Source organism: Schistocerca nitens, chromosome 5, assembly GCF_023898315.1.
Source record: "Schistocerca nitens isolate TAMUIC-IGC-003100 chromosome 5, iqSchNite1.1, whole genome shotgun sequence".
NCBI classification, from domain to species: Eukaryota; Metazoa; Arthropoda; class Insecta; order Orthoptera; family Acrididae; genus Schistocerca; species Schistocerca nitens.
In genome coordinates, this window is record NC_064618.1 from 838,427,020 (window position 1) to 838,715,377 (window position 288,358).

Below are 288,358 nucleotides of genomic sequence, written 5' to 3' on the forward strand. Positions count from 1 at the left end.
TCTCCATACGGAAGCTGTGTCGACTTCAGGAGCACTAAGCATTGTCAGCACGGCGACGATTGTTATCACTTCCCTAGATGCGGCAGCAGGGGGTCTTGCTCAGATACAACACTATGCACTGGAGTGGCATATCGTCGACCTCACAGACGAGTACAGCGTACAGAAATTCGGTAGAGGTGTTTGTACGTGGAGACTCTGAGGAAAGCGAACATTGCCAGATTCCGTTCATCGTCATGCGAGCCCTGATGGTATAGGGAGACATTGGGTGTACTCCACGAGCACGTCTTGCTCGCATAGCCGGTAATTTGGACAGCAGGTGTTATATTTCTGACGTATTAAAGTCGGAGCCTGTGCCCTATTTTTCAACAAGACTACGCAAAATCACACGTTGCCCGTGCTGTGCCGACCTACCTCGATATGGATGGTGTTCGATTGTTGGCCTGGCCATCACGTTCTCTACACGTCTCACCCGAAGACTGAAAATACGTGGTCACTGGTTGCTGAAAGACTCCCTCGCCGCCGGCCGGAGTGGCCAAGCGGTTAAAGGCGCTACAGTCTGGAACCGCGCGACTGCTACGGTCGCAGGTTCGAATCCTGCCTCGGGCATGGATGTGTGTGATGTCCTTAGGTTAGTTAGGTTTAAGTAGTTCTAAGTTCTAGGGGACTGATGACCTTAGAAGTTAAGTCCCATAGTGCTCAGAGCCATTTGAACCATTTTTGATCTCCCTCGCCGCCACTACGATTACTGAACTCTGACACAGAGTTGAAACAGAGTAACAGTAGGGAATGCTGTGCCCGTACCTGCAACCAATGTCACATCAGTTCGATACCTAGTGGGTTACAGCAATTTTTGTATCTGCACTGCAGCCATTTGGATTTGTGTGTTTTTTTTTTTTTTGTGTATATGCATTCAACTTCGTCGTTAACTGTATTCAAACTTTTGCTAATCGTAATATTTTAGTATACCAGTTAGAAACATAACAGTAAGTGAAATGTGGCTTGCAGAAGCCACATATCTATTGACTTACTGAGGAGTTTAATGTTTGTCATCCAAATGTCATTTATAGGCAAAACGTCGCCAAAATGGATAGTGGACTGCTAACCGAAGAGCCCTTGTTCGACATCGGTGAGCAGGTATCTTTATGGTAGTAGATCGCATGCGTGCAGAAATTTGTCAGTTCTACTCAATTAAGATACAGTAAAACACGTGCCGGACATCTTCACCATGATAAACTTCGGTCTATATTCACGACACAACCATGACAGCAAAAGAGCAAATAATCAGTGGGAGGTAACTCAGAGAATTGAGGTTAATGCAAAGAACACGATGCCGCAATTCAGTGAGAATATGCATACAGTTTTGCGCACTGTCTAAGTGACCATAAGATAAAAAAAATAAAAATAAAAAATAAAAAAAAGATTTGGTGCTGATGTCCGGTCGACGACAAGGTCTCTATGTCTTTATAGAAAGAGCACAAGTTCGAATTTGAGAAGGATGAGGAAGGAAATAAGCCGTGTAATTTCCGAAGGAACCATCCCGGGTTTTGCTTTAACCGACCTATGACCGAATACCACTCCAATGTTTCACCACTACACCACCTCGTTTGGTCTCTGCAAGGTGGATACACTACTATTACATCTTGCGAAGACGTTAAAAGAAAGGTGGTGTATTATGACTTGCAAACGTCGCGGCAAAGGGTAGCCAGGCGGGCTCGTGTAGACAGCTGCAGTAGCTATTCTCACTAGATTTATGTGTAGTTATAAATAGAGATATTCTGTAGGCAGCGGCAGCGAACGAAGTAAATGATTTATCAGAGAATTACTTCGCACGTTTGCTTCCCATATGATACAAAACGAACATTTTCAGCAGCTTAATCCAAAGTTTCATTAAATGACTGTTAATCAGTATTACGCCACTGTGAATGAGTCTTGCTTTTTATTCATCCATTGTTACGTGTATAATATGAGATTATCATAAATTACTCAACCAAATACTGTAGTTAACAATTCATTCCGTTCACAGCTGCAGCAGTTAATTACGCCCGTTTATTTCTTTATAAAGAGAAAGACATCGCAATGAAAATTTGGAAAACCTATGTCTTTGTTCTATGAGCGATTTTTTATATTTGTATCATGTGAGAAATATAACGATTCGATTAGAAATCGTGTGGACAAGTCGAAAAAAGTAACGAGGACTGTTGTGGATAGGATGTGATTTTAGGGAACTGGACAAGTTATTTTACGCATTCTGCACTCATCATCACATTCCAATTGAAATATGCATTGTGAAAACACAGCAAAAAGATGAAAAATCTTGCACTAATGTTTACCTTTCTTAATACAAGGTACCTTCAGAACTTCGAATCATTAATTTCGTTTTTTTTTTTTTTAGCCACCATACTTCAGTCTCAATCAGTCAAAGGTTCTGTTTTTGGTGCGGAATTGTCGAATGTGACATTTTTAGAATCTATCAATAACTAATTTATTGGTTTTTGACGTTTTTACGTGCTCGTGCGGTCTAAATGTCGGCCATTGATAATGTCTTACACTTCTCTTCCCTTTGTAAAATACACCTTGCACTAAAAGATGACACGAATGCTTTTCTTTAGGAATGGGTGTAAAAGTGTTAATCATTTTCTAACGACCTACCTACTTAAAGGCGCTAAATTAACGGCTTGGTAAAGCTGGTCTTGCTGTCAAGGAAACGTTACAAACTGCAGTACAAGTATGTCGCTTCTTACATTCTTTGCTCAGGGTATGGTTAACAAAAACTGCATTTCAGATAAACAGCATTGTAAATCTCTCTTACGGACAAATGTTTAAATCACTCTCCTAACACAAAAAGTGTAAATCACACTCTTAAGGGCTTCGTAATTTCAGGCGTCACGCTGAGAACTGGCAAAGTTGTCATACTTTCGAAAGAACGTCTCCAATAGAGTGGAACATAATTTGCAGGCACTTGCAGTCGGTATTGCGGTCAGTTTCTGAAATGCGGCCAGACACCTACAGATCTGATACAGTCCACGCACGAGGAGGACACGGAGTACGGTGGCAGAGTTGCTGCAGACACTGTGGGCCCGTGACGTGGGCTGCAAGGTTTCGCCGACGATGTGTCTGCCGCCCGAGACTGAAGAGGAGTGGAGCGGCCCTGCGCGCAGCGAGGCTGCGATAGGGCCAGGGCCCGCCCTACGATGGCGGCGGTGACGCTGCCGACCACACGCCGGGTCACGTGCCGCCCACCCATATAAGGCACCGCCGACCACGGGCACGAGACAGTCAGGTCAAGCAACCTGCCACCCTCCTTCTGGGCTTCAGAACGCCGAAGGACGCTCCGTTCTCGAAAGCTGCTGTAGCTCCAGGCTGTGCAGACTGCGCCTCTAGATTTGCTAGTAAAGTCATATAAAAATTATAGACAGAAAACTGTGGCGATGTTGGGGAACTTCGTACGACTGCGAAACCACGCCACGAAGGAGACTGATGTCGACCGGCTGCACACCAACGTGAGCGGCAGACAACAGGTACAGTAGATGCAGCTTGAGCTCTCAAACACGGACATTCTCTGCTCTGTATTCGGCGCCGTACTTGTCTGTTTGGCACTTGTCTGTTTGTCATTGCAAATTAACAGAGATTCACGTTGGGATCGTTTACAACGTTCTCCCCAGTCAGCGAAGTGTCGCAGTGGCAGGACACTGGACTCGTATTCGGGAGGACGACAGTTCAAATCCCGGTCCGGCCGTCCATTGTTAAGTTTCCAGTGGTATCCAGAAATAACAAAGTGAATGCTGGAGTGAATTTTTTGAAAGGACATGACGATTCAATGCGCCAGGCCGAAGTTGGGCCTCGTCTCTTGTGACCTCGCAATCGATGATCTCCCTTCCTTCCTCCGTAGCTATCTTCCTGAGCTATGGTAGATGCTGTACTCTACAAATTCTGCAACACACTATTTTTACAACTTCGAAATTTGGAGCGCTTTTGTATCGTTGGATACTAGTAAAGGCGAAAAATACGGAAGTATTACTATTTTACAACTGTTCAAGCCATCGTTGTTCACGTGTTCTGCTGAGTCCATGTATGGGAAATCTGTGCTATTATAAATATGAAATTTGGAAAACTAGTTTCATACATACGGTGTTAATGTAAATATCAGTGTGGGTCGTACTTCATGGAAAGACACTAGTTTGAACTTAGGTGTAGATCATTTACATTCTCCCCTTTTTCAGTTTAACAACAAATAATATTACATTTGCTAAAGTGAACAGAAAACATACAGCACTGATTCAGTAGGAAACGGGAGACGAAAGGAATCTGTTGCGATCTAGTTGCAGGAATAGACACGCAATTCGGCTGAAGCGATTTAGGGAAAAACAGAAAACGGATATCGTTAAATGAGAACGGGGACTTCAACCCTGCTTCCCGAAAAAAAATATTAACCCCTCCTCACTGAAACGCCATCCAGAAAGGAGAAATCTCATCCTCTGTGCAATTAGACGCTTTACTGTGCTGTTTAAAGTATTATAAAAAATATGTATTATTAGACATGATTATTAAATATATAGTTAATTTTAATAGAGCGGATTAGATGTAGTTCCCTAGATCCCGGAAGCATACTTTCGTTAAATTTGAATTCAATATTCGATTCGTGGGGGCAAAGCTAGGTAATAAAACGTCTGCTTTCAGTAGCGCTATTAATTGTCTGTTAAATAATCTGATAACACTCTGATGATACAACCTGCTGCTCCCGACTTCTCGCTTACTCTTAACAGGAGTGAATTTTTATTCGGTAAGTAGTGTGAGGTTCCCACTGTAGCCAAGGCGTGCATTCTGACCCCACACTAGCGTATGTGACATGAAGCAACGAACGCTCGCGACTGGCTGCGATGGGCTCCCGAGGCTTAAAAGGGAAGTATTGTTTCACTTACTGTAAATGATAAAAGTTCTGTGGTATGCCTATTGCTTTCTTTCAATCAATAGTAATCATGTTTATCTCTCAGGATGTCTCGGATTTACGATTTACTCGCTCCTTATTTGTTTTTTTACACTTTGTACCTGCTATTTGTTGCGCTTAGAACATTTATATGAACTTAAATATGACTCTTTCATTGACTTTACATATTTATATATTGTGTGTGCGTGGTTGTGGTTGTGTATATGTGTGTGTATGAGGGGGATAGAGGAAGAGATAGAGCTAGAGAGAGAGAGAGAGAGAGAGAGAGCGGGAGGGAGGGAGACAGAGAAAGAGAGGAGGGGGTGAAATGGTTCACGGGAAGAACGGTTACTCTAATTTTCATGGTATTTAGGGCGAGATATTCATCGGAAGAAGCAATATACTGGTTGACTGTTCTAGGAAAGTACTCCCTCCAAACTTCAACAGTAAACCACACCCTGATGTAGAACGCGCCCCTTGTAGCGTCTACCAGTGGAATTGGCTGAGCAGATCCGTGACGCTTTCGCGCTTATTTAATGAAGCTCTAACGAAACGTGCTTGTTTTCTTCGGGTCTTCTCTGTTTCCCATATCAATCGTATCTGGTACGGATCCGTGACTGCCAGGCAATATTCAAGTATTGGTCGAACGAGGGTTCTGTAAGCTACCTCCTTTGCTGACAGACTGAATTTCCCGAGGATTCTTCCAGTGAATTTTAGTGCGCCACCTGCCTTACGCGCATTTAATTTTATGTGGTCGTTCCACTTTCAATTGCTCCGTACGTGTACTCCTAGATATTTGACGGATATATCACAGTATCAGCAATACTTCTGGAAGAGATATTCCTCACAGCAAATATTTATTTACATAATTTTTTAACTTATCAGGCGTATAATCTTGCGATGTAGTGACAACGCAGCCTATAAATGGTGGAGGAAGCAAATAAACAACACAAGAAATTAGAGAATTTCTCAGTCTGCTTTAAATTTTTCTTGGCGATCGAGCTAATCTATCCTTACGAAATAAACAAGTGAAAATGAAAGCGGTATATCAATCAAACATTCGCCAGTCATTTTCCAATAAATTTTCAGAATTTCACAAGTAGTGCATGCTGGTCATTCGTATAAAGCATGTACACTGTTGTGCCAAACTTAAGTACGAAAGTAACTTTCGCATGGTGTATCACTGCCAAGAAACAAAGCTTGATAAAATTTTGACAGTACAAAGAAATAACTGCTTCAGTATTGTACAGAATGCAACTGAAAGAAGTGAGCACTGAGAAGAACATAAATCATACTTTTATTCAAAGACTGTAATTACACTGCGATTTTTGACGGTCCCCTGCACATTACAAAAGCCAACATGTAGCTCTTAATAAGAGTCTGTAACCATCACGGACAGCGGTGCATATTCTGCAGTGTGCTCCCAGCTGGCCACAAGGTTGGCAAGGAGTTCTTGCGGTAAGGTGGTCCATTCCTTCACCAGCGCGGCTGACAACTAGCGGATGGTCGTTAGTGCACGAGGGCGTGTTATAGTGCGTCTTGCCAATGCATCGCACGCGTACTCGATGGGATTTAAGTCGGAGGAACGGGCAGGGCAGTTCACTTGCGGAACATTCAAACACTGAGCTCCTCCATCTGTACAGTTCGATGCGTTCGCGCACTATAATTTATAGAAATGAAATCAGGGCCCAATACACCCCTGAAAAGACGCACATGGTGAACGAGTACAGTGTCACAATAACGTTAACCTGTGAGTGTACTACCTTCGAATATCTGGAGATCAGTACACCTACGCAAAATTACGCTTCCCCACTCCGTAATACCTGGTCCACCAATCAGGAGCTTTAAGTACCCTCATATGGCAATGTGGGGACCTGTATTGCCCTCAGGAAAAATATCGAACATTATAGTTGTATAAAGATGTATTATACGGCCAGAATATCCGGACATCCATATTGATTGTTCAGAAGTGGCGAGACATAATAGCGACGTATTGGTTCTCCTTTAGTTATCATTCAGGGAACGCTTTCCACTAAACTCTGACTGAACATAGATTTCTTTATAGTATTCCTTAAGCCTGGTGAACAGTGGATCCCAGGTTTTCGGGGATTGATCTGGCCTGAAACCGGCGCTTTACGTCGTCCCAAACATTTGCGATGGGGCTCAGGACAGAGCTATTAGCACGTCATTTAGGATACACACCAGCTTTTCTTCGAACTGTAACGCAATGGCCTTTGCCTTGTGAGCAGTAGTATTATCTTGTTCATGCAGAAAAGTTCCGTTTACAAACTATTGGGACGGCGTGCTAAGCATGCTATCGTCTAATATATTTTTTACAGATACCACCAAAGAAATTCAACAAAGAAATTCGTGACAGTTAACTGTCTTTTGCGCAAAATCACTCGTTTATTCCCGCAATTTTAAGAATGAATTACACAGAATCATAATTTGAGGGCTTATCTTTTAGCGGCAAGGGCAGCAAAACCTTTGCGCAAGTACTTCATTGTTTGTTTACTGTACAATACCGCAAAATTTGGTATGTTGCTGCACCTCTATCCATACTGTCAGTGACAGCATTCTGCTTTTTCTTCTCTTGAGTAGACAATTGAATTCCAATTCCGTCTGTATGATGGCTGCTTCTTTCACGGTGTCTACAGTATGGACGGTCTGAATTTCCAAGTAAAGTCCTTAGTTTATTTCCGAAAATACTGTCACTTGTTCCTCCTCCTGACCATCAATAAATTTGATCACGGTTGGCCGCAAAGACATTTCACGTGATGACTTTCCAAGGTGGCAGTTCAAGGCAATGCTCAGTACTTAAAACTAGAAGGTTGCTGTACGTAGTTACGCGACCAGTTTACTTCGCGCCACGTTCGAGAGCGCATTTCACTTAGTTGAGTAATAAGCATCGTTCATTCGTGCAAGCATATAGGCTTATTATCTTTCTGTGCCACTTCTAAATGTCGATCTACAACACAAGAAATACAACGCTTCCCGTAGCACACATCAATTAGTGGCTGTTAAAATGGTTCAAATGGCTCTGAGCACTATGGGACTTAACATCTTAGGTCATCAGTCCCCTAGAACTTAGAACTACTTAAACCTAACCAACCTAAGGACATCACACACATCCATGCCCGAGGCAGGATTCGAACCTGCGACCGTAGCAGTCGCGCGGTTCCGGACTGCGCGCCTAGAACCGCGAGACCACCGCGGCCGGCAGTGGCTGTTAATTAATATAGCATAAGGAAAATTACATCGAACAACGCCCATCAAAAAAATGCGACATCGCAGTCATTACAGTTGTGAGAACTCGCTGCCATGAAATTATCGTTTCATCCTGAACAGTTGAAGACTTCTATAATTATCACGAATGAAATACGTTCCAAAGCACAGAAATGATATTCACCTGACAAGAAGAATCTGCGGGCCTGCGGAAGTCTCGAACACAGATATCTGCGTTTCCCGGTTACCGATCTACCATCTAAGTCCGCTCCCGGACCTAATGAATGTTTCGTATCTTGAGGATCCCTATCCTGCTTCAATAGCTACCCAGTGAGACTCCTGTATATCTTGCTGAGCTGGCAACACTGGGAGAAAGCATACAGCAGGAGCCACAGCCTAGACGCTGATAGAAGAATGGCACCTGGCTTATCCTTTCTCCCAAAGACCAGAATTCGATACCCAGTCCGGCATACACTTTTTAAACTTGCCAGGAAGACTCCCTTACGCTTACCTTAACGTCTAATATCACTTGGCGCCGTAAAAAACGCTTCACTGGTTCCCGTACACTGTCCTTCATTTATTAGATTAATTGAGCTAGGCCGTAAGCGATACACGAAAGACTTATAGTTGAATAATTTATTACAGAATTTTTATAAGAAAACATTGCCAGTAATAGCATTGTGGTAGTGCATTTGAAATGCAAAGCACGTAATTCATGCCTGGTGGTTTACCTTTAAGAGCTGAAAATATTATTTCTCATAGATATGTACCAAGTACATGTCGTAAGCCACTTCTGTTGAAACCGCTGCAAAATCTTAAAATATGGTTTCTTTCTGGTTGAAGAATAAGGGGCAATATTAATTTTGACGTTAATTACTTTGTCAAGAACTTCAACATCCACAACAACTTTCACATATTTTGGAATTATTAAAGATAATTACACAATAATTGTAATCACGCTTTCTGCCGCTCGCTACCTGGAACAAAAAGTTTAGAGGTACACTTAGAGGTAGACAGTAAACGTTACGCACTCGATGTGCGTCACGGATCCCTACGCCATAATTTTTTCTCTATAATCCTTACCCCGTGCGACTATGCGGTACAACAATTTAGCCTTGCCATTTTTATTTGTTGGTTTTGTAGGGGATGTGGGTATAGTAAAGAGAAAACTATCGCTCACTGACTTTGTCGAAAGAAGCGAAACAAATTGGATAGCTTCCAACTCCCTCTTATGATAAAAGTGACGTACGCCTGTGCGATTTGTAGGGAAGACCTACAAAAGTTCAGACTTGCGTACGAGAGGGCGATGTTAGTCTGGCAGGTAGAGCACTAGGCACCTGCACTGATAGTCCAGGTTTCGATCCTGGACGATATCGACGATGTTTTCGCGTTCCAGTCCCTTTAGGACGGCCCCAGCTCCATTAAGCCTGCTGGCGAAATAACTACCGAGGATCTTTCGAGTAGATAACAGGCGGCCGGGCCAGTGCCAGAGCCCCAGTCCCCTCCCCCGTCCCTGTACCTGACCTAGCGCCGCAGCGAATACAGTGGCTGCGCCCAAAATGTAGTTCGGCCGACAGTCCAAAGATTTGCGCCACAGACCTTAACCTTTCAGAGATTTTTAACAGATAGAACGTGTAATCCGATTCGAAAAATATGGGAATGAAACCAACCATGGCGTTATTTAAACAACATTCACATAAAAGATTTGCAGAAATCATAAATCATCTGGAACAATGACATATCCTCCAACACAGAAGGCCGGCTTACTGATCGGAAAGAGGCTCTGTGCTCTATGTGACGACTACAGAACGAGGACGTTACCAAAAAGTCACAGGAACGAAAGAGATGAGAGTATTCCTGCGTGCCATATAAAACACAAATACTATGTACAGATTCAGAATAACATAAACAGCTTTGCGCTAACTGATCAGTTACAGAGGATGAATAGATTATTCATGTAGATTTGTTGTTGCTGTGGTTGCCTTTTAGTCGAGACGTGTACTCGAATAGCAAAGTATACAATGGAATGAGTACATGTGAACGCCGTAAACTCTCTCTTCGAAAGAAATTTCTTCTTTACGTCAAAACAACCATCATTTTTATTTCAGTTTCGCAATAATGTGCGACGCAGCCATGAAGAACAGCCATAAAGCACTGGTCCACATTAATGGCAGGTTGCATGCTAACTGGCAGTTCGAGCCGTCCTAATTCCCGTACAGGTGAATGTTGCGAGCACAGGTACACGCACTGAATCTCGCTGTTTCTCCGAATTGGTAAATCAGGATGGTAACATTAATACAGCTAGTATTTGTCTTCAGGTATCTGACGAGATCAATGGTGTGTTTTCACTCATCTATTTGGAAATTTACACCCTGTAATAAAATTCTTCAGGGTATCAGACCGCATCGTCATAATTTAAAATGCGCCAACGTTTCGGCCAGCGTTGCAGCCAGCCATCATCAGGGCCTTACGTTAACTGTAAGGCCAGCGTTGCAGCCAGCCTTCATCAGGGCCTCACGTTAACTGTAAGGCCCTGATGAAGGCTGGCTGCAACGCTGGCCGAAACGTTGGCGCATTTTAAATTATGACGATGCGGTCTGATACCCTGAAGAATTTTATTGAAGAAGACAACGGCCGCGGAAGCTTACGCATTACAATTACACCCTGTACTTCCTGCTAATGAATCTAGTAACAAATTGTTCGAAATAACACGGCATAAAAACGCTCTGGTTGGTGTGACGTGTGATATCTCTGACTCGCATGTTTCCTGTTGCAAATTAAAACTGTGTAGCGGACCCAGACTAGAACTTACAGCCTTTCCTTTCGTAGCTGAAGCTGTTACAGACCCGTTCCAGTTCCGGGGAGGTTCATTAACTGCCAGGAAGTCTCTACATCGCTCACACTCTGCTCCAAAGTGGAAGTTCCACTCTGGAAACACATCCTCCCATCAACACTTTCATTATCACACGAGGAGTAACTGTGGAGTCCAAAATGGCCCCTACTTAACTGCACTCGACAGCACAGCATACTGTATTCCTCTACCGTTATTTTGCCTTGATTGAGAGAAACCTTTTTACCTAGTTTCCTGACATAATTATGCGTCATAGGAACCCCTTTAGGAAACCCTACAGTAGGCAGTCGGCTGGAGTGTTATCTCCAGTTTCCACACAACGCCTTCTGTACTTAGTTCAGACCCACAGGACAGACTGCAGCTCCACTGTGTCCGGTAAACGAAACAGCCGAGAGTGGCCACCAGTGGTACAAGTCTCCCGGGGCGGCAGCGGAGAGCCGACTGCAGGCGCCTCCGAGGCTTCGGCGGGCCCCAGCGCTCCCCGCCACTGCCAGCGGCCGCTCCATGTTTGGGATTCCTCGGCACGAGGCGGCCGCCAACGAGATGGGAGCGCTTCGGCCGAGTCTTACGAGCATCTCTCTGCTGAATCCGTCCTGTCTCCCACTGCCCATCGCCCTCTGCTAAGGTCAAGCGCCCTATGCTCCTAGCAACAATAATCGCTCACTACTATTACAACTCGTTTTCGCTTTACCCACCAACCCTCGTTCTTGTTTTGGAAACAATTGTTGACATAACCCTGACCTATGGTTCCAGAGATTTGCAAGGAAAGCTGCCGTCGCTCCGATAGAAGACGGAGCAATAAACTACTATCAGGTAAGAGGTCTCAACTCCTCTAAAGAGCATCCTGTTATTGATGGAGGCCAGTGATTAATCAAGTTCGTTGGGTCATCCACCGCGCGACACACTGAAGTCCTTGTCTTCCTCCTCGTATGCTACAACAGATGTTTAGTTTTCCCGACTCAATTTTTGCAAGTTTGAAACTACATTTATGTTAAATGACTGTCCTATTTCGATAACATTTACGTTTAAAAAATTGCAATTACATCTGTACTTCAAGATCTAAGAGTTGGGCATACCGTGCGTAAATACGGCGCCAGATCAGGATGAAATCCTAATTCGGTTTTACAAAGAGTACTCTACAGCACTGGCTTCTTACTTACCTTGCACTTATCGCGAATCTCTCGCCCAGCACAAAGTCCGCCGGCCGCGGTGGTCTCGCGGTTAGGGCGCTCAGTCCGGAACCGCGCGACTGCTACGGTCGCAGGTTCGAATCCTGCCTCGGGCATGGATGTGTGTGATGTCCTTAGGTTAGTTAGGTTTAAGTAGTTCTACGTTCTAGGGGACTGATGACCACAGATGTTAAGTCCCATAGTGCTCAGAACCATTTGAATTTGAACCACAAAGTCCCAAAAACTGGAAGAAAGTGCAGGCGACTGCTGCTTAAAGGAAAGATAACAGAGAATTATACAGCAAAGTTACAGATCAATATCCTTAACATCAGTTTGCTTAAGAATTCTTTAACATACTCTCCGTTCCAATACAGTTAACTTCCTTGAGATGTAAAAACTCCTATCTGCAAATCGGCATGGTTTTAGAAAGCGTCCCTCGCCCGAGTCTAAGCTCTCTCTTTTTTCACGTGCCATCCCGCGAATCACAGGTGAAGGGCAAAATGCGAATTACATATTTCTCCATTTTTGGAATGCGTTTGACATGGTACTCCAGTGCAAACAGTTAACGAAGGTACGAGCATACGGGATAGCTTCCCAGATATGTGAGCGGCTGGGACACGCCTTAAGTAATAGAACTCAGTACGTCGTCATCAACGGCTAGTTATCATCGACGAAGAGTGTTCATCAGAGACAAGCGTATCGTCAGGACAGTCACAGGAAAGTGTGATAGGAACGCTGTTGTTCTCTATGTACATAAATGATCTGACGGACAGGGTAAGCAGCAACCTGCAGCTGTTTTGCTGACGATGCTATGGTGTACGGGAAGGTGTCGTTGAGTGACTTAGACAATATTTCGAGTTGGTGTGATGAGTAGCAGCTAGCTCAAAATGTAGAAGAATGTAACTTAATGCAGACGAGGAGGAAGAACAATCTCGTAATATTCAAGTACAGTATCCGTAGTGTGCTACTTGACACAGTCTTGCCGATGAAATATCTAGTTGTCAAGTTCTAAAGCGATATGAAGTGGAACGAGAAAGTAACGATCGTAATAGGAAAGGCGAAAGGTCTACTTCGGTTTACTGGGAGAATTTTACGGAAGTGTGGTTCATCGATAAAGGAGACCGCATGTACAACTCTAGCGTGACTCATTCTTCATTGCTGCTGGCGTCTTTGCAATTCCCACCAAGTCGGATTAAAGAAAGATATCGAAGTAATTCAGAGGCGGTCTGCTAGATTTCTTACTGTTAGGTCCCATCAACACGTAAAACTACGGAGATGCTTAATGAACTCAAGCGGGATTCCCCGGAGGGAAGGCAACGTTCTTTTCGAGGAACACTATTGAGAAAATTTAGAGAATCGGCGTTTGAAGCTGACTGCATAACGATTCTAGCGCCGTTAGCCTACATTTCGCGTGGGGAAAGAGAAATTAGGACTCGTATGGACGCATACAGACATTAGTTTTTCCCTCGCTCTATTTGCGAGTGGAAGATGAAAGGTAATGACTAATAGTGGTACAAGGGACCGACCGCCACTCACCGCAAATTGGCTTGCGGAATGTGTATAGGTTAGGTTAGGTTAGGACAGAGCAGATTCTCGGCCTCCAGAAACGTAATATTCGAGCATAAAACATGTTCCATAATGCTACTACTGACCGACGTCAGAGATATAGGCCTACAGTATTGTGCTTCTGTTCGATGACCCTGCTTGGAAACGGGAATGACGTGTGCTTCTTTCCAAGCGTTAGAAACACACGGTCGTCCAAAGATCTAAGGTACACTGCTACTAGAAGAGCAGGACACACACACACATAAACATATCTTTGAAGATAAACAGGCTTCGTGCCCACTTAAAATATATGCTCGAATATTACCGTTCTGGAGGCCGAAAATCTTCTCTGTAAAAACCATCATGGGTTGCGAAAACAACGATCCCGTGAAACCCAGCTCGCTCTGTTGGTCCACGAGATCCAGAAAGCAGTGGATACTGGCGCCCACGTAAATGTCGTCTTCCTTGACTCGCACAAGGCATTCAATACGGCTCCGAATTGCAGCCCAATGAACAAAATACACACATACGGAATATCAGGCCAACAGTGTGATTAATGAAAAGTTTTTAGCAAACAGAACAAAGTATGTCATTTTGAACGCAGAGATGTAAAAGTAACTTCGAGCGCGCCCCACGGAAGTGTTATAGGATTATTACTTTTCACAGTATATAAAATTGACCTAGTAGATAACGTCGGGAGTTCCAGGAAGCTTCTCCTGGATGATACTGTTGTATATAGAGAAGTCGCGACTCTAGAAAACTGTAGCGAAATGTAGAAAGAGCTACAGAGGAACGATTCTTGGTGCAGCGAGTGAAAATTGACCCTCAACAGATGTAACGTGTTGCGAATACACAGATAGACCCTTTATTGTGTGATTACAGGATAACTGAACAGTCACTAGAAGTGGTTACGTCCATAAAATGCCTAGAAGTATGCGCACGGAGTGATTTAAAATGGAACGATCACATGAAATTAATCGCGAGTAAGCCAGATGCCAGACAGAGTCAATGGAAGAATTCCCAGGTAAAGTTGTATGCCTACAAAGGAAGTACCTTACAAAACACTCGTTCGACCAATACTTGAATAATGCTCGTCAGTTTGGGATCCGTAGCAGATAGGACTAATAGAGGTAACAGAGAAGATCCAAGCGGTGAGTTTCGGTATAGGTTCATTTAGTAATTGCAAATGCGTCACAGAAATGATCAACCAACTCCAGCCAAAGACGCTCCAAGAGAGGCTTTGTTGTTGAAATTCCGAGAGCGGACATTCCCAGAAGAGTCAACAATTATATCGCTTCCTCCTGCGTATATCTTGCGAAAATACCATTAAGATAAAATTGGAGAGATTCGAACCCACACGGTGGCTTACCGGGAACCGTTCTTCCCGAGAATCATTCGCGACTGGAACAGGAAAAGGGGGAAGTGACAGTGGCACACAAAGTGCCCTCAGCCGCACACCGCGAGGGCGCTTGCGGAGTATAGGTGTTGATGTAGAAGATGTAATTACTGCAACAAAGAAGGATACATATATTTTGCCGAGATACTCCATATTACTTCCTCCTAGATCACAGATTTCTCCCGGCCGCTGTGACAGAGCGGTTCTAGGCGCTTCAGCCCGAACCGCGCTGCTGCTACGGTCGCAGGTTCGAATCCTGCCTCGAGCATGGATGTGTATGATGTGCTTGGGTTAGTTAGGTTTAAGTAGTTCTAAGTCTAGAGAACTGATGACCTCAGATGTTAAGTCCCATAGTGCTTAGAGCCATTTGAACCACAGATTTGTGCCACAGTCACATTCGCCGTTAGCCTAGGATTCAAATACGTCTTCAGGTTTAACATCCATTTCCTGCTAGAATTCAGTCTACGACTCAAACAGCCCCATTACATAGTACAACAACGTGTCTTCTTTGTTTTCCACAGCGTTCATCCCGTATAGTTTGGTGTTTGCTTTTTCAGAGTGTGACACATTTTACCCCGTTATTTAAATTTGTGGATGTCCTTTCTGACGACATAGTCATCAAAATAACCTAAGGAAGTGACGTCGTGCGCGTCATTTGTCTGTGAATGGCATGAATTCTGTTTTGTGTGTGATCGTATTTTAACTATTTGTGTATTTCGTATTCTCTGAGCGGGAGTGTGGGAACCAGATCAACATTTGTCTAAACGACAATGGGAGATTGTCTCATAACCACACTCACGCTGTCCGGTGCACCAACCCGTGCTCGTTAATACGCCGCGAGGATTCGACACGGGTCTGGCTCATCTTTCGTGTGGCACGATAGCGCGCTGCACATTAAGCTATAAGAGAAGATATATTACAACACCGTATTATCCATAAAATTAGGTGTGCCTATTTTTAGTTTCAGATTCAGTAAATATTTAGACTACCTACGGATGGTACAGCTGAATTACGGGGGGCGTTCAGTAAGTAATGCAGCACAGTTGTTTTCTGAAAGCAGGTTGATTTTATTCAGGATTACAATACACCATTTATTCCTTATTCTTTTTGCTACAAAATCCCGTTCATTGCGATGACCTTATTTGGAGAGCCTGCATGCGAGGATGGTACCACTCTACTGGCCGACGTCGAAGCCAAAAAAGTCGTGCTACATCAATAACCTCCCAAACATCCACGTAATGTTTCCCGCGGAGCGCATCCGTCATTCGGTCAAATAGATAGAAGTCGAAAAGTGCGAGGTCTGGGCTGTAGGGTGGATGAACAAGAACAGTCCAATGAACTTTTGCGAGCTTCTCTGAAATGCAAAGACTTGTTACACTTTGCAAGCCCCTATGAATATCTGCGATGCTCTGTTTTTCCTCCAAAAGAAACTCGATGACAGCTCTGCTTGGAACGTACCTCCGTTACAGACGCCACTGTGATGACTACGTATACCGTCGGCACCTATCGGAATTTGATGAGACTGAAGAGCTGAAGCGGGAATATTTCACGATGTGCCACAACAAATTCCGCATTCTTTCAACCGAAACTGGGCGAAGAAAAAAATATGTTGCATTACTTATTGAACGCCCCCCCATTTAAAGTATTTCAGTTTTTTTAAAAAAATATTGGAAACCATGCTTCGGAGAGGTAGTAAGCAGTGATACCTGGTAATGTGCAGGCAGTATCTTAATTAGTCAGGCACTGTGAAAAAATCGCTATGAAAAAACTGGACAGAATTATTCACACATCCACTTTTCAACAAAGATTTCTTCTTTTCTATCTTCTTTGCCTGGAGTTTAGAGCTCTAGGGACAATTTGTAGTTAGTTACCCAATGCATTAATTTTTCGTTTTCTATTTCCTTTCTTGTTTTCCAAAACATTTTCAATATTTCAATTTTTCCCTCCTATCTTCTGTCCAGCAGCCGTTTCTGTATTTCCAATTTTCCGGAAAAAAATTAAATTTTGTATCGAAATTCGCTTCGTAACCTTCTATGTATGAGTCTTTAGTTACACCCAACTATTCTTCATTTCTTGGAACTACCCTCTCTTTCCTGATCTTGCAAACGTAATTAACAATTCGTTAAATTGAGTCTACTGAACTCCAACATCAGGACATGACCAAACAACACGCCTCTTGACAGTTGCGGAAATCTTTCACTGTCTTCATTCTAGTGGAGGTATTTATTTTTTCCGAAACTACATACACTTTTCTCTATGGACGTAAATTGACCACTGTTGTTTTCTGACATTTATGTATGTGACTGCTTGCTCCAAATCCCATACCGCACAGTATATTCACAAAATGAGAGCGTAAATAATTTGATTCACATTTGATGAGGCTACGTAAAATTTCGTCTCGAGCACGCCGTCTGATAACTAAACTATTTTTCTGATACAAAGTGCGGAAACCGTGGCTATAATTCTTGCTACTGTCGTTCGCAATGCTTAAGACCCCTCTTGAGTATCACGCGATTGCAGCTGTAGTGCTAGACAATCCATATTTATTATAAGGTTCTGCGTAAGTATTTTATTATACTGTGTAGTACTGTCTGAAATATCTGACGAAGCTAGAATACAGTTTTCTTTTCGTATCTTCTGTTTCAGTCGTCTCAGTGTGGACAGAAAGCGTGTCTTGGCAGTGTTGTGGCTCTACCGGGAGGAGACGCGAAAGCGCCGAGGACGAGAGAGGATATACTCAAACATGCCAACGATTTCCTCGAGCAGTACTACTCGTCGATGCGCCGGTAAGGCTGCACATGGTTAAGACTTGCGTTGGGTACTTCCAAACTGTGTCCAGCAAGCACAGAATTATTCATGGCAACACCTATTCGAAATGTTTGGTCATAGCAAAACACATAAACCACCAAATTTTTCCAAACTACATCAGTCTTCACTTGCGCACCACTTGTTAATTTGTAAACAGAGTCAAGTGTTGCCACAGACTAAGACGCCCAGGTATATTTAATTGCAGTTAAATTACCGATTAACAGTGAGTATCCGTGTATTAAAATCTGTTATTTCAAACTCAGATAATGGAGTTGGAAAGTCCTGCTAAGATTCAGTGGTCGCTCAGAAAGACTGCTGCTTAAATTTTATGTCGGCCCTTATAAGGTAACTTTGCTTCATTGCGTATCACTGGAGAACAGTTTGCATTGTAATAAAAAGAAGATCAAAATTGTGCTATTCTTTAGGTCAAGGGAGGAAAGTGGCAGCAGAGGGGCGAGATAATTAGGTTCGTCCGCTATCGACACCGGCGCTGTTAGCAGCAAATCTGGTCGCCACCAGCATCCTACCTTCATTCGGTATCATCATGGTTAATAAACACTTATAAGAGAAGGTGGAGCGGTGAAAATAGGAATAGAAAGGGGAGGGATCACTGCTGTCAGCTGCACTGGGACTTAACGCGGAATCGGCGGCGAAGAATGAAAATGTGTACTGGGCAGGGATTCGAACCGGGGATCTCCTGCTTACTAGCCAGGTGCGTTAACCATTGCGCCAGCCGGGACACAGTGTTATCGCAATTGCACGGACTATCTCGACTCGCCTCACGGTCGATCCATATTCCCATCGATCTCCACCTACCTGCAGCCCCTGTCCATTTCCTCCATGTTCGCTCTTCCACGATTCTTACAGGAGGTCGGACGTATTTGTGCATCCGCACTGTTAAGAGGTGGATTCATTGCCCAGCTAGGCCTATCAAATTATATGAATGTGTGGTGTCTGTTCTTTCAGACAAAGAGTTTTATGAAAGAAAAGACAATCAAAGGGGGAAACAGATCTTTCATCTTATTTCCCCCATGTCTTCCTGTTAACTAGCAGTTTTGTCACTGGAGTTTGAGTCTTCTCAAAAATCCAGATTGGCCTTCTTTAGAGAAATACTCCAATCCTTACCGAGTTATAAAGAGGAGAACTTAAGAGTGTCCATATCGAACAGCTTTCTTGCTTATTAACCCATTTGACAACCGAGATTTTTGTTCTAAAGTACCTTCAGCCTTAATTCTAAGTCAGAATAATCGACAGGGTCAAGTTCGTCACATTGAAAACGGCTCAGAAATTCTGAATATTCCTCTTGGATCAGGCTTTCCTTTCCCTCAATGAGCCAGTCTTGGTCGATACTGGATGCTGATGATTCAATATAAGTTGCGAAACATCTTCAGATCTCATATAATGCTATGTATTGGTAGAAATTCCCTCGATGGAAATCAGAATGCATGAAAAGGGGATGGACACAAAGAGGATTGGAGGTAGACGTCTTGTCGATAACTAGACCATTGGACTCAGGCCACAATTTCAACTAGAATGGATGGCAGAAGAGAATCAGCCGTAGTCTTGTTAAAGAAATGATCGCAGAATTCGTATTAAATGATTCACGTAGGGTCTAAATTATGGATGACGGACGGGGGTGGAAACCCAGTCCCTCAATAACTGTTTCGATAAGAACCAGAGAGGGAGAGGAAGGAATTGCGACAAGCACCCACCAGACATTACGACGTCTACATTGCTTCAAGGGAGCCACTTTCTCGTGAAAGAATTTCTCAGACGTACTTCTTACGCAGGTCTGTAACAATTCGTTACGAGTTAAAATGGCAGCAAGTAATTTATGGCTATCGAACTTTCACAATTAGCCGCGATATAGTCATCCATCAGATGAAACTACGGCGGTAACACGTAAGTGTTCCAAGCAGGCTTTGCGATTACGAAACAATAAAGGCACGTTATACCACGGAGAGCAGCCCTGCATGTATTAACAGTCAACGTTTGCTTTTGATCCGTCTACAAGAAATCAACGACGTACGGCTTTTAGGGATAAATTTACTGCTAATAAATCGAGAAAAATATTGGTCGGGCGAGAGCGGACTGTAGCAAATGTAAAACGACACAGGTCAGTGAAGCAGAGATTATTATATAAGCTCTTTCGATTAAGGGTACACCCACAATTAACGACTCATGTGAGTCTAACGCAACTCCTGACGTCAAGACACATGATACTCCTCTGGCCGTAATTTCGAACACAATCATAACCGAAACCCGTCAATATCAACGAGTAAAAGTCCACCTGCGATGACAAGGAACTTCCTTTACCACGTCTGACGAGAGCGTTACATTATCATTAAAAATTATAAAAAGGGGATTTATCTGAGTATCTTGTCTTTTATTCAGATCAAATGTTTTTACATACTTCTCTGCAAAGGTCCATGAAGGACTGGAATATTTCCTATTAAGGCCAGAATCGTGTACTTCAGAATGACTGGATCTATGGGACATCTCTGGTGACAAAACTGTCTACGATCTACTCCGCATCCCTTTAAGACAAAGATACGACGCTTTTTAGGCTAACGACTCGAACATCTAATAAAGATTCGTTTAAAAAGTAATTTCTTGCAGTTAACAGCCACGTGGTTACCCCGAGAAGATCCTGAGGAAGACCTGGAACCAGACATAGAGACTTGATCAGGTCCCACGTAGAAAGAAGAGGAACGTGCATTGGTTAGGAATAGAAACGGGAAAGAAGTTCAAGAGAAGAAGATGGACCAATGTATTTGATGCAACGACGCGGGATACAGACGTATGTACTTACATATGTACGTAGGTTTACTGCATGTATATACCGTTTTTCAAGAACTCAGCACTGTTGCTACAACGGCAATGTCGGAAAGATAACAAAGAAGCAGAGAATGGATTTATGACTAATAATAAAACCTGACCATACTCGTAAAACCGTAAGCGACACAGCGAATTACGTTACATTTGTTCCTCTAATACAATTGATTTTTTCTCAATCACAATTTCTATGCGTCTGCGCGTGATTTGTAGAATGTAGTAACATAATTGCAAAGGCAACAGCATAGAAAAAGAATTCTGTCTCTTTCTTGGATAGCTTCACCAGTGAAACATTACTTTCAGCCAAGAAATGATCATTTCTCCTGGCGGCTAATGTACGACGGCTTCCACGACACGGTGCCATACGTTTGCTTTATCCTCGATCTTAAGTTGACTGTATGCTTCTATGGAACATAGAAACAGAATCGTGCCGACTGATTACCAGCCTAGGTCGACGAAATTACCACTGACAGATTTTAACTGCAGATAAACTGAAAACCATTTGGAACGATGAGGAATAAAGAAATGACTAAAAAACAAATGTATCGTGTCATTGATCTGCAAGACAAGAAGCAATTTTGAATTACAGCGAAATTAGACCTATGAAAAAACTAGTAATTATGACGCAGTTACAACAATCAGCAGCACATCGCGAAGAGTTTTTGAACATACTGACGTGTGATTTAGTTTTGTAATTAGTATTTAGTAGTTTTTGGGATATTGGTCGTGAAAATACTGCAGCCCTCTGTTACTGGAATTTACTGCACATAGAGAAACCTACACGTATGATGGTCCATTAACAGACGGGTGGAAATACCAGGTTAACTGGTAAGTAATAGTGTCAAGTAAGATGTAAATTCACAAATATTGCTACATAAGGATGTCTTTTTTAGTTGGAAATACTTGTAAATCAAACGGATCGAAAAGAACATCCCATCCAGAAAGGTAAGGATATTGGGACAGCCAACCGAAAGCCACTGTACTACAAATGTTCCAACACATTCTTCCCCGCAGTTAAAACTATCTGTGCATCTCCATTACTGGATCGAGCAACTGTTCTTGCTGTTAAACTAAATGTCCCTGGATTTTAATTAGATTTCTGTTCTAACGTGATTAAACTGTACTACGAGAGTGCAAGCTGAATCGAAGATAATCTCTCCTCGTTTGTCTCCGTAAGTACTAGACTAAAATTTATTGGAAACCATTGAAGATTTCTGAAAAACACCCTACAATGGAGCATGTCCTTTTCGAAGAACCTCGATACTTACGAATATAATAAAAGACGAGTTTTATTCTTTTCCAGTCATTCTCTACAAAAAAAATTAAGATCTCAAACAGCAAGAATTTATGCTGGAAATGAGTAGTGAGTTATTGCCCTCATATTCATATATTAGTCTCATTTTCAGCTCAACTGGTAAAGTAACATGCACTAAAATTTCGAAATGACTTTATTTATACGTTGATCCGTTGCAGCTGACGTATATGACATGATTAAGAGAAAACAAGACATTTTGCCGTCTACAGGCATTAAAATAAATCAACGATGCGGGATGAAAATTTGTGTCGGAATGGGACTCGAACCCGGGTGCTCCTCTTCTCTAGAACCGTTTACTTAATTTCCTCGGCCATCCGGACGCACTTCCGTCTAATATAAATTCTCAACCTGTCACACGCAAGCAGCACTCCTGTCCATAGGCTCTCTGCTCGAGAACTTGAAGGAATGAAATACACTTCCGAGAACAGAGAACTTTCATGAGCAGAAGTAGCTGAAACGCCGAAGAGTTCGGTGGCCATGGGGTACAATTTTTCTGCTGTTTTTTATTCCGAGGTCTCCATAAAAAATAGTGCATAACAGTTTTACAGCGAACACATGATGAGGATGTTATTTCTTGGACAGCTTCCAAGATCCCACCCCACCATGACAAACACAGCAAAGATAGGAAACTACAGTAGTTAACTTTAGTCGAAATAAACTCTCCATGAGTTTAGTTTCTACGACAGCATTTGCTATTTAATATTCAACAAGGGTATTTATTATTTTTATGTTATTTTTTGCTATTTACCTTTGAGCTGCTACCTAGTGACTATGACAGGTCGTGGTTTCACAGTATTAAACTGTACATGAATATAAAACGGAGCTTACTTGGTTTCTTTAGCATTTTAACAAAGTTGCAGCCGTATGTAGTTGTAAACATATAACTAATTAGCAAACGCAAATTATTAAAATTAATAATTTATGTATTAAGAAGCCAGGAAAGAGTTTCGATCTATATAATTCTACAAGTGATGCTGTCCTGGAGGGACAACCTCAGAAAGACAGAGGGCCCGTCGCTCCTGGACAGCCACCGCCCCCCCCTCCCGCTACTCGCTATCCTAGGGCGTGTACCTCAGCCTCTCGCCCTCAAATGGCGTGACCCTGCATCTACGCTAGGTTCTGTTCTACTCGGTAGCGTGTGCTGTCCTCCATTTCTTCATTTATCTTACCATATATTACTACTGCCTAATGTACACTTGTTTTCGTGACACGTCATAGTCACCAGTCACGTTTGATCAGGAGTTTATTTATAGTTTTACTAGTCTAGGTTCTTTACACTTCCACCATGTGTGAAAGGGTAACTAGAAGGAAAAAGTTTCCAACCCCGGCAAATGTTTGTCGGCAGGACTTTTGTTGATAGTGTATGTTCGACAAGTGTAGGGGGTGTTTCAAGGTCTTTGCGACGAACATTAATAGAGATAGATAACATTATGGGGAACAAGTTTTTTTAGATTCAAAATGTTAGCTGATGCTTCCCAGCGACTCTAGACATCCTTTAATATTCGCCGGCCCTGAGACGATGAGATTTTACCTACCTAGGTCGGTCCACAAACCATGTGTATAGCACGTTACTTACAACAGTAAACTGAGTGACAAACACCATAACAATGGGTGTCTCTAAGCGGAGAATGGTATTTTAGAAGCCTACGACCTTCTACGCGGAGTGAAATACTGGATGATAGGCGATACATATTGGATACTAACGCCACAGAGTGGTAAACACCAGCGAACACTTTGTCTCTAACGACGTGATCTATTAGCCCTAGACGTTTGTCGCAAAGACTTCGAAATACCCCGTAGGTCATGGCTTTCATAGAGGACTACTGGCACTTCACAATCGCTAACATTATACAAACAGTATCGAGTTAAAAAGACGGCTTTGATGCCTTCTTTCGCAAGCTGCCAGTATGGTTCAGCGATGAATTTTTTCTCAAACAGGAACGTCGTAGCGCAGATTTATATTTAGCGTCATAAGCAAACAGATGCTGAGCTACTTACGCAGCAAATTTCATAAGTCGTCCAAACGCCTTCAACGAAAAGGGCAGTATGCATGACGGTGACCATGTGGGCAAGTGCGACAGCGCATTTGGGAGAACAGTCATTCAAGATTGTGGAATTCTGAAGCCGCTTCCCGAAGTAGGACATTCGTAAATAAAGCATTAAATCCTCGTTGATGGGTTGAACAAAACTAGGAATGTAATGGTGTATTTAAGACACTGAAATCGCTTTTGTGTAGCGTACGTTTCTCATACGTCATTTTGTCTAATCACCCTACGTCGCGAACGTTGCTGTTCTTTCAACAGACAACCACAGCTTGTTTCATTTCCCAGCAGATCTAGTTGTAGGTGTCGAATATGTTCTGTTTAAATTGAAAGTTAAACTATAGACTTACTTCCTCTTCAAGACTATAAACCAGACAGTTATGACATCACGGTCTTCTTTGTATACTCACTTCACTTATCTCTCAAAGAAATAATTAAGTCGAGAAATCACGACGCTTGAGAAGTATCCCACTGATTGGCTCAAATTCGCCCAACTGAAGGACACGCTAGTTCCATACATAAGCAGGAGAGGTGTCCTTGATTTATTGCTTCCTCATTGTCTGGAACTTTACGACTGGAACTTTACGACGGTCTGTATGACAACAAGTGATATATATTTGATACAAACAACAGTGATTTGCAGTCGTAGTAAATCTCGCGGTTTATGAGGTGACCACGGGACACTCGTAGAAGCCGCCAAGCAAACAGACTAAGTAAGTTACGACCGCGGAGTACAAACGATTCATGACACATGAATGTTCAGAAAACAAATACCAGGAAACGCGAAGGCTAACACTGACAACACGACGTATTTTTTTATTTTATTTTATTTTTTTATGTATTACATATTACAGTTCCTCCTACGTTTCAGATACATCGCCAAATGCAACGGGAATGTCTTCTGAATAGCTTTATACTAACTTTCGGATGAAAAATCGTACTAACTCTCATTTTCATTAATGCTGTTTTAGGGCAGACAGTCAGGAGTACCGGACTCGTTTGGAGAAAGTGCAGCACGAGGTGGCAGCTACAGGGACTTACCGGCTGACGAGTGATGAGCTAGCGTACGGAGCCAAGCTCGCCTGGAGAAACTCAGTGCGCTGTATTGGTCGCATACAGTGGGCAAACTTACAGGTGAGAAGTCTACACACGAGTAGTTCTAAAATCGTCGGGACTGTCGGGAGTTTATATCTTGCACTTTACATGTTATTGCGGGTTAGCGGGAGTACAAAGATGTGGCTAATTAGTATTAGACACGTGTCGTGAAACTTCTCACCCGCGTAGCAGCATTTATTTAATTTTTACAATGTTATAGTTATTCAGCTAGATTGATTCAGTCATCCCCTCCTCAAAGTCATTCTATTCATTTATGCATACTTACTAAACCTTATGTCGTCAATTAGCTATGAAGCGTATTCCAGTCGTTTTCTGCCGTCGCTACTTTTCCTTTTTCTATACCTCTTAATTTCGCATTGTATCTAAACAGCTATTCACCTTTCACATTTTACTTTTGTATAATGTTGCTCTCCAGATGTTGAGTAGTAGAAACATCTTTCTCGATTTAAGGTTCAAGTTCCAACAAGAAAATCTCCTCTCTTGGAAATAAAAGTCTACATATTTTAACAATTGTGATTATTTTCGACAATTTTATGATACTTTGTAGAAATTATGTCGATGTTGATTGTTAATCTCTTACTTATCGTTAGGTTTTCGACTGTCGACACGTGACGACAGCCAAGGGAATGTTTGAAGCACTCTGCAAGCACATAGAATTTAGCACAAACAACGGGAATATAAAGTGAGTATATATCATATCCCTGTATACTATTGTAGAATCAGGATTGTGATAAAAGTGGATTATCATACAAATCACCAGTGGCATATAATAACAACATTATTAAATCTTCTATTTCTCAGTTCCTCACAATGTTGAAAAGACGCCGAAACCACAAATTAAGAAATAAAATAGTCCAGCAATTCTTTAATAGCGATACATCAGCTTGGTTTTTTTATTTTATTTTATTTTTTTTTTGTATAATACAACTTCTTGGGACCCATACACTACTTTCACTGACTAAATCTACGTCTCTGTCTCGCTGAACTGATAAAGTAAAATATTTATACTAAAATACGGTACCTCATTTATTTGTGTATTGTATATGCCTGGTGATTTTATTGGGAACAAGTCTCTCCAGGCAGAAAGTACGGAAGTAGCAGCAATTAATAAACAGTAAAGATATTTCAGTTCACATGACCCAAGTCCGAGCAGACAGAGGCTGGGCTGTCGGAACATCACCAATTTGACAGGCGAGTGACGGAGGGTTCATAAATGGTGGAACGGTCCCCCCTCGTAACTCTACACGTTTCAAATGTATTGATTTTAAATACTCAGAAACGAAAAAAATTATCATATATAGTAAGCCACTCTATATTAATAGAAAAAGTCTGAGTAACTATTCGAAAGGGAGAGTCTTCTATGTTGCTCTTATTTGGAGTTGGTTCACTCAAAACTGTTAGCAACAGGCAGTTCATGTTGTCGGATGTGGCTGAGCAATATTTTCCTTCTCTTCCAGGTCTGCGATAACTGTATTCCCCCAGCGCACAGACGGGAAGCGTGACTATAGGGTCTGGAACAACCAGTTGATCAATTTTGCTGGATACAAGAATGAAGACGGGAGCGTCACAGGAGACCCCGTCAATGTGGAGTTCACAGAGGTACTCAGCTGATTTTCCACTGACTATAAACCAGTTTCCTGACAGTAAGGACAGCAGAAATAGATGCTGATAGACACAGGTTTCATTCCTTACAAGGGTGTATACTCGGTCGCTTTTCTTTTATAGTCATGGCAGTCTATTTTATTAATTTATAAAACTCCCTACCAATAAGTTGCACGTATCATTCTTCAGTCGTGAAGGAAACAGCATTATTGTACGTGAATGTCCTTAAACGATAAAGCATAATAGGTTCTGAGTCGTGTGCAAAATACATCGCAACACAAAGTTTCAAAGTTAGAAAACCATTACTGAGTATAGTATTTGCATAACTGTTTCTTCATTTTAACGAATCTGTTATGACAAACGAAAATTTGTGCCGAACTGGAATCATTTAGGCCATCCGAGTACGTCTCCAGGACGGACTAAAATTTTCAATATTGCTGGTGATACGAACATTAACTACAGCCAGATATACTCGTATGGCGTTTGCGAGAACAGCACCACGTACCAATGCGAACGACGACGACGACTTTTTCGAGGATCGTAGCTTACCTTCTATAAAGACATATATCAGCTGAATTGAATGGAATCAATGAAGATCGAGCTTGTCATTACATTGTATAGTCAGCATTTCTGAAGGTTTTTCATTGCGTTTCTTCATGTCGTTGTATTTAGCTGATTTCATCTTCTATGATAACGTTCTTTTACTTTCAATGAATTTTATTCAACATACGTGTACCTTTATGGCGTGGTGAGTAACTATCTGCCACCAAATCTGTTTTCCCCTTGTGGTGCCATTTCCACACGCCCCAAGGAAAATCCTGTGGTGTAATGTTCTGGTGTGACAGGTAGGACTCCGTGACAGCAAAACTTTACCCAGTATTGAAATCGTGCTCAAATACCCAAATGACTACGGTAAATGTTCGCGAAAAGCTTGTACTTAATTGGCTTCGGAAACTGGTCTGCCACAAATTACACTGCAAGTTCACTGTTTGTGAACGGATATTGTTCTCGTTTCCTGTCACTGAATGTATTACCTTTCTTCCCACACATTCCATTTCAGTGAATGCAATTACATTTCTGAAAAGTAGTTTTCAGGTTAGTAGGATTTTCACATTCATTTGATCGATATACGTAGTCCAATAAAGTAATTTGTCATTGCTTGCATCATTAGTTGGAAAAAATGAATTTGATTAACTATTAAACGTTCACAATAGAAGATCGAATAAATTGTTTAGGAATCTTCATGTCATACATAATGTGTTAGCGCGTTCTCTGATTCTCTTTATTTTACTGGAGAAACTACTCCAACTCGCTGGTAGAGCCGTCAGTAAATAATTTTTGGCAGGTGTGCCTAAAGCTGGGATGGAAGAGTCCACGCACGAACTTCGACGTTCTACCGCTGGTGCTGTCTGCAAATGGAGAGGATCCAGAGATCTTTGACATCCCGCCAGAGCTGGTCCTGCGGGTACCACTCTCACATCCAACGTGAGTATCCAGTCGGTTCATTGCATCTTCACTTTAAATATGAGGGTTAATTAAACTTCTGACATCCTGATACGAAAAAAGAAACAGATTTTAATCTCTCTTTCGCGCCAGTCTTCTCAAATGTTATGTATAATCTCTACGAAGACAGAGACAGAGAAAGAGAAAGAGCAAGGGGCAGAGAGAGAGAAAGAGAAAGGAACAGAGAAAGAGAGAGAGACAGATCGACCTCAATCACTTCATGTAAATGCAAGGATGGTTCATTTGGAAAGCAAATAGCAGATTTCCTTTACCACCCATCCGTAATCACAGCTTCTGCTCCATTTCTTACGACCTCGTCATCAACGCTACCTTAAACGCCAAACTTTCTTTTTCGAAAACATTATTTCAGGACGGACCATTCATCACCTAGTGAAGTCAATCGACGTTTGAAAGATCGTAAAGTCAAAATAGAAGCCTTGCACCTCATTTTAAACATCAACAACACATCGAAGAAATAGTTCTTCGTATAGTTTATGGTGTACAAAGGAATTCACAAACAAGTGCAACATTTTCGCCAATGAAAAAGTGTTACTTGTATTGTCAGTATTTGACGAAACACATAAAACGATACATGTGTCTCTCACATGATAATATGATGGCGTGAATGTACTTATTCCAGCTGAGACAAAAATAAAACAAGCCTATTAATGTCAGCAAAATTTCATGCACTAAACTCGCTTCTATAGCCGCCCCTGTTTGGTGTAGCCTAAGTAAAGTATAGGCCAGGAGAGAAAGGTGGTACAATCCTCTGTTTTGTTTCAAGAATAATGTAACTGAGTTATGCACCTGTCCATGGTAAATGAAAAATGGAACAATAAGGAAAAATCTTTTACTGTAAGTATTAATCTCTTCTCCGAAAAATAAGGATGGATTAACAAGGTAAAAATACATCCTGGACATACTGCAGCGTAAGCAGTCTCAAACAGCGCTATAGTCCTTGCAGGCATACTCTCTGAATGGTGGGATTGTCAATCTGTTTTCTGTCTCTCGTGTTATTTGTCAACGTAGTAATGTGTTGTTTAATTCACATGACAGGTATGACTGGTTCGAGGAGCTGGGTCTGCAGTGGTTCGCGCTGCCAGCAGTGTCGGGTATGATGTTTGACTGTGGAGGAATCGAATTCACCGCTGCTCCTTTCAACGGCTGGTACATGAGCACGGAAATTGGTTGTCGCAATCTCTGTGATGCTCACAGATACAATATGCTTGAGGTAAGGCTTTCTTTGACAACACGACTGAGAAAACTCATTTATGTCTTTGCACACGCACATATCCTCAGGAAAAACGTGATTTCTCAGCATGAATGCACTGAGCAGACCAGGTTGCACTTGTTACATAACCAATCACATCAGGATAGCTATGTTTATAAATAACAACAAGACAGGAACACATACGTTTCTTAAATTTTTTTGTACTCCTCCAAATCTATTTCTGTTTCGTGTATTTGATTTATATTGCTTCTTCCTGGCCAATATCCTTGACGTTATTCATTAGCACTTTCATTGTGGCGTTCCCCCACTCACTCGTATACCGCGGTCTTCGGTTCATTAATTTCTCATTTTGTGTTATCATCCTTTCAGGTGCAGTCGCCACTATCTTAACCACTTTTTTCTTTTGTAATTTATGCTTCAGCTGATTTTATGTACAGACTTGCAGACGTGCTGTTCGCTCGTCTCGATTTCTACTCACAAATATTTATTGTTGGATAAAATTTCTGGGACCAGTCGAAAAATTTTTCGTTTTCCCAGAGAAAATAAAACCATATTCTGATTTATCTTACAGTCACTTCATCCATGCACGAATATCATAATAATAGACTGCACAAGACTTTGTTTATGTTTCAGACGGTAGCCACACGAATGGGTTTGGATACGCGAACTGCAGTTACGTTATGGAAGGATAAGGCGCTAGTAGAAGTCAATGTTGCCGTATTGCACAGCTTTCAGGTAGGACACAAATCCTGCAGCTCAGTAGACATTTTATGATGATACAGAAAGAAAACAATTTTATATTTGGCAAGGTCGGCTTATCATGATTTTTCTTTCTTTGGAAGTGGAAGAGGGGGGCAGGTGTATACGTAGGAGATCAACTGCAACTCTTCTCAGTGGTAATGGAACCTCTGCAGCGCGAGCATTGCCGTCTGGTGCAAAATGTTCTCGTGTTGAAAAATACCATGCTGGGGATGAGAGGGAGGTGTTACTGGCATGAGCAGATGCAAGCCATCACCAATAATGTTTGTTAGTCCATAGCCTGCATATTGTGTTTTGCGTCACCAACATGATCATGATGCTATAACAATCTGTGTGTCCTGGGATTCGTCCTTAGAGTTAAAAGTTGTGTCCTGGTTTATCTGCACAGATATTTTCTTTTCTTTTTTTTTTTTTTTTCGTTGTTCGATGACCCAGTGACAATTCGTCAGGAATTTCAAGTGATTTACAAAACGATTTGGGAATATTGGGAATATATTGCACGCATCTTGTTAACATCGCTCAAGTGAAGCTAACTTTTAGTTAGTTACAGCACATACAAAGACATCTTCTCAGTCGCTCGTAGTTTGTAAAAAAAAGGGCCTAAATAATATAGGAAAACAAACTCTTTTGTACCTGATATCATATTCCTGACTACATGTGTCACTAAAATATTGTCTCCTTCTTACAGTTGAAATCGGTGACGATTGTGGACCATCATACAGCTTCTGAGAGTTTCATGAAGCACTACAAGAACGAAATGCGACTGCGCAAGGGATGTCCAGCTGACTGGGTGTGGATTGTGCCACCCATCTCAGGGTCTGTGTGCCCTGTGTACCACCAGGAGATGGCGATGTACCTGCTTAAGCCCTCCTACGATTACCAGGTGAGACCGTGCAGTTTTCGAGCTTTTATTATTTAAACGTTGACATCAATTTATTCTACATAATTAATGAGCGATATCCGTTAGTCATAACTATTTTTATATAGTTACTGTGAGAGGACAGAGGTGTAATAATTATTTGAATGGCTACAACTCATTGTTTCAATTTCATCGCCCATTTTTACAAAAGTTTCATATTTTGGTTTTGTAAGCTGTAAGCCAGTCTTGAGTAGTACAGACCTGGTTGCTGCTGAGAAGGATACGCGTGAAAGGAATAAGCCAGCAAGTTAATTACATCTCCATTGAAAAAGTGACTGAGATGTTGAGGAGTAGGTGACGCAAATATGTTAAATCTCTCACCTATTCAGCACACTGATAGTTTGGGAACAATATTGGTCAGATTCTTCAGTTGTGTATATATGTTATCATTCACTGCTTCGTACAGAGTTTAGTGTATTAGTTCATGCCCTGTTTATATAAATGCAGAAATGCTTTTCTTTTGTCACAATATACGTTTCGTCTGACTCAGTTACAATATTCCCAACAGTTGGGTTTCCGTCCCTTGTTTGCAGTGTGGACGTAATGTCTCTACACACACTTCACATGAATTTTCCCCATGACATCAATCTTGTAAGTGGAAGTTAAAGAGGGGCCACACACGGCGAACAATGAAACAAAATAAACCTCACAGTGACGTCTATTAGTAGGTAAATATTTTTCTGATGGCCAATATAACAGATCAACTGCAGCCGCGGGGCGGAAGAGAGCTCCCTGCCGAACACCACGCATGCGTTCTTCTGAGCCTCTAGCCTATTTCTCACAACTAACGGAAACACGATGCGATACGCGTAAACAGGCCAGATTTCCTTGATACAACTTGAAAAGTTTTAATGGCATCCCCGCCCTAAAAGAAGGTTACACAATTGTATCTGTTGCTAAGCAGTATGTGCAAAACAATAAATCTGGAACAACACCGCGTCCATCTTCTCACTCCGACTGTGCTGTCACGACAATGCTTTTCTAAGTATGTTGCGCACGAAACTTGCAGGCATCTCTTCTGTTGATTTAGTTCAGTTACATTCATTACCTGATGATGAAAAATTCCTTTCGCATTTCTGTTACTGAAGCTTTGTCAGTAAGCACTGTAATACATCTGCCAACATTGAATCGCTGGAAATTTCGGAGGAACTAACCACATAGGTTCCAGTTAACAGATAATACAGACATGTATTTCTTGAGTCAGGTAGGTGCAACATTTCTACAGTTATTCTGGAGATATACCAGACATTTTATTCCTCCACAGAAAGACTAAGCTGTTCTGCAACATGCGACCAAACATAATACCTTTTAATCTAATGCCTAGACAAAAGTTACGTGGCAAATCATCCTTACAACCTGACAAATGTACATTGTCGGAAAAGGAAATTAGAACACCTGGAAAGACAACGTTGATTTTGATCAGATGACAGCATATGCCGCTAGAGGAGGGGGGGGGGGGGAGGAATAGTAGATGTACTGATAACGGATTCAACGTTGTCCGTCACAACAGATAGCGCAGTGGTGTAGCTACCAGAGCGCCATCTGTGTCTACCGTTCAATTGGGAATGTTCACAGCCTGAAGGATCAGTATGCTGCAGTCGTGTGAAGCAAGCAGGCAAACATGCCAAGGAGACGCATTTGTGCTTCTTACAGCTAACTGAGCGAGTGTGAAAAGAGCAAATTGTGGCCATCTGAGCAGCGGGATGGTCCAATCGGAGAATTACCACGTAAGCTGGACGTGCTGCATCAGTTGTGCAACTATGCTGGTATCAGTTGTCACGAGATCATTCTGACACAAATAGACAAGATTCTGGCTGTTCACGCAGCACAGACGCCCGTCGTATAGCAAGGGCAGCAATGGCAGATCGTACAGCTACACAGCGCAGATAAGAGGGATTGTGAGCCCCGACATGTCAACTCAAACTGTTGCGAACCTGTTATTAGCAATAGGACTGCGGGCACGGACACCTCTAGCCCGTCTTCCACTCACGCATCGACGTGCACAACTCGACTGGTGCCGTCAGAGGATCACTTGAAAAACTGAATGGCGCGCCGTGGTCTTCAGCGATGAAGGCAGATTCTGTCTGCACGCTAGTGATAGTTGTTTATGCGTGCGACATAGACCTGGTGAGCAGTCTCGTAGAGTGCATTCGTCAAGGACACACTGGTCCAACCCCAGCCTTTTGATCTGGGGTGTGATAAGCTACAACCCTCGTTCACCTATGGTGTTTCTGGAGGGGACGCTAACCAGCGCTCGGTACGTGCACAATGTTGTTAGACCCGTCCTTTTTCCGTTCTTGCAACAGGAAGTGATGTGTTTTCCCAACAGAATAATGCTCGCCCACACACTACCCGTGAGACTCAACGTGTTCCGCAAGACGTGCAACAACTGCCCTGACCAGCATGATCTCCAGACTTGTCTCCAATCGAGCACTTGCGGGATATGACGGAACGATAAGTGACTCATGCGACTCGTCAGCCAAAAACTCTTACAGAACGACGTGAGCCTGTCGAGCAGGTGTGGCATAACGTATTTCTAGGTAGTATTCGCCATCTGTACGATCGATTAGATGCCAGAGTCAGCACCTGCATTGCCGCCTGTGGAGGCTACGCCACGGACTAATATGCCTGTTTCAGCATGGGTGCCTGGTACCTAAGAACCGCTTGTGCTATTAATCTGTAAATGTAATCATTTCATGTACTCCATGTGCACTGCTGCAACAATAAATCTTGAGTGAATTGAAACCTCTAAAAGGGAGTATTATTTTTTTCCGGCAGTGTATCAAGAACCAAACAAAATCAATAATTACTTCGTTTTCCAATCCAAGGGAGAACCAAAACTCATAAGAGCGTATCTCTCAGCAAGCCAGGGCGAAACAAGAGACATTATTTATACGGAGAAATTGAAATTTTCCATAATTTCTTGAGTATGCTCCATAATAACTTTAAATTTGAGAAAGTAAAAGAAATTCCGCGTCAATTCACTATTTCAGTAACAATAAAACTGAGAGATATATAGATGGTTCGTGAATTATCAGCACAAAGAACGGTCCTTTCGAAGTGTCTCATCATGTTTCTTTATAGTGGTTGCAATTAACTGATATTCTGGGAACTTCCGTGCAATCAAAAAGGTTGAGTGACAAGTAAAATGTGAAATGCGTTATTTCCTTTTCTCGGTAATTTACAAGGTCGTTTTGAAACGTAGTTATCTTTTCTGATAGTGTGATAAAATGATTTTAACACATAGCTCCTTTGGCCTTCTATAGGCTCAGTTGCTCTCCTTAATGACTGTTCACGAGTATATGAATCAGTCATCTGATGAATAGTCGAGTTTCAGAATGTCAGTGAAATATATATTAGAGGTATAACTATAAGCTCATATTAGAGGCGTAATTAGAAGCTCTGGATCAGTAATATTGCTAGTATAACAGCCAGATGGGGCATCGCAACTCTTTGAGAGGGAAATAAATCCGTGATCTTACAGTATAGGGCGTAAGCAAAGAGCTATTCTACGAAGCACTATTAATCATCAATTACAGTAACAGCGTCAGTGTCCTGAACTACCAAGTTATAAGCAGAAAAATTATATGTATACTGATCGTAAAACTGCGACGTCATATATGAGATAATTCGTGCGTTTGTAGTTTCCCATCAAAATACTGTTGAATAAATCATCTGTAGTGTATCGGCGCCAAAGTTTCAGTCGCCAATTTCTACCACATCTGTTTCTGCAAGCTTAACTAATCACCCATGATAGCTGAACTCAGTTTCTTCCTTCTGTCCAGCGGACTAATCTTTTTTTATGACTCTGCCGACATCCATCGGCAATAGAATTCTTGGGATGCAAGAGCAATTAAAAGTCATTGACCTGAACTCGTGCTTGACTGTTGCAGGAACCTGCTTGGAAGTCACACGTGTGGAAGAGTTGTGCTTATAACAGAATAATGAGCAAGCCATCTCGAAGATTTTATTTCAAACAAATTGCCAGGTGAGTTCAGACGACGTCAGTATTAAAATTCGTAAAAGCGAGCATAAGTCCACCTAGATAAGTAAGTACTACTGATAATTTCTGTAAAGATGGCAAGATGACTACAAATCAAGCTGCACTTCTGACTGAAAATGGGTAAAGTAATATAACACAAGTACAACGATTTTCATTTGTGTTAAACCAAGTCTCTTTTATTCAGAACAAGCAAACAGCTCCCGTTACTTTCAGAGCGTACAGCGTAATACTGTATCTCAGTATGAAATTTTCCATCTGCATCTGATTGTGCATTAAAATTAACCTACCTGCCCTTATTATATAAAGTACAACTGCATGGAGTATCAAGTGAAATTTATAACTTAACTGAGAATTTTTTTGGCATGGAGGGCGCAGAATGTTACCATAGATGGACAGTTATTGACAGAAACGTACCAGTAAATTCGGGTGTCCCCCAGACCACTTTGTTGGGGCCCTTGCTGTTCATATTGTGTTTAATGACCTCCCAGGCAATATTAACAGTAACTTCCAAATTTTCGCAAATGCTGCGGTTATCTATAACGCAGTACTGTCTGAAAGAACTGCATAAATTTTCAGGCAGATTTTAATAATATTTCAAAGTGGCGCAGAGATTAACAAATTGCTTTAAATGTTCAAAAATGTATAATTCTGTAACTCAAAATACATGAAAACATGGTGCCCTGTGACTGCTGTATCGCCGAGTCACAGTGGGAACCAGTCAACTCATATAAATACCGAGTGGGTATAATTAAAGTGAAGCTACTCACGAAGATCCAGTGTGGGCTGTAACTCTCATATGGGAGCGAAACTTGGTACATATGCTAATGTGTTAATGCAGAACCGATTTACTCTGGAAAATACTTAAGCCCTAGTTTCGGCTATCAGGTGTAAATTTGGCGCTGTACACTGTTTGTATGATGGCACGACACCCACGCTGTCACTTGACAAGCCATAACGTGAGTTAACAGTATGGCTATCGAGAATAGAGAGCGTTTGCTGTAAGTGAAACTCTTTTATGGAAACAGAAACAGTGCTTCACTGAGAGTGTATCGTCGACTGAAAGCTCTGAGAAGAGATTGGATGCCACTAAATGGTTTAAAGATGATCACGATGACGAAATTCGAGAACACGGGTTAGCTTGATCTGGTGCCTGGCAGAGGAAGGCGTCCTATCCCAGTGGGAGTTACTGACGAGGTTGCTGTTGCTGCAAGCGACCATGCAGCACGCGCTCCGGTTAGTACTAGTGCTCATGCAGTGTCACGAGAATTTTCCATCCGTTGGTCACCAGCATGGAATTTACAGTCTATTTTCACTGGTGCTGTACAGGATCCTGATGGTGCAGCAACTGAAACCTCATAATCCGCAGAAACGTTCTGAATTTGCTCTTCAGTTTCTAGCACGGATTGAAGTTGATGACATGTGGCCGGGCAATATTCTATGGAGTGACAAGGTACATTTTACACTACAGTCAGTACATAGAACTGCCGAATTTGAGGCACTGTTAAACAACGTGTTGTGCACAACGAGCCACTGCACTCGCTTATGTGACTGTGTGGTGTGGGTTCACAAGCAGCTTTATTCTCGGTCCGTTCTTCTTTGAAGAGAATATACCAAAGCACCTGTAAGGTGAACCGTGACATCTACACCTTATTGAGAACTCCTTGTACAGCTTTTGATTCCTGCTTTGGAAGAACGAAACTGAATGGAAACCACCGTGTCCATTAAAAATGTAGCAACACTTCGTATCGCTCGCCCTGTGAAAGCTCTGCCTAATGCAGCCATCCTCGAACGTGTTGTCTGCACAGGTTTCGTAAATGCATGGCCTGCAAGATCATCTGATCTCAATCCTGATGAATTTAGGCTCAGGGGATATCTAAAATAACGCGTTTACCAGGAACATGTTCGTTCTCTACCTGATCTGAAGACCAATGTACAGGACAAGTTGCGCAGATTCCACTAGAACAGTTGTGAGCAACTGTCAATCACGTCGCTTTACGGACGCAGCATCTCCTCTACGTCTCCGGTTCTTATATTCAACAAAGTGTGTAAGCAACGGCTAATAGTAAAGCAATTTTATGTCTATCACATCTGAAAACATTTCTATACCTCTTCCTTGCATTCACAGCGCCGGATTTGCATCTGATGGCCAAAACTGGAACTAATTTTTTTTTCAACGTAAATCGGTTCCACATTCACACATTAGAATATCTACCAATTTTCGCTGCCATACAATAAACTGTAACCTCACTGGACCTCTGTGAGCAGCTGCACTTTAATTACTACACGAGCTACGTGGATGAAACACTTTGTAGGAATATGAAATGGAGTGGTCACATACGTTTAGTCGTGTATAAATCAGGTGGTAAGCTTCGGTTTATTGGTAGAATACTGGGGAAATGCAATTAGTCTACAAAGAAGATCGGTTAAAAATCACTTGTGCGGTCTCTCCTAGAACATCGCTCACGTGTGTGGGGCCTGCACCAAATAGGACCCGTGGGAAAATGTCACAGACATGTAGAGGAATCTGAAGATAGATGTAAATTATCCCTTGAAAGCCTACTTACACAGTTTCAAGAACCGGCTTTAAATTATTACTCTAGGAAAATACTGAAACCCCCTGCGTATCGCTCACATGCGGATGGTGAGGACAAGACTAGATTAATTACAGCCCGCAAAGAGGAATTTAAACATAATTCTCGAGCTCCATACGTCAGTGGAACGAGAAAAAGGTTGCACTGTGTGTCGAATCGGAATTCGTAACCAGATCTTTGCTTTCTATTGCCAACGCTACGCCAACTGGAACATGGCAATACGCCGTGCGGTACTCAAAGTAGAGAATTAATAATAGCTGCTTTGACCAGAGTTCTGAGATGTACAGCTCGTAAAACACTGCCGCTTTCGATGTTCCGGTCTAGCGCACGGTTTTAATTGATGTAGCGTTTACTACTGTAAGTCTTAATGCTAAACCATGTAATACACACGCAATCGTCCTAGCTTATAAAAACATGTGCATTTGATTGTCAATCAAATAGTAAATACACAAAAGAACAGCTCGTTTTCTCCGAGTATTTTATTATGTCGCTAACTGTACTATTTGTGTCTTTATTTATCAACATTTTTTGTCTCCTGGAAAAATTTATTACTGTATTCAAACTGAGATTGCACATTAAACTTATGGTCCTAAGCACGCCGATCAATTAATTAAGTAGATTGTGACCACGGTTGACATCCTAGAATTATCTAGCATTCGCTATATGTCTCCACAGAATGGAGTATTCTGCAATGATCTGTTTCGACGATTTCCTTGTTAGTATCATTTGAAAACTGATAGATCCTTTTCACATTACAGTAGAAAACATATGTGGCTACTTTCAGTACATTTATTTGGGGCTATTTCCTCTAACTCCTAAAGCAGAGAACATTTAGGGACTGCTTTCTAATAGGATGATATATTGTACCCTTGATGTACCTGTGATGTTTCAAAATTTTCGGCATTCGGAACTTCAGTTTCGATAGAAACCATATCTTGTCATAAGAGACAGTTCTATGAATAACTGAGGGCTCATGTTTAGGTCTCAGTCTAAGCTTTTTTTCTGAACAACCTGTTTTAGAGGGCTATGTTAGGTTTAAATATGTACATTAGTACCACTGACATGATTTACTACTTTTTTTTTACTCTGATTTAAACGTATGTCTAATGAGTTTCAAAACATATAAAATGTTGATTTAAAAGCATAACTTTTTTAACAGTATAGAAATCTCACCGGAAAGTAGTACTCAATCCTACTAACGGACGGGGAATAGCAATGGAGGTATGAGTTATTATTTTGGAAGAAGATAACTAATATAGTGCTTGAATTGGAAAATAAACACAACAAGAAACTACAATAGAAGTTTAAACATCCTATTCCCATTGCCCATAAATGTCTTGAACACGCAGCTGCAAAACGCCAACGGAGATAAAACAAACATTAAACGAATGCGATCTGCACATAAAGTGCGAAGGACAAATCCACAATAAATTTCAGTTCTGATATATTTCGATTTACGGCACTCAAACACAGGCCAAAAAGTTACAAGACTGTGGAAACTTGTAAGAAAGTAAAAGTGACTTCAACATACAATAAATAGAAAAATTCTACTGTAAACGTAAAAGACATTTTCCTTTTACAACTTGAAAAATGCATGAAGAAGGTAAGACCGTCTCTCTTGTTCAGAATGGAAAAAGCGGAAACGCGGGCATGTAGGTGTTCCTCCTATCCAACTATAACATACAAGTTGGCGCAGCCTCTGTTTACGACCATAATATCGTATCACGACTGTAGGCGAGTCAGTGACAGAAAGCTCGTGGATGCACAGTACTTAATCTTGTTTACATGCCCTTTGCCTGCAGATGCCCCCGCCAGTTAAACAAAACCTCTACAAACGTCTTTATCAGCAAAGCACAAGCCGGTTCACGGCGGTTCAGCATCTTGTATCAAGCACCTGTTCACTTTTACTAGAAATCGAGCAACTTTGCCAAGTTTTTGTTCGATCCTGTCACAAGAAACTGACAGTATACGTCAATGATGTGGCCAAATGTCTGCCTCCGTGGCTACGTCGTCAGCGTGTTTGACTGGTGTACGAAAGACCTAGGTTCGAGTTTTCTTGGTTAAAGCCCTGGAACGGGATGCACTCGCCTCCGGATGCCAACTGTGGTGCTATCTGAATGAGAAGTACCGACTACAAGGCCTGTAAAACTTTCAACGTCCGGCATAGATGAGCTGACCCCGTGTGCGTCCATAGTGCATCAAATGACGCCGTTGGCAGAGATGACACGACGACCAGATTTGGATATCTTTCTAGTTTTTATATCTTGGGTTTGGCATATAAGGAGATAATAAAAGTAGCAGTGCCATTGTACACAACACACAATGAAATAAAGTTTAGTTGTACAATGAGGATATGGTCGTCCTTCATTAGATTCGAGAAAAATTTTTCATACATCAAGTTGCGGGCATCCTTTGCTCGAAGTGTTATTAGATGCTTCTCGAAGATTTATAGGGAAAAAACTGTAGTATACTTCCCTTGTAGCGAACAACTGAGACCTGTATCACTGACAGTTTGTCTCCATTCAGTGTTGTAAGAAGATTGGCAAATAGTTCAATCTGAGCCAATAATAAAAAAAAACCTTACGCATAAAGATTTTAATGTCATTGCCTTTAGTAGATTCCATAACCACCCAGTACGTATGTTGGAACTCCGCGATAAACGCGTATCACCGAAGAAAAGAAATGTCTCGCAACACATTTAACTGATCGTTCTTCTTTTTATTATTACAGGGTAGCCCTGTTCTCTTCGAAGCTGTTTGTACGCGTGCTGTCAGCGCGCATCAAGGCCACAATCCTGTACGCCACAGAGACTGGCAGGTCCGAGACGTTCGCCAAGAAACTTGGCGAGATTTTTGGCCACGTGTTCAACGTGCAGGTATTACATATCTTTTCAAGAGATAGTCTTTAAGCTAAATTTATCCACAATGGATGCTACTGAATTCCGTAACAGTTCCTTTGAAGTGTAATGTTGAAGAAAATACACTACCGGTTACAAGTCTTGTGTTTGTTATTACACTGACTGACATAGCGCAAATGATAGGACTCTATGATTCAATACTCAGTCTGATGATATTATAATTCTCTACTTGAGAATCAAACACTCTACTGGAATATTAAATTGTAAACAATGGCGAAATTATGAAACGAAAACAACGAAGGAAGAATAGTATCTTCAAAATGGGCCGTATCAGTCTGACAAACAGTTTCTAACAGACACTTAGATACATTCTGTGGCGTTCTGTTTCGAATTTTGTAGAAATCATTTATGTTATCCTTAAGATAAATCGGGAAGATTGCATTTATCTTGCCAATCATTTTAATTGAGGCGTTAGGGCAACAAAAGAAGATGAAATGACCTGATGAATGGACTGGGTGCACTTGTCATTTGTTAAGTCCCAGATACTTTCAGTACGTAACTTGGAACAGTGAGTAAAATTAGTTTATAATTGCTCCGTAGGAAAGGTGTACCAATGTGACGCCTAGCGCCTTCTATACAGCCAGCCTATGTGGCACTAGTAACTTTCGTCCTCTCTCTTCTTTTCACTTTCATGGATATGCCCAATACGAAGATAAGTATCCATATTATTATTACAAAATTGTTGAGGCTTTCGTGGCCACTTGTTGACAAACTGCCTATTGGCTTCTGTCTCGGGTTCTTCGGCCGACGTTCATCTGATGATTTTTCTGACGTTCACCACCGGCAATGGAGGGTGAAGCTTTGACAATGCCAGCCACTCGTGCTGGCGAAACGTCAGAAAAATCATTAGATGAACGTCGGCCGAAGAACCCGAGACAGAAGCCAATAGGCAGTTTGTCATATTATTATTATTATTATTACTAACAATAGTAATAAAGCATCTCACTGCAACAGTCCAATAAAGGATTTATACTACTATTGAATTACACAGCACGGACGGAAAAACTATCGGCAAGTTATGGTGCAGTGACTCATGGGATTCAGCAGTGTCCTATTTGCAAACAAATAAAAAAATGATGGATTTTCACACTGACTCTTAATGAATCGGATAATTCCACCACTTATTTGATGAAAGGCTTTAGCTTGTCACAAAACTACCAACCACAATCACCTCAGAGTTACGAAGAAGGCTGGTGTAGTTTAACAACACTGGAATTGAGACTCACATATATTCCACTTTCAGTAGTGCGCTACGAGCTGGCAACATTTTCACTTTCAGCTTATGTTGTTGAGCTCAGCAGTCCGTGGCCGTAGTCTTCAGTCCCAAGACTGGTTAGATTCAGCTCTGCAAACTAGTCTATCCTATGCAAGCCTTTTCGTCTCAAAATAACTACTGCAACCTACAGCCTTTTCACGTGTTTACTGTATTCCTCCCTTAGTTTCTCTCTACTGTATTTACGTCTCACACTTTCTGCCCTCTAATACCAAACTGAGAAGTCCTTAATGCCTCAGAACAGGTACTATTAACTAATCCCCTCCCTTAGTCAAAGTGTGCCATGAATTTCTTTCTCCCCATTCTGATTCAGTATCTCCTCATTAGTTATGAGATCTCCTCGTCAAATCTTCAGTGTTATTCTATACCATCACATTTCAAAATTTTCTATTTCGTCCAGGTTTCACTTCTGTACAAGAGTATTCATACTAGAAGTTAATAAATTCTTACTTTTCAGAAATGTTTTCTTTCGCATAGACAGTCTCATTTTTACATCCTCTCTACTTACGCCATCATCAGTTATTTTGCTGAGCTAATACCAAAACTCATCTATTACTTTTAGTCTCTTTTCCTGACCTAAATCCCACAGCATTGCCTGATTTACTTTGACTACACTCCATTGCATTTCATTTCCTTTTATTGATGCCTATCTTGTAACCTCTTTTCGAGACGCTTTCTACTTCGTTCAACTACTCTTCCAAGTCCTTTTCTGTCTCAGAATTACAATATCATCAGCAAACCTCAGAGTTTTTATTTCTTCTCCCTGATCTTTAATTCCTTCTCCAAATTTTTGTTTCCTTCCCTTTACTGCTTGTCCAGTGTATTGACTAAATAAATTCGGAAATAAGGTACAACCCTGCCTCAATCCCTTCTTAACTTCTGCTTTCCTTTCACGACCTTCTACTCCTGTAACTGCAGGCTCGTTTCTGTACACGCTGCACATAACCTTTTGCTTGCTGTATATGATCCCTGGTAACTTCCGAATTCAACGAGTGTAACGCCCGCTTGCTGGTCACAGGCCCGATTCTACCATAACGAAGAGCCCTTTAGTATGTGACTTTGGCATCTGAAATTCTCCTTTTGCGACTATAAGTACTGGCCATCCGGTCACATAGATTATCGGAGATTTGGTGGAACATCGACTCAATTACCACGAAAATGCCGGCTTCTGCCTTGAGGCCCCCAATGTCCTTCCACGATATCAATGAGACCGACAGCCACCTACACTGGCTGAAGATTGAACTAAGGTCTCCCCAGCCCCGAGCCACTGGCGTTCACCAGAGCCAGTCACCTCTCGCCGGTCAGTAGTTTGGGGTCTGATTTGGTCAACACCACTGACTTCTCAGGGCTGAATGCTGGCTCGTTCTGCACAATTATGCCACCCAAGGTGCCATTGTCTGATACCGCATTGCGATGCAAGTTAGAATGTGCTCAAGATTTCTGCACAGCCATGTGAATGAGAAGCACTGACACCATTGCATCTACAGCAGCACATCCTGGCCCGCCATCCGACGCCTGTTCTTGTGTGTGTGCATTTTCTACTGGCTGCCTTCATCTTCTGCACCTCCAAGGTTCTCAGCTTTTCTGAGGGAATGTTGCTACTAACCAGATCTTTCAGTGCTCTGTCAAATTCTTCTCGAATTACCATATCTCTCGTCTCATTTCATCTACTTCCTTTTCTCTTTCTAGAATAATGTCTTAAGCTTTGTTCCCCTTATAGACCCACTCTTTCCGCCTTACGTGCTTTGGCATCAGAACACTTGATATTCATATAGTTCTTCTTTTTGTCCCAAGGTCTTTTTAATTTTGTGAGATTCAGAATCTGTATTTTCCCTACATATGCATGCTTCTACAGACTTGCATTTGTCCTCTAGCCATTTAGCACTTTCTGTCAGTCTCATTTTTTGACATCTGTATCAATTTTTTCCCGCTTTATTTTTATATTTTCTTCTTTCGTCAATTAAATTCAATGTTCCATGTGCCATTCAAGGATTTCTACTAGGTCTCGACTCTGTATCTGTTTGATCATCTGCTGCCCTACCATTTAATGTCTCAAAGCTATTCATTCGTCTTCTACTGCATTCCCTTCCACTGCCTCAGTAAAAAATTGCTTAATGCTCCCTCTCAAACTCTGAATAATTATTGGTTCTTTCAATTTATCCAGGCCCCATGTCCTTAATTTAGAACCCTTCTGCTATTTCTTAAGTTTTACATTACAGTGCATAATCAACAAATTGTGGTCAGAGTCCACATCTGTCCCTTGAAATGTATTACAATTTAAAACCTAATTTCAAAATCTGTGCCTTACCATTATACAATCACTGTGAAACCTTCCAGTGTCTCCAGGTCTCCTCCATGCATACTATCTTGTTGTTGTTGTTGTTGTTGTGGTCTTCAGTCCTGAGACTGGTTTGATGCAGCTCTCCATGCTACTCTATCCTGTGCAAGTTCATCATTTCCCAGTACTTACTGCCACTTACATCCTTCTGAATCTGCTTAGTGTATTCATCACTTGGTCTCCCTCTACGATATTTTACACTCCACGCTGCCCTCCATTGCTAAATTTGTGATTCCTTCATGTCTTACAACATGTCCTACCAACTGGTCCCTTCTTCTTGTCAAGTTGTGCCACAAACTCCTCCCTAATTCTATTCAATACCTCCTCATTAGTTACGTGATCTACCCACCTTATCTTCAGCATTCTTCTGTAGCACCACATTTCGAAAGCTTCTATTATCTTCTTGTCCAAACTATTTATCGTCCATGTTTCACTTCCATACATGGCTACACTCCATACAAATACTTCCAGAAATGACTTACTGACACTTAAATCTATATTCGATGTTAACAAATTTCTCTTCTTCAGAAACGCTTTCCTTGCCATTGCCAGTCACAATTTTATATCCTCTCTACTTCGACCATCATCAGTTATTTTGCTCCCCAAATAGCAAAACTCATTTACTACTATAACCGTCTCACTTCCTAATCTAATTCCCTCAGCATCACCCGACTTCATTCCATTATCCCCGTTTTGCTTTTGTTGATGTTCATCTTAAATCCTCCTTTCAAAACACTGTCCATTCCGTTCTACTGCTCCTCCAAGTCCTTTGCTGTCTCTGACAGAATTACAATGTCATCGGCGAACCTAAAAGTTTTTATTTCTTCTCCATGGATTTTAATACGTACTCCTAACTTTTCTTTTGTTTCCTTTACTGCTTGCTCAATATACAGATTGAATAGCATCGGGGAGAGGCTACAACCCTGTCTAACTCCATTCCCAACCACTGCTTCCCTTTCATGCCCCTCGACTCTTATAACTGCCATCTGGTTACTGTACAAATTGTGAATAGCCTTTGCTATCTGTATTTTACCCCTGCCACCTTTAGAATTCGAAAGAGAGTATTCCAGTCAACATTGTCAAAAGCTTTCTCTAAATCTACAAATGCTAGAAACGTAGGTTTCCCTTTCCTTAATCTTTCTTCTAAGGTAAGTCGCAAGGTCAGTTATTGCCTCACGTGTTCCAAAATTTCTATGGAATCCAAACTGATCTTCCCTGAGGTCGGCTTCTACCAGTTTTTCCATTCGTCTGTAAAGAATTCGCGTTAGTATTTTGCAGCTGTGACTTATTTAACTGATAGTTTGGTAATTTTTACATCTGTCAACACCTGCTTTCTTTGGGATTGGAAGTATTATATTCTTCTTGAAGTCTGAGGGTATTTCGCCTGTCTCATACATCTTGCTCACCAGATGGTAGAGTTTTGTTAGGACTGGCTCTCCAAGGCTGTCAGTAGTTCTAATGGAATGTTGTCTAGTCCCGGGGCCTTGTTTCGACTCAGGTCTTTCAGTGCTCTGTCAAACTCTTCGTGCAGTATCGTATCTCCCATTTCATTTTCATCTACATCCTCTTCCATTTCCATAATATTGTCCCCAAGTATATCGCCCTTGTATGGACCCCCTATATACTCCTTCCACCTTTCTGCTTTCTCTTCTTTGCTTAGAACTGGGTTTTCATATGAGCTCTTGATATTCATACAAGTGGTTCTCTTTTCTCCAAAGGCCTCTTTTATTTTCCTGTAGGCAGTATCTATCTTACCCTTAATGATATGTGCCTCTACACCCCTACATTTGTCCTCTAGCCATGCCTGCTTAGCCATTTTGCACTTCCTGTCGATCTCATTTTTGAGATGTTTGTGTTCGTTTTTGCCTGCTTCATTTACTGCATTTTTGTATTTTCTCCTTTCATCAATTAAATTCAATATTTCTTCTGTTACCGAAGGATTTCTACTAGCCCTCGTCTTTTTACCTACTTGCTCCTCTGCTGCCTTCACTACTTCATCCCTCAGAGCTACCCATTCGTCTTCTACTGTATTTTTTTCCCCAATTCCTGTCAAATGTTCCCTTATGCTCTGCCTGAAACTCTGTACAACCTCTGGTTTAGTCAGTTTATCCTGGTCCCATCTCCCTAAATTCCCACCTTTTTGCAGTTTATTCAGTTTTAATCTACAGTTCATAATCAATAGATTGTGGTCAGAGTCCACATCTGCACCTGGAGATGTCTTACAATTTAAAATCTGGTTCTTAAATCCATCTGAAACTTTCCAGTATGTCCAGGACTCTCTGACGTGTATAACCTTCTTCCATTATTCTTAAACCCAGTATTAGCTATGATTAAGTTATGCTCTGTGCAAAATTCTACCAGACAGCTTCCTCTTTCATTTCTTACCCCCAATCCATATTCACCTACTATGTTTCCTTCTCTCCCTTTTCCTACTCTCGAATTCCAGTCACCCATGACTAATAAATTTTCGTCTCCCTTCACTACCTGAATAATTTCTTTTATCTCATCATACATTTCATCAATTTCTTCATCATCTGCAGAGCTAGTTGGCATATAAACTTGTACTACTGTAATAGGCGTGGACTTCGTGTCTATCTTGGCCACAATAATGCGTTCACTATGCTGCTTGTAGTAGCTTACCCGCACTCCTATTTTTTATTCATGATTATACCTACTCCTGCATTACCCCTATTTGATTTTGTAATTATATCCCTGTATTCACCTGACCAAAAGTATTGTTCCTCCTGCCACCAAACTTCACTAATTCCCACTATATCTAACTTTAACCTATCCATTTCCCTTTTCAAATTTTCTAACCTACCTGCCCGATTAAGGGATCTGACATTCCACGCTCCAATCCGTAGAACGCCAGTTTTCGTTCTCCTGATAACGATGTCCTCTTGAGTGGTCCCCACCCGGAGATCCGAATGGGGTACTATTTTACCTCCGGACTATTTTACCCAAGATGATGCCATCATCATTTAACCATACAGTACAGCTACATGCCCTCGGGAAAAATGACAGCTGTAGTTTCCCTTTGCTTTCAGCCGTTCGCAGTACCAGCACAGCAAGGCTGTTTTGGTTACTGTTACAAGGCCAGATCAGTCAATCATCCAGACTGTTGCCCCTGCGACTACTGAAAAGGCTGCTGCCCCTCTTCAGGAACCACACGTTTGTCTGGCCTCTGAACAGATACCCCTTTGTTGTGGTTGCACCTTCAGTGTGGTCATCTGTATTGCTGAGGCACGCAAGCCTCCCCACTAACGGCAAGGTCCATGGTTCATGGGGGGAGGACTATCGTCTTACATGAACCTAAACCAAGCGTTAGCGATGATTAAATTATGCTCCATGCAAAATACTAAAAGGTGGCTTCCTCTGTTATTCCTTTCCTCCGGTCCATATTCTACTACTATTTTATCTTTTCTTCCTTTTCCAACTACCCAATTCCTGTCCCCATTCACATTTAAATTTTCATTTGCATTAATTATCTGACTAAATTTTTTATCTCGTAATACATTGTTTCAATTCCCATCATCTGTGGGGCTATTTTGCACATAAGTTTGTACTACTATGGTGGTTATTGGCTTCACGCCTATCTTCACTATGATAGTGTGTGCACTATGTTGTTCATAGTAGCTTACCTACATTCCTATTTTCTTATTCATCGTAATTTCTACTGTTGCGCTACCCTATTTATTTTGAATTGGTAAGTCTGTACTCATTCAACCAGATGTCCTTGTCTTCCTGGTACTGCACTTCATTAATTCTCATCATGTCTGACTTCACCCTATCCATTTCCCTTTTTAAACTCTATTTCCCTTCCTGTTGAAGGGGTATAACATTCCACCACCAGTCAAATATGCGGACTGCCTTTTTTCAGGACCTATAAGTTTTGTCTGGCCTCTCCACAGTTACCTCTGCTATTTGTACTGTTGAGACACTCTTGCTAACCCACCTTGGCAAGGTCCATGGTTCATTTTGGGGGAGAGTGGGGTGGGGAGGCAGGTAGGGTGTTTAGCTCAAAATCTTCTAAAAGCTGTATATTTGAGGTTTTCCACCATACAAGACACATAACAGCATGATGAAATTATTTCTATGTTATTGGCTGAAATACTATCACATGGTGACAATGAACATGGGTTGAAATACTATAAAAATGTCTCCATACAAACACCAGATTAATTATCGCAGACGTTTATTATGTACAAATGTTTTCCTAACATGTGGAAGTGACATTAGTTTCCATTTATGAGGTGATACTCTTCATTGGGAGGGAGATCCACAAAGGCCATTTATAATCATGTAGCATGTAACTGTATTATTAACGTGGCTTTCGTCAACAATTTTTATATTTACATAGAGTATCCAGTCTTGATTGTTATTATAAGGAGCACAACCCATACAGAATAGTCATGCTTAACTACTGTACAATAACTAAGTATGTGGCTTTTATGTTTATCTTTTCATGCTCTACCGGTATACATCTAAAAATCTGTTATACACATTGTTCTTCGGTGCACCTCTATAGTTGTGACTAGTTGGTTTGTCGCCTGTTGATAGGTATGCTGCATGGATGACTACGACATGAACAATATTGAGCAAGAGACGTTAATACTCATTGTCACTTCAACATTCGGCAATGGTGATCCACCAGAGAATGGAAAGGTAAGACTATCTGCATGGGGTCACTAAAAGTTTCTCGTAAACTGCATGAATGTACACGTACTGAGCAAAGGGAGTTCTTATAGAGTGGAATTAATGTCTGCTTTTCTGCATGTCTTTTTCCGATTTAATTTCTGCTTGGTCTCTTTTTTTAGACAACAGATAACGTTAATAACCTATTTCTGTGAGATAAACTGGTGACAGAGATACTGTGAGCGCTAACACCAACAGAATTTCATTGTTAAATGATTTTAAAATGTATTTACGAAACAATCTCACAATGAGCTTTTACACAAAAATCATGGCTGCACCTTCTTACTGCGGATAAATAAATAAGAAATAAATAAAATGAATATGTAACTGTAAATGCTAAGTTACAAACATCTCAATTTTCAGAGATTCATTCACGATCTCTGTGCAATGAAGAAAATGGAAGACATCTCAGAAAACTCAGCAAATAAAGAAATTTATGAATGCTCAGACACATTCAGGTAAGTTGAAACGGTTAAAATGCATAAACAGCACAACATACTAGCTGTATTCCTACATAAAGCTTTCATATTTACAGATTACATCTATCAAAAGAACTAGCAGTATTTTAGTGATTTCAAATGTACTACTGCCTTGTTTTAGGAGACAGTTGAGTGTATTATATAATTATGGAAAAGAAGTCACTTCTTGACATAGGTCCACCATGTAAGACACACAGTGTCAGCTTGATATATTCAGTTAATATGTAAGTTTGTACCATTTTTCCATATGTGTAACAGAGTCTTCAGTCAGCAATACTGTATCTTCCTTCACTATCTACAATGGTCTGCCAATGCTGCGATAACTTTTAGAGTCCATGACTGTAGAATCAACGTAGTTTTGGGGCAAAGAACTCTTCGACCCACGTTTGAAGTGCATTTTCATCTGGAAACGAAGTTCGATGAAGGTAATTTGATGTTTCTGTTGCTGTCTTCAGTCCAAAGATTGGTTTGATGCCGCTCTCCATGCTACTCTATCTTGTGCAAGCCTCTTCATCTCTGTAGAACTACTGTAGCCTACATCATTCTGAATCTGCTCAGTGTATTCATCTCTTGGTCTCCCTCTACTATTTTTATCATCCACACTTCCCTCCAATACTAAATTTGTGATCCCTTGATGCCTTAGAACATGTCCTACCAACGGAGCCCTTCTTCTAGTCAAGTTGTGCCACAAATTCCCCTTCTCCCCAATTCCATTCAGTACCTCCTCATTAGATGTTTGACCTACCCATATAATCTTCAGCATCCTTCTGTAGCACCACATTTTGAAAGCTTCTATTCTCGTCTTTTCTGAACTATTTATCGTCCATTTTTCACTTCCATACATGGCTACTCTCCACACAAATACTTTCAGAAAGGACTTCCTGACACTTAAACCTATACTCGATCTTAACAAATTTCTCTTCTTCAGAAATGCTTTCCTTGCCATAGCCAGTCTATATTTTATATCCCCTGTACTTTGTCCATCATCAGTTATTCTGCTTCCCAAATACCAAGTTTCATCTACTACGTTAAATGTCTCATTTCCTAATCTAGTTCCCTCAGCATTACCTGATTTAATTCGACTACATTCCATTACTCCCGTTTTGCTTTTGTTGGTGTACTTTTTATATCCTCCTTTCCAGGTAAGGTCCATTCCGTTCAATTGCTCTTCCAGGTCTTTTGCTGCCCCTGTCAGAACTACAATGTCATCCCCATGAATTTTAATTCCTAATCCAAATTTTTCTTTTGTTTCCTTTACTGCACGCTCAATATACAGATTGAATAACATCAGGGATAGGCTACAATCCTGTCTTATTCCCATCTCAATCACTTCTTCCCTTTTGTGTCCCTCGAGTCTTATAACTGCCATCTGGCTTCTGTGCAAATCGCAGATACCTTTCGCTGCCTGTATTTTACACCCCCACCTTCAGAATTTGAAACAGAGTATTCCAGTACTATTTGATAGAGAGTGGAAAAGATGAAAATTTCAGGGTGCAGGATCAGGTGAATAAGGTGGGTGAGGATTGACTTCCCAATCCAATCCTGTATAGTGTTTTTTAACAGTCGAGCAGAATATGGACATAACTTCACCCAGTCTTCCTGGTCGTTGTTGTTGGATTGTGTCTGCGGAACATCTCTATTGTTGACAATAAATGTCAGTATCGATCGTTACATCTCGGAGAAGCAATACACCACACTGCCACTGTTCCACTAGTTGCATAACTTTATGTTTTGTGGATGGAGTACGGGGAGTTGTTGTTTTGCTTGGGGTAAACTATTCTTTTCTGTTCACTATGGTAGCATGACAACACCATTTCTCATCAATTGGATACGAAAACTCGGTGTTGCTCATGAGCCAGTTGATGATAACCAAACAGAGATGCACCTATGGCCACCCACGGATTTTGTTTTTATTTTGGCTTAGAGGATGCCATACCTTTTCAACCAATTTTTGAAACATCCCCATTGTATGCAAATGTTGCACAATGGTGGAATGATCATAGTTCATCATATTTGCCAGTTCTCGAGTATACTGACGTGGATCATCGCGGATTAGCGTGTTTAAACAATTTTCATCAAACCGTGAAGATCTTCCAGAATGTGCAGAGTCACAACATCAAAATTATGCTCCTTAAAATGAGACAACCATTTTCTCGCCGTGCTCTGCCCAATGTAATTATTCCTATACATGGCACAAATGTTTCTGGATTGCTCCGCTGCTGTCACCCCTCTACTGAACTCAAACAGAAGAATATGTTGGAAATGATCCGATTTCTCCATTTTCTATTGTTCACTGCTCCACTTGCTACCTCCAAATGATAAAATAATATGTAAACTCAAACAGCAGCAGTGAACTACAAATAAAAAATGTCAATCGGAACATAAACCCATACCAACAGGAATACCACCACTACGAACTTTTGTACCAACATCATATACATAAAAAAACAACATTTGACTGTGGAATAGTAGTGTCACCACTTCAATCACTGGGATACTGTTACCTTGTTTATTACCAACAGGGAGATGTACCTTTCTACGAGTGAAAACTGTAAAGCACTTCTCTAGATCTACATACATATTACCTGGGCCACGGGTATGGTACATGGCAGTGGTTATATTGTATCATTACAAGTCATTTCCTTTCTGTTCCTAAATTTTCTCAATAGTGCTTCATGAAAAGAACGTTGTCTTCCCTCCAGTGGTTCCATTGGAGTTCATGAAGCATTTCCGTAACACTCATGTGTTCATTGAACCTACTGGTAACAAATGTAGCAGCACTGAACTGCTTTGATGTCTATCTTCAATCCGACCTGGTGGGCATCCCGAACGCCTGAGCTGTACTCAAGAATGGGTCATACTAATGTTCTATACAGAGCCTCCTTTATAAATGAGATTCACTTCCTAAAATTCTGCCAATAAACTGAAGTTGGTCTGCACCTTTCCTACTATTGTCCTTACATGTCCATTCCATTTCATATAGCTTCACACCATGGACAGTGTACTGTGTTCAATCATTTGAAAGATATTCAAGCCACTCACACATCTGGAAACTTAATCTGTATGCCTGGACCTTTATCAAGTCTGCAGTGGGGCACCTCTCCAAAAATATGGAATCTGCCTGTTGCCTTCATCCATGGTTCACAGGATATGATATGAGAAAAGAAGCTGAATTTCACACAAACGATGCTTTCTAAATCTATGTTAAATTGTGGGCAGGAGCATTTCTGTCTTAAGGAAACTTATTTCATTAGAACTTAGAATATGCTCAAGAATTCTGCAGCAAACTAACGGTAACGATATTGGTCTGCAATTTTGTGAATCTGTTTTTTCGTCCTTCTTATATGCAGGAGTTACCTGCACTTTCTTCCAATCCCTTGGGACTTTGTGCCGTGCTATAGGTTCACAATAATTGTTTTTCCCAGCATAAATACTCCCCTTGCCTTCTTGATAGATCATTAACTTTAGTAACCACTTTTGCTATCACACCGTGATCACTAATCCCTGCCTCTGTATTGACACCACTGATAGGATCAGGCCTGTTTGAAGCTGTAAGGTCTAAAATACACTGCCCACTCACATTAATGTGGCCACCTGTCACAAGCCCGAATAACCACCTTCTGCAGTGGAGCCCACTGCAAGACCTGCAGGAAGAGAATCAATGAGGTTCTGGAAGATACCAACATGGATATAAAGCCATGCCAACCTCAGTACCGTGGCCACCTAAGCTAGGTTTCCACGGCATGAACAGGTTGATCAAGGTGGTCGCAAAGATTCTGAACTGGGTTTAAATCTGGAGAGTCTGGTGACTAGGCAGTATGTTAAACTCATCTTGGTGCTCTTCCAACCATGCACTTTTACTCCACGCTGTGACACATCACACTGTCCTGATGGTAAATGCCATCATGCCGAGGAAAAACAAACTGTATGTAGTTTCACCTGGGTGCTTCGGTAATTAGGTTTTTGAATATCTGCGTATTATTAGACACAGTTCCTGCTCTTTCGTCAGGGTCTACAGTAGAGTTGGGCAGCAGGCACCGATAGTCCATTTATCTGCATACTTTAGTTTTCCAAGGTCTTTAGTATGGACAGGGACTGCGATTGTTGTGTCCAGATGCGAGCCAAGTTGGTAACACTTCGCTCTCAGCTTCAGGCTGTGATGGCTTCAGTTACACAGCTTGAGGCTGCAGTGGATGGGCACCACTGTTGTGGGCCAGCCGTGGGGATCCAACGGATGTCCAGCAGGTCTGCGTCCTCCGATCGGTCCTCACCGGTGGCCAACCCAGTTACGGCTTGCACTGAGGTTGACCCCTCACCTGTGGTCGAGTGGGAGGTCGCCCTGGGGTGAAGCAGGTGGCGAAAAACTTCCCAGGTAGCTGCACGAAAGGCCTCCCCGTTTGTCTGACAAACAGGTTCCTGGTGCTGTCTGTGGCTGACACTGTCGCTGAGCCAAATGCTGTGGCCTCTCCTGTTTCAGAGAAAACCACTCAGCCTGCAAGATCTGGGCAATCACAGAGGGTGGGATTATTGGTAGCTGGGAGCTCAACGTTAGGCGCGTTATGGGGACTTGGCTGACAAGAAGGGAAAGAAAACCAATGTGCACTCTGTGTGCATACCGGGTGGAGTCATTCCAGATGTGGAAAGGGTCCTCCCAGATGCCATGACGAGCACAGTGTGCAGCCAACTGCAGGTGGTTGCTAACATCGGTACTAATGATGTGTGTCACTTTGGATCAGAAGAGATTCTCTCTGGTTTTGAGTGGCTAACAGAAGTGGTAAAGGCTGCCAGGCTTGCTTGCAAGATGAAAGCAGAGCTGACCAACTGCAGCGTAGTCGACAGGACCGATTGCGGACCTCTGGTACAGAGCCGAGTGGAGGGTCTGAATCAGAGGCTCAGGCGGTTCTGCGACCGCGTAGGCTGAAGATTCCTCGACTTGCACCAGAAGGTGGTTGGGTTTCGGGTTCCGCTGCGTAGGTCAGGTGTTCACTGTACGTGGGAGGCAGATACACGGGTAGCAGGGGCTGTGTGGCGTGGACTGGGCGAAATTTAGGCTAAAGGGTCTCAAGAAAACACAAGAAGCGCTGCCGTCACAAAGAGTGACGGCCGAACACGGGAAACACGTAGATATACGAAACATTGGTATAACAGTTGTAAATTGTCGTAACTGTGTTGAGAAAGTATCAGAGTTCCAAGCGCTAATAGAAAGCACTGATGCTCAAATCGTTATAGTCACTGAAAGCTGGCTAAAGCCGGAGATAAGCTCAGCCGAAGTTTTTGCAGAGAACCTAACGTAACGGTGTTCCGAAAGGATAGGCTAAAGACGGTTGGCGGTGGCGTGTTTATTGCTGTCAGAAGTAGTCTAACTTGTCGTGAAAATGAAACAGATGCATCCTGTGAGTTAGTATGGGCAGAGGTCATTGTTGGCAACCGGAATAAAATAATAATAGGGTCCTTTTACCGACCTTCTAATTCAGATGATACAGTTGCTGAAAGGTTCAAAGAAAACTTTAGTTTGATTTCAAACACGTACCCGAGTCATACCATAATAGTTGGTGGTGACTTTAGTTTACCGCCGATATGTTGGCGAAAATACATGGTTAATTCCAGCGGTACGCGTAAAATATCATCCGAAATTGTGCTAAACGCATTCTCTGAAAATTATTTCGAGCAGTTAGTTCATGAGCCCACGCGAATAGTAAACGGTCGTGAAAACACACTTGACCTCTTGGAAACACATAATCTTGAATTAATAACGAGCATCAAAACCGATACAGTGATTAGTGAACACAGGGTTGTAGTAGCGAAATTAAATATTGTAATCTCAAAGTGCTTCAAAAATAAGCGAAAAATATACCTATTCAACAAAGCAGATAAAAATTCACTTGATGCCTTCCTGAGAGACAATCTCCACTCATTCCAAATTAATAATATAAGTGTAGACCAGACGTGCCTTGAATTCAAAGAAACAGTATCGGCAACAATTGAGAGATGTTTACCAAGTAAATTAACAAACGACGGAGCTGATCCTCCTTGGTACACAAAACGGGTTACAACACTGTTGCAGAAACAACGAAACAAACATGCCAAATTTAAACAGACGCAAAATCCCGAAGATTGGCGATCTTTTACAGAAGTTCGAAGTTCAGCACGGACTTCAATGCGAGATGCTTATATGTTAGCGGCAAGAAACAATCAATGCCTTCTTTGCGCGATAGCAATGGAGATACTACCGAAGGCAGTTCTACCAAAGCAAAGTTACCAAACACAGCCTTCCAAAATGCCTTCACAAAAGAAGACGAAGAAAATATTCCAGAATTCGAATCGAGAACAGCTGCCAACATGAGTAGTCAAGCAACTTATATCACTTACTAAAAGCAAGTCTTCTGGTCCAGACTGTATACCAATTAGGTTCCTTTCGGAGTATGCTGATGCACTAGCTCCATACTTAATCACATACAACCGTTCGCTCGACGAAAGATCCGTACCCAAAGATTGGAAAGCTGCATAGGTCACACCAAAATTCAAGAAAGGTGGTAGGAGTAATCTACTGAATTACAGGCCCATGTCGTTAACGTCGATATTCAACACGAACTTGGAACATATATCGTGTTCAAACATTATGAATCACCTCGAAGAAAACTGTCTACTGACACACAGTCAACATCGGTTTAGAAAACATCGTTCCTCTGAAGAACAAGTAGCTCTTTATTCACATGAAGTGCTGAGTGCTACTGACAAGGGATTTCGGATCGATTCCGTATTTCTGGATTTTCAAGGCTTTTGACACTGTACCACACAAGCGGCTTGTAGTGAAATTGCGTGCTTATGGAATATCGTCTCAATTATGTGACTGGATTTGTGATTTCCTGTCAGAGATGTCACAGTACGTAGTAATTGACGAAAAGTCATCGAGTGATTTCTGGCGTTCCCCAAGGTAGTGTTATAGGCCCTTTGCTGTTCCTTATCTATATAATCGATTTGGGAGACAATCTGAGCAGCCATCTTAGGTTCTTTGCAGATAACGCTGCCGTTTATCGACTAATAAAGTCATCAGAAGATCAAAACAAATTGCAGAAAGATTTAGAAAAGATATCTGAATGGTGTGAAAATTGGCAGTTGACCCTAAATAACGAAAAGTGTGAGGTCATCCACATGAGTGCTAAAAGGAATTCGTTAAACTTCGGTTACACGATATATCAGTCTAATCTAAAAGACGTAAATTCAACTAAATACCTAGGTATTACAATTACGAACAACTTAAATTGGTAGGAACACATAGAAAATGTTGTGGGGAAGGCTAATCAAAGACTACATTTTATTGGCAGGACACTTCGAAAATGTAACAGATCTACTAAGGCGACTGCCTACACTACGCTTGTCCGTCCTCTTTTTAGAATACTGCTGAGCGGTGTGGGATCCTTACCAGATAGGACTGATGGAGTACATCGAAAAAGTTCAAAGAAGAGCAGCACGTTTTGTATTATCGCGAAATGTGGGAGAGAGTGTTACAGAAATAATACAGGATTTAGGCTGGACATCATTAAAAGAAAGGCGTTTTTCGTTGCGACAGAATCTTCTCACGAAGTTCCAGTCACCAACTTTCTCCTTCGAATGTGAAAATATTTTGTTGATACCGGCATACATAGGGAGAAACGATCACCATGGTAAAATAACGGGAAGCAGAGCTCGTACGGAAAGATACAGCTGTTCGTTCTTTCCGCGCGCTATACGAGATTGGAATAATAGAGAATTGTGAAGGTGGTTCGATGAACCCTCTGCCAGGCACTTAAATGTGATTTGCAGAGTATCCATGTAGATGGAGATATAGCAATGGACATTGGCCCAAAGGATACCTGCTTAGTTTTGTTGACCCGTTTTGCCTTTCGAAATTATGAGATCACCTAGAGAATTCCAAGAAAACAATCTCCAGATCACAATGATCCCTCCTCCAGCCTGGACCCTTCCATCTATTTTACCAGGTTGTTCGCTTTTAATGGCCATCTGCCATCACCACCTGTCACCACTCAATGTATGTCCAGCTGCAGTATTGACATGCAAATTCGAGCCTTCATCACTGAGGAAAAGCAGTCAGCATGGGTGCACGAATCAGGTGCCTGCTACGGAAGTGGAACAATGTTTGCTGAACGGTGGTTAGGGAGACACTATTGATAGCCCCTTGGTTCACATGTGCTCAACAGTTGCGCATCTCTTCGCCTACACACGTCCCTGCAGCCATCATTCAGTCCTGTCATCAATGGTCCATCATGCACCACAGTTGCCATGGTGCTGTGTTTGGATTGCACCACTTTGCCATACATGGTATACTTTAACCAAGGTGGCACACGAACAGTTTATGAACTCATCCATTTCTGAAAAGCTTCCGCCCTTGGCCTGACAGCCAATGATCATGCCCTATTAGGCATGAGACAAATTGCTCCATTTCTGCTTTACAGAAATGACTGCACTATTTTTCGCATTCCCCAACATGCGTTATATACCCCTCCACTGTCAGTGCTGCCACTTGCCATCTGTCAGTTATTATTACATGTTGAAGAACATAGGTTATGGTAACACTAAACCATGTGTATCTAAAAGGTACAGATAATACTGTATTCTTTCACTTGACTTGTACTACATTATTTGCATATTATGTAAGCTACAGGACTAAATGAAAAATCAAATCATTGCAGTCTACTTTACAAAATCAAGCATAAGGTATACTTTTTTACTGGAAACATGGTAGTTATTGGTTGTTAACAGATTTATGCGCTTGGCATCTCCATCTCTCTGTTTCACTTTTATTGTGGATAAAGATGAAAATACTTATGATTCTTGCCGCTCTCTTCAGTTTGTTACATGAGTGCAGCTATGGTTTGAATTGGACTGGGAGTTGGTTTGTTGATAGTCCAGAATTCGGTGTTAGAATTCTAGAGGTGCAGTCTCTCATTTTAGTATCTGTGCTTTGTACATTTACACAGTCTATAGTGCAGTTGTCATTTTGTTGCTAGCATTTTTCCACAAAGAAAAGCACTTCCGATGTCAAATTATTCGTGACACATCTTCCTGAAGGTTGCAATGGGTACGACTATCTGAACTGAGTCAAATCTAGTCACTGACCTACAAGCCAAGATAACCTATGGCTGCAACTTGCTTGAAACCTCTAGCCACAAGTCCTGCCTTGAAATGTGGAGCATCATCAGTAATAGAATACTTGATTTTGAACAACAAGTGGTTACCATTGACCTGACAAGTGCTGTTGGATCCAGTAATGCCCAGGTTTTGATAACTTTCAATGAAGTAATTCATTGCATTTTTCCATTTTTCTACCTCAGCAAACTTAATTAATTGCTTTCTTGTATGTTCATGGATTATCAATGTCTAAAATGGATACATGGATTCTCACATCTTGCTGGCAATCTTAATGATCTGCCACCTCTTAACCGATACTTGCTATTAGATTGAACTGCACCATCTGCTACTGCTCCCTGTTCACTGACATCATCAGAATGTACATCTCTGTCTCTCTCTTCACAGAATTCTCCAGAATTTTTCAGTACAGGAACAATCTGAAAGTTATCTTCTTGATTTTTTTTTCCTTGGGTATCTGAATGCACAAAGCTCATCTATTTATTTTTATTTGGTATCACTGTATGGAAACGACAGTTTACATATCTTACCAATAACACAGTCTTCAACTTGCTGGTCTTGAAAATTTATCTTGGCAACTGACAACAGTTGTTTAGCTTGCATGACATACTGATGCAGAATTCTCTTGTGCCACTAAATGAGAGTTTCACTAGCAGCAACATTTGCACTATACTCATGATTTGACATAACCTTAAATTTAATTTTAACTGTTTGTCATGTTTCTCTCCTACTGCAAGAACACTTTCACCCTTTCAAAATTTACATGTTTTAATGTCAGACTGATGTGCCATGCTTTTAATGACAGTTGCACCCTAGGACTACAGACAGTCAGTTAACTCTGAAACACACAAAATCTTGCTGATATGCTTTTCTTTTCATTACTTTCCACTTTTGGCTAGAATATTAATGTCTCCATGTCCAATATCAGAAATGTATTTTTCACCAGTGATATGAAAAGGATGTGCCTCTGGAAATTATTCATAGGTTATGGACCAAGAATATTGATTCAAGGTGTGATCAGTTGCTCCTGAATCCATTTACTATGCTTCTCCAGCTGTCTCTGGAGAGCTTCTCCATTGGTATAAGACTGATTTGCAGTTACAGATTTTTGCTTTTTGCAGTCATGAATCCAGTGACCCACGTTATGAAAATAGTGATAAGTACCTGACTTTGCAAAACGCTAAGGTTTTTACCACAGTTTTTATTCAGCTGTTACTTGCTGCATATGCTAAAATTTCACTTTTATCATTTGTGTTCATTCTCCTTTCTCTACAGCAAGTCTGGGCATCAGACTGCTAAGTGATCATTCATTTGCCTGCACAGATTCCCACACACTGACAAAATAGTTGTATGCTCCTGGTAGAGTCATGACAGTTTTTGTAACGATTATCTGCACAGGTATTTGCTCACCTAGAATCTGTAAGTGACGTGTAAGACCCTCAATTCTGGCAATATGTGTCCCTACATTATCAGTTGGTTTCTTCTGCAAACTATACCACTGCTGCCGTAAGATGTAAACACTGGTACCATATTTTTGTTCGTAAATAGACACTAGCCTGTCCTACATTTCTTTCTATGTGTGGCATTTCATATATGCATTATTATTTCTTTCTTAAACTGACTTGACGTTTATTTGTTCAGCATTGGCCGAGTCACACTACGTCCACTCTGCAACCAACTTGCTGTATGCATTATTATCGGATGTTTCTTCAGCGGTTGATTACATGTTTTTAATTTTTAAAAATTGGGTTACTTTTTGCTATGAATCATTTGTGTACTTGGTTACTGATTGTCTGTGATGTATCTTGCATTGTGGAGTTGGGCCCTTTGATCAGAATACTTGTACCATTAGTAAATGTCACTATTTTTGCTGTTATTAATTGTAACTGTATTTGTTTACTTACATAATTCTTACAAATTAAAAACTACCATGCTTTCTTTACACATGAACATTTTCTCAACCTCCTATAACACATTTGTCATATTAGCTTTATGTGTCAACTCCTGTGAACAGAATTCAAGAGAATGTCAATTCTCTTAACACTGAGCAATGTCTGTGCTTATGGTTGATGGCAAATTGCAATAAAAAATTTAACTCCACTCTATAAGCCTGAGTTTTAACTCTGGAAATATTCTAGACTTCTGTACTAATCCTACATTTACATGTATTCGTGAAGCAGACAACATGCATCTATTTTCACCTTCCTCCTACAGGCAGAATACTATACAGGATACCTCTTCCCCTCAGGGCTAGTCCTGCTGCATAGTAAAGCCAGGCAGCAGCCTAAGGCGATGAAACTTTGAAAAAAATGCGCTTCATCTACGGCTACAAAAGCACTAGTCAAGTGCAGTTCACCTTGCTGATAATAAGAGTGTATCCCACAAAACGTAAAAAATTCCATATCCACATTGTCTATATAAGAGTTATACAAACATCAAAATACTTTTTCTTCTTTTTCATTCCAGAGATTTTAATTTATTTTAAATATCTGAGTCCTTACAAAATAGTCCTAATTTTCTGAAACAATTTAGTAATCTCATGATTAGCATTATTATTAATGCCAGTGGATGAGTGGTAAGAGTATCTGCCTTTTGCCAACAAATTAACAGGTTAAAATGAAGTTGAAGGAGGTCCTTTTTCCAAACTTAAAAATGCTTCACACCCTGTTACATCCAAAAATACAGCCTCTAAATGAAACCTGAAGATCTTTAGTGCATTCCTGGTAAAATTTAAACCTTGGACTTTGCACCCAAATTTTTTTCCAGTGATGCAGAGCACTGTATTTTCACACAGCATCTGAAGGTCATCTATGATTTACATTACTGTTTCTTGACTTCACCTGACGCAAGAGTCTCTTAATTTTTTATTGTTCTGATCTTCAATTACATTCTCTTGTGTAAATTAGAATAATATGGTGTAACAGGAAATGTAGTAAAATGATTCAGTTCCTATTTCTCTGGCAGGAAACAAAAGGTGTCATTAGGGAAGAGACATGTCTTAAGCTATCAGGCATCATCCAACTGGGAACTAATTACACGTGGTGTCCCACAAAGTCACAGCTTACCACCCTTGCTTTCTCTTGTGTTTATCAATGGCCTTTCATTGGTAACATTACCAGATGCCAAATTTGTTTTATTGCAGATAAATAAATGTAAATGTTGTGTGACTAGGACCTCCCGTCGGGTAGACAGTTTGCCGGGTGCACGTCTTTCAATTTGACGCCACTTTGGCGACTTGCACTCGTTGATGGGGATGAAATGATGATGATTAGGACAATACGACACCCAGTCCCTGAGTGGGGAAAATCTCCAACCCAGCTGGGAATCGAACCCGGGCCCTTAGGATTGACATTCTGTTGCACTGACCACTCAGCTACCAGGGGTAAACTTACAGCAGACGATACAAACACTAGTCTTAGAAAGGATCAGTTAATGAAATTTTCAGGGATTCCTACCCCATTCTCTGTCACTACACTTTGAGAAAACATACTGCCTGCAATTCAGAACTTGTAAGAGGTTTCCCACCTGTATATTCCTAAATAATGACAGACAGATAGAAGTAGAAGACAGTGTTAAATTCTTGGTATTACAGCCTGACAATAAATTCAACAGGGACAAGCACATCACAGAACTGCTTAAGTATCTAAACAAATCCCTATTTGCAGTGTGAATGTTGTCAGACACAGGGTATATAAAAATGAAAAAGCTGACATACTATGCTTACTTTCGTTCCATAATGTCATACGGGATTATTTTCTGAGGTAACTCATCTAGCCAAGCTGAAGTTTTCCAGATATAAAAATGTGCAATAAGAATTGTTTGTTGTGTGAACTCAGATCATCATGCAGAGGCTTGTTTAGGGAACTAGGGACATTAAGTATTGCTTGCCAATATATTTATTCCTTAATGAAGTTTGCCATTAAAAATATAGCCCTTTTTCAAACCAACAACTCAGTTCATGGAATCAATACTAGAAATAAAAACCATCTTCACTTACTTTGGTCCAAAAAGGTGAGTAACAAACATTTTCAGTAACTTGCCATCAGCCATAGAAAGTTTAACCACTAAGTTTAAGAGGGGCCTAAAGGTTTTATTAGTGGCCAACTCCTCCTGCTCCAATGATGAATTCTTTGTAGAAACAACTGGTGGGTGCATATGTTTATGTGTGTGTTTTACGAATAATATAAAATAATGCAAATATTAGTACAATCTCACTTCTGTACAAATACAGTGCAGCAATGCAACACTGAAAATAAGTGTTGTAAAATTATTCTTCTATTCAGTGTTTATTACTTCATCAACAAAAATAAGTTTAATTTTTTTAACTCATTCCACATCCATGTTATCATTGCACTTGGGATCAATGGAAGGAACATTAGTGCTCTTTTATTTGTTATTCATTGTAAATATTTATTGTGTATTCTTGTTCTTCGGACATGTTCTACATCCTGGAGGATCTCCTACTATGGATCAACTGGAATGAAAAGTACGCCTAAATAAACTAATCTATAATTAAATCTCACAAATTGTCACTTCTGATGAATTATATTTTTTTTGTATTGTGGTAACTATCCAAAAAACAAAATAATTAATATTTAGGTTTTAAATTTTTTTTATGTAGGGGTGTTCTTCAGTCAGACAGTCAGTTATCCAGTTAGTTACAAGTTCCATAGATCATACGCATATTTGATGTTATGATGTGGAACTGGGGGAGGGGGTGACACACTAAATTCCTTGTCTTGGGTGCCAAAATATGTACACCATTTATTCCACTGCTTTTGTGTACACATAAAGGAATGAATGGGGAACCTGAGGTTGCTGTTTGCACACTACAAGCAGAGTGATAGTAAAAGGTCTCATAGTCCTACAGCATCTTTGCTACAATTGTGTATTCATGATAAGTAGGTTAAACGCTAATAAGTATTATCAAACTGCAGAATGGCGATCTCAAGATCACTCATTGGGGTGAATGACTGCACTGACATGGAAATGCTGGACGAGGGCAAGACATCCACCATGGGCATCGACTCCCCGAGAGGATCCTCTGATGACAGTGGTGTCCTCTCGGAAAGCAGTGCTGCTGGACCTCTCAGCAGTGTGAGGTAAAATACATTCAACTACTTAGCTGGGATGATATAACAATCAGTATCTGATTCACAAATAAATTATCATTCCCCAGAAAAATAGTGAACTGTGATCCACCTTCTTCTCCTATTGTCTTTTGAAGGCCGACATGCAACAATGAAGATACAGATTTCATCGCAGACAAATACACATAACTGACTCAACAAGGTTTCTCTCCAAACATTTGGTAGTGTGATAGTTATGAATTGGATTTGTAGTATCCATTCAGCCATATAGTTTTAGGTTTCCTGCTGTTTAATGTAAATTATACAGACAGTTTCTTGAATTGGGCAGTTTTTTAAATTGGGCACAGCCACCTGCTTCACCAATTGCACTAAGATTCTATGTATAGGTGCCTCAATATGTACAGAATATTTTTCTCTGATCTCCCATTCCTGTTTTAGCAGTAAGGGATTCAAGAAAGTATAAAACCACTTCTGTACTACAACTGTCACTATGAGCTGTGAAATGGAAAACTGTAATATACTGACAAATAATCATAACCATCAATACAGGTTCACAGTTCACTGAGCTACTACAAAATAATACTGCAGTGTTCACTGAATTGGAATTTTTTACGTACTGGTTAATTTAGACTTTGATATCACACATCTTAATGACTTGCATCCGATTGGTGTCAAAAAACAATCAGGATGTACATGAAACCCAAGGAAGCAGTTGACGTATGTACAGTGAAGTTCTGTTCACTGTATCCTCTATCACTACCAAAACTGCCAATTACGAATACAACAAGGAAATTACCAACTGTTAAGCATTCTTTTCATGGAGGCCTAATCTTCATGGTAGTCCACATAAGTGGTAATGTGTTCATGAATATTCCATCTTTTCTTCCTTATAAAAGTAGGCACAAGGTTTAAAATTTATCAAGAAAAGGGTGTGCTTACTCACAGAACACCCCTGAACACAAAATATTTTGACTCTTTCCCAAGTTCCTCCCCTTGCCTGTAGTTAACTTGTTCCATCGTTACTGAATGGCCTAAGGCCATCAGGCTTCAAAGCACAGATATGTTAATGAAATTGATATAAAAAAGATATGGCTACTGAATGTATGCCTATGTAGTTATTAGCTGTCTTCACCATAGTGCCGCAATTCAAAATTTTCTCGGTTCTTCTAAAGTAAGAATTATGTCATGGACAATTTTGCAGCTTTGATGTGAACACCACAGATGGTCTGACCTGTTATCAAACTAGGAGTCTGGTAAGTAAATCCCATTTATAATGCAAAAAGAAAGAGATGGCAGAGTTCTCATTCTCATATATGAAGCATTAGCTCAGAGGTGGCATCCCCTCAGTCTTAGCTCCCTTAGTGACAGTGTAAGGTTCACTGTGCGTGATGGGTTAACCGTTTTGTTATGTTGACTGTCCCTGATACAGGCTTTTGGAGATGCTCTGTAGTCTTCAATTAATTTTAAAATTCCTTTCATTCCTAATCAGTTAAACCCACATACCAAATTCCTCTACTTACTGTAATGTAAAACAATAGATGTTAACAACTTAACTGAGAAAAAACATTTTTACAAGATGATGTGCAAAGTTTTGAAATTTTCTTTTCATGTGAATGTTGTGACAGCTTTTGTCCCATAACTACTACTCCTTTCATTGAGCACTGGATGGAGACACAAATTTTCATCCAGATTTGACATTAAAAAAATCAGGTGGCTCAGCCTGATGCAGGCTTTTCACTGTAACGTCACTTTGCTTCCATCACATTATTCAGTTTCCTGTGGTTTCCTTGGAGAAGTAACTCTCAGTGGGAATACACAGCAGAGAAAAGAAACACTGTTGCTTTTTCTACAACTGTAGAAAGAAAATGATATGAAAATTGTCTGATGTCCATCAGATATTGTTGCTGATTTACAGCTGACACTATTTCATTATTTCTTTTGTGCAACTGGAATGTCCAAAGTAATTCTGAGTGCGACATTTGGCATGATAATGAATGCTCTTTAATATTCCAACTCCTTCACTGTTGTAGGATTTTTTTCTGATATTGCTATAAATGTTGCAAAACATCAATGTCTACAGAAACCAGTACGAAACTTACATTATTTATGGGTGAAGTCTCAGAATATTTAGAACTATAGTGTACTGTCAAATACATCACAATTTATAGTTTTAAAGTCTAATCACTATCTATCACAATTTACATGTTAAAAGTCTTATGATTTACGAGGGGCTGCAGGTATACTGATCCTAGAAAGGTATATTTACTGTTACAAATCACTCACTCCATTACAGATTTGCTGTCTTTGCTCTTGGTTCACGTGCCTATCCCAATTTCTGTGCATTTGGAAAACATGTAGACAACATACTTGGAGAACTTGGGGGAGAGAGGATAGCTGATGTATGTAAGGCAGACGAATTGTGTGGTCAAGAGCAGACTTTCAGGAAATGGGCAGCCAACATTTTTACTGTAAGTGATTACATTTTCGAAGTCTTATAATTTTGAAACATCTCTGCTTTTCATTCTTGTTTAATGAAATTGTCTTAATAGCACTATTAGAGATTAGGTGTACTTTCTGTGACATTATAAAAAGTGAATTTTATAGCTTGCTTGTGAAGCATTCTGTATTGATGCTGACGAAACACTCCTGAAGGTGACAAAATCCTTAACAACTGCAACACTGTCAGCCACTACAGTAAGATTTGTGCACACAAAAGAGGATAACCTGTTAAAAGGTATGTAATAACATTTACAGCAAAATTACTTGTACCCCAAACTTGCTTGACACAAAATCTGCCACAATCTTCATAAGAAACTTTGTAACGACAGATTTTTCTTAATTACAGCTCTGTCAACATTTCACAACAAGCAAGCATCCGTTTGCAGGCTTATAAAAAAGACTAACCTTCATCATGAGGATGTAAGGTAAGATGTGGCAGAGCGACTTTTGCACATGACTATTGGCAAATATGTGTTAAAGATGCATGAAATCTATACATAGGCTCTGAAAACAATGATTATATGAAACCCAGCTCACTCTGTTCATCTACAAGATCCAGAAAGCAGTAGATACAAGTGATGATGCTGATACCATTGTGCTTCACTTCCAGATGACATTTGATACAGTCCCATACAGCAGGCTAATAAACAAAATACTAGTGTACAGATATGAGACTAGCTGTGGGACTGGACTGAAGAGTTTCTACCAAACAGAACACAGCATGTCATTCCCAGTGGAGAGAAATCTTCAGACAAAAAAGTAACTTGGGGTGTTCACCAAGAAAGTGTTTATAGGACCATTATTTTCACATAAATGACCTAGCCAATAACACCAAAAGTTCCTTAAGGCTTTTTTGTGAATGATGTATACAAAGAAGTCAAAACACTAGAAAATTGTAGCAAAATACAGGAAATCCTGCAGAGGAATGGCGTTTAGTGCAGGGATGGGCAAGTGATCCCTCAACAGAAACAAATGTATTGCTTACAAGATCTGTTCAAAAAATTCAGTAACTTTGTCCACAAAATTTTTCTACACTTACCTTATACCTACTGGGTATCATCTCCTTTGAAATGCTCTCCTTTTGTCTATCATCACAAATCTTTGTCCTTGCAACAGGGTTTTCAACTTCACAAACAAAAAAACAAAAAGTTCACAGGGGCCGGTCTGGAGAGTATGGAGGTTGAGGCAGCACAGTGCTTTGGATTTTGTGCAAAGTGGCACACCAATAGGGATGAATGTGGAGAGGCATTATGATGATCCAAGAGCCATAAATTTTTTCTCACATTTCAGACCCCTTCCTTCTCACATTTTCTTGCAGGTGTCGCAACATGTCCCCATAGTACCATTAACAGTTTGTCCCTGTGGCACAAATTCATGATGACCTAATCTTTCAAATTCAAAGAAAACTGTCAGCATGGCTTTGACATTTGACCTCACTTGACAAGCTTTTTTGGTCTTGAAGGGACTTTCCTGACCCATTGTGAAGACCCCTTGGGCTCAACATCATAATCATAGACACAAATCTCATCACCAGTTATGATTCTCTTAAGGAACATCTCGTTCTCATTTGTACAATCCAAAAGCTCTTCCCTGATTTTGAGGCAAAGGTCTTTCTGTTCTTGATTCATGAGCTGTGGGACAAACTTGGTGGCAACAAGTGCATTCCAAGATGCTGCGTCATGATTTCACGACATGATCCAACTAAAATGTTACATTCTTCTTCAATCTCTTGGACAGTCAGTCTTAAATTAGCACGCACAATTTTGTTGACACTCCTGACATGAGCACTGTCGGTAGATGTTGAAGGGCATCCTGAATGAGGGTCATCTTTAACTTCCATCTGGCCATTTTTAAATCATGCAAACCATTCGTGTCACCAAGTATGGCTTAAACACTCATCACCATAGGCTTCCTACATCATTTGGTGTGTCTCTGTAAAGGTTTTCTTGAGTTTTATGCAAAATTTAATGCAGATGTGTTGCTCCTTTAACTCGACCATCAAGAAATTCATTCCGCTCAGTACAGCACTGAACAATAACTAACAGACATACAACAATGAAACTTCCAGCAGTTACACATTAAACACAGGTATTTGTAAGGCAACAACCACATTTCGCTCCAACACACCACTGGCATGAAATACCGAATGTTCTGGCATTTTTTCAATGTACTTCATACACCTTGCAGGAAGACCAGGAAAGTAAAATCAGAGAGATTTGAGCAAACTTATTATCAATTATTCTTCCTGTAAACCAATCATGACTGGAACAGGAAAGGGGAAGTGACAGTGGTACACAAAGTACCCTCTGTCGTATTCTATAAGGTGGCTTGCAAAGTACAGATGTAGATTTATATGTAGATCTCCCTTTAGAGGTGTGTGTGACTCTTATTCATTCAATTGTAAGGTTTTGAAATGATACACAGTGTCCAGAATCTGCATCACACAATAAAAAGTATTAATCAAGAATATTTCAGATCAGATAGACACCACCGCAGGAAGAAAATGATTGAAATGTGGTAGATTTGGAGTGGTTGCGTACATCTTCACCAATACACTATAAACTTCTGTACAGTGCATACAAATATAATTTTACACCTTCCTTATTCAGTTAGCAGTGGTGCACCACAAGTAAAATTGTCAGTATGCCTCTGGCCGGACCCACATTTTTCTATTTGCTGTATCTGTTATTACTTGAGCTGAATATGGAATATAGTAGAATGTTTCTTGATTATTCTCAGAATGTACCCCCTTTGAACTTAAAAAGCATGTGTTTAAGTGATTTATTAGGTCTATAACTTTGCTTCCGCCGTTTTGCAATAGACGGCAGTAGCAGCAAGTGGGGTTCAGGCGGTTGGTCATAGGTGTAATACAATAAGCTTAGGCATCTGCAAAGATAATGCCATAAAAATATTAGTCGATTTGTGATTGCATCATAGGGTTATTCTCGATTAAGTACGTCAACTTACGTACCCATTTCTCGCCATTTGCGGGAAGTTTTAATTTTCTGCTTTAACATGAAATCTGTGGCCATGGCTCTTAAAATGCTGGGTAAGACCAATGGTGAGGGAACTATTAGTGGAAGAATGTGCAGAGAATGTTTTCACTGCCTTAATAATGGTGATTTTGATGTTGAAGACCGGCATAGTGGGGGAAGACAGAACGTTTTGTAGCTACTGAAACAGACTAAGACAGTCACAGGACATCATTATCGAAAGCAATTGATGCATTCAAGCCCAGCACTCAAACACAAACGACCACAATACAGTGATAGACATTAAAGGTAATTTTGCAGCATGTCAATGCTTGATGCCATGTCCCTCCTGCCATATTCTCCATACGTTGCTCTCTCTGACTACCACCTTTTTCGATCAGTGGCATACAGTCTGGCTGACCAGCACTTCCGATCATATGAACAGGTGCAAAATTGAATCGATTCATGGATACCCACAAAAGATGCCCAGTTCTTCCACCACGGGATTTGTATGCTATCTGAAAGATGCGATAATGTAGTGGCCAGTGATGGGCAATATTATGAATCATAACTTTTTTTTAAGTTTTCACAATAAAGCCCCGAACTTCAAGAAAAAAACAGCGGAGAGAGAGAGAGAGAGAGAGAGAGAGAGAGAATGATCTGTCTTCCATATCATTCATCCAATTCATCTCAGCACGGCACCTGTCCTCCCCCTGAGCTAAGTTGATCTGGGTGGATACCCAGTGGTTGTGGCTTATTGCACTGATTGTTCAGGTCTAAAGTAATCAAATTGTATATTGTCTTTTTTATTGCTTACAAGCATAACATTTATTAGAGCACTAATGGACAACCATTCTTGCTAACGGACAACTGACCCTCTGCTTGTCATCTGTGGAGAGCGAAATGAGACGAAAACAGTAGATTTGTTTAATCAATTTCTTTATTCTAGCCCTCAGCTGTAGTGCATCAGGAACAGGTTGGTGAGAGTGTCCAGTTGCCCCTGAAGTGAAACAACAGACATCCAGCATTGTTGACAGTGCAAAGAGCAGGACATCACTTGAATGCCACTGTCAGAGAAGTCTCCAGCTATGACCATGATGACAGTGTGGCAACACAGCTGGCAGTACCGTGGAGGTGACTGTGACATCCCTCCAGTGAGTGAGCAGCTCTCTGGTCTGGAGGCAGCCACTCTTGTCTCAGGGCAGACTGCTGTGCCCCGTGGTCTAACACTGGACCCCGTACTGCATTCTGGGATGTCACTCCAGGTGTCATATGCTCATGGTCTAGGCTGTGATACTGAGACAAGAATATTTTAGCACATGAATGGCTGATTTCTTATATGCTCCAGGCTATGTTTGTTTGGGGCTTAAGACACATACTCTAAACACTTTCATGGTAGGAAGTGAGGAAAGGCTTCCATCTTTCTGCTAGTATATTGCAGCATCAGCTGTTGTCAGACTGCACCCAGCTGGATCTGATTCGGGTTGGCTGTCAGCTGTGTTTTCACAACACATAACACTCTTGACTGCCTGTGGCTGGTTCTGTTGCAACTCACTTCTGCTTTGGTGTACTTTCTGACCGAACATGGTCAATATGCTATGTTGCCCTCCTTTTTACCGAGACCCGGCACCTTTAATCGACCAAACTAGATTCCTAGTGACTGGTCCTTCTGGCCCTGTTTCACCTCTCAGGAATTATTCTAACAATTGGTTTCCTTAACCCTATCCTTAGTCTTACACATTCATTCATGGCCCTTTGCCCTGCTCCTCAACTCAGACACAATGAAACTTACTTCACTGATAGGCTTGTTGTGCAATAATTTCTAATTCTCTGTTCCAAACTTACAAGTTAAAATGAATCAATTATCTTTAACACTACCCCCTTCTGTGTTCATCATCCTTCCGCTGCTTTTATGGTCGACATATCCAATCCACTGGAATCCAAATGATGGCTGGGTTTGGACTCAGTCTTCTGTTTCATCATCTACATACCAAAACAAGGACTATGCTCAGCAGAACAAATGTCAGTGTGGTAGTTGGTATGACAATAGTCAATGTTGTCTCATTCGGTACTGATTTTCCTGATATAAATTTACATGCTGCAATAAGGCTTCCAGGGAGATGTGTCCATCCTCCTGGTTCAGAAATATATTTATAGACTACATTAATTCTGGCCCTAGAGTTTGATATAAGCTGGTGAGATCTGTGGCATGTAGCACTTCCATTGGCTCCTCTGATCAATACAAATGAGGCTTCAAAATATTCAGGTGAGTTATCCCTGGTGGACTGATGAAAAGTAGGCCCCATTATCTCACACATTGTTCCATTTAATAACAAACCACTCCCATTTAATTCTAGCCTCTTTGCTGATGTGAGCTTCCCCTGCTTGGGACAACTAGCCACTACCACCATCTTGTCAAACGTAGAGTACAACCAATATGCCTCCAGCTTGATCACTTCTTTATTGCATTCTCTTACCTCCTTTTGCCCCATTAGCAATTTCATTGTGCAGGAACCTCACCCCCTTTTTTTACTGTATTTGGACAGACTGTGATTTCCACTTGGTGGCATTTTTGTAACTTTGCTTCCTCCATTTCTATATATCTTCCCTTAACTTTTGCAGTTAATAATAGTTGTTGTTTTTACCCATACAAATTTCTTCAGTATCCCACACTTCACAGGATATGCATGAACTATGTGGCACTTTTAACATCCTTGTTTTCCTGCTGCTGGTACAGAAACAGAAATGTAAACTTTCGCTTCATCAGTTCTCACCAACACTATGGCTATCTTGAAATTAAAAGGTAAGTTTTTGTGCACTGGTTCTAATACCAACCACCACACTGGTGGTCGTTCCTTCTGCTCTTTCCTTAGACCCTTCAAATACAGCACTGGCAACAAGTTTACCCCCCAGATGACCTCTTACAGCCTGCTGCATAGCCTTCTGTAGTTCTGTTACCTCTCCCTTTCCTTCCCAAACACTATCTTCCATGGACTGCAACCATTTTGTTGTTACTACCTCCCTATCTGAGACTCCTATTTTTGTTCTTAGTTCCCCAATGTTCTGATCAACTGCCCATTCTGTAGCTTTGGCATACCAAATTACTTCTCCAGTCAGTTGTTGTAATAGTTGTTGGTTATTCATATGTCCTTCTCTAAACCTGCAAGCTGCATATTGTACCAATAACTCAGAACTTTGTTCCCTTTTGCCCATTGCTTAACCTCTTCTATGGTGTCATTCACCCTTCAAATGTCTTCCTCATCAGCAAGGCTAAATATTGTTTTCATAAGACAACTTCCTGCAGCAATCCAACCCCTCTTTCTTCACATATGTGGAATAACCTCCAGTACCGGGGTCATTTCACTCCTTAAGTTCTCGTATGCTCCATGTACTCTTTCACATACCCTGGCACTTCTTTTGAGTATCCCGTGCCTTTCCATTTCCTGATGGAATTTTTCGAATGCTTCTTCCCATCTTCTCACCTCGTTATGCATCTCAAGTGCATTAAATATCACCTGTATCACCCAGCAATGACTGGCGATCATTATGTCTTCCTGCTTGGTGAATAGCACTCCCCCTTCCAGGTGCTGGTTTCATAATGCTTCCACCCCTAAGAAGATTAGTCTCACTAAAAACAGCATCACCTTGCTTTCTCTTCAACAATACCTATTACTTTCTTCCCCCTTAAATTCCCTGCTGTTCTGCAGCTCCTTATGCTAATTATACTAAATCTATACCTAATCTAAAAGAAAATATTAAATGATTACCTCTTAGGCCTTAATCCATACTGGTTCCTTGTTACTCTTTCATTCACAACCTCTTGTTTATCTTCCAAAACCTTTCTCCTTGCTCTCCCTTTCTAGTCCACATCTTTTATCCCTGGAATAGCTTCCAGACTCCCTTGAAAAGGTATCAACTACCCTACATACAAAATTGTCATTTTCTTCCCAGGATTATGTGTGACTTCGAAATCAAATTCACTTAGTCAACAGACTAGAAGGATTCTTTAACTCCAACATCCATTTTAATACTACATGATCTATTATTATGCTAAGCTTTCTACCATACAGATAACATTTGAAACATATGATTCCATAAATAAGACTTAATCATGTCTTTCTGTAGAATTTAGTTGCCTTGATGCATAAGCTACTGTATGTTCTAATATTAGAGAATGAAAGTTGCTACTCACCATACAGCAGAGATGCTGAGTTGCAATAGGCACAACATAAAGATTCACACAATTATAGCATTTCTACCTCTTGTGACAACACACATGATTTGATGCATCACATAATGAAACAAATTCTCTATTAAAATCCAGAAATACCAATATCAGACCCTATGTTAAAGCTGATTTTAGCACCTGAAAAGGATGCTGGCTCTTTTCTGACCACACAAATTTAGTATCCTTTTTTACAATTGTGTCAACCATCTGGCAATACCTGTAAATCCTTTCACAAACCAGTAGCAATAGTTAACAACTACTAAGAACAATTGCAACTCATTTACAGATTCTGGTACAGAAAATTCACGTACAGCTCTAATTAACCTTGGGGCTTTCTTAACCCCATCTTTACTTATGATATGACATAGGTATGCTACCTCTTCCATCACAAAATTACACTTTTCTGTACTGAATGATAACTTTGCTGCTTTTAACCTTAGGAATACTTCCCTTCATCATTGCATATGCATTCCACATCATTCCCATACATGATTATGTCATCAAAATACAGTATTGCTGTAGTTTTAAACCTCTGAGTACTCTGTTCAACAATCTCTGAAATGTTGCAGGCTCATTTTTTAATCCAAATGGCATTCTTCTGAATTGGAAGTGCCCCCAGAGTGCTGAAAATGCTGTTTTGTGCAGATCCTTAAGTCCAAACTCTATCTGGTGATAACCACTCTTCAAATACATTGCTGAAAAATGTTTGCATCGCCCTAAATGATCTGAGGTTTCTGTGATATGTGGCAAAGGGTAGGTGTTCACTGTGGTTTTCACATTTAGATGCCTGTAATCACAGCAAAACCTGTATTTTCGTTATCCATCTGTTGATTTTTATCCTTTTTTTCTTTTGGCACAGTAACTATTCCTCCCCCCCCCCCCATGCATTATTACTTTCTTCAATTATTCCATCTTTCAGCTGTTGACTGAAAAATTCTTCCAAAATCTGCTGCAAGTACCTATTCTGTATGGTTGTGGTACACTGGCGATTCATTTCCCCATTGGTATGCGGTGCTGTGTAATATACGAGATGGTAATGGTATTTCTGGAAAAATTAAATCCTTAAATTCCAAACGTCATTTTTCCATCCATCCCCTACTGCTTCTCCCTAGGTGCTTCACTTTTACTCATAAAGTAGTTTCAATGGCGTCCAGCAATTGTCCGAGGCAGACACCCGTTGTGTCCTATTGTTTTTCCTTAAGGATATCAATGTTAGTGATTAACAAACCCTTTGTTAATCATACGTCCTCTGTGCTAAAATTATCCATAGAAACATGTACCTTTGTTTCACCCTTTATTTCTTGTGTGCATACCTCTTTTAATTAATCAACCCACCTGACCTAATACTTCATTCTCTTCTAATTGTTCCACCACAAACAAAATTACTACCGGTAAGCTAGACTCAACACAGACCCAAAGGGATTTGTCAGTACCCTTAGGTACACAATCGTGCGAATCAAATCTTAGTGTGATAATTCTCAGTTTAATCTGTTCATCCTTTGCAATAGACATTCCTCGTGACATCACTAACTGGCAATGGCTTCACCTAACTGAAACATTTTTCCATCAAGTTCCACCATAAATTGCTGAAGATCAATTATGGCACAAGGCTGATTTAAGAAATGTAATCCTAATCAGGAGAAAGAAAACTGGTGTACTATGGATTGGAGTGTGGAATGTCAGATCCCTTAATCGGGCAGGTAGGTTAGAAAATTTAAAAAGGGAAATGGATAGGTTAAAGTTAGATATAGTGAGAATTACTGAAATTCGGTGGCAGGAGGAACAAGACTTTTGGTCAGGTGATTACAGGGCTATAAATACAAAATCAAATAGGGGTAATGCAGGAGTAGGTTTAATAATGAATAAAAAAATAGGAGTGCGGGTACGCTACTACAAACAGCATAGTGAACGCATTATTGTGGCCAAGATAGACACAAAGCCCATGCCTACTACAGTAGTACAAGTTTATATGCCAACTAGCTCTGCAGATGATGAAGAAATTGATGAAATGTATGACGAGATAAAAGAAATTATTCAGGTAGTGAAGGGCGACGAAAATTTAATAGTCATGGGTGACTGGAATTCGTCAGTATGAAAAAGGAGAGAAGGAAACATAGTAGGTGAATATGGATTGGGGGGAAGAAATGAAAGAGGAAGCCGCCTTGTAGAATTTTGCACAGAGCATAACTTAATCATAGCTAACACTTGGTTCAAGAGTCATAAAAGAAGGTTGTATACCTGGAAGAATCCTGGAGATACTAAAAGGTATCAGATAGATTATATAATGGTAAGACAGAGATTTAGGAACCAGGTTTTAAATTGTAAGACATTTCCAGGGGCAGATGTGGATTCTGACCACAATCTATTGGTTATGAACTGCAGATTGAAACTGAAGAAACTGCAAAAAGGTGGGAATTTAAGGAGATGGGACCTGGATAAACTGAAAGAACCAGAGGTTGTAGAGAGTTTCAGGGAGAGCATAAGGGAACAATTGACAGGAATGGGGGAAAGAAATACAGTAGAAGAAGAATGGGTAGCTCTGAGGGATCAAGTAGTGAAGGCAGCAGAGGATCAAGTAGGTAAAAAGACGAGGGCTAATAGAAATCCTTGGGTAACAGAAGAAATATTGAATTTAATTGATGAAAGGAGAAAATATAAAAATGCAGTAAATCAAGCAGACAAAAAGGAATACAAATGTCCTAAAAATGAGATCGACAGGAAGTGCAAAATGGCTAAGCAGGGATGGCTAGAGGACAAATGTAAGGATGTAGACGCTTGTCTCACTAGGGGTAAGATAGATACTGCCTACAGGAAAATTAAAGAGACCTTTGGAGAGAAGAGAACCACTTGTACGAATATCAAGAGATCAGATGGCAACCCAGTTCTAAGCAAAAAAGGGAAGGCAGAAAGGTGGAAGGAGTATATAGAGGGGTTATACAAGGGCGATGTACTTGAGGACAATATTATGGAAATGGATGAGGATGTAGATGAAGTTGAAATGGGAGATACGATACTGCGTGAAGAGTTTGACAGAGCACTGAAAGACCTGAGTCCAAACAAGGCCCCGGGAGTAGACAACATTCCATTAGAACTACTGATGGCCTTGGGAGAACCAGTCATGACAAAACTCTACTATCTGGTGAGCAAGATGTATGAGACAGGCGAAATACCCACAGACTTCAAGAAGAATATAATAATTCCAATCCCAAAGAAAGCAGGTGCTGACAGATGGGAAAATTACCGAACTATCAGTTTAATAAGTCACAGCTGCAAAATACTAATGCGAATTCTTTACAGACGAATGGAAAAACTGGTAGAAGCGGACCTCGGGGAAGATCAGTTTGGATTCCGTAGAAATGTTGGAACACATGAGGCAATACTAACCTTACAACTCATCTTAGAAGAAAGATTAAGAAAAGGCAAACCTACATTTCTAGCATTTGTAGACTTAGAGAAAGCTTTTGACAACGTTAACTGGAATACTCTCTTTCAAATTCTGAAGGTGGCAGGGGTAAAATACAGGGAGCGAAAGGCTATTTACAATTTGTACAGAAACCAGATGGCAGTTATAAGAGTCGAGGGGCATGAAAGGGAAGCAGTGGTTGGGAAAGGAGTGAGACAGGGTTGTAGCCTCTCCCCGATGTTATTCAATCTGTATATTGAGCAAGCAGTAAAGGAAACAAAAGAAAAATTCGGAGTAGGTATTAAAATTCATGGAGAAGAAGTAAAAACTTTGAGGTTCGCCGATGACATTGTGATTCTGTCAGAGACAGCAAAGGACTTGGAAGAACAGTTGAACGGAATGAACAGTGTCTTGAAAGGAGGATATAAGATGAACATCAACAAAAGCAAAACGAGGATAATGGAATGTAGTCAAATTAAATCGGGTGATGCTGAGGGGATTAGATTAGGAAATAAGACACTTAAAGTAGTAAAGGAGTTTTGCTATTTAGGGAGTAAAATAACTGATGATGGTCGAAGTAGAGAGGATATAAAATGTAGACTGGCAATGGCAAGGAAATCGTTTCTGAAGAAGAGAAATTTGTTAACATCGAGTATAGATTTAAGTGTCAGGAAGTCGTTTCTGAAAGTATTAGTATGGAGTGTAGCCATGTATGGAATTGAAACTTGGACGATAACCAGTTTGGACAAGAAAAGAATAGAAGCTTACAAAATGTGGTGCTACAGAAGAATGCTGAAGATAAGGTGGGTAGATCACGTAACTAATGAGGAGGTATTGAATAGGATTGCGGAGAAGAGAAGTTTGTGGCACAACTTGACTAGAAGAAGGGATCGGTTGGTAGGACATGTTTTGAGGCATCAAGGGATCACAAATTTAGCATTGGAGGGCAGCGTGGAGGGTAAAAATCATAGAGGGAGACCAAGAGATCAATACACTAAGCAGATTCAGAAGGGTGTAGGTTGCAGTAGGTACTGGGAGATGAAGAAGCTTGCACAGGATAGAGTAGCATGGAGAGCTGCATCAAACCAGTCTCAGGACTGAAGACCACAACAACAATCCTAAAATCATGTCACAGTCCTCACTCGTGTGGCACAATCTCTACACATTGTTTAAATTGAACTGGACCCGAAGCTGGTGACACTGCCTCCTTACATGCCTCATTTGTCCACATCTGAAACATTTTATACTAGCTGCAAACACTGTCCGTTTACCCTGTATTCCAGTTGACAAATCGATCTTCTCACTCTCTATAGCTAACTGCACTAATGTGCACAAAGCTGTCAGATCCCCTGTCTGTAAACATCTTGATGTTTCCACATGCAACTCTCTTAAAAAACATCAAGGACCTGTGCTCATTTTCTGTAAAATAACTTCATTGCCTACAGCATCCTATCTTAATTCATAGGTACATCCATTAATTTTCCTTACCCTATCCGCAAATTGTTCCACAGTTTCCATGTTTCTCTTAGTTACTACTGCTAATTGTTCCCTATAGTATCTGGCACTAGTTTATTTCATGTATCTCTGAATCAACCCTTTAAATTCTTCAAAGCTGTGGTTCCCTTAAGAGCTTCTGTATACTGTATGTAAGTTTTAGCTCCAACTGTTAGTCTCAATTTTACAACACACAATAATTCCTTACCAGACCAACCTTCCATCTCAGCCTGGTTTCCCAGGGTTTTCCCCAGGTCGTATACACCCTGTAATAGTTTTAGTGTCATGGCTTGTTGTTATGTGCAAGGACTGGTATGGTGACACATGGTTGAAAAACAAGCATCAGTGTGCATTACAACTGCAGTCAACATAGGTCTGGACAAGGTGAGCAGGGCTTCATCTGTAAAGCTGTTTTATCAAACAACAGCAACAGTGCTGCAGTTCTTCACAAGTAGCAACGTGTTAACGGAATGCACAGAGGTCTTCTTTCCACACCAGGGTTGAAGAACATGATTCAGAAGTTTGAATTAAATGGTGATTTGGGTATTCCTCCAGGAGAGGTCAACTCTGAATTGTGCCACAAGCTGCTGCCATGGCTGGAAATGCTGGACACAATGTGCAGTCTTCAAGCAGTGCACAATCTGTGTCGTGACAGCTGAACATTCCATAGCCCACCATTGTGAAATTGCTGCAAACAATTGTGAAATGGTGTCTCTAATGCTGTGCCAGCTGTTGTGGATGCAGATAGTCATCACATCGAACAATGTTTGTAACCTGGAATGTAGGCATGGTACACAATTAACAAATGTTACCCTCCCACATTAAATTAAAATGTGTTCCTTTCAATGGTGTATTCGTTAGCTCTCTTCTGCATGTCCTTAGAAGTGTCTCAAGTTTCACTGCCCTACAATCACTCTCAAGTAGTGAAAGTTCAATTATAATCACCTTGTACACCTACATCCATACTCTGCATGACAGAGGGTACTTCCCATTGTAACATTTAGGCTGATTTCTTCCAGTTATTCAGATTTGGGATACAGGAAGAATAACTGTTTAAATGCCTCTGTGCCACTATAATTAATCTGATCTTGTATTCATCATCCCTTTGGGAGGGATACATAGAGGGTTGTAGGAAACGTTTAAGTAAAAATTCTCATGATAATTTGCACCTGTCTTCAAATGTCTGCCAGTTCAGTTTCTTCACTGTATTGGTGACACTTTCCACAGGTCAAAAAAGCCTATGACATGATTTGTGCTCTCCTTCTCTGTATATGTTCAGTATCCCCTATCAGCCCTATCTCAAATAGGTCCAACACAATTCAGTAATATTCTAAGGTTGCACAAATGTTTTGAAAGCAATCTGCTTTGTAGAATGATTCCATTTTCTAGTAGTCTACCAATGAACTGAAGTATGCAGCCTGCTTTGCCAATGACTGAGCCTATGTGATCATTCCATTTCATATCCAGACAAATTGTTACACCCAGGTGTTTGTAAGAATTGTCCAATTCTAACTGTGCATCACTCATATTGTAGTGATAAGATACTACATTTCCTTTTTTCATTTGGTGAAGTGCATAATTTTTTGTTTTCGAACATTTAAAGCAAGTTGCCCATCTCAGCAATACTTCAAAATCTTATCGAGATCCAACTTAATATTTTTGAAGCTCCTTTGGACAGTATTTCATTACAGACAACTGCATTTTCTGCAAAAAGTCTGAGACTACTTTTAACATTGTCTCCAACATCATTAATACACAACATGAACAGTGAGAGTTCCAACACAGTTCACTGGGAGCACACATGAAGTGACTTCTACATCTGTCAATGAGACTCCATCCAAGATAACATGCTGTGTCCTCTGTACCAAGAAATTTACAATCCAGTCAGATACCTTACTTGATACCCCACATCACGGTACTTTCATTAAAAAGAATAGGGGTCAAAACAAGTAAATTGTTTTCCAAAATTAAAAAGTATGCATCTCTGATTACCTAGACCCTTGGGTTTCATGACGTCATGTGATAAAATGGCGGTATGGGTTTTACATGGTTTTACATAACCGATGTTTTTGGAATTCATACTAGTTTGCATGGAGGGAGTTCATTCTGTTTGAGATAATATGTGATAAAATGGCGGTATGGGTTTTACATGACTGATGTTTTTGGAATCCATACTAGTTTGCATGGAGGGAGTTCATTCTGTTTGAGATAACTTATTGACTTTGAACTCAGAGAATTTTCTAAGATTCTACAACAAACGGATGTGGAGGATATTTGACATTAGTTTTGTGGATCACTTCTGCTGAACTTCCTGCAGATGGGGGCCACCTGTGCTTTCTTCCAAACATGAGGCATGGTATTGTGTTCAATGGATCTATAGCAGATTATTACTGAAAAGGGGCTAAGTCAGATGTAAATTTGATATAGAATCTGACAGAGATTTCATCATACCCTGGAGATTTGTCCAGTTTCAGTGATTTCAGCTGTTTCTTGACATCACTGGACACTAATATCAATATTACTCATCTCTGTAGTTGTGTGAGTATTAAATCAGGATAATACTCCTGCATTTTCCTTTGTAAAGGTACATTTGAAAAATACGTACAGGATTCCTGCTTTTGGTTTGCAACTCTCAATTTAGTTCTTGTCTTATGTGTGACAATCTGGACACTACCTTTGGTGTTACCAACAGCCTTTGCATATGACTGGAATTTATTTGGGTTTTGTGAGAAATCCTTTGAGAATATTTTGCTACAGCACTCGTTGAAGATTTGACACGTGGTTCTCTTGACAGCCAGGTGTGTTTAACTCAGCATCTCCGTGTCTCTAATCCTATACTTAAACCTTCTGCTTGTTTTAGCTTAGTTACCCTTTTTACTTTGCACTTTGAAATATGGTTGAAAGTCATGGCCACACTATGACACAGAGTATTCCAACAGGCAAGGCATTTCATCACTAACCCACTAACATATGAAATAAATAATTATGGCCCATGTTTCTTATGAGACAATACTTATAAGATGTAGTTTTGCCAACTCTATCGTAAGTATAAAATTGCGCCTCTGTTTAACAAGTGGCAAAGACAACCACACACGAACATTGTCTGTAAAATTTGAGAATGGTGTAAATATTAGCTCCGGATTCAAAAAAATAACAACATTAGCTATTAGTCTATGAAATAACATCACTATCAATTTATATGTTCTTTGTGGTTTTTTATGTGTTGCATTCTATGGTGACCAATGGTCTTCAGGAATCTCAAGTTAGATAAGAAATAAATAGAAACAGAAAAAGTAGAAATGGCAGAATGTTACTTTAAAATGAATTTCTTCAGTCTATAAAGCTTAACAGTAAAATTCATCTGTTCAAACTAAAACGACTCGTGCTTCGAGCATGGGAAATGTTCAGTAAACTTAAAACATATTGGTCTATTTAATCAGTGACTATGTAATATATCACAATTACAATAAAAGATTAAACAGTGTGACAATGTGTCGGCATTGCTTATGAATGAAATTCATGCTAATTACATTTTCATATTATTTTTTTTTCAGTCATACTACAATTCTACTTCAGCTGAAGACTGATCTCACATACTTACCTGGGGATCATGTTGCTGTTTTCCCATGCAACAAGCCTGCACTTGTCAATGGGATTCTGGAACGTATACATTTTCAGCATGACCCTGATCAACCTGTTGAGCTTCAAATGCTGAATGAAGCATATACATCCAATGGTAACAAATGGTTCATTTTGCTTCCACAATAATTACATTTTTAGATATTTCAGTTTTCTTATCTTTTCCCTGCAAACATTAACACAATATCAGTCAACATTTATCTGGTACCTGTGCCAAGTGATTTTATGTGACAGTATTTCACAGATGATGAACATAAAAAAGAATGTCAAGTCATACACAAAGTACAGTATCACTTCCTCTCATAATGGCATGTAAGAACTTCAATCCTCAATTTGGGAGAAATCTACAAAAAAGGAACTGAAATGGTTTCATTAACCTTTCCCTTCAATTTTGCAGTGAACTTATCTACAAGAATATTGAGAAGAAGCAGCACATTTATAATTGATGTATAGATTACACTGTAAAATGCATTACTAACAAGTAATAATATACTACTCCATTTGTATCAGCACTGGCAGATATTAAGATCAAAGTAACGAGATACACAAGCATTTGGTCACCAATCCACTTCCACAGGAAATAAGTCATGAAAAATCATCTATGGCAGAGGTGAATAGTGCACAGTTAAATTACATTACATGAATCACATTCAATGGGTCCTGCAGAGAAGGGTTCCTGGAATGTGGACAGAAGTCAAGGGGGTACATTTTATTTAAGTGCAACAAAATTTAACTTTATGAAACACTGTACTACTGCAGCAAATCATTTATTACACTGTAACATAACACACAACTTTGAAGAATCTCTATGAGAGTGCTCTTCAGTGGAGTAGAAACAGTTGCCCAAGAGAAAGATTCTGAATTCAGTTTTAAGTTTTGCCACATTGTTTTGTTGAATTAGATTTGACTCCTGCTGTAATGTGAAACCGGTTTAATCTTTTCATAAGTTATTTTAGGCCAAAGTATTACATTTATGATATGCACCATTTTCATTTACATCTACATTCACATTTTACAAATAATGCAAAGTGCGTGGCACAGTGTACTACCCATTATACGACATATTAGGTTTCTTTGTGCTCTGTTGATATATGGAGTATGGCAAAGAATGACTGCTTAAATGTCTTCGTGCTTGTTGAAATTAGTCTAAACTCATCTTTGTGGAACCTATGAGAGTGAAATGTTGTATATTTATAGATTTGTCACTTGATACTTGTTCTCTAACTTTGTAAGTATAATCAGACTTCTGCAGGATAACTGGAATCTATCTTCAAGCACCTGCCGATTTAAGTTTTTCATCACTTGCATGAAACTGCCCAAAGAGTCAAACAAACATGTGGCATTTGTTCTGCCCCTCTTTGAATATGTTTAATATCTCCTATTGGACCTATCTGATTGGGTCACCTTCATGTGAACAATATTCAAAGATGAGTTGCATGACTGTCTTGTAAGTAATCCCACTTGCTCACCGATTGTATTTTCCTTATGAACTAAAGCTTGCCACTTGCTTTATTAATGACTGAGCCTATGTGACCACTCCATTTCATATTCCCATGAATTATCACACCCAGGTATTTGTGCGAGTTCACTTGTGACTCACAGATATTTTAATCATATGATACTACATTTTGCTTTTTGTGAACCGCACAATTTTAGATTACTGGAAATTGAAAGCAAGTTTCTTCTAATCTACACCACTTTGAAATCTTGTCAAGATCTGACTACATATTCATGCAGCTTTTTTTTCACATAGTACTTCAGTACAGATAACTAACTAGTCATCTACAAAAATCTTCCAGGTTATTAACATAACATGAACAATACGGATCCAAACACACATCCATGGGCACGCCTAACATCACAACTAGGGGGTGTTCAAAAAGTCTCGCAGCAGTGCCATATGATTGTTAGTCATGAGTGCTGTATGATTGTTCGCCTGCCTGGGTTTTTCAACGAAACAATAACCCCACAATGATACTGCAGTGCTATTCTGTACCCATTCATAGGAGAACTTGTGTTAAGTGAACTACTGAACGATTATTTTCAGCAAGATGGTGCAACAGCGCATACAGCTCGCATTTCAATGTCACTGCTTGCTGATGTTTTTGGTGATCGCATAATTTCACAGGAACTTTGGCCTTCACGATCGCGTGACCTAACACCATCTGACTTTTTCTTCTGGGGTGCAGTGAAAGCAACTGTCTATACAAACTGTCCAAAATCCATCGATGAATCGAAATTGCAATATCCACTTTCACTGCTTCTGTTACAGAAGAAATGTTACGGCTTGTGTTTGGAAACATGATTAGATGAATTGAATTGTGTATTCAACAACAGGGGGATCACTTTCAAAATTTAATGTGAAAATTTGTAAGTAAAAATGAATATTCAATAAATTTATAACTTGTATTTCACTGAGTTTCATTTTGGTATATTCACTGCGGCATACGGCATGCACGGCTAACAATTATACGGCACTGCAGAGAAACTTTTTGAACACCATACATTTTGAAAAGAAAGAAATATTTGTAATGCCAACAGATATTAATGAATATATGTATTGTAAAGCAGTTTTCAAAATAAAAAATGGAACTGATAAATTTATAAATTTAATGTATTCAACTGAAAATGGTGCTAGCTACAGCACAGTTGTCTAAACACTAAGTTGAAATAATAAATTTTAAGCATTCGACTAAAAATTATATTGCAGATTGTGACACAATAAAGAGTCACCAGCAGCATTTCATTATAAACCATGCAAGATAAGTCACTAGGCTGGCTAAAAGAATAAACTGAAACAACAGGGTATGCCAACTCTCACAGTAAAATCCAAACACTGTTAGATATAATTTGTTCAACGTTAGAGTGCAAAAGAAAAAAATCAGATGTCAAATAACTAGTATAGGAAAATACAAATTTCAGTGCAGTTCAGAAAAATGCAATATCTTCAGTGATTACAAATAGGAAATTATAAGTAAATAAAATCAAAATTTCCATTTAATGACCAATTCCTCGTTATCAGCTACCAAATGACTTTAGTATGTTTGAAACTTAAGGATTTTGGTAGTGAATTCACTATTGTTAGCATAATTTCAGCATATCTGCATTTCATCTAATAATGCTCATACTTACACTTATTTTCCATTACAAAATATTCATGATATTTGATCCACAGATGATGAAGAGATTGAAGAAATGTATAATGAGATAAAACTCATGGGGGACTGGAATTCAATAGTAGGAAAAGGTAGAGAAGGAAAAGTAGTAGGTGAATGTGGAATGGCGGCAAGCAATGAAAGAGGAAGCCGCCTGGTAGAATTTTGCACAGAGCATAACTTAATCATAGCTAACACTTGGTTCAAGAATCATAAAAGAAGGTTGTATATGAGGAAGAATCCTGGAGATACCAGAAGGTATCAGATAGATTATATAATAGTAAGACAGAGATTTAGGAACCAGGTTTCAAATTGTAAGACATCTCTAGGGGCAGATGTCGACTCTGACCGCAGTCTATTGGTTATGAACTGTAGAGTAAAACTGAAGAAACCGCAAAAAGGTGGGAATTTAAGGAGATGGGACTTTCAGGGAGAGCATAAGGGAACAATTGACAGGAATGGGGGAAAGAAGTACAGTAGAAGAAGAGAAGAAGAATGGGTTGTGCTGAGGGATGAAGTAGTGAAGGCAGCAGAGGATCAAGTAGGTAAAAAGACAAGGGCTAGTAGAAATCCTTGGGTAACAGAAGAAATATTGAGTTTAATTGATGAAAGGAGAAAACATAAAAATGCAGTAAATGAAGCATGCAAAAAGTAATACAAACGTCTCAAAAATGAGAGCAACAGGAAGTGCAAAATGGCTAAGCAGGGATGGTTAGAGAACAAATATAAGGATGTAGATGCATATATCACTAGCCTACAGGAAAATTAAAGAGACCTTTGGAGAAAAGAGAATCGCGTGTATAAATATAAAGAGCTCAGATGGAAAACCAGTTCTAAGCAAAGAAGAGGAAGCAGAAAGGTGGAAGGCATATATAGAGGGTCTATACAAGGGTGATGTACTTGAGGGCAATATTATGGAAATGGAAGAGGGCATAGGTGAAGATGAAATGGGAGATATGATACTGTTTGAAGACTTTGGCAGAACACTGGATGACCTAAGTCGAAACAAGGCCCTGAGAGTAGACAACATGCCAATTAGAACTGCTGATAGCCCTGACAAAACTCTACCATCTGGTGAGCAAGATGTATGAGACAGACAAAATACCCTCAGACTTCAAGAAGAATATAATGATTCCAAACCCAAAGAAAGCAGGTGTTGACAGGTGTGAAAATTACCAAACTATCAGTTTAATAAGTCACAGCTGCAAAATACTGACACAAATGCTTCACAGATGAATCGAAGAACTGTTAGAGGCTGACCTTGGGGAGGCTCAGTTTGGATTCCGTATAACTGTTGGAACATGTGAGACAATACTTACCCATATGACTTATCTTAGAAGATAGGTTAAGGAAAGGCAAACCTATGTTTCTAGCAATTGTAGACTTGGAGAAAGGTTTTGACAATGTTGACTGGAACACTCTCTTTCAAATTTTGAAGGTCACAGGGGTACAATACAGGGAGCAAAAGGCAATTTACAATTTGTACAGAAGCCAGATGTCAGTTATTAGAGTCTAGGGGCATGAAAGGAAAGTAGTGGTTGGGAAAGGAGTGGGACAGGGTCATATCCTACCCCCAATGTTATTCAATCCATGCATTGAACAAGCAGTAAACAAAACAAAAGAAAAATTTGGAGAACGAATTAAAATACACTGAGAAGAAATAAAAACCTTGAGGTTTGCTGATGACATTGTAATTCTGTCAGAGACAGCAAAGGACCTGGAAGAGCAGTTGAACAGAATGGACAGTGTCTTGAAAGGAGGGTATAAGATGAACATCAACAAAAGCGTATGAGGATAATGGAATGTAGTCTAATTAAATCAGGTGATGCTGAGGGAATTAGATTAGGAAATGAGACACTTAAAGTAGTAGATGAGTTTTGCAAAATAACTGATGATGGTTGAAGTAGGGAGGATATGATATGTAGACTGGAAAAAGCAAGGAAAGTGTTCCTGAATAAGATAAGATTTGTCCTCTAGCCATCCCTGCTTAGCCATTTTGCACTTCCTGTCGATCTCATTTTTGAGACGTCTGTATTCCTTTTTGCCTGCTTCGTTTACTGCATTTTTATATTTTGTCCTTTCATCAATTAATTTCAATATTTCTTCTGTTACCCAAGGAGTTCTACTAGCCCTCGTCTTTTTACCTACTTGATCCTCTGCTGCCTTCACTACTTCATTCCTCAGAGCTACCCATTCCTCTTCTACTGTACTTCTTTCCCCCATTTCTGTCAATTGTTCCCTTATGCTCTCCCTGAAACTCTGTACAACCTCTGGTTCTTTCAGTTTGTCCAGGTCCCATCTTCTTAAATTTCCACATTTTTGCAGTTTCTTCAGTTTTAACCTACAGTTCATAACCAATAGATTGTGGTCAGAGTCCATATCTGCCCCTGGAAATGTCTTACAATTTAAAACCTGGTTCCTAAATCTCTGTCTTACCATTATATAATCTATCTGATACCTTCTAGTATCTCCAGGATTCTTCCATGTATACAACCTTAAAAACTTGGTTTCTTTCTGTCCTCCCTACACTAAAAAATCAAGTGAAATGGTACTAATAATGCTCATGGTAACTCTCAAATGTCACAAGTTACTTTTAATCTCTGCCAGAGCAGACACTGCACAATGAAAAATGTTCATTGCCCATGTGTGTACACACATGCATGCACACAGATGTTGCATGATAAGATGGTAAGGCAGGAAGATTAGGATTTAATGTGCTGTCAATGAAAAAGCCATAGAGGTTGACTAAACAACTTGTTTATCATCTTGTACAAATGGTTCAAATGGCTCTGAGCACTATGGGACTCAGCTGCTGAGGTCATTAGTCCCCTAGAACTTAGAACTAGTTAAACCTAACTAACCTAAGGACATCACAAACATCCATGCCCGAGGCAGGATTTGAACCTGCGACCGTAGCGGTCTCGCGGTTCCAGACTGCAGCGCCTTTAACCGCACGGCCACTTTGGCTGGCCATCTTGTATAAGCAAATATAAAATAACATAACAAGTGCCTAACTTTCACAGTCCAAACAAATCAGATCCACATATACAGAAAGTCACTGCAGCATACAGTGATTATGTAGATAGCAAATTAGTGAACTAATGAGGAAGAGATCAGTTGATATTATTCTATTTTTCTGTGTCTCAAGTGCCAATGGGATTTTCAACTCTTAAATACCCTTCCTCCTTATCTCACTCTTCTAACTTATTTATCTCATACTGCTGTTTCAGTATTTAAGCTCAACATCAATAATGATGCTGTTTTCATTGCAACAACAGACAAAATAAAGAATAACCATCTAATGTAATTGTTAGTAAAAATGTGAACCTATGGTCCATTATTTTAGGTGCTCTTGAGATGTGGAAACCAGCAAGACATCTCCCACACTGTTCCCTGAGAACTCTTCTCACACGCTTCTTGGATATCACCACACCCCCCACACCAGAGCTGCTGCAGCATTTTGCCAGTATTGCGACTAATGCAGAGGATCAGCAGAACTTGATTCTTCTAGCTAAGGTGACTTAGTTTTAACTTTTGGAGATTTTTTAATTGCTCTTTAAGTTACTCATATGTTTCTAAAATATTGGTCACTGGTATTATATTTAAAATTATTTTAGTGTTCACAGAGGGATAAATGACTGTGTGTGTACAAAAGCTTTTCTTCAACCTACCTTCTAAGATAAGTCATAGGGTCAGTATTGCCATGTGTGTACGTACATTTCTGCGGCACCTAAACTGATCTTTTGCAGTGTCAGTTTCTACCTGTTTTTAAATTGTTCTATAAATAATTTGTCAGTATTTTGCAAAAGTGATTTATGAAATTGATAAACTCTGCTGTCTTTGGAATTAGATTATTACATTCTTCTTGAAGTCTGATGGTATTTTGTCAGTCTCATATTTTACAAAACAGGTGAGAAGTTTTGTCGTGATTGGCTCTCCCAAGGACCTAAATAATTCTGAAAGAATGTCATCATCTCTAGTGGTCTTTTTTGACTTAGGTCTTTCAGTGTTCTTGCAGTATCACATTTCCCAGCTCACCTTCATCAACTTCCTCTTCTCTTACTGTAGTATTACCTTCAAGTTCATTTCCTTTATACAGCCATTCTACACATTTCTTCCATCTTTCAGCTTTCCATTATTTGCTTAGTACTTGTGTCCCACCTGACAAGGGAAAGTCACAACATAATGTTGTACAAATTATATTCATACATAGGATAATTAATAGAGCAACAAAGTATACATACAACATAAAACTGTAGCTGCTACAGACTATTGGAACAGGAGATATCAGTCATCAAAGCTACGATGAGAGTATTGTAGATATGAATGATTTATTACACAAATGGATTATTTCAGACACAGTCAGTAACACTACATTAAACAAACTACAACAGTGTTTACTTACTCGACTACAATAGGCAAAAAATATGCAAGTCAGCAATAACACTATAAACAGCGCAGAGACAGTTCTTGCAGTGTGCACATTTGGTGGAAGCAGGTTGGTCACAGCTCTCAGGGAAACACTCTTCTGTTATTCATTAATTGAAGTGAGCTCCATGAGTAGCAAAAAGAGTGCAGAATAATATGGTGTATTGGAATCCTGAATAAAACCAACCTGCTTTCAGAAGAAAGTGCTGCACTACTTACTCAATGCCCCTTATATTATTGCATTTTCCTGTCTCTTAGCTATAAAATTATCACATAGTTCACAGTTTATCATATCCTGCAGACTCTTTTAATTGATGAATGATGTTTTAGGCTATTTTTCAAAGTTTTGTACCTCAGCCGTGCTCTTTATTTCCCTTTTCAGTACCAACACTGTTGCAATTTTCAGGAGTGGTGTCAAATCAATTGCTAAACCAGGACAACACAGACAGTGAGGATCAACTTTTCCATTTCTTTTCCCTTCGTTGTTTTGCCCACATCTTCTATGTACCAGCCAAATATCCTTCTTGAAACTTTGTTCATTTTCCACAAAATTGCTCGAAGGATAGTTTCAGGCTTATACCAAATGCATACTGTCACTGTATGGCAAGAAGAGTTATCTGCATAGGACACTACTCTCTTGAATTAGCGTACACCACAGCGTCGACAAGTGCAGGGTTTGTCTGATGCCTGACAATTGTCTTAGAAGAGTGTGAGGGCAGGCATGTACATATCAGGTACACAATCCCACAGATCCAGCAGGAAGCTGGTCAGTCATGTTTTCAGCCTGTATCATCTATGGATGCTGGATGTCTCTCATCTTTGTTAAGAGAAATTTGAGGGCTGTGCAGTATCAGTAAGGGAATCTCAGCTTGTTTTACACCCCTACAGTCAGTATTTATCTGATGTGTTTGTCTTTCAAGACAATAAAAGACTATACCTATCTAATGGACACTTTTCTCCATGACGTGTGAATCAACTACATAGTATGGTTTTAGGTATCTGCTGACTTGAACCCACCTGCACAAGCTTAGGACCAATGGAAACTAGCAATGTGTCATTGCAGGAACCCTTCCCATACTCTGGATGATATGAGGAAGGCCACTGTCATACTCCATTCACTATGCCTCACATACTACTCCTCCTACCTCTACCAGTGCCAAATTCTCATTCCATCGGATTGCTGCCTCTCCCTTCTAGCAATCAGCTACCCTTCCATCTAACTCCATTTCTTCCTTTGTCCAACCCATCTAACAACGTGTCAGTCCAGTTGAGCTGCAGAACTGGCACAATTTAATCCACCAGGTACAATTTATTCCACCAAAACAATGAAGCTGTGCAGGTGTACATGTATTCTGTACTAGTAAGTTATAAAAACAACACTTTATGAAAGCTTATCATCATTTGCAGTCTTGGATGTATGTTTACTGGACACTCAATGCCTTAACCTCATGGTGAGTTATTACCTCTATTCCTTCCAATAATTACAGTCTACCCACCCATTATCACAGTATCTTCTACATGTTTTTTTAATACTACATTAATAAGATTCCTCTTGAATCAGTGAAGAACTGAATTATGTTATCTGGTGCAATATTAACAGTATCACATCTGACTTAATAACTGCCTTAATAATTTACCAATCAGCCTTGAATGTGATGGGGTTCTTGAATGTAGTGGTGATTTTTCATTGGTTTCTGTTTTATTTCTGAATGGCATTTCTTCCTTAACTCTTAATGTCCCAGGTGTGGTCTCGCAGACTGTTAGCGTTTATTGTTACTCCATTGCTAATGCATAAGGAAGGGGTAGGAAATCGCAGCATTGTCTAGTTGTTCTTCCTTGAAGCTGTTGTAGTTTCCTTTGACAGTAGTCACTTGAATGTGACAGTGACTGATACTATTACTGCTTCTTTCATGCTAGCGGTCTCTGAGACCGCACCTGGGACTTTGTGGTATGGATTCAGTAGCCAGATCTTTGTCTGCTCAATTTGAGGATTTTGTTTTAAAATGGTTTGAGGACAGTTTACGAAGTGGTGTTAGATTAGATAGTGACAATGCAACAGAAAGTTAAACATAATCCAGAATAGGAACAGTGCAAAATTGAAGACAAATCTGTTTTGCCACTTGTGAATTCCTTGAAAGAAGCAGTTGATCAAATTTATGAAGACAGAAGCATAGAGACTGAACCTTAAGCTAATGGTTCCGCTATAAATATATTTAGTTGAAAAAAATATTGCTGGTCATCGAAGCCTCTTCCAGCGATGGCCAATGTCATTATTTTTCCGCATGTTGGACATAAGGGGGGGGGGGGGGGGGGTGAATGCATTTGTCCTTCCCTTCACAGTTCCTACAGAGATGACACTGAGGTGAGGTGCTTTAATTTTTGGAAGAAGCTTGCAAACACATGGCAACACCACAGATAAAAAATGAGTCAACAACTATGTCACATATCCTGTGAACTTCATGCAGCCATTCACCGCGTTTTGGGTGTAGCAGTATCTAGAGTGAAAGTTGTCATAGAATGATTGGAAAAACACAAAACATGAACCACCTATGACCCAAAAGAGAAGAGAAAGTTGCCTTGTATTCGTCATTGTTGTGAGAGGTCAATCTAACTTTATTTCTCTACAAAACTTTTCAGCAAGTGCAAAGAAAGGAAACTGAGATGGAAACTAAAATCCTGAAAAGTACTAGTGAAATTTTCATTTTCTGAGTGTCTTACGGGAGGTTTTTATGTCTTCATGGTTACATGTATATGAAACAATAAAAATATAGCAAAAATTAAAATTTACTGTGCAGCATATATGAGTTTTCGTAGTATTAACATTATCATGTAATATTATGTTCATTTTGTGCAGTTTTTGTTTAAATGCATTTTTTTGTAAAAGTAAAATTTAAAATTTATTTGGATATATTTTTGTGTGGTATTAATGTAATATTTCAGATAAAAAATTCAACTGATTCACTGAAATTGCTGAATGCAATTTTTATGACTATTTAGATATAGCAGTCTGTCAGATCGCACCTGGGACAAAATGTGTCAAAATCATGACCTGTGAAGCTAAGGGATAACTAAAGGCAGTGAACGCCTTCTACTATACTGATCTTTGAACTTTTAAAAACTCATAAACAAAATTCTTTATCTACTAAAATTTTAGTTTTTCTTTTATGTCTTTCACTGCTAAAAAAACATATCAAAAACAATATTAAAAAATCTTTCAACACATCCACCAATATTTATATGGCAAGACAGGAAAGTGACCAGCACTTTTTTATACATGTGCAAAATTTACCTACTACTGTTATTAAAAATACAAGGAGGGATTCTGACATACTTTGTCAGTTTACAGATGCGATACTACTGTCAACAACAGAGTTCATATTATTAGGGATACCATTCTTTATAATCACTAAACTACAGTGCCCTATACAATCACGAGTATGGAGAACAAATCCAAAACATTACAGAAATGACAGAAAAACAAGACAAACTACTGCCAACAGGGAGCAATAAAGATTTTGGTTTACTATGCTTCTGCCTTATCCAATAATTGTTATCAGCATAAAGGAACTTCTATACTCATATTATCATGGGTCAGTTTACAGATACCAGTAATCTGCTCTTTAATTTTCTAAAAAGTATGCATCAGTTCCAAATGTGAAATCACCTTTGGGTAAATCACTCTAATGACTAGAACAAAGAAGTACCTTAGAGTTATCAAATATATCACTGGTAGTATAGGGACAAGTCTGTTACCAATGACTAAACAGCTATACAGCATCTGAGCCACACTTTGGATAGCTCTGTGTATAATGGAGAAGGGGACATGAAACATATTGTATCCTGCCATTCAAGGATAACTGCATTCTGTGTGTGATAATACCATATACAAACACCACCTCATGGTTTAATCTTTCATAACAACTGACACAATAAATGTAGTAAAGGACACTGCACAAAACAGTGGCAGAAAAATTCATTTGAAGATTTTTTATTTTTTTCTCATTAAAGTTTTCCACAAACTTGCTAATGTAATCTGATATACCATATGCAATCTTTAAATTAACTATATTGTTTAGAATCACCAAAATTCTTTCAGATTTCTGAGATGTACATTCTTTTTGTATAATTATGTATATTTTATCAAAACTACTTACAAATCTTGCTCGCACATAAGACAATCTGACTGTGCAAGAAAATATTTAGACTACAGCTTTATTATAAGGGGCATTCAAAAAGAAACGAGTCGGAGGGATAATTACAGAAACCAGTACCTGTATGAATGTTGAAGCTGGCTGTTGAGACACTTGTCCCACTGTAACACAAGGTGGTGAATGGCTGTCCCATAAAATTCCCAGGGCTGCAATGTGAACCAGATCTGCACATACAGCTGGATGTCATTGTCTGAGGTGAATCGTTCGCCACTCAGAGTCTTTTTAAGGAAACCAAAATGGCATAATCACAGGAGAGAGGTCCAGACTGTATCGAGGGTGGCCGAGAACCTGCCATTTCAATTTTTGCAGGAGTGCTGTGACTGTGTTGGCCATTTGAGGCTTTGAATTGTCATGGAGCAGAATGACCCCATGGCTGAGATTGCCTGGTTGTTTCGATCTGATCACTTTGCGAAGGGTGGTCAAGGTTTGCGATTAATGCTGGGCATTCACTGTTGTCCCATGATGCAGGAAGTGAATCAGAAGGGGGCCATCTTGGTCAAAGTACAACGTCAGCATAACCTTTCCTGCACTCTTGTGGATGACGAAGTCCAGCTGTATGTGTGGAAATGGTTCACATCGCAGACCTGTGAATTTTATCAGACAGCCACTGACTGCCTTGTGTCAAGTGTCTCAACAGCCAAGGTCAATACTTCTAACATACAGGTACTAGTTTCTGTAATTATCCCTCTGGCTCATTTCTTCTTGAACACCCCTTATAGATTTTTTTAGGATGTACAAACAATTAATTTGCTAAACACAGGAACCTACAGCATATGAAAAATGGAGACAATGGCGATTTCCACATTTACTGGAAGTCCTGGAACAATTCCCATCTGTTCACCCATCTGCTGCTGTCTTAGCAGCTCATCTGGATCCACTCCAACCGAGATTCTATAGCATATCATCTTCTCCAGATGTGTATCAAAAAGAAATGCACATAACAGCAGCTGTTGTTGTTTACCGAACACAAGGTATGTACAGAACTGTTTCAACATGTAGAGGTTTAAGAAGTCTCCTGTGGGTACAAAAATTGAGTTGCATAGATGTAACACCACTTCTATCTCATGAACGGTTAAAGATACCAAAATGAGGTCTTCAGAAAATGACAGTATGCAGAACGGCACATGATTTCATTCCTTGTTTACTTTTCTTCACTCTTGTATCAATCGAGATACTGAAGCAAGTATAGTTTTTATTAAATGGGATAATTTAAATTTTTAAAGACATTTGAAAGCTCTTGGAGCGAGGAGTATAGTGATATAGCAATTATTAACATTTCCATTAAATTTTTTGTGACGGTACTTGAGAAATCCACTAAATTGAAAAGGTAAAGTGGTTGAAAAAGGCTCTTGAGGTGTCTCTATTATTGTACCAAACCCTTTGACTGCAGAATCAGTTCAAAATGGATTGTCTATAAATGGCTCTTTTCTACTTCAACACTACTTGCATACAGATATGTATACAAATGGGCAAAACTTATACATGCTACTTGTGTGTGGTAACTGTTAAAAAAATGTTGTATGAACGGTAAACTGATTGGCAGTGTCCGACATGCTAGGCATGTGCATGAATCATTAGGAAACTAGTGTGAATGGGCAGCTTGAACATCACACAGAGGACAAGGAAGAACAGAGTAACTCACAGAGTACATAAAGAAACTGTTCTGGCAATGATGCTTATCGATCTGCATGGTGGCATGGGACATATCATGAAGAAATGTGGGATCAGCCAAGTGAATGGCACATAAATTTAGGATTAACAAATTCCACCCCTTCAACTGTCATTACATCAGCCACTAAAAGGATATGATTTATAAACAATTTTGTGAATGATTCTGGCATTCGAGCAGGATTTGTTTCAATTTTATTTCCCACCTCAATTTTGGAAATATCTTTGCTTTCAGTTCTAATCCCCAGTTCTGATTTTACAACATACCACACTGCCTTTGCTTTGTGTCCATTTGTCAAGATGTAATTATTATCAACCATAGCTTTTGCTGTTTTCACTGCCCTTTTAAATATGCTTTTATACTGTTTGACATAATTAATGAAAACAGGTCCTTTGTTGTATTTCAGTTCCTTGTGCAGTTGCCTTTTTTTCTGCAGGATATTTTTATTCCAGCTATTTGAGACTTTTGTGAGGCATACTCTAAGTGGGAATACTTAATTAAATAAATGTAAAAAATTTCTAGAAATATGAATGCAAATTTCTAGAAATATGAATGCACAGAGATTTGAATACCATCTTGAACTTAGCACTGCACCTCTTATACTTTAGAGCACAATGATTTTAAATTTGCAACAGTAAAATGTCTTTTGCCATTAGTTTTTCTAGTGCTTCATTCATTTGCACTAGTTATTTCAATAAATGGAGCAGAATGGTCTGGAAGTCTTAAGTCTACACCTAACTTCCTAGAACCATCAAATTTATAATTAGTTAAAATACTATCAATGTAGGTTCCTTTATTACTAGTTTCTCTTGTGACCTTCATGAAGTTTCCCTTGAAACCAAATTTTTGGATTAAGTTCATAAACTATACTGTATAACTGGTTTCATTTGATAATTGAATATTGAAATCAGCAGCTATTAAAACCTCTGTCTTTTTATTTTCATTGTTCACTTTCTGTAAAATATCCTTTCACATTTGGTAAAAATAATTTTGCTACTTCTACATTTGGGCTCCTATATATTGATAAAATAACAATGTATTGTTTTTCTAATTCAACTGAGCAGCTTTCAAATACACCTTCTGCATTTAGAAAATTGTAATCATCTTTCATTTTATGCTCTAAATCTGGTGAGTCCTCAGGAAAATACAAAGACAGATCTCTTCCTGATTCTTCCACATTAAAGGAAACTGCAGACTAATGGAAAGATATAGTGCAGGGGTCAATTTGGGTACTTTGGAACAAGATGGTTTAGGTAAAAAGTTTCTACTACATTGTGAATATTTGGAAAAATTTAATCTTTCCACCACTATTAAATTGTTTGACAGATCCATATGGGTGCCATATTGCCTGATGGCAATCAGCACGACAATGTACTTCTCTTTGGAATGGATGCTGTGCCATATAAGGTGAATGCTGCCAATTCACTACAGGAAAATGGTGCATGGGACTCATTTAGCTCATGCCTTACATAGAGTTGCAGAAGAGATTCGTAGCAAATTCAGTGATGTTGACAAATTTATTGAGTGTGTCAAGAAAGGAATTTTTGGAGGCACTTTATGTGTTGCAGCATTTAAGTTGTTAGCTCCAGACATTTTCTTACCACCATCTCCCATTTTGACAAGATGGGGGTCCAGGATTCATGCCTGTAGCTATTATAGCCAGAATTTCAACATTGTGAAAAGCATCATTGAGTCATTCTATAGCAGTGAAGCTGCTTCAATGGGACTAGCCCAAGAATTAATGTCTTATGCTGACATTTCAGGCAAACTTTTGTACATAAAATAAAACTTTAGATTTATTCCTGCAGCCATAACTGCTTTGGTGCAACCTGTAATGCCACTAGTTAAGCAGATACAAAAAGTGAAAAAACACTGCAAATAAATTAAAATCTGTTAGTGGTAAAGTGAGAAAAAAGTGCCAAAGAAAAGGAAAAAGGTATTGCACAAGGGTATGAATTGTGTGTTTTAACTCGGAGCCCATTTGAAAAACACACACACACACACACACACACACAGACACACACACACACACACACACACCTATGTTCGGCCGGCCGGAGTGGCCAAGCGGTTCTAGGCGCTACAGTCTGGAATCGCGCGACCGCTACGGTCGCAGGTTCGAATCCTGCCTTGGGCATGGATGTGTGTGATGTCCTTAGGTTAGTTAGGTTTAAGTAGTTCTAAGTTCTAGGGGACTGATGACCACAGCAGTTAAGTCCCATAGTGCTCAGAGCCATTTGAACCATTTTTTAACTATGTTCTTATGATGTTAACAAAAAGCACATTGCATCTTCAAATTACACAGAGTAGCTCGCTTTTTACGGGCATTTTATTCATAGTCAAATAGTTCAGCATTGTAAACTGACTTACTAATTTATTTTACAACAGAAATTTTACCTCATTTTAATGCTATTAGTATATATATTGTTTATGTCGCTGCGCATATTTTTGTAAATTTTTGGCCATACACCATAATTTTTTGTGCACATTATGGTGACTTTAGATCATTCAATTCCTGGCCTTAGGTATTAGCATCTGTTGTTCCCCGTTTGTGGAACATGTTTTTGATGTGTCTCCTGTTCCTAAATCAAATGATAAAATCATGTATGTTTAGAGACTAATGAAAAACAATTCACAAAGTTCACTTATCTGTCAAAGGATGACTGCAAATGCACCTTGAAGTCAATGGGAAACAGTATGAGCAGAACATTATGTGAAGTGATAAGCTGTTGTTTGTTATGAAAACATATATTTTGTGAGTAATGGGTGCTCACTAAATCACTGTGAGTAAAATATTTGGTTTGTTAACTTGTGTACTGTATATGTTTTGTGGTATACAGACACAAATAGGAATGTCTAAAGAAACAGAACCTCCTGCATAACAGCTGTAAAGCAAAGCATAGATGTAGAGACACGGAGATTCTGAATGAAACACATTTGGCTGTCAATTGGGCAACATGACAAGCCTTCAATGTATGCTGTATCAGAATATTATTGAATGACATGTTATGAAACCTGAAGAAATTCTGGTCATATGTAAATGCTGTTAGTGGTACCAAAGTTGGTATACAGACACCAGCATATGGGACATGGATTGAACTTGAGGGCAGCAAAGCAAAAGCAGAAACATTAAACTCTGTTTCAAATGTTTCTTTACAAGGTAAAATACTGGCATATTGCCCCAGTTTAATTCTGGCACCACTGCAAAGATGAGTGGTGTAGATGTTAGTGTCAGCAGTGTTGAGAAATAGCTGCAATCACTAAAACTGAACAAGACTCCAGCACCTGATGAAATCCCTATGAGATTTGTGGCTGACTTAGCCCCATTTTTAACTATAATGTAGTGTATATCCTTCAAATAAAAAAAAATTGCCAAGTAGTTGGAGGAAAGCACTGGACAAACCCTTCTACAAAAGGGTAGTAGAAGTGATCTACAATATCCAGTAGCCTTGACATCCAGTTTTGGTAGGATCTTAGGACACATTCTGAGCTGAAATGTAGTGAGGTATCTCAATCAGAATAACCTCTTCCATGCCAACTACCTGCAGATCAAAAATTGAGTATAAATTTGAAAACTGAATAAATCATGAAATAATGTAGATAGAGAGGTACAAATTGACACACATGCTTGGAATGACATGGGGTTTTATTAGAACTAAAAAAATACAAATTTTCAAAAAATGTCCGACAGATGGTGCTTCATCTGATCAGAATAGAAATAATTAGCTTAACAAAGTAAGACAAAGCAAAGATGATGATCTTTACAGGAAATGCTCAATATGTCCACCATCATTCCTCAACAATAGCTGTAGTCGAGGAATAATGTTGTGAACAGCACAGTAAAGCATGTCCGGAGTTATGGTGAGGCATTGGCGTCGGATGTTGTCTTTCAGCATCCCTAGAGATGTCAGTTGGTCACGATACACTTGAGACTTCAGGTAACCCCAAAGCCAATAATCGCACGGACTGAGGTCTGAGGACCTGGGAGGCCAAGCATGACGATAATGGCGGCTGAGCACACGATCATCACCAAACGACGCACGCAAGAGATCTTTCACGTGTCTAGCAATATGGGGTGGAGTGCCATCCTGCATAAACATCGTACATTCCAGCAGGCTTTTATCAGCCAGGCTGGGGATGATGCAATTCTCTCTGTGTCATTTCAAGCATGTGTGTCAATTTTTACCGCTCTATCTACATTATTCCGTGGTTTATTAAGTTTTCAAATTTATATTGTCTTTTTGATCACCTGGTAGAATGGATTCTGGAAACATCAACAATGTGAAACCTAACTCGTACTTCGCTCACATGATATCCTGAAAGCCATGGATCAAGGCTATCAAGTAAACCCAGTGTGTCTCAATTTCCAAAAAGCATTTGACTTATTACCTCATCTACATTTACTGTATAATATATGAGCATATAGAGTATCAGATGCAATTTGTGACTGTATAAAGAATTAATTGGTGAGAAGGATGCAGCGTATTATCTTGAATGAAGGGCCATTGACTAATGCAGAAGTAACTTAAGGTGTGCCCCTGGAAAGTGTGCTGGGACCTTTTGCTGTTCAAGTTGCATATTAATGACCTTGGAGACAGTAGTAACCTCAGAATTTTCACTGGCTGACAAAAGCTGCACAAATATTCAGTCAGACCTTGATAAGACTTCTAAGTGTTTCAAAAATTGGCAACATTCTTTAAATGTTCAAAGATGTAAAATTGTGCAATTCACACACTGAAAAAATGTACTGTCCTATGACTGTAGCGTCAACAAGTCACAGTGGGAATCAGTCAACTCATACAAATTCCTGGATGTAACAATTTGCTGACGACCACATAAGCTCAGTCGTTGGTAAAGCAGGTGGCACACTCAGGTTTTAATGATAAATACTACAAAAATTAAATCAGTCTACAAAGGAGACTGCTTACAAATCACCTGTGCAACCCATTCTAGAATATTGCTCAACTGTGTGGGACCGATACAAGATAAGGACTAACAGGAGACACTGAAAGTATACAGAGAGGGGCAGCATGAATGGTCACAGGTTTTTTGACTGATGTGAGAGACTCACTGAAATACTAAAGAAAGTGAACTGTCAGACACTTCAAGATAGATGCAAACTATCCTGAAAAAGCCAACAGTAAAGGTACAATAACTGGCTTTAAAAGATAACTCCAGGAATACAGTACAACCCCATGAGTATCACTCCTGCAGATATCTTGAGGACAAGATTAGATTATTTACAGCATGCACAGAGGCATTTAAACAGTCATTCTTCCCACACTCCGTATTTGAATGCAACAGGAAGATCCAATAAATGCTAAATGCAGCAACAATCCAGGAACAGTATGTGGGACTGGGATTTAGCCTGGGATTTGGCTAGGGATAAGGAAACTTTTTTTACATTGATGCAGATGAAAGGAGCAAGGATCCATGGTGGTGGAAAAAATGCGAAAAATTGCGTAAATAATGTAGAATTAGGCCGATAAATTTTGTTGCATGGGTCATGGAATTCCCCATAATGGCCTTACCATCAAACCACCCATCTCTGGCTGCCACCCCTCCTTCCACAATGACCTCCAATTGTTCAAATTCTGCCAATCCTAAGTCCTCACCAACATAGTCCTTCAAAACTATATCAACCAATCCAGAACCTTCTTGCAGTACCTTCTCTCCATTAGCAAAATTCTCCTGTTGTGCAATCCCAAATTTCTGAAATCCATAACACACACTGAAACTCTTTCCCTGCAGGAACTTGAGCAACATGCACAACGCCACCACACAAAGCTCTCCATCCTGCTCACTTCCTATTTCCGCCTTGGAGTACCACAGTCCACCATTTCTACAACACGCAGCTGGAAAACACTGTCTTGCAGACCTACTACACTTACCCCACCCTCCAAAACTCCCTCCCACCACCACAAAGAATCCAGAACTCAAACAGACCTGCAACACAGTCATGAACCTTCCCTCCAGAAGCCTTGCTGTTGTTGTTGTGGTCTTCAGTCCTGAGACTGGTTTGATGCAGCTCTCCATGCTACCCTATCCTGTGCAAGCTTCTTCATCTTCCAGCACTTACTGCAACCTACATCCTTCTGAATCTGCTTAGTGTATTCATCTCTTGGTCTCCCTCTAGGATTTTTACCCTCCCCGCTGCCCTCCAATGCTAAATTTGTGATCGCTTGATGCCTCAGAATATGTCCTACCAACTGGTCCCATCTTCAGGTCAAGTTGTGCCACAAACTCCTCTTCTCCTCAACTCCATTCAATACTTCCTCATTAGTTATGTGATCTACCCATCTAATCTTCAGCATTCTTCTGTAGCACCACATTTCGAAAGCTTCTATTCTCTTCTTGTCCAAACTATTTATCGTCCGTGTTTAACTTCCATACATGGCTACACTACTCGATGTTAACAAATTTAGTAGCAAAACTCATCTACTACGTTAAGTGTCTCATTTCTTTTCTAATTCCTTCAGCATCACCCGACTTAATTTGACTACATTCCATTATCCTCGTTTTGGGTTTGTTGATGTTCATCTTATATCCTCCTTTCCAGACAATGTCCATTCCGTTCAGCTACTCTTCCAGATCCTTTGCTGTCTCTGACAGAATTACAATGTCATCGGCAAACTTCAAAGTTTTTATTTCTTCTCCATACCTGCTAAGAATTTTTCTTTTGTTTCCTTTACTGCTTGCTCAATATACAGATTGAATAACATCGGGGATAGGCTACAACCCTGTCTCACTCCCTTCCCAACCACTGCTTCCCTTTCATGTCCCTCGACTCTTATAACTGTCATCTGGTTTCTGTACAAATTGAAAATAGCCTTTCGCTCCCTGTATTTTACCCCTGCCACCTGCGGAATTTGAAAGAGAGTATTCCAGTCAACATTGTCAACTTACCCCTAGTGAGATAAGCCTCTACATCTTTACATTTGTCCTCTAGCCATCCCTGCCTAGCCATTTTGCATTTCCTGTCGATCTCATTTTTGAGACGCTTGTATTCCTTTTCACCTGCTTCATTTTCTGCATTTTTATATTTTCTCCTTTCATCAATTAAATTCAATATTTCTTCTGTTACCCAAGGATTTCTACTATCCCTTGTCTTTTTACCTACTTGATCCTCTGCTGCCTTCACTACTTCATCCCTGAGAGCTACCCATTCTTCTTCTACTGTACTATTAAATTTCCTGTCAATTGATCCCTTATGCTCTCCCTGAAACTCTGTACAACCTCTGGTTTAGTCAGTTTATCCAGGTCCCATCTCCTCAAATTCCCACCTTTTTGCAGTTTCTTCAGTTTTAATCTACAGTTTATAACCAACAGATTGTGGTCAGAGTCCACATCTGCCCCTGGAAATGTCTTACAATTTGAAACCTGGTTCCTAAATCTCTGTCTTACTATTATATAATCTATCTGATCCCTTCTAGTATCTCCAGGATTCTTCCATGTATACAACCTTCTTTTATGATTCTTGAACCAAGTGTTAGCTATGATTAAGCTATGCTCTGTGCAAAATTCTACCAGACGGCTTCCTCTTTCATTTCTTACCCCCAATCCATATTCACCTACTATATTTCCTTCTCTCCCTTTTCCTACTCTCAAATTCCAGTCACCCATGACTATTAAATTTTCATCTCCCTTCACTACCTGAATAATTTCTTTTATCTCATCATACATTTCATCAATTTCTTCATCATCTGCAGAGCTAGTAGGCATATAAACTTGTACTACTGTAGTAGGCGTGGTCTTCGTGTCTATCTGGGCCACAATAATGCGTTCACTATGCTGTTTGTAGTAGCTTACCCGCACTCCTATTTTTCTATTCATTATTAAACCTACTCCTGCATTACCCCTATTTGATTTTGTATTTATAACCCTGTATTCACCTGACCAAAAGTCTTGTTCCTCCTGCCACCGAACTTCACTAATTCCCACTATATCTAACTTTAACCTATCCATTTCCCTTTTCAAATTTTCTAACCTACCTGCCCGATTAAGGGATCTGACATTCCACACTCCGACCCGTAGAACGCCAGTTTTCTTTCTCCTGATAACAATGTCCTCTTGAGTAGTTCCCGCCCGGAGAACCGAATGGGGGACTATTTTACCTCCGGAATATTTTACCCAAGAGGACGCCATCATCATTTAACCATACAGTAAAACTGCATGCCCTTGGGAAAAATGACGGCTGTAGTTTCCCCTTGCTTTCAGCCGTTCGCAGTACCAGCACGGCCGTTTTGGTTAGTGTTACAAGGCCAGATCAGTGAATCATCCAGACTGTTGCCCCTGCAACTACTGAAAAGGCTACTGCCCCTCTTCATGAACTACATGTTTGTCTGGCCTGTCAACAGATCCCCTCCGTTGTGGTGGCACCTACAGTATGGCCATCTGTATCGCTGAGGCACGCAAGCCTCCCCACCAACCGCAAGCCCCATAGTTCCCCACAGAAGTATCAGTCCTTTCCAAAGGCCTCACCTTTTGCCTCCCTGTCAAATTCAATCATGCAGGACTTGTTAAAGACCATCTCTCCTTCTCATGGTCCCTACAGTGGAAACACTTTTTCGCCACCAACCAGACTCAACCAAAGACCAATATAGAAACCTTGCCTAACTTACGGTAGTTCTCTGCTGCATCCAACTGTGATCCACCCCACTGCCCCTAAACCACCCTCTGTGAATTTTCCAGAATTTCTTAACCTCAAACCTTGTGTCACCATCATTCGCCAAATCAGTCAACATGCAAACCAATCTTACATTTGCAGAAAGAACTGCAGTCTACCATCTAAAAACTGATCCCAACGTTGTAGTCCTACCTATGGACAATGGATACACCAATGTCGTTTTGAACCACAAGGATTACCTGGCGGAAGGAGCTTGCCAGCTGTCAGATGCTTCCACCAACAAACCTTGTCACAGTAACCCCATTCCAGCAATCCAGAAGGATCTCCAGTCACTACTTAAATCCTTAGGCCCACCCCAGAAGCTCTCCCTGGAGTCCATCTCTCTACTCACACCTACCCCTTCCCACACTCCCACCTTCTACATGCTTCCTAAAGTCCATAAACATAACCACCCAGGACACCCTATTGTGGCCGGTTACTGTGCCCCCACTGAGAGAATCTCTGCTCTCATAGACCAACACCTTCACCCTACTACCCAGAACCTACCCTCCTCTATAAAAGATACCAATCATTTCCTCCATCGACTCTCCACAGTTCCTGACCCTTTACCACACAGTGCCCTGCTTGTCACTATTGATGCCACCTCCCTGTATACTAACATTCCTAATGCCCAAGGCCTTACGGCCTTTGAACACTATCTTTACCAATGCCTGATGGATTCCAAACCAACAATGTCCTTTCTAGTCGTCATGACCAACTATATCCTCACCCACAATTATTTCTCCTTTGAAGGCATTACCTACACACAAATCCAGGATACGGCTATGGGCACCCGCATGGCACCATCCTATGCCAGCCTATTCATGGGCCATTTAGAGAAATCATTCCTAAAAACCCCCTCACCTGGTTCACATTCATTTATGACATCTTTGCTATCTGGACCACAGGTGAGGACACCCTATCCACATTCCACCAGAACCTCGGTGAGGATACCCTATCCACATTCCTCCAGAACCTCAACAACTTCACCCCCATTTGCTTCACCTGGTCCTACTGAACCCAACAGGCCACCTTTCTAGATGCTGACCTAGACTTCAAAGATGGCTACATCAGTACCTCCATCCACATCAAACCTACGAACCACCAGTAATACCCCCACTCTGACAGCTGCCACCCATTTCATACCAAGAAGTCCTTCCCATACAGCCCAGTCAACCATGGTAGGCGCAGCTGTAGTGACGGGCAGTCCCTCTGGAAATATACCAAGGGTCTCACTGAAGACTTCACTGACCATAATTATCCTCCCAATCTTGTACAAAAACAAATCTCCCATGCCTTATCTTTCCAGTCTCCCACCACCTCCCAAAGTCCCACCATCTGGCCACAGAGGAGCATTCCCCTCGTAACTCAACACCACCCAGGACTGGAGCAACTGAATTACATTCTCTGCCAGGGCTTCAATTACCTCTTGTGGTGCCCTGAAATGAGAAATGTCCTGCCCACTATCCTTCCCACCCCTCCTACAGAGGTATTCAGCCATCCATCGAACTGACACAATCTACTCGTCCATCCTTACACAATCCCTGCTCCCAATCCCTTACCCCATGGCTCACACCCCTGTAATAGACCTAGATGCAAGACCTGCCCCATACATCCTCCCACCACCACATACTCCAGTCCAGTCAATAACATCACCATCCCATCAAAGGCAGGGCTACCTGTGAAACCAGTCATGTGGTCTATAAGCTAAGCTACAAACTCTGTGCTGCATTCTGTGTAGGCTTGACAACCAACAAGCTGCCTGTCTGCATGAATGATCACTGACAAACTGTGGCCAAGAAACAAGTGGACCACCCTGTTGGTGAACGTGCTGCCAAACATGATATCTTTCATTTCAACGACTGCTTCGCAGCCTGTGCCATATAGATCCTTCCCACCAACAAAAGCTTTTCTGAAATGTGCACGTGGGAACTTTCCCTGCAATGCATCTTAACACTTCCAAAACCCACCTGGCCTCACTGTCACTGCCCTCACCTATCCAGCCCCTTCCCTGTTCCCATTCCAGCACTACACAGCTGCCATCCCACCACCACATCCAGTCATTTTATTTCTCTCCTTTTCTGATACTTCCCCCCCCCCCACTCCCCCCAGCCCTCTGTCTAACCTGCAGTACTTCATTGTCCGCCACCCCCACCACCATACTATACCTCCCCCTCGCTGCCCCAGCCTCCTCCTCACCCTCACCCAGTGGTGCTGCTGCTCGCAATGTGGTTTCTGTTGCCTGAGACTGCGGTTGTGTGTGTGTGTGTGTGTGTGTATTGTTGACAAATGCCAATGGCCAAAAGCTTTAACTGTGAAAGTCTTTTTTTTTGTGCCTACTGCGGGTGAGTAGCAACTTCCCTTCTCATAACATTGTTACATTCCATCCTGGATTTTCCTCTACTTGCATCAGTTATTGTAGTTGACACAGTAGTTAAGGGCAGCCATGGTAGTCTAGCAGGTAGAACACTAGACTTCCCCAGCATCCCCAGATCCACTTAGCCTGCTCTAAAAATGAATACCACAAATCTTTTCTGGGATTGAAAGCTGGTCAGGATGGGGTGCCTGCCACCCCTACCTCTCCTTGTACTGTGGTCAACAGGCTACACTCCATCTGCGCTCAGACCAAGTGTCCAGTCATTGGCTTGGACCTCAGACTTTACTTTTTATAAGAATTAAAAGGTAAAATTATGTACCCTTCTGGGCAGACTTTACCTTTTGTAAGAATTAAAAGGTAAAATAATGTGCAATTCTGCATACCACCATCTGCCAAAACCCCAATGTTGCGAGCAATAAAAGGGGTGTTACTTCTCACAATGTATACTATACAGCGAAATTGATACATGAATGTAATTTTCAAGAGAAGGTTAGAAATTCTTAAATAAGATGAACTTCATGAATAGTTAATACAAGTAACCTTTCTTTGATTTTCATGTGATGTGATGTGTGCTGTTGAACATCCCATTTTCTATCAGCCTGTGTGTTATCTACTGGCTCAATTTCACAGAGTATGTTGGAGGTGACAGCAGAGGAGGGATGGTGAAACTGTGACAGACATACCCTTTCTGGAACGTGTGTGATATAAAACATAACTGAATTATTCTTCAGAAAATCTTGCGTTGACACAGTAATCCATTGGGAGGGCGTATTTTACGGGTAACTGTTCTGGCATCTGTGTAGCTAATTATAAGAATTTCCATGCTGGAGATGAACTTGATAGTGTGCATGTAAAAATGCTGCAACACTTCCATGCTTCATTTTTCATTTATTTACTCAGGTGCCCACACATTATTCACCCACTTGAAATTTCACATAATGGACAAATAAGAATGGACAGTTCTCCAACTGATGTGGCACAAATTGTAGAGAATAAACATCTCTAATTTTTTTGGCAGAACATATTTCAATCTACATAAGAAAAGTATCTGACTGATGGAATAATATGACAGGATAATCCTTTGACAACGTATATAAACCATTTGAATATTGTTCTGTAGGATATATACCTATAACATTTAGGAAGAGTTAACCTGCTTTGCCAGGATTGGCACTAGTCACACTTTTCTTTGGAATTGTTAGAACAATGCACCATGGTTACACTTTGAGTTATTCACTGTGGCAGTGTTAGAGCTCGGTAGCTTCAGCACTTTGGAAACTGTGCACAAAAGCATGTAGATATTCTAACAAGTTAAGAAGCAAAGTACAAGGCATAAAATGCAAGGCTAAAAAGGAATTATTTAGGAATAAAAGAAACAACTTGCTGAAGGCAGAAGCGCTGCGTCGTCGACAGGTACACAAACAAAAGGTACAGAGTTTTACTTTGCTACCTTTTGGAATGAAATTCCTTTTTCCAGCTTGTAGGAGAAACACACACACACACACACACACACACACACACACACACACACACACACACACACACACACATACCACACACACACACACACACACACACACGCACACACCTGCCTCCCTACTTTGTGCTCAGTCGACTGTCAATGCTTTCCTGGCCCACAGTGAGTGCACTGGGATGAGATGGGGGTGCAGGGTGAGGGACAGAGAGAGGTGGGAGGCAGGGACGAGGTTGGGGGAAGGCATCTAGCAGCTTTTGGGAGAGTGGGGAGCCATCTGTGGGCTAGCTAGGGGTGCTCCTAGGTGAAGGTGTCCAACAACTGGTGGAGGCCCTCTGCCAGGTAGTCACTCAGTTCACAGTGGTGGAACCTTTGTCTGCTGGGGGGTTATCAGGTCCGCCAAAAGTGACCCCATCCCAGAAGTCCAACGAAACCTCCAATCCCTGCTAAAATCATTAAGTCCTTCCCATAACCTCTCCGCTGAATCCATCTCCCAAATCACCCCAACAACAGTCCACCCACTCACCTTCTCCATGTTCCAGAAAACCCACTAACCTGACAATCCTGGGCACTCTATTGTGGCTGGTTACAGTGCCCATAACAAAAGAATCTCAGCCCTTGTTGACCAACATCTGCAACCAATTGGCCAAAACCTAGCCTCCCACATTAAAGATACCAACCACTTTCTGGAACAGCTCTCCACTATCCCCACACCCTTACCTCCCAGGTTCCTATTGATCACTGTAGATGCAACCTCCTTATACGCCAACATCCCTCATGCCCATGGCCTTTCTGCGATTGAACACTACCTCTCCCAAACACACCACTTCATTCCTCATACACCTTGCCAACTACATCATAACCCATACTTACTTCACCTTTGAAGGGAAGGTATACAAAAAAATTCGTGGCACAGTCATGGGTGCCTGCATGGCACCCTCCTATGCCAACCTCTTCGTGGGCCACCTAGAGGACATATTCCTAGCTTCCTCAAACCCTAAACCCTGGTCTGATTCATTCATGACACCTTTATAATCTCGACCTATGGCCAGGGCACCTTATCTTCATTCCTCCACAATCTCAACACCTTCTCTCCAATCTACTTCATCTAGTCCTCCTCAAGCCATTGTGCCACCTTCCTGGATGTCGATCTCCTCCTCTCAGATGGTTCCATCCCAACCTCGGTCCACATCAAACCCACCAATACCAATAGTACCTGCACTTTTACAGCTGCCACCTCTTCCAAACCAAAAAATCGCTCCCATACAGCTTGGCCTCATGAAGGCCTTCGCAGACTGGCAATACCATTCAGATCTAATATACAAACAGATCACCCATGCCATATCCCCGCACACCCGATCCTCAGATCCATCACAAGAACCAACCACACAGAAGTGCGCCACCCCCATTCTGTCACCCAATACCACCTGGGACTGGATGACTGAACTGTGTCCTTCGTCAGGGCTTTGATTATCTATCATCAGGCCCTGATATGAGGGGCATCCTACCCAAGGTACTTCCATTCCCTCACAAAATGGTGTTCCATCACCCACCCAACGTCCACAACATCCTAGTCCATCCCTATGCTACTCCCATCCCCAATCACCTGCCACAGTGATCATACCCTTGTGGAAGACACAGATGCAAGACCTGCCAAATCCACCCACCCAGCACCTCCTGCTCCAGTCCTGTCACAGTCTTATCTTACCCAATCAGATACCGGGTCACCTGTGAAAAAAGCCTTGTTATATACCAGTTCCACTGCAACCACTGCACAGTATTTTACATTGGTATTACAACCAACCAGCTGTCAACCAAAATGAATGGCCTCCACCAAACTGTTGCCAAAAACAAAATGGACCAGCAAGTGGCATAACATGCAGCAAACACAACAGATGGGATTTCAAAGGCTGCTTCACAACCCGTGCCATCTGGATCCTCCCTACTACCACCAGCTTCTCTGAGCTGCACAGATGGAAGCTATCCTTACAGCACATCCTCAATCCTGTAACCTCCCAGGCCTAAACCTAAGGTAACTTGCTGTTCCCCATCCCCACATGATTTGTGTGTGTGTGTGTGTGTGTGTGTGTGTGTGTGTGTGTGTGTACAGACACCATCCCCTGTCCCAGTACCCTTTCCAATTCGTGTCAGCTAGTTGTGTACTGCCACCTCATGCCCTACTCTGTGAAATCGTGTGCCCAGCCATCTGCAGCATGGTCCCTCTACCTGCACCCCTGGGTAGCCCACAGACAGCTCCTCACTCTCCCACAAGCTGCTAGAGGCTTCCCCCAACACCCTCCCTGCCTCCTGCCTCTCTCCATCCCTCACCACACCCCACCTCACCTCACTACACTCACTGTGGACCAGGAAAGAGCTGGCAATCGACTGAGCACCAAAAGCTAGCAAAGCGAAGCTCTGTACCTTATGTTTGTGTACCTGTCGATGATGCAGCACATCTGCCTTCGGTGAGTCATCTCCTTTGTACCTAAATAATTCGTAATTCTCAACTTTCTGTAAACTATTAAGACTAAAAAGGAAAAAGTTAAGATGACCAAGAAGATGTTATTGCTACAAACAGTCATGAGAGGCAATGTAAGAACTGCTATGTAAGACTGTGGGATATGATTAAAAGATAACTAGATTTTTGAAGCTAAATACAGGACTCAGTGATGTCACCTGTGATTTGGGTTCCTTGGGGAAGAATCTTGGGAAAGAAGATAATGTAATGATGATAGGAGGCTGAGGCAACGATTTGGATTGAAACACCAATCATTCATTTACATCACTATGCTGCAGTCTACATCCAAGTGCTTGGCAGAGTGTTCGCAGAACCATTTTTGAACTATTTCCCGACCGTGCCACTTTCAATTAGCATGTGGGAAGAATCAAGAACTAATTATTTCCTACAAGCTCCAGTTCCTCTCATTTTATTTCCATGGTTCTTTCTCCGTTAGTATGTGGAAGTTGAAATTTTCTGCATTCGGAAAATTGGTGATTGAAATTTTGTGATAATATCTCACTGCAATGAAAAACACCTTTGATTTAATGAGTGCCATCCTAGTTCGCATCTCAGATTTTTGACATTCTCTCTCCTTTTTATGATAATAGAAAATGAGCTGCCTTCTTTGAATTTTTTTGATGTTCTCAGATCTGTCCTACCTGCTAAGGGACCCCATAGTGTGCAGGAATACTCTAGCAGTGGATGGACAAGTGTTGTGTAGGTGGTCCGTTTATAAATTTGTTGCACCATGTAAGTGTTCTGTAAATAAAACACAGCCTTTGGTGCACCTTCCCCACAACATTTTCTATGTGATGGTCCCAACTTAAGTTGTTTATAATTGTAACCCCTGCATATTTAGTTGAATCAACAACCTTTAAATTAGTATTGTTTATTGTGTAACAGAAATTTAATCAATGCTGCAATTCAGCAGTATCAATGTGGAAGGCCTTGCCTTTTTTATTCTTCGGGGAAAACTGCTCCTTTTTGGCTATAGCATATAATGTAATTTGTACTGATCTGACAACTTTACTAAATGGTAAATTACTGCATCATCTGCAAACAATTTAAAGAGGGCTGTTCACATTGTCTCCCAAATTATTTATACACATTATAAACAGCAGAGACCATACAATAATTTCTTGGGGAATTATAGATATCACTTCTGTTGCACTCTCTGATTTCCTTTGTGCCATGAAATTAAAAATTCAGCTGCACAACTGAGACAATGCTCCATAGGTGTGGGGTAGTGGAGATGAAGAACAATAGGATTACTGGTGTCTTACACAGGGATGTATTACTGGTGTCTTACACAGGGATGTGATCCCTGTGGCGAGAGGTTAAGATCAGGTTGCATACGGACGAACCAACATGTTGTGTAGGAGGGGTGGGAAAGATCACAGGTAGGATATCCCTCATTTCCAGGCATGATCTTAGAGAATCAAAAATCTGGTGAAGGACATAGTTCAGTTGCTCTCCAGTCCTGGCTGATTGGGAAAGGGTGAGGCTCCTTTTTGGCTGATTCTTAAAGGTAGCAGGAGAATTAGTGGTGTGTAATGATATGGCATGGGAAATCTGTTTGCTGACTACGTTTGAGGAGTTGTGCCTCTCTGTGAAGGCCTTTGAGACCTTCAGCATACTAAGCAAGGGGATCTTCATCACTATAGGTACGCCATTCCCAGGTGGCCGTGGTGTAAGTAACTCATTTTTTGGTGTGAAAGGAGTGACAGCTGTGAAAATGCAGGTACTGTTGGTTGTTAGCATGCTCAATATGGACAAAGAAATACGTAGAACCATCACAGAGGTGGAGATCAACATCAAGGAAGTGGCCATGTTGGGTTCGAAAGGACCACACAAAACAGGTGGGAGAGGAAGTGTTGAGGTTGTGGAGAGATCAGGATAGGGTGTCTATGCCCTGAGTCCAGTTCATGAACACATCATCAGTGTATCTGGACCAGACAAGAGATTTTGGGACGGTAGGCATGTTTCCTCTAAATGGTCCATAAATAAGTTAGCATTGGAGGGTGGTATGTAGGTGCCCATGTCTGTGCCACAGATTTGTTTGCATACCTTCCCCTCAAAGGAGAAGTAAATTTGTGGTACAGAATCAGGTGATGGGTTTCGTGTCGGAAGCATGTTGAGAGAGGTAGTGTTCAATAGCAGCAAGGCCATAGGTCTGAGGGGTGTTGTATACGAAGATAGCAATAACACTGATAAGTAGGGACCTCCAGGTGATTGTATCTCTGATATGAGAGGCTACACTGCAGGCAATCAGTTGGAGATGTTGATTGATGAGAGAGGGAATTCTTTCAGCAGAATTGCAGCAACCAGCTACAATAGGGTTTCCAGGACTTTGAAAAGCAGGTGTGTTAAGGTCATTGGGTTGAAGAGGGAGACTGGTTCATAGGAGAGTTTCTGTAATGTGCCTAAGGATTTAAATAGGGATTGAAGGTTAAGATGGACTGGGATGGGATCACTATGTAGGTGGAGGAGTCAAACGGTTGACAGTATCCTTCTGTCAGGTAATCACTGAGGTTTGTTGCAGTGTTAGAGCCTTTGTGTGCAGGAACGATATTCAGTCTGGGTCTGTTTTGAAGTTGCAATTGCTGTCCTTTCTTCTTTTGAGAGGTTTTCTTGGGAAGTACCCTGAGGATGGGTGGTGAAGCAAAGATGGATATAATGAAGGTGACCAGGGGGTGTTTGCAATGAGACAGTTATGGCTGGAAGGCGGTATGAACTGGGAGAGGCTAGGTTCAATGTTGGGATCAAGTTGGCTTTGTTTGGAGGGACTGATAGCAATGAAGTGTTAGCACTGTAGTTCAAAATAACACTGCATGACAGACCTATACAAACTGTCATCTCATCATTGCAATAAGTCACTGAAATTGATAATTAGGTGGTTGCAAAAGTGTATATTTCTAATGGAATGACACAAAAATTACATAGTCTGTCATATCCCAGCAGAACAAGAAAATTTAAAATTGTAGTATTTTTACCTCATAATTTATGGTTCTCTAATTTTTTATGGTAATTGTAACACAAATAGTGAACACAAAGAGAAAGAATTATGTAATCATAGTGAGCATAATACTTCAAAATTTTTTTATACATTAAATCTGTTGTAGCTCACAACAAACAACTTCCTTTTCTATAAGAAACTTCAAACTTGGTTCAAAATGGTTCAAAGGGCTCTGAGCACTATGGGACTTAACATCTGAGGTCATCAGTCCCCTAGAACTTAGAACTACTTAAACCTAACTGACCTAAGGACATTACACACATCCAAGCCCAAGGCAGGATTCAAACCTGCGACCATAGCAGTCGTGCGGTTCTGGACTGAAGCACCTAGAACCGCTCGGCCACTGCAGCAGGTAAACTTCAAACTTGAAAAAAAAATATAAAAACTGAACAATGACATTCTTTAGATTGTGAAAATTATAACAATTACTTAAAGCATTACAAGGAATAAGTGGGAGTCATAATAACAAGTACCAGTATCTAAAAGTATCTTGAGGAACTAGCAACTGCAGATCCTCTGGCTTATTTTCAGTAACATTTTTACTTCTGTCTCTTGCATATTACATAGATCTCCCGAATGACTGTTACACTGAAATATATCCAAATTGGCATTCACTTTAAAATACCAAGATGTTCCCTTCAATAGTCTTTTTATCAGCTTCTTTCCATGTTATTTTGCAAGAAGACAGCACTGAATATTTATTATGTGTTAACAGTTTCTCACCTCCACTTATTTAGTCTGTTACTTTTTTGTTTTTGTTTCCCCTGTACCTTTTTCTTCTTAGTTTTCTCATTTCCAATATTCTTCAAATCAACACAACACAATACCATCCTTACCTATCAGCATCTGGGCCATGAATCTCCTGAAAGAGCTTCACAATGTCCAAATACAAAGTATTAGAGAGAGTTGTGACATTTCACATACTTTTAATGTAATGCTGTTTTGCAGCCTGATGTAGGTGTGTATCCCCTGGCCGTGCACTGAAGTGGCCCAATGACATAATGCATTAAACAATCTGCTATCTTGAAGCCAGCACCTGGCAGTCTTCCAAGTTCTTTCTTTGTAGCTCCATAAGGCAGCAGCTTAAGCTTATTTATCCACTTGTATCCACTCAACTCTTGGATCATACATGCTGAGTTATTCAGATCCTGCTTTTGCCAGTGTACCATAGGCAGAGGGTCCACTGCTCTACACCACGAAAATCAAAATACCTTACATGACTCAATAACTCCAATTGCCTCTCCACACAACACAAACTCAGTTTCTCTATCATGGAAGTAATTCTTTTAATGTGATTGTTCGATGAACAAATGAACTTATGTATTGTCTCTAGTTGTTCCTGACACAAAAGTCTTACCCCATAACATTTTATAGTTGTCTTCTGAATCATGTTGATCCCAGCAATTACAGCACTCTTCTATATTAGCGTCCAGTGTACGTCTTTTTTTTTTTCCCCCTCTCCCTCCCCCCCCCCTCCCAATAAGTCGCCGTGTTTCCACTTGAGTGAGCCAGGAATTTTTTTAAAGACAACTCTTCATGCAGATCACTTAGCAAAACAGAAAACATCTTAGGTCTTAGGTGTGACTTGTTTACCAGCTTTTTATAGTATGAAGTTATCTATTTTAACATCCAAAATCTCACCTTCATCTGTGTTCTTCCACGTGAAAGATTTTCCATAACCTAAGATGTACTGCAAATCCAGATCCCTTCTCTTGCACAGTATTCAGTATCATAGCTCTTCAAACAGAGCATAAAAAATAATGGCATAAACAATAAACAGAGCAACAACCTAATATGCTTCAAAACAGCACGTATTCATCAAATGTGATTGGGAGAAGGAGTAGCTTTTTGATGAGTCTAACGTGTTACACTTGGGTATGGGCTAAAGGTGAGGCCTTTAGATATGACCAAAATTTCAGTAGGATTGAGGTTTTGGTGCAAAGGTTGTCAACAGTGTTTTGTGTTTGTCTGAATTGTAGATTTTGTGGTATGTTGCTCACACTTTGCTCACAGCTTTCATCCACATCATGTCACGTAACTTGTAGCATTACAGGAGATGCATAGAGTTTTGATGCCTAATGTAACATCAGCCAATAGGTTCTTTCTTCAAAGAATTCTCTTTATCAGTGAAACTACCTTTACAAATCTTCATAAGCTGAATGTAAAAAATATGCATTATTGGGCCACCGAAGCGGGCTGAACATTAGAGGCTGTGGAGAGTGAATGTTTGGTGCAACTAATTGGAGACTACATGACTGGTCCTTCTTCATTGAAGAAACCCTAATGCGTAAAATATATGCACAATTTTCTACCAGAGTGCTACTGGCTTTCCTAGATTAAGTACCACTTGAAATAAATTGATGAGTGATGGGTGCCTGACTAAATACTTGCTTGTTGCTAGGAAATCACCCACACAGCTCTTTCCTCGGCAATAGACAGGACATGAAGATGGTGTTAGTTAGCTTGCACATTCACCTCAAATGACACCACTGGACTTTATTTTCTGGGGTAAACTCAAAGATAACATCTATTCAGACTTTGAAAAACCCAAGAGATTTAAAACATGTACAATGATATTGAAGGAATCCATTCAGTCTCTTAGAGCAGGGGAGGGTGAGCATTTCAAAGACTTGATGAATAAAACGAATTTTAAGAATATGTTTATGATCACGTGATTTAGTGATTTGCTTTGTGTTATTATTTCTGACACAATTTTGCAATGGAAGTATTTATCCTGACATTAAATGCATGTCACAAAGTTATTATTTCACAGTTTGCACTCTTCAAATCCCTGTTTTACAAATCCATTAAATGTTTGATGTACACCTTTCTTTCAAGACTCTGGAAAAACAAGAGCAGAACAGTTACCATAATTAACTGGTGAAGCACCCTTAAATGTGATGTCCTTTGTGTTCCAGTGTCAGTCAAACAACATGTTGCCCAGCGTGATTAGTATCCATTTGAAATTCCACTTTTCTCCACTATTCCAGTTTTATAAGTAAAACACTCTGAGCTATGTTAAGCTGGAATGCAACATCAGCCTACTTTACCATTTCCATCTAACAACACGAACTTCAGCATAAGCCAACAACTGGTTTTCAAGACAGATAAATCCAGAGTCCTAAATATTGTAATTTCTCTGAAACTACAATTTAGATTTTCAAGAGTAAAATGCCATTGATTTCATATCATTTTAGAACAATATTAACAGTAGAAATTACAATAGTTTAATTTGAAAAAGTGAAGGTGATTCATAATCTCTGTAACAAATGTCACAGTGAGAGAGACTGTAAGTCATTTAGTGAGGACCTTTCACCCTCACATAGGAAGTGAGCAGTTTTGCTGAATAACTCTTTTTTTGTTCACATTTTACCAAAAATCTTCCATCATAACAGAAACATCTAAATAGGTTACATCTGGAAAATCTAATGCAAAAATAAATCTTCAAGAATTTTTTTTTTCTTCTTCTTCTTTATATACCGATGTGAAATATTCACTGGAAGTATCTTAAGTTTTGTTGCTATAGTATGGTCTTTCTTTTTAGGTGGTGGAGGGCCATTACATTTTGGTGTATGTTCAAACTATCTGCATGACATCGGCAAAGATGATGAAATATACGCATACATAAGGAGGTGAGTATTACATGAAAAAGTGTGTGAATGACAAACAACAGTTATATTTTTTGTTTCCAAATTAAATTTTCAAGAACATTCACTTAATTTTAAAACTATTGTAAGCGTATCAGTGTGATCTGAGAACAAACTGAAATTAAAATTGCCTACATGATGACTACAAGAGCAGTTCTCTACCATTGACCCCCATTTGTAAGTCCATAACGCATGGGAGCATTTGAGAAATTATGTAATAAAACATCAGAGAGATGAGGCTATTACTGATAAATCAGATAATCAGCACTTAACCTTTTAGAAAGTGTAACTCCAGTCTGACAATACATATAAAGGTAGTATTACTAACTTTCAAAACCTCAAGTTCCTCTTTCAGAGCATAAATGAAGACATATTTTGGTTGTGGAAGTGAGAGGAGGGGGACATGTTGCTGAGTTGAGTTATCTGCAGTTTATTAATACTTACAATGGTTATTAATGACTTACCTGTTTAATGCCCATTTTATCACATTCATGATATAAGAACTGTCAAACTACAAGACAGTATAAAATTTTACATATTTACATTTGTGAACAAAATGTAGGCACATTCAAATATTAATTAGGAGTAGTATATAAGTAAAACAGGTTTAGTTTTGTCTCGAAATACTAGAAACAGATGATTGTAAATTTCTGAGCGGAGAGATTAAGAGTCAGTTAAAAGTCAGAACCTAAATTTTTCAGGAATATTCCAAATTTTTATTAATGTGGTACAAGCTGTAGATTGTTAGTATATCTTTAGTTATCTTTTAAATAAATTTGTGTTTGGTATTCTTTGATCTTATTTCTCAATGCACTGAAGAGAATGCTGGTTTATATAATACACTGTCCTGACATACCGATTTTGTGTGTGAGTATGGAAGTAATCCCTATTCCTTCTTGCATAACTGTGGACCTCACTGTACACAGTTGGAAACTCTTGGTGAGTCTCAATGAAACACACAGATGGTGGGTCATGACTTTTAATTCTTTAAGAATACTGCTGCTTGATTCTCTGTGCACAACCGCTTTTAATAATTTTACAGCATTCTTCTGAAGTTTAAATAACTGTTTTACAAATGTGTATTTCCCAGAATAGTATCATACCTTAGTAGAGTGCACATGTAGGTCTAACAAGCACTTAACACTGTTTCACAATTGCAACAGTCTGAGTGTTCTTGATATGCTGTAACACTTTTTCTACATGTTTTTCCCCTCTTAAGTGTTCACCCACCCATAATCCTAAAAAAAAAAAATATCTGTTTCTTTCACTGAATTTGGCTGTTCTCTAATGTAATCTGTATGTTGGTTCTAGTTTGATTTCTGATATGGTTGAAGTTCATCTATACAGTTTTCTTGCCATTAGCAACTAGATAGGTATGCTTAAAACGTTTTTTTGCTTTTCTACTCATTTGTCAGTTTTCTGCTCCCATTCATAATCATTGTTTTCTTCCATGAAGAAGCTGGTATCATCTACAAATAATACAGTATCTGCTGTTGAAAACTGTTATGGTAGGTCATTATAAAAACCAAGAACAACAATCGGGCCAATACTGAATCCTGGGACACCCCATAATAAACTTTTTTTGTGTTCAGTGGTATACATAACCTCCTTGACAAATTTCCACTCTTCATTTCCTTCCAGATAAATATCAATTGAACCAGTCACAGGAAACACAACTGACATCATAATTATATAGCTCTAAAAGTACAAGATAATTATTTAATTTAGTTCATTATCCTCTATAGCTCTGAAAGCAAGTGTATGGAATTGTAAGTGAGCTGCTCCCATTGACTTGGCTTCTCTGAAGGCAGTATGTACATTAACAAGAAGTCTAGTAATCTATCTTACATCATATATCTAAAAACAAAGATGATGTAACTTACCAAATGAAAGTGTTGGCATGTTGATAGACACACAAACAAACACAAACACACACACAAAATTCAAGCTTTTGCAACCAACGGTTGCTTCATCAGGAAAGAGGGAAGGAGAGGGAAAGACGAAAGGATGTGGGTTTTAAGGGAGAGGGAAAGGAGTCATTCCAATCCCGGGAGCGGAAAGACTTACCTTAGGGGGAAAAAAGGATAGGTATACACTTGCACACACACACATATCCATCCGCACGTATACAGACACAAGCAGACATTTGTAAAGGCAAAGAGTTTGGGCAGAGATGTCAGTCAAGGCGGAAGTACAGAGAGGTGTGAGATGACAGATGAGGTGTGAGCGGGGGCAACTTGAAATTAGTGGAGGTTGAGGCCTGATGGGTAACGAGAAGAGAGGATATACTGAAGGGCAAGTTCCCATCTCTGGAGTTCTGACAGGTTGGTGTTAGTGGGAAGTATCCAGATAACCCGGACAGCATAACACTATGCCAAGATGTGCTGGCCGTGCACCAAGGCATGTTTAGCCACAGGGTGATTGTCATTACCAACAAACACTGTCTGCCTGTGTCCATTCATGCGAATGGACAGTTTGTTGCTGGTCATTCTCACATAGAAAGCTTCACAGTGTAGGCAGGTCAGTTGGTAAATCACGTGGGTGCACTCAAACGTGGCTCTGCCTTTGATCGTGTACACCTTCCGGGTTACAGGACTGGAGTAGGTGGTGGTGGGAGGGAGCATGGGGCAGGTTTTACACCGGGGGCGGTTACAAGGGTAGGAGGGAGCCTTCTTGGTTACCCAGGACTGCCAACCCAAAGTTTGGTACAGATTTATTGATTACATCTTCATGATCTGGACTCACAGTGAATAAGAACTCCAGAATGTCCTCTCCAACCTCAACTCCTTTGGTTCCATCACATTCACCTGGTCCTACTCCAAATCCCATGCCACTTTCCTTGAAGTTGACCTCCATCTCTCCAATGGCCAGCTTCACACATCCGTCCACATCAAACCCACCAACAAGCAACAGTACCTCCATTATGACAGCTGCCACCCATTCCACATTAAACGGTCCCTTCCCTACAGCCTAGGTCTTCGTGGCAAACGAATCTGCTCCAGTCCGGAATCCCTGAACCATTACACCAACAACCTGAAAACAGCTTTCACATCCTGCAACTACCCTCCTGACCTGGTACAGAAGCAAATTACCAGAGCCACTTCCTCATCCCCTCAAACCCAGAACCTCCCACAGAAGAATCCCAAAAGTGCCCCACTTGTGACAGGATACTTTCCGGGACTGGATCAGACTCTGAATGTGGCTCTACAGCAGGGATACGATTTCCTCAAATCCTACCCTGAAATGAGATCCATTCATGAAATCCTCCCCACTCCACCAAGAGTGTCTTTCCGCCGTCCACCTAACCTTCGTAACCTCTTGGTTCATCCCTATGAAATCCCCAAACCACCTTCCGTACCCTCTGGCTCCTACCCTTGTAACCGCCCCCCGGTGTAAAACCTGCCCCATGCACCCTCCCACCACCACCTACTCCAGTCCCGTAACCCGGCAGGTGTACACGATCAAAGCAGAGCCACGTGTGAAAGCACCCACGTGATTTACCAACTGACCTGCCTACACTGTGAAGCTTTCTATGTGGGAATGACCAGCGACAAACTGTCCATTCACATGAATTGACACAGGCAGACAGTGTTTGTTGGTAATGAGGATCACCCTGTCGCTAAACAAGCCTTGGTGCACGGCCAGCACATCTTGGCAGTGTTACACTGTCCAGGTTATCTGGATACTTCCCACTAACACCAACCTGTCAGAACTCTGGAGATGGGAACTTGCCCTTCAGTATACCCTCTCTTCCCGTTACCCACCAGGCCTCAACCTCCACTAATTTCAAGTTGCCGCCGCTCACACCTCACCTGTCATTCAACAACATCCTTGCCTCTGTACTTCCGCCTTGACTGACATCTCTGCCCAAACTCTTTGCCTTTACAAATGTGTGTGTGTGTGTGTGTGTGTGTGTATATATACCTGTCCTTTTTTCCCCCTAAGGTAAGTCTTTCCACTCCCGGGATTGGAATGACTCCTTTCCCTCTCCCTTAAAACCCACATCCTTTCGTCTTTCCTTCTCCTTCCCTCTTTCCTGGTGAAGCAACCATTGGTTGCAAAAGCTTGAATTTTGTGTGTGTGTTTGTGTTTGTTTGTGTGTCTATCAACATGCCAATGCTTTCGTTTGGTAAGTTACATCATCTTTGTTTTTAGATATATTTTTCCCACGTGGAATGTTTCCCTTTATTATGTTCATATCATACATTATACTTTCACTTATTTTTGAAACTACAGATAATACTGACAGCAGTCTGAATTTTCTAATGTCACATTTGTGACCACTTTTATAAACTAGTGTTACTGCTTATAGCTTAAGTTTACTTCCAGAAACTTCTGTTGCAACGGAGTCATTGATTAGGTTAATAATTAGAGAGTTTTATCAGCATTGTATTAAATAATTTTGTCTGAGATACCATCCAATCCACAGATGATTTTTACTCTTTACTTACAGATCGCTCTTTGTACTTCTCTCGGTATTACTAGATATAAGCACACTGTTCGTTCATTTACTGGAATTCCTACCTTTGTGTTTGGATTATACTTACTTGTTATCAGAACTTGAGCTACATTAATATAACGATTAGCTACTAGAAGTGATCATCAATGATTTTACTTCTGTGTTTTAAGATTTTTACACACACACACACACACAAACAAACAATTTTTAAAATGAGATTCCAAAATCTGTCTTACCTTCATATAAAGAGATGAGACCCAGAGAAGTTGAAAGAACCACAGGCTACGGAAAGTCTGGGGGGAAGCATTATGCAATGACTGACTAAAACAGTAGAAAGGAATACAGTAGAAGACAAACTGGTTTATTTTTGGGATGAAATAGTGAAGGCACCAGTGGATGTTATAGGCAAAAAGACAAAGCCTAGATGATCTCCTTAGATAACACAGGAGATAATTAATTTAACTGATGAAATGAGAAAATATAGAAGTACAACACATGAAGCAGCTGAAAGGGAATACAAACGTCTAAAAAAATGAGATTGACAGATTCTGCAAAATGGCTAAGCAGAAATGGCTAGAGGAAAAATGTAAGAATTTAAAAGCATATTTCACTAGGGGAAAAATTAAAAAGGTCTTTGGAGAAAAGAGAAGCACTGTATGAACATCAAGAGCTCACATGAAAATGAATCCTAAACAATGAAGGGAATGCTGAAAGATGGAAGGAGTATACAGTGGGTCGATACAAAGGGAGATGAAATAGAAAGCAATATTATAGAAATGGAAGACGATATACATGAAGATGGCATGGGAGATATGGTTCTGCAAGAAGAAATTGACAGAACACTGAAAAGATCTACATTGAAACAAGGCCCACGGAGTCAACGACATTCCGCCAGAACTACTGACGGCCTTGGAAGAGCCAGCCATGACAAAACTCTTCCATCTGGTGTGCAGGATGTATGAGGAAGGCAAAATATCCCCAGATTTCAAAAGTAATGTAATAATTCCATTTCGAAAGAAAGCAGGTGCTGACAGACTGTATGAATATTACTGAACTATCAGTACAATACGTTATGGTTGCAATACACAAAGACACATTCTTTACAGAAGAATGGAAAAGCTGGCAGAAGTCAACCTCAGGGAAGATTAGTTTGTATTCCAGAGAAATGTACCAATACTCAAGGCAGTACTGACCCTATGACTTATCTTAGAAGACAGATCAAAGAAAGGCATACCTACATTTATAGCATTTGTAGACTTAAGAGATAGCTTTTGACAGTGTGGACTGGAATACTTTCTTTCAAATTATGAAGGCAGCAGAGGTAAAATACAGGGGGCAAAAGGCTGTTTACAACTTGTGCAGAAACCAGACACCAATTATATGAGTCGAGGGGCATGAAAGGGAAGCAGTGGTTGAGAAAGGAGAGAGTCAGGGTTGTAGCCTATTGCTGATGTTATTTGATCTGTACACTGAGCAAGCAGTAGTGAAAACTTTGAGGTCTGCCGATGACATTATAATACTTTTAGAGACAGCAAAGCACTAGGATGAACAGCTGAATGGAATGTTCACTGCCTTGAAACAAGGATATATGTTGAACATCAACAAAATCAAAACAAGGATAACAGAACATAGTCTAATTAAATCAGACGATTCTAAGAGAATTAGATTAGAAAATGAGGCACTTGAAGTAGAAGATGATTTCTGATATTTGGGTGCAAAATAACTAATGATGGCAAAAGTAGAGAGGACATGAAATGTAGACTGGCAACAGTAAGAAACGTGTTTCTGAAGAAAACTAAATTGTTAACATTTAACATAGATTGAAGTGTTTGGAAGTCTTTTCTGAAAGTATTTGTATGGTGTGTAGCTGTGTACGCAAGTGAAACATGGACAATAAACAGCTTACACAAGAAGAGAATAGAAGCTTTTGAAATATGGTGCTACAGAAGTATGCTGAAGATTAGATGGGTAGGCTCACATAACTAATGAGAGGATACTGAACAGAACTTGGAGGAAAAGAAATTTGTGGCACCATCTTACCAGAGGAATTGATCGCTTTATGGGGCACATTCTGAGATGTCAAGGAATCACCAATTTCTACTGGACGAAAAAGTCTGGGGTAAACACTGTAAAGGAGGACTAAGAGATGAATACTAAGCGGGTTCAGAGGTATATGAGTTGTGGTAGTTACTCGGAGATGAAGAGGCTTGCACACAAGAGAGTAACATGAAGAGCTGCATCAAACCAGTCTTCTGTCTTCATTCGGAAGACCACAACAACATCATATACGTTTGGTACTACTATAGCTTCCCTGTACTTTTCCCCAAAGCACTTTGCATATGGTTTCAAAGCATAATCCTGCTTTGCATATTTATATATAATTTTCTGATTTTGCATATTATACACACATTTGACTTTTCATTAATTTTAATTCTCTTAAAGAGGGTATTTCATATACTTAGTTTTCTTATAAAAGAAAGTACTTTCTGTCAGGAAGTAAGTGAATAATGTTGTAGCACAAAAACAGAAAGAACATTGGAGAAATGTGCAAGATTGAGGCAACAGCTACAAACCAGTTTTATATGAGAAAATAAAGGTCATCAGAACTGTATTTTTGAGAGATGGGTTCCATTTATGATCTAGACATCCTGATTAAACACTTCTTAGTTTCACAAAATTAACTGAGATGGTTCCTATGATAAGGTCAAATCAAATTTCTTTCCCCATATGTCTACAAGTGAGCCACTCTTCTGTCTGTAATGAAATCTATGTTAAATATAAGCTAAAATAAAACTATTTGCTCCTTCAGTAACTGCATTTTTGAGAGTTACCATCATAGACAGTTCTTTCCCAGACAAAGACTTGAGTTATTGTATACCACCCTCTTTATGTTACCAGCTTATGAATGATAATGTCAGCAGCCTTTGCCGACTGTTTAGCCTTCACAGACTGTGCACTGTTAAATGGGACATTAAACATTACACTCCAGAAGATAGAATTACTAACTCATCTAGAATCACAAACTCACCTATTTGCTCCTACAGATACTATGTACAGGGCCTACAGTCTGGTTTAACTTAAAAATTCTTACATTATTGCTTTGAGTTTCTAGATTATAATCTGTAAACACTCTCCTGTATCTTCAGTTTCCCAAAAATTTGTAATACTTTTTGAAACAATAAAAAAATAGTGGGAGAGTGAATTGAGGATCTTGATAATGATAACTGATTATTGGACATTATCAGTAGTTTTCAGTGACATCCATCACAATGAGCCATAGAATATTCTGTCACCATTAGTGTTTGTAGATTGTAATATGATTTTTTTAAAGACAGAGAGGCAATGTAAATGCTTGAGGTTGACTCATCAACAACAAACACAAAGCTTGGACCACTGCCTCTTTAGAATGAAGAGCTGGACTTGTCTATGATCTTCTGCTCTTGGCCACCTTATTCTGCATATGCCTTACATGAATATTCTTCAACTGTTGTTTATGGTAACCTCTGCTGAAGTGAAATCAGTTCAACCTCTATACCTATTTTTTTTCCTTGCAGTTCCAAATATCTTTGTTTTTTGCCTGCCTGCTAAGACTAAATAGTGGAAGTTTGAAGCTATGTCTAAAAAATACTACCCACATTAAAATACCACTTCTTTTAAATATGACCCTTTTACTCATATAGTTTGTAGTTCCTCATAATGATGAAATATGCCATGTCTTGAGAATTTTGTGCAACACACTCCACTTAGTAACAGATCCAAAAAATACTTTATTAACCTGGCACATAAAAACAACTACAACTGTTAACAATAACAGGTTTTTAAATAGTTAAGTGTCAATAATTGCACTAATACAGTCTTTATGATGGCGTCCTCTTGGGTAAAATATTCCGGAGGGAAAATAGTCCCCATTCGGATCTCCGGGACAGGACTAGTCAAGAGGACGTCGTTATCAGGAGAAAGAAAACTGGCGTTCTACGGATCGGAGCGTGGAATGTCAGATCCCTTAATCGGGCAGGTAGGTTAGAAAATTTAAAAAGGGAAATAGATAGGTTAAAGTTAGATATAGTAGGAATTAGTGAAGTTCGGTGGCAGGAGGAACAAGACTTTTGGTCAGGTGATTACAGGGTTATAAATACAAAATCAAATAGAGGTAATGCAGGTGTAGGTTTAATAATGAATAAAAAAAAATTGGAGTGCGGGTACGCTACTACAAACAGCATAGTGAACGCATTATTGTGGCCAAGATAGACACAAAGCCCATGCCTACTACAGTAGTACAAGTTTATATGACAACTAGCTCTGCAGATGATGAAGAAATTGATGAAATGTATGACGAGATAAAAGAAATTATTCAGGTAGTGAAGGGAGACGAAAATTTAATAGTCATGGGTCAGTAGGAAAAGAGAGAGAAGGAAACATAGTAGGTGAATATGGATTGGGGGGAAGAAATGAAAGAGGAAGCCGCCTTGTAGAATTTTGCACAGAGCATAACTTAATCATAGCTAACACTTGGTTCAAGAATCATAAAAGAAGGTTGTATACCTGGAAGAATCCTGGAGATACTAAAAGGTATCAGATAGATTATATAATGGTAAGACAGAGATTTAGGAACCAGGTTTTAAATTGTAAGACATTTCCAGGGGCAGATATTGATTCTGACCACAATCTCTTGGTTATGAACTGCAGATTGAAACTGAAGAAACTGCAAAAAGGTGGGAATTTAAGGAGATGGGACCTGGATAAACTGAAAGAACGAGAGGTTGTAGAGAGTTTCAGGGACAGCATAAGGGAACAATTGACAGGAATGGGGGAAAGAAATACAGTAGAAGAAGAATGGGTAGCTCTGAGGGATGAAGTAGTGAAGGCAGCAGACGATCAAGTAGGTAAAAAGACGAGGGCTAATAGAAATCCTTGGGTAACAGAAGAAATATTGAATTTAATTAATGAAAGGAGAAAATATAAAAATGCAGTAAATGAAGCAGGCAAAAAGGAATACAAACGTCTCAAAAATGAGATCGACAGGAAGTGCAAAATGGCTAAGCAGGGATGGCTAGAGGACAAATGTAAGGATGTAGAGGCTTGTCTCACTAGGGGTAAGATAGATACTGCCTACAGGAAAATTAAAGAGACCTTTGGAGAACAGAGAACCACTTGTATGAATATCAAGAGCTCAGATGGCAATCCACTTCTAAGCAAAGAAGGGAAGGGAGAAAGGTGGAAGGAGTATATAGAGGGTTTATACAAGGGCGATGTACTTGAGGACAATATTATGGAAATGGAAGAGGATGTAGATGAAGATGAAATGGGAGATAAGATACTGCGTGAAGAGTTTGACAGAGAACTGAAAGACCTGAGTCGAAACAAGGCCCCGGGAGTAGACAGCATTCCATTAGAACTACTGACGGCCTTGGCAGAGCCAGTCCTGACAAAACTCTACCATCTGGTGAGCAAGATGTATGAGACAGGTGAAATACCCTCAGACTTCAAGAAGAATATAATAATTCCAATCCAAAAGAAAGCAGGTGTTGACAGATGTGAAAATTACTGAACTATCAGTTTAATAAGTCACAGCTGCAAAATACTAACGCGAATTCTTCACAGGCGAATGGAAAAACTGGTAGAAGCTGACCTCTGGCAAGATCAGTTTGGATTCCATAGAAATGTTGGAACACGTGAGGCAATACTGACCTTACGACTTATCTTAGAAGAAAGATTAAGGAAAGGCAAACTACGTTTCTAGCATTTGTAGACTTAGAGAAAGCTTTTGACAATGTTGACTGGAATATTCTCTTTCACATTATAAAGGTGGCAGGGGTAAAATACAGGAAGCGAAAGGCTATTTACAATTTGTACAGAAACCAGATGGCAGTTATAAGAGTCGAGGGGCATGAAAGGGAAGAAGTGGTTGGGAAAGGAGTGAGACAGGGTTGTAGCCTCTCCCCAATGTTATTCAATCTGTATATTGAGCAAGCAGTAAAGGAAACAAAAGAAAAATTCAGAGTAGGTATTAAAATTCATGGAGAAGAAGTAAAAACTTTGAGGTTCGCCGATGACATTGTAATTCTGTCAGAGACAGCAAAGGACTTGGAAGAGCAGTTGAACGGAATGGACAGTGTCTTGAAAGGAGGATATAAGATGAACATCAACAAAAGCAAAACGAGGATAATGGAATGTAGTCAAATTAAGTCGGGTGATGCTGAGGGAATTAGATTAGGAAATGAGACACTTATAGTAGTAAAGGAGTTTTGCTATTTAGGGAGTAAAATAACTGATGATGGTCGAAGTAGAGAGGATATAAAATGTAGACTGGCAATGGCAAGGAAATCGTTTCTGAAGAAGAGAAATTTGTTAACATCGAGTATAGATTTAAGTGTCAGGAAGTTGTTTCTGAAAGTATTTGTATGGAGTGTAGCCATGTATGGAAGTGAAACATGGACGATAACTAGTATGGACAAGAAGAGAATAGAAGCTTTCGAAATGTGGTGCTACAGAAGAATGCTGAAGATAAGGTGGGTAGATCATGTAACTAATGAGGAGGTATTGAATAGGATTGGGGAGAAGAGAAGTTTGTGGCACAACTTGACTAGAAGAAGGGATCGGTTGGTAGGACATGTTTTGAGGCATCAAGGGATCACTAATTTAGCAATGGAGGGCAGCGTGGAGGGTAAAAATCGTAGAGGGAGACCAAGAGATGAATACACTAAGCAGATTCAGAAGGATGTAGGTTGCAGTAGGTACTGGGAGATGAAGTAGCTTGCACAGGATAGAGTAGCATGGAGAGTTGCATCAAACCAGTCTCAGGACTGAAGACCACAGCAGCAGCAACAGTCTTTATGAAACTATGTATAAGTTAGCTTTTGATGAAAAATATAATAAGAATAACTTTTTAGTTACTTAAATTATAATGTAACAAGAAGCAAAATCTACACTAATTTATCACAGTCTTTTGTAAATACTTTAAAAATATATTTCTTAATTAGCACATTTCAATTTCTACAGAGAGATAACTAGGCTTTTCTTTCTTTCTCTGGCAGGCAAAATGAAAAAGACTGGGAATTTAGCTCCCTTAAAAATCATTTCTGTTACTGAAATGTTTTACTTTTTTACAGCGCACCAAATTTTCATATGCCAAAAGAAAACACCAAGCCTGTTATCATGGTTGGACCAGGCACAGGAATTGCTCCTTTTAGAGGATTTTGGCAGCAGCGAATGGCAGAACTACAAGCATCTCAGAAAGGTTGGTCAATTGGTTTATCTACCTGTTTGCAATTAATGCATCACATTACACAAAATGTGTCACAGGCTTATAACTTATTTGTCAACACTGTCAACTGAAAATGTGCCAATTTCAACATGAATTAAAAATATAATTGGCAGTTATCACAGTTTTTGCGCTACTCATTGGTTGAACTTAGATGTTAACAATACAATCAAATTTTTTCTAACTATTACTCAGTGAACAAATCACCTTTGGTGTAACTTCAATTGTGATACCTGTTCGAGTCAAGCCTATGGCTGTTACCCTACACACAATACACATCGAATGAAGGGTACTGAGTAATGCTCATCAATCTAAGGCTCTTTCTAGGTAGTGTTAACAGAGGAGACCAGTAAAACCTCGATTCTTTAAAGAATCAAACTTCCATGTATAAAACATCTTCAATTGTCTGATTACTTTATAAATGTGTTAAAGTGTTAAATATTTGACATTATGGATGTAGCAAGAAATTTTTTTGAATAGGACGGAAATTATATTTAATGTTTGTTTAGAACTGCTTAAGTGCTCTTATTCTCAAATACTGGATGAATGGAGTCCAGGTAATTTGTGCACCATAAGATGAGGTGCCTCATGACATATACACAGTTTGTTGCAGAAATACTTGTCTCCCAGTGTCTACATTTTAGCATAAGATTGTCCTTCTTAAGGAGTAGATTATGGCAGAATTTTAAATTTGGTTTATAGTTACATGAAACACTGAAAATCAAATTTTTATTGCCAGTGGTGGCCATTAGACAGGCAACCTGCATAATGGACCATCAACCATTAACCACGAATCGGGTTAGCCCTTTAATTAAATAGATAGAGATGAAAACAGCAGAAAATTTTGTCACATATTTGTTTAATAAGTGCAGGGGCATCACAGAGATGCTGAACAAATTACAGTGAGAAGTGTTGGGTATCCTGTGGAAGTTTAATGTTACCATTCCAACAGTGTGTGTTCCAAGATGCAGGCAGCATATTATTTTCATAATCATCTTACAAATTAACCATAATGGGAAAATCAGAGAAATCTGAGCTCTTATAGAAGCCTACCAATAGTAATTCTTCCTGGACACCATCCATGTATGGAACAGGAAAGGGGGAATGTGATAGCACAACCAGAAGTACTCTCCACTAAACCTGGCAAAGTGGCTTGAGGATTAAATGTCTACATAAACAAGCGTGACACTTTTTTTTTTTTTTATGGCCAAACAGTACAACATTCACAACTTACCATTTTATTTCTCAAGTCTTGTTAACCTGAATCCCAAACATTAACTGACTACACAAAATTCTACTGTTAATTTGTTTTTACAATGGTAGGCAACAAAGTAAAATGAATGTATTGCCAAGTTGACAGAAAAAAGGATATTGCATGCATTTTAATTGCAACATTTCTTCAGTCATATTGTAAGCAGATTTATCCATCAGTAAATACCAGCATGCATACCAGGCACAGCCAAGATATTGAATGTGCTTACAACTGGTTCAAACAAACAGTTCAATCTCATATTATGCAATTTCAAATGAACATAAATGGCCTGCTGGTACCAAAAATAGCTATTCTTGATTGCATATTGAATGAAACACAATATACAATATTCTTTGGGCTCAATCTGGGTAACATGAACAAAGAGTCAACAAAAAGGTAAACAGCAAGCTCCATTTAGCTTGTTTTGTGCTTAGGAGTAATTCTCACAGGATTGAGACCAGAATGATGGCTTAATTTCCATACTTTTGCCCCATGTTGTCTTACGGAATTATCTTCAAAGGCAGTGGAGTGAAAGGAAACAAATGTAGCAAAATGGTGCAGTAATAAAACTTCATAAAATATGTACCCGAACATTCTGCAGGGATCTGTTAAAAACCTTTGTGTCCTTACACCCATTTTCCAATACATTAACTGTTTACTGGTACTTGTTAATAATATAAATGTTTCATCTGAATTAAGAATCTTTGTCTATGAGTCAGAGCAGGTTTTTGTGTTCTGCTGCATAGATTTTAAACCACTGCATAATGCAATATACTAAGAAACATTGAGAATTCAAAATTAGAGATAAGTCATTCTTGTACATATGGTAAATATGTATGTCCCATTGTATCAGTTAATAGGGGTTCTTCCTGTTCCACTCACATACTATGCATGCCGTAATTAATCTAATCTTGTCCTCATGATCGCTATGTGAGTGATACACAGGGGGGTTGTAGTATATTCATAAAGTTACCAATTAAAGCCAGTTCTTGAAACTTTGTACGTAGGTTTACATCTATCTTCAGCAGTCTTACCAGTTCGGTTCCCTCAGCATCTCTGTGACACTCAACCATGAGTCAAACAAACCTGTGACCATTCATACTGCCTTTATCTGTATACAGTCAATATCCGCTATTAGTCGTATTTGGTACAGGTCTCGCACAGTTGAGCAGTATTCTAGACTGAGTCACATGAGTGATTTGTAAGCAGCCTCCTTTGTACACTGATTGTAATTTGCCAGTATTCTACCAATAAACTGAAGTCTACCACCTGCTTTATGCATGACTGAGCCTATGTGAGCGTTCCATCCCATATACCTGCAAAGCATTACACACAGCAATTTGTATGAGTTGGCTGATTCCAGCTGTGACTCAATAATATTATAGTCACAAGATACTATATTTTTATGTTATGTGCATAATTTTATATTTCTGAACATTTAGAGTAAGTTGCCAATCTTTGCACCACTCTCAAATCTTATCAAGGTCTGAAGGAATATTTACGCAGCTTCTTTCAGACAGTACTTCACTATGGATAACTGTGTCACCTGCAAAAAGTCTGAGGTTATCATTAATATTGTCCGCAAGGTCATTAACATGCAAATGAACAGCAAGGGTTCCAGCACACTTCCATGGGTACACCCAAAGGTATTTCTACATCTGACAATGACTCTCCAACGATCATAATACGCAGTGTCCCCAATAAAATATCCTCACTCCAGTCAAAAATTTCACTTGATACTCCATATGGTCATACTTTTGACAATAAGTGTTTATGTTGCTCTCAGTGAAATGCTTTTTGGAAATCAAGGAATACTGCATCCACTTGACTGCCTTGATTCAAAGCTTTCAGTAAGTCATGTGAGAAAAGTGCGAAATGGGTGTCACATGATTGATGTTTTTGGAATCCATGCTTATTGGCAATGGAGGAGGTTATTCTGTTCGAGATTCCTCATTAAGTTTGAGCTCAGAATATGTTCTAAGAGCCCACAACAAATCAATGTCAAGGATATTGTACAGCAGTTTCGTGGATAACTTCTACTAGCCCCTCTCGCGAACAGGTGTGACCTGTGATTTCTTCCCATTACAGGACATGGTTTTTTGTCCAAGGGATCTACAATATATTATAGTTAGGAGAGGGGCTAACTCAGTAAAAATTCAGTATGGAATCTGATTGGGTTCCATCAGGCCCTGGAGCTTTGTTACATTTTAATGATTTCAGCTGCTTCTGAACACTAATGACACTAACAGTGATTTCACTCATCTTTTCAGTGGTACAAGGATTAAAAACTCATAGCTTTCATGTTATATTTACTATCCATCAGGTGTGATCAAAAAGTTAACAGGAATTTTTTTTCAGGTATGTTTAGTTATTCATTAACATCAACTTTGTCCCCTTCAAAGTAATCCTCCACAGATATGATATCAGATGTAATACACTTCGGCCAGCATTTGTTTCCAATTTCGGAAGCACATCTGCAACTCATTTTTCATTATGGTGTTCAGCTCTTTCAGTAATTCTGTTTTTCTCTCACCTTGAGAATACAAAGAGGTCACAGGGAGCCATGTCCAGTGAATATGGTAGCTAAGGCAGCATAATGGTTTTGTTTTTTGGCCAAAGAATTACGATCAACCACTGAGGTGTGAGTGGGAGCATTATTGTGATGTCGTTTCCATGTGTAATTTCATCACAGTGTGGTCGTTTTCATTGGATTTCTTCACGCAAATTGTGCATAGCTCCCAGGCAGTATTCCTTATTGGCCATACAACCATAAGTGAGGAACTCATGATGCCCTCATTGCAATAAACGAAAGCAGTGAGAAGAAACTTCACATGTGATGGAATTTGTTGAATTCATCTACCTACATAGATACTCCTCAAATCACATTTAAGTGGCTGGCAGAGGGTTCATCAAACCATCTTCACAATTCTCTATTATTCCAAACTCGTATAACGAGTGGAAAGAATGAACATCTACACTCCTGGAAATTGAAATAAGAACACCGTGAATTCATTGTCCCAGGAAGGGGAAACTTTATTGACACATTCCTGGGGTCAGATACCTCACATGATCACACTGACAGAACCACAGGCACATAGACACAGGCAACACAGCATGCACAATGTCGGCACTAGTACAGTGTATATCCACCTTTCGCAGCAATGCAGGCTGCTATTCTCCCATGGAGACGATCGTAGAGATGCTGGATGTAGTCCTGTGGAACGGCTTGCCATGCCATTTCCACCTGGCGCCTCAGTTGGACCAGCGTTCGTGCTGGACGTGCAGACCGCGTGAGACGACGCTTCATCCAGTCTCAAACATGCTCAATGGGGGACAGATCCGGAGATCTTGCTGGCCAGGGTAGTTGACTTACACCTTCTAGAGCACGTTGGGTGGCACGGGATACATGCGGACGTGCATTGTCCTGTTGGAACAGCAAGTTCCCTTGCCGGTCTAGGAATGGTAGAACGATGGGTTCGATGACGGTTTGGATGTACCGTGCACTATTCAGTGTCCCCTCGATGATCACCAGTGGTGTACGGCCAGTGTAGGAGATCGCTCCCCACACCATGATGCCAGGTGTTGGCCCTGTGTGCCTCAGTCGTATGCAGTCCTGATTGTGGCGCTCACCTGCACGGCGCCAAACACGCATACGACCATCATTGGCACCAAGGCAGAAGCGACTCTCATCGCTGAAGACGACACGTCTCCATTCGTCCCTCCATTCACGCCTGTCGCGACACCACTGGAGGCGGGCTGCACGATGTTGGGGTGTGAGCGGAAGACAGCCTAACGGTGTGCGGAACCGTATCCCAGCTTCATGGAGACGGTTGCGAATGGTCCTCGCCGATACCCCAGGAGCAACAGTGTCCCTAATTTGCTGGGAAGTGGCGGTGCGGTCCCCTACGGCACTGCGTAGGATCCTACGGTCTTGGCGTGCATCCGTGCGTCGCTGTGGTCCGGTCCCAGGTCGACGGGCACGTGCACCTTCCGCCGACCACTGGCGACAACATCGATGTACTGTGGAGACCTCACGCCCCACGCTCAAAGTCCGTCAACTGCACATACGGTTCACGTCCACGCTGTCGCGGCATGCTACCAGTGTTAAAGACTGCAATGGAGCTCCGTATGCCACGGCAAACTGGCTGACACTGACGGCGGTGGTGCACAAATGCTGCGCAGCTAGCGCCATTCGACGGCCAACACCGCGGTTCCTGGTGTGTCCGCTGTGCCGTGCGTGTGATCATTGCTTGTACAGCCCTCTCGCAGTGTCCGGAGCAAGTATGGTGGGTCTGACACACCGGTGTCAATGTGTTCTTTTTTCCATTTCCAGGAGTGTATATCTTCCTGTACAACCTCTGATTTCCCTTATTTTATCATGGTGATCGTTTCTCCCTTTGCAGATCGATGTCAACAAAATATTTTCGCATTTGGAGGAGAAAGTGGGTGATTAGAATTTCGTGAGAAGATACCATCACAACTAAAAATGTCTTTCTTTTAATGATGTCAAGCCCAAATCCTGTATCTGTGACACTGTCTCCCATATTTCGCGATAATAAAAACGTGCTGCCCATCTTTGAACTTTTTCGATGTACTCCGTCAGTGCTATCTGGTAAGGATCCCACATCATGCAACAGTATTCTAAAACAAGACGGACAAGCATAGTGTTGGCAGTCTCCTTAGTAGATCTGTTACATTTTCTAAGTGTCCTGCCAATAAAACGCTGTCTTTGCGTAGCCTTCCCCACAACATTTTCTATGTGTTGCTTCCAATTTAAGTTATTCATAATTGTAGTTCCTAGGTATTTACTTGAATTTACAGCCTTTAGATTTGACTGATTTATCGTGTAACTGAAGATTAGCAGATTCTTTTAAGCACCCATTTGGATGACCTCACACTTATTCTTTCTTTGGTCCTGGATTTTCAGACGATTTCCACTGTAAAAGACTGAGCCCTGGTTTCAATGTAATACCAACATACCCATTTTTCATCACCTGTTATAATCTTCTTCAGAAGTGCTGGATTATTGTTGACTTCATTCAGCAATTCCTGGGTGGCTCCCCCCATAGGAGGTTTGAGTCCTCCCTCAGGCATTGGGGTGTGTCATGCTTAGCAGAAGTTAGTTTAAGTTAGATTAAGTAGTGTGTAAGCTTAGGGACCCATGATCTCAGCAGTTTGGTCCCATAAGACCTTACCACAAATTTCCAATTCTTGGGTGACATCTATGTGACATTGGTTTTGGCCAAAGTTCAACAATTTCGGAACAAAATTTGCTGCTATATATTTTGTGCCCAAACCACCTGAAAAAATTTCTTGACGTGAGCCAAAGGATATGCCGAAATCATTTGCAAACTCTCTGATGGTGATTCACTGATTTTCCCGAACGATTTCCTTTACTTCTTGCACATTTTCATCAGTAATTGACGTGCTAGGGTGTCCAGGGCAGTCATGATCTCCAGTATCTTCTTGACCCTCTTCAAAACAATTATACCACTCATAAACTTTCTTTTTAGTCGTAGCAAATCCACCATAAGCCACAGTCAATATTTTGAATGTGGTTCTGCTCTACATTCCATTTTTCAAGCAAAATTTAAAGCAAATTCTTTGATCCATTTGTTTCATAAGCAAAAATTCGCTGAGCACTCAAAACCTCGTGTAACCTTTTTGACTGTCAACAATAAACTAAATATTCAAAACAGCTGAAAATGCAAACATACACCAGGAACATCCGTAACAGCAACATACATTCTTTTTGTTTTGAAAATTGGATGTAAACAGCCTGCGAAATTAACAAATTTCCTTTACTTTTTGGTCACATCTCACCTACAGTTTAATAGTTGTTAATCATTAATACTACTCTTTAACACATCAGAGGTGGCAGAATGGAGCACTGCTTCATATTAGGTTGGTGTAGAAGTTCGTAGTGTTCCTGTTTTGCATGTTTGTATTCCAGTTGCTATAAGTTTACTTATCGACTGTCATTTTTATTTGTAGTTCACTGCTGCTATTGTCATTTTGTCACCTGGAGATAGTGACTTGAGCTATGGGTGCTAGAAATTGGAGTGTCAAGTCAAGAAATCAGAACATTTCTGGCATTCTTCTGTTCAGTTCAGTAGAGGGGTGACAGCAGTGGAGGCAGTCAGAAATATGGGGATAATGTCACTGGACAGAGCAAGCCAAGGAAATGGTTTTCTTGTATTAAGGAGGATCATTTTGACACTAATCACCCTCCACATTCAGGAAGACTCCTGCAGTTTGAAGAAGATTGTTTAAAGGCATCAATCCACTATGATCCACATTATTGTACACTATAACTGGAAAATGTGATGAACTGTGATCATTCCACCATCATGCGACATCTGCATGTAATGGGGAAGATTCAAAAATCAGGTGTTTGGGTACCTATGCTCTCAGCCAAAATCACTATAGGGTTGCTGCTTATTCTGTTTGTAGGAAGAATGATTGTTTATATTCCTATGCATATACTGTTATTAATTTCAACAATATGGAAAGGGTATACTGCTACTCACCACATAGAGGAGCTGTTGCATCACAGGCACAATGAAAAATAATGCCAGAAATATTTCATCTTCTGGACAAATTCATTCTTCAGAACTACAAATTCACACAAGAACATCTCACAAACACATGGCCACTGTCTCCAGGCACTAAGGCCTGACTCCAGCTGCATCTGAACTGAGTTACCGAGTAGCAATCTAACTCGGAGGTGTGGAGGGACATGCAGGAGACAAGGTGCAGCATTGGGACACTGTGCTGGCAGGTTCGGAGAAAGCAAGAGGGGGGAATGGGAGGGGGAGTGTTAGCCACTAAGCCACCCTGGCACAGAGGTTTACACAACTGCACGCATTACCCTGGCACCCCTCCCTTCTTGATCCAAATTCTCACTGCCACCCCAGTCTACTTTAAATTCCCCCTTACACATGAACAGAATTTCTGAGGTTCTCCATGTTCTGGAACAGCACCTCAGCATTGAACGTAAATAGGGGATCCAGCCTGAAACCCAGCTGCAGGTACTTATACACATGAAATGACACAATTTCAGAGACTTTGGCAGATGGTACTGTCATGAGAGGAGTGCTCCTTTGTGGCCAGACAGCGGCTATGTGGGGGATGGTGGGTGTGTTTCTGAGCAAGGTATGGAGGATAGTTACGGTCTGTGAAGGCTTGATTTGACATCCTTCGCATATTTGGAGACTGGTTGCTTATCACTACAGATGCAACCGCTGTGGATGGCTGGAATGTATGGAAGCGACTTTTTGGTGTGGAATGGTTGTAGTTGGTGAAGTGGAAATGTTGCTGGTGGGAGCCAGGTTTGATGTGGACGGAGGCACCGATGAAGCCAATCTTGGAGTGGAGATCGACGTTGAAGAAGGTAGCTTGTTGGGCTGAGAAGGTTCAGGTGAAGTAAATAGGGGATAAGGTATTGAGGTTCTGGAGGAATGTGGATAGGATGTTATCACCTTTGGTCCAGATCATGAAAATGTCATCAATGGATCTGAATTAGGTGAAGGATATGGGATTCCTCCAGATAGCTCATGAATAGGTTAGCACAGGATGGTGCCATGAATGTGCCTTCTGCTGCATCTGAGATTTGTTTGTAGGTAAAATAATTGTGGGTGAGGATACAGTTGGCCATTGTGAGCAGGACGGAGGTTGTAGGTCCGGAGTCAGTTGGATGTTGGGAATCGTACTGTTCACTACAGGCAAAGCCACGAGCACTGGGGATGTTAATGTAATGGGAGGTAGAATCAATAGTGATGAGCATGGCAGCAGGCAATATAGGAATAGGAACTGTGGAAAATCGGTATAGGAAATGGTTGGTGTCTATTATGTAGGAGGGGTAGATTACTGATAATAGGATGGAGACTCGCTTTGTGGGAGCACACAAAGAGCCACAATGGGGCATCCTGGGTGGTTAGGTTTATGTACTTTAAGAAACATGTGCAAGGGAGGAGTGCAAAGAATGGTGGGGGATGGAAAGAGACAGACTCAGGGGAAAGATTCTGGGATGGACAGAAGGATTAGAGGAGGGACTGGAGATTTTTCTGGATTTCTGGAATTCAGTCTCTGTAGCAGAGCTTGTAGGTGGACACATCTGATGGCTGGCAGAGTTTCTCTACCAGGTAATCCCTGCAGTTCATAAGTACAGTGGTGGGGCCTTTGTCGGCAGGTAGAATTATATGTTCAGGATCAGTTTTTAGGTGGGTGATTGTGGTTCTTCCTGCAGATGTGAGGTTGGTTTCCATTTGAGGGATTTGGGGAATGATGGTGAGGCAAGGTTCAAGGTTTGGATATCCTAGAAAGTTAACAGTGGGTGATTTGGGGGGAATGGGGATGGATCACAGTTGGATGAAAGAGTAAACTGAGTCAGAGTAGGGTTAGTATTGGTTCTGTATTGAGTTTGATTGGTACAGTTAATGGCAGAAAGAGTGTTACCACATTTGGGACAAGGAGAAGATCTTTGAAAAGCCCAGTGTGACTGAATTTGGGAGTGGGTCAAAAGGTACGGCCATTGAAAAGGACTGTTACTTCTGTGGTACTGAGGATTTGAGGACAATTTCATGATTGTGTTGCGGGGCAGTTTAGAATCTGGATTCTGTAGAGTGGCAGGGGAATTTTTTGAGGGTGTGGAAAGATGTAGTAGGTTTGCAAGGCATGGTTTGGTGGCCATGAGATGTGCGGGAGGTTTCATGTATGCTTTTGTAGTGGTGATGGATAATGATAGACCAACATGTGAGTATAAGGTGAACAGATTGGACAATTTTTTTGAGGTGGTATTGTGCATCTTACTCTAGTTTCTGGAGGGCAAGGGTTTTAATCAAGGAAATGGGATGCAGGAATGTAGACTGCAAGGCAGAATATTTTACAAATGGAGTTGAGTTAGTGCAAGAAGGTTGGGCCTGATTTACTTGGTTTTACAGGACTAAGTTGGTGAGGGCCACGGACTGACTTAATTTGAACAGACAGAGGTAATTCTGGAAGGAGGGGCAGCAGCTGGAGATCAACAATTTTATGATCAGGCCATTTGGGGGAATTCTACATGTTAGACAACAACACAAGAACAGTATGTGGGACTGGTTTATGGCTAGGGATAGGGATACTTTTTTATACTGGTGCATTTGGAAGGACCAAGGCTCCAATGTGGAGGATAAAAACACACAAAAATACATAAAATAATGTAACACATCAAGGGAAAGTAGTAATGACGAGAACAACATAAAATTGTCTTTAATGTGGGATGAGGTCAAAGTGAAAAAAATTAATAAAAATACAATAGAGTGGGGCATGGGTCAGTTGGTGGATATGTGTGAAAGGAGAGGGCAGTAGATGTAATGTCATTAGGTGCGTCAGTAAGATGCTAGCTTGAATAAGTGAGTAGGGGAAGGGGGAATAGGTGTGTGGTGCAACAAAACAGGCCTACACTGATACAGCAAAACACATGAAAATATGCAAGAATGAAGGCAAGTGATTTAATTTGAAGTACCAGAAATAATATCGGTGAGAAGAATGAGAAGCATGAGACACTGCCCCCGTACGCTGAACTAGCCATGTGCTGTGTGCAGACAAAACAGTTCATATGGTGATGTATGCACTACAGTTGTCAAAAATAAAATCTAAGAAAGTACACTACGTGATCAAAAGTTTCCAGACACATGGCTGAAAATAACTTACAAGTTCGTGGCACCCTAATGACTTACAGGTTTGTGGCGCCCTCCATCGGTAATACTGGAATTCAATATGGTGTTGGCTCACCCTTAGCCTTGATGACAGCTTCCACTCTCACACGCATATGTTCAATCAGGTGCTGGAAGGTTTCTTTGGGAATGGCAGCCCATTATTCATGGAGTGCTGCATTGAGGAGAGGTATCGATGTCGGTCAGTGATGCCTGGCACGATGTCGGCATTCCAAAACATCCCAAAGGTGTTCTATACATTCAGGTCAGGACTCTGTGCAGGCCAGTCCATTACAGGGATGTTATTGTCGCATAACCACTCCGCCACAGATCGTACATTATGAATAGATGCTCGACCATGTTGAAAGATGCAATCGGCATCCCTGTACTGCTCTTCAACAGTGGGAAGCAAGAAGGTGCTTAAAACATCAATGTAGGCCTGTGCTGCAACAGTGCCATTCAAAACAACAAGGGGTGCCAGCCCCCTCCATGAAAAACATGACCACACCATAACATCACCACCTCCAAATTTTGCTGTTGGCACTACAGACGCTGGCAGATGATGTTCACCAGACATTCGCCATACCCACACCCTGCCATTGGATCGCTACATTGTGTACTGAGATTTGTCGCTCCACACAACATTTTTCCACTGCTCAATCGTCCAATGTTTACGCTCCTTACATCAAGCGAGGCATCATTTGGCATTTACCGGCATGATGTGTGGCTTACGAGCAGCCACTCAATCATGAAATCCAAGTTTTCTCACTTCCTGCCTATCTGTCATAGCACTTGCAGTCGATTCTGATGCAGTTTGGAATCCCTGTGTGATGGTCTGGATAGATGTCTGCCTATTACACATTAAAACCCTCTTCAACTGTCAGCAGTCTCTGTTAGTCAACAAACGAGGTTGGGCTGTACGCTTTTGTGCTATACGTGTCCCTTCACGTTTCCACAGCACTATCACATCAGAAATAGTGTACCTAGCGACGTTTAGGAGTGTGGAATTTTCTCATACAGACATATGACACAAGTGACATCCAATCACCTGACCACGTTCAAAGTCTGTGAGTTCTGCAGAGCACCCCATTTTGCTCTCTCACGATGTCTAATGACTACTGAGATTGCTGATATGGAGTACCTGGCAGTAGGTGGCAGCACAATGCACCTATTATGAAAAACCTATGTTTTTGGAGGTGTAGAGGCAGAAAAGGGCCAACGGCCTTGCTGCAGTGGTAAGACCGGTTCCTGTCAGATCACCTAAGTTAAGCGCTGTCGGGCTGGGCTAGAACTTGGATGGGTGACCATCTGGTCTGCCGAGCACTGTTGGCAAGCGGGGTGCACTCAGCCATTGTGAGGCAAACTGAGGAGCTACTTGATTGAAAAGTAGTGGCTCTGGTCTCGGAAACTGACATATGGCCGGGAGAGTGGTGTGCTGACTACATGCCCCTCCGTATCTGCATCCAGTATCACCTATGAGCTGAGGATGACACAGCAGCCAGTCAGTACCGTGGGGCCTTCATGGCCTGTTTGGGAGGAGTTTAGTTTAGTTTTTAGAGGCAGGAAAGGAGAGACACTGAGAAGAGTAATGTGACAGAAAATAGGATTACCTTTACACCATCCCCAATGGTCATGGCCTTACTGCTACTGAACACTACATTTTCCAATGTCCAACTGACTCCATACCTGCAATTTCCTTCCTGGTCACTGTGGTCAATGTTATCCTCACAGACAGCAACTTCTCCTTTGAAGGAATCATCTACAAACAAATTTGTGGTACAGCAATGGGTACCCGCATGGCACCATCCTATGCTAACTTATTCATGGGCCATTTAGAGGAATCCTTCTGAACAATGCAGAATCCCAAACTCCTCATCTGATTCAGGCTATTGACAACGAATTCATGGTTTGGACTGAGGGTGGAGACACCCGATCCACATTTGTCCAGAACTTCAACACTTTAAACCTATTCACTTCACCTTGTTCTCTTTGCTAAAAAAGCCACCTGCCTTGATGTTGACCTCCACCTCAAGGTTGGCTACATCGGTACCTCCATTTCAACAGATACCATGCATTGCACACCAAGAAGACTCTTCCATACATGGATGGTCAGTGTATCTGTAGTGACAAACAGTCTGCATACAAATAAACCAAGGGTTTCGCTGACATCTTTACAGACCGTAATTACCTCAAAACTTGTCCAGTAAATACACCAGTCACCTATCAGCCTTCACATACAGTACTAACTGTCTGGCCACAAAAGGGCACTCCTCCTGTGACTCGGTGCCACCGAGGAGTGGAGCAACTGAGTTACATTCTCTGCTAGTGTTTCAATTACCTCTCATTGTGCCCTAAAATGTGAAATATCCTCCCCAGCCCTCTCATAGTGGTATTCTGCCATACACCCAACCTATGCAATATCCTTCTCCATCCTGTTGAAACTGTTTTAATGTTGAAAACAGATTATCAAGATGATGCTATGGGAAAAACTCAAGAGTAAGAGTGGTTTGCTTGATTTAAAAATGGCGACATGTTGATTGATGACAAACCTCATTCTGGATGTCCATCAACTGCCTGAATCGACAAAAATAGTGAAAAAATTCGAGAGTTTGTGCTCTCAGACTCTCAACAGACAACTGATCAACTGTCAAGACATTATCACATTATCTTGGAGCTCGGTTCAGAGAATTTTAGAGGAAGATTTGGGAATTTGTGGCACACAGAAGACTGGTTCTTCCACTACGACAATTCTCCAGCACACACAGCCCTCTCTGTTAAACCGTTTTTGGCATGGCTCTGCCATACACATGTATAGGGGCGTGAAAGGATGATGATCTGACAACACTGAAGAAGTCAAGAGAAAAATGAGGGAGGAGCTGTCGGCCATGACAGCTAACAAGGACTACAAAAAATGTTTCGAATAGTGGAAGCACCAGTGGGACAAATGTATTAGTTGTAATGGAGTATTTTGAGGGGGATAAGATTGTTTTGTAAAAAATTTGAAAATATATAGCTTTTAAAAAATAATTCTTTTTCTATGGGGGGTGGGGAGGGGGGGAGGATACCACCTCATATGAGCAAGACCTTCCCCATGTATCTTCCCACTGGCGTCTACTCCATTTCTGTCACTAACATCTCCTACTGCATCAAAGACAGGGTCACCTGTCAAATAAGCTATGTGATGTATCAAATTAGCCACACCCTCTGTGCTGCAGTTTACGTGGGCATAACAATTAACAAGCTGTTTGTCTGCATGAATGGCCACCACCAAACTGCAGCAAGAGACAGCTGGACCACCCAGTTGCTGAACATGCTGCCCAACATGATGTGTTTCAATTTAACAACTGCTTCACACCCTGTATTGTCTTAATTCTTCCCACTACCACCAGTTTTTATGAACTGAGCAGGTGGAAACGCTTCCTACAAAATATCCTTAGTTCCCTTACCCCCTATAGCCTCAGCCTTCACTAGTTCCTATCTTCCACATGCTTATCCCATTCCCTGCTTCCACTCCAGTACTACACATGCCTTCTGTCCCACCAGCTCACATACATAGTCTACTCCCCTACCCTCCCTTTCCATGTCCTGGCCTAGCCTCCCAATGTTACACTTAGCTGTCCTACCCTGTCGCCACCACATCCATGCACACTCACACTGGCAGCACTAGTATTCTCCCCCACCCCTACACCACTATCCCTCACTCTCCTTGCACTATGCCTCTTCCTTACCATCCAACCCCCCTCCATGGAGAAAAGGTGAGGAGTGCCAATCAACAACAATATAATGCAGTCTTCAGTTCAAAAAACTTTCATTCCAGTCACAAGACAGTTAAGATATTCCACTGAGAGTTTTTGTGTGGTAATAAAGCAGAATTAATCCAAAGGCTGTTTTAAACACTACAGTGTTTTATGAGGAATGCTCTTATTGGAGGTGGTATGCTGTGACTAAGTCTGCCTGGCTACCTCAATCAATGTTGCTTAAGATATCATGAGGGGAGATTTATGGACAGTCATAGTCAACAATGGACCTAAGTCACCTATAAAATCTTTACAGAATTGGAAGGGGACAGTTGAGTCTCTGGGCTTGCTGAATTTTAGTGACTTTTCAACACCACTAGTACTGATTGCTCTATCATTTATCTTCCTTCAAAGGCATGGCTGCTGAATGACAAGAACATTACCTGATTTTATTTTGTGGTGGAACACTTGCATTTTTTGTTTTCTAGTTATCGTGAAGCTTTATAAACGAGAAGTGTTTCTGGAAACTTTATTAAAGGATCTATTTTCATTTCTGAGTGATCCAAGTGTATTATTACAATATTATGAGAAGGAAAGTTGCTACCCACCATACAGCAGATAGAAACAACAAAAAGTATGTCACAAACAAAGCTGTCAGCCAGTAGTGGCTTTGTTAACAATAGACCACACACACACACACACACACACACACACACACACAAAAAAAACTGTGCCCGCGAGAGTGCGCGCGCGCGCTATGGCACACAGAGGCAACTCACACACACAACTGCAGTCTCGGGCAACTGAAACCACACTGCCAATGTGGCTTCAGTTGCCTGAAACTGCAATAATATCTATGAGTAGCGTTTGCGAGCACACGTGTGTGTGTGTGTGTGTGTTAAATACAGTAAATCTATTTAATTTTATGGGACTAAGGCATAACTTTTTGCAAATGTACCTATTCATCACTGAAATTCTTGCTAATTGCAAATCAATTATAAATATTAATTATTTGTTTATTTACTGTATTTGTGTACTCTACATTATTTTTTAAAGAAATACTGTTCTGTTCTCTATATTACTAAAAAATTTGTGTCATTTTTTCTCACAGCTTTTAGTAGAAATAATTATTGTAATGTATCTACACAAGGCCATCATGAAATCACATAACAACATGCAAAATGTGTGAGGGACTATCATAAAGTTCAATGAAGTTTCTAAAGTGAGTTCATTTATAATTCAAATCCTTTGTACTGAAATGTCCAAACTGTTACAGGTCCAGAAAATTTTGGGAAAATGTGGCTCTTTTTCGGCTGTCGCCATCGATCACTAGATCTTTACAGAGAAGAAAAGACACGTTTGGTGGAAGATGGTGTGCTGGACAAAGTATATCTTGCCCTCTCACGTGAGGCTAATGTGCCAAAGGTAAGAAACATATGTTATCAGATATACAGGACTATTTTTATAGGACTCCTATTAAGGGCTGCTAGGGCTGTAGCTGGGACTTAGTAGATCACGTTTTTATTGGGAACCCACATTCAGAAATGTACTATTTGGATATAAAATAAGTATGAATAACAAATCACCTTCAAATCTACTGTTTCATGGTATAAACACAGCAGGGACAATGAGTTCTGACCTATCTTCTCTAAAGGAGCCAATGGCATGGGCAACATTTCAAGTATTCATTCTTAGGCCCTCTTCCATGTGTCAAAGAGTGTCATCTTCGAAGTCATGAGCACGGTATGTCCGTGGAGCACCACTGTCAACCACTCCTAGCTGCTGAATGTATCAATTTCTCACAGAACTACAACTTTTTAGTCAATAGGGACTGACAAGGGCTGATTCTTTTCAGTTTTTTCTTTTTTCATACCGTGAAGTGCAAAAGGTGAAACTTTTTTTGTATCCAAATGGTACATTTCTGGACATTGGTTCATTACCAAAACCTTATCAACTAAGTCTGCTCTATAAACCCTAGAAGCCTGTAATAGGAATTGTGAAATACCATATATATATAAATTACACAAGCTGCCTTATCTATAGAATGATTGTCCAGATTGCATAACAATCAAGCTTCAATGCTTGGTTCTGAATGTATCTGTCAGGTAAACTGCCACTATTGCTGGGTCGCAATCTAACTGAATCATACTGTACATCACTATCAGATATGTAATATTGCTACTATGAATAGCAGTTAACAGCCACAACAAATATATAGCATTATGTCTTGTACATGTGTGCTTAAATACACTGAAGAGACAAAAGTCATGGAATAGCGATATGCACATACACAGATGGTGGTACAATCGTACACACAAGGTATAAAAGGGCAGTGCACTGGTGGAGCTGTCATTTGTTCTCAGGTGATTCATGTGAAAAGGTTTCCAAAGTGATTGTGGCAGCATGATGGAAATTAAGAGACTCTGAATGTGGAATGGTAATTGGAGCTAGATGCATGGGACATTCCACTTTGGAAACCATTAGCAAATTCAGTATTTTAAGATCCACAGTGACAAGAGTGTGGCGAAAATACCAAATTCCAGGCATACCTCTCACCACGGACAACACAGTGGCCAATGGCCTTCACTTAATGAGTGAGAGCAGCAGCGTTTGTGCAGAGATGTCAGTGCTAACAGACAAGCAACACTGTGTGAAATATCAGCAGAAATAAATGTGGAATGTATGATGAACGTATCCATTATGACAGTGCACAAAGTTTGGCGTTAATGGGCCATGGCAGCAGACGATCAACATGAGTACCTTTGCTAACAGCATGATATATCTGCAGTGCCTCTCCTGGGCTTGTGACAATATCGGTTGGACCCTAGAAAACTGGAAAACTGTGGCCTGTCAGATGTGCCCCAATTTCAGCTGGTAAGAGCTGATGGCAGGGTTCGAGTGTGGTGCTGACTCTATGAAGCCATGGACCTAAGTTGTCAACAAGACAAAGTGCAATCTGGTGCTGGCTCCATAATGCAGTGGGCTGTGTTTACATGAAATGAGCTGAGTCCTCAGGTCCAACTGAACCAATAATTGACTGGAAATGGTAATGTTCGGCTATCTGGACATCATTGGCAGCAATACATGGACTTAATGTTTCCAAACAACGATGGAATTTTTATGGGTAGCAATGCATCATGTCACCGGGCCACAACTGTTCTGGACAATTCGAGCGAATGATGTAGCCACCCAGACCACCCAACATGAATCCCATGCAGCATTTATCAGACATAATTGAGACATCAGTTTGTGCACAAAATCCTGCACAGGCAACACTTTCGCAATTATGGATGGCTATAGAGACAACATGGCTCAATATTGTTGCACAGGGCTTCCAACGGCTTGTGAGTCCATGCCATGTCGAGTTGCTGCGTTACGTCAGGCAAAAGGAGGTCCGACATGATATTATATGGTACTCCATTACTTTTGTCATGTCACTGTATTCCAACTTCAGAAGACAAATACATTAACCAGAACAGATGGTTTTAAATATTACCTATGAGAAGAAGAGGAATGTATCAGAGCTGCAATTGAGATTCACCTCATAGACACAGATGATGTACTGCAGGATGAAAGTTATTTTGTTGGCTAGATGGAAGAAAAAAGAAAAGAGAGAGTTAGCAAGGGAAAGAGAAACAGAGGCTTATTACAGGGCTGTAAAGAATTTGGCAAGAATAACAAGTGAAAAACAGGTTCATAGTAAATGTTATAAAATTGCATAGGTTAATGTAACATGTAACAGAATCATGAATCAGAAAGGCAAATGGAGGATAAAGAGCAGGATAAGGTGCAAGCACCATTTCAGGTAGAAATGATGAAAAACCTGCAGGAGGCACAGAGAAGAGAAAAGTGAACAAAATAACAACAACATGAATGATCTTGTTTATTGTGCTCATTCTGATAGGGTATCATGTTAACTACCTTCATGACAACATATTATCTACATATACCACTAGGGTTAGATAGCAGCATTCCAAGTAAATTGTAACAGATTACAGAAAAATGATCTTTTTTCTGAAAGTCTACAAAAGATACACTGTAACTCAGGGTTTCTTTGCATGATAATATGTTATATGGGCTCCCACTCATTCATCTGTGATCTTCCATAGATCCCCTCAAAGATTAGGACCTTCACAGACATGGTTCAAGTCGAGGAATACATTAACATGAGATGAAGACGCCACAAATATACTATGTTAATAAAAAAACTATCATGATACAGCTTAATACTGTTCACATCTATGCTATCTAAACTTAATCAAGTAAATTAGTAAGGAAGCTGCTACTTAGAAAATAGATGCTGCCTCTTCAGTTTTAGTGTATGCTTGCTGTTTATCTGATATTAATAGCTTAACCTATGCTTCATTACAATGGTATTTATCAGAGAAAATATTATTTATCTATAAATACTGAGTCTTATTTATAGTACAATATTACTTTTCATACATATTTATAACAAACACTGTTACTTGCCATGCATTTAACAGTAAATATTTAGAAAATTTGTAGGAAGAGTGGCTAATGAGGTGTGTTTGCAATTTTATTTCGAATTAGTGGGTTTTCCCAATTTCTTGCTTTCTGTTACATGGGAGGTTTTTGAATATATTTTTGTCAGAGTACATAATTCCATTCTGAATCTTGGACAATGAGGTAAAGTCTACATGAAAATTACTTGTGTGCCTTGTAATGTGATGGTGAAAATTATGGTTCAGCTTACACTGATTTTCATTATCAGGAACATGAGCCATTAAAGTGCAAATATAAAACAGGCTCTGCAAGATGTGTACATTTATCTGCTTTGCACAGTATTCTTACTGCTCACTTCTGCAGAATAAACACCTTGCTTACTCTATGTGCACTGCCCGAGAAGATAATTCCATCAGACAAGTGGAAAAGAAAACATGCAAAATAAGCTAACAGTAATGTCTTTAGGTCAACAGAATGAGAGATATTTTAAAGGTCATAACACACTGAACTGACCTTCTGATTAGTTTATTCATGTGTTGACTTCATTTTATCTTGTCATCCAGCTGAACCTCAAGGAATTTTACACTCTGTGCTTCATTCAGTGTCATTCCTGTCTACTTTTGTTGTTTGTTTGAAACTGTGTGTCTGAGCTTTGGGAAGCTAAGACATAATGTCTGCTATAAACCACTTGTACATCTGTTCAGCTATCAGCTAAGCTCTGTCTGGCAGGTCTGGGTTAGGGTCCTTGATTAGTGTGCTTGTGTTGTCAGCAAACTTTACAGTTCTGAACTATCATTTAAAGCCAATGGGAAGATAATTTATACAGGTTACAGAGAAGAGTGGGTCCAGTACACACCTCATTCTGAAGTTGTTTCTATGCCTGAGATATAGTCTTTTTATGAGACCCTCTGCTTTCTATTATAGAAGTACAACTCCATCCAAACAATACAATGCCATTAATGCTGTAATACTTTAGCCTGGTAAGTATTACTTTGTGATTCATACATTTTATGGCTTTGGCAGTGTCACAGCATACACCAACAGCATAATTTTTTATTATTTAGCTCTGCCAGTATTTCATTTGTGAAATCTTGTACTGATTTATGTATGGAGTATCCTTTACAAAAGCCAAACTAAAAGGTGGTTAACAAATTCTGCTCAGCTAAATGAGTCCGTACTCCACCATGGGCCACTTTTTCAAATACTTTTGAAAAGACTGGAAGCAGTGATATAGATCTGTAATTAGAAGTGGTTTGTGTAGCTCCAGTTTTGTAGATGGGTGTTATTACAATATATTTAAGCCTGTCAGTACACACACTCCAAGTCATTGACTGATTATAAATACAGCTCATGGGTAATTCTATCAAGTCAGCACAAGATTTCAAAATTTTGTTAGAAACACCATTGTAATTAGTAAAATTACTCCTCTTTAGTCACCTGATGAATTCGATGGTCTCCTTAGGGATTGCATTTTTAAAGCCTACGTCCATTTGTGGTGCATGCAGTGTCTGCACAAATAAATCTAAAACCAACTGTATTCGGTTGTTTACTACTGGGGCAGTGTTTGCAGCCACTATGAGGAAGTAGTCATTACATTTGGTGGCCAATTATTTGAATGTGTCATTGTTTCTGCACAGCTATTTTTTGGGGCTTCAATTTCATTTCAATGACTAGTATTTGCCTTATTCTTGGAGTGTTTTATTTTTAGAGCATAGTATATGTTTTGCTTTTTTAATGAAAGAGTTTCAAATCTTGACTACTGTTTTATTCTCTGAACTACACAAAGCTTTCTCTTCCTAGCACAAGACTCTTTAATCCCTGGAGTTATCAATTCTTTATCCTTGCTTTCATTCAGTTTTGCCTTTATTTGTTAAAGGGGAAAAATAACAAAGTGTTGTCAGAATATATTTAAGAAAGAGTTAAATTTTGCATCTACACTACCATCTTTAAAAATTTCACCCCAACATTACTTCCATACTTCTGTCTGAGCATGTGATCATGCCATTGTTTATGATGTTGACATCCAATGCTTTTGTTCCACGATGTATCTCTCAATGGTCATTAAATTTTATTTTAACATTTGATCATCATGATCAGTTAAACCAATGACTAGGCCTATTGCTTTTACAGTGAAATTACTGTAGATTTTTGGGCCTGAAAAAGAGATTGTTGATAGCTGTTACACTATGTCCATCAACAATTGTAGGGAATAAGCTGATTCTCAAGGTTAATTTGTGTGTGTCTACAACGCCTTTTCTAAATACTTATAGAAGAAGCAATGTGCAATCAGGCTTGCCACAAGTTTCCCTCAGTGAAATTCCCTAATATTTCCCCGATTTCCAGACAAGTTTAAACATTTTTCCCTGACAAATTTTGAGATATCAAGGGTAAGTTAAGAGGTAAGTTGACACTCTGTCTTTGCAGCTACAGCACAAGAAACAATAGTGGAAACAAGGAAATATATACGAAAAAGTTTCCAAGCGGATGATGTTACCTTATGTGAGCAAAAATCTTAAGTATTAACATTAACATCTTTTGTAATGAACTGTTTTTAGATGGGGAAACCAAGCCAAATGGTATAATTGTTTCGCAAGGACCACACTGATAGTTTATATTTTAATAAAATTAAACAAATTTGGAAACAAAAATACGCATTCCTTGGAGTTGCAAGATGGATTTACAGTACCTTCAATAATTTCAGAAATAACATCAGAAAAAAGTGATGCCTCTTGAAAGAAGTGCATAAGATGGGGAGGAATTGTGTGAACCAACACTGTAGGCGACCGCCAATAAAATGTTGGGTCTACTATGTTCGTTATTGTCAGTTCTTACCCACTGTGTTATATCTATTATTTTACAGGTATTTTGTGATTTTTCTTTCGAGAAATACTGGGTGACACAGAAAAATGGGAACATTTCCACAATCCAATATAACAAGAAGTGATGAAGGAAAGAAATTGCATTCATAGTAACTGAAATCTTACAACTTTGCCATTTACAAAACATTGATGGCATTTATCATTTTTTTTAATTACATCCTTTAGATGGCATCCTCCTGTATGAATACATTTGTGAAACCTGCTGTTGAGATTCCTCATGACTGCTGCAGCACCTCAGCTGGGATACTGTGAACTGCATCCAGAATTCTCTGTTTTAACTCATCCAGGGTTCTTAGTCAAATTGTGAGACCTGCCTCTTGAGGTAGCCCCACAAGAAAAAAATCACAAATGGATGAATCTGGCGATCTACAGGGCCAGGGAATGTTACCGAATTGTGAGATCACATGGTTGCCAAACATTCTCGCACATATCCCATTGACTGTCATGCAGTGTGTGATGTCACTCTGTCCTGTTGAAACCATGCTTCTTGAACGTCTGGAAAGTTGTTCAATGCAGGTGTAACGAAAGTTCATAACATCTCCATGTAACGATCAGCATTGACAGTTATTGTGCTATCCTGCTCATTTGTGAAAAAATACTGTCTGATAATCCCATGTGATGAAACACCACACCACACTGTCACTTTACTATCATGTAAAGGGTGCTCATGAACGTCATTAGGATTTGTGTTTGCCCAGTAATGGTAGTTATGTTTATTCATATAACCTGTGAGATGAAAATGTGCCTCATCTGACACCCACAACTTGTTTAGAAATTCATCATCATTGTTTACTTTTGTTATATTTGTTGACAGAATCCTAATCGTAACCGGTAATTGTTGTCCTGCAATTGTTGCACCATTTGTAGTTTGTATGGATGAAATTTTAAATAAAGCTCAAGAATTCTGCAAACACTCTCCTGGGACATTCCAATCACTGCTGCTTCCTTATGAATTGAACACCGTGGGTTCTGTAAGACAGACTCGTGTACAACATCAATGTTTGCTGGATAACGCACACTTCTTGGTCGTCCCGTTGGTTTCTTCTTGAGGGCAGATCCAGTCTCTTCAAAGTTATTAATCCAACATTTTATCACGTGTTTTGACAGAATGGCACCATGACTTCCTAAATTAAAAAAACGTCGAAACTCCCTCTGTGCCATGCCACTACCAAACTATCATTGTTTTTATAAAACATTTTTATGGCTAACACACACTGTTGTCTGTTTCACTAATCCACGATTACTGAAATGACAGACTGTTTACTCGCTGTCAGTCATGAACCCGCAGTGCTGCCACCTGCCCATGGCTGCCACTACTCATTTCAAATATTCCCATTATTCTGTGTCACCCTGTATGTGAGTACATAGTATACAAACCACCTATGACTGACACAATTTTCTTTTTCTTATGGTCCATACTACCTAACACATAAACTATTTTCAAAGTGTCAAAATGTACTAGAACAAATAAAATGTCTATAAAGCGTGCCACGCTGTACAACGTGCCACGCTGTACAACGTGCCCAGTTGCAATTCCTGAAATCCATTGTCCACGGTCTCTGGCCTGCTGAGGAACATTGCAGTCCTGGGTCCATGGATAAACTATGAGAATCTGCTGAATATACACCACACACAAATGGACCCGACCTGCAGGAAAATCGGTGAGACTAGATCCGACAGGCAGGGCCTGCACATTAGCAGGAACCGAATGGCTTCAGATTGGCGGGCCTGAGCTATTACAGATATCTGCAGAAACGGCCTCCGGTTTTGGCCCATCGTGTTAATCCACTCACGTGGCCAGTTATTGAGGAGCCACAGACAGCATGTTGATGAAATGAGACCATGGTGATCACTCCATGCAGCTGATAACTTGTTTAAATACTCAACAATAATCAACAATAAAGAGGACAGGTAGCAACTCACCCCAAAGATGATTTCTGAGCCACAGACAGGCACGTAGAAAATACAATCACACTCACAACTATATTTTCAGCCATAGCTTTTCTCAGAGAATGAGAGCACACGCACATTCACACGGTCACTCAGACATAACTCATGCACACGTGACCACCGCTTCCGGCCACAGCATCTTCAGTCTTTGAGAATTGGATCCAAACAAACCACTCCTCATGCCTCCCTACCTCCCATCGGCAGCTGCTAAGCTAGTGGGAAGAAGTGGTGGCAGCACTAATTGCAAGCTGAGGGGAGTGGTAGAAAGAGAAGAAGCAGTAGGAATGAGGGAGAAGGGGAGCGATGCACGTACTCAGCTGCACCCAGCCAGCGACGATGCATGACACTTCAGTAAATAAGTCATTTCATCTACTGAGACAAAAATGAGATTTTTCCAGTGTTTTCTTTTTTATTCAAATTTTCCTGATATTTCCCTGATGTGTTTGAAACTCCCTGATTTCCAGAACCTGTGGCAACCCTGGTATGTGAAACTTCTCTTTATTACGTTTTCATGAATCCCTGCTTTCCTGATGTTGTAATTTCTCCTTCATATTCTGATGAACCATTAAACACAAATCTTTTGATGGAATAGTTCATGGGTGAAAAGCCAGATGCCAGTGCCCATGGGACACTGACATCCGGCTATCTACCCGTGAACTATTTCATCATGAATTACACTGGGAGATGTTGAGGAATAACATCACAAATCTTTTGCTTCTGCACATTTAATTTTTATGGATGTTTCATTATACCTCGAATATTACATGATTTTCACAACTTTTCATGTCTTTGTTTCAGACTTATGTCCAAGACTTGCTTCAGAAAGAGGCTTTTGAGATTTACAAGAAAGTTATGGATGAGGACTGCCATTTCTATGTCTGTGGTGATTGCACAATGGCTGAAGATGTTTATCAAACAATGAAGAAAATTATTCAGCAACACAGCACAATGACAGATGGAGAGATAGAGAACTACATGGTGAAAATGAGGGTATGCTGATCAACTTTGAATCTTCTAGAGCAGGGATGGGCAATTGTTTTGGCTTGGGGGCCACTTTGTGAAAGCAGAGATTAGCAGAGGCCACACCTTTTAAACCAATTGCATGCATTAGTTAACTAGGAATTTTAGAAAAAGGTATAAATTGTCACATAAAGTTTTCAACTGCCTCAGCGGACTGCCAAAAAACTGCATGTGGCCCGAGGGCTGTTATTTGCCCACACCTGCCCCAGTTTCTCTTTCATTACATCTCTGAGTGAGACCAAATGCAATTTATATACTGCATTACAAAGAGAGCACATTTATGAGCTGTTATGACAAATTATTAATATCCAACTCAGTATATCTATCATTTTTCACAGAAAACTGTAGTGATCATATAAAATCTCTTACTTCCATTTTTTGTAATGGTTATTTTTGTATGCCTCAGGCACATACAGAAAGAAAGAGTAAGATGCACAGATGGAGAATGGAATCAAAAGTTCCTCTTAATGTTGGATTATGAAAGATGTGGTGTATAGGAGAAAAGCTGGTAGGAGCACAGCATCATAGGAGGTAACAGGAGCAGACAGTTGGAACATTAAGTCAGATCATGATACCTTTTTGGGGAATGATTTTAAGGCAGGAAATGAGAATCGTGTGTACTCTGTGTTTACCCCCGGGGGAATCATTCAATATGCTGAAGAGGCTGTCCTATATGTTGAAGGGGCTGTCCTAACAGAAAATGAGGTTACTTGGGCAACCAGTTGCAGTTCCATTTCAGAACAAATGATGCCTGTTACCTGGGTTCCAGGATTATAGTTGGTTCCTTTAAAAGATTATTTCAAATGAAGTAGAAATACAGTCTGTAAACAGTAAGTTATGGACAAGATAAACAGAAAGTTTCAGTAAATTTGTATTAGCTACTAAACTCACCTGCAGAAGCAGCTAAAAACTTCCAAGAAAATTCAATTAATTATGTCAGAATAGCTGGTGGAGACTTTAAACACTTTGCAATAAACTGAACACATTACTATTATTCAAATGGTAGACAAGATAAAAATACCTGCAAAACTGTTCAAAAAGATTTCCTTGAAAATTACAAGGAAAATATATTTCAAACATTCACCCATAATAGAAATACTGTAGGCCTGTTGTTAAAAAACAGACCTTACTTATTAGAGAAGATTTTCACAGAGACTGGAAATAGGCGGAAAACTTTAGTTGTACAGTAAATTAGGTAAGCAGCTCATCTCCTTTACCAAAGAAGAGCTACAGTTCTTTAATCTAGGCACTGTACATTTTCAGGAACTGTAGGTGCAGATCAAGTGAATAGTTGATAAAGCTCGCTAAAAATGTATATGAGACACAATTATTAATTTCCATCTGTTGTCATTCTGATGAGCAAGATCTGTTATAAATAAGCTTCAGATGTGATTCATACTCTGCCTGCCAATATCAGATCACTAATTGGCAGCATATGTGATAACCTTGGTTTCTACAGTTAAGGAGCATACCACATCCTTTCCCAATATGGTGTGTCATCCAGTAGCCAAACTGTCAGAACCTTCAAAGTATGCTGCACTGAACACCTGAAACACACACATTGAGGGCTACCATACAAATCAGTGTTTAGGGAACTGCGGTTGGGCATTCCATTAAGGATCTGATCAAGACCTATAATTTTTAATACCCACTAAGCAATTGGAATTAAAGCTGCAGATAACCTTATTTAACTGCAACTCAGGGCACCATCTCAGCAGAGTCTGGTATCTCATCTGCAATCTGCTTAAAAAGTAACATCATGTTCAGAATCAGGTACTAAAAACAGAACTCTCAAACAAGGATGCAGGGTCATTATGAGTAGTGTACAGCACAAAGGTAAGTAAAGCAAAAAGTGCACCAATAACAGAATGCATGGATTGGTGACAGTCTTGTGAAGGGGATGATGGATGCCCTGTTTATAATGAGTGGCCAAACCAGCCTCCTGACATTAGCCTTGGTGTGCCTGCCTCCAAAATATTATTCATGTTTGCAATCATGATCTGGTACACATGAGAAAAAACTAAAGAATCCCTATAGAGGAACCCACTATTTATAGCTTAACCTTGTTCTAGGGCAGAATCTAAGGACCCAAAACATATTCACCTCTCTGTATATACAACAATGTCAACTATTGAAAAAGTAATAAGCAGTTAGAATACAATTTTTTTCTTGTTGATTCTTTATACGCATTTTAAAAAGGGATAATACTGTTAAAATACTATCCCTGAAAACGGTTTTCCAAAAACATTAATCTGCAAGTCATTGTTGCTGTTGCCCTCTTTGCTTCTAAAACTGGTTTGATATGCTTATCTGTAATGTGCAACGTTCTTTGTAAGGTATTTCTTCATGTCTAAATTACCTATAATTATAATAATGCGGGTCAGCACGAAGCTGTATTTTCAATGAGAACCAAGTATTTTAATGGATCATTTGATATATTTCACATGATTTAGATACATTTTGAACACTACACCATAAACTAGTAACAACAAATTAGCTAACTAAAGCGACTTGTAATACATTATGTTTCCTCATAAAATAGTGTAAAATAAATTTTGAAATAGCATACTTAAAATGCATACATAGGAAAAATACTTCAAATATCTCACGAAAATCAGTTTAGAAAATTCCTGGAAATGGATTTTAGGATAGTACAGGGTGACACGGAATAATAAGAATGTTTGAAATGAGTAATGGCAGCCATGGGCAGGTGGCAGCACTGTGGGTTCATGACAGTTAGCGAGTAAACAGTGTGCCATTTCAGTAATTGTGGATTAGTGAAACAGACAACAGTGTGTGTTAGCCATAAAAATGTTTTACAAAAACAATGATAGTCTGGTAGCGAAGCAGAGGGAGATACGACGTTTTTATAATTTACGAAGTCATGATGCCATTTCGTCAAAACACGCGATAAAATGTTGGATTAATAACTTTGAAGAGACTGGATCTGCCCTCAAGAAGAAACCAACAGGACGGCCAAGAAGTGTGTGTTCTCCAGCGAATGTTGATGTTGTACACAAGTCTGTCTTACAGAGCCCACGGTGTTCAATTCGTAAGCAAGCAGCAATGATTGGAATGTCCCAGGAGAGTGTTTGCAGAATTCTTGAGCTTTATTTAAAATTTCATCCATACAAACTACAGATGGTGCAACAATTGAAGGACAACGATTACCGGTTACGATTAGGATTCTGTCAACAAATATAACAAAAGTAAACAATTATGATGAATTTCTAAACAAGTTGTGGATGTCAGATGAGGCACATTTTCATCTCACAGGTTATGTGAATAAACATAACTACCATTACTGGGCAAACACAGATCCTAATGACGTTCATGATCACCCTTTACATGATAGTAAAGTGACAGTATGGTGTGGTGCTTCATCACATGGGATTATCAGACAGTATTTTTACACAAATGAACAGGGAAACACAATATTTTTGAATGCCGATCGTTACATGGAGACGTTACGAACTTTCGTTACACCTGCATTGAAGCCTGGTTTCAACAGGATGGAGCGACATCACACACTGCACGACAATCAATGGGATATGTGCGAGAATGATTGGCAACCGTGTGATCTCACAATTTGGTAACATTCCCTGGCCCTCTAGATCGCCAGATTTATCCATTTGTGATTTTTTCTTGTGGGGCTACCTCAAGAGGCAGGTCTGCATTATTTGACCAAGAACACTGGATGAGTTAAAACAGAGAATTTGGGATGCAGTTCACAGTACCCCAGCCGAGATGTTGCAGTGGTCAATGAGGAATCTCAACAGCAGGTTTCACAAATGTATTCGTACAGGAGGATGCCATCTAAAGGATGTAATTAAAAAAAATGATAAATGCCATCAATGTTTTGTAAATGGCAAAGTTGTAAGGTTTCAGTTACTATGAATGAAATTTCTTACCTCCGTCACTTCTAGTTTTATTTGATTGTGGAAATGTTCCCATTTTTCTGTGTCACCCTGTATTTCTGGTATCGGTCATTGCACAGACTGAATGCCTGCCACAGGAGACTGACTTAGTTGTTAGGGGCACAATGGCCGCACAGCACTGTGTTCGCACGGCGAGAGCGCCACACGAGTACAGTGGCCAATAGCATTGTACGTGGCTGGTATATAGGCAGCTGTCCAGCCACAGCCAGTCGCTTAGGGCTCATACTTGATACTGATTTATCTATCTTCGCTGCACTAGGACTGCTTGTCCTTGCTTGTCACCCAGTTACTCTCTTTGGATTTGTTTCTTTGGTACTATTAGCCTTGTTGTCATCATTGTGCCAATGGTTTCAGGTATCATCTAGTTGTTTTCTAGATCTGTTGTCTTTTCCGCAGTCTATCTGTCACATTTCGTTCACCTGCTGTTAATTTGGGTCACTATTCCAGAGGTGGCTCTCTCACCTGGCAGCTTCCTCCTTTCTCTACTTCTTGTAGAACTCCAATGTGTGCAGCAGTATCTGATTACCCACAGATATAGCAATATCTGTGAATATCTATTAGCTCCTCCATAAAGTGAAGATAAAGATATATTCTTGACAGTTTCTCCCAATACCATTTGTCATGAGAGCAGGAAGAAACCATATACAACACCACAGAACTTACACTCTATCATGCACTTAATTATAATATGCAAGAACTACATCATTTGTGTTGTCGGTGTGTTCTTCGGTCTGAAGACTAATTTGATGCAGCTCTCCATGCTACCCAATGATGTGCAAGCCCCTTCATTTGTGTATAGCTATCACAATCTACATGCATTTGAACCCACTAGCTGCATTTAAGCCTTGGCTTCCCTCTACAACTGCATGAAATGTATCCATAGTTGCAAATATGGACAACCATCAGCCATTCAATAGAATGATGACAATGAAAATCAATGCTGGACTGGGTCTAACCCCTTACTGCCTGGTATTGGTTGATAAATACAATACTGCAGTGTCTGTGTTGTTAGGAAGAAAAATGTAATGTCCAAAGGAATAGACACTATGGCAACTAAAGTTTTTATCCCCCCATCCCCTCCCATCAAAATTCTTCAAGTTTCAGGATGTGTCCTATCAACTGAGTCCTTCTTTTAATCAAATGGCATCATATATTTCTTTCTTCCTTAATTTGATTCAGTAACCCTCATTTGTTATTCAATCTACTTCCCTAATCTTCAGCATTCTTCTGTATCAACCACATTTCACAAGCCTCTATTCTCTTCTTGTCTGAACTGTTTATTTTCCACATTTCAGTTCTGTACAAAATAACACTCCAGACAAATACTTTCACAAAATACTTCCTAACACATAAATTTATATTACATGTTGGCAAATTTCTCTTCTTCAGATACACTTTTCTTCCTTTAGCCAGTCTGCATTGTATATCCTCCCTACTTTATCATCATCAGTTATTTTACTGCCTATATAGCAAAACTCATCAGGCACTTTTAGTGTTTCATTTCCTAGCCTTGTTCCCAAAGCATCTCCTGATTTAATCTAGCTACATTCCATGACTCTTGTTTTACTCTCATTGATGTTCCTCTTAGAACCCATACTCAAGACATTGTTATTCCAACTCCTTTGCCGCCACTGACAGAATTACGAAGTCACTGAGAAACATTAACATTGTTATAACTACTTCCTGAACTTTAATTCCATTTCCAAATTTCCCATTGGTTTTCTTTACAGCCTGTACTATGAACAGACTAACATTAGGGATAGGCTACAAACCTGACTCAATCACTTCCCAACCACTGCTTCCCCTCCATCTCCTTCAGCTCTTGTAACTGCAATTAGGTTTCTGTACAAACTGCAAATGTCCTCTCATTCCCTGTATTTTTCACTGCCACCTGCAACATTTTTAATGGCGATGTTACAAACATTAATTTGCCTTTTTCTTCAATGTATCTTCTAAGATATGTCCTAGGGTCAGTATTGCCTTAAGTGTTCCTACATTTCTTCAGAACTCAAAGTAATCTGTCCAAAGGTTGGCCTCTAACAGTTGTTTCATTCTTCTGTAAATTACTTGTGTAATTATTTTGCAGATATGGCTTGATAAAATGCTGGTCCAGGAGTATTCACAACTGTCTGCATCTACCTTCTCTGGAAATGGAATTATATTAAAAATTCATTCTGAAGTCTGAGGGTATTTCACCTGTCTCACCGATCTTGCACATCAGATAGAATAGTTGTCATGGCTGGTTCTCCCTGTGTTCTGCTTTCCTGAGGGAGTGTGACTTGCTCCAGGGGACGTGTTTCGACTTAGGTCTTTCAGTGCTCTGTCAGGTTCTTGCAGTATCATATCTCTCATCTCATCTACTTCCTTTTGGCTTTCTACAATGTGATCATTAAGTTTGTTCCCCTTATACAGACCCTCAACAATTAGGGCTACATCTCTTATCAGTCAATACTACCCTGGTCTTGAATGTGTTGATCAGCTACTTCAATAAGGCTATGATTTCCTAAAATCATGCCCTGAAATGCGGTCCATTCTGTCTTCCATTATGCACTTCACAGTTACAAGAGCTTTTCATGATCTACCCAATCTCTATAACATCCTGGTTGGGCACTATGTTCCTTCTCCACCCACTTTCCTACCCTATGGTGCCTGCCCCTGTGGCCATCCTCACTGTAAGACTTTCCCTGTGTACCCTCCTATCACTACCCCTACCAGCCCTTTAACTGGGAAATCATAAACTATCAAATGAAGAGTCACCTGTGAAATGACACATGTCGTATACAAGCTGTTACGTAAACACTTTTCGGCCTTCTACATTCGTATGACCACCACCAAGATAGCAGTTAAGATGAATGGGCACAGACAGAAATTGTATGTTGATAACACACAATACGCTATAGCAGAGTGCAGGAATTGTGATTACAACATGTTCTTGGTTCTTGCCACCCACATGGCGCTAATTTACATTAATTTTTTTGGACTTACCATTTCTCCTTGCTAACTTTTCCTTCTTTCACTCGCTTCTGATTTCCTACATCTTTTCTTTGTTGACCAGTCTATTTTTCCTCACCTCATACCTCTACCACACATAATGCACTTAGCTTTCCACTCTTATAAACCATCACATGATGTTTGGTCGGTAATTCCTGTCTTGTGTATTACTCTGTCTTCCAACCTTAAGCACTCAGGTTTCGAAATCTCATCCTGTGCAGTCCTGAACAATCAGTGTTTCCTTCTCACACCATCTTGTGAGTCTCCTGTGAGTTGGAGTTCTGGGTGACTTTTCCATAATACTGCCAATTTCCTAAATGTCACCTGTCCCTTCCCTTCATCACTCATCACTCTTCCTTCCTCTTCAACCCTTCTGCCAGAAGGAGTCACTGGCTCAACAAGCTTGCTCATTTCCTTAACTTTTGCAAGCATCTGCTCCCACTGCCACTTGCTGCTTAAATTTTTTTCCCATCCAGTTATATTAAAGGGCAGTTCTTAAACCGAATAAACTAACAACATGCATAATCAAACAATTTGTGCTTCTAATCACTACACATACAAAGACATACATTTCACCTGTATTAAGACAGACTATGGTGTTACAGTTTTAATATCCACAACGAATTTTCATTATGCAGTGGAGTGTGCACTGATTTGTAACTTTCTGGCAGATTAAAACTGTTTGCTGGACCAGGAAATGAATCTGGGACCATTGCCTTTCCTAGGAAAGTGCTCTTCCAAATGAGTTATTCTTACCTGACTCACAACCTGCCCGAATGTTTTACTTCCATCAGTACCTTGCCCCTTACCTTCCGAACTTTACAAAAGTTCCTCTGTATACCTTGTGGAACTAGCAAACCAGGAATAAAGTTTGAGTCCACGTCTTGCAGACAGGTTCAAATTTTAATTTATTTATCAAAGGAAAAGTTTGCACACATGGAAAAAAGCAAAGAAAATAGTCATACAGAAGATAAGACATATAAATGCAATCAAACAAACAATATATGACTGGTTAGTTGCCTAGCCATTATGTGACTGAAGGAATTCATTAACTGTAATATAATGTTGTAATTTCAATAGTATCCCGCAGTACATTTGTATATAATAATGTAACTGTCTGATGTTGCCTATTGTTGTAAAGGCCTAATGACAAATGTATGTGAATTATCATCTGTGTGTTTAACACAATGTGTTATTGTTTACAGGATGAGAATCGATATCATGAGGACATCTTTGGAATAACAGTATCAACAGCAGAAGTGAGAAATAGATCAAGGGTGACATCTAGGGTTCACATAGGTGCGCAGCCATAATCTTCTTCTGAAATGTATTTCCAAGTGGAAGAATGAATTACCAATTAAAGATCGCCCAGTCCTTTATGCATAAGGGGGCATTACTTCCTGCATAGAGGTGTCATTTACACTGTCTGTGCCTAGGCACATGACATGTCAAGAGGAAGGCGAGAAACAAACTGGAAGTGTATACACAGATTCTGTTGTATGTAACACATTATACTGATTACAATTAAACTTCAGTCACAATTCATGCCCAACTTAAAAGTTTGTGTATGCTAGTTTGTCAGATTCCTAATCGTACATTGCATTTGCAGTTACCCTAAACACAACACAAAGGTTTCCTTTATTTTAGGAATTCACAAATCAACATTTAATTTGTGTGTTTTAGTCATACTTTATTAAAATATAATGTTCTTTGCTTGTAAGAAAGATAGATCACCATTTTTCTTACAGATGTGATGACTATACTGACTGACAATTGTTGAAAAGTTTGCTCCTGCTAGTAATATAACTCAGCTACTGGTTCCAAGAGCAGATTTATTATAATATTTCACATTTCAGCTGACAGTGACAGGTCTGGAACCTTCCTTCAACCTGTAAACATTCTGTCTTAACATTTTCTTGCCACACTACTTAACTGGCAAAATCTTGTTTATTGTGACTATGATGTACATTTCAGTCTCACTGTTTTACATTTCACTTTTAATCATATTTATGACTTTAGAATTTTTAATTTTGTTTTCTGTATTTTGGAAACATTTTAGTTATTTGTACAACACTTTCACAAGCTTCTTAATTTTTAAACATACAGAGTGTAAGGGAATTTGTAAGCTGACTTACTTACTTTGTCACTGCCATGTAGTAGGGGTTCCCAGACTTTGTCACTGCATACCACTTGGCATTTTTAGAATATTTGACATATCACATACAACTACAGGTTGTTCACTTTTTAACAAACCCTTCTGTAGTGGAATGCGATAGAGCAGTGGGGGAAGAGAGAGAGAGAGAGAGAGAGAGAGAGAGAGAGAGAGAGAGAGAGAGTGTGTGTGTGTGTAAGGTTAAACAGAACGGGGGGCAGGATTTTTGCTAATAAGGAAAGCTTCATGTTTTTGTTTGAAAGCATTTCTAAGCTTACAACTCATTGAAGAATTGGCTCATCACCGATCTCTATGACAGCCTTTGCTGTAGGGCCAAATTTACTTTTGTTAACTACATCCTTGGAGGTAGAAGAGGATTCCTCGCTTAAAAATCATTCCATACCTAACTTGAAAAGCAATCACATATAAGTCACTCAACTTCACACCATAATTATAATAGTCAACAACCGGCTCATTAAAATATACACACTCCAATACTAGATGCAATCTTTCTTGGTACCACAATTTTACTTCAGTATGTTTGTTTCTTGTGAACCATCAGTGGTACATCTACCACTATCTGGGAACCCCACTCTGTAACACTAATTCCCTTTATTTTGTTTCCCAGTACTATTACGATGAATTACTTATGCAAATAAGGCATACAGAGCAAAAATTGATGATATTATTTCATTTGGTTATGGGCTTTTACAGGTATTGCTAGTTGACAAACAGTTGTCAGATGTCTGAAGTGCAATTGTTTTAGTGAAGCTGACTGTGATATCTGTAAAGTATAATGTCATGTCATAGGTTTTCAATGATAATAAGATATGGGAGAAAATATTAAATCTAGTGTTAGTACAAAGGTTCTATACAATACAAAGAGGCAGTGAAGCTTAAAATGTCCATATAATGGGCAGATCATTATGACTATTAGCAAAAATTAATGATTCTCTCAAAGTTCTACTTTGTAACACAGTTCTTTTAAATGCTCATGCTTTGTGAAGTGAAATAAAAAAACAACAGTTCCTTTCAAATTATTAGTATGACTGACTGAAGGTGATACATCAGAATAGCTGTAGCACTTCCTGTTACCAGAGATTGAAGTCTGACTGCGCTGGAATTCCAGTTTTTATGTATCCTATTATATAATTATGTACCTTTATTTATATTCATTATATTTTAGAAGGAATTAGCTTGAAAGGGGTAAACTGTGTTTTAAAATTATTTTAATATGTTGTCACAAATGTTAAAAATAAATCTATTACAGAGATCTTCATGCTTTTGCATTTTTCTTTACCAATATGAAAGCTAATAAGCACTGAGTTCATGTCAAACATTAGTAAAGTTAGCCTGTCTTGTTGTCCATGTGGGTCAATCACAAACACTCTTGTTTGTGATCAAGGGGTCCATATAAATTCCAACATGTTTAGCAACACTTTTTCCTGTCAAAATATATAGGCCTACGACATATAAAACCACGCTTTGTTGTTTACTACAATAATGGAAAATACTGGAAACAAGACTGAGAGGACTAAAATTAAACTTCATCTTAAAAGTTCTGAATGGTTGCCAGGCACATAAAGACCTGAAATGATATCTTGCTGGACAATCAACCAGCAGCTCTGCTCAACTGTGAAAAGATGTGACACACAAAGCATAGTAGCATATGTTCTTTTGCCCTTGAGAAGAATGACACTTCAGCAATTCAGCAGTCAGTCATCTCAAGTTTTTATGTGTGTTTCCACCAAATATTATTGCACACTGACACTTTCTCCACTCAAGTTCACACATACCTCTGTGCCACTGACAGTAAATGACTAATGTCTATAATAAATGGATCTGAAACACTACTGGAGTTTATCAGAGAGCAATGAATATTATAACACATCCATCCTTACACCTGTCATTGTGTACTGGAATTTCACTGCAAGTACTGGATAAAATGTTGCAAACACCTTTCTTTTAGACTGCAGTGAAGGTTACTTAATTCAGGGCTCCTGAAAAGTGCAGGTGGTAGTAAACCCCACTCCATGATAAGGAGAGCCACTGGATGGTTTGTATGGTTTCAAAACAGCTTCATGGCCTACAGATGACCTGTGAAACTTGTTTCCGGGTTGCCATGGGCAACAAGAGGGAATGCTCTGCTAATCAAGGAACCAGTGATTTATTCAAATGCATAGGATTTATATGACTTAATATGAGTGGATCTACAGAAGAGTGCTGAAGATTAGCTGGGTAGATTATGTTACTAACGAGGAGATAATTGGACATAATTGGAGAGAAGAGGCATTTGTGGCGCAACTTGACTAGAAGAAGGGATCGGTTGGTAGGGCACATTCTGAGGCATCAAGGGATCACCAATTGGAAATACGGAAGCGTCCGATCCCACCCGTCTGCTTTGACCCATGACGTCACAAATATGGCGGAAACAAAAACAAACACACACACTTTCCACAAGAAGCCTAATGACACTAACGGGACAAGCGCGGGAAATGGGGTGTTTTGGGTGGGGGGCAAACTAAATATAAACAAATTTAGACGCCTTGCGTAGCTACAACATGTAAGTGAAGACAGCCATGCATGAATACCCACCCACCTCCCCAGGGGTCGTAACCCCTGCAACCCATTGAAGATAAAGATGCTTCAGTAGCTGATTAGTGTTTTTCGTCTTTTTTTTAAAAAAAATCTCACGGGATAGAACGAACAGATCAGAAAGATAAATATAATAAACTAAAACAGAAATTGGAGGAAACACATAATTAAAATAAGTAATAAGTGTTTTTAAATTTTAAAAAAATCCATGAGATAGAAGGAACAGATCAGAAAAGTAAATAAAATAAGATAAAACAGAACTGGAGACAGCCACACTCAAACCAAACTCCGCGCCGTCATGACATCACACACAACACCCTTACGTCACGGGTCTAAGCCGACGCGTGGGATCGGACACTTCTGTCGACCCCACCAGTTTAGTATTGGAGGGTAAATATCGTAGAGGGAGACCAAGAGACGAATACACTAAGCAGATTCAGAAGGATGTAGATTGCAGTAGTTGCTTGGAGATGAAGAGGCTTGCACTGGATAGAACAGCATGGAGGGCTGCATCAAACCAGTCTCTGGACTGAAGACCACAACAACGAGTGAATTGTACTGTTATCCCCGAGCATGTTAATTTTAGGAAGATTGTGTTTCTAAATGCCAGAGTTGGTCAATGGCAATGCATTTGTGCAAAATATTTTCCTGGTGTAGTCACTGACATCTTGACATGCCATACCTAAAGAAAAATTGGCCTTTTCTTTCTTCAGTATGAAGCAACACTAAATACTATCAACATTTGTTGCTTTTTTTACATATTAAATCCAAATGTGGTAAATGTCATGTTTTGAACCCCTTTACATTTTTCAATACATCATGGATGTAAACATTCGGCTTCATTAATGGTCAATTTCTAATCAGATTTTCTGCTTGCACACTCATTGGCTTGATCAACTGACGTCTATATTGTTACCGTCTAACCTAACCTAGACCTTGAGCTGCACTACAAATGACTCTGACACCACACCAAGATTTCTGAGGTGGACCAATGTGTAGGCTATGTATGTAAATGTCAGTTTACTATGTCCCTGTAAGGTGACACAACAAATTTTAAGGACAGTAACACTGTCCCAACCTATTATCGGGGCTTAAAATGACGTATAGATTAAGTGGAGCAAAGTGAGCTGCTCCAGTTTGTAAAACATAAAATTTCAAAATAAACACAATTTTGAATAGCCTAACCTGATTTTCAAAAGCCAATTTGCAAAACTACGATACATTACTTGAATTTGTTTGGAATATGTCCAAAGGTGGAGCAAAATAACCCTACTTTACGTTACTTGTTTTCCTGAGACATACAGTGGTTAATTAGAAGCAAGGATGCTCAAAACGGGCACGGTATTGTCACTTTTTTCAGGTGCACTGGTTTCTGTGATACTTACGAATATAACTTTATTTATTTACTCAACGAACAATAACTGTCCCTCTACTACGCCATGTAGGCTACATTCATAACTGCAGTGAAGTCAGGAAAGTGTATTAATGTGGTCTTATTTTACAGCTGATAACAGAATTACATGCTTTTTTTTGGGAAAGCTATAAAAAAAACTACATAACACATAGAGAAAAACGTACAATATGGACAGCGTAACTGAAAGAAACATGTTGTTGTTGTTGTGGTCTTCAGTCCTGAGACTGGTTTGATGCAGGTCTCCATGCTACTCTATCCTGTGCAAGCTTCTTCATCTCCCAGTACCTACTGCAACCTACATCCTTCTGAATCTGCTTAGTGTATTGATCTCTTGGTCTCCCTCTACGATTTTTACCCTCCACGCTGCCCTCCAATGCTAAATTTGTGATCCCTTGATGCCTCAAAACATGTCCTACCAACCGATCCCTTCTTCTAGTCAAGTTGTGCCACAAACTTCTCTTCTCTCCAATCCTATTCAATACCTCCTCAATAGTTATGTGATCTACCCACCTTATCTTCAGCATTCTTCTGTAGCACCACATTTCGAAAGCTTCTATTCTCTTCTTGTCCAAACTAGGTATCGTCCATGTCTCACTTCCATACATGGCTACACTCCATACAAATACTTTCAGAAACGACTTCCTGACACCTAAATCTATACTCGATGTTAACAAATTTCTCTTCTTGAGAAACGCTTTCCTTGCCATTGCCAGTCTACATTTTATATCCTCTCTACTTCGACCATCATCGGTTATTTTACTCCCTAAATAGCAAAACTCCTTTACTACTTTAAGTGTCTCATTTCCTAATCTAATTCCCTCAGCATCACCCGACTTAATTCGACTACATTCCATTATCCTCGTTTTGCTTTTGTTGATGTTCATCTTATATCCTCCTTTCAAGACACTGTCCATTCCGTTCAACTGCTCTTCCAAGTCCTTTGCTGTCTCTGACAGAATTACAATGTCATCGGCGAACCTCAAAGTTTTTACTTCTTCTCCATGAATTTTAATACCTACTCCGAATTTTTCTTTTGTTTCCTTTACTGCTTGCTCAATATACAGCTTGAATAACATCGGGGAGAGGCTACAACCCTGTCTCACTCCTTTCCCAACCACTGCTTCCCTTTCATGCCCCTCGACTCTTATAACTGCCATCTGGTTTCTGTACAAATTGTAAATAGCCTTTCGCTCCCTGTATTTTACCCCTAACACCTTCAGAATTTGAAAGAGAGTATTCCAGTCAACATTGTCAAAAGCTTTCTCTAAGTCTACAAATGCTAGAAACGTAGGTTTGCCTTTTCTTAATCTCTCTTCCAAGATAAGTCGTAAGGTCAGTATTGCCTCACGTGTTCCAACATTCCTACGGAATCCAAACTGATCTTCCCCGATGTCAGCTTCTACCAGTTTTTCCATTCGTCTGTAAAGAATTCGCGTTAGTATTTTGCAGCTGTGACTTATTGAACTGATAGTTCGGTAATTTTCACATCTGTCAACACCTGCTTTCTTTGGGATTGGAATTATTATATTCTTCTTGAAGTCTGAGGGTATTTCGCCTGTCTCATACATCGTGCTCACCAGATGGTAGAGTTTTGTCATGACTGGCTCTCCCGAGGCCATCAGTAGTTCTAGTGGAATGTTGTCTACTCCCGGGGCCTTCTTTCGACTCAGGTCTTTCAGTGCTCTGTCAAACTCTTCACGCAGTATCTTATCTCCCATTTCGTCTTCATCTACATCCTCTTCCATTTCCATAATATTGTCCTCAAGTACATCTCCCTTGTATAAACCCTCTATATACTCCTTCCACCTTTCTACCTTCCCTTCTTTGCTTAGAACTGGGTTTCCATCTGAGCTCTTGATATTCATACAAGTGGTTCTCTTCTCTCCAAAGGTCTCTTTAATTTTCCTGTAGGCAGTATCTATCTTACCCCTAGTGAGACAAGCCTCTACATCCTTACATTTGTCCTCTAGCCATCCCTGCTTAGCCATTTTGCACTTCCTGTCGATCTCATTTTTGAGACGTTTGTATTCCTTTTTGCCTGCTTCATTTACTGCATTTTTATATTTTCTCCTTTCATCAGTTAAATTCAATATTTCTTCTGTTACCCAAGGATTTCTATTAGCCCTCGTCTTTTTACCTACTTGATCGTCTGCTGCCTTCACTACTTCATCCCTCAGAGCTACCCATTCTTCTTCTACTGTATTTCTTTCCCCCATTCCTGTCAATTGTTCCCTTATGCTCTCCCTGAAACTCTCTACAACCTCTGGTTCTTTCAGTTTATCCAGGTCCCATCTCCTTAAATTCCCACCTTTTTGCAGTTTCTTCAGTTTCAATCTGCAGTTCATAACCAATAGATTGTGGTCAGAATCCACATCTGCCCCAGGAAATGTCTTACAATTTAAAACATGGTTCCTAAATCTCTGTCTTACCATTATATAATGTATCTGATACCTTTTAGTATCTCCAGGCTTCTTCCATGTATACAGCCTCCTTTCATGATTCTTGAACCAAGTGTTAGCTATGATTAAGTTATGCTCTGTGCAAAATTCTACAAGGCGGCTTCCTCTTTCATTCCTTCCCCCCAATCCATATTCACCTACTATGTTTCCTTCTCTCCCTTTTCCTACTGACGAATTCCAGTCACCCATGACTATTAAATTTTCGTCTCCCTTCACTACCTGAATAGTTTCTTTTATCTCGTCATACATTTCATCTATTTCTTCATCATCTGCAGAGCTAGTTGGCATATAAACTTGTACTACTGTAGTAGGCATGGGCTTTGTGTCTATCTTGGTCACAATAATGCGTTCACTATGCTGTTTGTAGTAGCTAACCCGCACTCCTATTTTTTTATTCATTATTAAACCTACTCCTGCATTACCCCTATTTGATTTTGTATTTATAACCCTGTAATCACCTGACCAAAAGTCTTGTTCCTCCTGCCACCGAACTTCACTAATTCCCACTATATCTAACTTTAACCTATCCATTTCCCTTTTTAAATTTTCTAACCTACCTGCCCGATTAAGTGATCTGACACTCCACGCTCCGATCCGTAGAACGCCAGTTTTCTTTCTCCTGATAACGACGTCCTCTTGAGTAGTCCCCGCCCGGAGATCCGAATGGGGGACTATTTTACCTCCGGAATATTTTACCCAAGAGGACGCCATCATCATTTAATCATACAGTAGAGCTGCATGTCCTCGGGAAAAATTACGGCTGTAGTTTCCCCTTGCTTTCAGCCGTTCGCAGTACCAGCACAGCAAGGCCGTTTTGGTTAATGTTACAAGGCCAGATCAGTCAATCATCCAGACTGTTGCCCCTGCAACTACTGAAAAGGCTGCTGCCCCTCTTCAGGAACCACATGTTTGTCTGGCCTCTCAAGAGATACCCCTCCGTTGTGGTTGCACCTACGGTACGGCCATCTGTATCGCTGAGGCACGCAAGCCTCCCCACCAACGGCAAGGTCCATGGTTCATGGGGGGGAGGGAAAGAAACATATGCAAACGAAAATATAAAATGCACGGTATTAAGCGAACAATCGCGGTACTGAGACCTATCTAAAAAGCAAATACAAAGGTATACGAGTCTAAAAAGGTGCTGTGTAATGAAATAGAAGTCAAATTCAATTAAAGATAACTTATGCACACATTTACAAAACAATACCATATTTCATCTTCCGCTATCCAGTACTGGTATTTCTTCAGCAGTTAACGAGAATATACTAGAAAGAAGGAAATTAAAGATGCAGGAAAGATAAAGGGAAAAAAGGCTGGCATTTAGATGACAGCATTGGAAATCCAAAATAACACAAGTCTCTTACAACTTAAAAAAAAAGGTTACAACAATATGGTCGAATTGTCGAATTCCTCAGAGGTTCTAAAACATCAGCGACCTGTATGTCAAACTCTTTGCTGAAACTTTCGTTACCGTAGTTTAATAGTTACCGTACGCACGTTGCTGGTACCAGCAAAGCAAGGATCAACATTCCAAATTTTTCAAAGTAACTGCCGGTACCTGTAACACAGACTTCCCACATTATCTGTGTTGTTCGTTGATGAATGTATTTCTAAGCATCGATGAGCACGAAACTTAAGATTATACGTATTCTATCTAGACACCTCTTTCATCCACTACTTTTCAGAGACTGGTTAGTTGGGCTTCAATGGAACTGGATATCGCCACTCGAGTGGCAGTTGTGCCACAGTATTATTTCCACTTGGAGCATTTGTCCTATGGACTCGATCAGACGCTGGTGTTCCGTGATTTATGCTTCTGCTTGTCTCAATTGGTAAGTTGTGGCTGATGTCAGGGTTTTTATTTTGGCTTTCGTTATTACGCTTTGCTTTACGGTAGTCCCATTCAAACGTGACTTTGAGTTTTTCAGCTTAGTATTGTAGGTAAACTTCATCAAATCTTTATCTGGCTCTTTGCGCAGGAACACGATAAACCTGTCATGATGTAGACGGATCGGACGGACATCCTCCTCTCCGTTTCATGAAGGTTGTACTTTCAGCTCGTACTCGGATTTGCGTGATGCTCCGCAGTATTTATCGGAAGAATCATTTCAGTCGTTTGAGTTAAGTCGAGCATTAACTTTCTGAAAACTTATGACTGTTTTGTGTATTCGAAAATAGTTTTGAATTGTAAGCAAGGCGTAAGGCTAGATGCATGTTTAAAAAAGTTACTTTTGCGCGATAGATAATGCAAGAAATACGGACTCAGTGTTGTGGAATATGACGTGACTACACAGTAGAGAAATTAACGCACGTTGTGGAAGGACAGGCGCATTCTCAAAGTCGTGGCGCAGACTCATGGTCCTTGGTCTCGTTTTCTTTCGTAAAAAGACACAAGTAGTCGCGGTTACGTGTGCGTTAGATAATGCAGTGTTTTGGCCAGTGGCTACTTGTGGCTAGTACACACTTTGATATCTCTGTTACTAGTTAAATTTTCTAACTGCCCACTGGTTCCACAGCAAAGGTAATGTGTGGAAAAAACTTTATAACATTCGTAAAGCAGGCCTACGGTAAGCTAAAGTATATAATAATTGCTTGCCAAAGACTTTCATGTCAAAATTTTACGAGAACCTAATGAAAATGTTTTCAAATTCTCTACCGACTGCCAGCCATCTTGAAAGAAGGAAAGCACACTATAGTTGGATTCTTTGAACTTGGCGGCTCGCGCATGCCCGCCCAGACGCAGGAGATTGCTGCGTTGCCAGTTGCACAAGACGCACGCGCCAAGAGAAGCAGCGCCATAGTATAGTACGCTAGCTTACGTTTAGGGGGGGGGGCGCAGTTTATGAAGTAAAGCCACCACTGCTGCATTAACCCTTTTGCTGCTACAGACACGTGCTCCCCGAATTCCGCGCTGTGCGCGATTTTGTCACTGCACTGCTCGCCTGTGCTGACACATGGTGTTTCCGACTGCTTTGACACACTTATCATTCGATTCCACAAAATCTATTTGGCCCAAAAATTAGATTTTTACACATCTTCTTGACTGATATCTTCCCCCCACTTCCTTTGACTGATTGAAGTGCTTTAAAATAAAGCCAAACGCGCCCGGTGTAAATAAAACTTTTATTACAGTCGCGAAAGACGGAATATTTGTCAATATTACATACGACACCTATGTGGTACTTAAATTAAATGAGATATTGTTATACAGTAAATTTTATATGAAATTTAGGTACCTTGTCCACATTTCATTCCCAACATTGTGGCACCTAAAATCGACCGTACGGAAAGTATACGCTATGGACTTTTACCTCTGCAAACTCTTCAAAATTTCGTGCAATGGCTTACTACATTTAATGCTGCACAATAACTGGGTTGAACATCGAAACAAAATTAAGTCATTTATGGGGGGAAGGTATCAGTCAAGAAGATGTGTAAAAATCTAATTTTTGGGCCAAATAGTTTTTGTGAAATCGAATGATAAGTGTGTCAAAGCAGTGGGAACACCATGTGTCTGCACAGGCGAGCAGTGCAGTGATGACAAAATCGCGCACAGCGCGGAATGCGGGGAGCACGTGACTTTAGCAGCGAAAGGGTTACTGATGAGACAAAGCACTAGAAATTTCAAAAAATTGCATTCAAACGAATAAAATTCGTGAAGTAAGACACTTCGATATTGTTTTTAAATAAAGAAAATATTTAGCATCGCACAAGGTTTGAACTCTTTACTTTTCATTTACTAACTCAACGCCTTAACCGTTACGCTAGTGCAGCTCATCATACAAAGTTTCTCCGTAAGGACTCTAACAGGTCACGCAAAATTCTGACAAACATTGTTGGTATGCCTATGAATAACTCGCACTTCGTCGAAGTACAATAGGAAATAAACAATTACCGCTGTTCTTTATTGCGAAAAAGTGGTTCGTGAAATTGATACAAACACCTTTCCTTGCTATCACCTGAATTAAGAGTATTATTGCTTGTTTGGTTTAATTAATTAATAGAAAATGAAGCAAATGGTATAAAGAATGGTTTTCCAAACTTTCAAAAACAAAGTCTGCTATCAACACATTGCTTTTGTTCTATTACTTTATTTATGACTGAACGTTTCTAAAACTGAAGACAATCGTCCGTGCTCTGCTCTGCAGTCGAGATCTGGCAACGTCGTTCTCTGTTCATTGGCTGACTGTATTTTTTGACGTCAGATGCGCAGAACGAACCTAAACTCGGCCACCAACATAAATGACGCGCACTTTAGTGGACGGTTAGGACCAGGCTGACCACCACTGTTCACTATCCACTTTAGTACGCGTGGGAAGCCCTACGCTTGCAATGGAGTTTATACACAATAAAGGGCTTATGATGAAGGTTGAAAAGAAAAAATGTTTATATGCCCGTGTGCTCCCAAACCCACGCCATTTACTGCACAAGCGGACCTCACACGCCTGCCGAGGTGGCCGAGCGGTTCTAGGCGCTTCAGTCTGGAACCGCGCAACCGATACGCTCACATGTCCAAATCCTGCCTCGGACATGGATGTGTGTGATGTCCTTAGGTTAGTTAGGTTTAAATAGTTCTAAGTTCTAGGGGACTGATGACCTCAGCTGAAGTCCTCACACTCTCGTGACAGAAATCGCACCGCTGCCAGATTTTTGTGACACGTTTCGTATAATGGGGCTGCCCAAGGTTAGACTAGCAGGGGCTGGCCACCGCTCTGCCACGCTGTTGCGTTCTGCACATGTTCTTCATGCGCACGTAAAAACTGCATCTTCCTCAAACGATTTTTTAAGAAACTGTTGGGCTAAAAAATCGATAATTTCACATGTTAGTCTGACATCACTACTTGACTATCGACTAGCAATCTTTGCATTATTGGTCATAGTTACTATGATGTTTCGAATTTAACTAACGCGTCCGTTGAGTCTGCATTGAAAGATGCTGTTGCTGGCTACCTTAACGTCTCTTGCACTTTAGGTTACGCATTGTTGCGTAAGAAATGTAGCTGACATATATCAGTTACTTTCGAAACAGAAAGCAGTGACACAGCTATTTACAGTCTAGTCTAAATACATTTTAAATAGTTGCCGCGCCGCACAGCAATCGTGTTATAGACACATACAGGGTGTAAATTTTAAGTTGACAAATCAGAATAACTCGAAAAATAAGCTTCACACGAAACAATGTGTTGAATCCAAAGTTGATTATTTGCGAGGGGGACATATGCTGGCGCTGAAATTAGCCCGCCACCTCAGCCCCCTGGGGTGGGGCGGGAGGCAACTTTAAAATTTCAAATGGGAACCCCAATTTTTTATTCCAGAATCAGATTCTACATAAAAAACTACGTAAATTTTGTCAAACATTTGTTTTGATTCTTGTCAGTTGGCGCTGTAATTCAAGAAACTCAATGTTCTCATTTTTGCGTGGAAAATGGTTATGGATAAATAAAAAAATACTTATTTACTTAGTAAATTTTGATTCGTTAAAATTAAAACTCTCCCTCTCTCCCATTGGGTGGGGTTTGAGAGAGAGGATTTAGTTTTACAAATGTTGACCCAAATATTAATTTTTTCTGCAGATTCGGATAAGTTTCGTTTGTTTCGTGGTCATGAGGTCACACAACTTTTAATTATCAAACAAATCATCTGACTTGCTAACGAACTAACCAAACATCCTACTTACGTATTTTTTATTTATTCGTAACCATTTTCCACGCAAAAATGAGAACATGGATGTTCTTGAATTACAGAGCCAACTGCCAAGAATCAAAACAAATGTTTAAGACAAAATGTACGTAGTTTTTATGTAGAATCTGATTCTGCAATAAAAAATGGGGGTTCCCAGTTGAAATTTTAAAGTTGCCTCCCGCCCCACCCCCAGTGGGCTGGGGTGGCGGGCTAATTTTAGCACCATCAGAAAATAATCAACTTTGGATTCTACACATTTTCTCTTGTGAAGCTTATTTTTCGATTTATTCTGGTTTCTCAACTTAAAATTTACACCCTGTATATCGTGTGGTAAAAAATCCAAAACTTTGTTCACAAAATTTTTCAACACTTACCTTTTACTTACTGTGCATGACCTACTTCGAAATACACCTCCTTCTCTACAATTGATTTACCGCTCTCAACGCTGTTTCCACTTGCAGAAGCGGTATTGCTACGCCTCTTGCTGGATCGCGCGAAGCACCGTCTGGGAATTTTCTTTTATCTCGTCTATCATTGCAAATCTTCATTCTTTCAACGGGGTTTTCAATTTTGGAAATAAAAAAAGTCCACAGGGGCCAGGATTGGAGAGTGCGGAGGATGAGTCTGCACAGTGATTTCGTTTTTTGTGCAATAGTCACGCACCAATAGGCTGGTTCAAATGGCTCTGAGCACTATGCGACTTAACTTCTGAGGTCATCAGTCGCCTAGAGCTTAGAACTAATTAAACCTAACTAACCTAAGGACATCACACACATCCATGCCCGAGGCAGGATTCGAACCTGTGACCGTAGCGGTCGCTCACTTCCAGACTGTCGAACCGCACGGCCACTCCTGCAGGTGCACCAATAGGGATGAATGTGTGGGTGCGTTATCGTGATGTAAAGAGCCATGAGTTGTCTCACCACATTTCAGACCGTTTCCTTCTCACGTTTTCTAGCAGGCGTCACAACTTGTCCCGATAGTACCACCGATTAACAGTTTTACCTGTGGCAGAGATTCATGATGAATTAATCCTTCAAAGGCAAAGAAAGCTATCAGAATGGCTTTGCCTGTCCTGACGAGCTATTTTTGATCTTGGAAACCTTTCCCGACCCACTGTGAAGACTGAACCTCGGTCTCAACATCTTAACTGTACACCCAGGTCTCATCACTGGATATGATTCTCTTAAGGAACATCTCGTTCTCATTTGCGCGATCCAAAAGCTCTTCACAGATTGGTCCTGTCTCATGAGCCATGGGATGAACATGGCGGCAACACTATGCATTCCAAGATGCTAGGTCAGAATTTCAAGATATGGTGCAACTGAAATGTTACGTTCTTCTGCAGTCTTTCGGACAGTGAGTTTTCAATTAGCACGCACTGTTTCGTTGGTGTTCCTGACATGAACGTCGTCGGTAGTTTCCAAAGGGCATCCTGAAGGAGAGTCATCTTTAACATCCGTCTGGCCTCTTTTAAACCGTGTGAACCCTATCGCAACACAGAGTACAGCTTAAGCACTCATCACAGTAGGTTTGGTTAAGTTTCACACAAAATTTAATACAGATGCATCCCTCCTCTGAGGATCGATTGTATAAACATCGCTGACTGAATATCAAATTTGATATTAGATCAGAAATTGAACTATGTTCAGGACTCAATTGGTTCAAATGGGTCTGAGCACTATGGGAGTTAACTTCTGAGGTCATCAGTCCCCTAGAACTTAGCACTACTTAAACCTAACTAACCTAAGGACATCACACACATCCATGCCCGAGGCAGGATTCGAACCTGCGACCGGAGCGGTCGCGCGGTTCCAGACTGTTACGCCTAGAACTGCTCGGCCACTCCGGCCGGCTGTTCAGGACTCAGCTCTAGTGTATAACGCTAAGCTTGGATCCACCGAAGCAGGTTCAGATTTTATCTTAGGTAGCAGATAACATGCCTGGCAACACGGCTAAAATCGGCTATCGACACGATTATCAAGCTTGGACCACAGATATTTATCGTACATAATATACACGCAGTATTTAACCCTTTCAGATCCAAATTATTCTCAGCCATGAAAAACAATATCTATTCATTGTAATAGGTAAAAATGGGTATTAGAAACATAATAAATCCAATAAAATCACTGAAAACATTATTATTTACATTTTACAGAATGTCCATTGTAATGGACAAAGAGTATCAACGGTTGTTACATCCTGCATTGTGGAACATTTTGAAACAATTCCTTCCTTTGACAAAACATAGATGAACATTACATTTCTCACAAAATACATGAGTTTTATTCTTACAACTAGGCATTTTACACCTTGAAGCTTCTGTATTATCATGGTACTCAGGAAAATGTCCAGTAAGATCATTCCGAATGTCTGGTGCCAGACGAATCTCAGTTCTTGCTCTTTTTGCTTTTATGTCCTGTAAATCACTACTGGGCCTGCCACGTTTCACTTTGGTACTAGTGCCCATTTTTACTAGAGCCTCTCCTATTCTCATCTTAAAATGAAGCAAATCCATTGTCTCTTTTTCTCCCAGTGATTCAGTATTTCTTTTGTATTCCAACCAACTGTTCACACAAACTAAATCTACAGCGTGGAACAACATTCTCAATGTCCATTTTCTAGATTTAATAAAAATCCTATACATGCTAATTAACATATCTATTTTGTCAACACCACCCATAGCATGGTTGTAACGACGTACAACTTCAGGCCGTGAGACAGAAACATATGTCTTTCTTGATTTTTCCCAGCGCTGTACTTCATCTTGACTACCACATCCTACAAAATTTGATGCCACAACTACTGCTCTGTTGTCAAACCATGTACACATTATCACTGCTTCATTCATGCTCACCACTTCTTCAGAAAAACCACGCCCTTTCTTTTTCATATCCTTATCACTGGTGAAAGGTACATTTGGCATGCGACATAGTCTTGCTGTTCCTGCTGCATATATATTTTTTATTTTTTAATATTTCTAGTAAGTTGAATGTTGTGAAGAAATTATCAAAATATAAATAAGCATGTTCCCTGTTAATTCTCTCAACAAGTTTTAGAACAATAGATGCCCCTAAACCAAACTTTTTTACAAAAGTGTTTGAGATTTCTGGAGTATCTTCTTGGTACAGCAGAAAGTCATAGCACAGACCACTTCTTCCACATAATAAAAACAGTTTTATACCCCAAGGTTTAGGCTTTCCCTTACAATACTGTTTTACTCCTAAATGACCTTTGAAAGGAATTATTTGCTCATCAACACATAATTCTTCCTCAATCTGTAGTTCCAAACATCTACGTCTAAAACAATGATAAATGGGTTTCACCTTGTAAAATTTGTCTTTGCAATTTTCTGGCCTTGCCAAATTGTCAACTACATGGAAATTTGATCTCAGCTGGAAAAATCTCTCTCTTGACATACTTTCCACAAAGAGATCTAAATGCAATGCTGAATCCCAATACATTCTAACTCTGGGGTATTTCAAGCATCCCATAATTATATGAAGTCCTAGGAAAGCCTTTATTTCTGTTACATTTGTCGGTGTAAATGTTTTCCCAGGTTGCAATGCATACATGTTGGTTTTTTCAACCATATTTTCTAAGCAAGCATGAGAAATGTACTCTGAAAAATATTCAATGGGTGTCATATCACACTCTGATGGCTGCACTGAATACTGGTCTTCACCTATAGGTGTGCTTTGGAGTGTAGGCGATTTTCTTCTCCATCTAATATCACTTTTTTCAGTAAACACCCACTCAGATGGAATAATAGTCTTCAACATTTGAGTCCTGTGTATAAGTATGATTTTGGTCATATTCTTCTGTGCTGCAACTATCGTCCTCCAGTTGTTCCTCTTCGTAGTTTGTGACTACATCAGCACCTAAAAATGACAATGCAGTATAGCAACAACCAGGTCAAAATATATATAATAGTCAGGTGGGATTGATAATTTTATTATTACATACCAGGTCTAGTGCATTGTGGAATAGATTCTGCATCATCAGGGCCAGTTTCATCGTTTTCTGAGAGCTCTAAGTCAGAAACCTCACCTGACATCAGCAAATCCAGTATTTGGGAAGCATCCCTCTCAATATGATAAAATTCTGAAAATCAGTACGTCAGATGTAAGCAATTTCATGAACAGTGTTGAAACAAGACGCAAATACCAAGTCTGAAGCAATAACATCAAGTACAACTACTGCAATATTGTACATAAATGCTTGGAATTTTATCTACTGAACCTTTGGTAACATAAAATAAATTAGTTTCGTCCCCTACGTTACAAAAAAAGGCGCAGTTGCATCACAGAAGTTATTTTCATATAGCAGAGATACATTACAAGCACACAAGTAAAAACAACCATTGGGACTAAATGTCCATTTCAGTGGACACCAGTTTTGTAACGTCGATAATACGGTGATTTTCCGAAGCATGTATCTAATTTTGCTATAGAAAGTGTCCCAAACCTTACTAAAAAAATAAAACTTAAAAACAAGGGGAACTCTAACCTTTAAACACGTAAAATTGGTCGAAATATGTACCCACGTTTTACATGCTTCCTCAGTGCGGCCATCTTATCTGAAACAACGTCCAAATACTTCGTGACTTCACCACTAGATGGCAGGATCGCCCATCAGATTGAACCACAAGACTTCCATTGCGACGTACAAGCAATCCTAAAAACATCTGTGCTCTCAGATATGAGATATTACTCTCGAAAAGTAGTGTCCATTGAAATGGACAAGGGGTCTGAAAGGGTTAATATCGAAGGTGTCTTGCTATAACCGTGGGCGCAAATAAAAAGAAGCGATCGTCAAATTTATCTCTATACGAGAAAGATTTGCTGCTGGAAATTGTGTGGAGCCAGTATAAAGACATAACTGTTGCTATATCTGCTTTAAAAAGATTACCAGCCACTATTTTAAAGGTTCCTGTGGCGTAAAATCTTAAGGTTAACAGCAACATGGACACTGCAGTCGGTGGTTGGTTTCATCAGATAGTTTCTGAACCTTAGTTGCAACTGCTCTACAGTTATTTTGTCCAAACGAAACTTCAGCTCAGATGACTTATTATTTAGCTGCAAGAGAGATTTCATCTTTTCACGGAACGTGCAGGCAGCTCGTTGGGTCTCGTCATCGTCGTCCTTTGCGGGCGCATCTGAAAGGTCAGATATGTGTAAAGTAAATGAAAGGGGACAGTGTAATTCACATCACGTAAGGTTACTGCACACAGAATTTTGCCCAGAAGTTGTCCAGAACGCTCGGAAATCGGAGAGTATGGTAGGGTTTCAATGGTATGGAATAGCATGGCAATGCTGATATAATTATCCTTACGACCAATACAGTTTTTTTACTCGATCTCGTTTTGTTCGTTGTTGTTCGTTGCGGGCGTCACATGGAACCTGTTCAAGCTCATCATTGACCCGTTCAGTCAGTTTTTTTTATTACAGAGAGCAAGTAACCCTTTGACCGAACACGCTGAGCTACCTTTCCCGGCTACCTCTGAAGCACAGCAGTTAGTGCTACATAGAAATGTGTTTATTACTTTTCAGTGTACTTGCTTATGTTCTCTCTATCAACGCACGTGGAATTGTCATAGCAGTTTAAGGACATGATAGGTAGTTAAAACTTTAGTACGAATTGCATAGTTACTGCTACTCGAGCCGAAAGAGAACATATATAAGTGATGGTGAATCGTTATTGGCTACTGTCAAAATTGCTATACTTACCTCACCACAAATTTCCAGATTTCAACAATGCCGCCAGCCGCTGTGACCGAGCGGTTCTAGGCAGGCAGCCGCAGTGGCCGATCGGTTCGCGCTTCCGTATGGAACCGCGCTACCGCTACGGTTGCAGGTTCGAATCCTGCCTCAGGCATGGATGTGTGTGATGTCCTTAGGTTAGTTAGGTTTAAGAAGTTTTAAGTTCTACGGGACTGATGACCTCAGATGTTAAGTCCCATAGTGCTCAGAGCCATTTGAACCATTTTGTTAACAACAACTTCTTTTGTTATTTCAATTTATATATTCTAAAGACAAAATTAACTCCATATTTGGCAGTTATACACAACCGCTCGCTCACAGAAAGATCCGCACCTAAATACTGGAAAATTGCTCAAGTCACACCAATCCCCAAAAGGGAAATAGGACTAATCCGCTGAATTACAGGTCCATATCACTAACGTCGATATGCAGTAGGATTTTGGAATATTACTGTGTTCGAACATTATGAATTACCCCGAAGAAAACGATTTTTTGGAATGATCACATAGATAGTGCTGTGGGCAAAGTAAACCAAAGACCGCGATTCATTGGCAGAACATTTTAAAAGGTGCAACAGGTCTACTAACGAGACTGCTTACACCACGCTTGTCCGTCCTATTCTGGAGTATTGCTGTGCGTTGTAGGAATCGCATCAGGTGGGACTGACGGATGACATCGAAAAAGTTCAAAGAAGAGCAGATCGTTTTGTACTATCGCGCAATAGGGTAGATAGTGCCATAGACATGATACGTGAAGTGGAGTGGCAATCATTAAAACAAAGGCATTTTTCGTTGCGATGGGCTCTTCTCATGAAATTCCAATCACTAATTTTCTCCTCCGATTGCTAAAATATTCTGTTGGCACCCACCTACATAGGGAGAAATGATCATCACGATAAAATAAGAGAAATCAGAGCTCGCACAGAAAAATTTAAGTGCTCGTTTTTCCCGCGCGCCGTTCGAGAGCGGAATGGTAGGGACAGCTTAAAGGTGGTTCGTTGAACCCTGTGCCAGGCGCTTTAGTGTGAATAGCAGAGCAGTTACGTAGATGTAGATGAATATGGTCCGACTTCATGGCGATATGATCGAGAGATGCAGATATCCAGGTTAAGCTTGATCTAAGGTTATTTTCTGTCTTAACCTAAGGTTAAGTGTTTCATACTATCAGCTCTAACTCTGCCACCTTGAAATTCGCGAACTGTGCGACTCAACGTTCCACTCAATACAACACTGAACCATAAACTAACAGACATACAACAATGAAACTTCCGGCAGTCACACATTAAACACAGGAGTGTGCAGGGATGCCAACCACATTCCGCTCCAACACACCATTGGCGCGAAATTATGATTGTTCCGGAATTTATTTGAACAGACTTCATATATGACAGGTATTCCATGTTGTTGCCTGGAGCGTGAAAGCCTTATTCACAAAAAATTAAATAAATAGTACTAGTAGTGTTCAATACATGCACTGTCTAATCTGTAAAGGAATAGTAACATTAAAAGACAAGAACATGTAGGACCGTTTCTGCCTTTTACTGATGTAATTTACAAAGGATCAATTCAGCTTTCGACTCAGTGATGGAATAGTAATTTAAAATGAGGTAATATAATGGCTAGTGATTCTCTTTAGAGGTTATCGAATCACCCTAATTCATATACTTTTTACAATATTTCTAACAAGATTTCCAAGTTGAAGTGAAATAATCGCAGGTCGTTCTGAATCAAATCGCATCTCATCTTGATAAGGTGTTCTTCACACTGATGACGTGGCACGCCTGATGTCTTTGTGCCACGTGGCGTGTAGTGGGGCTGCCAACAGTGGCGAGATCTGGTTATCCACCAGGCGGTGTCACCCGAGCTGGTGCATTGAATGTCTCCTGCGGCGTTGCCGCGTGGTCGCTGCAGGCTCCGCTTTCTGGCGCACCAACTCACAACGCCGCAAGTAGTGCAGGTACCCACGTCTACACGACGTGTAAATACAAACATATTGTACCAGTGAAGCGTTTTCCCATTCTGGTCGACATGACACACAGTGACTGCAGTCAGTCGGAGTAACTTTGTACCACGTTTTATTATTTTTTGAAAATACTGGACACAAAAAATGGTTCAAATGGCTCTGAGCACTATTGGACTTAACTTCTGAGGTCATCAGTCCCCTAGAACTTAGAACTACTTAAACCTAACTAACCTAAAGACATCACACCCATCCATGCCCGAGGCAGGATTCGAACCTGCGACCGCAGGGGTCGTACGGTTCCACACTAGCGCCTAGAACCGCTCGGCCACCCCGGCCGGCAACACAAAATATATTAATGATTATAAAGAAACCGCCTCGATTGCAAATAGAAACCGGATGTTGACCTAGGTTTTGGTGCGGATAACCACGCCTTCTTCGGAGCACACTAAAACTACAAACTGCCTAAAGAGGCCTCTTTTAGTGTGTTCTACAGGGTGTTACAAAAAGCTACGGCCAAACTTCCAGGAAACATTCCTCACACACAAAGAAAGAATCTTTGTTATGTGAACATGTGTCCGGGAACGCTTACTTTCCATGTTAGAGCTCATTTTATTACTTCTCTTCAAATCACATTAATCATGGAATGGAAACACACAGCAACAGAACGTACCAGCGTGACTTCAAACACTTTGTTGCAGGAAATGTTCAAAATGTCGTCCGTTAGCGAGGATACATGCATCCACCCTCCATCGCATGGAATCCCTGATGCGCTGATGCAGCCCTGGAGAATGGCGTATTGTATCACAGCCGTCCGCAATACGAGCACGAAGAGTCTCTACATTTGGTACCGGTGTTGCGTAGACAAGAGCTTTCAAATGCCCCCATAAATGAAAGTGAAGAGGGTTGAGGTCAGAAGAGCGTGGAGACCATGGAATTGGTCCGCCTCTACCAATCCATCGGTCACCGAATCTGTTGTTGAGAAGCGTACGAACACTTCGACTGAAATGTGCAGGAGCTCCATAGCGCATGAACCACATGTTGTGTCGTACTTGTAAAGGCACATGTTCTCTGCCTCGTGATGACTGGGTGTTGTGTGCTGTCCTTAGGTTAGTTAGGTTTAAGTAGTTCTAAGTTCTAGGGGACTGATGACCATAGATGTTAAGTCCCATAGTGCTCAGAGCCATTTGAACCATTTTTTAAGGCACATTTTCTAGCAGCACAGGTAGAGTATCCCGTATGAAGTCATGATAACGTGGTCCATTGTGCGTAGGTGGAAGAACATGGGGCTTAATCAAGACATCGCCAACAATGCCTGCCCAAACGTTCACAGAAAATCTGTGTTGATGACGTGATTGCACAATTGCGTGCGGATTCTCGTCAGCCCACACATGTTGATTGTGAAAATTTACAATTTGATCACGTTGGAATGAAGCCTCATCCGTAAAGAGAACATTTGCACAGAAATGAGGATTGACACATTGTTGGATGAACCATTCGCAGAAGTGTACCCGTGGAGGCCAATCAGCTGCTGATAGTGCCTGCACACGCTGTACATGGTACGGAAACAACTGGTTCTCCCGTAGCACTCACCATACAGTGTCGTGGTCAACGTTACCTTGTACAGCAGCAACTTCTCTGACGCTGACATTAGGGTTATCGTCAACTGCACGAAGAATTGCCTCGTCCATTGCAGGTGTCCTCGTCGTTCTAGATCTTCCCCAGTCGCGAGTCATAGGCTGGAATGTTCCGTGCTCCCTAAGACGCCGATCAATTGCTTCGAACGTCTTCCTGTCGGGACACCTTCGTTCTGGAAATCTGTCTCGATACAAACGTACCGCGCCACGGCTATTGCGTCATGCTAATCCATACATCAAATGGGCATCTGCCAACTCCGCATTTGTAAATATTGCACTGACTGCAAAACCACGTTCGTGATGAACACTAACCTGTTGATGCTACGTACTGATGTGCTTGATGCTAGTACTGTAGAGCAATGAGTCGCATGTCAACACAAGCACCGAAGTCAACATTACCTTCCTTCAATTGGGCCAACTGGCGGTGAATCGAGGAAGTACAGTACATACTGACGAAACTAAAATGAGCTCTAACATGAAAATTAAGCGTTTCCGGACACATGTCCACATAACATCTTTTCTTTATTTGTGTGTGAGGAATGTTTCCTGAAAGTTTGGCCGTACCTTTTTGTAACACCCTGTATTTTCAATCGAGGCGGATTCTTTATAATCATTAAATTATTCACGATTGCTGACGCGCTGCAATGTTACAAAATATATTACACATCGCACAGACATCATAACATTTTACGTCTATAGTTTCTGAGTGCTTTGAAAAGTGAAAATGTGTACAAACTATGCTGTATTGGAGTAAAATTTCAGTTTTTATGTTGGTACAAAGTTACACTGTTATTCAGATAACTTTGGACCAGGCTTAAAAGAAAAAAAGAAAAGAAGTCCTAAGCCTATTGCTCTGCGTAAATTTAGACCATGTCAGAAGGAAATCAGGTGTTAATAAGAAGCCAAAACAGTGTTAATTCAGTATTGGAGATTTACTTTGAAATACCAAGATATGTGTCGACCTGGCATTGTTGATGTTTCAAATGGCTCCAAACACTATGGGACTTGGCATCTGAGGTCATCAGTCCCCTAGACTTAGAACTACTAAAGCCTAACTAACCTAAGAACATGATACACATCCATGCCCGAGGCAGGATTCGAACCTGCGACCGTAGCAAGAGCGCGATTCCGGACTTAAGTGCCTAGAACCTCTCGGTCACAACGGCGGCGGCATTGTTGAAATTTGGAAATTTGTGGTAAGGTTTTATGGTAACAAACTGTTAAGGTCATCGGTCCCTAAGTTTACACATTTCTTAATCCAACTTAAACTAACTTACGCAAAGGACAACACACACAACCATACCCTAGGGAGGACTCGAACCTCCGACGGGGGCAGCCGCGCCGACCGTGGCAAGGCGCCTCAGCCGCGTGGCTACCCCGTGCGGCGGCATTGTTGAACTTAAATCATTGTCACCAACCGCTCTCTTCACAGCTATCGCCATTAAACTATAATCACAAGCCTACGAGATTGTAGGAAGTTGGAAAGACAAGTGAAATACTAACTAGAAACTAAAGAGGTAACAAAACTGTTACTTTTAGTACCAAATGATGCAAGTAGGAGGAGCAGCAGCCATTCGCAACGAAAGCGGTAAGTGGTACAAAGATTGTATGAATACGTGGTGGTGTCTGTCCTTTCGGACATTTCCGAATCCGCAGCTGTGAAACATTATACGTAAATTGAAGGGGATCACTGCTATCAGCTACAGTGGGACATTACCCAGAATCAGCTGCGACGAGCGAAAATGTGCATCGAACCGGGTTTCGAATCCGGGACCTCCTGCTTACTAGCCACGTGCGTTAACCACTGCTCCATCTGGCACGTTCGCAACTGCGCGGACGGTCTCAGCACGTCTCACGGCCGATCCACATTCCCACCAAGCGCCACCTACTCGCAGTCCGTGTCCAATGTACTCCTGTTCGATACTCTTTTCTTCATTAACCACTGTGCCTTCTTTTTTTTTTTTTGATTCGAACTTGGATTTACTGCTTCGGTTAGCGTGACTGTTTTTTCCCCACCCTATGTTTTCTCGACCATCCTTTTTTTCTTTTTCTTTTTTTTTCTCGCGATCATGGAGAGCAAATGAAATGCCTCAGGTGAAAATTTAACCCACGATCTTGAAAAAGTGAGAGTTGCAGGCTGCCACCTTTTCTTTTTTGCCTGTCGTTACTTGTGTAATCCCTTTAAATGCAATCTGGTAAGGTATTCAGAATTATTATTATTATTATTTTTACCTCTTCGACTTCAGGCGTTGGCCCTTATCACCCATACTACCTTCAAAATCCTATCTAACCCAAAACAAAAACAAAGCTAGTGCCACCACCACTTACACCCTAACCAACTTTATTTTTTACTTTTTACAGAAACTAAATAAATCTTATTTTCGTAACAAACTGTCCAATATCCGTAAAACCGAATCAAACACTTGCGGCTTCTGCCAAAATTAGTTTTCCTGGGGCATCTCGACTTGGCTTAATAACAAAAAAATTTTGGTGCCAACTTAATTTAAACGACACAAACTTCGTAGTGACTCGCTTAACTGTTGTGCACCAACCAAAAATTACCTCTTCATTATGGTAAAGTGTGAAGTATGAAATTTTGAAACAAAGTTTTGTACACACATCAAAAAAAGTTTTTCATCACCCTGGTCCCCAGAAAATAGACGTTGACTGTGGATATTGTATCACAGACACAGTCCCTTTGACTGTTCGGAGATGTCACTAAACCCGCCCAGCCAGCCGCTGTGGCCGGGTGGTTCTAGGCGCTTCAGTCCGGAACCGCGCTGCTGCTACGGTTGCAGGTTCGAATGCTGCATGTGGCATAGATGTGTGTGATGTCCTTAGGTTAGTTAGGTTTAAGTAGTTTCTAAGTCCAGGGGACTGATGACCTCAGATGTTAAGTCTCATTGTGCTTAGAGCCATTTGAACCATTTGAAGCCCGCCCAAAGATATAAACAATCATGCTTGATCAGTGCCTATTAGACGGAGGGTTCCGACAGCCGATCAGTTCCAGTCATTCCACCAGAAAGCAGGTAACGGCTCGTGTTGTCTGTAGTTCAACCATGCCTAGAAGGTCAATACCGCGGTTCGATCGCGTCCGCATTGTTACTTTGTGTCAGGAAGGGTTCTCAGCAAGGGAAGTCTCCAGGCGTCTCGGAGTGAACCACAGCGATGTTGTTCGGACATGTAGGAGATACAGAGAGACAGGAACTGTCGATGGTATGAATCCTTCAGGTCGCCCAAGGGCTACTACTGCAGTGGATGACCGCTACGTACGGATTATGGCTCGGAGGAACCCTGACAGCAACGCCACCATGTTGAATAATGCTTTTCGTGCAGCCACAGACGTCGTGTTACGACTCAAACTGTACGCAATGGGCTGCAAGTTGCGCAACTTCACTCCCGACGTCCGTGGCGAGCCCCATCTTTGCAACCATGACACCATACAGCGCGGTACAGATGGGCCCAACAACATGCCGAATGGACTGCTCAGGATTGGCATCACATTCTCTTCACCGATGAGTGTCTCATATGCCTTCAACCAGATAATCGTCAGAGACTTGCTTGGAGGCAACCCGGTCAGGCTGAACACCTTAGACACACTGTCCAGCGAGTGCAGCAAGGTGGAGGTTCCCTGCTGTTTTGGGGTGGCATTATGTGAGGCCGATGTACGCCCATTGTGGTCGTGGAAGGCGCCGTAACGGCTGTACGATACGTGATTGCCATTCTCCTAGTGCAACCATATCTGCAGCATATTGGCGAGGCATTCGTCTTCATGGACGACAATTCGCGCCCCCATCGTGCACATCTTGTGAATGACTTCCTTCAGGAGAACGACATCGCTCGGATAGAATGGCCAGCATATCCTCTAGACATGAACCCTATCGAACATGCCTGGGATAGATTGAAAGGGGCTGGTTATGGGCGACGTGACCCACCGACCACTCTGAGGGATCTACGCCGAATCGCCGTTGAGGAGTGGGACAATCTGGACCAACAGCGCGTTGATGAACTTGTGGATAGTATGCCACGACGAATACAGACATGCATCGATGCAAGAGGACGTGCTGCTGGGTATTAGAGGTACCGGTGTGTACAGCAATCTGGACCATTACCTCTGAAGGTCTCGCTGTATGGTGGTACAACATGCAATGTGATTTTCATGAGTAGTAAAAAGGGCGAAAATGATGTTTATGTTGATCTCTATGCCAGTTTTCTGTTCAGGTTCTGGATCTCTGGGAACCGAGGTGATGAAAAACTTTTTTTGATGTGTGCATTTCGGACTCTTTGTAAGATTTTGGTGCTCTTTCATTATATACCTTGTATACTCGTCTATACTCATTTGTTTAGTCGCAGTTGCAATATATGCGAACTGGCCAATAATCCAAGCGTAGCCATTATTCCTTGTTTCAGGAAAGAAATGCCAGTCTGGCTGAAGTATTTCTTTAAGTGTTGTAGCAGATTCTGAAGTCCTAGTAATTGTTGCGAGTTTTTTTTTCTAGTTCAGTTTGGTCCTGGCGGAGGTTCGAGACCTCCCTCGGTCATGGTTGTGTGTGTCTGTCCTTAGGATAATTTAGGTTAAGTAGTGTGTAAGCTTAGGGACTGATGATCTTAGCAGTTAAGTCCCATAAGATTTCACACACATTTGAACATTTTCTAGTTCAGTTCCATATGTGGATTTGGTCTCGGCAGATTAGGATGTATGCCATTTACTCTGAGATTCTCAGAGGAAGTCAGATGTATGCGTGCATCTGCACGAAGAAGGTGGATCCACAGCCTAGCTAGGCCTACATCTGAGAGCCCTTATTGTGTCAATGGAATCAGTACTGCATTATTTATTGTTCCTCTGCATATATTTTTGGACCATGACATTTTCGCTGTATGCAATTTATTATTGACATTCGCAAATAGTGTGACAGGCATATCCTTCTGAAGAAGGGCAATAAGTGCCTGAAACCAGAAAAGAAATTAAATTTCTTTTACGCAACTACAGGGTGTTTCAAAAATGACCGGTATATTTGAAACGGCAATAAAAACTACACGAGCAGCGATAGAAATACACCGTTTGTTGCAATATTCTTGGGACAACAGTACATTTTCAGGCAGACAAACTTTCGAAATTACAGTAGTTACAATTTTCAACAACAGATGGCGCTGCGGTCTGGGAAACTCTATAGTACGATATTTTCCACATATCCACCATGCGTAGCAATAATATGGCGTAGTCTCTGAATGAAATTACCCGAAACCTTTGATAACGTGTCTGGCGGAATGGCTTCACATGCAGATGAGATGTACTGCTTCAGCTGTTCAATTGTTTCTGGATTCTGGCGGTACACCTGGTCTTTCAAGTGTCCCCACAGAAAGAAGTCACAGGGGTTCATGTCTGGCGAATAGGGAGGCCAATCCACGCCGCCTCCTGTATGTGTCGGATAGCCCAAAGCAATCACACGATCATCGAAATATTCATTCAGGAAATTAAAGAGGTCGGCCGTGCGATGTGGCCGGGCACCATCTTGCATAAACCACGAGGTGTTCGCAGTGTCGTCTAAGGCAGTTTGTACCGCCACAAATTTACGAAGAATGTCCAGATAGCGTGATGCAGTAATCGTTTCGGATCTGAAAAATGGGCCAATGATTCCTTTGGAAGAAATGGCGGCCCAGACCAGTACTTTTTGAGGATGCAGGGACGATGGGACTGCAACATGGGGCTTTTCGGTTCCCCATATGCGCCAGTTCTGTTTATTGACGAAGCCGTCCAGGTAAAAATAAGCTTCGTCAGTAAACCAAATGCTGCCCACATGCATATCGCCGTCATCAATCCTGTGCACTATATCGTTAGCGAATGTCTCTCGTGCAGCAATGGTAGCGGCGCTGAGGGGTTGCCGCGTTTGAATTTTGTATGGATAGAGGTGTAAACTCTGGCGCATGAGACGATACGTGGACGTTGGCGTCATTTGGACCGCAGATGCAACACGGCGAACGGAAACCCGAGGCCGCTGTTGGATCACCTGCTGCACTAGCTGCGCGTTGCCCTCTGTGGTTGCCGTACGCGGTCGCCCTACCTTTCCAGCACGTTGATCCGTCACGTTCCCAGTCCGTTGAAATTTTTCAAACAGGTCCTTTATTGTATCGCTTTTCGGTCCTTTGGTTACATTAAACCTCCGTTGAAAACTTCGTCTTTTTGCAACAACACTGTGTTCTAGGCGGTGGAATTCCAACACCAGAAAAATCCTCTGTTCTAAGGAATAAACCATGTTGTCTACAGCACACTTGCACGTTGTGAACAGCACACGCTTACGGCAGAAAGACGACGTACAGAATGGCGCACCAACAGACTGCGTTGTCTTCTATATCTTTCACATCACTTGCAGCGCCATCTGTTGTTGAAAACTGTAACTACTGTAATTTCGAAAGTTTGTCTGCCTGAAAATGTACTGTTGTCCCAAGCATATTGCAACACACGGTCTATTTCTATCGCTGCTCGTTTAGGTTTTATTGCCGTTTCAAATATACCGGTCATTTTTGAAACACCCTGTAGTTGCTTATTATTCTATTACATACGACTACAGTTGATGAAGGTGAATAAAGCACTAACTTTAAAAATGTACCTGTCTAGAGACTTCGACACCCATTCAGCTCAGTGGTGCTCCATTGCTGCGGGCATGCGGAATCTATGGGATGTCGAAGAGGTTGCCTGCCCTCAGGGGTTAGGGTAGCCTCAGAGTGCTCCTCAGCTGTATGTCTGGCTAAAACTCTTCACAGGTACATTTTTGAATTCTCAAAAAAGGTGAGCTGGTGGCACCGACGGTGTCGCCAAACGGGGTTTTTTAGGGATCCTTTGATGTTTTTTACACATCCATCCATGTATCGATGTTACACGCCTCGCCCTCCCCCCCCCCCCCTTCCCTGGCCCCATCCCGTAATCCCGCCACAAGAAGGCGCGAAGCAAAACGGGGGGGGGGGGGCTAAAAGCGCATAAACATCCGTTGCTATTTTGGAACACTTTCAATTTCGTCGAACGGTTTTGAATGGTCCCTAGTTGTCCCCCCCCCCTCCCCCTCCCTGTATACCAGACGAAAAACTGCGGTCACGCTACACTCTAAAGTGATCAAACCACTTTCAGGGGGGTTGCAGCCCTACGATGTCCTTGCATAAGGATACAATCGTCTGGGGTGCGTCAGATGTGTCCAACGTTGTCAAGAACGTCGTCCCGTTAGTCATCACACTGCGAACTGTCGTTTACGACCTCAAAATATATGAGAGCCAACCCTCCAAGTGAAGGGGTGGTGTCATTAACGCCCTTTATGCCACCTCCTGAGGCATTTTAGTGTCGATTCTGAACGGTGGTTTGTCTGAAATGTTTTCCTCAGTTACACATAACAAAACCGCGTCATTTCAACGCTGGGCATCGCGGTTCCGACCGCCACCGCAGAGGCGTCAAAAGAAGGGGTGAAATGTGGCCAAGAAGGGGTATAGTGACCTACCCATCGCGTTACACATCCTCAGCGGCGTTGGGAAGAATCGTGATTAAATTTGGCGCCAGTGTGTCATCAGTGACCCCCCTTACAGCTCACATGAACTTCAGAGCTCTGGCCTTTTATTTGCATGTGTCGACACTTTGCTGCTTGAGTGTTGTCGAGCCAGTGCGTGATATCGCATTGTGCCACTGGATAGGATGGTTGTAGAGACCTTTGAGCCAAATTTAAAACATCTGCGTCGTAAGGGGGGTGACCTTTCGATTGTGTTGCAGTGTGGGTTGTCACGGAAGGATCACGATTAGGTGCTTTTGATTCGTTTTGCAGTAAACATGGTTAGGCAGCGCGGTTCAGTCTTGTTTCGTAGCCGAGTAGGTTTGGCCATTGGCATGTGGAGTCTACAATCTGTTCCCTGGTTCGATCAGAGCAATCATTGCACTTCCAGCCGTGATTATGAATTTTAGAGAAAGACCAGTTGGGATGATGGTCTCTTGTATCCTACCTATCCCTTGCAGGCTTTGATGGGCCGATCCAATATTCTGTTAAGTCGTGCCTATTTTTAGTGTGTGTCATCCTATTAGTTTGTTTTGTATTCTTTGCTATTCTTATTAATATGTAGTCTCTCCCTCTTTTGTGGCAACGGCCTTGCCGCAGTGGATACACCGGTTCCCATGAGATCACCGAAGTTAAGCGCTGTTGGGCGTGGTCGGCACTTGGATGGGTGAACATCCAGCCGCCATGCACTGTTGTCATTTTTCGAGGTGCACTCAGCCTCGTGATGCCAATTGAGGAGCTACTCGACCGAATAGTAGCGGCTCCGGTCAAAGAAAACCATCATAACGACCGGGAGAGCGGTGTGATGCCCACACGCCCCTCCTATTCGCACGGCGGTCTGATGGTACCGATGGACCACTTGCGACCTGAAGACGGAGTGTTTTTTTTTTTCTACCTCTTTTCGTGTGTGTGCTCGCGAAGAGCGAATAATATTGGGGTTATTTTGGACCAAGGCTTTCAGTTCAGTAATTGGTCGACCTCCTCAAATTCATCATCATCATCATCATCATCATCATCATCACCATCATCATCATTAGCATCTTGAACAGTTTCCAGCCCCAGGCTAGATCTGTTTGGAGCGTAAGCCCCGCTACATAGTCCTTTTTACCCATCATCTTTCTGTGTTCACTTTGGCCCAGTCCTCTCCTCTTTTTTCAACACTCTCCTCCACATCTTTCAGCCATCTATCCATGGTCTTCCTCTTGGTTGTTTCTGCCGCATCTTCATTTCGTGTATCTTCTTGGGAATCTCTTGTGTTCCATTCTCTTTAAGGGCTCATACTATTTCAGCCTTAATGTTTCTGTCCTGTTCTACAAGTGTTCCTCCTCCAGTTAATAATATTTTCATGATTTTGTAAGAATCGACAGACACGACTCATTTTCGAGGGCCAAATCATTCTAACTAGTCAATTCGTTGCGCGACAGATCAATTTCCGGGTCTGAATCCATAGAGAGCAAACTGTCTCTAGTTCGGTCTAGCCGGGACAGACTACTGAAACGACCGAAAGGTTGCTTAGGTCAGCTCGACGTTTTGCACAATCAACAAGTAACTTTAAACTAAGCTTGCTGATTCTTCTTTCAATTTATTTATGTGTTTTGCTATAAGGAGTACAATTTTCCTTTAAAAACTGAAATGTTAATATCCAACAAAGAAGTTTCAATTACGAAAAGAGAAAAATCGAAAACAAATTTTACTGACTTCGAAAGCCAGTTGGAACTTCTCCTTTTCTTTTTTTTTTGAGGCTATCATCACTAACGAAAATATATAACAAATTCAAAAACAGCGGAAATTTACGATTAGTGTGAATAATACAAACTTCTACTGAAGTATAAAACTAAATGTAGCGTGATATAAAATGAAATGCCGTGTGGCTAGCTCCCATCGGGTAGACCGTTCGCCTGGTGCAAGTCTTTCGAATTGACGCCACTTCGGCGACTTACGTGTCGATGGGGATGAAATGATGATGATAAGGGCAACACAACACCCAGTCCCTGCGCGGAGAAAATCACCGACCCAGCTGGGAATGGAACCCGGACCGTTAGGTATGACATTCCGTCGCACTGACCACTTAGCTACCAGGAGCGGACAACTTGATATGATAGTTATAATATGCGCAACAGCAAATATAACTCGCAAACGCAGATTTACTTCGAAACATGTCATATAAACATTCCTAACGTCTGAAAATTCCAAGAAATGTACCTTTCTTCATGTGGTTATAAACTGAAATTTGGATTGAAAATACCCACTTCAGAATCATCTGCATTAATATTGTTTAGGCACAAACTGGAAACTCTTGAAGGAACTGTTAAAAAAAAATGGCCTCTGAGCACTATGGGACTTAACTTCTGAGGTCATCAGTCCCCTAGAACTTCGAAGTACTTAAACCTAACTAACCTAAGGACATCACACACGTCCATGCCCCAGGCAGGATTCGAACCTGCGACCGTAGCGATCGCGCAGTTCCAGACTGTAGAGCCTAGAACAGCTCGGCCACTCCGGCCGGCGAACAAATTGTGATCGGTCTTTATCACTTTGCTGCGATACATGCTTTTGACGATGTTGACTGGAAAGCGTTATTTGACAACGCGAAGAGATAAAATACAGGTAGTGAAAGGTTATCTGCAACTTGTACAGAAACTAGAATGTAGTTATAAAAGTCGAAGCACTTGAAATGGAGCCGGTATTTGTGTCGAGAAGGTGACATGGTTATAGCCTATCTTTCACGTCATTCTACCTGTACATAAAACAAACAGAAAAAAGGAGAAATTTGAGGACAGAATTAAAGTTCTGGGAGAAGAAATAAAATGTTGATACCTGTGCTCGCTAAAAACTTAGAGGTTTACAAGTGACACTGAAAATTTGTCAGCGACGACAAACGACGTGGAATATCAGTTGAACGGAATGGATAACGTCTTGGAAGAGGTTGTAGGATGAAAGTGAACAAAAGCAAAACAAGAGTCCAGTTAAATCACGTGTAGCTGAGGGAATGGATTAGGAAGTGAGACACTGAAAGTAGTCAATAAGTTTTGCTATTTCACCGTAAGAGGAGAGTGAGTTCCGTGCTACTGTTCAGAATAACGTATCCATCACCGAGGACGAAAGTAGTCCGATTGTTCTCTCTGAGTTCTTTTTCTTTGACTATCTTCTGTGAGATGCTCAAACAGAAATCTGCCTCTTCAGAAAAACGACTATCTATTCTGTAATAAAGGAGGTTTAGTGTTGCGATTGGCGCCTTTCTATGGCGCAGCAGTGTACCAACTCATGTAGCTAGATCTAGATGCATTGATATGGATTGCCGGTACTAATCAGCACGCGGACCATCCGATTGTCCTCATCATGTCGAATCGATAGCGTAGATGGTTTCTCCCTCTGCCCATTAATTCCGAGTTAATAGAATACACAGACGGCGACACCGGGAACCGGTGATAGCCTGAAAACAGAAGAGGAAGAAAAGGAAGTGAGAACTACTAGTTTTGCAGCTTCATGTTATAATATTAACATTTCATAATATTATTTTTTTTAAAGGAAAAGGAAGCAGGAAGATAGAGAAATACATAGATTCGTGTGAGGAGAGGGAGAAGATTGTGAGAAAGTAAGTCTTACAACTTCCGTACACTCCCTTCTCCTCCTCCTCAGTCCTAACAAACTACAAAAAATATGAATTTTTATAGAGTTGCTTTTGAATTCCGCTCCATTAGGATGGTGAAGCTAAACAGAAATATTGAAATGAACACTTGTTTTAAGTGATGTATTTATGTAACTCATATGTGGGAAGCAGACTTTTACTGACGGATATGACAAGTTACGCTCCTTTACAGAAAATGTTGACGCCATTGACAGTGAGTGAAAATCAGGACTACAGCAGATTTCTACCGAAATGTTAAAATACTCACAGTCAATGTTTTTCTTACTTAAATGTTATAATTTTGGTCACTGTAAAACCCATAATGCGATATAGCCGAGACAAACCAAAACATGTAGATGATGAAGATGTTGGATTAAGATTCAAAACGAAATTTATGAAGTGATTACATGAAGTTGAACGTATTTTCGGCGCACAACTTTCTGTACAGTTGCTCTACACAACCACGACACATCTAATCTCAAAAATCTCCTTCAGATCATGCTGATGCAAAATCGCAATTTTCTAAGAATCTATTTCACGATTTTTTCTTTTCTTAATGTAGAGAAAATTTATCAGCAAGAATCAGATGGTAAAACTACTCGATACAGGAGCTACAGAAGTTCAGCAATATCATAATTTCTTTTTTAGTGGGGAAACATGAATGTTTTGGTGTCAAAAATGGTATCATGGAGCTGCATTTATAATTATCACTAGCCTTTCCTCGTGGCTTCGCCCATGTATTCATTCGACACATTCACTGAAAACACCTCATCATCTCCCTGTCTGTGTCACCTTCTCCTCCTATCTCTATCTGTCTGCCTCCTCCTCTGCACTCTCTCTGTCTGTTAATCCAATCCTCCCCCTCTCTTTGCACATTCATTCCCTCCCTCTCTCAGAGCATATCTTCCTCCCCGCGCCGGCCGAAGTAGCCGTGCGGTTAAAGGCGCTGCAGTCTAGAACCGCAAGACCGCTACGGTCGCAGGTTCGAATCCTGCCTCGGGCATGGATGTTTGTGATGTCCTTAGGTTAGTTAGGTTTAACTAGTTGTAAGTTCTAGGGGACTAATGACCTCAGCAGTTAAGTCCCATAGTGCTCAGAGCCATTTTTGTCTTCCTCCCCCTTCCTCTCACCATATCCTCCTCCCACCCTCTTTCCATCTCCACTTCTGCCCTCTTCCTTTTTCCACCTGCCCACTACACCTCTATAACTTCCATCTGCGCCATACCCTCCTCTCCTCTCTCTATCTGTTTCCTGCTTCCCATCACCCTGTCCACCACTGCTTTGTCCATCTCAACCTGACCCAGCCTTGCTCATTGGCACATGTAGCCCCTGCAGTACGGTTCAATAAAGCAGACTGATACTACTCCCACAACATGCCTGTCATATAGGGCAGGCTACACATAAGGGGCCTGAAAATTATTTATTTGCCCCTGACATTTAGGCCACTATGCACAGCAGGTCAATAAAGCAGGTTGATAATACAACACAATATGCTTGTCACGCAGTCCAGCCTATATGCCAGGAACAGGAGAAAACACATTCTTTCGGTGTCTCCACTCCTATTGGAGCTAGGAGGCTGCTAAATAGATCCAGGGGTTTGGGAGGAGAACCCAGACATATACACTCATGCACAAATATGAGTACACTCTTCTTCACACTGAGGTAACAAGGCCATAGGACAGCACTAAATCGTAGGTGGTGATAATATCATATGCACTAGGTATAAAAGAGCAGTGAATTGGTGGGGCTGTCATTTGTACTCAGGTGAGTCCAACATGATTGTGACCACACTAACGGAATTAACAGATTATGAACGCGAAATGGTAGTTGGAGCTAGATGCATGGGACATTCAATTTTAGAAATCTTTGGGGGATTCAGTATTCTGAGAGTCATGGTGTGAAGAGTATGCCGAGAATGCCAAATTTCAGGTGTTACGTCTCACCACATATAATTCAGGCTAACAGACAAGCAACACTACATGAAGTAATCGTTGAAATCAATGTGGGACATACGACGAACGTATCCGATAGGACAGTACGAAGAAGTTCGGCGTTAATGGACTATGGCAGTGGATGAATGATGCCAACGTGTTTGCTAGATCGGCTGCAGCACCTCTTTTGGGCTCGGAACCATATCGGTTGGCCCCTAGAAAAAAACTGTGGCCTGGTCAGATGATCCCCAATTTCAGTTGATATGAGCTGATGGTAGGATTCGAGTGTGACGCAGATCCCACGAAGCCATGGACTCAAGTTGTGAACTTGGCACTGCGCAAGCTGTTAGTGGCCCCATAATGTTGTGGGCTGTGTTAACATGGAATGGACTGGGTCCCCTGGACCAACTGAACCGATCATTGATTGGAAATGTTTACATTCGGCTACTTGGAGACCATCTGCAGCCATTCATGGACCTCATGTTTCCAAACAACTTTGGTATTTTTATGGATGGCAACACGCTATATGACCGAGCCACAGCTGTTTGCGATTGGTCTGAAGAACATTCTGGACAATACGAGCGAATGATATGGCACCCATCTAACACTTATGGGACATAATCGGGAGGTCAGTTCATCACAAAATCCTGCACTGGCATCTCTTTCGCAGTTACGGACGGGTATAGAGGCAGCATGACTCAGTATTTCTGAATGGGATTTCCAACAACTTTTTGAGTCTATGCTGTGTCGAGTTGCTGCACTGCGCCGGGAGAGAGGAAGTCCGATCCGTTATTTAGTAGGTATCCGATGACTTTTGTCATCTCAGTACCAGTGGCGTTTTGCCTTAGATGGGCAATGTATCAAAATTTGTCGCAGGGCCCTTTTATCCGACTGTGGCGAAGCTCAAATGGAGGGTAAAGATTTTTCACAAAAGAAACAAAAACTCTCGTTTTGAATAAAAGAAATATTTATTGGTTAAGTATAGGTTACATAGGTAAGTAATTGTGTGCAATTAATACTCCTAGGAGCCAAGTTAGCCAAACTATTCAAATATACAGTATACTTTTCTCGCCTTTTTTCGGCAAACTTACTTATTAAATCGTCCATTGTTGAAGATGATTTTAGTTTCGCGAGATGTTCAGCCTCTATAGATAGCACGGACATGTCTCAACGCCATTCTCGGCTCATAAAAGCCCTAAGATAGTTTCTAATCAGTTTTAATTTCGAAAAACTTCTTTCAGCTGTTGAAGGGTCAAAACTAGGAAACATGCTGTTATTACTTTCGGAAAACTAGACACAAGCCTCGTACACACTGATTTTGAAATAGGAGTCTGGGTCTGAAATTCTCTCATCTTCTGATAACTCATCAAAATATCGCTTCGTCATCTTCCGTCTTTTATTTTTGAAAACAGTTTTAAGCTCTTCTGCACTACAATCAGCTACTGATATAAATCCAAAAAAGGACTCACAGATTTTTATTTCTTTAGGCACATGACCATCATTTTCTGCTATCGAGACTTGTCGATAAACTACAGGAAGTTCGTTCGTTTCTGGCAGGTCTTCAGCTGCATCCAAAAAAATCGCCGGAAATGGAGCTTTTTTAATTTCTGAAACGATATCTTCTCTAACTGCGGCAGCAAGTAAATTAACAATCTCACTTTGAATCGTTGAGCTTAAGTAACTTATTTCACCCTTTGGCTTTAAAAGACGTTCTTTTAAAATAAGATCATAATTCGAGGCCGGCCGCTATGGCCGAGGTCCTAGGCGCTTCAGTCCGGAACCGCGCTGTTGCTACGGTCGCAGGTTCGAATCCTGCCTCAGGCATGGATATGTGTGATGTCCTTAGGTTAGTTAGGTTTAACTAGTTCTAAGTTCTAGGGGACTAATGACCTCAGCTGTTGAGTCCCATAGTGCTCAGAGCCATTTGAACCATTTTTAGAGCACTGAAAGACCTGAGTCGAAACAAGGTCCCGGGAGTAGACAACATTCCATTAGAACTACTGATGGCCTTGGGAGAGCCAGTCATGACAAAACTCTACCATCTGGTGAACAAGATGTATGAGACAGGCGAAATACCCTCAGACTTCAAGAAGAATATAATAATTCCAATCCCAAAGAAAGCAGGTGTTGACAGATGTGAAAATTACCGAACTATCAGTTTAATAAGTCATGGCTGCAAAATACTAACGCGAATTCTTTACAGACGAATGGAAAAACTGGTAGAAGCGGACCTCGGGGAAGATCAGTTTGGATTCCGTAGAAATGTTGGAACACGTGAGGCAATACTAACCTTACGACTTATCTTAGAAGAAAGATTAAGAAAAGGCAAACCTACGTTTCTAGCATTTGTAGACTTAGAGAAAGCTTTTGACAATGTTAACTGGAATACTCTCTTTCAAATTCTGAAGGTGGCAGGGGTAAAATACAGGGAGCGAAAGGCTATTTACAATTTGTACAGAAACCAGGTGGCAGTTATAAGAGTCGAGGGGCATGAAAGAGAAGCAGTGGTTGGGAAAGGAGTGAGACAGGGTTGTAGCCTCTCCCCGATGTTATTCAATCTGTATATTGAGCAAGCAGTAAAGGAAACAAAAGAAAAATTCGGAGTAGGTATTAAAATTCATGGAGAAGAAGTAAAAACTTTGAGGTTCGCCGATGACATTGTAATTCTGTCAGAGACAGCAAAGGACTTGGAAGAGCAGTTGAACGGAATGAACAGTGTCTTGAAAGGAGGATATAAGATGAACATCAACAAAAGCAAAACGAGGATAATGGAATGTAGTCAAATTAAATCGGGTGATGCTGAGGGGATTAGATTAGGAAATGAGACACTTAAAGTAGTAAAGGAGTTTTGCTATTTAGGGAGTAAAATAACTGATGATGGTCGAAGTAGAGAGGATATAAAATGTAGACTGGCAATGGCAAGGAAATCGTTTCTGAAGAAGAGAAATTTATTAACGTCGAGTATAGATTTAAGTGTCAGGAAGTCGTTTCTGAAAGTATTTGTATGGAGTGTAGCCATGTATGGAAGTGAAACATGGACGATAACTAGTTTGGACAAGAAGAGAATAGAAGCTTTTGAAATGTGGTGCTACAGAAGAATGCTGAAGATAAGGTGGGTAGATCACGTAACTAATGAGGAGGTATTGAATAGGATTGGGGAGAAGAGAAGTTTGTGGCACAACTTGACTAGAAGAAGGGATCGGTTGGTAGGATATGTTTTGAGGCATCAAGGGATCACAAATTTAGCATTGGAGGGCAGCGTGGAGGGTAAAAATCGTAGAGGGAGACCAAGAGATGAATATACTAAGCAGATTCAGAAGGATGTAGGTTGCAGTAGGTACTGGGAGATGAAGAAGCTTGCACAGGATAGAGTAGCATGGAGAGCTGCATCAAACCAGTCTCAGGACTGAATACCACAACAACAACAACAAAGTTAAATTGCATGAAGCTAAAGTAATTTTGCCATACATATCGCCAGAAAGTAATTTTACTATTGATTTCAGTTTGCAGTGAAGTGTCTATCGTCTTACCTTCTAACCTAGTATTAAAAGATAGAGCCGTGTTAATATGATGCTGTGAGTTTTCATGGTGAGATATACATTGTGTGAAATTGCTTCTAACTGAAACAACTTTAATTCATTCGGAGGAGTATGATTTGCTTTGTTTATTTGCAAACAACCAACTGCAGTGACAATACGGTTTGTTTAAAATATTAGTATAACATAGCCATGGCCTTGAAATTTTTATACCAGCCTTATTGAACTATGGGTGATAACGGGCTGAAAAACATCGCTTTGTTTCTGGATCTTTTGGAAAGGGTTCTTGTGGTTTAAATCGACCCAATTTAAAAATTATTTTTCCTTCGCATTCAGTAAGGGTTTCACCAAAAGTTCCTCTATCTGACGAAGGTATATTATGAAATTCGTCAGACTTATTAAGATATACGGTATGGGTTTCTTCTGCTTTCCGAACCTCTGGCAGATAATGTATTCCAGATGAATCTAAAAAAAAAATGAAGTAAAATTGGTATTGAGAACTTTTTGAAATTACTCAGAACTATAGGGTTAAAATGTTAACCAAACAAATCTTTAAGTTTTTAATTAGTCTTTAAAGCAGGCCCGGCGACCCCAAATTGTTTCACGGGCCGCCTTGACGAAGTGCAAAATCAAAGAGGGCCATATTTTATAGGTGGTTCAGTCTTAAGACCGCTGCGGTGTGGAGGGTGCGAGATGCAGAAGGTGGATGAACAACGATGCAGTGGAAGGAGTGAAATAGGTAGGCCTAACTTGCGCCATCTTATTCAGTGCTAGAAACACACACACACACACACACACACACACACACACACACACACACACACACACCATTTTCCTGTCGTGCTGCACGACTGCTATGGCCGAGAGTCGACAAAGTCCGCACCGGAGACTGAAATAAGTACATTTATTTTAAAACGTAATGTAAAATAGAATTCCCCGTTGCGCAGACACCGGTGAATGTAACAGTGATTGGCCCGTGTGTTACGAAAGTGCGTTAGCGATTTGTTTGCAGACATTCCATACGAATATCAATCCGCAATAGCTACAAAACTGCAATGTGCGTTGACTGACCTCTCTGTATTTGCGCTCTTCCCATTTGTAATCCTCTATGAGTCTGTTGTATGTCGAGAGATATTTCTGTTCGTTCATGTTACACTTTTGCAAATGGCTCTGAGCTCTATGGGACTTAACATCTGAGGTCATCAGTACCATAGAACTTACAACTACTTATACCTAACTAACCTAAAGACATCACACACACCCAGGCCCGAGGCAGGATTCGAACCTGCGACCGTAGCGGTCGCGCGGTTCCAGACTGTAGCGCCTAGAACCGCTCGGCCACACTGGCCGGCACACTTTAGCAAAGTGTTGCTTACGTACGCATACTGTGGTCTTCCTGTTTTTCGATATAAAATGTGCCTTTCTTTTCTTTGGTGAGCTGTTTTTTCATACTCTCCATTCGCGGCAAATGAATGTTGTAATAGATACTGCGTAAGCATATTGACCTATCATGTTTCCAAGGCGCATCAAGATGAGAAACAAATATTCGTAGCAGCTCAAAGACGAAATTAACTGTCTTGAGGAATATGTAACCAGCAAAGTCAACACATCGAACATACCATCCTGGAATTTATATCGCTGGTTCAGACATTTTCGTGTAACCTATAATCCATAAATTCATCGATCTTACTCGAAAAATTCGATTATCGTCCTTACTTATAACGAATTTTCCATCGGGCCAGTTCTCCCAAGGAACTATTTTGTTGCTACTGGAGGTATCAGCTCTTATTTTGTTTTCATTAAACGTGACAAAGCGCTAATATCTGTAAAACATACTTTTATAATCTTTGGTTAAATGTACCGTACATGCTGATAATCGCGGCTCCTGGCCTACGTTAGAAACGAGTCAACAATGGGTAGTTAGCTCTGTAGTTACATTTCTTGATCCCGCCCAGTTAGCCGGGCGGTCTAACGCACTGCTTTCCGAGCGGGAAGGTGGAGGTCCACTTGGGACCGCACAATAACCCTGGGTTCGGTGTGGGCGGCCGTGAGGTGAGTGGACTGCTGTAGCCTGTTATGGGGTTGTGAACCAGTGAGGGCTACAGCGGGGACGAAGCCTCTCCGTCGATTCTAGGTCCCCAGTTCCATACCATACCACACATTTCTTGCATTAATTTCGGAAAAAAATTACTGTAACTTTGGAATTTTGTGTTAAAATGAAATTTAATTACGCTTGGGGCTGATGAAAAGTTCGTAACTCACCTTAGCCGAAATTCGTAAGTTAATGTATTCCTGGCTGGACCAAATTTTTTTCGCGTTAGCTATGAGTTCGTCTTGAGTGATTTGGCGCTAACGAGGTTAAACAGTAATGCCGTACTATATTGATTAACATTTTATTTTATTAAATGTCTAATTAATAAAATCTACACTGACTGCTTTTAATTTTCACCTCCCTTTCCACAGCGGATGTGCTGGCTGGAAGAGATCTGCTCCTGATAAAAGCTCACTGTTGTAAACAAATTTAATGTATCACCATCTTGTTAATTGTATACGATAAAAATTTATCTAAATAATACACTCTGTACGAAGCGCGTAAAATTAAACATCCATGTACATACACCAAATGTGGGAAAACTTGTGTCTATAAAATTTCGGAATGTATTTTCTTATAAAGGTGCGTACTGCGTGTGTACAAATCTAACGAACGTGCTGCTCGCATGTATTTATTTAGTGCAACTTGTTCGACTAGACGATAGACCTATATGCAACTTTTCACACGCCGCTGCTGTTGAGCGGCAGGAATCGCATGCGCACCCTTGCTCTAACTCTATGGTTTGTTACCATAATTCAAATAAAATTATGTATGTTGTTCATTTCCGCGACGAAGTGTAATGATACTTGTGAGTCCTGCGTTACAAAGCGTAAAACGCCATATAGAGTGTCCTAAATTATAAACAAGAAGTAGTTTTTTCCGTGGAGACAGGTAAGTTTTTAGTTCTTACCACTGCAAAGTAAACCACTCACAGAATCTGATTACTGAAAAAAGTGAAGAAATTTTGGACAATTTCTTTATAACTTCTTCCTCTTTCTCTTTATGTCTTCTTTCAATAGCTCCACTTGGTCGCTTTGGAGCGCTGCAGATACGAGGGCAGTTCAATAAGTAATGCAACACATTTTTTTTCTGAAACAGGGGTTGTTTTATTCAGCATTGAAATACACCAGGTTATTCCCCAATCTTTTAGCTACACAACACTATTTTTCAACGTAATCTCCATTCAATGCTACGGCCTTACGCCACCTTGAAATGAGGACCTGTATGCCTGCACGGTACCATTCCACTGGTCGATGTCGGAGCCAACGTCGTACTGCATCAATAACTTCTTCATCATCCGCGTAGTGCGTCCCACGGATTGCATCCTTTATTGGGCCAAACATATGGAAATCCGACGGTGCGAGATCGGGGCTGTAGGGTGCATGAGGAAGAACAGTCCACTGAAGTTTTGTGAGCTCCTCTCGGGTGCGAAGACTTGTGTGAGGTCTTGCGTTGTCATGAAGAAGGAGAAGTTCGTTCTGATTTTTGTGCCTACGAACACGCTGAAGTCGTTTCTTCAATTTCTGAAGAGTAGCACAATACACTTCAGAGTTGATCGTTTGACCATGGGGAAGGACATCGAACAGAATAACCCGTTCAGCGTTCCAGAAGACTGTAACCATGACTTTACCGGCTGAGGGTATGGCTTTAAACTTTTTCTTGGTAGGGGAGTGGGTGTGGCGCCACTCCATTGATTGCCGTTTTGTTTCAGGTTCGAAGTGATGAACCCATGTTTCATCGCCTGTAACAATCTTTGACAAGAAATTGTCACCCTCAGACACATGACGAGCAAGCAATTCCGCACAGATGGTTCTCCTTTGCTCTTTATGGTGTTCGGTTAGACAACGAGGGACCCAGCGGGAACAAACCTTTGAATATCCCAACTGGTGAACAATTGTGACAGCACTACCAACAGAGATGTCAAGTTGAGCACTGAGTTGTTTGATGGTGATCCGTCGATCATCTCGAACGAGTGTGTTCGCACGCTCCGCCATTGCAGGAGTCACAGCTGTGCACGGCCGGCCCGCACGCGGGAGATAAGACAGTCTTGCTTGACCTTGCGGCGATGATGACACACGCTTTGCCCAACGACTCACCGTGCTTTTTTCCACTGCCAGATCACCGTAGACATTCTGCAAGCGCCTATGAATATCTGAGATGCCCTGGTTTTCCGCGAAAAGAAACTCGATCACTACCCGTTGTTTGCAACGCACATCCATTACAGACGCCATTTTAACAGCTCCGTACAGCGCTGCCACCTGTCGGAAGTCAATGAAACTATACGAGACGAAGCGGGAATGTTTGAAAATATTCCACAAGAAATTTCCGGTTTTTTCAACCAAAATTGGCCGAGAAAAAAAAAGTGTTGCATTACTTATTGAACTGCCCTCGTAGTACAGAACAGATATCAAGCATCGTAAGTCATGGCAGTAAAGTCGTATGTGTGTTCTCGTCGGTTGCAGTGTCAGCGCAGTAAGATGGATCGATGTGGAGACGTGACAGGATGAAAACATGGAGCTCAGGTGTTTGCGTGCACCAATGACCACACAGAGAATGAATTTTTGCAATTTGTTGGCTCATCAGTGCTGACTGCCAAACGTCGGAGTACATAGCAAAAGTTCATTTTTCACTTCGCCACATAAAATTATAAAATTGTACATCTTCAGTGGGCCAAGCAGCATAGAAACTGGACAGTAGCTGATTGGAGGCGCGTAGTGCGGTCTGACGAGTGGCATCTCAGGCTCTTTCCAAACGATGCGAGGTGTCGAATGGTCGAGTGCACTGGTCGAATGAGGCGTTTAACCTGCAGTGTGTGTGTGGAGGATATAGTTCTGACTAAAGCTGCTTCAGTGATGTCTTGCGGGTGTTTTTTGTACCACAACAATGGACCAGGTTACCATGAACATGAACCACGGTGCTACTCCAACATTATCGGTGGCGATGTGCTGTCCTATCTTCAGCCAGTCACGATGTGTTTGCTACGGACACACCTCCAAAATGACAACAAGTGTGTTCGCATGCCGGACGTTGTGGTCGAGCGGTTCTAGGCGCTTCAGTCCGGAACCTCGCTGCTGCTACAGTTGCAGGTTCGAATCCTGCCTCGGGCATGGATGTGTATGTTGTCCTTAGTTTAGTTAGGTTTAAGTAGTTCTAAGTCTAGGGGTCTGATGGCCTTAGATATTATGTCCCATAGTAATTAGAGCCATTTGAATCATTTGAACTTTGTGTCGCATGCCTGCATGATTATGTTCGTCGTTTTGCGAATGCTCACGCACTCTATCACACCTCGACTTACCTGCTAAACTGTTCGATATCAAGACCATAGAAAATGCCTGGGCCATATGGAACAGCACGTGGAACGTAGCAATCAGTACGCCCACAGTTTGATTACTACAGCAGGACCTCGATATTTGAGTCTCCGAATTACGTGCTCGCCATAATCTTGAGCATCGTAAGAAAAAGAACTAATGTACAACATGTCGATTCTTAATCCGTTTCCCTGACCGCTCACAGCACAATACTTGTTGAACCAATAACTCCCGTTATTTCTGTCTATGTCGATGATCCAACGCATACGCTTCTCCCGACTTTAATTCTTTACACAAGCAAACCGTGAAGAAGATGAATGGGGGGAAAGCCCCAGGACCTGATGAAGTATCAGTGGACATGATAAGAGCAGCAGGTCCAGTGGGAATGCAGTGGCTGTATAGAGCATCTGGAGAAATAGTACAAAACCTGATGATTGGAGAACAGGAGACATTGTTCCCATCTTCAAGAAAGGCAATAAAAGACTTTGTAAAAACTACAGAGGAATAACCCTTATGAGTCATATAGCCAAGATTTTTGAAAGAATTTTACTAAATCGAATAAGTGAAAAGATAGAAAAGGAGCTGAGTGAAGAACAGCATGGGTTTAGGAAAGGAAGAAGCACGATCGACCTGATATTTTCTATCCGTCAACTGATGGAAAAAAGTTGGGAGTATAACAAAAGGGTGATAATGGTTTTTATAGACATAGAAAAGGCATATGACTCAGTTAACATGGAAAGACTCTGGGAAGAAATGAAGAAGATAGATATAGAAGATGGATATATTAATGTAATAAAGACAGTGTACACAGGACACAACTGTGGAATTAGAACACCATTGGGGAACTCTGAATACTTCGAAATAAGACAAGGACTTAAGGAAGGAAGTATTCTATCTCCTGCACTTTTTAATGTTGTGATGGAGGGAATGAATAGGACAGTTAAAGGTATAGTAAAAGAAAAAGACAAAAATATTATTTTTGCAGATGATATGGTAATATGGGGTGATAAAGAGGTAGATGTACAGTTACAGCTTGATGCATGGTATGGATAAAAAATAAATAAAGATAAGGGTGAAGTAAAGGTATTTGGAAGAGAGAAAGGGATCAACGGAAATATTACCTTGAATGGAGAACCCCTCAAAGTGGTAGAAAGTTTCACTTATTTAGGGAGCGAAATATCTAGGGATAGAAGAATAACTAACGAAATTAATAGCAGGTTACAGAAGGGAGGCAATTTCTACCAAACAATAAAACACCTGATTTGGAATAAGGAAGTTTCAGAAAAAGCTAAACTCCTTATGTATAAGAATTATTACTTCTCTGTTGTCACCTATGGTGGGGAAACATGGGCAATGACAGAAAGAGACTGGAGCAGACTGCAAGCAGGGGAAGAAATTTCTCAGAGCAGTTAATGGAAAAAGAAGAATGGACAGAGTAAGGAATGTAGAGATTAGAAAGGACCTTAAACAAGAAAGTATGAGGGAAGAAATTGAAAAAAAAGAGATTAAGATGGTATGGGCATGTTAAGAGGTTGCATGGGCAGAGACTCCCCATAATTATGGAAGAACTAAAGATGGATGTGAAAAGACCTAGAGGGCGCCAAAGAACACGGTGGAAAATGGGAGTGAGAATATCTGTACAAAGGAGAGGTGTGACCATGCAGCAAGTGGAGGAAGAAAAGTGGTGGGAGGACCGAGCCAAATGGAGAGGACTCGTCAGCACCCAGACCCGGCAGTAGCTGGATCGGGATTCGGATATAGGTAGACAGACACAAGCAAACCTTTTGTTGCAAGTGGTGTTTTGGTGTTTTAGGTTTGTCGATATCGGCACAGTACAATGTTGTGTTGCGTTTTCTTTGTTGGCTGTTTTTTTGTACACCTTCTGAAAATGAGTGCTGTAACAAAGAAAAGAAAATTTGAGCCTCTCATTGTTAAGTAAGAAGCACTGAAACCACTCGACAAAGGAGAAACATCAATAAAAAAAACTTGTTGGCGAGTATGGTGTCGGCGAAGTGTCTGTTGGTGACTGGCAAAGAAACCGACATAAATTGCAACAGCTTTCTTCGGGGTGGGATCACTTGCACGGAATGACACTTGCACAGAGCGTGGCGCTCTTGCCGCGGTATCCGGCTTTTCACAGTTACTAGTACTCGTACAGTCACACTAAAGAGAGAAACTCTCCGTCGCATCACCCTTAAATTTAGTAGTAAAATGGGTCACTGGATAGCCCGTCAAAAACTGAACACATGTCAAGCATGAAAACAGGAGAAGGTTTGCTTGAACTGTGAAAAAAAGCATAATAAAAACAGTGAATGGTCCAAGCTTATAAGTGTAACATCGAGCGAGCTGGAACAGCCCTGACGTTGGACTACAAAGCAAGCGAGCGGGTTCAAAACTCTAGCGTGCCATTCACTTTTCTTTTCTTTTCTTTTTTTTTAATTACGAACTGTCCGTCCGGTCACTTAAATGTTTGTTCCGTTCCTGTAGCGTTGGCAGTTGTCATACTATACACTGGTTATAGAACATGAGTCCTATTGTACAAATACATTACCGTCGCAAGTAAACGTTATGAACAGTGAGAGCAGGCGAGATATCACATAGGTGTCTCACAGAAATGAAAGCAACAAATAATCAGGAGTGAACTATGTTACATCAAAGGAATTCAAGAGTCGAAACATTCGAAAGGGGACGTAACTTCAAAAACGTTAAAGGCATATGTTTTGACAGTGCACAGAGAAAATGTGTGATTGTGAAACTGTTGCGTTCATTTGTTGCAGCTTATGTGACGAACTGCTATGTTTTCCTTGCGAGCGATCACATTCTCATTCATACGAGCACCTGAATCGAGCAAGGAGACATATCTCACTCACTCACCAGGCGTACAATTTAGGTGCGTCGATAACAGATCCCCATCATATGACACCCGTACTGTCACTCATGCCGTATATGACACACGAGGCATGTTTACCGATGGAGGATTCGGCTGACTTGTCACCTTGGTATCAAACGTTTGCGGTTCCCATTCGAAAGCCACTTCCTTTCGGCTACTAATAGAGTACTTACGCAGAATCACCTTTCATTATAAGTCCCTTCCTTACGTCTCGCTGTTGCAAACGGACGCTACACCGGCACAGACACAAATGTGAATACAGAAAAAATATAGCAGGAGGGGATTTAGATCCCGGCTCCTCCACTTAGAGTTCAAGGTAATGACCACTTATCCACGACGCCACGGATTCACGAAACTGATCTATGTTGCACTTACTGTGCTAGAGCCATTCGCTGTTTCTATTTTGCTTTTTTCTTTTCACAGTTCAGCACACCCTTTTCCTGTTTTTATGCTTGATATGTCTATACTTTTCCACAGGCTGTGCACTGGGTCCTCTTACCAGTACATCTGAAAGGGGTGAGATGGGAATTGTCACTCGTAAGAAGTGCGGCAGGTCAGCACAACTGCTCGTGCGAGCCGGCTATCGCTCACACCACATTCTATGGGACTCAACTTCTGAGGTCATCAGTCCCCTAGAACTTAGAACTAGTTAAACCTAACTAACCTAAGGACATCACAAACATCCACGCCCGAGGCAGGATTCGAACCTGCGACCGTAGCGGTCTTGCGGTTCCAGACTGCAGCGCCTTTAACCGCACGGCCACACAGACCGGCCACACCACATCGGTCAGCAACCATGTATCGCTTGAGGGTGGTTCATTAACGCGTTTCGCGGCAAATTCATTTTTAAGACTGTTGCATTAATGAGAAATGACAATGAAATTCAACATAATGTGTACTGACTGTGAAATTCAACGTCTCGACGGGGGTCAGCTAAGTGAGAGACTGGTTTTTTTTCTTACGGCTGTTGCAGCCTTATGATGGCTGTCGTTTCAGGACGAAATTTAAATTGACAAATTCATATTTCGTTAACAATTTATTTAAACTTTGAACATAAAAACACAGAATTCAGTGAAAATTAGTTGTCTTACTTTTCACTAAAGGATCAGTGTCTGGCACTGCTTTTCAAGTAACGCTAATTCTAAGACAAGCTCTTAAACTGAAGTTTGCCAATGAGCTTCGGTAGGTGGATATCGTTCTCTTCATTGCGTAAAAAAGCAGCATTTACATGTAAGTCTCAACATCGACATAAGTGTAGCTGCAGACTTGGTTCAAATGGCTCTGAGCACTACGGGACTTAACGTCTGAGGTCATCAGTCCCCTAGAACGTAGAACTACTTAAACCTAACTAACCTAAGGACATCACACACATCCATGCCCGAGGCAGGATTCGAACCTGCGACCGTAGCAATAGCGCGGTTCCGGACTGAAGCGCCTAGAACCACTCGGCCACCGCGGCCGGCCTGCAGACTTGTACATCTACATCTACATCTACATCTATACTCCGCAAGCCACCTTACGGTGTGTGGCGGAGGGTACTTATTGTACCACTATCTGATCCCCCCTTCCCTGTTCCATTCACGAATTGTGCGTGGGAAGAACGACTGCTTGTAAGTCTCCGTATTTGCTCTAATTTCTCGGATCTTTTCGTTGTGATCATTACGCGAGATATACGTGGGCGGTAGTAATATGTTGCCCATCTCTTCCCGGAATGTGCTCTCTCGTAATTTCGATAATAAACCTCTCCGTATTGCGTAACGCCTTTCTTGAAGTGTCCGCCACTGGAGCTTGTTCAGCATCTCCGTAACGCTCTCGCGCTGACTAAATGTCCCCATGACGAATCGCGCTGCTTTTCGCTGGATCATGTCTATCTCTTCTATTAATCCAACCTGGTAAGGGTCCCATACTGATGAGCAATACTCAAGAATCGGACGAACAAGCGTTTTGTAAGCTACTTCTTTCGTCGATGAGTCACATTTTCTTAGAATTCTTCCTATGAATCTCAACCTGGCGCCTGCTTTTCCCACTATTTGTTTTATGTGATCATTCCACTTCAGATCGCTCCGGATAGTAGCTCCTAAGTATTTTACGGTCGTTACCGCTTCCAATGATTTACCACCTATGGCATAATCGTACTGGAATGGATTTCTGCCCCTATGTATGCGCATTATATTACATTTATCTACGTTTAGGGAAAGCTGCCAGCTGTCGCACCATTCATTAATCCTCTGCAGGTCTTCCTGGAGTACGTACGAGTCTTCTGATGTTGCTACTTTCTTGTAGACAACCGTTTCATCTGCAAATAGCCTCACGGAGCTACCGATGTTGTCAACTAAGTCATTTATGTATATTGTAAACAATAAAGGTCCTATCACGCTTCCTTGCGGTACTCCCGAAATTACCTCTACATCTGCAGATTTTGAACCGTTAAGAATGACATGTTGTGTTCTTTCTTCTAGGAAATCCTGAATCCAATCACAAACCTGGTCCGATATTCCGTAAGCTCGTATTTTTTTCACTAAACGTAAGTGCGGAACCGTATCAAATGCCTTCCTGAAGTCCAGGAATACGGCATCAATCTGCTCGCCAGTGTCTACGGCACTGTGAATTTCTTGGACAAATAGGGCGAGCTGAGTTTCACATGATCTCTGTTTGCGGAATCCATGTTGGTTATGATGAAGGAGATTTGTATTATCTAAGAACGTCATAATACGAGAACATAAAACATGTTCCATTATTCTACAACAGATTGACGTAAGCGAAATAGGCCTATAATTATTCGCATCTGATTTATGACCCTTCTTGAAAATGGGAACGACCTGCGCTTTCTTCCAGTCGCTAGGTACTTTACGTTCTTCCAGAGATCTACGATAAATTGCTGATAGAAAGGGGGCAAGTTCTTTAGCATAATCACTGTAGAATCTTACGGGTATCTCGTCTGGTCCGGATGCTTTTCCGCTACTAAGTGATAGCAGTTGTTTTTCAATTCCGATATCGTTTATTTCAATATTTTCCATTTTGGCGTCCGTGCGACGGCTGAAGTCAGGGACCGTGTTACGATTTTCCGCAGTGAAACAGTTTCGGAACACTGAATTCAGTATTTCTGCCTTTCTTCGGTCGTCCTCTGTTTCGGTGCCATCGTGGTCAACGAGTGACTGAATAGGGGATTTAGATCCGCTTACCGATTTTACATATGACCAAAACTTTTTAGGGTTCTTGTTTAGCTTGTTTGCCAATGTTTTATGTTCGAATTCGTTGAATGCTTCTCTCATTGCTCTCTTTACGCTCTTTTTCGCTTCGTTCAGCTTTTCCTTATCAGCTATGATTCGACTACTCTTAAACCTATGATGAAGCTTTCTTTGTTTCCGTAGTACCTTTCGTACATGATTGTTATACCACGGTGGATCTTTCCCCTCGCTTTGGACCTTAGTCGGTACGAACTTATCTAAGGCGTACTGGACGATGTTTCTGAATTTTTTCCATTTTTGTTCCACATCCTCTTCCTCAGAAATGAACGTTTGATGGTGGTCACTCAGATATTCTGCGATTTGTGCCCTATCACTCTTGTTAAGCAAATATATTTTCCTTCCTTTCTTGGCATTTCTTATTACACTTGTAGTCATTGATGCAACCACTGACTTATGATCACTGATACCCTCTTCTACATTCACGGAGTCGAAAAGTTCCGGTCTATTTGTTGCTATGAGGTCTAAAACGTTAGCTTCACGAGTTGGTTCTCTAACTATCTGCTCGAAGTAATTCTCGGACAAGGCAGTCAGGATAATGTCACAAGAGTCTCTGTCCCTGGCTCCAGTTCTGATTGTGTGACTATCCCATTCTATACCTGGTAGATTGAAGTCTCCCCCTATTACAATAGTATGATCACGAAACTTCTTCACGACGTTCTGCAGGTTCTCTCTGAGGCGCTCAACTACTACGGTTGCTGATGCAGGTGGTCTATAGAAGCATCCGACTATCATATCTGACCCACCTTTGATACTTAACTTAACCCAGATTATTTCACATTCGCATTCGCTAATAACTTCACTGGATATTATTGAATTCTTTACTGCTATAAATACTCCTCCACCATTGGCGTTTATCCTATCCTTGCGGTATATATTCCATTCTGTGTCTAGGATTTCGTTACTGTTCACTTCCGGTTTTAACCAACTTTCCGTTCCTAATACTATATGCGCACTATTTCCTTCAATAAGCGATACTAATTCAGGAACCTTGCCCTGGATACTCCTGCAGTTTACCAATATTACGTTAACTTTTCCTGTTTTTGGTCTCTGAGGACGGACGTTCTTTATCAACGATGCTGATGTTCTCTCTGGTAAGCCGTCAGGTATTTTATCGTTTCGCCCAAGGGGGGGTCCCTCTAACCTAAAAAACCCCCGTGTGCACGCCACACGTACTCTGCTACCCTAGTAGCTGCTTCCGGTGTGTAGTGCACGCCTGACCTGTCTAGGGGGGCCCTACAGTTCTCCACCCAATAGCGGAGGTCGATGAATTTGCAACCATTATAGTCGCAGAGTCGTCTGAGCCTCTGGTTTGGACCCTCCACACGGCTCCAAACCAGAGGACCGCGATCGACTCTGGGCACTATGCTGCAGATATTAAGCTCAGCTTGCACTCCGCGTGCGATGCTGGTTGTCTTCACCAAATCAGCCAGCCGCCGGAAGGAACCAAGGATGGCCTCAGAACCCAAGCGGCAGGCGTCATTCGTTCCGACATGTGCTACTATCTGCAGCCGGTCACACCCAGTGCGTTCAATAGCTGCCGGAAGGGCCTCCTCCACATTACGGACGAGACCCCCCGGCAAGCACACCGAGTGCACACTGGCATTCTTCCCCGACCTACCCGCTATTTTCCTGAGGGGCTCCATAACCCGCCTAACGTTGGAGCTCCCTATAACTAATAGGCCCGCCCTCTGTGACTGTCGGGACCTTGCCGGAGAATCGGCCACTGGCCCAACAGGCGAGACATCCTGTGGTGGATCGGAAACGATGTCATCACCACTAGGAAGCACCCCGTACCTGTTGGAAAGGGGTAAGGCAGCTGCCACGCGGCCAGATCCCACCTTCGCCTTTCGGCCAGGCACGCGCGAGCCCACCACTGTCCGCCATTCGCCCTGGAGTGATGGCTGACCGGTAAGATGCTCACTGCCGGAAGACGCAGCGACATCAGGGGTTCCATGTGATTCCAAGGCCACCGAAGTAGGCATAGGTCTCACCACAGTTGCCCCAACGCCACTACGAGCCGACGCCTGCGCCTCGAGCTCGATGAGCCTAACAGACAAAGCCTCCACCTGCCCCCGAAGAGTGGCCAATTCTCCTTGCGTCCGCTCACAACAACCACAGTCCCTACACATGACTATGTTTACCCTACTCTATACGGTGACAAATTCCCAAGATAATCTTCTGATGAGCTACTCTGATAATCAAGAAACACTCACTGAAATACGAGACGCGAAAACTACGCTAGGTTTTCCCAGAAAAACTATTTAAAAGCTAAGCGCAGCAAATAAGTACAAAATAAATTTCTCTCCTAACGATCAAGAACTGTTAGTTTCTATGCAGAGCAGATAAACACAAATAGAATCCCTTCCTTAGTGGAAGGTCGTAAACAAAATGCAAAATAAACGCTTTATACAAACAGTACTCGCTGCTGCTGGTGCTCTCGCTCGTGAAAATCTACATCGAGGAAATAGAAGACTGCGAGACTAATTTTGCTATGAGACCAGTCATTGTAGATGTATAAGTTCTAGCTATAGTAGAGTTTCCACACTGTCAACATAATCCGAAAATCAGTGAACGTGCACAATACTTTGCAAGCCGAAAAGCAGTATGGTAATCTGATCTAACTGTAGATTCATTCGTTGAGTTTTCCTCCTGAAAACAAAAATGTATTTTCATACTGAAAATTGTGGGGAAACTATTGAGACGTTTATTTCTCTGCTCCCATATAATGAATACTTTCTTCAGTCACGTGTATCGCTTAAAAGCGTCTCTTTTGTTTTCTTTTCACATCGCCTTCTCGCTGTTCGCTTTCCAAGTGTCCATAATCTTTTGCAGTGAATCTATTGTAATGTTGTAAACTGAATTTTTTTGTTGTTTTGAAAGTTTTGGAACAGATTAATAGAACACCAAGTGTTTCAAGACACGATACAATAAACATATAGACCAGGCATCCTACACTGATAAGTCGATGTTGATGTGCCTGGCCACTTGGAACTTCCTAACGCGACCATCATGCTTCTTTTCATCCCTACCAGCTACTCTCCATTTTAAGGAGAGACTCCACCCTAAAACTTCAATTTTTTTTAAAAAATTAATTGCTGTTTCACATCTTTGGAATGTTCACTGTTAGATCCCAAAACGATTTGGCTGTATTCCTTATTACAAGTACGCCTAAGAAATGTTTGAAATACGGACTGCGTAAGAGGCTGTGGCACACCGAGAGATGCCAGAGATAATTTTTGGTTTCTGTCACCATTAAGCAGAACCATGTTTACTTCGAACTTGGCATTAACTCAAACTATGAAAAAACAAGTTGCAAGATTTCTAAGAGAACTGAAGCGACACAATTGGTAGCCACTCGTTGGAAATCAATTACTTTGCCGGCTGATGGTGTACATATAAATTTAGGAAATACGTTCAAGTCCTGTTCAGTACAATTGATAAGCGTCAAGGAAACAGGCATTGGCTTATAATCAGATATCGCTGCCACTGCACCACCTCAAGAAGACTGTGAGTAGGTTTTTATTCCGAAAATTCAAGAAAAATGCTACCCTGATCTTGAAATTACAAGAAGTAGCCTCATATAACATTACGCTGTCGGTGAGTTTTAATGGGTATGTGTCTTGCAGTAACACTAATTTTTTGATAAAATGTTAAAATCCATTTTACAGTAAGTGTCAACAACTTTATCGTAAATATTAACTAAGCTGAATGACGTTTTTGCAGGAAGTAGTAGTGATGTGTTTGAATACTTCTATGCATTAATATTATCGAAAATGTAATCGTTTATCATCACATTTATGTACCGACAGTTAAAGCAAATTTAAGACTGAAATTTGAAACAAACACTGAAAACAGATTAGTAATATTTCTCATAAAATGAATGTTCAAAAGTGTGTGAAATCTTATGGGACTTAACTGCTAAGATCATCAGTCCCTAAGCTTACACACTACTTAACCTAAATTATCCTAAGGACAAAGACATCCATACTCGAGGGAGGAATCGAACCTCCGCCGGGACTAAAATGAATGCACAGAAAGGTTGATCTATGTGAATGCACCTACAAAACCTGGCATGTGAAAATTGTAGTGTGAGTACCAAATGTTGATTTTTAAGAATACCCTTAAAATCACATTAAAAATTGCACTTATCCTACAGTATCAGACGGCCTTGACGCACTACGTAACGACATCTGGGCATCTCTTTCTACCACATTCGCTCAAAACCCCAGGCGGCGACCGAGCGTGAGTGCTATTGTTCGCCTAGCCGCATCCACAACAGGCCTGCTGTAGTCCACGACGTGTGTTACCAGAAATTAGCTTTAACAACTGTTGCAAGATTGAAAAACTACGACCGGTCCCTTTATCATAATTCACTTTGTCTTTCCGATTTTCAGGCCAGTCTGCTCACTTCTAACAGAGGGAGAAAGTATGGTTTTAAGCGCATGTCATTTGTCTGCGTTTCCGCTGAAAATATTTTGTATTTGGTGTCCGTACACACAGGTTTCGATTCGAAAAACCTCTCAAAGCGAACGCTGCGATTATTCCCTAGAAAAGGCTTGGCGTTTAAGATCGTCTTATCAATCTTCATAAGTGAATATTTTACAAATTTCAAAAGAAATTTAGCCGACTTTGTGTCGTCTCCAGGGAACACCACGAGAAAGTGGTCTCTTTTCGTCCCCCGTGAGATTTATTTACAATGTTTACTAGATTGCCAATGATTACATCAAACTACTGTTCATGATTTACATGATTTTGGTATTTTCTTCGTTATTGTAACTTCTGTGCGTAGGCCACACAAGTCAGAAACTGTTTTCAGTTCCCGTCAGTTTGTAGTTTCTTTAAAGCCTTTGCAATCGTTTCGCCAGTCTTCATTGCTGACTTTTTCCTTCTTTTCTCCACCAGAGTTTAAAATTACTTGGTCAAACTGGTGGCCATGGTACGCTGTATCTTCTCGAAGATTTTTCACTAATGAGTAAACATTCGTATGAAATTTCGATAGCCGGCAGGGTTGACCGAGCGGTTCTAGGCGCTGCAGTCTGCAACCGCGCGACCGCTACGGTTGCAGGTTCGAATCCTGCCTTGGGCATGGAGGTTTGTGATTTCCTTAGGTTAGTTAGGTTTAAGTAGTTCTAAGTTCTAGCGGACTGATGACCTTCAGAATTTACGTCCCATAGTGCTCAGAGCCATTTGAACCATTTTTAACTTTCGATATTAGTGTATTTATTCTTGTTCCATCCTCCTGAGACGTCATTATTTCGACGGCGCCTTCCACTACAATTCCGCATCTCTCTTGGCGTATGTTCGTTACGAGCCACTGGTCCACAAAATAATCATAAACGTTCTGAAGCTTTTGGTTTACTCTCCTGAATACAAAGCCAAACATCATCCAACATTTACAGGTGAAGATGTACTAGAGCAGAACACATTCTCATGTGACAGCGATTTCGTCGTTTTCCTTACAAGCTGGAACGGGGCAGCACCACTGAATTTGTTTTCCCAAACATTGATTAAAATGATAATTGCGACTAGTAATCTCTGGTCCAGTAAACAAACTGTTAGCTGCTTGCACAGTGGCAGTTTCTACGCCATCAACAGAGATGTAGGGTCCTCTCCAGGAACGTTAGTCTTAATAGCTTTAAGGAAATGTTCATCTCGCTTTTTATTTGACAAGCGTAAACAACTGCAATGGTGTTTGTTTACTTCCAAGAACTACACTCCTGGAAATGGAAAAAAGAACACATTGACACCGGTGTGTCAGACCCACCATACTTGCTCCGGACACTGCGAGAGGGCTGTACAAGCAATGATCACACGCACGGCACAGCGGACACACCAGGAACCGCGGTGTTGGCCGTCGAATGGCGCTAGCTGCGCAGCATTTGTGCACCGCCGCCGTCAGTGTCAGCCAGTTTGCCGTGGCATACGGAGCTCCATCGCAGTCTTTAACACTGGTAGCATGCCGCGACAGCGTGGACGTGAACCGTATGTGCAGTTGACGGACTTTGAGCGAGGGCGTATAGTGGGCATGCGGGAGGCCGGGTGGACGTACCGCCGAATTGCTCAACACGTGGGGCGTGAGGTCTCCACAGTACATCGATGTTGTCGCCAGTGGTCGGCGGAAGGTGCACGTGCCCGTCGACCTGGGACCGGACCGCAGCGACGCACGGATGCACGCCAAGACCGTAGGATCCTACGCAGTGCCGTAGGGGACCGCACCGCCACTTCCCAGCAAATTAGGGACACTGTTGCTCCTGGGGTATCGGCGAGGACCATTCGCAACCGTCTCCATGAAGCTGGGCTACGGTCCCGCACACCGTTAGGCCGTCTTCCGCACACGCCCCACCATCGTGCAGCCCGCCTCCAGTGGTGTCGCGACAGGCGTGAATGGAGGGACGAATGGAGACGTGTCGTCTTCAGCGATGAGAGTCGCTTCTGCCTTGGTGCCAATGATGGTTGTATGCGTGTTTGGCGCCGTGCAGGTGAGCGCCACAATCAGGACTCCATACGACCGAGGCACACAGGGCCAACACCCGGCATCATGGTGTGGGGAGCGATCTCCTACACTGGCCGTACACCACTGGTGATCGTCGAGGGGACACTGAATAGTGCACGGTACATCCAAACCGTCATCGAACCCATCGTTCTACCATTCCTAGACCGGCAAGGGAACTTGCTGTTCCAAGAGGACAATGCACGTCCGCATGTATCCCGTGCCACCCAACGTGCTCTAGAAGGTGTAAGTCAACTACCCTGGCCAGCAAGATCTCCGGATCTGTCCCCCATTGAGCATGTTTGGGACTGGATGAAGCGTCGTCTCACGCGGTCTGCACGTCCAGCACGAACGCTGGTCCAACTGAGGCGCCAGGTGGAAATGGCATGGCAAGCCGTTCCACAGGACTACATCCAGCATCTCTACGATCGTCTCCATGGGAGAATAGCAGCCTGCATTGCTGCGAAAGGTGGATATACACTGTACTAGTGTCGACATTGTGCATGATCTGTTGCCTGTGTCTATGTGCCTGTGGTTCTGTCAGTGTGATCATGTGATGTATCTGACCCCAGGAATGTGTCAATAAAGTTTCCCTTTCCTGGGACAATGAATTCACGGTGTTCTTATTTCAATTTCCAGGAGTGTATTAAGATCGGCGTGAAGTATAAACAACTGTCCAAACTGCTTGCTCGAAATCTTGAACGTTCCATCCACAAAGAACGACTCGCAGTTTGATAAACACGCTTCTCCCTTTTTTTCTGGCGAACACCAATATTCTGTAATTTGGTTCCCTGTTATCATCTGCTAGTAAAAAATTGCTACCATCATTCATTAGTAAATTATTTTCTTGGTGAATGTTACTCCAGAATCGGTCTTGTTCCCATGTATTTTCGCCTAATGCGATATAACGATTGTTTAGCACTTCTGCGTGACGGTAACGATGTTAGTAAGTCGCAGACTCGGTTGAAGAACTGCCCTACTTCTTGAACGTAACCTGCTGAAATTGTACCGTGTTTCTTTAGCCGGGTTCTTTGCGCTAACAAAGTGTTTTCGCACTTCGTTTGCTGCTTCATCTGGAATACAAACATGGCTATCTTCCGGTAAAACTGCATTATTTTTTGTTCAGAGTCTTTTTTTGCATTTATTCTTTTTAAAGTTTGTTTGTATAGTCCACTGTATAGTGATGCCCGTTGTAAATCAGTAAGGGCTTCCCTTTGATAGTTGCGCTGAACTCCATTATCTCAACACTAAAACACGGACACTATTTGCCAATCAGAGTACTGATATCTGGGAGAAATCCACACACACTACGAAATGGTGCGGTGACAGGGAACTTCATGCAGAAACTGGGCTTTGGTCCTCCCCAGGCCTTCGCAGACAGCGGTGGACAGGCCGTTTTATCCTACGTCTAAAACACTGTGTCCATTGCCTACAGTGTTCTGACATCCGTACTGTAATACATCCGACCGTGGCCACTTTCGCCAACTCGCCGCGAATGGCCGAGCAGGAGGAGGGAACCGGACGCCCAAGGGCTAGTCTCCGAGGAGAGGACACTGCAATCAGTCTGCAAGGACACAGCGGGAAGCCGGGCGGACATTTTCGCCTCACTCAAGGAGGAAAACATTGCGAAGGGCCTGTCTGACAACGAGAAGCGTGCCGAGAAATGATGGACACCTGCAACCGTTAGGATGGAATGCTAAGAATGTACACGTGAAAGGCTGTGAGTTCTTCTGGCCCGGTGGCAGTCATTTTACCTGCCTTAGAAAACAGAGATGTGCCCACAATTCCAGCACTCCACGGACACAGGGAGGAGCATACACAGAGCACGGGGAATTGGCACAGTTTTTCTCGACACTGAGGACATTCCCTAAACATCACGGACGCCGGCAGATTCTGAGACGGAGCCCAAACATGAGTCTGTCCAGGCCTCACGCAGAGAGAGTAGTTATAAAGAAGTGTTGTGTAGCTGCTCTCCCATTAGCCTCGGAATACAGAAAAAATATACACTCCTGGAAATGGAAAAAAGAACACATTGACACCGGTGTGTCAGACCCACCATACTTGCTCCGGACACTGCGAGAGGGCTGTACAAGCAATGATCACACGCACGGCACAGCGGACACACCAGGAACCGCGGTGTTGGCCGTCGAATGGCGCTAGCTGCGCAGCATTTGTGCACCGCCGCCGTCAGAGTCAGCCAGTTTGCCGTGGCATACGGAGCTCCATCGCAGTCTTTAACACTGGTAGCATGCCGCGACAGCGTGGACGTGAACCGTATGTGCAGTTGACGGACTTTGAGCGAGGGCGTATAGTGGGCATGCGGGAGGCCGGGTGGACGTACCGCCGAATTGCTCAACACGTGGGGCGTGAGGTCTCCACAGTACATCGATGTTGTCGCCAGTGGTCGGCGGAAGGTGCACGTGCCCGTCGACCTGGGACCGGACCGCAGCGACGCACGGATGCACGCCAAGACTGTAGGATCCTACGCAGTGCCGTAGGGGACCGCACCGCCACTTCCCAGCAAATTAGGGACACTGTTGCTCCTGGGGTATCGGCGAGGACCATTCGCAACCGTCTCCATGAAGCTGGCTACGGTCCCGCACACCGTTAGGCCGTCTTCCGCTCACGCCCCAACATCGTGCAGCCCGCCTCCAGTGGTGTCGCGACAGGCGTGAATGGAGGGACGAATGGAGACGTGTCGTCTTCAGCGATGAGAGTCGCTTCTGCCTTGGTGCCAATGATGGTCGTATGCGTGTTTGGCGCCGTGCAGGTGAGCGCCACAATCAGGACTGCATACGACCGAGGCACACAGGGCCAACACCCGGCATCATGGTGTGGGGAGCGATCTCCTACACTGGCCGTACACCACTGGTGATCGTCGAGGGGACACTGAATAGTGCACGGTACATCCAAACCGTCATCGAACCCATCGTTCTACCATTCCTAGACCGGCAAGGGAACTTGCTGTTCCAAGAGGACAATGCACGTCCGCATGTATCCCGTGCCACCCAACGTGCTCTAGAAGGTGTAAGTCAACTACCCTGGCCAGCAAGATCTCCGGATCTGTCCCCCGTTGAGCATGTTTGGGACTGGATGAAGCGTCGTCTCACGCGGTCTGCACGTCCAGCATGAACGCTGGTCCAACTGAGGCGCCAGGTGGAAATGGCATGGCAAGCCGTTCCACAGGACTACATCCAGCATCTCTACGATCGTCCCCATGGGAGAATAGCAGCCTGCATTGCTGCGAAAGGTGGATATACACTGTACTAGTGCCGACATTGTGCATGCTCTGTTGCCTGTGTCTATGTGCCTGTGGTTCTGTCAGTGTGATCATGTGATGTATCTGACCCCAGGAATGTGTCAATAAAGTTTCCCCTTCCTGGGACAATGAATTCACGGTGTTCTTATTTCAATTTCCAGGAGTGTATTAAGAACGTGAAATCGCGAAAAAGATTCCGATTCACGAGCCACACGCCAGCCAGCAAATTTCCACCCTGCACGGCGATCTATCATTGGGCTGCATTGAAAATTTTGTCCGCCAATGACAATGCCGAAAGAAAGAATATGTCGAAGAGGACTTGAGCTGAGAGATGGAAGAGAAGCGACAGGGAGTGTTGGAGACACCGCATAAGCGAGAGGACATGGGCGCTCTTCCACCATCGACAACATCAGCTTTCCGACACGGTGACAGCAGAGATTCGGCTTCGCAACCGACCACGGGCAGACGACGCGAGGATCGTCGCTGGGCCTCGCCGCAATGCCGCGATTGCTGACGGGGGCAGCCGACTCACGCTACACAGTCCCGAGGCGACGTGCCGAACCGTCGCAGTGCCTGCCGCCGACAGCAGTACACGGCGAATGATAACGAAGAATGGTGAGACGATTCGTCCTCTCCTCCTTCCCCTTGATAACTATGTCTTGTCCATGCCCAGTGATATCGGCCCGGAGATTTGTAATTTTGTTATGGCTTATGTAAACAGCACGAAAATAAATACATTTCTTTCATGTTTTGATCATATAAGCAAATATTTTACATTCATACATGAACACCTTAATTTTGTACCCTTTGTGTTTGATTTCATCTAATCACTGATATTAGTTAATTGTTGGGTCCTAACGTGGATCAGTCTCATCGGTCATCTGATCGTCATTTCATGTCCGGCAGCAGAGAGTAGAATTCACAGTTGACTACAAGTGTCACTCCGTGCAAGTGTCACAAACTAGCTTTCTGCTCTGAAGAATCTCTTAAACTGATAAATCATTAACAAAGTTTGAAAAAACAAGGAGGCGCTGTTCACATGTTTACTCAACAAAGACAGAAGGGGACTCCGATTTCTTGCCCAACACTGCAGGAGAAAATCTTTCTTTTTAGAAACCAGCTACAGGAAGGATGTACGTGGAGAAAAACTCCGGTGACTCTGAGCCCGTTTCGGACCTTACTGTAAGGTTAAAAAGAATAATAACTGCAAAAAATTTATCTAGTGAACAACTGATAACTGTGACGAAACTGGTTTAAATTTCAAAATTTCTCGTGAAGAAAAAAATACTCCTGGACACAAAAAAAAGTAAAGAGCGGCTCACAGTTACGGCAGCTTCAAATGCAACTGGAAACGACCTAATAAAGCTGGTTGTGATTGGGAAGTCTGCTAAGCCCAGAGTATTCAAGAATGTAACCTTGTCAGCACTTCCGGTTATCTACACGCTTCACAACAATGCCTGGGTGAATCAGGGAAACTTCAAGAACTATTTTTCGATCTCAGGGATTTTCTCTGCCTCGTGATGACTGGGTGCTGTGTGATGTCCTTAGGTTAGTCAGGTTTAAGTAGTTCTAAGTTCTAGGGGACTGATGACCATCGATGTTAAGTCCCATAGTGCTCAGAGCCATTTGAACCATTTTTTTTCGATCTCATTTGTACCGGCGTGCAAAGAGCTTTCAGAAGAAGACGGGTTGCCAAGCAAACCCATTTTGACAATAGGTAACGTGTCCTCACTCCAAGTGTAGAAGAAATGCAGTGTGACGGCACTCGGGCCCTGTTTCTCCCACGAAACGTTCCAAGTTTAATTGAGCAAAGGGACCAGGCCGTTAGGTATTGTAAGAGCTTTGAAGAAAGTGACTGCAAAAGCTGAAATGCTTAACTCAGTTTGTAAATGTTCTTTTACAAAGGAATACCCGGGAGGATTACTCCAATTTATTCCTCGTACCACCGAGAAGATGAATGAAATAACGATTAGTGTCAGTGTTGTTGAGAAACGGCTGAAATCGTTGAAATGGACATAGCTCCAGGACCTGATTGGATCCCTATCAGATTATATACTGGATTTGCGGGTGAGTTAGCTCCTCTTCCAACTATGATCTATCATAGATTCCTCGAACAAGAAACCGTGTCCGGTCCTTGGAAAAAAGCAAAGATCCCATCCTTCTACAAGGAGGGTAGTAGAAGCGATCCACAAAACTACCGTCCAACATCCTTGTAGAATCTTAGAACATATTCTGGGCTCAAACATGATGAGGTATCTTGAACAGAATGATCCCCTCAATGCCAACCAGCATGGATTCCGAAAACATCGATCATGTGAAACCCAACTCTCACTTTTCTCACATGACATACTGAAAGCTCTGGATCAAGGCAGTCAGGTAGATGCTGTATTTCTTAATTTCGGAAAAGAATTTGACTGAGTACCGCACCTACACTTATTGGCAAAAGTACAATCCTATGGGACATCAAGCGAAATTTGTGACTGGAGTCGACTTTTTGTTAAGGAGGGGACAATATTTTATTTTGGATGTAGAGTCATCATCAGATGTAGAAGTAACGTCAGGTGTATCCATGGGAAGTGTGTAGCGACCTTTTCTGTTCATATTGTATACTGATGCCCTTGGAGACAATATTAATAGTAACCTAAGACTTTTTACAGATGACGCAGATATGTATAATGAAGTCCTGTCTGAAAGAAGTTACATGAAGACCGTGATAAGCCGCATAAAGACCCTGATAAGATTTCAAAGTGATCCGAAGATTGGCAACTGGCTATAAATGTTCAGAAACGGAAAAGTGCGCAATTCACAAGACGAAAAAACTTAGTCTCCTATGACTATAACATCAATGAGCTGCTGTTTGAATGAGCGAACTCATACAAATACCGGGGTGTAACAGTTTGTAGGAATATGAAACAGAGTGATCACATAGCTCAGCCGTGGGTAAAGCTGATGGGGGACTCCGGTTCATTGGCAGAATGCGGGGGAAGTGCCAATCAGTCTACAAAGGCGATTGCTTACAAATCACACGTGCGACCGGTTCTAGAATAATACTCAATTGTGTGGGGCCCGTACCAAATAGGACTATTAGGGGATATTGAACGTATACAGAGAAGGGCAGCACGAATGTTCTCAGGTTTGTTTGATCTGCGGGAAAGTGTCTCAGAGATACTGAAGAAACTGACCTGACAGACTGTTGAAGATAGGCGTAAGAAACCTCGAGAAACTTTACAGTTTCAAGAACCAGCTTTAAGTGATGACTATAGGTTCAAATGGTTCAAATGGCTCTGAGCACTATGGGACCTAACAGCTGAGGTCATCATTTCCCGAGAACTTAGAACTACTTAAACCCACGTAACATAAGGACATCACACACATCCATGCCCGAGGCAGGATTCGAAGCTGCGACCGTAGCGGTCGCGCGGTTCCAGATTGAAGCGCCTAGAACCGTTCGGTCACAGCTGCCGGCATGACTCTAGGAATGTACCACAATCCCGTATGCATCGTTCACATAGGGATCATTAGGATAACATTAGAATAATTACTGCACGCATAGAGGCATTCAAACAGTCAATGTTCCTGCGTTCCATACGTGAATGGGACGGGAAGAAACGCTTATAAGTGGTACAATCGGACATACCCGCTACAACGCACTTCACGGTGATTTGCAGAGTATGGATGTGGATGTAGATGTATATGTAGACGTTGTCCACAGGATCAGTTAGTCTTGGAGCGAGATAAAGTCAGATACAATTTCTAAATCACGGGGAAAAATTCTGCAGTAGGCGTAACATAGAAACTGAAGATTTTGACGAGGAGGACGATCACCAGTTGTGTAATTTAGTCAAAAGTCTTCCAGGCTGTGAAGAGGCATTAAATGTGGAAATAACTGCGTGGCTAATTTGAGACGAACAGCTGGCATTTACAGACTCTTCTACAACTACATGGTTAACAACCCAACGTACTGTGCTGGTGATGAGGATTATGAGGCCGAGACTCGACCGATAATGAGTCACACCGATGGCTACGCTGCATCTGGAGCCGCCATGCGCTACGTGGAACGACAGCCCGAGGCGCCACCAACCGACATCTACTCTGCAAGCGGTGGCGTGATACTACGTAAACGCTTTGTCTCAATGAATTTCATATTTCATTTTCATATTTTCGTTCCAGCATCATTTTATTTCTTTCTCCCACGCAAATTTCGATAGTCCGAGTTTTCAGTAGTTCGAGGTAGTCCCGGTCCAGTTAACCTAGACGAGATACCGCCTAATACCGTGTCGGACATCCATTTACCCGGTGACGTGACATGAACTCAACAAGGCGTTGGATGTCCCTTGCATAAATGGTGACATATGCTGCCTCTACAGCCGTCCATAATTGCGGAAGTGTTGCCGGTGCAGTATTTTATGCACGAACTGACCTCTCGATTATATGCTATGAATGTCCGATGGAATTTATGTCTGGCCGTCTGGGTGGCCAAATCATTCGTCGAACTGTCCGGAATGTTACTCAAAGCAATCGCGAACATCTGTGACCCAATGACATGGCGCATTGTCATCCCTAAATTTCCATCTGTATTTGGCTAGAGCTGGTGTCCCAGTAGCCGAACACAACAACTTCTAGAAAATGACAGTTTCAATTGGACTAGGTGACCCAGTCCATTCCATGTAAACACAGCCCACACCACGGTGGAGCCACCACCAGCTTGCACAGTGCCGTGTTGACAACTTGGATCCATGGCTTCGTGGAGTCTGCTGCACACTCGAACCCTACCATAAGCTTTCACCAACTGGAATCGGGACCCATCTGATCAGACGACGATTTTCCAGTGGTCTAGGGTCCAACCAATACGGTCACGAGCCCAGGAGAGGCACTGAAGACGATCTGCCGTTAGCAAACGCGCTCGCGTCGGTCATCTGCAGCCATAGCTTATTAATGCCAGATTTCGCCGCTCCTAACGGATACCTTCGTCTTATTTCCCACATTGATTTCTTCGGTGATTTCACGCAGTCTTGCTTGTCCGTTCGCACTGATAACTGCACTCAAACGCTGCTGCTCTCGGTCGTTAAGAGAAGGCCATCACTCACTGGGTTATCCTGGCTGAGAGGTAATGCCTGAAATTTGGTATCCTTGGCACAACCTTGACACTATCTCGGAGTACTGAATTCCCTAACGACTTCAGAAATAGAAAGTCCCATGTATGTAGCTCCAACTGCCATTCCTCGGTCAAAGTCTGTTACTTCCCGTTGTGGTGCGATAGTCACGTCTGAAACCTTTCCAGCTGAAACACCTGAGTACAAATGACAGCTGCACCAACGTAATGCCCTTTTATGCCTTGTGTACACAATACTAACGCTATCTGTGTACGTACATATTGCCACATCATGACTTTTGTCACCTTAATGTATATGGAATCTAATGCTCAATGATTGATGTCTGATGGATGTGGCATGCCTGTGGACTCTCTCCATTGCCGAACTGAGGCTGTTCTCAAACCTAGGCGCAATGTTACACGGTATTAGCGTGTTATCCTCTTTGCTTGAAATCAAAGCTTTTAAGACTGCTAACGAAAGCGCTTATCCTGTTGGGCAACCGAGTTTTTGATTGTGCACAGTGCTTGCTATTGTGTGCTGTTTCAGTGTATGGAACCTTGAATCAACGACACGAATGAATCACGTATGAGGCCCCTACTGGAAAAACCTGGCGTACAGTAAAGGTACGTCTTCCACTATATGGAGTTATGACACGAGGAATACCCTCAGCAGATTTGAGATTAGCGTCAGAAACCGTTTTTGTACTCAGTGAAGTCACCTGATGTACGTTACAGCGTTTGTGACCAGCATAACTGCTGTGTAATCAGTTGTGGTCGACGTACTGGGAGCTGAAGTGCTGAGCTAACTTGAGGTGCTAGAAATAAACTGATTTTCATGTGTGAATAGGTGGCTGCAAGTCGAGATACAGCTTTGAGTTTATATGTAGATATTATAGTGCTATGTCAAACAGGCATTTGATGAAATTTGATAGTAGTGTGTCGCAGATTACTTCGCACCAAATCCGAAATTTACTGGCACTTACTGCAGCAGAAGAATGGCCCAGTTATGTCAACATATGGTAAGTCTATAGCACAGCTATTTTGCTGCACTACCACACTAACCTTAGCGCGAATTGCAACGCAGTGAAGCATAAATGACTTAAATGAACTGCACCGTGAACATCGGATGCATGACAGCACACATATAATTAGAATTACAGCTAATTAGTCTCTGACTGGCTGTAATTCTAGAAGGTCCGAATAATTCCCTAAATCTATTAACGCGAATGCCACGATAGTTCCTCTGAAAACGACATTCCCGACTTCCTTCCTCATCCTTCCCCATTTCCGTCTCTAATGGCCTCGCTATCTTCCTTCCTTTTTTACACAGTTTCGGTGGAAATGGGTTCAATAAATATTAGACGTGCATTAAAATACTAATTGCTGTACGGATAAATTTTTGGGTGAACCGAAAGTAAAAAGTTGAGCAATGGCTCTCCGACTATTAATGTGCTGAGGCGTTTTTTGACTGTTAAGGCTGGTGACTGCTGCTGTGAATACGATTTGCCCGAAGTCGTCAGATTCGTATCACTGAGGAGAAGGGGCAAAACATGGCTGCTAGGGGTGTGCGGACTACAGCCAGAGGTGCTGAACTTTGTCAACAGCAGAGTACAGTAACGAATGTAGGGTAAGGCGAAGTAGAAGTGGGTTGATAAGCAGCATCTTCAGAACGGGAGACGGAAGATAGATACTCGGTGATGCTAGATCAACTGTATGTACACTACTGGCAATTAAAATTGCTACACCAAGAAGAAATGCAGATGATAAACGGGTATTCATTGGACAAATATATTATACTAGAACTGACATGTGTTTACATTTTCACGCAATTTGGGTGTATAGTTCCTGAGAAATCAGTACCCAGAACAACCACCTCTGGCCGTAATAACGGCCTTGATACGCCTGAGCATTGAGTCAAAGAGAGCTTGGATGGCGTGTACAGGTACAGCTGCCCATGCAGCTTCAACACGATACCACAGCTCATCAAGAGTAGTGACTGGCGTATTGTGACGAACCAGTTGCTCGGCCATCATTAACCAGACGTTTTCAATTGGTGGGAGATCTGGAGAATGTGCTGGCCAGGGCAGCAGTCGAACATTTTCTGTAACCAGAAAGGCCCGTACAGGACCTGCAACATGCGGTCGCGCATTATCCTGCTGAAATGTAGGGTTTCGAAGGGATCGAATGAAGGGTAGAGGCACGGGTCGTAACACATCTGAAATGTAACGTCAATGTGAACAAGAGGTGACCGAGACGTGTAACCAGTGGCACGCCATACCATCACACCGGGTGTTACGCCAGTATGGCGATGACGAATACGCGCTTCCAATGTGCGTTCACCGCGATGTCCCCAAACACGGATGCGACCATCATGATGCTGTAAACAGAACCTGGACTCATCCGAAAAAATGACGTTTTGCCATTCGTGCACCCAGGTTCGTCGTTGAATACACCATCGCAGGCGCTTCTGTCTGTGATGCAGCGTCAAGGGTAACCGCAGCCACCGTCTCCGAGCTGATAGTCCATGCTGCTGCAAACGTCGTCGAACTGTTCGTGCGTTCACCGCGATGTCCCCAAACACGGATGCGACCATCATGATGCTGTAAACAGAACCTGGACTCATCCGAAAAAATGAAGTTTTGCCATTCGTGCACCCAGGTTCGTCGTCGAGTACACCATCGCAGGCGCTCCTGTCTGTGATGCAGCGTCAAGGGTAACCGCAGCCATGGTCTCCGAGCTGATAGTCCATGCTGCTGCAAACGTCGTCGAACTGTTCGTGCAGATGGTTGTTGTCTTGCAAATGTCCTTATCTGTTGACTCAGGGATCGAGACGTGGCTGCACGATCCCTTAGAGCCATGCGGATGAGATGTCTGTCATCTCGACTGCTAGTGATACGAGGCCTTTGGGATCCAGCACGGCGTTCCGTATTACCCTCCTGAACCCACCGATTCCATGTTCTGCTAACAGTCATTGGATCTCGACCAACGCGAGCAGCAATGTCGCGATACGATAAACCGCAATCGCGATAGGCTACAATCCGATCTTTATCAAAGTCGGAAACGTGATGGTACGCATTTCTCCTCCTTACACGAGGCATCACAACAACGTTTCACGAGGCAACGCAGGCCAACTGCTGTTTGTGTATGAGAAATCGGCTGGAAACTTTCCTGATGTCAGCACGTTGTAGGTGTCACCACCGGCGCCAGCCTTGTGTGAATGCTCTGAAAAGCTAATCGTTTGCAAATCACAGCATCTTATTCCTGTCGGTTAAATTTCGCGTCTGTAGCACGTCATCTTCGTGGTGTAGCAATTTTAATGGCCAGTGTAAAATAGTCCCTGAAACGTTGCAATGGCATCGACGAAGTCCTCGTTCGGACAGCTAAAAAGGGGCCGGCCGGCAGGCAGGCACTGCGGGTTTGCAGCAGTCATTACTGCGTTAGATGGCACCAGCTGGTGGCGTCCGTAAGCGGACACGGATCCCATAAACCGCACGCCGCCTGTCAGTCACCGGCTGCTAATCTCTGTGTCATTCCGCGCACGATTAATTTAGTTTGCATCACAGCCTACAGCGAAATGGATAGCTCCCACAGTCAGCACGGGTGTCAGCGTCCTCTATCAACAGTATCGAACCCAGTGACTGGTGACCATCTGATAGCTAAGATTAGAGACAGAACTTGGCGTAGGCTGCCCTCGCCCTTTAGTTCCGCGCGACGCCAGTCATAGATCAGCCGGGACATGTTCGGGAGTCTGTCGGCACAGCGGCGGTGCGACGTGCTACGGCACTGACTGACGTCACCAGCGGCGCCGTTTGTATCTCACCTCCTGCTTCCCTGCCCAGCTTCTAGGACATACTGTGCATCGCCGTCTGCAATAACATTGCATACATTGTGGCACGAGAATGTTTCGGGACTGATGTTGGTGTCGTTTCCCCTGACGTTGTGTGTCATCTCACTGTAACAGATGGTTAAAATGGCTCTGAGCACTATGGGACTTAACTTCTAAGGTCATCAGTCCCCTAGAACTTCGAACTACTTAAACCTAACTAACCTAAGGACATCACACACATCCATGTCCGAGGCAGGATTCGAACCTGCGACCGTAGCGGTCACACGGTTCCAGACTGTAGCGCCTTTAACCGCTTGGCCACCCCGGCCGGCTCATTGTAACAGTCTGATTAAAATTACTTGATACGAGGGCAGTTCAATATCTAATGCAACACATTTTTTTCTGAAACAGGGGTTGTTTTATTCAGCATTGAAATACACCAGGTTATTCCCCAATCTTTTAGCTACACAACACTAATTTTCAACGTAATCTCCATTCAATGCTACGGCCTTACGCCACCTTGAAATGAGGGCCTGTATGCCTGCACGGTACCATTCCACTGGTCGATGTCGGAGCCAACGTCTTACTGCATCAATAACTTCATCATCCGCGTAGTGCGTCCCATGGATTGCGTCCTTCATTGGGCCAAACATATAGAAATCCGACGGTGCGAGATCGGGGCTGTAGGGTGCATCAGGAAGAACAGTCCACTGAAGTTTTGTGACCTCCTCTCGGGTGCGAACACTTGTGTGAGGTCTTGCGTTGTCATGAAGAAGGAGAAGTTCGTTCAGATTTTTGTGCCTACGAACACGCTGAAGTCGTTTCTTCAATTTCTGAAGAGTAGCACAATACACTTCAGAGTTGATCGTTTGACCATAGGGAAGGACATCGGACAGAATAACCCCTTCAGCGTCCCAGAAGACTGTAACCATGACTTTACCGGCTGAGGGTATGCCTTTAAACTTTTTCTTGGTAGGGGAGTGGGTGTGGCGCCACTCCATTGATTGCCGTTTTGTTTCAGGTTCGAAGTGATGAACCCATGTTTCATCGCCTGTAACAATCTTTGACAAGAAATTGTCACCCTCAGCCACATGACGAGCAAGCAATTCCGCACAGATGGTTCTCCTTTGCTCTTTATGGTGTTCGGTTAGACAACGAGGGACCCAGCGGGAACAAACCTTTGAATATCCCAACTGGTGAACAATATCAAGTTGAGCACTGAGTTGTTTGATGGTGACCCGTCGATCATCTCGAACGAGTGTGTTCGCACGCTCCGCCATTGCAGAAGTCACAGCTGTGCACGGCCGGCCCGCACGCGGGAGATCAGACAGTCTTGCTTGACCTTGTGGCGATGATGACACACGCTTTGCCCAACGACTCACTGTGCTTTTGTCCACTGCCAGATCACCGTAGACATTCTGCAAGCGCCTATGAATATCTGAGATGCACTGGTTTTCCGCCAAAAGAAACTCGATCACTGCCCGTTGTTTGCAACGCACATCCGTTACAGACGCCATTTTAACAGCTCCGTACAGCGCTGCCACCTGTCGGAAGTCAATGAAACTATACGAGACGAAGCGGGAATGTTTGAAAATATTCCACAAGAAATTTCCGGTTTTTTCAAGCAAAATTGGCCGAGAACAAAAATGTGTTGCATTACTTATTGAACTGTCCTCGTAGTTGACGTCTGTCGCTTGCCGCTGCAGTGTTGCCACGTTCGCTGCCAGCTACCGCTCGGTTATAGGGACACACAAAAACAGCGGGTAACTTCCCAAATGCTGTTAATCTGTAAGGCGGAGATATTGATTGGCGACTCCATGGAGTGCTGTGTGCACAACGACCATATATGTTAAATTAAAAGGAAGGTCAGCGTTGGCCGTAATATTGATGGTTTATCGACAGCAAAATCGATTTTCAATCACATAGTGATCATCTTCAGTACTTTGGTGTACAGATTAAACTCATAGGCACTGGTATCAAGTTATCAGTAACCAAAACTGAGACACGATCACAGTATTATTGTGAAAACTTGATACCAGTGCGTATGACTTTAATCTGTACACCAAAGTACTGAAGATGATCACTATGTGATTGAAAATCGATTTTGCTATCAGTAAACCATCAACAAGCGGAGATATGTTGGTAGTGACCGCCGCGAGGTATGACGGAAATGGGAGATGCTTTGTACGCAGCTGATTTTAAGTGACCAATGCTCTACTGAGACAGACGGTCTCAGTTTGAACTCACGTCTTAACCTAACTAAAACTGTGTGGCGTGCAGTGTATCCAACAGACCAGCCGCATTGCCAACCGATGAGCAGTCCTGGTTGGCACTTGGTAGCAGATTATGGGTGACATGAGCAGATTCCAAACGGAAAAAGAATGGTAGGAACAAAATAAGCGCAAATAGAAAAGTCAGTACTATGATAAAAATGACACGTTAAGGTATTAGAAATAAAAAATACATTTAAATCAAATAATCGAATAAAAATGATAGTAAAGTTCTTTGATTAGCTTTAGGAAAAAGAACCTTTGCTTTCGTTGAGGAGATTCGAACCTACGAACTACTAGACGTGAGGTTTATGCACTTGCTATTACGCAGTGCAGTTGACACCTTAACACTCTTGTACATTTGACTTTGGTGCCCCAGTCGAAATGATTTAGTGCATCCTTCAAGAATTCGGCGTTACGCTTATCTAATGTAAGCCGATCTCTATGATCATAATAACTGTATAAATGGCGATGAAAAATGTTTCAAATGGCTCTGAGCACTATGGGACTCAACTGCTGAGGCCATTAGTCCCCTAGAACTTAGAACTAGTTAAACCTAACTAACCTAAGGACATCACAAACATCCATGCCCGAGGCAGGATTCGAACCTGCGACCGTAGCGGTCTTGCGGTTCCAGACTGCAGCGCCTTTAACCGCACGGCCACTTCGGCCGGCAAATGGCGATGAATCATCATAATAAAATAAGAGAAATCTGGGCTCGAACGGAAAGATTTAGGTGTTCCTTTTTCCCACACGCCATTCGAGAGTGGAATGGTAGAGAGGTAATATGAAAATGGTTCGATGAACCCTCTGCCAGGCACTTAAGTGTGAATTGCAGACTAACCATGTAGATGTAGATGTAAGTGTTGTGCGGATGGATCCAGTAGTGTTTGGTCAATGCTATGTATGTATATTAGCGTAGCTGTGTGTGTGCGCGTGTGTGTGCGTTTATTACCGTGTGTGATGAAATACGAAATAAGGAGGTCAGGAATTCAAACACATCATGAAAGAAAGCCAGACAAGTAATCGAAAGTGAACTAATATTTGTGGTAGTTTGGCAACAGCGAACGGTTCAGGCGTGATGTTGAGCGCTATGATTGCAGGAAACCAGCTACATCGCGTGAAGTGTCAACTATCAAGTGATTTTAATGGGTGGTGTATAGCTGCCTCTCTAGCCAATATAGCTGAGCATTGATTGCGCAGGTGTTTCATTGCAAGAAAACAGCGCGACCAATGAGAGAGGGAATTTTTTAACTTTTCTCGACCTTTGTCAACAAACCATTGAGCCACAAACAATGTACATAAAGCTATATCATCAAGTTAAGCAGAAATAGCACTTAAAACATGAAATATACCCAATTGTACGCATTAATATTACATATTTACAAATAAATGTTCGAAGTCTAACACAAACAAATGAAAATACAGGGTGTCCATAAATTATCTTTACAATTTAGGACTTTGTAATACCTTTAAAACCGTACCAGATATTGAAAAATGGTTGTCAACATGCGATAATGTAAGTTTTGTTTCCTCATTCATACACGTCAATGTGTGCACCTTTAGTGGCACGGTTAATGCCTAATCGGAATTCCATTTCCCTCCACGGTGACTTGTTCAAATGCATTGTGAATGCGTGTCTTTAAGTGCTCTCGGTCTCTAACCTTGGTTCGGTACACCAGATCCTTTACAGGAAGAAGTCTATTGGCATGAGGTCAAGGAGTCGTGGCAATCATCGAATTGAACCATCTCGTCCAGTTCACCTATCCGGAAACTTTTCATCTAGAAACTGACTGTTGATCGTCTCATTTCCAACTCTCTGGACAGAGTACGCAACAATTTTGTCGCACTCCTTGCAGGCGCATACCGTTGGCGTCTGAAACACATGGGCGACCCGCATCCTTTTCATGGAGAACACTACCTGTTTCCACAGATTACGTATGACAAGTCCGAAATGTGGTTTAGACGGTTGTTGCCTTCCATACCGTGTTCGAAAGTTTCGTTGCACTTGCGTATCGGACGTCGTCTGTATGAACCATGTCACATACTGAGTTTCGTCCTGCGGCATCCACATTTTATCCGGTTTTCAAGATTAGTTTTCGTTTAAACTTGCGTCCCCTGAAGGTAAAAAAACTTTATAAGTTATCTTATCAGATGTTGAAAACCATTTGTTAACATCTCGTATAGTTTTAAAGTTAATAAAGTCTTAAGTTGTAAAAATAATTTATGGACACCCTGCGCTAGGCGTTGGCATTATGTTGTTACAACCGAATGTTCTCTGTTAAAAATACACATTGAAAGAACACCAGTTATTTGTGGGTACTTGGAACAGAACAGAGAGCGGATGGAAGTTGGTTGCGGAACGTCAGTTTTCTTATGTAGAAAAACTTCTATGTGTGCGCTGCACTTCTTGCATTCTCCTGGCGAATTACGGTGGCTTTCGCGTTTGAGAGAATCTAACAAATGAATTCCGTGCACATAGGTCTATAAACTACCATGCTTAGCTCTCATCCTGATAATACTGGGTATTCTAACATTCTGTGTAAATTAAAGGTAGCGAACCAGGGTTGTGATGGCACTGCAGGCTGAATGTATACATAATACTTTTATTCTTGAAATTAGATGCAAGGATTCATTCTTCTTGCCAGTCAGTGACTGCGTTCTCGTTGATAAAGGGGTTAAATTCCGTAAACAGGAGTTCGAGACTTAGTAATAATGCTCTGCGAGTAGCTTCCTTTGCATGTTCATCAGCTCGCTCATTGCCTTAGATAGCAGAGCGTGCTTTTACTCAAATGAACCCTATAGTTTTGCCTTGCTTAACACAGGACTACACGGATTTGCAACTTGTATTTATTTGTCCTCGTGCTCCATGGGGCGTCAGATATGGTTACCAATGCACTTTTAGAGTCGGGGAGTAATCAGCAGGCTTGGCGGTTTATAATGACCTCCAAGATTGCAATAGTTTCCTCTAGGGAGACAGACGCTTTGCCTGAGAGAGGGAATAGTCGAGTAAATCGTAGCTGAGGGCAGAAATATGCGTATCGCGGGAATCCAAATCATTACAGTTGGGATCTATCTGGGTAGTCGTGAACTGAACCCGGCCGTAGTTTGTCTCAATATCCTTGGAAATAGTAAGTTTTCACAACGTAGCTATTGACACAATGCACTGAAATATTTTCCGTCAGGACGAAATAATCTCATAAATATTGGTCTGAGTGACGACTTACATACGTATCTACATAGTCTGTGAATTTATTCATACTAGGACACGATGAGAGGAAAAAAATCTGGTACATCCTATTTCAGTCAATTATTACTGTACATATCGCAGGTTCGTAAGCGGTCAGGACCAATGTATTTATTACTTATCATTAATCCTTTTAACTGAGCCATATGCACTCTCTTAAATCCTGCAGAAAATAGTAACCTTTACTAACCTATGTTCTGGTGTACCATACCGAGCCCTGCAATACGCACAGATTGTACCACCATCTGACGTTTTCCCCTATTGCTTCGAAATGCTCCCACAGCTAATGTTGCAAAAAGTAAACATCTTTGTCCAAGATGTACCATTGTTTGTATTTGCAACGGATATTATTTGATGAAAGCAGATGTGGCAAGCAGTCTTATTAAATAAAACCAATTTAAAATGGCTCTGAGCACTATGGGACTCAACTGATGTGGTCATAAGTCCCCTAGAACTTAGAACTACTTAAACCTAACTAACCTAAGGACAGCACACAACACCCAGCCATCACGAGGCAGAGAAAATCCCTGACCCCGCCGGGAATCGAACCCGGGAACCCGGGCGTGGGAAGCGAGAACGCTACCGCACGACCACGAGATGCGGGCAAACCAATTTACTATTACTGTATCTTTACAAGATGCAAACGTGAAACAACATTCAAACATCGAAAAATACTTTACCATAACTATACTTTAACCTATCTTAAGCTTTCTGCTTTCGGTTATCATATACGTACGCATAAAAATAGAATTCCCGGGAGTAACGAAATACACTCCTGGAAATGGAAAAAAGAACACATTGACACCGGTGTGTCAGACCCACCATACTTGCTCCGGACACTGCGAGAGGGCTGTACAAGCAATGATCACACGCACGGCACAGCGGACACACCAGGAACCGCGGTGTTGGCCGTCGAATGGCGCTAGCTGCGCAGCATTTGTGCACCGTCGCCGTCAGTGTCAGCCAGTTTGCCGTGGCATACGGAGCTCCATCGCAGTCTTTAACACTGGTAGCATGCCGCGACAGCGTGGACGTGAACCGTATGTGCAGTTGACGGACTTTGAGCGAGGGCGTATAGTGGGCATGCGGGAGGCCGGGTGGACGTACCGCCGAATTGCTCAACACGTGGGGCGTGAGGTCTCCACAGTACATCGATGTTGTCGCCAGTGGTCGGCGGAAGGTGCACGTGCCCGTCGACCTGGGACCGGACCGCAGCGACACGCGGATGCACGCCAAGACCGTAGGATCCTACGCAGTGCCGTAGGGGACCGCACCGCCACTTACCAGCAAATTAGGGACACTGTTGCTCCTGGGGTATCGGCGAGGACCATTCGCAACCGTCTCCATGAAGCTGGGCTACGGTCCCGCACACTGTTAGGCCGTCTTCCGCTCACGCCCCAACATCGTGCAGCCCGCCTCCAGTGGTGTCGCGACAGGCGTGAATGGAGGGACGAATGGAGACGTGTCGTCTTCAGTGATGAGAGTCGCTTCTGCCTTGGTGCCAATGATGGTCGTATGCGTGTTTGGCGCCGTGCAGGTGAGCGCCACAATCAGGACTGCATACGACCGAGGCACACAGGGCCAACACCCGGCATCATGGTGTGGGGAGCGATCTCCTACACTGGCCGTACACCACTGGTGATCGTCGAGGGGACACTGAATAGTGCACGGTACATCCAAACCGTCATCGAACCCATCGTTCTACCATTCCTAGACCGGCAAGGGAACTTGCTGTTCCAACAGGACAATGCACGTCCGCATGTATCCCGTGTCACCCAACGTGCTCTAGAAGGTGTAAGTCAACTACCCTGGCCACAAGATCTCCGGATCTGTCCCCCATTGAGCATGTTTGGGACTGGATGAAGCGTCGTCTCACGCGGTCTGCACGTCCAGCACGAACGCTGGTCCAACTGAGGCGCCAGGTGGAAATGGCATGGCAAGCCGTTCCACAGGACGACATCCAGCATCTCTACGATCGTCTCCATGGGAGAATAGCAGCCTGCATTGCTGCGAAAGGTGGATATACACTGTACTAGTGCCGACATTGTGCATGCTCTGTTGCCTGTGTCTATGTGCCTGTGGTTCTGTCAGTGTGATCATGTGATGTATCTGACCCCAGGAATGTGTCAATAAAGTTTCCCCTTCCTGGGACAATGAATTCACGGTGTTCTTATTTCAATTTCCAGGAGTGTACATATGAGACGAAGGAAATGGAATACGAATACTATGTGTCTCGTGGAACATACAGTATATTACCCTGGGACGTATAAATACGACCCGGAACTGTTCTGCTCACACGTAGAGCCGAATCGACGAGATTTTTTATCCCACGTCAAAGGGATTTCAGAGTGCAGCGCACGTGATTTGAAACGTGTATACCACTATTTCTTCCTCGCGTAAAATGTAGAATACAGCTTCGAAAAATCTGAGTACTTACTGCGTTAGGCAGACCGTGCTGTCTCACGAAACAAAAATATTTGAAGTGTCATATGAAAGAACACAAGTGAAATAATGAAAAGTCATGAAACAAGTTGAAAAAGGTGTGCGACAACACTATTGGCTTGACGCAACTGAATAAAGCTTCAGGTAAGTAATTTGGACACCCTTTAATATCTGTACTACACTCTACCTGCACTGCCTGTCACTGCACCAATAATCATTGCAACAAGCCATGTCAGGAAACTACTATATACACAGACTAGGGCATATGAATAAATAATTTCTCTTGCGTCAAAATGCGGATTGCAGAAAAATACAGAATATTATGGAAAGGTATCTATTTCAGGGAAGTATGCAATAATGTTAAGAGGGAGAAGTACTGATGCATTACTAATTTTTTTAAAAAAATGTAACGTGAATAATTTACAAAAATAAAAGCAGGAATATGACGTGATGAAAATAAATAAAAAGAGAGTAATTGAAATTAACGTTGAATACAACTGTGTTAGTTACTTCAAGACGAAATTAGTATTCTAGTTCGACCCTTCCTAATTTACAACACGATCACAATGGTCAGATGATGTAGAAGAATGCAGTCGAACGTTTAATGTCGTCATGACATCCAGTTTAACTTGCCAAGGCTGCCGAGTACGAGTCTGCTAACAATTCATGCGTTCATTACTTTTTTTTAAATAATTTCTACTGCGTCCAGTTCATATCTTAAACTCTTAAACCACACTTTAAACACAGCTTCATGTGTCTTCTGGCAACTACGCATATTGATTGTACCATACGTGGAGAAGTCTGGCCTTCACTTGTGGAAACGAAGCTGAGTAAATGTGCATCATTAGTACTATGAGAAAGGTGTAGAGTAAATTTTGAAAACTATAACATTCAAGTAGTTATTTATTTTGTCTCGCTTTCTGTGGTGCCATCTGATCCAAAACTATTTGGCCTACCGATGAGCCACTGTTGTTGTTGTTGCTGTGGTCTTCAGTCCTGAGACTGGTTTGATGCAGCTTTCCATGCTACTCTATCCTGTGCAAGCTTCTTCATCTCCCAGTACCTACTGCAACCTACATCCTTCTGAATCTGCTTAGTGTATTCATCTCTTGGTCTCCCTCTACGATTTTTACCCTCCATGCTGCCCTCCAATGCTAAATTTGTGATCCCTTGATGCCTCAAAACATGTCCTACCAACCGATCCCTTCTTCTAGTCAAGTTGTGCCACAAACTTCTCTTCTCCCCAATCCTATTCAATACCTCCTCATTAGTTACGTGATCTACCCACCTTATCTTCAGCATTCTTCTGTAGCACCACATTTCGAAAGCTCCTATTCTCTTCTTGTCCAAACAGGTTATCGTCCATGTTTCACTTCCATACATGGCTACACTCCATACAAATACTTTCAGAAACGACTTCCTGACACTTAAATCTATACTCGATATTAACAAATTTCTCTTCTTCAGAAACGATTTCCTTGCCATTGCCAGTCTACATTTTATATCCTCTCTACTTCGACCATCATCAGTTATTTTACTCCCTAAATAGCAAAACTCCTTTACTATTTTAAGTGTCTCATTTCCTAATCTAATCCCCTCAGCATCACCCGATTTAATTTGACTACATTCCATTATCCTCGTTTTGCTTTTGTTGATGTTCATCTTATATCCTCCTTTAAAGACACTGTCCATTCCGTTCAACTGCTCTTCCAAGTCCTTTGCTGTCTCTGACAGAATTACATTGTCATCGGCGAACCTCAAAGTTTTTACTTCTTCTCCATGAATTTTAATACCTACTCCGAATTTTTCTTTTGTTTCCTTTACTGCTTGCTCAATATATAGATTGAATAACATCGGGGAGAGGCTACAACCCGGTCTCACTCCTTTCTCAACCACTGCTTCCCTTTCATGCCCCTCGACTCTTATAACTGCCATCTGGTTTCTGTACAAATTGTAAATAGCCTTTCGCTCCCTGTATTTTACCCCTGCCACCTTCAGAATTTGAAAGAGAGTATTCCAGTTAACATTGTCAAAAGCTTTCTCTAAGTCTACAAATGCTAGAAACGTAGGTTTGCCTTTTCTTAATCTTTCTTCTAAGATAAGACGTAAGGTCAGTATTGCCTCACGTGTTCCAACATTTCTACGGAATCCAAAATGATCTTCCCCGAGGTCGGCTTCTACCAGTTTTTCCATTCGTCTGTAAAGAATTCGCGTTAGTATTTTGCAGCCATGACTTATTAAACTGATAGTTCGGTAATTTTCACATCTGTCAACACCTGCTTTCTTTGGGATTGGAATTATTATATTCTTCTTGAAGTCTGAGGGTCTTTCGCGTGTCTCATACATCGTGCTCACCAGATGGTAGAGTTTTGTCATGACTGGCTCTCCCGAGGCCATCAGTAGTTCTAATGGAATTTTGTCTACTCCCGGGGCCTTGTTTCGACTCAGGTCTTTCAGTGCTCTGTCAAACTCTTCACACAGTATCTTATCTCCCATTTCGTCTTCATCTACATCCTCTTCCATTTCCATAATATTGTCCTCAAGTACATCGCCCTTGTATAAACCCTCTATATACTCCTTCCAACTTTCTGCCTTCCCTTCTTTGCTTAGAACTGGGTTTCCATCTGAGATCTTGATATTCATACAAGTGGTTCTCTTCTCTCCAAAGGTCTCTTTAATTTTCCTGTAGGCAGTATCTATCTTACCCCTAGTGAGACAAGCCTCTACATTCTTACATTTGTCCTCTAGCCACCCCTGCTTAGCCATTTTGCACTTCCTGTCGATGTCATTTTTGAGACGTTTGTATTCCCTTTTGCCTGCTTCATGTACTGCATTTTTATATTTTCTCCTTTCATCAATTAAATTCAATATTACTTCTGTTACCCAAGGATTTCTACTAGCCCTCGTCTTTTTACCTACTTGATCCTCTGCTGCCTTCACTACTTCATCCCTCAGAGCTACCCATTCTTCTTCTACTGTATTTCTTTCCTCCATTCCTGTCAATTGTTCCCTTATGCTCTCCCTGAAACTCTGTACAACCTCTGGTACTTTCAGTTTATCCAGGTCCCATCTCCTTAAATTCCCACCTTTTTGCAGTTTCTTCAGTTTCAATCTGCAGTTCATAACCAATAGATTGTGGTCAGAATCCACATCTGCCCCTGGAAATGTCTTGCAATTTAAAACCTGGTTCCTAAATCTCTGTCTTACCATTATATAATCTATCTGATACCTATTAGTATCTCCAGGATTCTTCCAGGTATACAACCTTCTTTTATGATTCTTGAACCAAGTGTTAGCTATGATTAAGTTATGCTCTGTGCAAAATTCTACAAGGCGGCTTCCTCTTTCATTTCTTCCCCCCAATCCATACTCACCTACTATGTTTCCTTCTCTCCCTTTTCCTACTGACGAATTCCAGTCACCCATGACTATTAAATTTTCGTCTCCCTTCACTACCTGAATAATTTCTTTTATCTCGTCATACATTTCATCAATTTCTTCATCATCTGCAGAGCTAGTTGGCATATAAACTTGTACTACTGTAGTAGGCATGGGCTTTGTGTCTATCTTGGCCACAATAATGCGTTCACTATGCTGTTTGTAGTAGCTAACCCGCACTCCTATTTTTTTTTATTCATTATTAAACCTACTCCTGCATTACCCCTATTTGATTTTGTATTTATAACCCTGTAATCACCTGACCAAAAGTCTTGTTCCTCCTGCCACCGAACTTCACTAATTCCCACTATATGTAACTTTAACCTATCCATTTCCCTTTTTAAATTTTCTAACCTACCTGCCCGATAACGACGTCCTCCTGAATAGTCCCCGCCCGGAGTTCCGAATGGGGGACTATTTTACCTCCGGAATATTTTACCCAAGAGGACGCCATCATCATTTAATCATACATTAAAGCTGCATGTCCTCGGGAAAAATTACGGCTGTAGTTTCCCCTTGCTTTCAGCCGTTCGCAGTACCAGCACAGCAAGGCCGTTTTGGTTAATGTTACAAGGCCAGATCAGTCAATCATCCAGACTGTTGCCCCTGCAACTACTGAAAAGGCTGCTGCCCCTCTTCAGGAACCACATGTTTGTCTGGCCTCTCAACAGATACCCCTCCGTTGTGGTTGCACCTACGGTACGGCCATCTGTATCGCTGAGGCACGCAAGCCTCCCCACCAACGGCAAGGTCCATGGTTCATGGGGGAAGATGAGCCACTATACACCTCATTCTGAGAATGTTGGTAAATGTCACTGATCTGATGACAAGAATTTAAGATATCTTCTGAAAAACCTGTTTAGAAATAGCACAAACTGACACAAATACCATTGTGAGATATATAGAATTTAATGTAAATTACTTAGCAAATTGCCAGATTGTATAGTGGGGAACACTAGCGCTTATGGAGAACAAAATATTGTTTAATTTTTAAGAAAAATTGCATACGATTTGTTGTGCGGAACCCATGTGAATGTATTGGTATATGTGTTTGAGGACCGTTTGAAAGAAATGTCTGCTGCGTCGAAATTAACGGCTCTGCCATGTCAGCCTCATATTATTCTGCGAGCCATTTTTCAGCGGGTAATTTTTTTAAAATTTAGTCTCCATTCTATTTGACACTGTTTCCAATTAAAAAAAAATCAATTGGATTTGTACGATGGGTTAGTTTGCACTCACATTTGTGTGCAATTTTGATAGAACATTATAGTAATATACAAGCGTAACTCCTCTGTTGTAGGAGAGACATATCCGTAGCGGCAAGTGTCAGCCCAGAAATGTTTGAGTACTGCTTTGGGTCATGATCAACATAGAGTTTCATACACGATCAGGGAATATGGTATTTACAACGAACAAATCTTCTCGTGATGTTACAAAATGAAGTGAAATGGAAGTGAAAGGTCGCTTAAAGATCTCTCTAATTCTCTGCATGATACGTACAGGTTTAGAGTTACTAGTTTTTCAACTGTAAGTTCTCAGCACTGGCAAATCGACAAGAGGAGAGACGATATTCAAGGAATACATCAGCTCTATGAAATTCTCTGAACGATGTGAATGAAATACTCCAGTCAGTGGAAGCAGGTGAGTAAGAATAAAGTCAAAAGTCCCATAGATAACGATATTGTTTAGGTGAGTAGCAGGAAAAGGTTACAGAAGAACACCGACTGCGTTATTTTCGAATGAAATATCCTGATCCACATTCGGCTTCAGTAATTAAGCGAAACCACGACGCCGGCCGCAGTGACCGAGCGGTTCTAGACTCTTCAGCCTGGAAACCTGCGACCTCAGATGTTAAGACCCATTGTGATCAGAGCCATTTTGGAAACCACGACAAACCTAAATCTGGATTCGCAAGATAGGGATCTATATAGCGTTTGTCTCGAATATCAGTCCAAGGTCTTACTGACTGGACCACCTCCCTCAGTTTCAGCCGCTGGCGGGCGTCTTAATACCGCTCACTATGCTTACCTTCTTTCACGGAACACCACTTTGTGCTGAATGACCAACTTATAAGATAAATCTGTTGTGGGATGCCGGTTCTCGCAATACAAAAAGAGCGCATTGTAGCGGCTGACGCTCAAGGAAGTATTCAAAAAACACGCCACACGACAATACAGGAACTCGAGACACTCGAACAATTCTTTCACCCTTACTCTGGGAAACTACGATCACAACCAAAGGTGGAAGCATGAGCGGCCAAAGACACTACTAGCTAGGGCATAACCACCTATGGCAAGCCAACATACACCAACAAGAGACAAACGTCGGCAAGCCCCTGCATATCAGCAACGTAGACTGGAAATTACCAGCTGCTACTAGAGCCGACCAACAGGTCACAGCAGGGAAACCGACGAGCTAGCCCACTGACGCACAAACAATCCGCCAACATCACCCTACACTGTGAATCCGGTATATGACCTATCGGACACAAAACAATGATAAACCTAACTCTTGCAGGATGCTGACGCTGATCGAGAGTTCAACACCGGCATCCAACGGCAGCCGCCGAGCAACAGCACCGCACAACGTCAAAGGTATCGTCATGCATGATACCCACTACTAACAAAACTTACCCTTGCATGACCTATCGCAGGCAGCAAGACATCCGCTACTGCCCTTACTACCCGACCTAAATATCGCAGAGGATTTTTTTCCCTTGGCTCTTGCCTTGGTACTTTTTTCCCTCTGCCCTTCAAACCGCTACCCTTCGTTCGACTTTCGACCCAATATATCCCTAGATGAGCGCGAATTAATGGTTAACCTTAACCAGGCGTACACAAACATCGCAGTACCCACATCCTGCGACACCTCACTTAAGTGAACACTAACCCTTATGCAGAGATGGCACTAGACCTTTTGAGTTGGCCATCATGCCGGTGTGGGCATGGAGGGGCTCCACCTAATATTTTTTTTTTAAAAAAAGAAGAACGGCTGATGCTAACCTACACCGATGAACCAAGATGTTGTGACTACCTGTTTAATAGTTTAATAGCGTGTTATTCCACTTTTCAAACACAGTATAACACAGATTATGCTTGGCATGGATTTGACAAGTTCTTGACAGGATTCCGGAAGTACACAGATCAGGAAGAACGTCATGACTACCTACCTAATAGTCGGTATGTCCACCTGTGGCTCCCGCGTCCGGCCATCCTGATTTAGGTTTTCCGTGATTTCCCTAACTCACTCCAGGCAAATGCCGGGATGGTTCCTCTGAAAGGGCACGGCCGACTTCCTTCCCTCATCCGATGAGACCGATGACCGCGCTGTCTGGTCTCCTTCCCCAAACAACCCCCCCCCCCCTCCCCCCCTCCACCTGTGGCACGGATGACAGCGTCGACGTCTCGTGGCAGGGAAGCAATGAGGCCTTGGTAGGTCACTGAAGAGAGTTGGCATATCAGCACGCAAAAGTCTCCTAATTCCCGTATATTCCGCGGGGGGGGGGGGGGGGGGGGTGAGCTCACAATCACATCCCAAATGTGTTCGATCGGGTTCAGATCTGGTGAGTTGAGGTGCCAGCACATCAACTGGAACTTGCCACTGTGTTCCTCGAACCACTCCATCACACTCCTGGTTGTGACATGGCGCGTTATCTTGCTGAAAAGTGCCACTGCGATCGGGAAACACGAGCGTCATGAAGGCGGTGTACTTGGTCCGCGACAAGTGTACGATATACCTTGGCCGGGATGCTCCCTTGCACGAATTCCACTGGAGCTATGGATGCCCACGTGAATGTTCCGCAGAGCGTAATGGAGCCGCCGCCAGCTTCTCTCCATCCCACAGTACAAGTGTCAAGGAGCTGTTTCCCTCGAAGATGACGGATTACAATCCTCCCATCGGCATGATGAAGAAGATATCGGGATTCATCGGAGCATGCGTAGCTCTGCCACTGCGCCAACGTTCAGTGCTGATGGTCACGTGCCTATTTCAGTTGTAGTTGCCGATGACGTGATGTTGGCATTAGCACATGCCTGGATCGTTGGCTCTGGAGGCCCATCGTTAAGAATGTTCGGTGCACTATGTGTTCGGACACAGTTGTACTCTGCCCAGCATTAAAGTCTGATGCTAGCTCCGCCACTGTTTGCCGCCTGTCCTCTTTTACCAGTGAGCTTAGCTTACGACGTCCGACATATGTAATGACGGGTTGCCGCCCAATCCCACGGCGTCTGGACGTGGTTTCACCTTGGTTTCAAAACGTGTTGAAAACATCACCACAGCACTCCTTGAACACCCACCAAGTCGTGCAACTTCCGAAATGCTCTTGTCGAGCCTCCTGGCCATCACAATCTGCCCTCGGTCAAACTCGGATAGATGATACGCCTTCCCCATTCTACACGCGGGTAGCACGCTCACTGATACTACATTCACACTGTACGTGTATCTGAGTAGCAGTCATTCCTCGCCAGGTGACGCTGCTAGACAGGTTTATATCGATAGGAGGTCGACAGTCATAATGTTACGGCTGATCAGTGTATGTGGAGCCAGATGTCTATTCAGAGGTCAAGAAATTCACGCAAATTACGGGATGGTGGTTTACAGGCACACAACTGGCGCCCGATACGTATTCCAGTGCGTACAGATCAGGCCCATTTGCTGGCCACGACATCATCGTGGGTTTACCATGATGCCCCTCAAATCATTGTAACGTGATTCTGACCTTGCAACACGGACAGTTATCCTGCTGGAAGGTGTCGTCACGGTAGGGGAAGACTTCAAGCATGAAGCGATACAGGTAGTCCGCAATAAAGCCGTCGGCACACGGACCGTGCTGTCGAACGTTAACGTTGAGCGTGCCAAGTTCAACGTGCTGCTGAACGCTCAGGAACGATGCGACTTGTGCATACGGTACGTGGGCCCCAACGTGGTATACGCGATCGCACCGCACTCCAGCGGCACTTGAGGGATGCTTGTAGTTCGTAAATCACACTGTTTACTCAACGGGCGCGCGTAAAATTCCCACGTTAGCTCTATTAAAACGCACATTTCCTCCATTGTCCACGAAAAGGAAAGTACCATGTCCAATCAATAAGGGCACAGGTTTATAAAAGTTCCATTACAAACAGTGCGGTACAAATTTGGAATACTTCTCCGCATAAGATAAACATTATTTCATCATTCCCACATTTTTGTAAATCCCCAAGGTCAGTCATACTTGATCAGTGTTCCTACCCAGTAGCAGAATCTTTGCAACGTGTGAATTGCGAAGTGAAACAGAAGAAAGAACAAAATATCTTTATACAAGTAGCGCAAGCTGTCCTGCAGATTAAGCCAATCGAACAAATTCACCCCTCAAAAAAAGGTGAACTTATATTTACATAACATCAAATATTATAGAACATACTTACATTAAACTAATAATGAAGTATCAGAACCCAATAAAAACGCGAATGTTAGGAAAAAAATTTGGAAGTGGCAAGACACGAACCACCGCCCCATGAAAATAAATATTCAAGGGCAATGACGCTAGTCACTACGCTACAACAAGAACATTTTCCAAATTTCTAATAATAGTGTCTTAGCTCGTGCAGAAAACCTTAATCGTAGATATGGTACTAATTGAAGTTTAATTATAACAAATTGTACCAAGAACATTGCGTTTTGGGTAGATCTTCAGTGTGTCGCTGGCTTCAAATAGCCTACTCTCATAATACGCAAGTTACAATAATAATTTTGCCACGAATATGATGTTTCTCATTATTTTGTTGGAACGAATCACACAGTTAACAACGGGTTTTTTTAGTGATTCTCAATTTTCTGGTGCTCAGAAACGGCATATATACATATAGGCTTGAAATGAATGCCAATATGGCGCCTCACAACTCTGTACTGAAGGGAGACGGCGTGCGTCTGACGTAGGTGCCGTTGTGCCATCTCATTGGTCAACGCTCAGACGCACGCTCAGAATATCTGACATGCCAGATATTGCTCTGCACGTTCGGAAAGACTCCCGAACAGGCTATTCCACGCTATGACGTCAGAAACTCGGCACGCTCAACGCTCAACGTTCGGATGCACGGTCCGCGTGCCGACGGCTTAATGTTCACTCAGTTCACTGCTGTCGTGATGCCTCCGATTAGCACCACAGATCCCTTGGGAGTACAGGTCAATGCACCCCATAGCATGATTCTGCTCTCACCGGCCTGTATCTGTGGCACAGCGCATATTTCGGGCAGCCTTTCGCCTGGGAGACGACATGTAAGAACGCAACCATCGACTTGGTGTACCAAGAAATGCGATTCATTCGACAGGCGACACGTTTCTATTGATCCACGGTGAAGCCTCAGTGTTGCTGTGTCCACTGCAATCGTAACTGACGACGTCTTTGCATCAAGACAGGGAAACATAGGGATTATGCGATATGGAGCTCCGTGTTCAATAATGGCCTTTGAACGGTGTGCTCCTAAGCACTTGTGCCCGCACCAGCACTGCACTTTGCCGTCAGATCTGCCATAGATCGCTGTCATCCTGGATTACACAGTGCTGGATCCTCCAACGTCTATGGATTGCGGTGAAATGTGGTCATCCAATACTATATGGCTTACTCGTTATTTCATCAACCTTCAACCACTGTCCATAGGCGCTCACGACAGCAGTATGCCAACATGCGACCAGCTTCGCCGTTTCAGAGATTCTCGTTTCCAGCTGCAACGCCACAACAATGTGCCCTTTGTCAACACATTATATCATCTGATTTCAGCATTTCCGGCCCGTATCTTCGCTATGATGACCACCCATTCGTCTCCCTTCCGCTTACATTCTTCCCTTAGTGTCTCACAGGCCAGCATCACCACCAGGAGGCATTCAACGTCGCATTGAGCAGAGGTCATAACGTTTTGGATCATCAGTGTATTGTCTGAAACAATATACTGAGCACTCAGTTGAGTACAGAGGACAGGATACTGTGCTGAGGACCCACAGTGGCTACAAAAGAAGACCTCACAATTAGCAAAGATAGCAACTACTATAAAGTTGATATTTATAGAAAATCTACCACTACGGATAATGTTGTAAACGCCAACCCTTGCCATCCTAAACTGTAGAAATGTTCATACTTCCACTCAACGATTAATAGACTAATTAACTAATCGCTAGAAAAACAAGTAATTCAAAAAGAACTAGGCACACTCCCTTGCATAATTTACAAAAACAATTTCAATCCGGAATAGCCACAAAACTATACGAGTACATCAAAGACATGACATCCAAACACATCACAATACACAACAAAATACGCCTAGCGAGGGAAACATCAACCAAATATAAAACGAAGTATACAGAGGGGTCCAAAAAAATGTATCCTCTGTTAAAAGTCCATAGCTTGCAAACTAATTGACGGAGTTGTCTCATTTTTGGTGAAAGTGTAGCTTAAAGTGCAACTTAAAGATATCATTGTAGGTGTTCGAAATGGTCACCATTAACATCCACACACAAACGATGCCGCCGAACTGCAGCACGAACTACTGACTGCAACATGTTCAGTTGGATATGTGCACATGAATGTACGATGGATTCTCGAAGTTCATCCAATGTGCATGGCTTAAGTCAATAAACGACGCCCTTTATAGTGTTCCCCACAGGTAAAAGTCCAGAGGAGTTACATCTGCGGAACGTGGTGGATACTCCACAGCACCTCTACGGCCTATCCATCTTCCTGGTAGATTTTCGTCGAGATACTCCCTAACACGATTTTGGTAGTGGGCTGGGGCAGCATCTTGTTGCAAGTAAGCTCTTCCGTCTCCATACAAGTCTCGGATGACGGACGTTCGGATTTTCGGCGGCCCAGGAGATGCAATTGTCGCGATTTACTATACCATTGAGTTTGAACTGTGCCTCATCAGACCACACAATCATCTCTGCAAACTCCTCATCGTTGCGCACCATATTAGTAAACCACTCGCAGTACTCCATTCTACGATCTGGGTCGTCCTCGTTCACTGCATGTAGCATTCGTGGGATGTAGCACTTCCACTGTGCTGTCTTCAAAATTTGCCGAAAACTTGAGCGACTCACTTCAGTTTCACGGGCACACTGTTTCACAGACTTCTGTGGTGAGCGAGGGAATTGTTTTAACACAAGACGGGAGTTAGCTGGACTTGTTACTGTTTCAGGTCGTCCAGATCGTTGTTTGTGTACATCTTTAACACAGCCTTCGGCTTAAAATTTGTCTCGAATGCGACGAATCGTTAAACGTGTCGATGGCTCTGTTTGATATTCATTTCCGTTGAACCTCATTAATGTTTTTGTACTTAAAATACCACTTCAAAACTGACTTCCTTTCATCGAATGTAAGCCTTGCGCCAGCCATGTTTACTCGAGTCACTAGGTGCAACTAAGAACAAAACACTGACTATTAGAGTTGTGGCGATTCGTGAATGAGTCGTTCATTTGAACGACTCTAAGTAAAGAATCGTAAGAATCGAATCGTGATACGGACGAATCGTCGTTCAAAAGAATCGTAAGAACGATTGCGTGTTTCCCAGTCGTGACGATTCCAAGTTCCAACGATTCATCGATCCTTTGTACGCTATGCTTCGAACTCGAAGGCAACTTTCGAATCAAGCCGAATGATTACGACCGCCAGATGGCAGTCAAGTGGAGGATTTATGTGAACAAAGGAAGCTCGGAACGAACAAACAAAGTTCGTGGGCCGTAATATTACTCGACGTGAAAACCAAGCTGACACCTGGCGGTGTCTGACGGCAACGATCGTAAAGGTACTTCCCATTTACTATCGCTACCATCAGCCACCGCGCCGACGTCAGCTTAGTTTGCGCGAGTAATACACGAACTAGTGATGACAGAAACGATATACAGCGAGTACACAGTTCCCAATACACACGATTAAAATCAAAAAATCCAAGTATGATGAATAAATACGTACCTCTTATTTGTTGCAGATGCAGTGCAAAACACACACCTTCTTTACACACGAGCAATAGCACTTGAATTATGTATTATATTTAGCGTATCTCGAAAACGGCCCCAACGATTTCGTTGAAATTTTGTATTTACACTGGTTTTTGCTTTTTGAGTTCACCTACATAGTTCCATGCTGTCGTAAAAAGTCAGTTTTACAATATATATTTCATAGTTCCATTCGTAAAAACGCAATTTTATATTATAAAAACGCTATTTCACATTTTTTATAACGCCATCTCGTAAAACTATTTCTGGCATATCATGACACAGTTCGATTCTAACCCCATTGACAATTTCAGACATGTCTGCCATCTGTGAGTAAGATGTAGAACTTTTTGCATTCCGTAAGAATCGTGCCATCGCAGACTACAATGAATCGTGAAAGAATCGTGAACGAATCGTAGGAATCGATTCGCAATGTGAGATTGAATCGTAGGAATCGAATCGGGAAAAAGAATCTAGTTGCCCAACTCTACTGACTATCTGGCGACTGTCATATGACAAAACAAAACAACGCAATACAACGCTTGTGTGGCGATTGCCGGAAGTACAAACTATTACACTACCAAAGATGAGACAACTCCGTCAATTAGTTTGCCAGTTATGGACTTTTAAACAGTGAATACATTTTTTTGGACCCCTCTGTATACGGACAATTTGCTTAACTCAAATATTCAACAACACAAATGCATTGTTCAAAACGCGAAATACACGGATAGCCTTTGGTACTAACAACAATCTCAAAATGAAGCTACATTCGGGCAACACTAAATTCTCAGAATATGCTAACCCAGGTGTATATAAAATCACGTGAAACAACTGCTGCAACCTCTACATCGGTCACACAAGATTAAATTTTAACATTAGATTCAAAGAGCACACCAGACATAGCGATAATAATCGATCGAGCTTCTTTCTCCATTTGAAAAATCAACACTGCACAGTCGATAAAATTGAAAATGCACTGTAAATACTGCATAGAATGCCCAAAGGTCCCACTATGAACATTCTTGAAGAATTTGAAATTTATATACACGTGAGCAACTACGCACAAGGAATATTAAATGAACAAACAGAATACAAACACAAATTCTACTAAAAAACTTTATTCAAATATTGGAACAAGAAAGGTAAAACTAAAAACAAATATCTACAACAGTGACAGCCTACTTCAAAATTATACCAGAGGGAAATAACATCATCGCTGTAACAACTGCAATAACTTCTACATCGGTCAAACAAGATGAAATTTTAACGTTATATTGAAGGAGCACGTCAGAAATAGCGACAATAACTGATCGAATTTCTTTCTCCATCTGAAAAGTCAACACCATCCAGTGTATAAAATTGAAAATGCATTGCAGATTCTACATAGAATACCGAAAGATATAGTTTGCTGCATGTAGTATAAAACATACCATTAAGAGAACTGTCAAATTACTGTCAAAACGCTCTTAATATATAACGAATATTACAGTTACGTAATTTTAGCAACAATTGAGCACTGACAGTTACCTGACAGTTTACTATCGACGTAATGTGGACGTCATAGTGCCAATACGCAAGACGTATTATGTGCTTAAATGATCTCAGCAAACACTGCATTCCCAATTTACTTGCAAATGGCAATGAAAGCAGAAACCGATATGTCCTGAAATAAAGACATGATTACATTTCAGCTTTTCTGGATCTCATTTATAATAATGTCATGCCCTAAAGACCTTTCACTTACTGTAGCCTTTCTCTGTCCCTTTTTAATTAATTGTATCATCGACTAGACAACCAACGTCTGATAGGCAAAAGCTGCCAATATTAATTTTTTTTAAATTGTGAACCGCCCCTGATATCATGACGACCCCTATCACTGCGATGTCTACCTTGACCTGGTGGTAAAAACGCCCGACGCTACACTTGCACTACCATGCAGAATAATAAAGAATGAGAAATGCCGTATAATAAAAAAAATATATCATGTAAGTGTTAGACATCACAGATAATTAGTGAACAACCAGTTACGCTCTCTTCACGTGTTTCGGTGTAACACGCACCTACTTTTAGCGAGCATTCTCGTATTGTTGCACACAATACGGATCGATCGAGAGGTACATTACGACCAGAATGACAGCCAGGATACTGAATGGAGCAATCAACTTTTACTTCCGGACGCACTCGCTACAGGCAGTTCGGCATTCAAATGCTGTACTGTTGGAGTCGTTTGCTCCAGGCGGCCTGTGTTAACAGTGTCTACATTCCTGGTTTCTAGAAGACGCACTTCTTCGAACCGGGCATCTTCGACATTGCCGGGCCGGGATCTGTACTGCACAAAGCACCGCTTATTATCCAGGAAGACGTAATAATCCATCTGATGATCTATTTAATTAGAATTTTGAATCCATTATAAGGCTTCTTAAGCGCGAAGACTAGTTTAATTAATCTAGTCCACCACTAACATATTTGTAGTCTTAATAAGTCATTTAGTGGTGTTCTCAGGTATTTCGATGTAAGTGTAGGACAAAAGAATTGCTACTAGTCGCAGTCTTCATCATACCTCAGATTTAGAACGTAAAATTTTTGATTGTGAATTTTGTGGACTGGCAAGACAGCCTATCCACTAGGACGGGAGGCCGAAGGGCACGCGTTTAAGCTCAGGCAGGATGGCGTGAGGTCTGGAACAGGACAAGGTCTTTATAGTAGCAAAAATAGTACGTAGCTTCTGGAATACTTAACTTTAATCCATAATTGGTGAACATCGGTCTGACGGTACATGCATCACAAGATAAATAGCAATTGATAATGGCGCCTCGCTAGGTCGTAGCAAATGACGTAGCTGAAAGCTATGCTAACTATCGTCTCGGCAAATGAGAGCGTAATTTGTCAGTGAACCATCGCTAGCAAAGTCGGCTGTACAACTGGGGCGAGTGCTAGGAAGTCTCTCTAGACCTGCCGTGTGGCGGCGCTCGGTCTGCAATCACTGACAGTGGCGACACGCGGGTCCGACGTATACTAACGGACCGCGGCCGATTTAAAGGCTACCACCTAGCAAGTGTGGTGTCTGGCGGTGACACCACAGTGAACAAAAACTCAAACAAATTACGTTGCTGTAACTGTGGGGTCATTTGACGTTATACGGGGGGAGCCATTTTAACAGTTTCCTATTTGTTGCTTCATACATTTTCCTATCGTCTCGTCGTCTTTTCTAATTAAATGCAGTAGAGTTTGTGACGAGTTCATTCAAAGGATATTTTTTTGTTCCGCTTTTCTACGACTTTCCGCATTTTCTAAACCGAAGTAAATAGACTATAATTGACGTCTTAGGTGGAGCAACTAGGAGCAAGGAGAATAGAAGCAGAGGTATTTTGCCATGGATGTAGGCCATCTATCAAGTCAGCTGCCTGGTTACAAGAACATTCTTAACTGGAGCGAGAAGGAATACAATGAAAGCAAGTGAAAATAGCGCCACAAACGTGGTTAGTGTCCATTGCTACGATTTATATCATGTACAGCATTAATTGGTTCATTTATTCCTAATAATAGGAAATATTTATCGTTAGAACAGCGGTCTTGGCTGGAGGTATCTGAAGCTTCATGAATGTATGATTTTTCAACCTGCTTTGCGAAGCTTCAGGCAGTCATTTTTAGAAGACAGTTGGGCGTAGTCGATTTTAGGCATTTAGAGGTGGCCATTATTATATAACTTTTATCATCAGCCATTTAAGCAAGTAACGTGTTAACAGCAGTAGTGAAAAGTGGCAGCGGAGCATAACACAGTTTTTCTAACGGCCGGGCGGTGCTTGTAAGTGGTCGTTATTTGGGTACAAACATATGAGAGACGAAAAGTTAGACATGCAATAAGATGAGAGACCAGAACACTAGAATAAGAAAGAAGTATAGGGCCTGAGATATGAGAAATTGTGTCCCACTTGGGCATTCGCCATATTATTAAATTCTGCTAGAATAAAGACTGGCTAATTCTTGCTTCGTTTAGTGCAGAAGTGATAAGGAATACCACTCAACGCATGATTAGAAGATTACAGGACTGCATTGATACTAATGGTTATCACTTCGAACACCTTCTGTAAATGGACGTTCATGCCACATTTGCTACCTTCATTGACCTTCAAAGACCTTACTGTTACACATCGTTGGATTCGTCTCGATAGCCGCTATCAGAAAATAAGTACCAAACTACAGCAACCCATTTAAAAAAGAAAGTTGACCTTCATATCCCTGAAGCGACCACACCTACCAACAAAAGATCTACGTCATAGTATGGCCCCATTGTCCCATGTAACTTCTGTCTCACAAACGTTTCAGTTCCTATCATACTTTCGAAGTTATTCTTGGTGGCAATAGTTAGTGACTCACCCTGTGTAAGTGTTGCTTCATTTTTCTTCTTTCTAACTACAAACTACAAGAATCAAATCCCGCTGTTAAGTTTTAAGATAAGCAATAAGGAACAAACTCCAGTTTCAGCCCCCTACTCTCGGTGGATCAATAAATGTTGAGGCCTATACCATTAACCTGATAGAGTATTAGGAAATGTTTATAATGCGACAACTGCTTTTCAGATAACGCCATATTTGCATGTAAAGTAGTGCTGAAATATCTCTAGCTTAAAATATAGATTTTGTAGATGGTTTCATATTACATAACCACGTCCAGTTATGCTGTCCTTCGTATTTCAACTTTGGAGAACGTTTCCAGTTGCCGCGCCGTTTCATTCGCACACTATGGTGGAAATGAAAATCGTGACGCAGCAGAACTAACATATGTCTTAGTGTAGGTTGTTTCTTACATAGAAGAAGACAGCAACCAGCCACTATTAATGCTGCTATTTATTTAAGTAAATAGCGCCGTAACCGGTTTCGAACTGACAAGTTCATCATCAGACGGCTGTTCACAAGATTCACAAGCGCAAATGGCGGGAGATTCGCTCAGTCTGCGTCTAACTACTAGACTGAGAGGACAGACGTAATTGTCTGCTGTGCATACTATGTGTTCAATGGATGAGATGTCTGTACTGGAGAAGGAGGAATGTAACCAGTGTATTAGCTGAGGACTATGGCCATAGCCGCCTGCATAATGTTTGGAAAGCAATGATATTTGGTGAATGTGTGATGAAGACGAACACAGTACATCAAGTAATGAAGATGCAGCAGGAAGTGTGCTTCTGTTCAGAGAGGAATCTGACCGAGTGCACAGCTCAGGCCCCTGCCGGTGTGACACGGCCCAGCAAAAGATGTGCGGCGCATACAGGCGGCCGGCGAGACCCTATGTGTCCTTAGCTAGAGAGCATGGTGTTACCAGGTGAGGGACTGCAATATACAGCTACAGGGATCGCGCGTTTCACCTGTGAAGGATGATCAGCTGCTTTAAGCCCAAACAAACAGTACTTAAAATGTGCTTCTCTGTACTCTCCACCAATAAAAAACTTGCGGTGTCAACTAAGAAACAGTTACCGTATGTCAACATTCTACAGTATGTCTATTGAGGTAATAGTGATACATGCGAGTTGACTGCTGTCTTTAATGCTTCCTGGAAGAAAGAGGACCATCTGCCTCCAAAGTGACTTGCAATCTGCGTTGGAGGCTGTCAAAGATTGGATGGAGTGGTAGGTTGAGACGGAGTTGTAACGACTTATGATTCAATGGTAGACTGATGATGCATTCTAGAGAGAGAGGGCAGTGTTGCCTCAGGTCACTTAACCATATTTTTTTTTAGTTGTTCTGTTGGGCTGTATCAGTTGTAACCTGCGTTCGACTCGTATACAAGAGCGTGTTGTGTGTGGCTTGGAGCACTATCTACCTGCAATCGTTAACAGCAAACCTTTCAGTTATCTGAAGACTTCCAGCTCTTGTGTGATGATGATGATGAAACATGTCCATCTTGTTTCGGCACCCTTCTCTAGACGAACGAAGATTTATGTGACGTACTACGTTCCACTGCCGCACCTTGGGGCATAACATCGAGTCTTCAGTTTCACAACTGCCGTGATTCTAAGCTAGTGTAGCTGCTTGTGAGGTACTGCAATCCCTGTGTATACGTCTGCTTGGCACATGTTCTGTTTACGGAGTCAGTGGCAGCATAACGTGTAATTTCACAAATCAAAAACGCTGCTACGCGTTTGTCTGCTTCCTTGTAAGAGGCATTCACTGTTACTAGCGATTTTTTTTTAATTTTTTTAATAGGTCCGATGCGAGCCGCGCGGTCTTAGGCGTCTTGCTACAGTTCGCGCTCCCTCGGGCATGGCTGCGGGTGTGGGTGTTGTCCTTAGCGTACGTTAGTTTAAGTTAGAGTAAGTAGTGTGTAAGCCTAGGGACCGATGACCTCGGCAGTTTGGTCCCATAGGTACTTGCCAGAAATTTCCAAACACTGATGCGAGCATAGTATAACTTCTGAACCGTGATCGGATGTGAACACTGGGCGCTATACGCCTCTGGAAAGCTGTGTTGTGCATGTATCACAAAGACTGTATATTTTAAGGAAGTAGTATTATCTTCTTAAAGTTTGTCACCGTAGTGAGTGGAACAGAGAACTTGCTGGGTGGATGTATGTCAGATGTTGGACATTTATGTCCTGCATTAGAGTGAGTGTGTTTATGATCTACGGTCATTTTTCTCTTACAAATACCTTCTTGGTATTGATCGCAGACACTAGAACAATACTTTAGAACTGATGGCGTAGTTGATTTACGTAAAATCCTTCAAACTCCGTCCATCTGGTGCTCCTTCATGCATAAAACCACACCTTTCTTTTTCTTAACAGTCTGTTATATCATCACAACACTTTCATATCTACTATATACCGATAATGGGTTCTAACCTAGATAAGCGCTCAACTGTGGATATTTGTGCATTTGGATGGGCGCCGTGAGTAAGATTGGTGTGGAAGAACAGTTACAGACTCGGCTCCCTCTGTTCCTTCACCAGACGTGGAATGTAGTTGTCTACTTCTGGTCAGCTGCGGATTAAATCGGCGACAGTATTACAGGGAGGGTTGGCCAAAGACAATGCGAGGAGATCTTTCAATCTCTAACTTTACCCTAAAAATTCGAGAATTCTCTGTGCTCTGTGACTCCCATCCACATGGGGGAAGATGGGTAATCGTTTTGTACATATTTAATTCCAGTTGTTAAGATTATTAAAACCCCTGACACGAGTAGAAGTTTATGAAAGTAGTGATTGAAATTTGGGTCACAATCAAACATTGTAGCTTTAATGTATAATCAGACTTCTGTCTCCTAATTTTATGTTCTAAACTTTTCTTCTCGCGGATGGTTCTTTCCAAGAAAGGTCATTGCAAGCAAATTTGAAATTACCTGTACTTGTTAAACCGATACTTGTTAACCTTGCCTTTATCGGTTTAACTATTTTTTGGTTCTTGTTTTTGAATTGTTGTGATGTATGTTCCTCAAAAATTGCCAGGGAATTTTCGATATACTGTTCAGCTGTCTTTGAATAGCAAAGGCGTCAGCTTGAAAGCACCTCAGAGAGAACGTCAGCAATGAAGTTATCTGATGGTGGAGTAGTTCTGTTAAACAGACACGGCCTTGCGTAGAGGTTATCTTCTTCTTTTCTTTATTCCTTTTACTCGGCCTTGGATTTGATAGATGAGTGAGGAACTATGGTGGTGGAGAGCTTCAGGGAGAACTTGCAGAAAATCTTCAATATACTGTCCTGAGTATGCCGCTGTAATAGAGAGTGACTTTCGTGCGACGTCGTTGGGAATGTCTTGTCCGAAAATTACTTCCAGCAAATAACTAGAGAACCTGCTCGTCAAGGTAACGTGTTGGACATTCTAGCAACAAAAATAGACCTCACTTTATCGAATCAGTTAACGTAAATGGAGACGTCGGTGATCATAAAGCTGAGACAGCAGTTATGGCTACGGGGTATTGAGAGTAACTTTAAGAAAGACAGGAAAACATTTTTGCTCAGCAAGAGTGACAGGATACAAATTGCAGAGTATCCGAGTAGACACTACTGGAAACAAAGGAGGGCAGCATAAATGGGAAAAGAAACTCATAAGTATTGTTCACCATGCCTGGGACAAGGTTTTAAGAGATGGGAAAGACCCAACGTGGTTTAATAGTCGTGTCAGAAAACTACTACGTAAATAAAGAGAACTTCAGTACAGATTTAGAGGAAGTGAAAACATCAATGACAAACAAAAGCTGAATGAAGCGAAAATGAGCATAAGGAGAACAATGAGAGAAGCGTTCAGTGACTTGGAAAGTGCAATGTTTTCAGCCGATCTAACTGAAAACTCTAAGGAGTTACGTAAAGTCAGTATGAGTTTCGAAACCATCTATTCAGTTAGTGTGACCATTACTGGCACCGAAACTGAAGATAACAGAGGGAGGGCCGAAATAGTGTATTCGGTCTTTCGAAACGAAACTGTTTCACCGTGGAAGATCGTAATAAATCCCTCCTTTCAATCGTAGAACGAACACATATTAAGACAAAAAAGCAATTGAAATAGAATAAAAAAGCAACTGCAATCTTATAGTAGTGGAAAGGCATCAGCATCAGATGACGTACCTGTAAGATTCTGAAAAGATTATGCGAAAGAACTTTCTCACCTTCCAGCAGTAGTTTATCGCAGTGCGCCGGAGAAACGAAGGGTGCCTAGTGACTGCAAAAAGCGTAGGTCTTTTCCATTTCTAAGAAGGGCCGCAGGACAGGTTAGATCGTTGACGTCAATCAATTGCAGATTTGTGGAAAATATTTTATGCTCACGAATTACGATTTTGGAGAAAGAAAAATCTCCTCTATAAAAATCAACATGAATTTGGGAAACAGAGATCCTGCGAAGGTCGGCTTTTCTGTTCAATGAAGTGCACAGTTCTCTAGACAAAGACGCTCAGGTTGATGCCATGTTCCTTGACGTCTGGAAGGCATTTGACACCATCCCGCACATTTCTTTGGTGAAAAAATAGGAACTCACCGAGTTTTCGACCAGATTTATAACTGGATTCAATACTTCATTGCAGATAGAATTCATCACATCGCTCTTAACGAAACAACATCGACGGATGTTAAGGTAATTTCGGTGGTATCCCAAGAAAGCGTGATTGGCCGTTAGTGTTTACAACGTATATAAATGAGCCAGTAGAAAGCACCGGAAGCTCTCTAAGACTGTTCGCAGATGATGTGGTTGTCTATAAGAAAGTAGCAATGTCAGAAGACAGTATCGATTTGCAGAACGACCTTTAGAGGATTGAGGAATGGTGCAGGCTTTGGCAGTTGATAATAAACGTCAGTAAATGTAATATATTGCTCATACATAGGAAAATAAATCCATGAAAAGCGTTGGTTTGTTTTTGTTCTTGTGTATACAGTTCTACAAAATATTGTCCTACAGTACACTGTAGAACAAACGCAACTAGCGATTTTCATTTATTATAAAGTTGTTCTACTAATAACCGACAGAAGATTCACTTAACATGGTAAAAGAAATCCACTACTGTACAATTACATTACTGATGACAAGTTGCTGCAAACAGAATCTACCATAAAATTGCTAGGAGTAACTGTCCAGAGCGACCTTAAGTGGAAAGACCGCATAAAACAAATAGTAGGAAAGCAGATGCCCGAATAAGATTTATCGGAAAAATCTTAAGAACATGTTACTCGTCTACGAAATAAGCCGCTTACAAGGCGCTTGTTCGATCGATTCTTGAGTATTGCTCATCAGTATGGGACTCTTATCAGGTAAGACTTACAGGAGACATGGAGAAGAGCGCCACGTTTCGTCAAGGGAACATTTAGTCGTCGCGAGTATTACAGAGGTGCTGAACAAACCCCAGTGGCAGACGTTACAAGAGAAGCGCTGTGGACCATGGAGAGGTTCACTGTTGAATTTTCGAGTGAGGAGAAGCTGCACAGCATATTACCTCATCCAACATACACGTCAAGAAATGGCCAGGACGAGAAAATTCGAGAAATTAGTGCTACGAGGCTGAGTCAAATGAAAACCTTAAATTTGTAATAACAAATCGAAATTTCGCACCGTTATCCTGTAAGTTAGTAATCGTGCTACAAACGGCATGCAGAATGGCCTGTAGGTCGCAGGATAGTGCAGATGCACCATACCCCACTTGCGACTTGCACCAGGGAAGAACAGCGTTCTGTTATTCGGGCCGGCCGGAATGGCCGAGCGGTTCTAGGCGATACAGTCTGGAACCACGCGACCGCTACGGTCGCAGGTTCGAATCCTGCCTCGGGCATGGATGTGTGTGATGTCCTTAGGTTAGTTAGGTTTAAGTAGTTCTAAGTTCTAGGGGACTGATGACCTCAGATGTTAACTCCCATAGTGCTCAGAGCCATTTGATTTTGTTATTCGGTTTTTTGCGTAGTGAAGGTGTGAAACCTACTGAAATTCATCGACGGATGAAGGTCCAGTATGATGATGCATGTTTGTCACAGCAGCAAGTCTACGAATGGAGTAGGAAGTTCGCAAATTGTGTGACTTCAGCGGAAGATGCTCCTCGTCCAGGTCAGGCACAACGAGTTGTGACTCCACAGAACATTGCAGCAGTTGAAGCCATAGTGAAGGAAAACCACCGAGTGACACTGAATGACATTGCAGCATGTTTACAGATTAGTCATGGGTCAGCACACTACGTTGTTCATGATGTGCTCCAGTGTCACAAAGTGTCTGCAAGATGGGTGCCATGGCAGCTGACTCCTGAAATGAGAGAACGACCTGCTGATGATTGTGAAGAACTTCTTCGGCGCTTTGGACTCATGCACCGCGTGGCGTACCTCTTCATCAGAACGGAACTTCTTTCCTCCCATTGCGTCTTTGAGTGGTCCAAACATATGGAAATCACTTGGGGAAAGGTCTGGTGAGGAAGACACTCAAAATGCAGGTCTGTGATTGTTGCAACTGTTGTACGGGCAGTGTGTGGCCTTGCATTGTCATGTTGGAAAAGGACACCTGCTGTTATGAAAGTAGTGATTGAAATTTGGGTCACAATCAAACATTGTAGCTTTAATGTATAATCAGACTTCTGTCTCCTAATTTTATGTTCTAAACTTTTCTTCTCGCGGATGGTTCTTTCCAAGAAAGGTCATTGCAAGCAAATTTGAAATTACCTGTACTTGTTAAACCTTGCAAGAATCGTTAGTGGGGACGAAACCTGGGTTCACTTCCACCAACCGAAAACGAAGAGAGCGGGCAAGAAATGGCGGCATTCCTGATCATCAAAACCAAAGACGTTTCGAACAGAACCATCAGGGAAGCTTATGCTGACTCTCTTTTGGGACGAAAAAGGCGTCATTTTGGAGCATTACATGCCTAGAGGGACCACTATTACCAGTGGATCATACGCAGATCACCTAAAAAATCATCTGCGGCATACAGTCAAATCAAAGCGACGTGGATTGCTATCAGCAGGTGTCCTTTTCCAACATGACAATGCAAGGCCACACACTGCCCGTACAACAGTTGCAACAATCACAGACCTGCATTTTGAGTGTCTTCCTCACCAGACCTTTCCCCAAGTGATTTCCATATGTTTGGACCACTCAAAGACGCAATGGGAGGAAAGAAGTTCCGTTCTGATGAAGAGGTACGCCACGCGGTGCATGAGTGTTTGCGCGGGCTACCTAAAGAATTTTTTTTCTAAAGGAATTTATGCACTTTGTAAGCGCCAGAGGACTTGCATTGAGCGTAAGGGAGATTATGTAGAAAAGTGATAAAGCTTTGTATCACTTCTACACAATAAATAATATTTAAAAAAGTATTTAAGGTTTTCATTTGACTCACCCTCGTAATACAGAGGCTTACTGACAATAGTTCTTCCCACGCGCCATTCGCGAGTGGAGCGGGGAAAGAGGGATCAGTTGGTGATACGTATCAGAAATACCAAAAATGGTTCAAATGGCTCTGAGCACTATGGGACTCAACTGCTGTGGTCATAAGTCCCCTAGAACTTAGAACTACTTAAACCTAACTAACCTAAGGACAGCACACAACACCCAGCCATCACGAGGCAGAGAAAATCCCTAACCCCGCCGGGAATCGAACCCGGGAACCCGGGCGTGGGAAGCGAGAACGCTACCGCACGACCACGAGATGCGGGCTCAGAAATACTCACAGCCACACGCCGTCAGGTGGCTTCCGAAGTACTGATACGGATGCGTAGATAATGCAATTACTGCGTTTAGCAACAACATTTTCAGACACTGAAGAATAAAGTATATCCACGCTTTTAATGAAATGAAGCTACTACGAGTTATTATCCTGTTAAATTGTTTCTTATCAGCAGTCTGAATACCTGTGTCTCGATACTAGTCAGTATCATACTTGGATGGGGAATTTTCATTTTTTTACCATGCAATTGTCAGATCCCTTAATCGGGCAGGTAGGTTAGAAAATTTAAAAAGGGAAATGGATAGGTTAAAGTTAGATATAGTGGGAATTAGTGAAGTTCAGTGGCAGGAGGAACAAGACTTTTGGTCAGGTGATTACAGGGTTATAAATACAAAATCAAATAGGGGTAATGCAGGAGTAGGTTTAATAATGAATAAAAAAATAGGAGTGCGGGTTAGCTACTACAAACAGCATAGTGAACGCATTATTGTGGCCAAGATAGACACAAAGCCCATGCCTACTACATTAGTACAAGTTTATATGCCAACTAGCTCTGCAGATGATGAAGAAATTGATGAAATGTATGACGAGATAAAAGAAATTATTCAGGTAGTGAAGGGAGACGAAAATTTAATAGTCATGGGTGACTGGAATTCGTCAGTAGGAAAAGGGAGAGAAGGAAACATAGTAGGTGAATATGGATTGGGGGGAAGAAATGAAAGAGGAAGCCGCCTTGTAGAATTTTGCACAGAGCATAACTTAATCATAGCTAACACGTGGTTTAATAATCATAAAAGAAGGTTGTATACCTGGAAGAATCCTGGAGATACTAATAGGTATCAGATAGATTATACAATGGTAAGACAGAGATTTAGGAACCAGGTTTTAAATTGTAAGACATTTCCAGGGGCAGATGTGGATTCTGACCACAATCTATTGGTTATGAACTGCAGATTGAAACTGAAGAAACTGCAAAAAGGTGGGAATTTAAGGAGATGGGACCTGGATAAACTGAAAGAACCAGAGGTTGTAGAGGGATTCAGGGAGAGCATAAGGGAACAATTGACAGGAATGGGGGAAAGAAATACAGTAGAAGAAGAATGGGTAGCTCTGAGGGATGAAGTAGTGAAGGCAGCAGAGGATCAAGTAGGTAAAAAGACGAGGGCTAGTAGAAATCCTTGGGTAACAGAAGTAATATTGAATTTAATTGATGAAAGGAGAAAATATAAAAATGCAGTACATGAAGCAGGCACAAGGGAATACAAACGTCTCAAAAATGACATCGACAGGAAGTGCAAAATGGCTAAGCAGGGGTGGCTAGAGGACAAATGTAAGAATGTAGAGGCTTGTCTCACTAGGGGTAAGATAGATACTGCCTACAGGAAAATTAAAGAGACCTTTGGAGAGAAGAGAACCACTTGTATGAATATCAAGATCTCAGATGGAAACCCAGTTCTAAGCAAAGAAGGGAAGGCAGAAAGTTGGAAGGAGTATATAGAGGGTTTATACAAGGGCGATGTACTTGAGGACAATATTATGGAAATGGAAGAGGATGTAGATGAAGACGAAATGGGAGATAAGATACTGTGTGAAGAGTTTGACAGAGCACTGAAAGACCTGAGTCGAAACAAGGCCCCGGGAGTAGACAAAATTCCATTAGAACTACTGATGGCCTCGGGAGAGCCAGTCATGACAAAACTCTACCATCTGGTGAGCACGATGTATGAGACACGCGAAAGACCCTCAGACTTCAAGAAGAATATAATAATTCCAATCCCAAAGAAAGCAGGTGTTGACAGATGTGAAAATTACCGAACTATCAGTTTAATAAGTCACAGCTGCAAAATACTAACGCGAATTCTTTACAGACGAATGGAAAAACTGGTAGAAGCGGACCTCGGGGAAGATCAGTTTGGATTCCGTAGAAATGTTGGAACACGTGAGGCAATACTAACCTTACGACTTATCTTAGAAGAAAGATTAAGAAAAGGCAAACCTACGTTTCTAGCATTTGTAGACTTAGAGAAAGCTTTTGTCAACGTTAACTGGAATACTCTCTTTCAAATTCTGAAGGTGGCAGGGGTAAAATACAGGGAGCGAAAGGCTATTTACAATTTGTACAGAAACCAGATGGCAGTTATAAGAGTCGAGGGGCATGAAAGGGAAGCAGTGGTTGGGAAAGGAGTGAGACAGGGTTGTAGCCTCTCCCCGATGTTATTCAATCTATATATTGAGCAAGCAGTAAAGGAAACAAAAGAAAAATTCGGAGTAGGTATTAAAATTCATGGAGAAGAAGTAAAAACTTTGAGGTTCGCCGATGACATTGTAATTCTGTCAGAGACAGCAAAGGACTTGGAAGAGCAGTTGAACGGAATGGACAGTGTCTTGAAAGGAGGATATAAGATGAACATCAACAAAAGCAAAACGAGGATAATGGAATGTAGTCAAATTAAATCGGGTGATGCTGAGGGGATTAGATTAGGAAATGAGACACTTAAAGTAGTAAAGGAGTTTTTATATTTAGGGAGTAAAATAACTGATGATGGTCGAAGTAGAGAGGATATAAAATGTAGACTGGCAATGGCAAGGAAATCGTTTCTGAAGAAGAGAAATTTGTTAACATCGAGTATGGATTTAAGTGTCAGGAAGTCGTTTCTGAAAGTATTTGTATGGAGTGTAGCCATGTATGGAAGTGAAACATGGACGATAACTAGTTTGGACAAGAAGAGAATAGAAGCTTTCGAAATGTGGTGCTACAGAAGAATGCTGAAGATAAGGTGGGTAGATCACGTAACTAATGAGGAGGTATTGAATAGGATTGGGGAGAAGAGAAGTTTGTGGCACAACTTGACTAGAAGAAGGGATCGGTTGGTAGGACATGTTTTGAGGCATCAAGGGATCACAAATTTAGCATTGGAGGGCACCGTGGATGGTAAAAATCGTAGGGGGAGACCAAGAGATGCATACACTAAGCAGATTCAGAAGGATGTAGGTTGCAGTAGGTACTGGGAGATGAAGATGCTTGCACAGGATAGAGTAGCATGGAGAGCTGCATCAAACCAGTCTCAGGACTGAAGACCACAACAACAACAACAACAACATACCATGCAATTGTGGCCTTCGCCGCCTGGTGGGTAGACACCAGACACCGGCTTCATTCCTGGAGAGGGGAGGAGATTTTTCTCATTTTCCATCACTCCAGGACTGCCTCAGCTCCACTGGGCCGGCTACGTAAAGGGTAGCAGGGATCTTTCCCGGGAGTAAACGAGGGCTGTGACTTTAGGCCCGCCAGCCTCTCCCTCCTACTGCTACAGCCAAGAAAGGCTGCACTGTAGCTGCTGTCAGGCCGACAGTCCCGTCACAGGCTTGCGCCACAGACTTTACTATGCACCTAACCGTGAAGCTTTTGTGTGCTCATTAACTGAAAATGCCAAGCGAGGACCGAACAGTGACGCTTACAAAAATCTCACAACAATAAAGTACAGGCAATTTTAAAAAGAATCGTCTGATTTCACGAGCCCGTATTTTCTTCATAACTAAATCCAGATACCTGGCGTTAATTTTGACCTATGCATAGTGTTACAAAATTTTTTTCATCAGAAGATCCATCCGGTTATGAAGGACATACCTTTTATATGCACGCACATACAATCTTGGGGTACTTTTTACGATTACGTTTAGGATTAAAGTTTTTATTTTTCTTCCACAAATGTTGAACACGTTCTCCATTGGAATCACGGAATCAATCAGAGCGTAGTCAGACTCACCCCATACTATTGAGAGCGTCTCTTCAGATAGAGTGCACGAAGTATAACGTGACAGATGTGCAGTCGGCAGGGAACGCGTGGGGAGAGCAACAGTGGTTGGGGTTACGCAGAGGCTCTGTAGGGGTAAAGCCGAGTGCTGGGGGGTGGGGGGGGGAGAGGGAGGGGGAGCTGGAGTGCCTTTCTAATTTGAAGTCCACGCTTATATTTTTTATAAATATTAAATGGAGCCTCGCCACCCTCGTACCTGCATGGTGACCATTCTAAAAGATCTGTCACCCCTGCTTTGAAAAGAACTCCGCTGAAAATGTAGAATAAGTGGTTTCTTTATTTTCACTTGGCTTGTACACTGTCTGTAACTTCAAGAGTGGCGAATCCTGAATAAAACCTACACGTTTCTCTTGTTTCAACGTTAAAATTTGCTTTTTTTTTTGCCAAAACTCAGCTGAGTTTACACAGTGTCACCTCGCTAGCATGTTGCGCAGATGCAACTGTGACAGAATTCTGAAACAGTGGTTTGTTAAGTTTGTTAAGTGAGAAAATGAGGAAAAGTAAGGCCAGCAGCTTATGAAAAAGCATATCCTCAGCACAAAAATAAATGTATAGTGTCTTCACGTATGTTGTTCCAAAAACCATAGCATTTCTCATTTCACCACCTATGATTCCTCTGTAATCAGTGGAACAACACAGTAGATAATGATGTTTTGCGTAATAATCACGTGGGACAAACTCTCCTGTTAGCGTGCTATCATTTGCCAAAATCTCATTTCGATATCCCAAAGCGTTTATGAAATATGACCAATGTTGTGGATATTTCATTCTGACTCCATTGCAGCTGTGCACGTTCGCAAACGAGTGTGATGCATCAGATCAATTTTCTCGAGATTCGTGGCAGACAGAGATCTCCACCCAAGACTAAAGAAAAATTCAGTACGTTAGATAAATTTCACATGCAGTAACATATTATGTGTTATGTACCAAACGCAAAATCCTGGCGACCCCTATTTTTCATTGCAAACTTTTTCAAATTTCGCGCCCTGTCTTACTTACGTGCGGATATCACAATAACTATGACCGTTAACGAAATGGTGGGCACTTCCTCATGAAGCCGACTTCTAAAGCTATAAGTAACGCAAAAATGAATTTTTTTGCCGAATAGTTTCTGTAAAATTTTTTGAGGAAGACTGGAGGGCGTGGGCCTCGATTCTGTAGTCAATGACTGGCCGAAAGTGGGCAAACATTGTCAGTCTCCTCTTCCAAACAAACTAATGAACTCGCTCAACACTTTGGATGAAACCGTATCTTGTGCGGACTCTACTGCATTCACTGCTGCTGCTGTGAACCATTGCTGTTCACCCAGAGTTGCTGGAATAGGAGATCATAGATGGAGTCTTCCACATACGCACCCCTCCCACAAATTGCCTAAATAAAATACCATACCAAGGGCTCAGACGATTTTGGAGGCCACTGGTGCAACATGAGATCCGTAGGCCCCTTATGGTCAGTCCACCGTTGCAGTGTGAAACTCTCGGCGCAGAGTTGTAACTGAATTCCAGCTGTAGATAAGCCTTTCGTTGCTGTGTTAGCGCGAGCTGGAATTGACGTGCGTTGGGTTATGAATGAGCGAGAGAAGGAGCGAGCTGAAACAGGGAGACCCCTACCGGCAACAACGTGAACCTCCATCTAATGCAATTAGCACCACGTATCGATGCGTAAGATAAACGCCACCCCAAGTTTGTATCTGCATTTACAATGTCTTGTGAAATCGGGTCAGTCTTCTTGAGATACATCATACAATACTGGAACTCAGGACAAAGGCAGGGTTCGTACGAAAGTAATATGCAGTGTCTCAAGCATAAATGTATCGAATTTATTATGAAAATAGTAGATACATATAAAAAATAAATAATCAAGACGGAATTATATAATTTGTTTCATGTTGTTGTTGTTGTGGTCTTCAGTCCTGAGACTGGTTTGATGCAGCTCTCCATGCTACTCTATCCTGTGCAAGCTGCTTCATCTCCCAGTACCTACTGCAACCTACATCCTTCTGAATCTGCTTAGTGTATTGATCTCTTGGTCTCCCTCTACGATTTTTACCATCCACGGTGCCCTCCAATACTAAATTGGTGATCCCTTTATGCCTCAGAACATGTCCTACCAACCGATCCCTTCTTCTAGTCAAGTTGTGCCACAAACTTCTCTTCTCCCCAATCCTATTCAATACCTCCTCATTAGTTACGTGATCTACCCACCTTATCTTCAGCATTCTTCTGTAGCACCACATTTCGAAAGCTTCTATTCTCTTCTTGTCCAAACTAGTTATCGTCCATGTTTCACTTCCATACATGGCTACACTCCATACAAATACTTTCAGAAACGACTTCCTGACACTTAAATCCATACTCGATGTTAACAAATTTCTCTTCTTCAGAAACGATTTCCTTGCCATTGCCAGTCTACATTTTATATCCTCTCTACTTCGACCATCATCAGTTATTTTGGTCCCCAAATAGCAAAACTCATTTACTACTTTAAGTGTCTCGTTCCCTCAGCATCATTCGACTTAATTCGACTACATTCCATTATCCTCGTTTTGCTTTTGTTGATGTTCATCTTATATCCTCCTTTCAAGACACTGTCCATTCCGTTCAACTGCTCTTCCAGGTTCTTTGCTGTCTCTGACAGAATTACAATGTCATCGGCGAACCTCAAAGTTTTTATTTTTTCTCCATGGATTTTAATACCTACTCCGAATTTTTCTTTTGTTTCCTTCACTGCTTGCTCAATATACAGATTGAATAATATCGGGGAGAGGCTACAACCCTGTCTCACTCCTTTCCCAACCACTGCTTCCCTTTCATGCCCCTCGACTCTTATAACTGCCATCTGGTTTCTGTGCAAATTGAAATAGCCTGTCGCTCCCTGTATTTTACCCCTGCCACCTTCAGAATTTGAAAGAGAGTATTCCAGTCAACATTGTCAAAAGCTTTCTCTAAGTCTACAAATGCTAGAAACGTAGGTTTGCCTTTCCTTAATCTTTCTTCTAAGATAAGTCGTAGGGCCAGCATTGCCTCACGTGTTCCAATTTCTTTCATAACACAAGTAAAATAAGGCTGGGTGGAAACTGGCATAAAGGCACTGACTGTTCTGTTGTGTTATTGCATTGTTAGTACTTTGACCAGCCTACGTTCTTCCTAACTACTTAAATAATTCTCTTCGGCATTGATTTAGTTAGGTTTGTAGTTTTTGCAGTGAAATTGTCGCCTGCTCTTCTCGTACCGCTCTTTTCGGCTCACATGGGACCTCAAATTGCCTTCCATTGCGATAAACGTAAGTACCTCTCGAAGGTCTTCCACGGGGTTGAAATCCACGCTACGTGCAGGCGAGGGCAAGCCGTCGACATCTATATTGTAAAACAACTTTTTGTTGTGCAGAAACCTGGGGCATACTGTATCTTGTTGAAACATTAGACTTTCATCCCATAGGTCCTTATACATTCTAATCCATTCTATCTCTTGCATCTCAGTGTACATATTACGCTCCATTCTAGTGCTCACCCAAGAAATGCGTGATTTCCTTTTAGTGCAAATGCTTCCCAAATCAAAACACTTCCATTTCTATTAATTCTTACCTGCTGCTCTGTTCTTAGAGCTTGCCAATCATAATGAAATCCATCCGGATCACCGAAATTAAAATTTATCTCATTACTTAAGATCACTTTATGCCCTCTTAAAATCCATGACATATGGTTTTCAGCAGACTCCAATCTAGTGTGTTTATGTTTGGCTGTTTAGTAGGTTTCTTCAGTCTTTTCTAGAATGCAAGATGTTTTCATTTGACAAAATTTGTCTTGGCAGTTACTGGAAACTGTAGACCAACTACTGAGAAGAATTGGCGTTTGTGCCCCTTACTTTGCTGAAAAATCAATGTTTAGATGTGACAGACAATTTTCTGCTTTGCCCATATTTTCCTTTCCGTCCATATCGCGCGCGAATCTAACGAAATTATAAATCGCTGTACTTGAACTGAAAATGGCTCTGAGCACTATGGGACTTAACTTCTGAGGTCATCAGTCCCCTAGAACTTACAAGGGAACCTCCCCATCGCACCCCCCTCAGATTTAGTTATAAATTGACACAGTGGATAGGCCTTGAAAAACTAAACACAGATCAATCGAGAAAACAGGAATAAGTTGTGTGGAACTATGAAAAAATAAGCAAAATATACAAACTGAGTAGTCCATGTGCCAGATAGGCAACAACAAGGACAAGACAATCTGAGAAGCGCCGTGGTCCCGTGGTTAGAGTGAGCAACTGTGGAACGAGAGGTCCTTGGTTCGAGTCCTCCCACGAGTGAAAATTTTACTTTCTTTATTTTCGCAAAGTTACGATCTGTCCGTTCATTCTCTCTGTTCACTGTAATAAGTTTAGTGTCTCTGTTTTGCGACCGCACCGCAAAACCGTGCGATTGGTAGACGAAAGGACGTGCCTCTCCAATAGGAACTGAAAACATTTGATCGCAAGGTCATAGGCCAACCGATTCCTCCACAGGAAAAAAAGTCTGATGTATTCTTTACGACACTGGTGACGGCATGTGCGTCACATGACAGGTATATGTTGTCGACCCACCTAACTTGCACACTTTGCGAATGGGTAAAAAGATTCTTCTACCTTGCCCGATTTAGGTTTTCTTGTGGATGTGATAATCACTCCCATAAAAGTGATGAAAACATAAGAGTTTGTCACATAAACTGCAAGAAATGAATGCAACAGTTTCACAGTCGCACAGTTTTCCCTGTGCTCTGTCAAAACAATGTTTCCGTGCGTAGACCGTCAAATCCTGCATATGTCCAAGCAAACCTGAACATGTCTTGGAATTTTGGGGAGCGAAGTTGATTATGTGTGAGTGCCTGAACTTTGATAATTATCTGAAAATAAAAAATTAAACTTTTCACTTGAGAGAAGATTTGAACCAAGGACCTCACGTTCCGCGCTGCTCACGCTAACCACGGGACCACGGCGCTCGTAAGCTGACACTTCCCTTGATGTTGCTTAGCTTGGGCATGGACTACTCAGTTTGCATATTTTGCTTATTTTTTCATAGTTCCACACAACTTCTTCCTGTTTTCTCGATTGATCTGTGTTCAGTTTTTCAAGGCCTATCCCTGTGCCAACTTCTAACTAAATCTGAGGGGGGTGCGATGGGGATGTTCCCTTGTTAGAACTACTAAAACCTAACTAACCTAAGGACATCACACACATCCATGCCCGAGGCAGGATTCGAACCTGCGACCGTAGCGGTCGCGCGGTTCCAGACTGTAGCGCGTAGAGCCGCTCGGCCACTCCGGCAGGCGCTGTACTTGAACTGTTCAACTTATTGCCGATTTGACGATAACATAGTCGCATTTTCTTCAACGCATCGATTTTTGCTTTTCCATCTCATGATAACTGTTGGCTGTGTCACAGTCGTGGTTCATGTACACAGTAAGCTCTGCACCTGTTGGTGTCTGTTTTCTGTATGCAGGAAAGGTACGTACATACACACACTAATACCACGCCACTAATACCACGCCTTCATACCGAGTTTCGCCATCTACCACCTGAATCGTTGATGTCTTGTTATATATTGTACTACTGACGTCAAATGCAATACCATTTGACTGCATTTGTCAGTGTACTGGAGCTCACACTATTGCAAATACGCTGTGCTCAACTATTCCAAACGACAGTATTAATTTTCCTAATACTATCCAGACTGATTTCCACTACTGTATTATAACAGAGAGTGTAGCAGTTTTAGTGTGACACAGTACGAAATTTAACTCCTGCCACTGCCTCTCACACATTTCCAAAAATATGGTTTGTCAGTAGGTTCCCTTTCAGCGCGTAAAGCTTGGAAAATTATGATTAGGTCAAAAGGTCTGGGCGTCGTAAGACGAAGGCGTAGAGCGGCGACCCCCGCCTCCCCTTGGCGTGACGTCAGCGGGGGACAAGTTGGCTGGCGCCAGGAGGCACAGCTGGCGCCACAACTCGATGCCTCCTCCGCCGGTCGCCAGCCGCCAGTGCCCCTCCCAGGCATCGGCGCAGAGCGTTTGGCTCAGGCCGCTGTCGTCTGAAGCACGAAGCTGCCAACGGGCTACTACAGGGAGCACAAGCACAGCCAAAGTTGGAAGAAACTGACGAATACAGCGGAAAACGTTGGGAAAGGCACGACTGGCTGACACATCGTTAGGGAGAAGAAAGCCAATAAAGCGAAAAGCGTCAAAGCAGAATGCCCTCACTCTTACCATTCCAGTAATATATTATTGTGCTAATTAGCCACATTTTTTTGGATGTGAGGTCCGCCAGTTGTGCAAAACACCGTTTTTCTCAGTGGCCAAACATGTTGCGGCACCACTGTGTCATCATCAGTGGGTTTTCGTTTTTATTTATTCTTTACAGTTGGTGTGCATGAATTTTCTGGATCACTTTTGTGTTAATTACTACGGGTAGCTTTTCATGTTTTCGTGTGGCAATCACTTCCATTCTCCGCATCACGCTTAGATGCTGTGATGCATACATAACTATAACAAGTATTTTCCACAAATAACGTAGTAAAACACTTTTCACTACACCAGGACACAGTGTGATTTTAACTGCAAACACGGCCAATACAAGGAGCTGCAAATCAAAATGATGGATAGCCACATTTTATATGCAAATTAGAGTCAATGTGACCAACTATGATTCCATCAGGAACCGCTGTTCACAGTGTCATTCTACCCACACACATGTAAGAACATATGGCGACGTTAACTGCCGCGACTCTTTTGAAATAAACGAAAATGCACTGAACATGGCTATTTAGGGCCGAAATGTAGATTTGCAAGAATAATAAAAGCTAATAGGATTGCGACTGACTGCTGTGTGTCTATCCTTCCTTAGAGTCAATTTGATATCCAAATCGATTACTTTTTAAATTAAATGCAGTCGAAATCGGGGAGACTATGGGAACGATCGTCTACTTTCGGTTATGATACACCGAAGTTCAAAATGGCTCTAAGCACTATGGGACTTCAACATCCGAGGTCATCAGTCCCCTAGACGTAGAACCACTTAAACGTAACTAACCTAAGGACATCACACACATCCATGGCCGAGGCAGGATTTAAACCTCCGACCGCAGCAGCAGCGCGGTTCTGGACTGAAGCGCGGAGAACCGCTGTTCCACAGCGGCTGTCTACACTGAAGTAAAAAAAAGTCATGGAATATCGTCTCGGACTTCTTTTTGCCCGGCGTAGTGCAGCAACTCGACATGACATGGACTCACAAAGTACACTCCTGGAAATTGAAATAAGAACACCGTGAATTCATTGTCCCAGGAAGGGGAAACTTTATTGACACATTCCTGGGGTCAGATACATCACATGATCACACTGACAGAAGCACAGGCACATAGACACAGGCAACAGAGCATGCACAATGTCGGCACTAGTACAGTGTATATCCACCTTTCGCAGCAATGCAGGCTGCTATTCTCCCATGGAGACGACCGTAGAGATGCTGGATGTAGTCCTGTGGAACGGCTTGCCATGCCATTTCCACCTGGCGCCTCAGTTGGACCAGCGTTCGTGCTGGACGTGCAGACCGCGTGAGACGACGCTTCATCCAGTCCCAAACATGCTCAATGGGGGACAGATCCGGAGATCTTGCTGGCCAGGGTAGTTGACTTACACCTTGTAGAGCACGTTGGGTGGCACGGGATACATGCGGACGTGCATTGTCCTGTTGGAACAGCAAGTTCCCTTGCCGGTCTAGGAATGGTAGAACGATGGGTTCGATGACGGTTTGGATGTACCGTGCACTATTCAGTGTCCCCTCGACGATCACCAGTGGTGTACGGCCAGTGTAGGAGATCGCTCCCCACACCATGATGCCGGGTGTTGGCCCTGTGTGCCTCGGTCGTATGCAGTCCTGATTGTGGCGCTCACCTGCACGGCGCCAAACACGCATACGACCATCATTGGCACCAAGGCAGAAGCGACTCTCATCGCTGAAGACGACACGTCTCCATTCGTCCCTCCATTCACGCCTGTCGCGACACCACTGGAGGCGGGCTGCACGATGTTGGGGCGTGAGCGGAGGACAGCCTAACGGTGTGCGGGACCGTAGCCCAGCTTGATGGAGACGGTTGCGAATGGTCCTCGCCGATACCCCAGGAGCAACAGTGTCCCTAATTTGCTGGGAAGTGGCGGTGCGGTCCCCTACGGCACTGCGTAGGATCCTACGGTCTTGGCGTGTATCCGTGCGTCGCTGCGGTCCGGTCCCAGGTCGACGGGCACGTGCACCTTCCGCCGACCACTGGCGACAACATCGATGTACTGTGGAGACCTCACGCCCCACGTGTTGAGCAATTCGGCGGTACGTCCACCCGGCCTCCCGCATTCCCAGTATACGCCCTCGCTCAAAGTCCGTCAACTGCACATACGGTTCACGTCCACGCTGTCGCGGCATGCTACCAATGTTAAAGACTGCGATGGAGCTCCGTATGCCACGGCAAACTGGCTGACACTGACGGCGGCGGTGCACAAATGCTGCGCAGCTAGCGCCATTCGACGGCCAACACCGCGGTTCCTGGTGTGTCCGCTGTGCCGTGCGTGTGATCATTGCTTGTACAGCCCTCTCGCAGTGTCCGGAGCTAGTATGGTGGGTCTGACACACCGGTGTCAATGTGTTCTTTTTTCCATTTCCAGGAGTGTAGTTGGAAGTCCTCTGCAGAAATAACGAGTCATGCTGCCTTTATAGTCGTCCATAATTCCGGAAGTGTTGTAGGTGGAGGATTTTGTGCATGAACTGACCTCTCGATTATGTCCCATTAGTTTTCGAATGGATTCACGTTGGATGGTCTGTGTGGTCAGATCATTCGCTGGAATTGTGGAGAATGTTTTTCAAACTAATGGTATGGCGCATTGTCATCTATAACAAATCCATCGTTGTTTTGGAACACGAAGTCTATGAATGCTGCAAATTGTCCCCAAGTGGTCGAAGATAACCATTTCCAATCAATGATCGGTTGAGTTGGACCGGAGCACCCAGTCCATTCCATGTAAATGCAGCCCACACCATTATAGAACCGCCAGCAGCTTGCACAGTGCCTTGTTGACACCTTGGGTCCATGGATTCTTGTGGTCTGCACCACATTCGAACCCTACCATCAACTCTTACGAAGTGAAATCGGGTCTCACCTGACCAGGAAATGGTTTTCCAGGGTTCAACCGATACGGTCACGAGCCCAGGAGAGGCTCTGCAGGCGATGTCGTGCTGTCACAGTCCATTAACGCCAAATTTCACCGCACTGTCGTAACAGATACTTTTCGTCGTACGTCCCACATAGACTTCTGCAATTATTTCACACGGTGTTGCTTTTCTGTTGTCACTGACAACTCTACCCAAACGCTGCTGCTCTCGGTCGTCCAGTGAAGATCGTCGGCCACTACATTGTCCATGGTGAGAGGTAATGCCTGAAATGTGGTATTCTCGGCAGAATCTTGATTTCTGAAATGGAATGTCACATGCATCTAGCTCCAACTACCACTCCGCGTACAAAGTGTGTTGATTCCTGCCGTATACTGTAATCACATATGACACCTTTTCAAATGAATCAGCTGAGTACACATGAGAGATCCGCCAATACACTGCTCTTTTATACTTTGCGTACGCGATACTATCGCTATCTGTATACGTGCATATCGCCGTGTCATGACTTTTGTCATCTCAGTGCACAACACCAAAGATCCTAGGAGACTTTTTTCTTTCTTCCACCTAGACACTTTTAGAAATTCCGCTGCATGTGCCGGGTATGGGCTAAGTATTTCTGCTGTCTGTACCAGTCGCAGAGCAGTAAACCGTCCCAACCCATGCTGATCCGCGTTCGCACCTGGTACTGGACTCAGGGAGGGGGAGGACGAATGCTTCAGACAGCTGTGCATTGCGCTCCATTGGCTTTCTGGAGACACATTAAGGGCCAAACACACACGGTACAATTTTTCTGCAAAGGGCACCTGCGAAACGTTTCCCTCGTGGCAGGAGGAGTTTCTAAATGACAAGGACAGTTTTTGGGGCTCTCTTAACATAAAACTTTCTAGGGGAGATACCGATCTCGAAAGCTTTTTAAAAGACACTGGCAGTCCATAGAAATAGTCATACACTTCAGCCATCTGTTTGGCACGTAGTGTAACATTTTCTCCTTTTTGTTTTCGTTCTTCTCTTTTTATGTTGCTACGTTAGCAAACCGCACGGAAAAGATATCTCGATCGCATTGAGTATCGTGATGTAAAATTTTTAGACGCTAGTTTCTGGAAGTTTTTTTTTTTTTTTAACGCAGTTGATTGGCAGGACTGCATTTTCCCCACGGTGGTGCGAGTATAGCGGCGTCTGCTTAATTTTTTCATTGGTGGAAGAAAAATGTTACATTCTGATTGGTAACTGGTACCTGAGACGCAGGAAACGTCCGAAGAACAGACGCGTTCCGCGCTTTTAAGGGGGGTAGGGCGTCAAACGGGTCGACTTGGAGCAGGAGAGGCATCACAGCACATTTTAATTTCCAGTGTTTATACTTTTACAAATAAATTCATAAAACTTTGTCAGCATCACCACGAAGGATTCAGGATTCACACTCATTTCAGTGGAACTTCGAAAACATGACAATTTTTTTCATGTGAAATTTCATCATTTTTTCACTTACTAATGGCTGCATTTGTTGCTATGGGTACACTTTTCTTCATAAGTTAGAGAGATTCTTCGATGAATTTTGCACAGCATACATACCATACTTACAGGTGCATGAAACTCTAGAATTTATTTAATTTATGAAAAAAACGAATGAGCTGCTATATTTTAAAGTTAATTACCTCAATTTTTACCACAGTTTTAATAGAGTTGGAAAATTCTAGAGTTTCACACACCTTTAAGTATGGTTTGTATGCTGTGCAAAGTTCATCGAAGAATCTCTCTTACTTATGAAGAAAAGTGTATCTATAACAACAAATGCTGCCATTAGTATCTGAAAAAATGATGAAATTTCAGATGTAAAAAAAATTACTTCGTTATGTTTTCGAACTTCTAGTGCTATGAGTGTGAATTCTGAATCCTTCCTGGTGATGCTGACAAAGTTTTATGAATTTATTTGTAAACGTATAGACAGTGGAAATTAAAATGTCCTGTGGTGCCTCTCCTGCTCCAAGTCGGCCCGTTTGACGTCCTACTCCCCTTAACTACACATCGCCGGCCTATGTGGCCGAGCGCTCCTAGGCGCTTCAGTCTGGAACAGCTCGACCGCTCGGTCGCAGGTACGAATCCTGCCTCGGGCATGGATGTGTGTGATGTCCTTAGGTTAGTTATGTTTAAGTAGTTCCAAGTTCTAGGGGACTGATGACCTCAGATGTTAAGTCCCAGATTTTGCTCTGAGCAGAGTGACTTCAGGCTCTCCTAGCAAAGGGGACACTTCGGCCTCTGTTTGCAGCATTGTCACTTCGCGTCTTACACTCGGCAGTGGCGTTTCGGTTTCCGCTCGCAGCTAAGACACTTTCCCATTACGACACTCCGGGCGGAGACTTCGTCAGCAGACTCCTGGCTGAGACCTCGTCCGAGGGCGATGCGGCAGCGGCGGCCCACACAGCCGCGCTTAGCGAGCCGTCGGCACCTTGCGCAGACAGCGCACTGACACTCCAGCCATGGTGACATTTACAGGCGGCACCAGCGGCACAGGTCGCGATGAATTTAATGACCGTCAATAATTTCACAGTCAGGTTCTACCGGGCTACTGGGGCTGGCACAGTTGCGTAACTACGAGGGCATTTCAATAAGTAATGCAACACATTTTTTTTCTCGGCCAATTTTGGTTGAAAAAACCGGAAATTTCTTGTGGAATATTTTCAAACATTCCCGCTTCGTCTCGTATAGTTTCATTGACTTCCGACAGGTGGCAGCGCTGTACGGAGCTGTTAAAATGGCGTCTGTAACGGATGTGCGTTGCAAACAACGGGCAGTGATCGAGATTCTTTTGGCGGAAAACCAGGGCATCTCAGATATTCATAGGCTTGCAGAATGTCTACGGTGATCTGGCAGTGGACAAAAGCACGGTGAGTCGTTGGGCAAAGCGTGTGTCATCATCGCCGCAAGGTCAAGCAAGACTGTCTGATCTCCCGCGTGCGGGCCGGCCGTGCACAGCTGTGACTCCTGCAATGGCGGAGCGTGCGAACACACTCGTTCGAGATGATCGACAGATCACCATCAAACAACTCAGTGCTCAACTTGACATCTCTGTTGGTAGTGCTGTCACAATTGTTCACCAGGTTTGTTCCCGCTGGGTCCCTCGTTGTCTAACCGAACACCATAAAGAGCAAAGGAGAACCATCTGTTCGGAATTGCTTGCTCGTCATGTGGCTGAGGGTGACAATTTCTTGTCAAAGATTGTTACAGGCGATGAAACATGGGTTCATCACTTCGAACCTGAAACAAAACGGCAATCGATGGAGTGGCGCCACACCCACTCCCCTACCAAGAAAAAGTTTAAAGCCATACCCTCAGCCGGTAAAGTCATGGTTACAGTCTTCTGAAGGGGTTATTCTGTGCGATGTCCTTCCCCATGGTCAAACGATTAACTCTGAAGTGTATTGTGCTACTCTTCAGAAATTGAAGAAACGACTTCAGCGTGTACGTAGGCACAAAAATCAGAACGAACTTCTCCTTCTTCATGACAACGCAAGACCTCACACAAGTCTTCGCACCCGAGAGGAGCTCACAAAACTTCAGTGGACTGTTCTTCCTCATGCACCCTACAGCCCCGATCTCGCACCGTCGGATTTCCATATGTTTGGCCCAATGAAGGACGCAATCCGTGGGACGCACTACGCGGATGATGAAGAAGTTATTGATGCAGTACGACGTTGGCTCCGACATCGATCAGTGGAATGGTACCGTGCAGGCATACAGGCCCTCATTTCAAGGTGGCGTAAGGCCGTAGCATTGAATGGAGATTACGTTGAAAAATAGTGTTGTGTAGCTAAAAGATTGGGGAATAACCTGGTGTATTTCAATGCTGAATAAAACAACCCCTGTTTCAGAAAAAAAATGTGTTGCATTACTTATTGAACTGCCCTCGTAATATTTCAAGCATGATTTGCAATGACTGTTGTCGAGTCGCGGGTTTGAGTCAGTTAAAATTCAATACGTAATACAGCTGAACTTACCATCGCGTGCTTCCCTTTCTGAACTTTGCCACCCGTAAGTCACTTTAATTTTTTTTGTTTTATGTTGATTATTATTGTCGTTGCATCTGGAGTAACTTTTACTGAATTACTTGGCAATGTGTTTTTAACCAAATCAACTTGTGCTAATAAACTCAGGAATTTATCGTATCCTTGAATTTCACTTCGTAGCTAATCGTCCCTGAGGATAATTGAGGAAACTGTGTGATTACTCAACCGACTGATCCATCGCTGGGCCGAAAATTAGCGTTTATTAAGTTCACTGCACGCAGTTTAATCAGCGTGGGGAGAGATCAAGACACGTAACTAACTATCATTTCTCACTCTCTTTAACAGCGAGGGGGGAGGGGTACGCAAAATAAGGAAGCAGCAAGAGTCGAGAAGTAAAACTATCGTTACGATCGCCAGCACAGCATGTGCCTATGCTCCTCCCGAGTTTTATCGTTCCCTCCAAATCCTGGAACAACGTGCACTCCGTCTCGCATTCCGTATCCGACTCTCTTCTGCCACTTGGAACTTGTAGCAGATTACAAAATTTCTCCACCTCCTCAAACATCCCATGAACTTGACTTCCATTGATTTCCACCCCCCTCTAGAGACCTCAGCCCACGATAGTCCTGGACTGCTGCCACCCTTCTGTCAGTAAGTCCCTCCTAACACTTCAAGTTCTTTCCCAACGTAATTTCAGTCGCCGTCTCTTCCCAGACCATGAACTCATCCCTGATATTTACTGTTTCTTCCACGATAACCTTCACCATCCAATCCACCGCATCTCAAATGGAAGACTTCAAACCGCCCTTCCATTGCACAGCTGGCACCGAACTCGTGTCCCGACATCCACATTGCTACTATCAGTTTCGTCCCACATACACATTCGACATCCTTTTTCGCACAATCTCATTCCCACATACAAATCCACACCCACAGTTACCAGGTCTCGTCATATCACAATCATAATGAAGATAATAAAGAGAATGTACATATACCACCACCATCTTGCCACGGGCATCATCAGCAATTTTACTTCCTTAAACTGCTTTTATGAAAACTGTAAATTTCATAAAGCAATGGTTAAAGAGAGATACTTTTGGCCTCTGCCAGACTGTTACCCCTGGTGGCAGCATAAATAACTATTTAAAAAAAATGCAGTCGGAGAAACTAATTGTGTGAAGTGAGCTTCGCTTTTACTCTGAGACCTATGACCGGAAGATCAGATGGAAAATTTGAGTTTAACATGTCGTTTCAGACGGAGCACAGGTTCAGATTAGAGACCGATGGGGAAGAAAATTGGCTGTGCCGTTTTCAAATGAACCACTTTGGCATTTACCTTGAGCTACGCAAATGATGGAAAACCTAACTCTAGAAAACCGGACAGGAATCTGAACCATCATCCTTTTACATGGGAGCCTGGTGTGCTAGCTATTGCAGCACCTCACTGGGGACTACTCTGAGACTATGGGATAGAAAGCAATTGAAATCGCCCAACAAAGGAAAGGCCACTGGATCTGACGTGATACGAGTTCCATTCAACACAGAGTATACGAAGCAACTTGGCGCTCTTCCAGCACCATTGTACCGTAGGTCTGTGGAGGAGTGAAGTGTTCCTAATGGTTAGAAAAAAGTACAGGTCATTCTCGTTTACAACAAGCGTCACTGAAAAGACGCACAGAACTGCAGACCTATATCTCTGACGTCGGTCTTTTTTAGAATTTTGGAACTCGTTTTATGCAGGCGTATTATAACATGTCTGGAGACAGAAAATCTGGTCTCCCGGCCGGACTGGCCGAGCGGTTCTAGGCGCTTCAGTCTGGAACCGCGCTGCTGCCACGGTCGCAGTTTCGAATCCTGCCTCGGGCATGTGATGTCCTTAGGTTAGTTAGGTTTAAGTATTTCTAAGTCTAGGGGACTGATGACGTCAGGTGTTAAGTCCCATACTGCTTAGAGCCATTTTGAAAATCTCATCTGTGGAAATCAACATGGATTCCGAAAACAACGACCGTGTGAAACCCAGCCCGCTCTGTTCGTCCACGACACACAGAAAGCAGCAGATAAAGTGCCCAGATAGATTCCGCGAGTCTTGACTTCCGTAAGGCATTCGATACAGTTCTGCACTGCTGCCCAATGAAGAAAATACGAAAGCGCGGAATATCTGATCGACGGTGCGACGGTACTGAAGAATTTGTAGCAAACAGAACACAGCATGTCATTCTCAACGGAGAGGTATCTTCAGATGCAAAAGTAACTTCAGACGTACCCCAGGGGAGTGTTGTACACCCTTTTCTTTTCGCTATAGATATAAATAACTGAAACGTCCCCTTTTTAACAATTATACAAGACTGTGCTTAAACTGACGCACAATATTTTTAGCGCAACGCAATCTGACTTTCAAAAAATCCCTACGAAAGAATGGCCCTGACTAACATTAAACTATGCGTTTCACAAATCACTTACCTCACAATAATCTTGGTTACTCCCACTACTGCAATACAGAAAGCGCCACTACTGCCAGCTAAATAAAAGATTCAAAGTATGGAAGGCACTAACTACTGATAGGGATAGTTAGCAAATGAAAGATATTAATAGAGAACAAACAATGTATTTACCTTGATATCATCATATAAATATATATATAGAGCAGTTCATGACAAATTTCAAAACTCCGCCATCTCTCTCCCCACATCCACCACTGCTGGCGGCTCACCTCCAACTGCGCAACGCTACGCGCTGTTCACAGCCAGCTGCCTAACACTACAATGGCGAGTATTACAACAATGCAAAGCAGCCACAGACTGCACACAGCACAGCCAGTGATTTTTATACAGAGGTGGCGTTACCAATAAAAAAACCTAAACAGCCTACTTACATAACCTAGAAGATAACGTTGGAAGATAACGTTGGAAGTTATATATTAAACACTACTACACATTGATCTTGCCAAAAGCCGAGAAGCGATTCTTCTTAGTGTTTTAGATCTCAGGGGCACTCTGGGATGCTCTCTGGGGCAGTCTGGGATGATCTCTGGGGTCTCTGGGATTCTCTGGGGTACCCTATTGGTCTGTCCAGGTTCATCGATATTTGTTTATTTTATTGTTCAGTTTAAAGTTGCGAAGCATCGTTATCTATCTCGTGAGATTTTTTTTTTAAAGATTACTTATCACTTAGAATTCTTATCTGTTAAATCTATTAATTATTTGTTTAATTATTATAATCAATCTATGGGTTGTAGGGGTTCCGACCCCTAGGGAGGTGGGTGGGTGTTGATGCATGGCTGTATTCATGTAGCCGCTGCAGCTACAGAAGGCGGGTGACCTTGAACGAGCTTCGCCTGGCTGCCGCCAGAGTCCGAGGATTGCGCTGGAAAGACCCGCTTCCGGTGCCGCCATTGCGGTTTATCGTGGCGCTACTTCCTGCCGCGCCCAGTCTGTAGCTAGTTATCTACAGGAAGTTGGTTGGTTGATTGGTTTGGGGAAGGAGACCAGACTGCGTGGTCATCGGTCTCATCGGATTAGGGAAGGATGGGGAAGGAAGTCAGCCGTGCCCTTTCAGAGGAACCATCCCGGCATTTGCCTGGACTGATTTAGGGAAATAACGGAAAACCTAAATCAGGATGGCCGGACGCGGGATTGAACCGTCGTCCTCCCGAATGCGAGTCCAGTGTCTAACCACTGCGCCACCTCGCTCGGTCTACAGGAAGTGTGACGTATGGCGCGGCTCTTATCAGTACTTGCAGGCAGCTACCTCATGTTCTTCAGAGGAAGATTCTGTCGTATAAAGATAAGTCGCCATGCTAGAAAATCGTAGCGAAGATCAAGAAGCCCCCCAGACGCTTGTTGCACCAGTGCCAATCGACCCTGAACATGAATGAAGCGTACTGCGAATACGTAGACAGAAAGACACTTTATTGTACGAGTATCGTTCAATAAGTAGTGCCTCACATAGACAAATGTCCTTGCTGGTGTTTCACATTTGAAGGTTTGTTCTGTGCGCTGGTGAACTTTCGAACCGTTTTGGAAGATGGCAGAGCAGTAGTACAGCGTCAAAATGGCGTCTGCATACGACTCACGTTACAAACATTGTATTGAATTATTATGTGCAGAAAAAAACGGTGGTGAGCATCCATAAACGTTTGTGTGCAATGTATGGCGATGCTGCAGTTGATAGGATAACAGTTGGGCGATGTGTAAAGGAAGTTACAGCATCAGGAAATGCAGAAACAGAGCTGCACTATCAGCCACGCTCGGGAGACATCATTGCCCCATTCACCCTACAGTCCAGACATGATACCCTCGGACCTCCATCTCTTTGGGCTGCTTAAATATTCTTTACGGGGAACACACTTTGAAGATGACGGGAGTGTCTGTTATGCAGTGAAAACATGGCTATGCCTGCAGGAGAAGTGCTTTTACCAGCAGGAAATACATGCTCTCCCACAACGTTAGCGTGCAACCATTGAAGGTGATGGGGACTACGTAGAAAAATAGGACATGGTAAAGACATGTTGATGTATATTATCACCAAATTCTGACTCTTAACAATAAATATGTTCTGAGAAGAAAAGTGGTGCATTACTTGTTGAACGACCCTCGTATGATTACAGAATTTCAGAACAACCACTGGAAGCTATTACTTCCGTAAAATATCTAGGAGTGTGCGTACAGAGATGTCTGAAGTGGAAGGAAAACATAAATTTAATTGCTGGTCGGCCAGATGCCAGTTTGAAATTCATTGGAAGAATCCTTAGGAAACGTATTCCATCAACAAAAGAGCAGCTTACATTCTTTCGACCAATATTTGAATATTGCTCGTTGGTTAGGTTTAAGTAGTTCTAAGTTCTAGGGGACTGATGACCTTAGAAGTTTAGTCCCATAGTGCTCAGTGCACTACCAGCAAACGCGACTGGAACAGGAAAAGGGGGAATCGACACTGGCGCACAAAGTACCTTCCACCACACAGCTAAATGTGGCTTGCGGAGTATAGATGTGGACCCCTGACAGCGTTAGAATGATTTTGTACGAATATCCGACCGTCGTTGTAGTCATTAGTTGTGGAGCACTAGTTTGGTCGTCACACCGACGGCTAACTGAGTCTGTATACAATTTGTAGACATTATGTTCGTAGTGTGTGTGTCGGTTGTGCCAGAATCTTCCATTGTGAGAATCTTTCATTATGGTTCAAATGGCTCTGAGCACTATGCGACTTAACAGCTGAGGTCATCAGTCCCCTAGAACTTGTAACTACTTAAACCTAACTAACCTAACGACATCACACACATCCATACCCGAGGCACCCCGGCCGGCTATCATTATGTCATGGCCATAAAGTATGCTTTTAAACGTAGAAGAGACAACTCTCTCTCTCTCTCTCTCTCTCTCTCACACACACACACACACACACACACACACACACACACACACACACACACACGTACACACACCTGTCGTATGTCGTATAGTACACAGCTGTTAGATGTTTCCGACTTGAGACCATTACTTGTGCGGCATGAGACCGATGACCTCGCTGTCTGGTCTCCTTCCCCAAACCAACCAACCAACCAACCAACTTGTGCGGCAGCTTGGTCATGAGAATCGCTACTTATTTTTCAGTGATTTAAGCAGCTTGACAGCTTTTCATTCGGTCTCATGGTTCCTGTTCCTTACGTTTCCTTCGCAGTAACAAAAAATGTTTACCCTAAATAATGAGCACCTGCTCCCTGAGCGCACTTTGATCTCACCTTACGCGATATTTGAACGTGTAATTGAATATTATCCTGCTGAGAAATCAGAAGGAGCGATCTTTTTCACTCGGTAAAAACTTCCTAAACCCAAGACGACATAAATATTTATACATTAATATTTATGCCACCTGGCCTTTAGGAAGCTTTTGCCAATCTGAGGGTTCAATTAGCGCTTTCAGTTTGATTTGAGGCGCTATCGCCGGAGATGCTCACTGTCCGCAGTACGGACACGAGGCAATTTTGACAGCTTGACAACGCCGTATCGAGGTGTAAATGTCCAAAGTGGTCATATTTCCAACGAACCAGTGCACGACTTTGGACACACCTTCAGTCTTGTGCACAGTTATATCGCTCTGCTACATCAGTTGACGGTTACAGGTCGGCTGCGGACGGCAATTGCTGTCTTTAAGATGATACTTTTCGCTTCTTCTTATGTGGCTGGCTCTGAGCACTATGGGACTTAACATCTATGGTCATCAGTCCCCTAGAACTTAGAACTACTTAAACCTAACTAACCTAAGGACAGCACACAACACCCAGCCATCACGAGGCAGAGAAAATCCCTGACCCCGCCGGGAATCGAACCCGGGAACCCGGGCGTAGGAAGCAAGAACGCTACCGCACGACCACGAGATGCGGGCCTTCTTATGTGCTTCGTTCGTCTATGCAGTATGTTCCTTTTTCAGAATGTGTGAAGACAGCAGTGATATTGTTTAGGAAAGTGATACAGTCTATTATTATCAGGCAAAGCGAACTCGACACCACATCGTGCGGTAGCGTTCTCGCTTCCCACGCCCGGGTTCCCGGGTTCGATTCCCGGCGGGGTCAGGGATTTTCTCTGCCTCGTGATGGCTGGGTGTTGTGTGCTGTCCTTAGGTTAGTTAGGTTTAAGTAGTTCTAAGTTCTAGGGGACTGATGACCATAGCTGTTAAGTCCCATAGTGCTCAGAGCCATTTGAACCATTCGACACCACAGTTTAACAGGGAACATAGGAACATACTCAGTATGAAACTTCATCCTGAGCCATACTGCACTTGCGCGAAACGGCGAACCGACAATATTTCCCCTTCCCAAGTACAGTTGTCAATCACTTTGTTATTCCGATCCAGGTATAGTTCTAATATAGGCCTACACCATCATTGTTGTCAGTGAGATTGGCATAAGAAAATTGTTCCATCATTTTTTATCAAAAACATTTCCAATTTTCAGTCGAATGAGATAAGGCAAGTCATTTCTGTTATTCTTATTATGTCACTTAAACGTAGAGTAATATGTATTTAAAATAACAATGTTTAAAAAACTAATTTTTTTAAAATTTATTCTCCCTAAGCCTGACTAGAGTAGGGCTTTAAGGCCCTCTCTTACACCTGACCAGAAACTAGACGTACAAAAAATATTACATAACAATCAAAATAATAATTTGCATTATTAATAAAAATAAGAACTAATAATAATAATAATAATAATAATAATAATAACACTAACACTAATAACGACGATGAAAATGGAGGAGTTAATAAAGAAGTTAGTAAGTCATTAAATAACAAACTCAATAATAATAATTCCCATTATTAATAAAACGTAGTAATGGCAGACTTCAAGAAGAATATAATAATTCCAATCCCAAAGAAAGCAGGTGTTGACAGATGTGAAAATTACCGAACTATCAGTTTAATAAGTCACAGCTGCGAAATACTAACACGAATTCTTTACAGACGAATGGAAAAACTGGTAGAAGAGGACCTCGGGGAAGATCAGTTTGGATTCCGTATAAATGTTGGAACACGTGAGGCAATACTAACCTTACGACTTATCTTAGAAGAAAGATTAAGAAAAGGCAAACCT

At 41.7% G+C, this 288,358-nt stretch overlaps 1 protein-coding gene across 1 annotated transcript; it reads left to right on the forward strand.

Annotated features, from left to right (window-relative positions):
* The first annotated feature begins 3,428 nt into the window (after window positions 1–3,428).
* On the forward strand, window positions 3,429–162,112 carry LOC126260748 (nitric oxide synthase-like protein). Its single transcript, XM_049958086.1, has 26 exons — window positions 3,429–3,518; window positions 11,754–11,813; window positions 17,724–17,896; window positions 25,082–25,244; window positions 25,817–25,908; window positions 26,684–26,825; window positions 28,174–28,313; window positions 29,388–29,562; window positions 30,196–30,297; window positions 31,010–31,204; window positions 35,134–35,228; window positions 40,565–40,709; window positions 48,923–49,027; window positions 49,421–49,515; window positions 63,621–63,785; window positions 66,067–66,241; window positions 66,378–66,507; window positions 66,619–66,697; window positions 81,924–82,105; window positions 88,510–88,679; window positions 94,563–94,773; window positions 117,048–117,135; window positions 128,719–128,846; window positions 144,831–144,979; window positions 153,649–153,840; window positions 162,005–162,112. The coding sequence occupies exons 1-26, from the start codon at window positions 3,429–3,431 to the stop codon at window positions 162,110–162,112; spliced, it is 3,549 nt and encodes a 1,182-aa protein (XP_049814043.1).
* Window positions 162,113–288,358: the final 126,246 nt, after the last annotated feature.

What these genes read in the sequence shown, in the direction of transcription:
- LOC126260748 (XM_049958086.1), top strand. Translation starts at nt 3,429, where the DNA reads ATGTTGGGGAACTTCGTACGACTGCGAAACCACGCCACGAAGGAGACT. An exon ending in AGCCCTCCTACGATTACCAG is followed by an intron (nt 31,205 to 35,133) that starts GTGAGACCGTGC and finishes TGACTGTTGCAG; the next exon opens with GAACCTGCTTGGAAGTCACA. An exon ending in ATATACGCATACATAAGGAG is followed by an intron (nt 117,136 to 128,718) that starts GTGAGTATTACA and finishes ACTTTTTTACAG; the next exon opens with CGCACCAAATTTTCATATGC.